A 270,995-nucleotide genomic window follows, 5' to 3' on the forward strand; every position below is an offset into this window, starting at 1 on the left:
CCACCGTCGACGTGACAGACCTTGTTATTGAGCTGGAGCCAAATCTTGAGGTCCTTGCCTGAAGGATCAGGAGGATCGGAACCCAGGACTGTTATTAGCCTTGACATCATCAGCTCCTGACATGGGATAGTTTCCCAGTGAACTTGCTTGAGATTGTTTGGAAATGTCAAGTGGCCGAGCCACAAGGACACAAGAACGAGGTGTCAGATTCGCCCAATTGCACAGGAGAATTTCAGTCCTCCCCTCTGCTCTCGCTGGTGATGGCAGTGTTGCTGACAACGTATGTCAGGGTTACACGGCGCTATCAGTCCTCCTTCAGCACAGCCACCGTTGTCAGCACAGTGCACGAGTGTGCTTCCTGCTAATCAGGAGCAATGGGGTTCCTACGTAACCTCAGAGACCCGTGATAACACTTTTTCAGCACTGTGTCGTGGTGGATGAATCAAACCTGTTGAAGTGGAGGACAGACAATGTGTCAGCTACTTGGCCTACAGAGGCAGCAATCCCTGCTCAGTTTCTCTTACTCCGCAGAGGCAAGACTTCAGCGTTTGAACACCAGCAGAGTGAGGACTGTGTTGAAACCTCTGGCCAAACTCTTCCTCTGCACTGGGGCCAGCTCTTGTGTTCTCCCTCATGCTTGCAGAGCATCTCAACTCGCCAGGGTTTAACTCAACCTTCTCATCCTTCTCCTTTCTCCTCTGTCTTTCCTGTTCTCATTGCTGCCAGCTTTCCCCTGGTACACCCACAGCCTGAATTACACAGCCATCTTACTCCTGTGCTCATGAGCTCAAACCTCTGTTCTGACATCAAAGTTTAACGAATAACAATTTATGCCTCCAAAAACCGTACACCATGGAGATGCTATTATTCATCAATACTCACATTGTTCCATGCAGATAAACTAACGAAACAAGGGGTTAGAACACTTTCCTTACTGATCCTATATCCACCCATCGATCTTGCCATCTCTCCCCAGTTTCTGTAATTCTCAAGAGCACCACTCGTTACTGCATACAGGAACTCGTCCAAAATGCTTTAAGATCCCGAAACCAACCATGGACGGTTCACCTCCCTTTCCATTAGGGAAGACAAAAGTTTGAAATTCAAGGGGAGGGCTGCGTTCTCCCCCGCTGATTGGCTGCACGATGCCTTCTCACCCACACGTCCCTCTTGGTAACATTTCCAAATATTTTTGAGCAAGCTGAAAACAATTGTGTTGGAGGGGAAGAGAGGGCCTGCTAATACCCTATCGGTTTCACATTCTTAGGAGAGTTCCCAGCCCACCGATCTGCCGCCCTATATCAGGCAATCAACCTTCAGCTGGAAACTTTACCCTGGCTCTACCTATTGTCCAACGTTTTCCTTCCTGCCAGATGATTGGAACCGTACCAGCTGTTAATTTTACACCTGCTGTTTGTTAATATCCCTGGGTGACCTTTCCAAGCTAGTGGAGGGGATTTCTTGGTGGAGAGATGCACATATATGCATGCAGCAGCAGACAGAAAGGGAACAGGAAGGGGCCTCCTGATGAATGATGAGGGATTAAAATAGCTCTCGCTGGGGCCAATGTGGGATATTGGACAGCAGGAATGATGAAGTGGATGTTTAAAACAGATCGAGGTGTTGAGCTAAGCATGGAGGGCAAAACAGCGTTATCGGATCCCTTCCTCTTTCTAGCTCTCTCCTTGTGCCCAGAGTGCTGAGCAATGCAGCCCCAGAACTCCTTACAAAAGAGGAATGTCTCCTCAAGATGCTGAAGTTAACGTCTGGAAAGTCAGAAAACTTTTCAATGCAAGAATTAGAAAGGCATGTCTGTCCCACGGCCCTGTTCATCTCCTCCTTACCTTGGTGTAACTGATCTTAATGCTATCTCTGGAAGTGATTAATCACCCCAAAGAGGGATGTGTCAGTGCATCATAAGCTGGAAAAACCATTGGCTTGGCAGGCCTGAATTCTAGCTGCTCTGAGGAAGTCGCAGGTGCTCAGATATCACCACAACCAGCTTCAATAGTCCGATTAGGTTCAACTGATCTAGCTTACATTAGAACTGCACTCTAGTTATTAAAATTGATTTATCGGGCCAGAGGTGGATCAGTGGAGAAAATGGCCATGGGCCATGGCCATGGCATCTCAAGATTTCATATGGCAACAGCCTCAGGTTTAGCTGGTACGGAGCTGCGGAGAGTGAAATTAAATAGGAGCAAGAGATGGCACATTGCTCTCTGAAGGAACACTGAGTATGGAAAAAGTGTCAGAACACAGAGCTGGATGTCTGCTGAGCAGTAGGAGATGTTCAGGGACAGGCGGAGTAGAAAGCCTCACAGAGGGGAAATCTTGGCAAAATCGTGATATGCTTCTCAGAAGAAAGGATGTTTTTGACTAATTGTTCTGCTATGGACTTCTTGTGATTCCTGGTCCCACGACTTTCAGGCCACCACTTTCTAAATGATGTTGGCCAGAAACTCACTGAAATGCAGAGGCAACTGCAACAGCATGATGCGCCACAGGCAGTGTTGGAAGTGGTCTCCGTGTCAAGTTCTCCAAACTAGATATGGAAACCAGCTATTTGAAAAGCAAACAAATAAACAGATAAGTAGATAGATAGATAGACAGATAACCTCCCAAAACTATACTTCAATTAATGAGACACAGCTTTGAAGATCAAGGATGGCAGATGAGCTTCTCTCTGCAACCTCACAAATATCCCTCTGCATTTGTGGATCCAGTTCTGTCCTTGACCAACTCCATTTAGAAAAGGCTTTGTTTTTCTCGGGCTCTTTTTGTTTACAGCTGCTTGGCCTAGGCAGAGTTCAGCAGCAGCTGAATGCAGCCCATGCTCTCCCAAGTGAAACATCTGGTTATGAGGCAAGGTCATGCGGGCCTGGAATGGAAAAGGGCCACAGAATCAGCCGAGACACAGCCAGCTGGGAAAAGAACAGGCTTTTCTGGGTAAACTTGAGCATTAGGCTGGGAAAAGTAGAAGAAAAAGAGAGAAAGGAACAGAAACTTCAAGAGAGCCAGGGATCAAGAGGTTGGCTCTTATGCTGGTTGGAAGTCAAGACCACCCTAGCTGCTACTTGAATTGCTGAGTCTGATTTAGCGAGAATTAAGTTGCTTCCAAATATGTAGAAGGTCTCTTCACGTCCCTCATTGCTAGTATATGCATATTAATTTCTGTACTTCCCACTGTCCTGGAATTGCTGTGGACGTGGACTTCAAGGAGAGACCTTCCTATTCTGTTCTCTCTATTATTTACCTCTCATGATTGTGCTAGAGCTGGAAGGATAAAGAAAGACCTGACCTGCAGTGCACTGTACATCTTGACCCTCTTTTCTTTTGATCATGAGTTCCTTAGGAGGACCACCCAGCTGCTCTGTGTTTGCACAGCACCTAAAACTACTTGTGCCCAAGTCAAGGTCTGGTTGCAATAACAACACAAATAAGCATTGTTCATGAGAGCATAAAAGCTACTGAGAAGAAAAGAACCCTTCAGGAAGCACAGAGAATGAATCCTTCCCCAGAGCCCCAGAGAGTACTAATCCAAAATTTAGGATTTTCTTGCTTTTAAAAAGAGCCTCTTTCCTCTGAACAAGAATTAGGAAAACTTCCACGCGGACCCAACGAACTGCCAAGCACACAGAAGACCTAACAAGAGAAAGAGCTTATTGAACTGTGACTGATCCGTGGACCTCTAAAAAATAGTGGGAAAAGACTAAACTCACACTATAGCTTTTCTACTGAAAAAAGTGACCATCTGTAATCCCTACTCATGATCAGAGAGAAACAGGTGGAGAATAATTGTCTGAGCATGGAACCAAGTACTATTTCTGAGCAGTGTATCCCTCAGGTACCTTCAATAAATCTCTCAGCGTTTTTGTGCTTGAGCATCCTCCTCTACAAGGATAAGGACAATAGCAGACATTCACCTACTCTTCTGGGTAATTAATGATTCAGATGGCTCTCATCGACCTCTTTAAGTTTCATACGCAATATCCGATGTGCCATGCAGCAGCTCACATCAGTCAGAAAGCTATCATCTCTTAATGGGGCTGAGTTCCAAGGGTGTGGACAGGGCAAAGCCTGTGAAAAGGCCTGGACTCAGAAACTGGGGCTTTCGTGCACCAGAAAGAAAGGACTTCAAATGTGAGCTTGGAACTCAACCAAAATACCAAAAAATTATTGCGTTTCTTGTGCACATAATCTGATGCCTAATTGGCATGCACCACTTGCTCATCCTAATCCCAGCTTTCCAGAGGATGTTATCCCATCCCTGATCCTATCCGCAGATGGACTGCATCTGCACAAATGAAAGGCACAGTTCCGCTCCACACAGATTTTTCCCACCAAACTGCAGCTGTTGGATGCAGTTGGATGCTGGCCCCTAACTTGTAAAGCCTTTGCTCTAAATGCACAGATTTTCTATCACAAGAACTAAACCACTCCAGTCACCCTTCGGGCTCCTTGGGCACAAGCAAGCTGTGAGCCGGAGTCACTGTGCTCCAGAAAATGCAGTCAGTACTTCTGAGCACATAGAACTGGTCTGGAACTCACATACTGTGCAAAAACTGATGCAGAACTGTCAGGGATTAAGGCAGTAGGGCACATCTGGATTGCGGCTTCACCCAGACGCGTTTGGGCCTCATGGTGCAGACCATTTCTCACTTCAACACACTTGGAAAACTTCTTTGTAACCCTACTAAAACCCAACTATGTGACTTTGCAGCTTTCTACACCCCTCATCCTATAGGTAGGATCCAATGAGATGTTGCTCTACCCCTCTGCTATTTGCAGTAATACTGGTGGTATAATGAAACCTGATCCTGTGCTTTTTCCAGACAGTCTGGGGGTAACCCAAGAAGTGTATTCCATTTCCTAAATAATAGTAATGAGAGCATACAGAAATCCCCTAAATAACGATAACGAGAGCATAAACAATCACTCTCTGCTGCCATTCCTGAGCCAAGAAGAGGGGTACATGTGGGTACCTCTCCATTGCCTTCCCCTACCAGTGGTTTCAGAGTGTTGACCAAAAGCACCCACTGCAGCTGGGCAGCTGCCCAGTAAGTTGAACGTAAGCTCAGGCACCCTTCTACAGCCCCTCAATTGCAAAATCTTCAGCCAGGAAAACAGTCCCCGTGAGCTTGTTCCCTCTCTGGGTATTCACAGCAGGGATAAGTGAGGCCTCATCTATAATCACCTAAAAACATCACATGATTCATGCTCTCTCAGTACAACAGCTGAGCACGCTGCAGGATACACAGCAACATATATTGGTGATGCACCATTACCCACTTTCCCATTGCAAGCCCTGTTGAAATGTTGCCATCAAATTATTTCAACTGATCAAAGTAGGAAAAAAAATAGAATATTAAAGCCCCAGATAACAAATTAATAAGAATAAAAGCATGTAGGTGAGAATTAAGAAGGCATTAACATTCTGATGGCATCTGCTGCCTAAATTAAACGACAGGAAAAAAAAAAAACTGGGGAAAAAAAAAAAAAAACGAGTTCAGCTGACGCTCAGGATCAGGACAAATAGTTCTCAAATGGAAATTACAGTTTTGAAAATGATGCACCAAAAAAGGATCCAATTTAGGACATTTCTGATTTGTGAAATTCTTTTTCCAGGTGGAGATCTCAGGCTTGGCTGGAGGGCTGGCAACATGGTTTGGGAAGATGCTGGAGTCACTCCATTCCTGCATCCAACAGTGGTCCCAAACTGGTCCACAGCCTGTCTGGCCCCTCTGGTTCCTCTGGGGATCTGTCCCCTCGTGGAATTGGACCACGAGGATGCGATGTGGATCCCAACATGGAAAAAGAAGAGGAATGAGGCCTGCATTTTCAAAGTGCTGAATTATGTGGCTAAGTGCATCTGTAATTTACATGAACAGTTACTGTGACAACTAATAGAGAACGTCATAAGCAGTCAGTTGAGCATGTAATGACCTGAGTTATGTGCACCGTCGTGTCTCCTTGGCACATCAAATTAGGTGTGCACATTTCTCATGCCCTGAAGGACTCCTGCCTCAGCACAGAGCCCTGATTTCCCAGCACAAACCCAATCCCAGCAGCCCAGCCCAGCCCAGCCCAGTTTATACCATGCAAAGTGCTGGCACAAGCTCTGTGGCCCAGGTTGGAATGGATCCTCAGACAGCTAATTAATTTTTACTGCTCCTTTGTGAACTTTAAATTACCCTTCCTTTCCTAGATTTCTGTTCCATTTTTCCCTGCCTTTCTCTAGCGAAGCACTAAAAAGGGAAAAATGCCAATAATGGGCTGTCGTTGTGATAAAAGCAGCCACGACTCACTCACGCTTTGAACAGTGCTCTGCTTATGACCAGAATACAAAAGCAATTGGGTTTCAAGAAACCGTCCAGAGATAATGACTATTCCTGGAGATGGGAGCATAGGAGGAATATTTAAAGCAAAAGGGGGGGGGGGGGGCTCAGGGTTTGTTTCTGCAGAACAAACACAGCCAAGTTCCCCTTCCGTACAGGGTTAAAACCAAGATAAATAAGCTTCACTTAGAGACCAAATTCATCAGTATTGCCTGCGCGAGAGCAAAGGGAAAGTGCTTACAAGGCTGAACACTAACAGCCTCCCCTTCTCACTCAGATGGGAAAGAAAAGGCTCTGTGAGAAAGAGTGACCTTCAGGCCACACACACACTGCAGTGCTCAGAGAGAAACCCCCTGAGCAAGCAGAGATGGAGCTTTACACTGCAGCTGTGGCCCCATTCTGTGCCTAGAGAGTCACAGAATGGTTGGGTTGGAAGGGACCTTAAAGTTGATGGAATGGTTGGGTTGGAAGGGACCTCACAGCCCCAGCCCCAGCCCTGCTGTGGGCTGGCTTCCCCCCACAGCTCCGGTGCCCCATGGCACCTCCAGGGATGGGGCACCCACCACTCTGGCCATCAATGCCAGCACCTCACGGCTCTCTGAGTGAACAATTCCCTCTTCATATCTAACTTGAATATCTTCTCTTTTAGTTTAAAGCCATTCCCATTGTCCTGTCGCTATCAGCCCATGCAGAGCTTTTGGCTTTCTCATTGGATCCAGATAGCAACACCAACTAGCACATACAACGTGTGGTTGCAGTGTATTTTCTTTGGTGATGCATCTGGTATTGAAATATGTTACTCTCGTCCACAACACCCACCAGGGGCACAGGGAACAAATCCTAACACACCTGAGATGAACTTTACACAGGCTCTGATGGAACTCAGCATGGTGAGAATCACTTCACCCTTGTGTTAGGACACCAGCATTTGCATTGAATCTGTGGATAACAGAAAGGTATTACAGGAATTTTCATGTGGTTTCATCTACCAAAAGCCTCTTGAAAGGCCATGACCGCAAGAACATATGGAAGATCTCTGGGTCCATGCTGCTGGGATGCTGTAGGAATGAGAACACAGCATTTCTGGGGTGCCTTTATGGGGCCTTCATCCCATTAGATCCCTATATTGCAAAACACCACATTCCTCGGCTCTGACAGAGCCTCTTTTATCTCAGCTACAGATTCCTGAGTCAAAATCGCTGCCAGATGACTGTGCACAGTGAGTTAATGGCCACAAACCTGAGCATCTCTTGCCTCGAGTCATTTATCCATGGCATCAATGACGTTATCCTGTTCAGCCCATATTTACTACAGCTACAAACTGATTCAGAGAAACCTGGAGTACAGGATTAATCATTACTCTTGGGATGTTGAAAATGGATACCAGAACGGACTTCCAAATTAGGTATCTAAAAGTCCTGCATCTCCCAGGAGAGCCCCATTACATCTCTCTCTTCGTTCTAATGGAATCTATAGCATGTGAGCAAGGCTTGCCTCCCACAGGCCCTCCCCTGCAATTAGCCCCCAGCTCAGATTACTGTTCTCCGTAATGGCTGGAGAACCACTTTCTTCAGGCCAAGGAGATGTGCAGAGGAAATGCTTATTGCAAAATGCAAGTCAACCACAGCCAGTGGGTCTGGGCCATGGTGGAGGGATACAGAAATGGCTTCTTCTTTTTCTTTTTTTTTTTTTCTTTTTTTTTTTTTTTTGCCTCAGAAATAGAACTCACTAAAAATAGCAGTTCCTCAGGAACAAGACTGCCTGAAAATAGCTGTTTCTCAGGAGCAGGGCTGGCTGCTTCTGAAAGAAGCAGCTATTAATGTATAATTGTCCCTGAGGCTGGTTTCTGAGAAAATGCTGTACATACAGAAGGGCTGTAATGAGATATGTTCACAGGCAGGAAACATAGGCACCCGCTCTTGTCACAGGTCCTGTACACTCCTCTAGCTCACACAAGTGCATGTGGCTCACTGAGCTCAGCACAGCACTGGGAGGTGTTTTCTCTGTACTGGTTAAAGCAGAGCTGTGGGAGGCTCTCATTATCTAGATCAATAAATGACAAAGCCTCCACCAGCACTAACCAAAATGACAGCAGTTCTTCATCAGGACTCAGAAAGCTTTGCAGACGAGAGCTTTGAAACTCCACCGTTCTCTTTCCACAGCAGAGCTTCGTTGAGCTGCAGACCATGCAATATACTTCTAATTCCCTGCTCTACTCAGTGCTTAGTTTTCCCATGCAGTTGCTACAGGGCCATAAATCTTCTGGAGAACGGTCCTACATTTCCACCCCTCTAGTGCTGCCTAATAATAAGGAAAGAAAACTTCCTTTGGGGGCTGGTTGGTGGGTTGGTTATTCCCTAAAATGTCCCATTCCTCCCTCCCAACTCACTATGCCCCATCCCTGGAGGCATCCAAGGCTCTGGGCAGCCTGGTCTGGTGGCTGGCGATCCTGCACGTAGCAGGGGGGTTGGAACTAGATTACCATTGTGGTCCTTTTCAACCCAGGCCAATCTATGATCCTATGGGTTCAACAGTGCACTTCTTGTGCCTCCTTTTTTCTTCCAGGCACTGGCAGCCAACCCCTGCACAGAGGCCATCTTTTTTTCTCCTTTCCTTATGGAAAACTCCAGATGAACAAAATAAACAGGGGTTACAAAAGGTCCAGAGCAGGCAAATTTTGCAAAGCAGCAGCTCTAATGAAACAGATGAATTACAGGGGGCTCTGGCTGATTGCTCTCATCATTTCACTCCTACAACACCAGTCCTAGAATCCATAGTCTCTTGTGTTGAAAGCATGCTTGAATCCCAAAGGCTGGGTGGGAGTGGGCTGCGTCATCACTGGATGGAAATCTATAGACTGCTTCTTCCAGGCTGTGTTTTTAATGTTTCTTCAAGTTGTATCTCTCCTCAGTTCACTAATGATCCGATGCTCTAACATCCTCCTAACAGCAGAAGCAGCCTTGTGGAGGAATTGCAAGGCCACTGAGGAGCCCAAGGCAGTTCTTTCAGCTCATGAAATTACTCTTTGTCCTGACCAAATTCCAGCAAAAGTAATGGCACTCTGTCTGCAATTACAGCAGGCTGTGATTTTCGTTATGGAAACTACCTTTAGTGCTGTGAACTGATCTTCCCCTTTTCCGTTGCTGAATGGCATTGTTGGTATTGTTATATAATATAACTGCAAACATAAAATGAAAAGTCTATAATCTACATGCATATATACACACATAGTTCTTGCCTTTTCACACTGTTAAAATTTCCAGAAATGCCTTGGGACCCCCAAAGCAAACAGCCCATGAAAGATGGAGTGCTTGGCATCATTTCTGCTTGATAGCAGCAGAGTGAGGATATTTTGCAGCTCAGATCGGTTTGATTAAGCGAGCATTTTGTTGTTGCTCATGCAGGGCTCATTAAAAAATACTCTACATTTGTATAACATTTATCATCCAAGAATCTCATCATGTTTTACACAATGTAATTAATTAAACTTTATGGCTCCCTTCGGAGAGGGATGAGGAAAAGGGAGAGTTGCCTTAATCCATCATTGAAATGCAGCAGACCCTGTGTTAGAGGAAAGCAGCTGTTCAACCAAGAGCACGCAGCAGCTCTAGGACAAGAAAAGATCTCTAGGCAAAGTCACCCAGGGAGCGTACTAAACACTTTATGTTTGCCTGCATTGTGTGATTTAACTTCAGGTTAAATCCCAGCTCTTGCAGAAAAGAGGGGGATTTCAACACCACCACACTGAGAACCTCAGGTTTATATCTGCCATGAGGCACACCTTGTCTCTGTAAGCTGTATGCATCTAGTGAATCCCCAGCACTGCTGAAAACCAGGGGCACCGCAGCCCTGCCCAGAGCCAAGGGAGGCAGGAGATACAAAACCATGCACCACAAATTGCATCTCGCAGCGCTGGAACGCTGTGCAAGCTGGTGCTTAAAGGGAGGGAGAGCAAAGTCCCCTTAATCCCTCGCTTACTTCCCTTTCCCCTCCCCACCAGTAAATCCACACCTGTTAAAGGTCACCCTGACATGAAATATTTTGCAGCTCCCTGTTCCAGCTCTGCTCCCCAACCCAGCCTTGCCATCCCATGGGGTGCGCTGTGAAGCAGCAGGGGGACAGGGGTGCCTGTGTGACCTGTGTGAATGTCAGAGCCATGGATGAAATCCCACCCGACTTCTAGCTGATCGTTGCAGAGGAATCTCCTCCTCACCCTGGCTCTAAGCTCCTTTCTCAATACGTATAAAGGATGACATGGCCGCTATTAGACAGAATTATGCCTCCTCCACCACCCTGCAAAAAACTGGAATCGGATCGGGTGCAAGCTGTGAAGGGGGTGTAAGGAGTTGTTTGGTTGGGAGTGAAGTATGACAACAAAATGCAGAGATACACATGGGGAGAGAATGATGCAAAGAAACACGTGTACGTCCACACTGCATCACAGAGCAGCACTGAGAAGAGAATGGTTTGACAAGCAGGTATTGCACTGACTCACCATTAATCCAACATAGCTGCAAATCCTGTAACGGTGACAACATCGTTTTCACTGGAGAATTACAGGAGAAAGATGCATGGTCTAGCTCTCCAGATGTGCGAGTATCAAACTGAAAAGCTTGGCCTACAGATGCAGTGACAGTTTGCTGGTGGGGGCTGAGCTGTGGCTCTCCCACTGCAACCCAACAAACCTCCCGACTTCTTTGGGTCTTCTAGGAAGATGCTTCGCTCACCCAGTGGTAAAAGAATGAGATGTAAATGAATCACCGTCCTTCTTGGCTCCTGAGTGCTTGTTTCGATCTGACATCTATCTCATTGCTGCTATCTCACTGTCATTAAGGGACCACAGCCATCAGGAAGGAGGAACCCCAGACAGGAGCACATCCAGGTGTGCTCAGTGGGAGACACACTGGGCTGAACTGGAGACTGGCTGCGTTCTGAGATCTGCAGAAAGCAACGTCAGTGGGTATCTCTGTGGGGCTGTGGGACTGATAATGTCCCAAATACAAGAGTGCTTTTGGTATGAATTAAAGCTCAATGTCAGCAGCTAGCAGAGATGTCAATTAAATGTCAGGAAAAAAAAGTCAATAGCCATTGAGTGCTTCAGCTGGGAAGGCCAGCCAGCCAATTTCCACACAAGGATGTGCAAGTGCTGTGGATTTTCGTCAGACATAGAGGTGGCAAATGGAGAAAGAAAGAAAAGGCACAGGGATTGTGCAGGAGCTACTGACAGTGGCTGCAATGATGGTAACAGGGTGATTATTCAGCCTCTGTCACATTATTTAATTGGTCTCCAAACTCTCTCCAGATAATAGGAGACCCATTTTTACAACTCTCCTGCTGGGCCACTCACACATATTCAAAAACAGGCACAGTGATAAGTTGGGATTCATCGCACTGACCTTCCCCATGCTCAGGAATGCAGGCACAGATGGAAGATGTATTCAGCCCTGCCCTTTGGGATTCATACCACCATCGTGTTCCCAGTGGGTACATGCCTTTCCTCTTTTCAGCATGAAGAAACTGATTTTGACTGGTCCCTGGGTTTATTTTCATGTTTGTCTATGGGAAGCAGGCAGTCTCAGATACAGCTGTCACTGCTGCAGATTTATCTTGGTGAAAATTCCTGCTTTGGTTTTGCAAGTGTTTTAATTAACGTAAATTATTTTACTACACTTTACCATTGATAGCATATAATTATCTCCCCACAGGTATATATTTAGTGAACCAGCAGGCTGATCAAGGACCTACAAAATAAAGTGGTTTTGCAACTGACAAGACGTACAAGCAAAGGCCGGCAAGATGGGCCCACAGGAGGTGGGCAGTCCTGAACACACGGCTTACATTTCCCCATTTGGAGGAGGTAATCATAACATTCAATTACACATTTCATCAAAGAAGTGTGAAGATGCCTCAATACTTATGTGCTGAGAAAGAGAAAAGAGCGACGTACATGCTAAACTATTAATTATTGGTAAGCAGTCTTCTTTGTAAAGTGTTTTGAGGTTGACTACGGAAAATGGCTCTGCAATAACACACAGCAATCCTATGTTCATTCTCTTAACTGCTTCTGCTGGGTCAGTCTTTAGATATCATTGTCAGTGCAAGGGAATTCATTTTCCTGAGGACTTGTGGCCATGGAAGAGTTCCCAAACTCCACACCCATCTCTCATCCTATTCCCCCCAGCAGCCAGCTTTCACTGCAGGCACTTCTTGAGATGAACCAGGTTGAGACCTATGAGACTATGCAGTGCAGCAGCACTGCTCTCACCACATCAAACTGCTCATGCACTTTGAAAACAAGATTGGATCAAGCTACTTTTTCCACGAGTTGCCAGTTGATAAAACATGCCGCTCTCCATTGAGCTGCCTGTGTTCCATGATTTCTTTTTCTCCTTGATGGCTGCAGCCACTCAGCCTGTGATAGTGGGAAGACATCGGCTCGAAATAACTGTTTGGGAGCCAAGAAGCATCCTATGCCAAACCGCGTGTGTCAGAACTTTATCTGTCCGCTTGTGTAGGTTTGATCCTTTATTAAAAGCACAGGGTGCTTTGTCATCAGTCTGAGTGGGCGCAGGATCAGGGAGGTAAATCCTCGTCTCTTGACCTTCCTGAAGGCCACTCTGTGCTACTTTGTATGGCTACAGACACTGCGTCTGCATCTGGCTACTGCATCGCTGACCGTCCCTACCCGGTGAGACCCTGCATTTCAAAGGGTGAAATGCACCCAGGCTGAAAACATGACACAGCCCCTAAGATCTTACAGTCTGAGGGAGGTCGTGTTCTGCTTTATGCTTCGCCTTTTAATCAAGAGTGTTACTTAACTTTTCAATCCACAACTGCGTCTTCGGAGTGAAAGCTGCAGTATTATGTGCTATGGTTGCTACAGGAGAAAGGAAACGTCTTTCGTATTTACTGACGTCCTTTGCAAAATACTCTGGGTTTTTTGAATGATGTACTCGCTATTATTTCCATGCCATTACTTATAAACTTCAGAGCACTTTCTGGAGGGAACTTGAGCAAGATGAAAACCTTGGGGCAACAATCCATTAGGCTTTTATTTTTATAGGCTGGGTTAAATCTTCTTGAAACTGGTAGATTTAACTGCATTCCTTTATTTAGGGTCGCTGAAGGAGACATTAAATCTGTGTTTCTAACCACAGGCTCGTGCACCTGAAGGCTCAGAGGGGACAGTCTTGGGCAGGACATTAAAAGGAAAGAGATTTTGTGTAGATGGACAATCTGATTCAGGTGAAGAAGACAACAGAAAGAGAGCGTGTTGAAACAGGCAGGGAACGGAAGCTCTGAGCAGCCTGAACAATCACTGATACAAAACCTGGACTGAACACAAGACACAGAGGGGCTTGGGGTCACAGTGCTGCCGGGAACAGGTGTGGAGCTGGAAGCAAGGAAGCTCTCAGCTGTGTGATTTCTTCTGCATTCAGGAAAGGAGGGCTGGGAGCATTCTTGTAAGCACGCAGAAACACAACAGAAATACCTTTCTTCATCACTCCTCCTCCTCCAATCTGAATCAACCAGTGAGACCTTGAACGTTAGCCAGCAACACAGGTCAAAGGGAGGAAATGTGCTGCAAAACCTCCCACACATCTGCACCATTTAACTCTTCCTGCTTGGTTTGGGATTAAGATGGCACAAAGACAGCAGCTCTTCTCCCTCAGTTCACCAGAGCAGGCAGTTCGGGCCGAGGTTTAGGGCACTTCTGTCCCTAATTGCTTTGCAGATGAATCATTTTATGGCCTTCCTTTGCTATCGTAACAAATCAAACTTCCCCAGGCTTTGCTGTAAGCGGTTTGAACAACGCTGTGTGCTCCGCAGGGAACTCTTTAAAATGAGGCACCTGCCATTGGCTTTTCTCCTGTAGGTGAATTAATTTGCCTTGCATGAGTAATCCTATTTGAAACTACAGGTTGCCTTGCAAGAATGAGGGAAGCAAGTCTAAAGCATGCTTTTATGCAAGTGCAGCAAAAAGGCCACATAGCAGTTCATGAGGGGACACTTCTGCAATAAAACTGCAGTTGCCAGTAACTGCAATAATAGAATAAAGGATAATTTAATAAAGGGATTTTTAACTCATTTAACAGTGACTACATTCAGAACACTTTCTCCAAGTGATCAGGCACACTATGCTTTCCTAACTCTACTTTCTGTTAATAAGTCAGCGAAAAAAAGCAGGCAGTAGTCTCCTTCTTCTGCTTTTATTGTTACATTGCAGGAGAGCACTGTTCAATGTAAAGAAATTGATTTGGGTAAGATGAAGGACTGAGATATAAGCTGGACACCCAGGCCAGCCCTGGAGTAACATGAATCACACAGTGCCATCTCAAAACGACAGCAGTCAGCTCCTTGAGTACCACGTAAGCCTAAGACTAAATGCAAAGATCCTGCAATGACTACAGGAAATCCTACGGGACTCCGCAACCTAAGCAAAGTAAAAGGTGCAAAAATGGGTCACACGGTGCTCAGATAGGAGCTGTGCATCTTGAATTTAGTCTCCACCATCTCTGCTCAGTTGAAGCAGTCCCTCTGCGGTGCAGGTTTAACACCTGGGAGATCTCGTGTACTGGCTGGCTCGCCGCTCCCTGCTGCATCAGTTCGCCGATGGAGCTCAGCACAGCGGAGAACCGAGCCTGACGCTGCCCTGGAGCTGAACGATTCGATGGGAAACCTCTAGAGGTCGGGCGAGCTTCGAGCCTCGCTGCACAGCTCGCTGCCTGCCAGTGACACCTGCCGGGCTCCTGCGCGTCCCGGAGCCCTTACAGAGCCGTGGTGGCACGGGGCGAGCTGGGTGCCTCCCAGATATGGGCACAGCTGGGAGGGATTGTCCCCCTCTGCTCTGCCCTCGTGAGGTCCCACCAGGAGCACTGCGTCCAGGGGTCCCCAGCACACGGATATGGAGCTGCTGGAGCGGGGTCTGCAGAGGGCACGGGGATGTCAGAGTGGAGCGCATCTGCAGTGGGCGCGGGCTGAGAGCTGCGGGTGTCCAGCCTGGGGAAGAGAATCTCCAGGGAGACCGCTGCAGCCTTCCACTACCTAAAGGGAGCCGATAAACAGCAGGAGAGTGACTTTTAACACGGTCTGATAGCGATAGGACAATGGAGATGGTTTTAAACTGGAAGAGAGGAGATTTAGGTCGGATGCAATAGGGAAATGGTTCACTTGGAGGGCGGTGAGGCGCTGGCACTGCTTCCAGAGAGGTAGCTGCCCCATCCCTGCCGCTGCCCGAGGTCATGACTCCGTAATAAGCAACATCAATGTACGCCCTCCAGCCCCGCTCCGCCCCACCCAACATGGCGGCGCCCCATGCCCACCCGCCGACCCTCCTCCCGTCAGCCCCTGCGTCGCGCCCCCTTCCCGTCTCGCCCCGCGGTGGCGCACGGCACGACAAGATGGCGCAGCCGCCGGGTGAGTGCTGCGGGCCTCCAAGGTGACCGCGGCTCCTCGGCTCTCGCTGACCGCGCTCTGTTTCTTTATCCCGCAGTTCCTCTGAAGGACATGAAGCTGCTGGACGTCAAGCTGGGCCAGCTGCCCAGCTGGCTGGCTATGAGGGACTTCACCCCCGGCGGCATCGCGGGCGCCTTCCGCAGAGGTGAGAGAAGCGGGGCTGTGGCAGCAGCTCTGACAGTGCCCTGTGCTGTGCGTGCGGCTTCAAAACAACAAACGCTAGCGTCTCCGTACAGTGTGTGTTAGCATTGAAGAGTCAGGTAATCCCGAAGTAGCATGAGCTTGTTAGGGCCGTGCTAAAGTTTGGGGAAAAAGATCGTTTTTACCTTTTTTTTGGCTTGCACTGACACGGTGCTTCACCAACACACGTTGCTTTCTCTCAGACTTGATTCTGAGACCCCTGGGTCTTTCCGGAAGCCTTTTGCAATCAGCATCTTTCTTTCTGACAGAAAACTGTTCATCTGGCTGCTGTGAAAACCTCCTTTCTTCTCCGCAGGTTATGAGAGGTATTACAATAAATACATCAACGTGAAGAAAGGGGGCCTTGGTGGTATCAGTATGGTGCTTGCAGGGTATGTTGTCATGAGCTACATCTGGAGCTACAGTCACTTGAGTAAGTAAAAACTATGGCTGAATGTGGGGCAGCTTGGTGATTGCCTGGGGCAGTGAAAACAGTAAACTTTGTAACTGCTCTTAGAAATGAAGTCAAAGAGCATCTTAAGTGTTGTCACTTCAATCTGATGCTGTCTAGAGAAGCAAATTGAATACTTCTAATTGTCAGATAACCCACACTTTCTTGGTGTTGAAAGAAGTGTAGCTCTTATCGCCTCTTTAACCTGATGGTGCTTAAAAGCTACACACTTAGATTTCCCCTGGAGTGCTTTCTTTGTGTGTGTGAAATCCATGGATTTTTTTTCTTGTTGCAACTTCTTGTTGTTTTACTTTGATACAGAGCATGACCGGCGCAGGAAGTATCACTGAAACATGGAATTCAGAAAGTGAAGGTGCAGCTTGTGGCCACTGGGACATTCATCCTGACAGAAGGCAACTGAACTGTCATTCATTAAAAAAAATCTCTACTGTTGTGACCAATAATAAAGTGCATACACTTTACACTTGCTGAACTGAACCTGTCATAAATGGCTTGTTAATTTGACTGTGTGGGTGAGGTTTGTCTTCTCAATTTTGCACCTCACAAGGGTAAGTTTGGGAAAAGTTCCTGCTACCTAGGCTGCATTATGAATTGAGGAAATTATTACAAATGGTTTGCATTCAGCTCTTTGATAAGAAGCAAACAAATGCTTTTTACTTCTGCTGGTCTAACTGTTAAAAGGTTGGACAGCTAGATGAGAGGATATAATATTTTAAAGAATATCTTAGAGGCTTTCAGAGGCTTGGTGTGGCTGTGTAATTCTCCATCTGTCTGTCACCTGGGGCCCAGAGGCATTTGGACAGTTTTCCACCATCTGAGACAGGTTCAGGTTTGTTACCTGTTAAACCATTTCTGTCAAAACTATAGCTGTGTTCATTTACTTACAGCAGCTGGGAGGGTTTTCTGAACAGGTATAAGCCTAAAGGAGCTGTGATATAATGAAAGTCCATTAAAAATGGAAAACTGCTGATTGACTTAAATGCACAATTGCAATTTAAAGGAGCAGCTGTGGATTTGGCCCCACCTGATTAGCTTCCTCATGCTTTCCACTGAGCAGGTGCATCTTAAGAAGCCTGTTGTACCTGGGTGCTGCAGGTACAGTCTGCAGTATTTTTCTCATAATAGGAGCAAGAATGAAAACCATGAGCTAAGGAATACAAATCTCTTGAGCTTTATCAGTAAGAGAAAGGCTTTTCAGTTGCAGAAAACATCTTTTCAGGGAGTGAAGACTTTAAGTCTCCCTGAACTAGATGGGAATGGTAACTAGACAAGGGTTTGCTCCCTTTCCACGCACCTAGTTACATGCAGGTGTCATTTAGTTTGGCTGCTGTTCAGCATGAAGGGACACAACATAGTAAGCAAATTCTTGACAGTTTGCTGTAATACAGTCTCTTAGTCTCAGAACTTCTATTTTGACTGACTCTGAATGCACACAGTGAAACAATGGCTGCCATTCAAACCAACATAGGCTCTGGTCACTTCTTCTAATTTAACCATGTTGCCCTACTTAAAAAGAAAATAATCACAGACAGCTTTTTCCATCCGTACATTTCAATAAAAACAAGGTACAAAGGCAGTCAGCAAATGAGGGGTTATCATCAATAAGGCTCACATAGGTGCAAGTTGTTGGTTTTTTTTTTAATTCACATTTTATCATTGGCCCTTTTGAAATAGTTGTCTCACAAAACAAATGGGTTTTGGCTTGCAGAGGTACGATCTCAGAAGAATGTTCTACCACTTTTAAAAAGCAGTGTTCCATAAAAATATACAGCTCCACTTCTTGGTCTTCTCTAGGCTACAGAAATACCTGTTTGGTGTGAGCTGAATGACAGGGGTGCTGAGAAAAGGCTCTTTTGTTCCTACACTTTAAACTGTGTTCATTTCCCTGTGTTTTTTTGCAAATGGAAAATGAACACAGATGTGAATTTCCCAAAATCATTTCTTATTATTTGGCCAACTGCAGAGATGCCAATTTATTCTTCCCAAATCAGTTCTCACCCAGAAGATTAATTTCTAACCTTCAGTATAGCAAGAAACACAAAAACAAAGTGGACAAGAGTTTTATAGCCTGGTGCATGTGAGGCATTAAGTCAATCACCAGGACAAGCTCACAAGACTGGATCTAGGAACACAACTTCACTTTGTAAGAGCAGGACAGCAGAATTCCTCACTGAAGGGAAGGCATTTCAAGGACTAATTTTCCCAGTCAGTCTTTCTGCTTCCACAGGGAGTGCTGAAATGCTGCAGGTTCTCCAAAGAGAAGTGGCAGGAGGAAAACATTAAAAAAAAAAACCACCAGGGTCAGCTGTATTTACATGGAATGCTGCACCGGTGAGGGCTTTGCGTGTCTGTTTGCTTTTAGATCTGCCTTTCAGCAGGGCTCAATGAAAGTAGACGGAGGCCAAAATCTATTTTAAAAAGGTTAAAACATAAAAAAAGTTGTGGACAATTACAAAAATGTTGCTTAGCAGCAGCCAGCCTCTGACCAGTTCTTTCAGTAATGGCATTAAAAAACCAACCTGATTAATAGTTCAAGAAATAGTGCAAGGCAGAAACCTTTTCTCAGTGTTAATAGCTCCCTTGCACTCTTCTTTCTGCTCTTTCACTGTCCACTGAGAAAGGCCAGATGTCCTTTGGTGCATCTGTTGGCATAATGACCTTTTTCACCACACTAAAAAAAAGAAGAGAGAGAGAGGTTTTTAGAGTTACAGATTCTTTCTCTTGCTGCCTTTAACAAGCAGCTTTTAACAGCTTTTCCGTGTATGGAAGATGCAGCATTCAGTCAGTGAGTCAGTGAACTGGTGTCAAAAGAGCCACAACTTATGGACTATTTCCACTCCCTGGAGCAAAAGCTGCTTCTGTGCTGGGATCAATCACTACCACGTTATTGTATGACAAACCCAGTGCACTGCTGCAAAGAGCTGTGACATACAATGTTAATTTCAGTATTTGAGGCTTCCAAGACTATTCCACTTAACATGTAAACTGCAATGGAGATTTATAATGGGGGCTCAGCTGATCCTGGATTGCACAGTTAAAAGTGCATCTAAACAAGAAATTTGTGACATTGCACCTTAGGGCTATTCAAAGCCAGAGGGAAACATCAGCCTCTGATATTACAGCATTCTCCACTGTAGTGGAAATTTAAGTCAGGGCTTGAAGCAGTGATTGAGCACCTGGTGGGAAGGCAGGGCCAACCCAGGGGAGCTCAGGTGTGTGCAATGCATCTGAGTGGCTGGAAGGGTAGAGCCAGGATCCACCCCTTCCCAGACCTCATTTAAGGGCTGGCAGTGGAAGCAAGAGGATCTCACTGGAGATCCCTACCTACTGGAGGCCTTTTAAAGGTAAGCAGTTTTTCTTCCTTTGTGTCTGCAGATTCTGTGTTTGAACTCGTTCTTTCTTACTACAGCCTAGGATTGTGTCTCTTTGTTATTACTGCTGTACTTCACATTATAGCACTACATCCACACATGTAGTTTACTTGCTTCCTTAAATCCTTGCTTATTTACTGGAGAGGAAGTAGCCTTAAACAGAGATATGGCTTTTGAAAGCTGTATTTGCAGAAGACTGGATTTGATTCAGCTTCTTAATATCCTCGTCCAGTCATAATAACTGCTGCTCAAGCAAGCAACCAGCAACAAAGCAACATGAGATAATCCAGGTGATACGTGTTCTTATTACTTAAATGTGGTACCCCTGCTTTCCCTCCCTTCTGAATTACCTTGTAACAGGTGACCTGCTCCAATGGCCGGGGTCCTCTGTTCCCAGTGTTGTTATTTTGAGATTGCATGACTCCAATAACTTGGGGTGTCCTCTGTTAGTTAAGAGAAGAGTTCTGATTCATTAAGCGCATCAAGGACAATGATTTTTTACACCTCTTATTTTCTTAACAAGAGAAAAGAACACCCCACATATTGAACGATCCGTTTTCCTCCCAGTCTGTGTGGGTGATCTGCCAGCTGGAGCACCAGAGAGAAGAAACCAAAAACTAAGGATTACAAAACCCAGCAATCCTGCTTTTCTCTGAAGAGCAGCTTTAGAGAATTGGTTTGGGCTGCTAAAATATCATTGCCATGACTGAGATGTCATGCAGATTACAAAAACTGGCAGATGGTTGCATAACCACACATGACATGCTTCTGTTCTACAGGAGCATTCTGTGATTAGATCTTCATGTTATATTAGAGCAACTGTAAGACTTTCATTGCTATAATGGCCTCTTCTAAAGCACTGTGGAAAATGCTTTGAGAGTAGGTGTGTAGGAAGCAGGGGAGTTGTGTACCTTTTGCTGTGTTTGTGCTGGCTGAGGCAGTGGTGGTTGCTCTGTGGTTCCCATAGGTAGTTCAAATCGAGGGCTGTTTTAGGCAGAAATAAAGATTCTCAAATTATACACCAACATTTTTTGCATCAGCTCAGTTAAAAAAAAAAAAAAGACTCCAAACAAAATGTTCAGCTAATTAAATTAGATTTATGGAAAACGGACCTTTCCCCAGTTATCATTCTGGTGCTCAGTATTTATGCTTGCTAAAACAATATGCCAGTAACCAAAAGTCTTCTGTAACACAAGCTCATGCAATCCCACCACGGCATCTGAGCACCACTTCAGTGTCTTACTGGTAGCTCTCTGGGGAGGACAAGCACCACGTCCTCCCAGCGAAAACAGACTGTGATACCAAGTGTTGGCTATCTCTACAGAACCACTGGGAAGCACTGGACACCCCCGTATGACAACATCAGGTTAAGTGGAAGCATCATTAAAGAGCAAGCCTGCAAACATACTCACTGCATGAATTTACAGGTAGGCCCTTCTGGACAGAATCCTACTAGGTAATTCACACAAATGACTCTTCGAGTGTGCCGGTGTCTGCAGAGTGGACCTGCAACACAAAGCTCCATGGTTCGTGTACCATACATGTGCACTGCAGTGTTAAATAGCAGCAGGCACACTAGGCAGATCATGCAATGAAATAATAGCAATGCCCTCCTCTTACAGCCACAGAAGCAGCAGCTATACGACATACATACCGTGTTTACAGAAGCCTCTGTCATACCAGGGACAGTCTTTGATCTTAGATTCCGGGTCAATGTGCAAGAATGGACATTCTTTGTTACTGCATTCCCCTGTACCAAAGGCAAATGCACTTCTTAGTTAATGATGCAGGCTCAAGATCAAATAACTCCTAAAATGTTACCTGGATCACACAGCTCCCACAAAGCTGTTACCAGCATTCATAAGTTCAGGTACAACAGTCTTATTGCCTGACTTAACCTAGAGGATGAACACCAACCACTCACCACTAGTGAGTGAAGTCCTACCAGACTGGATTACTTATGTGAGCTTTTAAAAACAATGTGGAAACTGATCTCGAGAGTCATGATAACAAAAAACCAACATTTAGTGCACCAAAAGTGTGGAGAAACTACAAATTGCACACTAACCTCAATCCAAGGAAACCTACAAGACTGTAGGTTTCTGACAGCAAGTTGCCTCATTATGTCCAGATCTCCAGAGCTGGAAAGCAAGTGCATAAAAGTTTTGCACCCCCATGCCCTCTGCTGCTCATCAACTCCCCAAAACAAGATTCATGCAAAGACCACCTGCTCATCCTACTCAACTCATGCTAAAAAGAGGAATATAAAGTACAAAACCCAGTGATCAATGTGAACTTCCTCCCTCTTCCCTACAGTGACAAGCTCTTGAGAGAGAAGACATCTACAACACGTGGTGGACTTAGGGGAATAAAAAGATAAAAGAGCTAAGCAGACCTGAAAAACTACAACCAAACAGTGTCAGCAGACATGGAAGAACTGAAATATTCTGAAGATGGAATAAGAGGGATGCACCAGGATCCTCTTCACCAGACTCCCACACTTGCAAGGAACACTAAGTAGGAGCTACAACACTTCTTACCAAATTTGGAGTAGAAGTAACACTCAGGCATCTTGGTCATGTCATACTCGTGCAGAAACTCGCACTGGTCTCCCTTTTTGCATAGTCCTCGTAGCCAGTGTTTGCAAACAACAGTCTTTTCCCCACTGATGTGTCTGAATGGGCACATACCTCCTACATGAGGATGGGATAAGGAAAATGAGAAAGAACAATTAAAATCTGCAGCACAAGCAGAAATACAACAGCAGTGTTCCACTTGCCTCTACAAGAATTCAGTTTTTCTTATGACTTGCTTTTAATGCAATGACAAACAAGGACATCCAGGCAAGTCCTGTTTTACCCTCAAACAAGCTGAGCACCGTAGTCTCCAGCTTTTAATCCCAGCAACCACAACCCACAGATATTACAGCAGTTACATCCACAGCAAACCCCACATGATTTGTGGAGTTAACCCAATATGCTTCATTTTTATCCTCTTCCTCAGCCCTCGGCTTAATAAAACCCATCATTATCATAGCACTAGCAAATCTAATTCTCCTCCCTGCTATGTGAGTGTAAGTGTACTGGAAATACAACTTGCCTTTCCCACATGCCGCCTTTAAAAAAAATTCACAGACAGCTGCACCTGATTCTGCGGAGAGAAGAAAGATAATAAATGTTAACAAACTTTTGTAGGAGCTTTCGAAGTATTTTCTTCCTGAAGAAATTATCAAGCCCTCAAATTCAAAAGAGAAATAGCATTTTGGTTTAAGAAATTTACATTCCTGCATGGATTCTTTGTTCAGGTCTGGCCTTCACAAATATCTGTATTCTCCTCAATGAATACACAGCAGGGAAATTTGCAAAGTTCATTAGTTCTGTTTATAGACTTTCTGACTTAGGTTCTGCTGGCTGGGCGCTTACTATTAAACCAATTGCTGTAGTGAAATGTGTTTAGAGCTCTGGCAACTCTGGTCTTGTACTTTCTCAGCAGAAAAGCCTGAACCAATCATTGCTGCGTTATCCCTCGCTGACCAACAGGAATCACAGCATTGAAGGGAGCAACATGAGGTCAGCAGCACTGACACAGAACATCAGCAAACTGTTGAGTCTCCCAGGACTATTTGTATTGGTTGACAGGTTGGAGAAGACCTCTACGATGACCAAGTCCAACCAGCCCATCCTCTCCATGCCCACCAACCGTGTCCTTCACTGCTACATCCCCACATTCTCCATACCTCCAGGGACTCCACCATCTCCCTGGGCAGCATGTTCCAATGCATTACATCTCTTTTGGAGATTAAATGTTTTCTAAATACCCAACCCGAACCTCCCCTGGCGCAACTTGAAGCCATCACCTCTCATCCTACTGCTGTTACCTGGGATCAGAGGCCGACCCTCACCTCACCACAACCTGTAGGGGTGATGTGGTCTCCCTTGAGCCCCCTCCATCTCCAGACTATCCAGGAAAGCGTTATGACACCAGACCATGAACCCACCTACAGCTTCCCTGCGGCCAAAACACCTCATCTACCAAAACGGAAATAAAACAACAGCTTGGGAGAGCAGTGTTTATTCACATGAATGCCTCAACTTTGCTTCCATCCCAGCTTGGCACAAACTACAAACTACAGACATGCAGCACCCGGCAGAACCTCGTGGGGCAGCAGGAGCTGAGGGGACACGAGGACGGGAGCCCGGCACAGGGCCCGGGAACCCCCCCACCACCCCGGGACAGGGACAGAGGCACCCCGGAGAGGAAAGGCCGCGCCCTGAGCCCACACGCACTGTCCATGCCGGGAAAGGGCAGCGGCTGCGCCCCCAGCTGCTGCTCCACCGCCAGCTCCAGGTCGAACTTGATGTGGTCCACGCTGGCGATGAGCTCCTGCATGGTGGCAGCCGGGGGGCGACGGCACCGGGAGGGAAGGGGGGGAATGGTGGGGGCCGGCTGCGGCCAGGCCCGGCCTGGCCTGGCCCGGCCCAGCCTGCTTCGTTTCGGCAGCGCCTCAAAGAGTAAAGGCGGCCGCGCGCGCCCCGCGCCGCGCCGCCCGCCTGTCCCGGAGGATGCCGGGAAACCACCTCCGCCTCCGGCCACCCGGCAGGCAGCGCGCCCGCGCGGCTCTCCGCCAATCAGATGGCGGCGTGGCGCTCTAGGCACGCCTCTTCCGGCCGCGCAGGCGCCGTGGCGCTACGGTGGCCGTGAGGGGGTGTTGCCACACGACCGGCGGGTTCCGCCGCGCTCCCGTTATGAGGCCCGCGCGGCTCCTCCTCCTTCCCCTCTCGCCCCTCGCTTGGTGGTGCTGCCGCGCCGCTGCTCGGCCGCCCCTCGGCCCGCTCTGTTCCCCCAGGCCGAGCCTCCCGCCGCTACGTGGCCTGAGGGCGCTGAGCTCGTCACAGTTGCCCCCTGAGGTGTGTGGTGCGAATGGGAAGGGAGGCGAAGCGGGAGGCCCCGCCAGAGCTGCGGGCGGTGAGGAGAAGAATGATGAGGATGAGGATGATGAGGGTGTGGAGTTCGGGACGCTGTCTACAAAGTTCTCTTCTAGAAAATATTACCGCAAAACCACGTCAGTGTTTCGGAACTTAAAGCTTGAAGAGGATGGGGAAGAAGAAGGGGAAAGGAGGCTGTGGCGCGGCCCCAGGAACACTCCGTACTGGTACTTCTTGAGGTGCAAGGCCCTCATCAAGGAGGACAAGGTTTGCTCTTTGCTTATTTGGGTTTTAATGACTTTTGATCCACGTGAATGAACACTTTTGTGTTAGGATTAGAGTGGTTCACTTAGGAGGGGCTTGCAGAGATCACCAAGTTCCTCTACCTGACCATCTTGGGGCTGGACTGAAGTCTAAGTTGTACCTGGAAGATGTGCTCTGATGGTGTGTGTAGCAGCTGGGTTCTGGTGCTGGGCAGATCCTCCCCCCTTCCTACTCCTGCCTTCCCTTTATGGCCGACCCTCTGTGCTCAGCACAGTTGAGGCCACACCTCAAGTACTGTGTTCAATTTTGGACCAAAAAAAAAAAAAAAAAAAATGTGGAGAAAGCCCTGGAGTGTGTCCAGAGAAGGGTAATGAAGCTGTGAGGGGTTTAGAGCACGAGTCCTATGGGGAGCAGTTCAGGGAGCTGGAATTGTTCAGTCTAGAGAAAAAGGGACTCTGAGGAGACCTCACTGCTTTCTGCTCCCTGAAAGGAGGTTGTAGTGAGATGGGGGTTGGCCTCTGATCCCAAGTAACTGATAGAATGAGAGGTGATGGCCTCAGGTTGTGCTAGGGGACGTTCAGCTTGGGTATTAGGAAACATCTTCTTGGAAAGAGTGGTAATGCATTGGAGCCAACTGCCAGGGAGGTGGTGGAGTCACCATCCTTGGAGGCGATTGAGAACTGTGGAAATGCGGCACTGAGGGACTGACAGATAGGACTCAATGATCTTAAAGGCCTTTTCCAACTTAATGATTCTATTGTGCTACATGTTTCGTTATCATCTTTACAAAAAGAAGGAAAACAAGAATTTATGAGGAATTCTGTGCTCTGTAGGATTTCTGACTGCAGCTAAGACTACTCATATCTATTGTAACTGATTCTCTTGTTGCCTTATAATGGATTTTCCTTTTCTCTGTAGCTAGCAGAGGCCCTGGAGCTGTTTGAGGTGCAGATGCTGAAGGAGGAGCGAGTGAAGCCAGAAGAGAGCAATTACACTGTTCTAATTGGCGGCTGTGGCAGGGTTGGCTACGTGAAAAAGGCATTCAGACTCTACAATGATGTAGGTTTACGTTCTCTCTTCTCTTGAACCTTCATTAGGTTTTCTCAGCTACTACATCTGTTTCTAGCATTTGGTCCTGTTTTTCTCTCCAAAATGCCTTTGAGCTAATGTTCACCTTTTCTTAGCCTCAAGCTCTTAAAACCAAACGATGAAATAACTCTTTTCCTAAAAGCTACTTCCACATCTTCTCTTCCCTTAGATGAAAAAGCGAGGCTTAACTCCTACTGAGCCCACATACACAGCACTGTTCAATGCCTGTGCAGAATCACCATGGAAAGACTCGGGCCTGCAGAGTGCGCTCAAACTACGGCAGCAGCTGAAGGACAAAAACCAGGAGTTGAACCTGATCACTTACCATGCATTACTGAAAGTCTGTGCGCTGTGCTCGGATCTCAGGATGTGTTTTGATGTATTGAAGGTAAATACAGGACTTTTCTTGTGTTCTGTTCTAATTAAAGCTCTTGGAAGTTGCAATATTGCATTATCACATTGCAGAAATTTTTGCAGTGATAATTACTGACCAGGTGTTTGTGTTTCATTGACTTTGGTCTCATTCAATTAAATTATCTTGATACTTACCAAGGTCAAGTACATAAAATGATGCCACACACATCAACAGCTGTGACAGTTTGAGTACCTGGGAAGTCTAATGCTCTCTCTCCTGTTCTTTAGGAAATGGTGCGCAAGGGCCACGTTCCCACAGCTGAGACCTTCAGCTTCCTTCTAATGAGCTGCATAAAGGACAGTGAAAGTGGCTTCCGATATGCCTTACAGGTTTGTCTTTATGTGCTAAATGGCAAGAAAAAGGCACAGTACAGCAATTTCACAGAGCTGATGAAATGAGGTACTCAGCTCCTCCTGGGGCAAGTTCTGCAAATCAGACACCCTTCAGGACATTGTGTAAGATGTTGGAGAACCCTGGAGGACCTCACAGGGCTGTACTGGCTTGAGGTGGCTGTTCACTGCCCACTGGCATCTCAACTTATCGTGCTATAAACTTCCTTTTCTGCAGGTAGATAATGTAAGAGTATGCACTGTAAGTATGCTTACAGTCTGCTAGAAATGCTCCTGTTATTTGCTGTTATGTATGTTTGTTCCTTTTTCCCTCTTCAGGTTTGGAAACAAATGACTAAGCTGGGCATAAAGGCCGATAGCCACAGTTACAATTTGATGCTGCGTGCTGCAAGAGACTGTGGAATAGGTGATCCAGCTGTGGCTTCTAAAGTATTGCTGAGACCCACCGATGAGAACTCACCTCAACTGAGGCTTGCACCTGGCAGGCAGAAGGTGAAAAATCAGAGAAAGAAGGGAGAAGAAGCTGCACCAGTTGTCCAGCTGGATGTGGAAGCCATGGAAAAGCAGTTATTTCAGGAAAATTCAATGCAGCCTGAAAAACTGATCGTGCAACAAAACAAAGATGTGAATCAGGCTGAAAATAAACCAGTACCAACTGGTCTTGACAGCCCTAATGTAAGTCACAGCAGGACTGGAGCACTGATGAGGAGAGGCCAAGATGAGGCACAGCAAAAACAAGCTTATCTAAGCCAGAAGCTGCATTTCTGCAACCTGCCCAACCTGCTGGATTCACAGATAGCTGATGCAGATGTGGTTTCCTTGGGGACAGTATCCACACCATCTGATAGACTGTCTTTGATGGGAGATGTGGAGGGTTTCTTGAATAAAATGAAAGAGGACAATGCAGAACCTGACATTAAAACATTTACTTTACTGGCGGAGCTGGTGGAACCCCAGAGCCCATCGGAATCCTCTTTGCTGGCACTCCTTGATGAACATAAAGTGAAAGTAGATGTGACATTCTTTAACACTTTAATAAGGAAGAAAAGTAAACGTGGAGACCTAGAAGGAGCCAAGGTGAGGAACTCGGAACCAGCCATGTTGCTGTTTTCTTGTCCCAGGCCTCCAGTGGTGCCTGTGTTTCACTGTGAGACCTGTTTCTCTGTCCACAAGATAAACTGAGAATCTTACACTGTTTTTCACTAGCTGGCACTACGGTGGAGCTTCTTGGGAATTGATGCCACATTTGTATCTTACAGAGCCTTCTGTCAGCTCTTGCAGAGAGGAGAATATCGCCTAACCTCCAGACATTTTGCAACTTAGCAATTGCTTGCCACCAAAAGAAAGATGGACTGCAGTTACTCTCAGATTTGAAGGTAATATAAATAACTAACAGATCCCCTGCTTAGGGAAGGGGCAAGGCCAGTGAAGCATTAATGCTTCCAAAAAGACCTGAGGTTTCTGTGGTGAATTCTCATTCCCTAAAAATGCAGCTGTAGAGCAGCTGCTGGCAGCTTAGGCTCTGTCCTGTAGCTATGCTGGGATAGGGAGAAGGTCATGGGAAGAGTTGGCTGGGACTGTAGGAAGCTGCTGTGCAGGATATTCTTGAAGTCCTGTGCTAATGGGCAGCTTAACCATCCTTGCTGTTTCAGAGATCTGGAATAACTCCCAACAAGTTCATCTACAGTGCCCTTATTTCTGCTGCTGTGAGGCAGCTGGATTACAGCTACCTGACTGAGATCCTGCGAGACATGAGGAACAGTGAGGTACCCCCCAATGAAGTTATCATACGCCAGCTGGAATTTGCAGCTCAGTACCCTCCAAAGTTTGACCGGGTGAGTAGCTGTGACCTGGCTGCAGGGTGAAGAATGCCAGCATGGGAGGGGAAGTGTAAATGGCTGCCCTAATCCTTTTATTGTGGTGTTGTCTGATGGTTTCTCAATAGCTATTTACTAAATAGCAGCTTGTAGCAACTGCACACTGGTATTACATGATCTCTGTTCTAACAGAAGCTTGTTTTGTTGGACTTTTATTTGCAGTATAAGTCAAAGAACCCATACTTGGAGAAAATTGATGGCTTCCGTGGCTACTACTACCGGTGGTTAAAAGTAATGGCAGGAGAGGAGACCCCCCACCCCTGGGAAAAATACAGAACAGCTAAACATTGCACAGATGAAACTAAAGAAGAGGCTGTGCAGGGGCAGGTAGGGCACAGTGCTCCAGCTGAGCGCTGAGTCCAGCATACTGCACTGGAAGAGCTTGGACTTTGCACCCTTGAACTGCTTCCTTGTAGTAAAGCTGTGTTGTAGTTTCAGGAACTCAAGTTCTTGTGATATTTACTAAATAAAATATTTGTCCTGTTGTAAGGAGAAGCAAATCTACTGTCAGTGAATTTGCTTAAATGCAGAGAATTTAACTACATAGGTTGTAGTTTAGCAAACTCTATGCTAAACAAGTCTTGTGACAAAGGAGAAACAATTCAAATTTAACAGTGGTTTAGTTCAGGGCTAGTTTTGTCTTTCCTGCATTGTTATGTGTATTTGAACATCTAAATGTGGCCTGCAAGTCCATAGACTGCTGGTGTTCCTAACTCGATCTCTGCATTAATTCAAGTTAAAAAGCCTTAGTAGAGAACTGCAGTGAAGCTTACTGCTCATCAGAAGAGATCTTGCTGCAGAACTGTCCTGTTTCCTTTCCCCATAAACCTTTAAATTCCCTTATTTGAGGGAAAAAATTGATAGGATTTTGTTAAACAACTTGCATATAAAATATCTCATGGGAGACAGAGTTGCCTTAAAAACCAAACACCTTCACAACAGGGGTACAGGTTTGCCAGAAGATTGGCCCACTGTGTCAGGAAGGCAGTCTTTATTTTAAAATAAGCAGCTACACAAAAAGCAACTCCAAAACTACAGCCTTTGTGTGTATGACCCAGGTGAATTTCCAATTTAATTGCAATACAAATATCCAATCGCACAGAAGGTAGCTGTAATTGCACTCGTAGTCCATTGTATTGGGTGATATGGCTCAGAGTTCAAAAGGTGGTCTGTCTCCTTCACCCAGAACAGCCTCTGCATCCACAGTGAGTGCATTCAATGATTCTCCCCTGGAAAAGAAACATGACAGGGATATTTCAGGCCAGCTGTTGGGAGCAGGCAGGCCAGCAGGCATAAACCTCAAAGCAGAGGCTGCCTTTTGGAAGAAGCCCCTTTAATGCAGAATCTACAGTCTAGTTTTTTGTTGTTTCCAGTACGTTAACAACTCTAAACAACTGCATGCCAAAGCTGATAGTTACTTTAAAAGCAACTAGATGTTAACTACTAGCAAAAGGCAGGAAGCGTTGGAGCTGAAGATGCTTCCAGAAAGAAAAACAATGCCTCCTCTGCTGTCCATCAGCTGAGTGAGGCTAGAGTGGCTACTGCAAAGGTCCAGACAGAAGGGCAGGAACAAGCTGAAAATTCTTACCACTTCCAGCTTGCTTTTGGGCACTCTACAGATGCAGTTGGTTCCGAAGTTGGTGTCCCGCGTCTGGATGCACCGCAGGCAGCAAAGGTTCTCATAACCCTGTTTCTTCCACTTTGCAATCAGGTTTTTGTCAGCGTACCCTTCCTTGATGCAGTATTCATAAAGCTCTGTAGAAGAGCAGACACACGTAGCTCCCATTAGATGTTAAGATGACTCACTATAAGGAATTTCTAGCTGTACCGACCAGCTGTTGGAGCTGCACAGATGTCAGCCTTCCCTCCACCCTCCCTACCCCGAATGCTAATCCTCCTCAGCACCCCAGTTCCCATGCCTCTGCAGGCAGATGTCTCACTGCATCCTATTTTCCCTTATTCAGTGCCAACCAACTTGTGTTTCTCACCTCTGCTGATAGCTTTTCTTTTATAGAAGAGATCGAAGATGTAACGTGTTTTCTGATGGTGGATTCTGAAGATAGGCCAAAGGGATTCCACTTTCCTTTTCCCTTCGTGAGGCTCAGTCTCCGCTGGGAAGGAATACAAACATGACATTCCAGCTAATTCTCCTAGGCTGCCAAATTACTCCCCCAGTCACTTCGGAATAAACTGTTCTAACAACATTCATAACTTTATTAGATTATAGAGTTAAGAGCAGAATGTCAGGGAGAAAAATGTGATGTGACTCCTTGAGGAAATGAAAGTAGAAAGAAGCCGAGGATGATGTGACATCCCCTGGGATGGAAGGTGATTCTGTGTATGCCCTGACTTGTCAGACCAGTGTGGACAGGAACTACCAGCCCATCCACACATGCCAATGAGCTTCAGTCAGCTTGGCTACAGAGTGCCCCACAACACCTGTACCCCATTGCTGCAGGCACAGATACAACAAATGCCACTTCATATTCATGGAGGTCCCAAAGCTCATTTGAGGTGTCCACCCCTGACAGCACCCAGCTCTGCTGTGTACCTTCTCTCATCTTCTGATCCAGCTCATCCAGCGTGGGCTCGATCAGCTCCCAGCCGTCTGGGGGCGGCTTCCTGCTGCGCTTCACTTTGGGCATTGCCTTGGAAATGAAGGAGCTTTACAGGGAGGAACCTGGAAGCCTCGAAGTTCAGGAAAACACTGGGACAAAGGAAGCGAAAGGAGTTGTCAGGGACATTCTCTCCTAAGATTCCCGTGCCCCTTCACCATTCCCTTCTCAGATGCTTTATCGATGCCCAGCCTCACCCAATGCAACCCTCAGGACGCGGGGAACCGTGCAGCGAGCGCTGAACCCCGCTGCCCACCGCGTCCCACCAGATCCCCCCCCCGCCTTCCGCCAGCCCCAACCACCCCTGGCAGACGGCCGCCAGCCTTCGCAGAGCCCTCCCGAAAGGCCCGGAGCGGCTCAGCCCGTGCCGGCAGCAGCACAGCAGGGCTCCGAAGGCGCCGGTCCCGCTCACCCACCGAGCGCCGCCGGTCTCCGTCGCGCCGCCTCTGACGTCACTCGGGGCCTCACCGCCCGCCCCGCTGAGGTGTCCGCGGCGCTGCCTGAGAAAAAAAAAACCCTCCCCGCCCTTCGGCCCTGACGTCCCGCTCCTCAGCGGGGACAGAGCAGGAATGCGGCAGTACGGGGAGACGTGCGGCCTCGCTCCGCGCTGTGGATGAGCGGAGGGGCGGCGGGGGCGGGGCAACCCTGCGAAGGGGCCTCGCGGGTGGCGGGGCCCGGGCGGGCGGAGAGCAGGGGGGTGGGGCGGCTTCCGCTTCCGGGTCGTGGCTGGGGCCGGGGGGGCCTCGCTGCAGCTGCCGCAACCGCCATCGTCGCGATGCCGAAAGGAGGTGGGGGCCGGGCGGGGGGCGGCGCGGCGCTCGGTAGCGGGCGGGGGGAGAACGCGACCTTCCTTGCTTCAGGACGGGGCTCTGGTCCTCCTTATCGCACGGGGGAGAATCCCGCCCCTCGTCACCTCGTGGGGCGCAGAACCGGCCCTCGTTGCCTCTCGAGGGGCCTCGTTCCACCTCGCGTCGGCTGCGGATGGCCGGGAGGAATAGAGGTGTCCTTCCCCCCCCCAGCTCGGGCCTTGGGGGCCGTCTCTCCTCTCCCACCCCACCTTACTGAGGGTCCCGCTCCCCCGCCCGGCTTTCAGGTCTTTATGGAGGAGGGATTTGTGCGGAGCTCCCCGCGTTGCAGCCACGCAGAGGCAGCTCCTGTGCTGCCTGGCCGAGCTTTGGGGCCCTGGCCGAGCCCTGGGGCTCCGCAGCCCGCCCGTCTCGGTGCTCTCACGGCAGCGGCCGGGCAGGAGCAGCTCTACGAGGCAGCGGGGCTGGGCCCGGCGTCGGGGGCTCAGAGCGCTCCTTTCTCTCCTTTCTTGTGGCTCCGAGGAGCGGGTACCGACTTGTTCTTGTGATTAAGGAGATGTAATGAGGGAATGACACCGTCAGGTCTGAGCTGGATCCACCCAGAACCTTCTCCAGATGCACCATCTGCATAATTGGCTCCTGTGTGAGCGTTTATGAAATCCCAGGCACGTTCATGAATGTAAGCCCGGCCTCATCATCTTCTCTGTAGTTTTCGCCAATTTATTTCATTAGCATTTCCCAAGCTTTAGTTTCATGAAATCTGCGTCCCAGTTTATATTTTCTTTAAGCTCTTTGTGTTGTATTCACTTGCGCGACTTTAGGAGGTGGATCTGAAGCTTTCCTGTATTTTTGTGAAGGCAAATAGCTGTGGTGGGTTTTACTCCTGGTTACTTTATGTAAATGCCGTGTAGCTGAGCTCCCTCTGCTCTCTGTTTCATTGTATGTTTCAAGGTGATTCTTTCCAACCTTTCTTTTCTTGGGAAAAGAGGGATCTTTGTGTTTTCTCACCCAAAAAATTAGGAGGAGTTATTGTAATTATATTGTTGGTGGCAGAGAAGTGGACTTCTGCAGTCCATTTAATATAAAATAAGGGGGGTTAGGTAGCTAGCAATACATTTTGTTACAGAATTACTTTTGATTATTTTGTTCATTTGTTGAACGCTTTGCTTCAAAATGAATGCAATTCCTTCACTGTTTTTTTTTTCCATTCTCTCCCATTAAAATTCCTTCACTGTGCTGTTTGAAGCTGAAGACATTTATTCCAACACACGTGCCTCAGACATCAGGCATTTGTTCTGCATTCGAAATCTGCAGATTGTATTCAAATGCACTTTGCAGGGGAGAATGAGAATCATCAGCCCTGTTTTCCAAATGGGAAAGTGGGCACGGACCTGCACTGGCACACATGGGGTCTGTGCTCAGCTTGCCTGGAGTGGGGGCTGATTCTTCAATTTATTTCTTTTCAAGCGTTTGTTTTTAAGGTAATTTCTCTGCAGCTGCTTTTCTCGACTGCGTGGACATTCACAGAAATAACACTGCTGCAATTCTTCAATTCTGAGCCTGGTGTAAAATCTTTCTGCTGAGCAAGGAGGGTGCCTGGCGTATGTTAACTTTGTAGCACAGCATTGCTTCGGTCTGTTTGGATTTGTGTGGTGCTGCCTGGTGTGTCAGGTACCTCACTGTTGTTGCTTTTAGAGTGATGTCATTTGCCAGGCAGTGATGTAATGTCTCCTGGCAGCTCTCATCCCCATCGTGTTGCTGGTGCCACGTGGGGTGGTTGGGAGCAGGGGAGCTGAAAGCACAGGTGTTGGGCTGCGGCAGAGCTTTGGTTGCATTTAAGGTTTGAGCACCCATGAGCTTCCAAAACAGTACAGAGAATTCTGTTTTCTACCTTTCCTCATTTCATGGAAGGAAAACGCCTGGGAATGTCTGCAAGGCTTTGTAGCAGGGTTTGGAGAGAATTTATTCCATGGCTCAGCTTTTACCAAGCTCAGTGTGTGAGAGTTTGCTGATTAGGAGAACTGGTCAGAAAATGTTGGATTTCTAAAGCCTGCCAAGGCAGTCTGCTCTGATCCGTCCTGTCCTTCCAAGTCCAGCAAACACATCCAGGCTGACTGTGAGCAGCAGGGTGGCCATGATGGATCTCTCCCGTGTGTCCTGCTCTCCTTTTTGCACCTCTTTGAGGTTTCCTTGTCCCTTACAGGTGATGTGGGGAGAGAGAGGAGGGAGCACATGGCTTTCCTGCTGCTTGGCAGATGAGGACCTGCAGGAACAGAGCTCCCTCATCTGAGCTGGTTGTTCTCTGCTGGTCCGTGCTCCAGTTGTGCTTTGAGCTCTCCAGCTGGCTTTTACCAGCAGCTTTTTGAGCTGTAACATAAATGGAGCAGCAACCTGCAGGAAGCAATGATAGGGTTGGAAGCAGAGCTTAGCATGGCAGTCTGACCAGCTGAGCTGGCTCTCCTCTCTTCCCAATTTCTGGAGCTTGTTTTCATTTTTCCTTATAAAGCAGTAAAACGTGGAGGCTCCTTTTAGTAGTTCCTCAGTTCTCATTATCATTCCCGAAGCTTTTGTCCAATTGGCTTCCTATTTTCTCTTGGCACAGCCTCAGTGCAGGGGAGGGGCTGAGGAGACGAGCTTGTTGGGGTAGCTGGCTGTAACAGCTGCTGCCACGGAGCGCGCTGCAATTCCTGCTGTGTTGGAAATGCAGAGAGCAGGGCTGGGGCTGAGAGCAGGGCTGGGGCTGAGAGCAGGGCTGGGGCTGAGAGCAGGGCTGGGGCTGAGAGCAGGGCTGGGGCTGAGAGCTGCTCGCCACTCTGCTGGGTGAACTTGCAGAGTTGAGGTGGTGTGTAGGTGGGCTCCAGTGCCTCTGAATCCAACCCGAGTGAGAAGAAGGAATCGATTCTCTGAGTGTCTTCCTGTGGAATAGTAATCCCTGTTCTCTATGTAATAGGTTCAAAATTCCTGGAGTATTTCGTTGAGACAGGCAAGTCCCACGTGTCTTTGTTTCGTTGTCAGAGCAGCTGTTTTGGCTTGTCTTCTGTGCATCAAAAAGCTGGAGCGTGTGCTGAAGGAGGAGTTAAGCATCAGGAAAACTTATCACTAAACTATTTATTTTCCTTATTTATTTCTGTTTGTGCAGGTAGAAAAGGAGGCCATAAAGGCCGAGCGAGGCAGTACACAAGTCCTGAAGAGATTGATGCACAGCTCCAAGCAGAAAAACAAAAGGCAAGGGTACGTATTTGCCTTCGTTCTGTACTCACTGTTATAAGCCCTGCCTTGTGCAGCATGCTTCATTTGCAGTTCATGAGAAATGCCAGCTTAATCATTCAGTGGTTGCAGCATGGATTCTGAATGCCTGTGGCTGGGGAGACCCCACAGAGTGGTTCAGCCCAGTTCTTCACAGAAGTGAGGCCAGGTTGGTCATCCAGTCAGAGCTGTGAAGGTTGCAGGGTAAGGAAGACAATCACACAGCAGCTCTAGGCATCCTTGCCCTCAGTAATTTGTCATTCTCCAGTGTAAGCTCACTTTTTTATTCCTGTTCTGCAGCTTGGCTATGGAGAAAAGAGGCTCACATGTTGACTTCTTTTCATATACAGAAATTGCCATGTTTGCTCTCCTCTTCTAATCTTACCCAAGTTCCTCTGATTTCTTTCTGTACACACGGTTTTACCTGTGGCTCTGACCTGTAGGAAGATGTAAAAGCACTTTCTGGCTTGAGTTCCTTTTTTGTGCACTTCTGTGCCCCAGCACAGGATCGTAGTCCTCCCTCCCCTGCAGCTACTGGACTGGTATTAGAAAAGGCACGACTACTTCTTGCAGAACTTGCTCTCTTTGTGCTGCCAAATTATCTCTGCTATGATGGCACTCACTGCTATTTTACTGTGACTTTCTGAAAGTGCTGCCTAAGCCCAAATGCACTCTTCCAGCTGAAACCTCACAGCACTGACAGCAGCAGGATAATTATACCCCACGTAGGAAACACTGATGAGCAAATCCCAGAAAAAGATCAGTCCTTCAAGCAGTTTTGAGCTATATTGCTGGCTCCTCTTGGATGTTTTAATTGTGTGGTTTGCTGCTTAGCCAGATACTCCAACTTTGATGCCTTCTTCCAAAGCACAGCTCCTCTTGGTTTGTTTTCTGATTGCATCCTCTTGGTTTCATGCCATCTTTCCAGCTACAGAAGTCACTTATCATTCTGGCCCTGTTTCTAGAATGATTCCAGCTCCTGCTCGTACTGTGTCATTCACAACTTTAAGTTCACTAACTTCTCTGTTTCCAAGCTATTAATAAAAAAGCCAACTGGGAACAGAACAGAACCAGCTGCCTGCAGGAACCCCCATGAGGTGTCTGTCTTGTTGCAAATAAAAAACCCTCAGAGCAGTGCTTTATAGAAGGGTTTCTTGCTGTTTTCTTTGTGATCATCCATACCATGCAACGATGGTTACATCTAGCCCAGTTTCATTGGGGGAAGCTTATAAAAACTTTACAGAATTACTCCTCTTTGTGCCTGGAGTTGATCTGCTTTGGCAGTCCCTCTGTTGAGGGATATTTGGTAATGGTAAAGCAAGCCATTCACACCCTTGTTGGTTCTTCTAATCTTATCTTCTAGTGATTTACAAATTAATTCCTAGATTCTGCTTAGTAAAAGCCGTGCTGAAGAGGCTGCCTTCTTTGGGTAACACTCTTTTGGCTGCTGGCTGGTGATTTGCTCTTCCCTGGAGTTTTTATCTAGTGCATCTCTGAGCTCCATCCCTGCAGATTCCAGTCCTTGAGGTGCTGTTCACTGGAAACCCAGGCCAAAATTATTCTTCATCTGGGGGAAGCAAAGAGCCTCTTCTGTCTTCCAACAACTTTCCAGTCTGGTGCACAGAGAACAGCAGAGCTGTTTAGAGATCTGCTGGGGCAGGTGATGCTGTGCTGAGAAGCAGATCTCGTGCTGCAAGAGCAAGCAAGGCAGCCCTGGTGTTGGGAGGGCCACGTCTGGAGCACCAGTGTTCCCAAAGCTGTGCCACTCCTCCAAAACTGAGGTTCAGTTAAAAGTCACAGTGGGATTTGGGCTTTCTATTGACACGTTGTATCTTGTTTCATGCCATTCTGTAGGAAGAAGAGGAGCAAGAAGAAGGTGAAGGAGCAACAGGGGACCCAAAAAAGGACAAGAAGTCTTTAGATTCAGATGAGAGCGATGAAGATGACGAAGATTATCAGGTGATTCTCAGGACACTTAATGCATTTTCACTGTCTGGTTTCTTGAGGTGTGAGGTAGATGCATGTTCTTGAATTGGAGTTCTGTTTGAGAGCCATCTGTGGTAAATCTTTTATGGAAGAGCCATTGTTAGAAGCCAGAAAAACTTTCTTGACTGCATTTTGTTCTGAAAGTGACCATTTGTGTATTCTGTAAGTAAAATGCAAAGGTGAGATGATTTCAAAAGAGACTAAAGATACCTGGCAGCATAAATCTTGGTTCCTGTTTGGCAGCGAAGGCCCTTTGAATGCTACTTCTGGGCTGTGTTGCAGTGTATCTGGTGAGTTCCAGTGCAAGATAATTCTGGGTTTCTTTGAGTTTCTTAACCACTTTCTTTTTCTTGAATCTTAGCAAAAGCGCAAAGGAGTGGAAGGGTTGATAGACATAGAGAATCCCAACCGTGTAATTCAGACAACCAAAAAAGTAACTCAGCTGGACCTGGATGGACCCAAGGAGCTCTCACGGCGAGAGCGGTGAGTTTTTCCTGCAGCAGCAGACAGGCTGGACTCACTGCCACTCCAGCTGCCTCTCCTTACAGAGAAGCTGCCTGTTCTGTGTCACCACTGTGTCCATCCCGAAGGCAGGCAGCTCAGCCGCTTGTGCTGAGTGAGATTGGTTGCTGTGAAGTGGATGCAGTCCATTTCTTGCCTGAAGTTTTATGCCACAAAATGTGATGTAACTAAAATTCATTAACCTGAGGTCACACTTGGGTCGTTTTTCACCCAGCTGCAGAAGGTGCCCCACTGACAGGTGCTGATCTCCCAGGTTCCTGAGGTCTCAGCGCGATTTTTGTTTGAGCTGGTGAATGAGATGAGAAGCCCAAGTGTGATCTTGTAGTTTAATTTAGCACTCGAGAATTTCAGGGTGAAAAATGTAATGTTGCTTGTCTTAAATAGGTTGTTTAAGATGGATTATTTGGGATAGGCCTCAGCAGAATTACCTCGAGGTGTGGAAAAATGTTATAATGCTGTGCAGTCTGGGGGTAATTCCTTTGACCTCATTGTGTCTCAGTGCTCTGATGTAGCTGAAGGCACAAAACCTTCTGCTTCTTTCCATCTCTCATGAAACACCACAGCAGGCACAACTTGTGCTTGAAAAGTGGTGGTGGGGTCCCACAGCCTTGGTAGGCAGTCTGTCTCTGCACTCGCCTTCCATCCCAGTCAGAAAGCTTCCCTTAGAGTACATCTGCACCTGCATGCTTCCCTGCATATTCTAACAACTGCTGTGTTTCACTCAAACAGAGAGGAAATAGAGAAACAAAAGGCAAAAGAAAGATACATGAAAATGCACCTAGCTGGTAAAACAGAGCAAGCCAAGGCAGATCTTGCCCGACTAGCCATCATTCGGAAGCAAAGGGAAGAAGCTGCCAGGAAGAAAGAAGAAGAAAGAAAAGGTTGGGGAGTAATTAATCACATCCTCTTACTTCTCTTTTGCAATAGCTGTGCTGCCTCAAGGCACGATTTCTGATATCTGTGCTGTAATCCCTCACCTCCTGCATGGTGTTGCTGAGTGTCGTTGCAGATCTGTTCATCAAAGCCAGGCTTGGCTGTTTCATTCCTATAAAGCCATAGGATGTCTGAAGTGGGAGAAGGCAGGGACAGAAGGGAGCTGCTCTGACATCTGTATCTGCAAGCTCAGCCTCCCAGGCAGTGCTTGCTGGTATTTGGGGATTTATTGAGTTCCTTGTGCTGGGTGTGATTTATCTGCATTGCCTGCTGGGGATACAAACTGCACAGGAAATTTGCAACAGTCTTCCCCTGCCTGGATTTCCTCTTTGGCTCTGATAAACGTGAGACAGAGCTCTAATGAATGTGTTCTTAGTGACTTCCACAGGGAAATTTATGCAGCAGAATCAGGGTAATTTGCAGCAGCCTGAAGAGAGGCACAGAACATAAGGAAGGTGTAGGGAGGGCTGCTCCTGGAAGCCTGGAGGGACCCTACCACAGATGAGTGGGGAGGGTCAGAGTTATTTCCTCTGTTATTTCGGTGTAGGTAGCAAGATTTCAATCTCTGCAGCTATAAGGCTACCAGCACTCCCTGTCGTGCACTGTGAAACGATGACACCTCTGTTCTTTTCCTCCTGCAGCAAAAGATGAAGCGGCCATGGCAGGTAAAAGACTGCAGTCACTGTCCCTTAACAAGTAAGCACAGGACATGCAAGAGGAGGAAACGCCAGGGAACCGTGCCTGGTGCCTGCCAGGACCTCTGTCGTGTTGCATACCATAGGTGCCACGTAGGGTGTGCTGCGGCATCGAAGTCACCTTCACCTCCAAGAGACACTGACAACGTGTTTTGTCTTCATCCTGGCACAATTTCCATTTGGGGTTAGGGGCAGCTGCTATCCTCGGTGCAAAACTGTGCTGAACAGCAATTCTCTGTAACAGTTTGAAAACCTGAATGTTTTTGCTGTTTTTAGGTTTAAGAACTCATAGACCGGGGGGATTGGGGGGGGGAAGGGGGGGGAGCAGGGTGGGAGGGAGCTGTGTGGGATGGGAGATGCTTCAAACATTAGATTGCAAGAAAATAGATGGTGGGGTCATTGTGGGGTGGGGCACGCGGGGTGGGGAGCTTTGACTTGCTCATGGAAACCCAAAGGATAACGTATGTGTGGGATTCTTTTGGGCAGACGGCCCTTCAACTTGTACTGCAGGCTGTTGCAGTGTAATCTGGGAGCCTGACTTCATGGACATCTGGAGCGTTCTGTTCCTTCCCATTTTCACCCCTCCTTTCTCACAGCCAGTCTCCCCCTTTTCCCTCCTCTTCATTGTTTTTTTTTTTTCCTTCACCTGATTAGGGATAGTGCCAGTTTTTAACCACGTTATCCTTTGTTTAAAGGAAGACAAAAATATATCATGAAATATATCAGACCCAGATGGAAAAAAAACAAACCCACCTTGATGAAGTTAATGAAAGAAAAAAAAAAGGAAAAACAACAGAACTTGTATATTTGGCTGATTAAAATGTAAATTAAGAATTGCCTCGTGTAAGTGAACTGCTGGAACACGCAGTGCAGCAGCAGTGTGGTGTCGCAGTGATTTTTGTGTCTGCTGCCTTGCTGCTTCTCTCTGCTGTTTACGATGTTGGGTTTGGCTCAGGGTTCAGGAGCCCTAACAGCAGCTGCAGCCCGAAGGCAAAAAGCTTTCTTGCTGTTCTCTGATGGACATCTTGCACAATCTGGTTAGCAGAGAGGAGAAAAAGGTTACCTTCAGGCTGCTGTTGAGCTCAGTGTGTCAGAAAGCCATCGCTGTGCTGCTGCCCGGTCAGCTGGGCTGTGCCACAGCGTGGGGCTGGCAGGAGGTGCTGCAATCTGGTGCCTTGTGGTGGGACCCCAGCAATTCTCAGCTTTATCAAGAACTGAGGTGGAGCCAGAGGGTCAGGTGGAAATTTGGGGTGAGCCTTGGAGCAAAAGGAGGTGGCTGGGGCCACGCATGGGAGGAAGGGAGAGAGGGGGGCTGGTTCAGGTGCGCTGGTGGGTCAAACGTCAGCATCTCTTCCTGGATTTCCTAGAATGCAGCTCCACTATGGGAGAATGGACTAGAGCTCAGAATCACGGGGTGACTCGAAAGTCATCATCCCAGTGCTGCCAGCAAGGATCCCTCCTGGGGCTGTGGTCAGTGCAAGGGCTGCTTCACATGGAGGAGCGCTGCCAGGAGCTGTGTTAACCTGAGCCCATGCAATTAAACCCTGCCAACATGCTGTAATCACACGTGTTCACATTAAAATGCTTTAAAAAAAAAAAAAAAGAAAAAGAAGAAAAATACTGAGTTTACATGGGAAAATCTCTACTTTATTATTGAGTTCATAAAGCGATGTATGACCAGCATCGGTTAGGATGGTAACAAAAACAGTAAAAAAGGAACCAAAAAACAGCCACCTTTATCTCTGTGTCAGAACAGCCCGGGGCTGGCTGGCAGCCGGGAGCGTGGGGCAAAGGGGTGCAGCAGTGGAGCAGCAGAGCAGGGGCAGCTGCAGCCGGGACCTCCTGGCTGTGTCCTTCATTTGATCCTGAGATCCTTCAGCGCCGACTCCAGGCTCTGAAACAGAAATTGTTCACCGACTGCTTTTTTACTTCCTAAGGTGAGCAGAGCAGTGCAGACCCCAGACTGGGGGACCCCAGGGCAGGATGAGCATCGTTCTGGGCATTGATTACACTGAGCTGGGGCTAAGGAGGGACTGATGTGGTCGGGGGGCTCGGGAGGGCCTCACCTTGACATCCCAGATGCTCATGCCGCCGTCCATCCCCGTGGTGCAGAACTGTGAGCAGTTGGCTTTGCCCCCTGCCAGCACGGAGATCTGGCTGTGGAGCACAGGGGTGGGAGGTCAGACTGCAGCCCCAGACCCCCCCATGTCCCCCGGACACCCTGTTAGCACCTGATGCTGTTCTTGTGCACTGTATCCAGCGCAGCGTTGGCCGTGTCGGAGCTCGCCTTCTTATCCAGGTTCTGGAAGCGCTCGCGGGCAGTGAGGCCGCGCTGGGAGCTCTGCTTGGGGACGTCCAGCTTCCCCCCAAAGCTCAGCGTGCCCGGGCCCTCTTCATAGGTGAACAGCATGGGGTAGCAGTCGTGGCCCTGGTGGGGAAGTGGTGGTCCTGCTCAGAATCACCCAGTGTGGTGCCCACCCTCAGCCCAGCCCAACTCACCGCGGCCACCAGGCTGCTCTCAGTGATGAAGGTGACGGCCAGGAGGGGAAGGGTCTCAGTGCACAGGGAGGCAACGCTGAAAGGGAGGGACAAAGCATGAGCAGTGAGCTGAGGCCCTGCTGAGCGCGGCGCAGCTCATGACGTGGGAGTGGGGCTGTGATGCTGCAAGGAGAGGCTGTGCCTCCTGCACCCAGCTCCACTCAGCCCTTCACCCCCGCCCCAGCTCCATCCCAGCTCCACCCTTGCATCATTTTGGGGACCGTCCAGGCCACAGAAAAGCAGCTGCCCTCCCAAACCTGGGCAGCCACAAATCACTGCGTAGCTCACCCCGTCCCAAAAGCTTTCCCAGGTTCCCCCCAAATCCTCCCTGCAGCCCCAGCCCTGCTTACGCCATCTTCTTGTTGGCATCGGCGAGGCAGAGGGTGCTGTCGTGGCTCACCCAGGCCACACGGTTGCCGCTGGCTGAGAAGCAGATGCTGTGCACCCACCCACAGCTGCTGCTCGACTCAAACATCAGCTCCCCAAAGGGCATCTTGGAGCCCCATGGCGTGGGGCTGGGCCGCTCCTCCACCTCCTTGATGTAGGCTGAGAAGATCCTGGGAAGGAGGAGACACCATGGAGCAAGCTCCATCGCTGCTCGCCCCATGCAGCCCTGTGTTACCCCTGGGGTTCCCCCTTTTCCCTCACCGGCACTTGAAGTCGCAGGAGCCGGCGGCCAGCAGCACGTTGTTGGGATGCCAGTCCAGGCTGAGCACTGTGGAGCGGATGGGCTTCTTGATGTGCTTGCACACCCACCTGCAGGGAGAGGAGTGTCGGTACCCCCAGAGCCCCCAGGCACGCTGCAAGGCTGTCAGACCGCTGTCTGGGAGTGGTTGGGGCCTCCACGAACTGCCCTTGGCTACCAGCCTGTGTCAGCAGCCAGGCCATGGGGACAGTGCTGCCCCAGCTGTTGGGTCCTGCACCACCTCTCTCCACCTCTCCATCAGGCTCCTCCTCTGCCTCTTCTTCCACCTCCTCTCTGACTCCCCTGTGTCACCTTTACCTCCAGTCCATCATCCATCCACCCCCCCTCCACTCTCTCCCCCATCTCCACCTCTCCATCCATCCCCATCCCCTGCAGAATGGTGGCCCCAAGGCCGCTCACCAGTCATTCTCCTGCTCGAAGTAGCAGATGGAGATGAGCCGGGAGCCGCTGCCCACAGCAAACTTGTTCTCCTTGGGGGACCATTTAACACAGCGGGCGGCTCTGTTGATCCTCAGGATGACCAGGGTGGGTTTCCAGACGTTGCCCTTCAGGGTCCACACGTAGGCATTGCGGTCGGTCCCGCACGTCACCAGCCGGTTGCTCTCAGGAGCCCAGTCAATGCCTGGAAGGCAGAGGGGGGTGGGCAGTGATGTGGGGGAAGCCGTGCGGATGGGGACAGGGCACAAGGGATGGAGGCCATCTGAAGGTGGAGATGTGGCTGCCCTCTGCCCCTGAGTCCTTCTCTGCTATACTCCCCCCATCCAATCAGTCCCAACCCTTCTACAACCTTCTCATCCCATCCCTGGGTGCCTCCCAACACACTGAATTAGGACCAGGAACACTGGACACAACTCGCTCTTTCCCCTACAACCCCTGCCCCGAGGCCACCGGTGTCACCGAGTGGGGTTGGGACCGACCTCAGGGCACAGCCATCTACATCCCCAGGCACCCACCTGTCACCTGCCCGTTGTGCTCCTTCAGCTCGTGCACCTTGCTCCACTTGGCCCCGTCCTTGCGGTAGATGTGCACCTCGTGGTTATTGGGGCACAGCGCGATCTCTGTGGGGTGAAAGCAGTTCTGATGACCCCACACTTGCAGGGTCAGCCAAGGCTCGATGCATCCCTGTCACACACACAGCCCTTCCCATGCCCAGGGTCCCGAGGGCACAGGAGGGAGCCATCCTCGTGCTGGGCTCTGCTGCAAACGGTGCTTGGCAGAAAGGGCAAACCCCCAAACCCCACAGCTCAAATCCCCTGTGCCCCAGTCCCAGGGCTCTGCTGGGAGGGATGGGTTGGGATGGCTGTGGGTGTTTGGCGCCCGCTGGCCCCATCCTGCCCTGCACAGCGGCCCCATCACAGAAAGCCCTTTTTGTTCTCTCCCACATCCCCCATACGTGGCCGGGAAATGCCATCAGCCATGAATCACCGGCTCTGCTCCGCTCCCTCCCCCTGCAGTGGGACTGAGGGGGTGTGAGCAAGGAAATGGGACATATCCTAAGCTGACCCCAAAACCCACCTGCACAGCAACACCCACTGCCCCAAACTGAGCTCTATGGCAGGACCACAGGGGTTTGGGGCTCAGTACTTACGGGTCCGGTCCTTATTCCAGGCATGGCAGCTGATGGGCTCCAGCAGGAAGCTGTGGTAGGCCATGGTGTGCGGGCTGGGAGGATGAGAACGTTGTTGGGACACGTGGCTGTGGGGACAAAAACCCCATGGAGGACCCCTTTTCCATCTCCACAAATCCCTTGTTGGTATCCCTGGGGGCTCCGAGCTCAGAGCCTGCCCCAGTGAAGCTGATGGCAGTTCTGAGGAGCTCAGATTTGGGGTGAGATGTTGGAGGGGACGGTGCTGCCTCAGGGCCAGGCACCCCACACTGAGCACCCCACAGCCGTGTGCCACATCCCAATGGGTGCCACGTCCCAAGAGCACCATCCGTGCCCACCCTGATCCCCCCCAGCCCTGGGGCAGGGAGAGGCAGGAGGAAGCCGTGAGCGCACCAATAACACCCCGATGCAGGAAGCTGCCGTGGGACGGCTTCCAGGGACTTCCTACCCACGTCGACACCCCGGCCCTGGGTGGGTGTCCCAGGACCCCGCAGCCACCACCACCCATCGCACCCCCAAAGGCACATCCCCTCCCTCCAGCTGTCCCTACAAACCATGCGGGGCCGGAGGCGCTCAGGGCTCGCTCCTTCCCAGCTCTCATTTAGGAAGAGCCAAAGCCTGGCGGCGGAGACGCCTCCATCCCATCCATGAGTAATCCCTTCCCCTGCTGCTGCCAGAGCGCTGCGGGACGGGGCGGCACCGCGGAGCTGGAAAGGGAGCGGGTGCCCAGCACAGTCCTGCGAGTGTGGGGCTGGGGGAGGAGTGCATTGAAGGCCCCGGGCAGCCTGAGCCGGTGAGGGGCAAGCAGCCCACGGCCGGGGGTGGGGTTGGGGGGGCTTTGAGGTCCCTTCCAAGCCCAGCATGCTGTGACCCCACGATTGGGCAGCGCGGGATAAAATCGATGCGCGGGGATGGACTGCAGAGATGTGGAGCGGAACAGTGCGCGCTGTGGGTACCGCTGCGGCCACCGCCAGCGGGGTGAGCGGCATCGATCTCCTGCTCAGACAATTCTGGGCCACGAAATGCGCCGCGGGGCAGCGGCGGTGCTTTTTGGGGTCGGGCTGGGAGCTGGGAGCTGTTTGCTTTCCCTCCCCACGCTCGGTGCTCACCGCCACCCCGGGGGGAAGGGCTCTGTCGCAGCCGTCAAAGCGGGAGCGGAAGCGTTCGGTACAAACAACACCAAAAAAAAAGAACTTTTTTGGCTGCTTTGGGAGCGGTCAGCACTGCGTGCTCCGTTCCGTCTGCCTGCAGCCCTCACGCTGCTGCTGCCCCGGGCACAGCGCTGCAGGGAGGGCACCGAGGCACCGCTCAGCCCCTGGCCCTGTGCCGAGGGTCTGAAAGAAGGGAGAGGGGTTTGGGAGAAGTAGGTGGGAGTGGGGCCGGGGCTGCTCGCTTATCTCCCCCCCCAGCCCTGAGCTCAGAGCCATGGGAGCTCAGAGGGAATAACCAAACCCAGATAACTGAACCCAGATAACCAAACCCAGGCGGGGGCCGAGCGGAGCAGCACTGGGTTCACTTGTGCTGTGCCTTCTGTGCAGCCATCAGAGCTGAGACCCCCCCGGGACATCTCTGTCACCCCAAAGCCTCCATCCACCGCTGTGGCTAAAGCTCAGAGCCCGGCGTGCCCTCCTGCTCCCCGTGGTGCTGCAGGCTGTCACCAGCCTGCCGCAGGGGACACCATCCCCACTGCACCCCTGTGTTGGTGCAGGTGCACCTAGAGCCAGCGTGGCCCTTGGGAAGGGTGGCCCATCACCACCCCTAAGAGCACGGGGCAGCCCTGACCTCTTCCTCATACAGAGCAGTGCCCCGAGGAGACGGCCCACAGCTCCAGCTCCGTGGCACCACAGCCCTGGGCATTGCCTGCAGCTCTTCAGCCTCAGGGCCACCAGAGTAACACCCAGGCGTGGAAATAAGGACCCCAAACACAGCAACAAAGCGGTGAGCCCACCTCCATCCCAAACCCCATCCCAACAGGCTTTTGCCCCTTCCCAGCTTTTGGCAGCGGGGAGCTGAATGCCCCACAGCCCGCTCTCCCACCCCTTACCTGGCAGAGCAGGGCAGGGCAGTTCGTGGACTCTGGGCAGTCGACACGAACAGCCAAGCCCGGGCAGAGCACAGTGAGCGCTGAGAGTTGCTGGCTGCCCCGCCGAGGCAGCTCCACTTCCCTTTTCCTCTCTGAGAAATGCAACCACTTCCTTACGTGGGCGTTGGGGGAGCGCAGAGCAGCTCGGCAGCCGCCCTGCCCTCGCGTGCTGCAGGCAGCAGGCCTCCCAGCACCGGGAAGCACCAGCAAAGAGGGGCCCATCCGTGGGGCAGCGCCGCCTCCGTGGCCGTGGGACCCCGCTGTGCCCGGAGCTGAGCAGGGACGCCTGCTGCTTTCGCATCCCGCCGAGCCCACGCTCACCCCATGCGTCCCTCCTTCTTCCTCCTGCTTCGCAGCCATCTGGTTTGCATCCCTCTCCCTGCAGAAGCGCAGCTCCTGATGGCAAGCGCCGGGACGGCTTCGGTTTCAAGGCAGCGAGCAGGGAGATGTCTGCACAGCAGGATGCATCACCCGTCGTGCTGATCACAGCCGTGCCCATGGAGAATAAGGTCCTGCGGGTTTCCCTGCTGCAGGAGGGCTGGAGCTGCCCCTGTGGGTATCCATATTCTGCCTGCTGGAAGCACTGAGCACACTGCGTGGGTTTCTGCAGGGCTCAGCTGCCCATGGAGAAGGAACCCAGTGCCGGGGTGATGGACCAACCCAGCTCATGGCCTGGATCAATTCCCTGGCTGCTTTCCCTTCATTTCCTTACAGGGAAAGATCCTCCTGCACCCACTGCTGCTCTCAGAGAGCTCGGGGGCTCTGAGAAAGTGTGGAGATGAGCCTCAGTGCACCGATACAGGAGGTATCAGCTGTCAGTGCTGGAGGAGCACGGCTCCCCCCGCCTGCACACGGTGCAGATTTGAGCTCCGTTTTTCTTTGAGTGGTGGTTGTTTATATTCCCCTCGCTCTGTCCTTCTTTGACATCAGTATCTCCAGCCTGGTTTTGATCTGATTGCTGGTGCACACGTTTCTCTCTCAGGAACCCAGGGCGGTTGCACCCCATGCCAGTGTCACTGCACGGAGCAAACGCTCCTTTTCTTTCTCAGGCTCTTTCATGCAGAACAAGGCGACATTTAGAGGTCCATTGTCTCTACTCTCTCAGTAGATGCTTTTTTCCTCCCTCCTTTTATGTTGTTTGTGCCACGTATTTCAGAATGTAGATATTTCTTATTAAACACCACACTTTCAAAAGCAACTTCAGAAGAAATGTGTCTGCAGAGACGAACAAAGCCAAAGCCAGGCTCCTCTGTTAATGCTCCACGGCTGGCAGCATCACTTTGATCCACAAGACATTTAACTCCATTCTAGCTGATAAACCCAGTGCCACCCAAGTCACTGCACACAGCAATCACCGGGCTGCAAGCTGAGTAAGCAGTTAGTCTACATTTATAAGGGAGAGGAAATTGCAAAGCTATGCTTGGCTGCCAGGGGAAAAGGTGGAAGACGAAAGAAAAGCAAAAGGAACTGACAAAAAGTGCTCTGCGTGCAACAAACATTGCACCTGAAAATGATGCACCCCCATAAGGCACAAAGTTTGCTTTAGGAACAGTTGCCAGCCCTGCATTCTGCCCTTCCTTCTCAGTCTCTCAGAGCTGAGCTGTGAGCAGGGGATGATGCAGCACTCTTGTTCCAGAGGAAGTGGTGACATTTACTCACTGGGTTGCTGGTTTTTTTTAACACACTTCTGCATTTTCGACAGAAATGACAAGGTCTCAGACCTTATAAAGCAATGCCTCGAGCCAGAAAATCCCCCTCCCGAGCACAGCCTGCACCAAGCTCCAGGCAGTGGTACAGGGAGCCTTAATTAGAGCATATGAATAAAGGGAGTTATGTGCAAAGGCCTCAGCACGCTGCCCAGGCTCAGAACTGCGCTTCAGATGGCTCACCTGGAGACAAAGGATCAGTGCAGCACAGTGTTTGCTGTTACTCCTGTTAATGTGCTTTGTTACTCCACTGGTCACCACACAGAATTCCATGGGCTGAGCACTCAGCTCCCACACGACATGCAGACCTGTGTAATGTCACAGGCTCACCAAGTGATCTGCTTTTCATTTGCTGTCCCCAAGACCTGGATTTTTGCCTTCCTGCCCACACGCCACCTTCCACACTGCACCCTGTGCTGTGAAAAGGCTTTGTACAAATCCCAAAAGGCAACCAACAGATAATTCTGGTCATCTAAAACTATGACCCACTACAATGGAAAAGGCATTCGGGTTAATTTGCCAGGCAGACAGAACCCAGAGTCAGCAGGACAGAACTATTCCTCCTCCAACATCACCACCTCAAAGGATCAGCCCTCGAACGAAGCCCAGCTCAGCCTTCACATCCAGACCATCACAGCTCCAGGTCTTCATCTGCCAACTTCAAGCAGCACAGTTAAGATGAACTCTTCCTGTTCTGAGGCCATAAAACACCAGGTCAGGATTTTATGCTCTCTGAGATCATTCTTACAAAATCCTCTTTTTAGTCACTCTTAATGGGCACCAAAACACAAAGGATCTGTTTTTCTTTTTTTTTATTATTATTATTATTTCTAGCAGACAATTTACATAAAATTCCCCTTTTAAGTTAGTGATTCATAACTTCCTGCAATAAACTACTTAAGGAGCAGCTTTGGTAAAGAATGGAATGAAACAACCAACCAAAAAATAAAAATAAAACAACAAAAAAAGAACAATCACAGCTGATTTTGAAACCAACACAATTCACCAAATTTAGATTCAAAAGAAAATCTGCCAAGCCGTTCTTTCTCAGTGTTTCCAAGCATTCCACCTTTGTCCTCCCTCCTCAGGTTTGTGCAGACGTGGGAGCTGCATTCTGTCAGCAGTTTGTCCTGCTAGATGCTGGCAATCCATCTTTACATGATTCGTAGACCCTGAATGGAGGACTCCAAGGTCTTGGAAGAGAGAAAACCGTAATGACAACGTGCTGAATAAGCAGTGTTAAGCATCTCCTTGTAAAGGCTGATGTTAAGGAGGAAGGAGCCATAGACAAGGCTTGAGATGACTCTGATTCAGGAGCCAGGCAGCACTAAAAGCATTCATTTCCAACTCTCACACGTGGATCAACAGCTCCACCCCCTCCCTGCTGAAGCAGCATTAAAACATTTCACACATGACCTCAGTTTCTCCTTTGGCCTCTACCCCCATCAAAGCATTCTGGCATGATACAATGTAAGTAATGACTGTCCTAACAGCCAGTGTTGGAGGTTTTCAATACAGTGCTTACTGTATTTTTTAATTGTTTGAGGTAACTATGTACTACCCTGATGAGTTAATTAAGAGATGGCAGGAGCATGTTCTGCAGAAAGACAGTGAGCAGAGTCCAAAGGGATGGGAACAAGGAGAGACACTGAGCCTTGTCACATTAAAAGCTGTTCTACAGCCCCACTGTGGCTAAGCAGAGGCTGGAGAAGCAAAGAACACGTGGGATGACTGCAGGTACAGCAAGCAATTCATTAAAAAAATAAGTCTGGATCAGTACCATCTACTAAGCAAAACATCTTTGCATTTAAGCTGGGTCCTGGCTCTGCCTTGCTCATGGAGTTCACTAATGCTCCTGGTATCCCAGCCTGGATTTCCTATTTCCTGCTAGCAAAACTCAAACTAGGGCTGCGCCCCAGAAACTGATGCTAGAGACTGGAAAAGGAATCACTGCAAGCAGTTCCCACAAAGGCAGCAGCAGGAGCATACCTTGAAGTCCCAGATGGTCATCGCTCCATCGATGCCCGTGGTGCAGAACTTCCGACAGTCCCGTTTGTCCACCTCATAAATGGACACCTGGCTGCAAGCAGAGAGCGAGAGCCGTAAGGCAGACACCCATCCCAGAGAGCCAGAAAGCTGGGGCTGAAATCAACTGCTACTCTTCCAAAGGGAGACGTCAGTATAGCAGAGCTTATGCTACATTTTTGGCACGGTGCTTCAGGAAAATAAGCAGAGAGAGGATGCTGAAAGCCCTTATCAATCAGTGGCTGAAGACTAAACATTTTCCTCGGATAAAGACAGTTTGCTTCAGGAATGCTGCGTCTTCTAGGCTCAAACACTTTTAAGATATAAGAGTATTTTACCCAATTAGCTTGAATCGATCCTTTTTGATGAATAAATTTATAGAGAAGTAACATCACAAGTAAGAAGCTGAGATGTGAATTCCCGTTCCAGGTGAATTCTACTAACTGTGCTTTGCAGTACTACCAACCTCTTGTGAATTCTTCACATATTTGATAAGATAAACTGCATCCAAGTTGCAGAACACATTAAACACGAGCTAACAGGAATAGCATGCATGCAGTGTTAATAATTAACTTTACCAGCTTCCACAATTCCCAGAAACACACAGGTGTTACTGAAAGGCTGGAATGGATGCGGGATACCAGCTACACCCATCCGGCGTGGCAAATCCGAGCCCTCAAGGTTTGTGGTTCATCCTGTGAAACCACAGTGATGAGGAGCCCTGCTGGCCCTCACCTCGACAGCCAAGACACTCACGTTATACTGTTCTGGTGCAGAGTCTCCAGGGTGGTGTTACGATCCTCTGTGGTGGCTCTTTTATCCATGTTTCGGAAGCGCTCCATGGCAGAGATGTTGCGCTGGATGCTCTGTTTTGGAATGTCCAGTTTCGAAACGAAGCTCAGCAAGCCACGCTCATCACAGTTGAAAAGCATGGGGCAGCAATCGTGGCCCTGCAACCACACACCGGGAGAGCATGTGAAGACCCAGAGCTTCTCTTGTTCTGCTGTTGTTAATTGCAGAAACGTAACGCTCGACACCATGGAGATCTTGCTTATCGCTAACTTGTCAACTCATGGTGCTTTTCTCACTCTCCAAAACACTACAACACTCTACAAGGAGAAAATAAAGACACTTACAGCTGCCACCACGCTGTTCTCAGAGACAAATGACACGCTCAGGAGTGGAAGGAATTCTGTTTTCAGCTGCGAAACCCTGAACACAAGAGTATTTGTTAAGGACTTCAGTGAAACCGCTCATCTTTGGTTCCAGCAAAAAATAAGAGACAATTCCCAGACAAGCATTACTGGAATAGAATTCAGTGGAGCTCAGCTGTCCCAAGGTGACACCAGAAGGCTGAAATCCGTAATAATTCCCCTCCCCCCCCAAAAAAGGTTCAAATTCAAGAGGCTATTAGTTGGATCTACAGTATAAAACCACTTGATGTTTCAGTCCTCAGCATCAGCTCTTTGGAAGGAAAAAGTCTGGGTGTTAAATTAGGTCAGTTTTTGTGATTTTTGTAATAAATGAGAAAGGAATTGTAGAGCCATCTATACTTAGTGATATCCTTAGCCAGTTACTTGCACAGCTAAGGCCATCAGAATCAGAAGTCAAAGCTGAGCACAGCAGTACTTGGATGATCCACCCGTGCCAGCAAAATGCACACACAGTCTCTTCCTCAGTTAGAAAACCATGGAGACTGAGAAGTTCTTAAGATCAAGGAGGAGCTGTTAATTAAATACTTTGATGGACTGGAAGCAAGTGATTGTACCCACACTGAAGATGTCTTAAAAGCAACTTGAATTATACATAATATAGAATTGTAGGAGTCTACCTTATTTATGCAGGCCTCAAAGAGGCTGCTATGACATGCAGTAAAGTGGAAACAGGAGTCCCAGCTCTCCTCTTGCTGCTGCAAGCACAACACTGCACACACTGCTTCCTTCTAATGTCCAACACAGAACAGTAAGAGCAGACTTACATCATATTTTTTGAAGCATCAGCAACTGACACAGTGCTGTCATGGCTGACCCAGGCGAGGCGGTTACCACTGGCAGAAAAGCTGACACTGTGCACCCATCCGCCACTGCCAGCACCCCCAAATTCTGACATCAGCTGCCCAAAAGGCATTTTGGAGCCCCACGGTGTACTGGCAGGCTTCTCATCCACTTCCTTGATGTAAGCAGAAAACACCCTGCAAATAGAAGATTTCTACATGAACAAAGACATTAAAAAAGAACCAGCTGGCAGCTGCACACACATTTCACATGGGAAACAACTGGATGCTTTCTAACTCTCCCAAAATAAAGTAGTACAGTGTCTTTTAACAGTAATCCACACAGGCTGGGAAGTTTCAGTATACAGAAGAAAGCAACAGCAGCAGGGTGTAATGCAGATTGCTTTCTCACAAATGCTTCTCTCTATTCTAATCCACTTGTTTCCAGAAGATGGCACAAAAACACACAACGTCCTGACAATTTTGCTGTGCTGATTTCCCTTTCATCCCTCTGCAGTGCTGTTAGCTCTCAGAGTCAGTTTCTCCAGTTAGAGAAAAACCCAGAGCTACCACACATAATAATTATGTTCTCACACAGACCAATAGAAAACCACCCACTTCTTAGGAACGTTCACTGTTTAGCAGGATTTCAAAGAAAGAAAATGGATGTTCAGCTCCCAGCACAGGGGCTCTGAACCACCTCAATCTGGCTCCTTATGGAAGGAATGCCTTGAAAGCACAAAATACCACAGTGTTCTTATGTTGGTTGGTTGGTTTTTTCTGTTGGTTTTGTTTTTTTTCCCAGCACTACAATTTTCAAGATATGTTTAAATAGGAAGCCCTCCTCCTTTCATCAGATTCCTTCTGCATGATTCAGACCTGCCACAGCATGGTGCTCCCAACTGTTGCCATGGAAGCTGCCAGCACGTCACACACACAGGATTGGAGTCCATTGAACAGGAGAAGCAAGTGAGTGGTGCCATACTACAACCAGAGATGTTCCAGGAAGAAGGAAAAGCAGCCATCAAACATTCATGGCTGCAGCCAAACTAAATGAAATTGTTCTACAGTGAATTGAAGGAAAAGTTGCTTCCCATGCCACCACCATCCAAAGTTCTACTTTTAATCTTGTCAGTGTGGAATGTGGACTTCAAAAAGTGTCTGTGTTCAGTTCATTCAAATAAAGCTGTTCGTTTGGAATGAGAAGGGTTTAACTGCAGCTATTTTAGGCACAGATTTTCAGAGAATTAAGTAAGAATTTATGCTCAGCTCTATCAGTTTAAATATAATTTAACGATAATCCTCCCAGAAACTTAATATTATAGAGCCACCAGATAGGATGGCTCTCCTAATGTATGGAAATAGGACAAGATGTTTAAAGCAGCAGCCTTTGACACGAGGCAGAAAAAAATCATTCCTAAGTAGTAAGAGACCTTGAACAGAACTGTTGGCAAAAAAAAATCTTTTCACTTATTGAAGTCTCCCTCTCAGAACCACCTCAGCTTGAAGGCCCCAGCCTTCAAAGAACACTGGGAAATGACTTTCATTCCCATAGCAACATTGTTCCAGCAAGATTATACAATTATCACCAATGCTATTAACCCTCTATATAATATACAAGTATGTATTCCTAAAGACAAATGCAAGAGGAGCTCATCCAGCCTCCAAAAAACTGCTGAATATCAACCTGGAGTCTCTTCTGCCCTCCATTTTTTTCCAAACTCAGCTGCTTCCTAGCTGGCAGTGTCTCCAGCAGATCCATTTCCTAGTCTTCTCCAGAACCACCTATCAGAACAGATGCATACTTCAGCCCACGTATGTTTCTTATCTTTAACTGCAGTGTAATTGCATGTTCCCTGGAAGTGGAATTATGGAGATCTTTAGACATCATCAAGCAAAGGCTACACTCTTCCTGAGCAAAGCCCAGAGACAAAAGAGCTGAAGTCCAAATTACAGGACATACACAGATCAGCTGACATAACATCACAGTCCCAAGATGCTTTATGAACACATATGAAAAAATTTCCACATGTGAACAGCAGCTGCTTCTAGAAGATGAACGAGTCCTTTACACCACACTATTTTGGGAACGGAAGCAAACGCTCACAGTTCATGTAATTAAAACTGGAGATAAGGCAGGAAGGGGAGACGACTCTCCTCCTCTTGCCCAGCTGCCATTTAACATCTCTGCTTACATAGAAAGGTAACAAAGGATTGACTTCAGATGCATGTCCTTCATTCCGAAACCAGGAACGCCATGGTCAGCCCCTCCCCCGTCTCCCACTCCTCAGTTATTCTCAGTATGCATTTTGAAGCTGCAAAATTGCACGATTACATAAAGAAATTAAGAAAATAAGCTTTCTTATTATTCAAGGACAAGTGATTAAGTAAAATATGAACTGACGTCAATCACTGCATGCAGCTCCCATGCAAGCTTCGGTGCAGTGACTCCAGTTAAGTCAGCACAAAGCAACCTGCAGAACCCATCCCTCACGGTGTGCCTTCACAACCCATCCATCTCAAACGTCAGCCTGCTCTGCAATAATGGTGCTTTGCTGCCCTGAGTTTCAGGTGCATCAATTCCTCATGAGGCCAGGTGAGCACAGCCTGGTGAACGGCGGCTCGGAGAAGAGAAAGGTGAGACAAGCTGCAGCACTAGGATACAGCTTCTGAAACTCTAATGAGCAGTGGTACATTCCTACCAGATAGCATCTGTAAATCTAATTTCAGACTAAAAGCCCAGTACTCATTACACCTATAACAGCAGCACTTCCATGCTCTGCTAGTAAAGAAACTCACCAGCTCATTAAACTCAGTTGAATCCCCCAGGAGATAAATGTTAGCAGCCCTAGGCATTCATGCAGCAGCACCAAAGTCAATGTCTCTTAAGCTGGGCATTTTATTTTGGTAACAACATCGTTATGTGATGAGCTGCCTTCTATTCCGACAGCAATCGCACAGTCATCATGCTTCTGCTTCTCACTTGAACCAGTGAGCCAAACTCACTCAGAGATGCTTTATTTTCTCCCACCTGCACTTGAAGTCACAGGATCCAGCAGCCAGCAGAACATTGTTGGGGTGCCAGTCCAGGCTGAGGACAGTAGAACGAATGGGCTTTTTAATGTGCTTGCTCACCCACCTACATTAAAAAAGATGAGATTTTTATGTAAATATTTTAGCCACTCCTCAAAACCCAAGAAATACACCTCAAAAGCACCACCTCTTATCAATGACTGAACATAAACTTTGCTAGAAAACTCATATTATGCCCAAGCCCTGCATATTTTATGCCTTTGGTTGTGCCCATTTCCTTGCATATTTTTACTGTCTATGAACCTCATGTTGTTATCTTAATCAAAGTTTTAAATACTACAAAGTCACATTAAATATGCAACTCTTCCTCTGAATCTAATTCATCTTCTAATTTATGTTTATGATACATCAGACTGAATTCCTTGACATGAATTTTGCACAGTAATTGCTTGGTTCTTTCCTCCTGGTGAACAAGAACTCAGTTTTGGCCACGGCGTAGAGCTGAGCAGCATTATTTTGTTACATCACTGAGTGCACTTCCTCTCCTGCTTCTTCCAACTTTTCTAGAGTACAACAGCTACAAAAGCCAACACATCAATGGGTGAACTGCCAACAATAAAGCCAAAGTCTGTATCTCAGTTATCTGAAGTACAGTAAAAAGTGGTCCTACTGTTGAATGCATGAGCACTAACTTAAATGTGTATCAGCAGATTGAATTTGTTTGAACTGTTTACAAAGTAGTGGGGAAATCTGTTATTCACTGCATGGCCTTTGGGATGATGGTGGTTTTTCTTTGTTTACTTCCATCAGCAGTTCTAAGGATCACATTACATTATTTGTCTTCGACACAGGAGAATTTTGATTCTTCTACAGACAAGTGAGGCAGAGAAAACATTAAGAACTGAATAAACTGGAAAGCAAAAAAGTCCCAAACAGTCTTTAAAGTGAACTTTGCAGATGGTCTCTGTGTTTAGCATCCTCACATGGATACTGTACACAGAATGGTGGGAACACACACCTGTGTTTTCACAAATGTTAATACAACCCAAACTAATGGATACCTAACATACCTATCAGCACCTACAGGGGATATGGGAAAATGCAGCTCCAATACAGATAGCTACAAATGTAGATCTCTTGAAGATCAGAAGCTCCAACTTTCCAAAGATAATATCAGTGATAGAAATATTTGTGATATTCCTGTCTGAGATCTATGAACTGTGTGAGAACAAATGACAGCATACAGAACAGCTAAATGACCACCTTGAACGTCTGCTCTTGGACCAGCCTGGAGATACCTGACAGATTTGAATTTTTTGTTGACAAGAAATGATCCAGTACAGAAGATGCAAGACCAAGCTCTTTATTCAGTCAGGAAGGAGCGTGGGGCAGGAGAAAACAAGTGGTAAAGAGGTGTCTGCTCTGCAGAAATTCTTGTGCTTTTAGAAGAGCAACTTCAGTTTAAGGCAGTCAACGATACCTATGCCAACACATGTAACCTGGAAACAGACTTAGTCAAAGGCCTTTAGGTGCTACACTACAGTGAAGAGGTAAAAGAAAGAACCTTTTCCCTGAAATGTAGACTTCCATGAAAGAACTGTTGAAGCCTATTCCTCTTTATTGCCAGAAGATTTTAGAATTAGTAAAATAGTGTAGCTATGCTAAGTGTAGAAATGCTGAGTCAGGGCCTGAAGCAGTGATTGAGCACCTGGTGGGAAGGCAGGGCCAACGCAGGGGAGCTCAGGTGTGTGCAGTGCATCTGAGTGACTGGAAGGGTAGAGCCAGGATCCACCCCTTCCCAGACCTCATTTAAGGGCTGGCAGCAAAGGCAAGGGGATCCTGCTGGAGATCTCTTCTTGCTGGAGGCCTTCCAAAGGTAAGCAAATTTTCTTCCTTTGTTTTTGTGGCTACTGCATTTGGGCTTGACTCCGTTTGCCATGGCCAAAGACTTTGCCATCCTGCTGTGACTGCTGTACTTTCCATCACATTGTTACAAATAGTAACTAGGCTACTGCCACCAATCTCCAGGCTTTAAGCTTCCCCAGGCAGCCCTTAGAGTACAAACAAAAATCAAACAGCTCACCAGTCGTTTTCAGACTCAAAGTAGCACACAGATATAAGCCGAGCTCCGCTTCCTACAGCAAATTTATTCTCCAAGGGAGACCATTTCACAAAGGTGGCCGCACGGTTGATTCTCAGGATCACAAGTGTTGGTTTCCACACGCCATCCTTCTGACTCCACACGTAGGCGTTGCGGTCTGCGCCGCACGTCACAATGCGGTCGCTTTTGGGAGCCCAGTCAATACCTGCAATCCAGACTTCGTGTTAACAATATTGCCCATTTGCTTTATAGTAATTCAACACAGTCTTGCAGCCTTCTTTCCCACAAAGACAGTTATCAGTCTCATGTTGGCACTCCCCTTGTTCTCCAGGTGCCATTTTAAACTGTTATGGATATCAGCTCTTCCATCCAGCCTTCATCAAAACTGCAGATCCCAAACTTTGAGGTTCTGAACAGAGAATCTGCTCACTGAGCAAGCTAGCAACAGCTCACCAACAGGTGGAGCTCTGTAGGCTGGCTGAAATGCAGCCACAAATCACTGACTTCTGCACAAGGCTCGTTATGGACAGCAGAAACCCAGCAATACTGAAGCACAAACATCTAACATCTGTTTGATCTAAATGTTCAGCTAACAAGATGTTGAGTTTTTGTCACTTAGCAGGGATTGATCCTTATGTACCATTACAAACCTTTGAGTTATTCCATGCTTATTTATTAAGCTGCGCCATGAGAAAGTCTATCAAGCAAAAGCAGAATTCAAAAAATCACAGAATGCAACAAATCAAAACTTTGATAAGCTTGCCATTGCTTCTTTCCCTTTCCTATGCAAAGGTTGTTCTCAACTGGAAACTCTCCTGGCAATGTTATTTTTCATCCCTTCTTTAGAATCCTTCTTTGAGATGCATAGTTCAATCCTTAACTCTCCTACAAAACTGTACTTCAATTATTTTCCCCACGTTCTGTATTAAAAACATCCCCTAAGTGCACAAACTGAAAAAAAAAGGATTAAGGGTATCTGCACTAATTTGTATCACTTTGTTCATACACTGCTTCAAAATAGGGTTATGCTTAAGAAGCTCAGTTCTGAAGTGGTTGGTAATCTGAAACCAGAGTTATGAGTCAATCTTGCACTGCTTTTGAAAGGCAGATCACTGTGCCCTTCTTTACTGTCTCTGTCATTCCCACATCTCCCTTGCATTAGCACCAGCATTCTGATTCTGAACTTGCCTCAGATCTTTATTCACTCCTCTTGCAAAGTTTTCTGCTAATCTTCAAGACACCAGAAGGCGAGACTAAGAACCTCAGCCCTTATGATGAGAATTTAGAGTGGCAGTGGCCTCCTGTCAGCAACAAGTGGTTTGATAAGTCTATCTCCTGTGTGTAACCACAATTCATGTCCACTCTGTAAGACAACTGCAGCATTTAGTATTCCAAAGGTATCAGCTATGCTGGAAAGCAGCACAAGCTCTTTTGCCAAGTTATGAATATTTGGCTTCTCTCTAATATCAGTAGGTAAAAAGTAAAATATAGAGGAAAAGCCTCTGGTGGAATGGAACATAGCTTGTAAATTCAACCCAAATGATTCCTCACAAAAGAACAAGTACAGTTGTTCTCTGAATGTAAAAACCAGATCAACTGAATGAAGTTCCTGCAAAATGCTGTTAGGCAGACAGTTCTGCCATTAGAGAGCTGAGGATAGAATTTTGCTGTTCTGGGGCAAGCTCTTTGATTAATTACTTCCATTTCCTTAGAGGGTGAAGTTCCTCATTGAAGTACCACGTGTACAAAAAGGACTAAACAGGACAATTTCATTTTTAAAACTAACACCTTTTGACTTGTGGAAGCTCTCACACTTTTGTTGTGGATCCACAGATGGGTCTGCAGTAAAAGTGCTCACTGTCTGCCCTCAGTTCAAGGCTGGTCACATCAAATGCAGTTGTACCTCAGAACTGTCCTTTCTCTGTGTATGGGAACTGTTGAGTCATGGCCCAAACCACTGACTGAGCACCTGGGGAAAGGACCTGGGTCAGCTCTGGGAGCACAGGTGAAGGCAATTCAGCTGTGTGACAGGAAAGGGTGGAGCCTGGCTGCACCTCTCTTAGATCTCATTTAAGGGCTGACTGCCACAGGGAAAGGATCTCTGGTTGGAGATCCCTCCCCTGTGGAGTTTTCCTTGTGAGCCCAGATCTTCGGAGACCGGTGAGCACCTTTTGTTTTCCTTTTCCACACTGTATTTGTGGTAGTGGTAGTGCATTTGTTGTTCCATTCCTGTATCACCCTTCCACTCCTTTGATCTTTTGGACTGTAGCATCTTGTAAGACCGAACTACGGCCACCAGTGAAGAAATGTTAAAATATCAGGAATTCAATCTCCTCCTGAAGGTGGCCAAAGTTAAGTTTCTGGTGTCTTGCTTTTTACTTTGCAGTCAAGTCAGTTCTTAAAGCTTTCCTCCTGCATCTGGCTTGAAAGAACTGCTCTTCCTGCTCACTGAGGATGCTACACAAGCACTTCTCAGCATTAGCACTGAGAAAGGGAAGGGCTGTTTCCATCAGCATCTGTGGCAACTTAAAACACTTACCAACCTAAAGCCAGAGTACTGTAGGAAAGGGAAAGGAAAAATGTATCAACACAAACTTGGTGAAATGAATCCCTAAAAAAAGATTTACTGCTGTCAGAAGCCATGAACCAACAGTTCACTGCATGCAGGCCAGGAAAATGCCACAAGGTTCTCCATAAAGAGGGAATACGTACATATAGAGAGATCTATTTACTGCAGGTTTCCTGTTCAGATGCTCGGCTGAGGAAAGAAGGGTGCAGGGAAAATTGCTGCACAATGTCTGGCACAGCTTGCTCTTCACTTACCTGTAATGTGGCCATTGTGTTCCTTCAGCTCGTGAGCTTTTACCCACTGGCTCCCATTCTTCTTGTAAATGTGGACTTCATGATTATTAGGGCTAATGGCAATTTCTTGAAGAAGAAAAGAAACAGTCCCTTAGTACAGAAAGCTTCTTTAATACCCTTTTACTTGGAACAACTTCCCAGTCTAAAGTTTGTACTCTTAACTTTCAGAGCATTACATAGGTTTTGTAAACCAAGGGCTACCATCCCTGCTGGGTAATATCAAAAAATGATGGCCATAACATGACTGTGAGTACACTGAACAGAAAGACAGCACAGCTGGAATGTAACAATCCAGCTGCAGTAGAAGACTATATAAAAAGAAAAGGCTGGGCTTGGGGCAGAGAAATAAAAGGTTAAAGAGTATGAGAAGGACATGTTCTGATGGGGTACAGACCAAGAGGCGAAACTTTCTGGGACCCCACTAAGACTGGATTTGCTTAAATGTCCAAGTTTCAAAAAAAGGGTCTCAAATCCAAACAGATTTAGGACTGCAGCATGCTTCTTGGGTTCTAAGTGTAGTGCTGTGTATTTGACCACATCCTCCTTAAACGTGGTCCAGAACACTTCAGGGTGAACCAATTGATAGCACAGAGAAAAGAGCAGCTGAGAAAGTAAATGAAAACATCACTTACGAGTACGGTCTCTGTTCCATGCATGGCAGGTGATTGGCTCCAATAAGAACTGATGTAGAGACATTCCGAGCTAATTCCTATGTTGGAAAAGTTGGGGGGGAGGGGGGGGGAAAACTGAAAGGTGTGAAAATGACAACAAAACACTTCAAAGTTCAGTGGTTGTTAAAACAAATCAGTCCTCAACATCTACAAAGGCTGTTCCAGCTCAGCATGACAATTTATTCAGACAATGACAGATGCTCAGCAGGTTATGACCTTTCCCCCTGTGCCCCAACATCTTTGGTAGGTCAATGAATTTTGACTGTCCTGCTTAGCTACAGCTAATTGCAATTGCTCTAAAAGGTTTATGCTCTTGCTTCTTACTGTATTCTCATATGAGGAAACACTGTTATGAAATCTAACACCTAACACTTTAACTGTGGAATTAGAATACTTAAACAAGAAACTTAGTGACAGCTTAATGAATTGATTTGAAATTCTGGTGTGTACTGAGGCTTGCTGCACTACAATGAAATCTTTTTTTTTTTTCCATCTATCAGGAGGCTAAACTGATGTGCACAGATATGTAACTGTAATCTGCTGCTGTATCATTTGATGAAGCCGTTTGTAAGTATCCTAGGGAAAAACCACTAACATCAGTAATGAACTAAGTACTAATTTCTTCAAGTTAATCCTAACGCTTACCTGCTTTATGGCTTTCATGCTTGTGAGATTCAAACAGTGGAAGAACAAACTGAGTTCTTTGGGTTTGTGAATACTTTTTTTTACCAGGCTAGATGCTGAGTTTTTCTTCTAACTTACTGCTGAACATTTGCAGGTGATTGAAAGCTCTTTAAAATATCAGATCATACCTCTGTGTCCTGTGTTAATCAAGGACAGTATAAATGGATGGCAGGTAGCACTGTAACAACTCAAGGTCACCTGTAAGAGCTGAAATGTGCACAGCTCAGCACACACCACTGGGATTTCTTCATTTCTTCCTCCTTTCACGTATTCCACATGTTTTGTAGCAATTTATCCTCGGCTGATAGCAGTGTCTGCCTGCCCCTCCACGTACATCTAACAAGCACCATCTCTGTGATGTCACTCCAAGACATCCACACCCATTGCAGCCTGAAATTACAACATAGCCAAGTATGGCCATGTTAGCAGAGGGTGGAGACTTCAGGACAAGGTAGGAATTTGGAAGCAAACAGGAAATGAATGGCGGTCCCACAGAAACTCAGGAGTGAATGAGAGCTGAGTAACCCCTTTCAGAGCTGAGCAACTGTAGCAGCCCACCAGTTTAAGAAGTATCTCTCCTCAGGACTCTGTGCATGATTCAGTACTTCACCAATGCAAATAATTGGACAGATTTTTTTCTTTAAAAAAAATTAAGCCCTGTTGTTATAAAGAGACACGATTTGCAGTTTCATCAAATGTACTTAAAATAGGAACTCTGGCTAAATGAGCTTCAAGTCCAGTTCATAATTTTAACTGCCATGATTTTCTTAGTTCTAGTAATCTTATCCTAAAGATAAAATAAAGCCACTACATGCATGCAGCCCTAAGAAAAAACAACTACTTATTTTTACTGATGTGAGAACATTGACACAATCCAAGTTACCTTTGACCTTGGACAGTTATGGTTTGAGATTCCATGCGTTAACATAAGCAAAACACGACTGCAAATTGCTTTTTCCACAGTCTTGCTTTAGTGCATGCCAACAGTTCAGTAGCAGTGCATTTCCATATACAGGAAAAGCTGAAGAGCTCTACTACCAACAGGGAATGCTCAGCCTTTTTGACTCTTTCCAAATAAAATGTGAAACTATCCAATCTCTGCTGCCCAAGGAACGCAGCTATTTCCAAACACTTTCTAACAGTCCTCATGCTCTCTCCACAGGTTGGCACTCTGCAAAGCATTGCTGTCCCATCCTAACAACTCCTAGTTCAGAGATTTTTGCTCACTAACCTACAGGCTGTTCCCAAAGCTTTCATCTGCACAAGGGATGTGATGTGTTCTCATCTGCTGGGCTTCTCAAGCGCCACAACTGGCAGCAAGCAGCTGGCTTGGGTTTGGTAACGCTCATTAAGAAATGAGTGATGACAATCTCAAAAAGCACAAATATTTCTCATCTGATCATTGCAATGTTATTTCCTTTGGGGAGATAAATACGTTTGTAAGATTTTTATTAAGATTTATTCCTTCTCAGAGACCAGCTGAATGACTTGATACAACCACTGCATCGTAACCCGTCAGTGTTCTCCTGTCTGCCAACCTCAGCACTTCACATAGGAAAGGCACTGTTGTGATAACTGTTACAGAATCACAGAATGGCCAGGGTTGGAAGGGACCTCAAAGCTCATGAATCTCCAACCCCCTGCCACATGCAGGGCCACCAACCTCCACAATTAGGACCCAGGGCCCCATCCAACCTGGCCTTGAACACCTCCAGGGATGGGGCATCCACAGCCTCTCTGGGCAGCTGCTCCAGCACCTCACCACTCTCTCTGTAAAGAATTTTCCCCTGACATCCAACCTAAATCTGCCTTACTCAACTTCAAACCATTTCCCCTCGTCCTGCAGTTATCAACCCTTTCAAAGAGTTGATTCCCCTTCTGTTTGTAGGCTCCCTTTAGGTACTGAAGGCTGCAATGAGGTCACCCCACAGCCTTCTTTTCTCCAGGCTGAACAAGCCCAGCTCCCTCAGCCTGTCCTCATAGGGGAGGTGCTCCAGCCTCCTGATCATCTTCGTGGCTCTTCCCTGAACCCTCTCTTGGCTCTTTCCTTTATTTTTCTTTCAAATGCAAACTAACTGTCCTCGAGCTTCGAAATACAACTTAAGGGCTGGGTGAAAAAAGGACTCCAGCGCGCTCAGCCCGAGCTTTCAGAGCACATCTACGGCAAACACCCCTGAGCTGCTGTCACCTCTCGAGAAGCACGAGGCTACCCAGGATGAACAGCGAGGAGATGCGTCCGAATCAGAGACAGCGAGTGAGGGCGAGAGCCGCCTTTAATCTCTGCCTATCTCCACAACCCGTGGAGCAGCCGGCTGAGCGCCGCCTCCCATCGCTGTCATCCCCTCCGGACCCCCAGCCTCCGTTCCGTCGGGGCGGCGGCAGCTCGGCACGAAGCGGGCGGTGCCGGCCGGCCCGCACAGGTGAGCGCTGCCTGAAGGACGGAGCCGCCCCGCCCGCTGAGCCGAGCGCAGGGCCGGGCGAGGGGCCCGCAGGCCGCGGTCGAGAGCCGGGGAGCCGCCATCCCTTCAGCACCTGGGCCTGCGGGCGGGCGGACGGCCGCTCCTCGGGGCCGGGACTCACCTGAGGCGGCGGGGGCGGAGCGGGGCTCGCGGACTCTGGGCAGTCGACGCGACTCCGCTCCGGGCGGCGGCGGCGGAGGGGAGGGGTGGGGGGGGCGGCCCGGCACTGACAAGGGAGCCAGGAAACGCGCACTGCGCCTGCGCGCCGCCCGCCGGCCAGCCTCCCGCCGCGGGTTGCGCATGCGCCGTGCTGTGGGGGCGGGAGCACGCTCTGCGCCTGCGCGGAAGGAGGGAGGGCGGGAGGGAGGAATGTGGGGTGCGCGCGCGCCGTGCCCGCGCCTCACACAAAGGAGGCGGTTGGGCGGGAGGCGCGTGCGCGGTGAGGGGTTGGCGTAGTCACGTGGTGCCGGGGTGTCGGGCGTGGGAGAGCGTTGTGTGTGCGGGGCTTCGAGGGTGTGCGAGGGGAAGCGGTGGTGCCTCAGGGGCAGCTGTGGAGGAGCTGCTGCTGAGCATGCTGAGCCATGCTGGTCTTAGGAGGTGTTCAGCTGGGGGCTGTAAGGCAGGAGCTGCAGTCTGTTGGCTGAGTGAAGGGCTTTCCTGAGCTGCACTGGGCGCTGGGGTCTTGTGCTTTGACTCCTGTAACACTCAGCTTATAAACCTTACTGGCCATGAGGCTTTGTGAGCTGAAGCATGCCAAGTCAGGCACGTGTCTTGTGAGGAGGTGAGCTCTGAGGTATGGCTCTGCTGCTCCTCATTGTGAGTTTAATTTCTGGTCTGAAAAAAAATCTGTCTGTAAGCGACTGCAGGGGAACAAGGTGAGCTGTGTCCAGGATGGCTTTGTAGTGAATGAATGGAGCCAGTCTCATCTCCGTCTCTGGCGGTGTAACAGTTTGCAGATAAGGATAAGGCAACGTGTGTCATGTACCTTGATTTTTTTAGTGGAACTTCTGATGTTGGCTTGCAGGATTTTCTAATAATAAACTGAAAAACCAGTCTATGTGGTACTGCTTTAGCAGGGTTGCAGATCTAGTTGTGGAAAAATGTACTTGGTATCAGCACTTGTCTGGGGAACTACCTTCAGTCCATTACTCATCCACAGTGAAACAGGCCTTGTAATTACTGTGTTTGAAGATGAGGTCAAGTTTGAGCTTGTATGAATGCACTGCCAGAGAACTGGAATGCAAAACGGGGAGCTCTGTGGATAAAAGTAACAGGTGTAGTACTGTATACTTCATAATTGTGGAGTTGATTGTATTGCAGGAAAGGATGGAGGGGCTGCTGTGGGCTGTAAGCTGAATGAGTATCAACGGCTTGCTGTTGGAGAGGTGAATGCCATGAAGGTCTCTGTGAGTAAAAAAAAACTGCTAATAAGGCACAGGTGTCCTGCTATGCTGAGCTGTGCTACAACAGTGTGTCCAGTACTGGGCTCCACGTGAGAGAAATTTGTATGATTTAGAGAAAGAGGTAGAAGTAATGATCAGTCTTTGAACACATGACTTTTACAGAGCCAGAGAGAACAGAAAGCCGCAGACGTGGTTAGTCTTCAAATAGATGAAAGGATGCTGCCGTGAAGAAAGGGACAGTTTGTTCTCTTGTGTCCACTGGGGGTAGGGTGAGGAGCCATAAGCTAAAATAACAGCAAGGCAGATGTAGGTTACAGTGAAAAAATGTCCCGTGATTCTTCTGAGCCAGTCGAGCAGTGTTGGACTGACTGGGCAAGGTATGGGCTGTTCTTACAGGTTTTAAGAATAGATCAGACAAATATTTCTCACGGTGGGTGAAGTGCAGTATAAGAGCTTGCGTTCAGGAAGGAGACTTTGCTTAATGGGCTCCTAACCCAGTGTTACTGTGGTTCTGTAGCCCTGAGATATGTAATCATTGCAGCCCTTGTTGGCTTAACGATAAAACTAGTTCAGCTGCACAGATTAAAGATGCTCAACTGGGCCAAGTGACATTACGTAACGGGAATGAAATTGCGTTTAAGCATGGCTTTATGTTTTCAAAATGATTTTCACCAGATGGGGTGAAAGTATCTAAATGAGGAGCTCTGCAGAGCTTTTAAGCATTAAAGGCTAAGGCCTCATCTTCAGCATAGCTTTCCAGAGAGTGTCCCACCTTTGTTCCTGTGGTATTGCTGATGCAATTAAACTCTGGTAATCCAGAAAGGATGCCAGTGTTTTTGAGATTTAAAGCCTTGCAAGCCAAATCAAAATGATTTTAATAAAAGTAGTTTAGGTCAATACAACCTTAAGATATATCTGGGAGGGGGGGAAAAAAAGAAGAGCTGGGATATTGTTTTCATTCTTTTTTTTAACAGCAAGGGCACACAGTTGGTAACAGCTACTCAGAAAGTGGGTTGCAATATATACAAACAGGTATTTGCAGATCATAGTGCTTAGTTTGAGAAGCCTTCTAGAAGTGTGTTATTCACCCCAGTATCTGAAAGCAGCAATTTCTGGCACTGAATGTTATATCGCATCTGATGCTTAACAGGGGGATGAGAAAGGACATTTTTTCCTAATTGAATTCTCTGCCTTTCTAGACCTGCCATTTAGATCACAGTTTATCAAGATCGATTTTCATCAGGAATACTCTTGAATTATGAGGAGTGCTTTCCTTAAGGTCAATTGGAGTCACCGATGGAAACAACTGCAAATTCGGGAATTTTAAGCTTGAAAAGTCAATGTATCTAATTGTCCTATTTTGTTTTTGTTGTGTTTTTTTTTTTGGGGGGGGGTTGTTTGTTTGTTTGTTTGTTTGCAACTTAATACAATGTTATGCGTGACAACTGTTAGAACTTCACATAATTTGTGCAACTGTTGTAATACAAAATAAGAAGGAAGGCAGACTGCTTGCATATTGATCAGATTCACTGAGTGGTCTTCTTGCATACTGGCTTTCCAGATGATGATAAGCTCCATGCTGACTGCTTTCTGCCCCTTGTGTTGGGAGCCTCCATGCTCAAGCTGGTAGGTCTGGGGGCTGGGGCTCCAAGTGTCCACCTTTAGAGCTAAGTGTCCAGTGTGCAATGCTCAGCTGTGCCTGCCCTGCTGTTAGCCTGCCTTCCTGAGATTCTATGCTTGAATGCGTTTGTTGCAGTTATCCAAGCAGGGCTTGGTGAATAACAGCAAGGTGATGGTGTTTGGATGGTGGTAGTGTTGCAGAAAATCAGCTCCACTAGAAAAGAAATAGTGGCAGTATTTATAGTGGCTTTTTCTTTTTAGGTTGACAGTGAAACTGTACACAGGTGTTTTAAACACTGTCTCATTCGAGACATTCACTAGGAGCCAGTCCTGCTATTTCCTGAGCATGTCTTCCACAACCAGCAAAATCTCACAGTCATGCAGCCTGTGCTCTGCTGCCACAGGAGCTGTGCCCACCTCCCAGGCTGTCAGTTTGCTTCTTCTGTGCTTCTCCATCATCCTGTTGCAGCACCTCCTGACGTCAGGTTTGAGCAGCATCCTGGTACACTGTTTTGCTGTCACACTGTGAACAATCTCAGTTTGTTTTTTTTTCTGTACAATAACCTTTATTAAGACTTTGCATTGCAACTATTATAAAGAGGCATTATTTTCAAGAGATCCCACCTTCTATCTTAAAGTCCCAGACCTGTCAGTGCAGGTATTTCTCAAGTACTGATGGTGTCTTCTGTCACTCAAGGTGTACTTGAGAACCATACTTTCAGTTGCTGAGATCTCATACAGATAGTTCTTCCATCTGCATGTTGTTGCATGCTTTCTGTCCTCTAGTTTCTGTCCTGTGTAGCCGTCTTCGTTATCTCAAGCCTGTTAGTGCAGTTTTGCTATGTACCATGCCCCCCAGATTAGATAGGCTTTTCCTTAAGAGAGATTCTTCCTGTACAGTTGTGGTGCCCTTGAGAAGATGCCCTTATTGATCATCCCTTTTGGAAGCATTAGGATGCTGCTTATTAGCCCTTTCTGTTTTACATTGGTGGAAACCCCCCTGTAGCAACCATTTGCCATTTCAGAACTTGTCTCCGTGCACAAACAGGTTTGTGGAGTACCTATGTTGAGAACACACCTGTTTTCCTCATCTCTTTTCCACACCCTTTTCTGCTCTAGTAAGTTCATGGCAGATGGCTTCAAACACGAGCTTCAACTTCAGTAGCTGTTCCTGAGCCACTGACATGGAGGAAGAGGAGTTTGGCACTTGGGTATCTCTCCAGAAGCGAGCCCTTTGCTGGCTGAGGATTCCTGGTGTGCAGTTAGAGCTGATTTGGCCGTTCCACCCCTTTCTTCTGTCATCTAGTTTGTGTATGGTCTTCCTGTACTTGGACAGGCTGTGGTCATCCTCCTATTCCTGGACCAGCAAATATTTAACAAGAGAAGTGTTTGCGCTGGAAAAAAGTGTCTTAGGATATGTCTGATGTGATCCTTCAGCAGATCAGCAAGATACAGTTATGTGATGAAGCAGGAGATATAAACAGCTGCTTCAATTCTCAATGTTTTCAGTTCTGCAGCTTCTCCAGCCGTTCTAGTTCTGCATGCTGGTTGGTTTTGTTGTCATCTTTTATGGAAGATCACCTCCTTTAGAGGCTTCTTGTGCAGACCGAAAATTCTGCAGAAGAACATCGTGTTTCTGTTTGGAGGACAGCTCTGTATCCATTACTTAATCTGAAAAGGAACAGCAGGATACACAATCACAGAAGGGATTTGAAATGTTGATGTGAGGATAAGAAAAAGAAATAGGAAGATGGTATCTACCCCAGGAGTTTGGAGATGCTCGTGCTCTTGAGTTTTGTTGCAACACAAAAATAAAGGGTAAGTCCTGCCACTGCTGATAGTTCACTTTGCAAGTTCTCCTTTGTGGGTGTAGATCAGCTGCTGATACCAGTAGCTTGTTATTGCTGTATTCAAGCACCATGAGAGTTGATTGATATGTTTTGCTCAGGGTGCAGAGAGCTGAAATTCCCTTGTGCTCCAGTGGACTGGGAGCATCCTACGTGCATCTTTTCTGCCCAGTCTGGCTTTCCTCAAGTTAGTTACATTTCTTTTGATACATGTTAACTGTTATCTGAAATGGGATGTTTTCATTTATTTTTGTTGAATGTGGAAGATGAGGTGCAGGAAGGAGTTTTGTAGTTGCACAAGTCTACTAGAAAGCTCATTCCAACCAAGCACATTTTTTCTTACCCTGGAGTTTCATGATAGTGGTTTTTTTTTGTTTTGTTTTGTTTTTTGTCTTTCCAGGGCTGACTACTCAGCCTATTCAATTTTGATTTACAGATCTTTACACTTTATTATTTCCTTAATATTTGCCAGGCGCGCGTTGTGGTCCTGCTCCTGACGCAGCTCTTTTGCCACGCAGGAGGCTTCTGAGGAAGGTATGAAATATTGACAGTGCAGCTATTTGTACAGGGTATTGAAAAGTAGGATGTGTAGACCTGGATGCTGCCCTCTGAGAAAATTTGCCTTATCTTTAATTTTTCTTTATCATTGGTTGCCTTTCTAAAGATTGGATCCAAACTGATGGAGGTAATCCCAGCTGACTTGGGCAGCGCTAGGTCAGACCATAAACCAGGTGGTGGTGTGCTTGCTTAATACTTTCGGAATACTCAAAGGTATTATCCCTATCTGTTAAGTCAATAACTTTGTTCTAATAACATTTCAGGCTTTGATGTCCACCCTTCAGTGGAAAAATGTGACTTGGGGGCTTGCAGTGGATGGAAGATGAAGATATTGTCTGAAGGTGAGGTAGCTTAAACAGAAAGGCAGGACACTCATCCTTACTTGGGGAGGAAATGCTACGCATTAAACCCACATCTAGCTTTGATACTTGAAGTGTCAGCTGTCAGCACAGTGCCAATGGAGCAATCTGCTCAGTACTGGCAACTTTTCTCTCCTCTGTGCCAATGACGAATGTCGTTGACTATCTAGAGAGGGAAACTAGCCTCCTCTTGTGTTGGAGACCTGGTAAGTGTGATGGGTGGAGCTGTGGGATAAGTGGAAGAAAGGATAAAGAGAGAGGAAATGGAGGAATTCCTCAGGGTGCCATCTGTCGTGTAAATTACCAAAGAGACAGAGGGAAAGTAGATTTCTTCTTCTGTGGATTAATTTTGCCAGACTGCAATCGGTGAGCTAACAAGCATGCTGCTTTTCAGGACTGTAAAAAGCAAAGCAAGTGTTAACACGTTATTAACAGTGTTCTTCCAATAGATGCAGGAGGGAAATGCTGGAAGCCTTAGGGTGTATTTTCCATTTACCAATATAAGGGGCAGAAGGGTGGAGAGGTAACTTGGATCAGCCACAACTTTCTTTGCTTTCTCATCAGCTTTTCAGTGCTCAGGGATGATTTCCTCATGCTTGTTAGTAGTGTGGTAAAAATCAAGGCAGATTCTTTCTAGAAAATAATGGAGTCCTGGATTCCCAGAATGTTGAATGCTCACCTCTGGGGCTTCCATTTGTCTCATTAAGTGATTTGTGGATTAATTTTCAGTGGCTTATTTTTCTCTATAAAATTGTGCACTACTAAGTCGACAGGGATTCACCCCCACTGTATCTGTGTTGTGGAACATTAGGACCTCTGTATTTACCTTAATGCTAAATGAAAGCTAAAATGATGATGCACCTCTGAGGCAGAAATAGACCCTGTTGTTTACAAAGTCCTCGAGTCTGAGTCTGTTTTACTGGATATCTGTGTACATGGATTTGAGCATATAAACCAATATTATTTATTTCAAAGTTAAGCTGCAGTAGCAGCAGCTGGCTTTAGACCTGACTGAAAATGTGTTTGATTGCAATCTCAACAAACAAATACAGTCTCTGCTCCAGAATTTACAATGTGTGTCTTTTTATCTCATGGAAAGTGTGAGCTCCATGGCTTGTTTAGTGCTTACTGATATGAATCACTGGAGGACTCTTGTTGCTGTAAAATAATAACAATAATAATAATAATAATAATAAATAAGCCCCACTCTAAGGAAGAAGAACTGCAAGGGCTTTAATAGGAAGACTGCATTCTAACAACACGCTGCTCTTCAGCAGAAGGACATCAAGTAAATGTACTGTTGTGTTCTACAATGCTGCATAACTTCTGTGCTGTATAGGTTTTGTATTAACAAAGCTTAAAACTCCAAATTTGGTACAGAGGTTGCAGTTTACCTGCTAAAAATGCATCTTTAATCACCAGTCAGTTGCAGGTAAATGTATTGTTTGAGTTTCTAACCTATTTGAATAACAGCTGCATTTCTGACTCAGTTCTTGTAACTGATGTCCCAGAATTGCAGCTGAGAAATGCTTCTCGTGGTGTCAGTCCATTCCAGAACTCGTATTCTTTTCCTTGCAGATGTTTGTATGTGTGGTTTATCCTTCATGGAAATGAACTGCAGATTGTGGTGAATGTTAAAACAGCTCCTTAGGTCTGTGCACGGAATGAAATGGCAGCTATGATATTTCATACAACGCAAAGATGCTTAAAATCTCACTGAAGTAGATGTGGCTGTGGGCTGCATTCCATGGAAGTCCCAGCACCATGGAAACAACTGACAAAACTATAGTTTCAGTGCAGGCAGAATTTAATACTGCCCTTTTTAAGGCAGGTTTTTCAGGAGTGCTCAGCACTGTCTTACATCTTCCACCAAATCTGCTAGGCCTTGCTAGGAGCAAAGCTGAGCCAAGATAGTCCAGACTTTGTTTAAAATAGATAAAAGTCTTGCCATCCATCAGTATAATTATTCTAACGACTGAGCCCTTCAGGTTCCACAGAATTTCCTTATAGAGCAGTGTTACATTTGTCCATTATTGGCCTAATCCTGCCCTTCCTACTCAAAGTTAAGGTTGAGTGTTAAACCACCTGCATGTAAACTGTCACAATAGCTCTTGCATAAATAACCTCTGTGCATAGCCATTGTTTTCACTATGTCTCTCCACTCTGCAGGAGTTTGGGAAGGCACCCACTGCTCTCTGGGCATTCTGTGCTCCTTCCAGTTCTGTCAGTAGTGTTCTGAGGAGTTGTTCCTGCAGGTTTTCTCATGCTGGTAAGCATCTTCATCCATTTGAATCTAAACATCTCGAAAGCAGGTGAAAGAGGAAATAATGAGCTGAGAAGAAGCTGAAAGATGTAGGAGGTCTGTTTGCAAGGCTTTTCTTTCAGGTGTTGCCAGATTAAAACAAAACAAAAAACGAAACAGAAAAGCAGTGCTTTATCCTGCTATCATTTGTGCCTGTTTGCAGTTGCTGTAGCCACGTGCTCTGTGAGAGGCTCTCCTGACTGAGACAGATGTAACAGAGGACAGTTAGGCTGGTGTATGTGTATGCACACACGAGGGGGGAGAGAGAGTCTTGTTATTCTTTCAGTTACTGAAATTATATATTTGGCAGCAATGTATTACTGCTCCAGCAGAGTTTAGCTTTATCACTCTTTTTCTGAGTTTTCCCTTCTGGAAGAAGTGCCAAAGGTTGCTCTGTGCTTTTACTGTGCTTTTACCTTTTATGAGGTCCTGGTCAGTTTTGTGGCTGTGCTGATGCAAACAGCCCTTGTATGTGATCAGAACAAAAATGTGATTCGCTTGGATTCTAATTTGAGAAAAGCTGATAGTAATGCTTATCTTGTATAAGGTTTGTTGGAACTGCTGCAGATTGAAATTGGTGTGAGTGGGAGAGCTGGGACTAATGAATATAAATTCTCAATTTATTCAAGTTGTCTAAACAAGAGTGCATAATTTATTACTTTGTTGCTGAAGGTGTAGGATAGAACTGGCACGCTTTTTTATTCAGGGTCCTGCTTGCACCTTCTGCAGTTTAGCTTGACATTCTGTTGCAGTTGATTCAGCATCTTGACAAGCTCATTATTGTCACTGTTGGCACAATCCCCTCAGATTTCCATTTTGTCTGAGTCTGTTTCACCTCGAGCTTGGGAGTTTCAGCATGTCCTGTTGATTCAGTTTCCAGACTCACCTGTGGAGACTCAATTGCATGCTGGTGATTTTCCTGCAGAGTGCAGTGAAGCATATGGCACAACATTCTGTTATGTTGAATCTAATCCAGCCTTTGTATCAAATTATTGCTCACTGAGTAATAAAAACAGTCATCAATTTCTAAGCCTGTTTCAAACTGAGGTACTAAGATTTTGCACCAAGCTATGACTACTTTATTGTAAAACATAGGGCTAGGAGAGCTTTCAAGAAGTCATCTTAAAAACCTATTTAAAATGGGGGTTATCTCTGTTAAACCAGGGCATGTTACCAGACTGTACTTAACTTCCAGTAATGGAGGCTTCATGATCTCCAGACCATCTTGTCCCAGGAGTGATTCCCCCTACAATAGGAAACTTACCAAGTGTTTACCTTAAATCTTGCTGCGGTTTTGGTGTATAACTTAATGTCATATTGCTACACCTGATTATTTCAGATTCTTCCTTCTGATTTCTATCTAGTTTCAGCTCTAACCTGAAGCAGTTCAAGCTGAGTGCAAACCTGTAAGGAGAGGTGCAGCAGAAGAACAAACAAAGGTGCTCTGTGGGATTTGAAGCACAGAATCTACCCGGTGCAATGTGGGCAAGCAGGCATCAGGCCTGCATGCAGCACTCACATCTGTGGCACTGGTGCTTCTAGGGAAGGCCGTTTCCTCCAGTGCCACCTGCAGTTCATCCTGATCAGTCTTCAATCTTCTGCAGCTCGTGAACGTGGTGCCCTCTGATCCTCAGCTGATTGATTAGATCCTTAATTTCCTCCGGGGAAGAAAACGGATATTTCATGTGGTAGGTTTATTTCAGGACTGTGAACTGCCAAACAGGACTGCCAAACAGATTCTTTGAATAGGAATGGTGTGAAATGGCTCCATTCACTTCACATTAGCTGCCCTTTTTCTCACTGCTAAATATTATCCTGGATTTCTGAATGAGCCCTGCTGGCTCTATGTGATCATGGAGGCAGAAGAGTGAAGCCCATTAAATCACGAGACATTTTTTCCAGTTTTTAGCCTAGTCTTTTCCTCTCCTATTTTCAGATGGTTGCTCATACAAAATGAAAATAGGATTCCACATTGTCTCTATGCAACAGAATGAGGCACTTTGCCAGGTGATGTAGGTAAAGGGCTGGGGGAGATGGCCCAGGAAGTGCTGGGTCTCTGCCAGGGACTCCATCACCATTTTCTCTTGGCTGCAGGGACAGCAGATTCTAAATCTGCATCTTCTAAATATTGACAGTGTCATCTTTCAGCCTCTTGGAGGAGATCAATTTTTACAATTTACAGAATATTTTTATTTATTAAAAAAAAAAAAGAAGCCAAGGCAGCTTGTCTCCCTGTATAGCAGGTAAGGGAGACTCAGGCAGTTCAAGTGACATCCTTGCAACTGATTCCTGGAGATGCCTCATTCAGTCATGTACACTGCTTCTGGGAAATATTCACTTCCACCTGTAGCTCTTCATATTTTCGTGTTGCCATTCTGCCAGCATCTTCTCAAAGGCTCTCTCCTTCTTCCAGAAGCAGCATTGGCCTGGAAAGATAAAGCCAAGCATTCAGTGGACACAAGTTTTCTTTACACTTCACTTCTCTGTGTCCTGCCAGCTAGTCGCAGTTAAATTGGCACCCACTGTAGTGACTGGCAGAGTTTCTCTTGGTTGCTCTGAATGGGTGATTAAAATGTTTACAAGGCTTTCTTTCCTCACCATTAGGAATTTAACAAGCTCCCCCAGTTCCCATCAGTGTGATAGTCCTCCTTGCCCCTGCTGTTATAATGATGCTGCTGTGGAGCACATGTTTTCCACTTCAGATATTCGTGGTGCAGATGTGCTGTTAGTAATTGCCTGGGTTGATTAGTGTGACTTTCTGCTTCAAAGAAGATTCAGTTAGAAACAAGATGTTATTCAAGGCTATTCCAGACTGTTTAATGGCTTGTCATGAAGGGAACGAAGGAACATTTTTTCTTTCCTGGGAGCTTTTAATCACAAATATTCAACGTATTTTTATGATCAGTACATGCAGTCAGGTACCATGGTGATAAGCACGCCACAAACTGAAGAGTAAAGAACTGCTTCATTAAAGGCAGTGATGGTGAAACAACCCACTGGTACTGCAACGCTGGAGAGTTCAAAGCAGGATCTCATTATCCTTAAAAAGACAATGAATACCTTGCCTTGCTGCTGAGGAGGGCTTTCACTTCAGCTGCACTATTGTTTCTGGAAGACAGCTAATGAGTTTGAGGAGCATGCTGCGTGCTCCTAAGAATTAGCTGTGGCTCAGCTTTGCCTTTCTTCTCTTGGTCATACAGGTTACAGTGACATTTGATAGAGAGTCTTAAAGTATTGAGAAATAAGGGATCGGCCCATAGCTGGCTCCTGGGGCTTCCACCACCAAGTCTTGCTGCTCAGGCTTGTGCTGGATGTGTTCTTGAATGGCTGAATTTCTTGCCTTTTCCAGGTCAAGAGCGAGGTGCTTCGCTTTGGTCTGAAGCCTCTGCTTAGAGCTGCCTGTGCAGACTTGGACTGATTCAGCTGTCTGCTTCGCTTCTTGGAACCTCCCAGCCAACTTTGTCCCAAAGGAATGGGGGCAGAAATAACCCAGTAGTCGTGGAGTGAGGAGTTCTGGGAGTCAGCAGCAGTCATCTCCTTGAGCACTACTGCTATTTTCACCAGTAATCCTGAAAGCAATCTCAGAAAAGTGACTGTAAAATCATGACTAGGATGTGGCTGGCTCTTCCCCTCCCCAGATACAAACACCGTTCTGGACTGCAGCTCAGTTCCTCATTGCTGGGTTGTTACCTGGTGTTAGACCCTTCCACTTTCTGTTCAGGAATCTCCAGGACAGCAATAATGTCAGTGTAGCTCCACTCCCTGTGACTGACTATGGGACTAAGGCAGAGATAGAACAGCTTATTTTGTCTCTACTTGTTTCAGGCACGTGGTTAAAGCCCTCCAGGTGCCTTAACTTCTCTTTCTGTTATGTGAAAGCACCTCTGTTAGCTCTGCTAGAAAGATACTGTTAAAAGACTGCCTTAACTTCTTGCCCACGTTACCAGATCTCAAGGAGCAGATTCAGGTGCATTTTTTTTTCAGGAAATGCTAGTGGCTTTTGTAAGGCTGCTGGAAGAGTAAAGTTCCTGCTGGAGTAAGGAAAGGCTGTCCAACTTCAAGCCTTTACTGGAAAGGTGCAGCATTGGTTTTCTGTTGCCAGCATACAAGAGTTAGGTCTCAGTAGTCTCTATTTATTATTGCAAATGTTCTTCTTGGTGGGAGTAATTCTCTTTTCTTTGTCTTACAAAAATGAGTCCTAACAGATCACATCTACAAACTGTGATCCAGCAGCCAAAATGAATAACAGAGTACCCTAAGTCTTCTCCCTGAAAGCTGTGATTTCAGTACTGAGTTTGGAGACCAGACACCAAACTTCAATTTTGTTCTCTTCCTCCTCTTCCAACTGCTCTTTCCTGGTATTAGCCAGTCTTACCCCAGCAGCAGTACAGATGAATTTGACTGATGTGGATGAATGGTAATGGCTGCACTGTTCTCCTGTTGGAAGTATGAAGGCACTGACCTCAATCCCCCAAGCTGCAGTACTCCTCTTGAGCAGCTTAGTTCTGGACTAGCTAGAAACATTTCAGAATGTCTTCCTGGTCAGGAGCCAAGTGCCTGCTCTCCTTACCTGTTTTGGTGCTGGGTTGTTTTTTGTTTGGTTGGTTTTTTTTTTGCTTTACTGCAGTGAATTGAATTGAGCTCATATAACTGAAAGCAGAACTTGGCTTGTCATCATCACTGTTTTCTCTGAAAGTGTTTCAAAAGAATTACAACAGTAAATCCATTTTGTGATTGCTCTGAACGTGGGGAATTCTTGCCAGGCTTTTGATATGCAGGTGCAGCTCTAGAATTATTCTTTGGAGATAAGAAAAATTTCCAGGACAGGCATGTCAGACAGAGACATGAAATGCTGATACAGTTTGAGTCAGACATATGTGACCTATGCAAATAAACAGCAGTGCAATCCACTGAGCAGTGGACTGAGAATGAGGAGGTGTACACACCTCTGCTCTTTGCTTCTGGCTCGTGAGAGGTTATCTTCTGTTCGTATCCTCCATAAGAATCTCATGATGCTCATGCCCTGTGTGCCCTTACAAAGATTAGCTGGTAACAACCCAGAGATTTAGATGAGGAAAACTTTCCCTTGTGAGAGCTGAAAGAATAAAAGATTTGTTGAAGTGGACAGTGAGCAAAGAGCAGGCAGAGCATATCCTACCCAGCAGCAAGCTGTGAAGGTGCTTGGTGGTCCCCAGTACCCTTAACTTTTCATCTACTTGCCTCTTGGGGTCATACGCCTCATGTGGACAAGCTAATTAATCTCCATCAGACCTTGTGCTCTGTGCTCAGCTGGCTGCTTTCAGCTGCAGGAGAAAAAGTGCACAGAGAGGCACTAATTCCAGCTGATTGAGGAAAGAAAAGAGAAGACTAGAAGGATTGGGCAGTATTGGTAAAGGAGGCAGAGCTGCCAGAGTTCTGTGGAACACAGGGGAAGAGGAGGATCAGAGGGCTGGTGATGTTGCAGCTATCAAGGAATTTACCTTGGAGCCTGATGGCATTCATTTCAGCTTGGCTTTTCTCCACCTCGACCAGCTGGGCATTGGCTTCAGACAGGTTGTCTTCCAGCTCGTGAGCATAAGCAACGGAGTTCAACTGTTAGAATGGTTAGTCATAGGATGCTGAGTAAGGCTTGAAGTGCTACAGTGTCCTCCCTCCCCTGCACACTCAGTTTATTCCCGTTGGTTGTAGGTATAATGAGATGACTGTAGCAGGCAGGGACAGTGCAAATTGTTCTGATCTATAGAGAGGAGGGATGTCTATTTCATTAGCTACTGTGGGCAGTGTTTGGCATCAGCCTGCAAGGGGCTGCCCTGCGGTATCAGCTGGCTCACTGCTGCTTGGTGCTGTGGATCTTGGAGGTGCTTTATAAGAAAGGCTTCTGCAAGGCTTTTATTTAGCCTTCTAGGCTCTTTATCTGACTCATATCCATCTTTGGTGCTACTGTGCTACAGGGTTAGCATCTTTCAGAACAGTTAACCGTCTCCACACCTCATTGCTAAAACTCACAGTTGTTCTTTGGACTGAAGATCGTGTATTTCCCTTGCAAAACAGCAGAAAATAGACTGAACAGTTCTGCTTTATTTTTTGTTTTTTAACTGTCTGTGTCTGAATTGGCAGCTTTCTAACAAACCTCTGACCAGCTTCTGCTCAACCTTAGAGGAATGGCAAAGCTCACAGCCTGTTTGTGGAGCCTTGTGGGTTTCGTGTTTTTGTTGTTTTGGTCATTTATTTATTTTTAACTCCTTCCAAGGTCCACAGCATAAGGGGAAGATTGGGTCAGGTCTGCCCTGCTTAGGAGCCTAGAGAAGCTGCTGAAGAAACTTCTTTGGAGAGTCCCAGTGATGCCTCATTCTCTGAAGAAAGAAACAAGATGTTCAGGTGTAGCTGAAGGTATCTGGCCTGGGTGCAGCTGTTGTAACACCGGTGTCTTTCCAAGGAGTCGAGATCCATAAGATCACGAGGCAGATCCCTTCCCTGGTTCTCCACCTAGTGGGAAAGAGGGAAAGAAATTCTTATTCCCTATGGGAGCCCGTGAGTGCTTTAAGGAGCAATGCTACTTCTTGTCACTCCAGCTGTTTTCCTGTCTGCATGAGGTGTCCAACACTGACCTAGCTCCTGATGTGGTTGAGAATTGGCTAGCCAGCATTTGTAGACTGAAATGGAAATGTTAGTTATTATTAAATTATATTAGTCATTAGATTGCGTTCAGAGCGTTCTATTAAAATATTAACTTTTTGGATCTCAATTATCTTCAGGACTTCCCGTTGTTAAAAGATCAGATTATATATTTAACATCCGCATCCCGGCAATTTGCAGAGGATTTATTAGAGTGGGTCTACCACCGTAGAACTGGACCAGTGGGTGGAGTGGGCTGATGGGTGAAACACAGAGGGCTGCCAGCTCTCACCAGCCTGCTGCACCCTGGCTCTGCATAGGGCTGCCCCTATGGCTGCTTCTGAGGTTTCTGTGAAAGGAGCAGCGCTCCCAGTTTGTAGCACTAAGTCTGCATGGGCTGGAACTAGAGCTCGAGTGTCTGTCTTACAACTCTTCCATGGGGAGTTTTGTTTTTCATTAGCAGTTGAACGCCTTTAGGTCTTTTCAGAAGTAAAATCACTCCCCAGAGAAGCTCTTTGTTTCTTAGAAAGACACTGTTATCTGTGCTCTTACAGCATTCCTAGCTTCTATCTTTCCTTCCAGCCCTTCAGTATAAGGGCCTGGAGGGTGCAGCAGAAACCCAGCAGTGTCTCTGACCGAGAGATGCAGGATAAACTTGCGTGGATACAAACAAGCCTCTGTTTCTTCACTCCCTCCTATGTGCTTGCCAGGTCTACAGGATTATTTTTTCCTGGGAAAGGCCTACAGCTGGGAATATTTAGCCAAGGAAACAGGAAAGGTGTGGCCATGTGTCTCAGTAGACAACTGGTATTATGTGCAGCATCAGTAGGTTGCTCTGTTGTGTTGGAATCTGGCAGTTGGGGAAATAATGAAGCTGATTTGGTTACTTGAGGGAAATAGGTGCTTGTTCATAGAAACAGCTGCAGGCCCAGGTTTGTGGGTCATGATGTTGTTGTTGTAGAAATACTGAGACTTTGATTAAGTATTCGGGCACCAAAATATGCCAGCTGAGAAACATTTGCTTTCAGAATGGCAGCACTTTGAGCTGTGCTCCCATTTTTGGTTTTATTTACCACCTTCCCTTCTGTGGTGAGTGGAGCAGTACCTTGCAGGAGCTGCTATAGGGGGAGACAAAAAGGCCAAGTTCTACACAGGGAAAGACAAATCCTGTATCTCAACTGGTTCTGTTGCTTAAAAGTGTAAAGAGAGATTGGCTCCAGAATCCATTTTATCAGGGTAGGTTTAAAAGGTCTGTGTTGTTCTTCTATGCACCTCAATCTTATCAAAAAGGTAAAGCTGCATGAGCAGGCTGTTGTGTGTTAAGGAAAGGAAAGTCACCCAACGTGTTGCCTCTCTGTAGCAAACTGGTTAATCTTAATAGAGCGAAGCAGAACCTGGTGTCCTGTCTCAGGCCCTAAAATCCATTTGCCCTTTGTTGGAGCTCTTTGTTGCCCCATCATCAGCTTGTCTGTAAGTGGAGGTGCTGGCACCCCGAGGAGCTGGATGGTCTGAAGCACAAACATCAGCACTTCATGCTTTTGTTTCCATCTGTGTTTGACTTCCAATGGCTCTGCTCTAAAGCACAGGTAACCTGTACTCACTAAAAGCTTCCTGTTAGGATTTGTGTTAGCAAATCATGCCAGTGTTTATTCATGGTTTTACATGTTGTGTTAGGCAACCAGGTAGATCAGCAGTTTGGATAATATAGAGCTGTAAATATGTATTCTGCAAGGCTTATTTCTATGGGGAGGTTTGTCAGAAGTGCTGGCAGACCCATCACAAAAGTAATTGATGATGACACTAAAATAAATTTAATTTGTGATAATATTCTGCGTTTCTAAAGCAGTTTTTATCTGGGGATCATAAGGCCTTACATAAACACAGAATCAGTTAATCCTCATCACTTCCCAGTGATCATACACACTTTATACGTGGGTGACTGTGGAAGATGAGTGACAAATATCAGACAGTGAGTCAGAGAAAAACTTGGGAACAGAACCATGTATTTCTGCTTTGGTTTACCTGAGCAGCTGAACTGCACTTGTGCTTGTCAGTGTGTTACTCCTGACGAGGCCAAAGCATGACTGTGGATTTTCCTTTGTGATTTCTAGTTCAGCAACTTTACAGGTGTAGCTGATGCTGTCAGAGCTGTGATGTAGCACAACTGCCCTCAGTAGGATTCTGTACCCTGGAGAATTCCCATAATCTTGCCACTTCTTTGCAGTGCCTGCCAAGATCAGTTTGGTTCCATCTCGTGGAGGTCATCAATTGTAATTTTGGGGTCATCTCTGCTTTATGACAACGCTTCTCTGCCTTACCATGGATGTTTTCTCATTCCCAGTTGCCCTCCAGCTAACTGAAAAGCGTGGAAACAATGTTATCAATGTTATCAATAACTCTGAAGCACACAAATCAGCAGTGGGTGTCAGGGGGGCCTGAAGTTTCAAAAGCAGACTGCATGGGACCATTGAAGAAACAGTCAGTTGTAAATACACCCCATGGTGGTAAGTTTGCTGCTGTTCTTGGCAGTGTGGCTTACCACCTCTTCCTTCCCTTGCAATTTTCTAGGAGGGGAGATACCAAGGCTGGTGCATAGAAGTGGATAAGAAACCAACGCTGTCCTTAATAAACTGAAAATGAACAGAAAAATACATTCATCTGAGGTGCCTCCTGAAAGCAACGCGAGCTTTGAATGTGCATTTTCAACAGATCTCGGGGGACTCGGTCCAACACGGAGTGTTTCAGAAGAATGTAGCTCACTCTCAGCAGTTCACGTCGCTCTTTGGGCAGGGGTACAAATTGGCAGCACTTCACTGTGCTGCCATAAGTTAATACCTAGAAAAACACAGCCGCCTTCCTGTTTGTGGAGCAAACTGTAGTCTCGCAGTATCTAAGCAAGCAGACAGTGATTTTTTTTCTTTCTCCCAGACTGGGAGAATGGGAGAGAGCAAAGAAAAATGGAGTAGTTATTTCTGCCTGATGAACTTCCTCCAAAGCTCTTCTTTCCTTTTGGAGTTGAGGGACTGAGTCATTCTGAGCACAGAGATCTGAAGTCAGAGTTTGAACTCTGTGGTCTAATGCCTGCAGACAGGAAAGCAAACATCACACAAGTTCTATGGATCACACAACCAGTTTGCAGCATCAGGACAAAATGTCAGTGGCAACGTCTATTACTATAACTGAATCTCAGATTCTTGCTAATAAATTCTAAAATCTGTGAGTTTGACATCCTGTGGATGTTAATGCTGACTTTAGGAAGAGCAGCAGGCAGCCACGTGGCTGCTGCAGTGCAGATTGAAAACTTCTCTAGTTACGTTAAATAAAAACCTGCTTTAGTGCAGGAGGGAGAAGCTTTCCTCAGAGCTGGATGGAGAGGAGCTGTGTAGCTGTAGAGGAGGCATTTTGTAAGTAGACCTATCAGTATTGCCATGTAGCAGTGGGTGTAATTAATAAAGAATTAACAAAGAGGTGTTGCTGTCTTTACGTAGAGGGATCCCTAGAAATTACTGTGAAATTGATATTACTGCCAGGGTAAAAATAAAAAAGTGAAGCATAGAATTAAACCCGCCTCAGGTTATATCAAATATTGGAAAACAATATCAGAAAGTGGAGAAATGAACTGAGTGAATCTGAGCATCCCAAAGGGTGCTCTGACAGGAGCTGTAATGGTTGTCAGGGCTCGTTTCCTTGGAGAATGAGTAAGAAAGAACTTCTGTCGTGCCTCATATCTGCTTTTCTTTCTCAGTTTTAGGCAAAGGTGGTCTCCAGCCCTTTCAAGCAGAATTTCAAGTTGCTGAGCTCGTCCTCCAACACCCCTTGGCACTGCTCAGGGCAGTGCTTCCATCTCCAGGCTCTGGCTCAGTAAGCTGTCCATCTTTGCTCTCATCATTTGGCCCGGGCACAGCTCAGCACCCAGCAAGTTCTCTCATTCCTACTGAAGAGATGGGAATCCAGTGTTCATCCTGCATACCTGCTACACCTTCTGCCTCTGGGAGCAGCAGGCCTCCATTTGCAAGAAGTGGATTTGCTGCTTTTGTGCAATTTATTAAAGATTTGGGGTTGGATTAAAGATTTATTAAAGATTTATTAAAGATTTGGGGGCTTGGAGATTCATGATCCTTGAGCTCCCTTCCAACCTCGGCCATTCGGTGATTCTGTGATTTCTTTAATAAAACTGTTGTTGTAATTGATCTGAATCTCCAGGTCACCCAATGTTAAGCCTCCAGCCTCCCAGTGTTAAGCACAAAGCAGTGAGTTTAGATACACATACACACATCTCCTTACCATAAGAACTCGCTCTTCAACAAGTTGACACCTGGTTTGCATTACTCCTAGCTGGGCATCAGTGGTTGACCAGAAAGAGAGCTCAGGACTCATGAGAGCAGCTCTGCTTCTTTAGCCATGGAACCTCTCATTCTCCTGTGTTCTAAGAACTTAACTGCATTTAAGGGAGTCAGGCTGCCTGTGAATCTTATGCATCATCCCCATATGCTCTTTTTGCTTTCCAAATGAGGCTCTTATGAAACCTGATGCTCTGCCTAACTCAGTGCTAAGCCTTTAACCATCCGCTGTTTGTAGCTGTCAGCGTGCAGCTGGATGGTGAGGTCATTCTCCTGGGTGAGGATGCCTGTCAGCTCCTCTGCTCTTTGATGTGTTCTTTGCACCCCTGACTCTGTGGCATGATGTTACTTAGCTCTTCAATTGCAGTTCTTTCTGCTGGGCCACATTCAGCAAAGATTTCACCTGGGATAAAGGAGTTCAAGCAGTGAAGTTCCTAAAGCAAGCTTTTCCTGCTGTGATGCTCCACAAAAGCTGAAGGTGTGCCTTTTCTTTCCAGATTCTAATATTTTTTTGCACACCAGTGAGTGGTGTTGTGGCATTTCCTGAAATGCCTCTTTAGAACAGGGGATTTCATATCTGTAGTGTGAGTCAAGAACTGGGAAAGGTTATTTTGGTGCATCGTAGCAGATCTGAGTGCCAGCATAGAAACTGGGACTGTATTCCAGATTCTGAGCTGATATAGATGTAGCATCATTCTCAGAACATTCTAGATGCAGAAGTTCTAATCCCATTTGAGCCAGCATGAAAGTTCTTCTAAGGTGTGGGAGTTCATTTGGTTTGCTCTGGAGCTGGAAAGATGTGTCCCCAGGTAAAAAGGCAGAACTCACGTGTGGAAAATTGCCTTCAACATGAATTTATTTCACTTAAACTTGAGCCTCTTGGTCAACACTTCCTTTCCTCTCAGCAGAAACCCATCTGAATTACTCATCCTGGGATTAAGTGAAGAGAGGCAGAGCTGGAACTGCTCCTTCATACTGGCAGTGTGGATCTGCTCCATACAAGTGAACCAATGGCTCTGTTTCAGCTTTTAAAAGTCAATGAATAGCATAGGATTTTGTATTCCCATGCTCACAACCTCACCGTCTCTTTCTGTGTTGTTTTGGAAGTGGGAAGTCCAGCTCCTGAATTCCTAAGTTGTTCCTTTTCCGCTCCCCAAGGCTCAGATTTCAGGGCTTTCTCCATTTACTCATTTATTTATTTCTGCATTGATTTGGAGAGAAATCATTCAGCCCTCCTGCCCTGTTAATAATTCACAAGGAATCCACTGTCTGCCAATATCTTTACTCAAGTGAACGTGGCCTTTGGTTTTCTCCCACTGCTTATCTTCCCTACCCAGCAATCCCAAGTTTCTCACTCTCTGTAATTGCCACTGTTTAATTCTGCAGAACCAGACAACCTGAGATATTTTCCTCACCTTACTGCACAGTTTCCACCTGCCTCGGAAATGCAGCTGCAGAAACTTCTGGACATTCCCCTGGCTTGCCAGAATATGCATGCCTTGCAGACAGCTCTGTTTCCAGGCAGTGTGTGGAGAGGAGCTCTGTGTCCATCCCTAATCATGCACTACAGCACGCTGCAGTCAGTGTAGTCTAAATAAAAGGGAGTTGGCCCTGATGCCCCTCTGTTCTTTGGCCATGCAGGAGTCACTGCAGTTTGTGGACATAGGGAAAGCGATGGCAGAACTGAAGCTGTGCTGCTTTGAATGTAGAAATGGAGATTTTCATGCACTGGAAGAAGCAGCTACTGCTGACAAAGAGGAAACTGATGGAAAAGGTGCTTTTTTGCACCCCACTGTCAGGCTGTGGCGTTGTTCTGCTGCAGGGACCCACGGTGTGAAAGCAGGGAAGATTCGTGCCTTGCTGTTTACTGGAATGGAGAACTGGGAAGTCCTGGTTTCATTTCATGGTTCTTGCTAGTCAGTGAATGCCACGAGTGCTTGGTCTGTAATACTGCTGTAGTTTCACAGAATAGGCTCTGATTTATTCCACAGGAATGCCTTCTTTCCAGCATCCTGTTTCTCCTCAGTGCTCATCGGGAAACCATAGGAATGACTTGCAGTGTGGCCATGACCTTTTCCTGGGGATCATCTCTTGTGTCTTCCAGCATGGCCAGCTTACCAGCACGGAACATTGCCTTGGCTGACAGCACTCTGCATACATCTACAAACAGGACACATTCTGGGGAGGATAAGGGAGCGTATAGACAGGAGGGGGAATGGCTGTTTGTGGGGGTGGATAGTGATAGGACAAGGGGGAATGGTTTTAAGTTGAGACAGGGGAGCTTTAGGTTGGATATGAGGAGGAAGTTTTTCACACAGGGTGCTGAGGCACTGGCACAGGTTGCCCAAGGAGGCTGTGGATGCCCCATCCCTGCAGGCATTCAGGGCCAGGCTGGATGTGGCTCTGGGCAGCCTGGGCTGCTGGTTGGTGACCTGCACACAGCAGGGGTTGGAACTGGATGAGCACTGTGCTCCTTTGCAACCCAGGCCGTTCTGTGATTCTATGATTTAGGAGTTGGATTGGGCCTTTTCTGTTCCCAAACTTTCTAGCTATGAATACCAGTGGTTAGATGATAAGAGCAAGCCAGCATCCAGCAAAGCAGGACTAGTGACCTTTTTGGTGATGAAACCCAAATACACCTTGTGCTCTCTTGTGGCAGAAACATGCTGGTTTCAGTAGTGATGGGAAAAAAGCAACCTGGTGGCTGCTTAAGAATAAGATGAGGGGTTGTCTGTCCCACTTTAATCTCAATTTGTAAGTTAAAAGTTAGGGATGAAACAGTCTGAAGGCGTGATAGATATTGCATAATAATTGTAGAACACAGGAAACGCAGATTTCAGGTCCTTTCAAAGAGCAGGATGCTTCCTTTGCTGGCTGTTGCAATAGATATTCTCATTATGTTGTGACAAAAGCATATGTGCAAATTGTTGATATATGCTGCTAGCATCAGACAGCTCCAGCAATCTCTCCCCATTTTCCTTTCCAGTCTTAAATTGGATCAGTGATCAGTTAGTGGAATTTTTGCCTGACTAAGGAATAGGAAAGAGCAAGTGAGATTCATCACATAGCTCAAGGTGCACTTCATTTGCACTATATTAGCTGTACTGTCTGATTAAAAGCCAGGGTTGGGAACACGTGTAAGAGAGAGCATCGTATGCATGAGGAAGCGGGTTGCTGTAGAAACTCTTGACTCGGCAGCTCTGCACCAAAGACGTGCTGAATCATAACTGCCAGCAATTTGCTTGGCCCTGTCTGATAGGAGCGAATGGTGTCGTGTCCAGTTCTGTGCTCCTTCTGCCCCGGGTCAGCAGAGCCAAGCAGCAGCCCTGATGGCTTTTACTGCTCACCGACCCCACAGGGGTTATGCTGGGATTCAATCTCTGACATCTAAAATGAGAACAAGGGGTACGAAGATGAAGGAGCTGCAGTTAGCAGCGGCCCAGAGGGGCGTTTTGGGTCTCACAGGCACCCAAGGGTGTTTGCAGTGATGCCAGTGATCAGGTGGTGAAGTTTCGATCAGAGCACAGCACCCTTCAATCAGTTCTGTAGTGCTGAGCTCGGGCAGCAGCACCAGCCAGCCCTGGGGGCTGCGGGAAGCCGGGCAGGCAGAGCTGCTGCTGGATGTGGGACACTGGGGGCAGGGTGCATGCAAAGGATGGATGGTTGCTAACCCTGCACGAGTTGGAGGCGGTCACAGAGAGGATCCCATCTCTTGCTGCCAGCAGCCAAAATCAATTCCATCCCACAGAAGATGGGAGGGAGGCTCCTGAAGAGGAGTCACACTGCAGCGGTGTGCTGCGGCCTCCAACATCCGTCTGTCTCATTGGACTTATGTTAGCAGCTCAGTCCTGCCCAGGCAAACAACAACCATGCATCATTTCACTTGCATCCTGCTTGGAATCTCATGTTGGTTGTTTGTTTTTAGGAAATTCTCAAAGCAGAATTGAACTCACTCCTTGGAAAATAGAACAGGAGAGAAGAGCAGCTGCATTCACAGCCGTGTGTTGGCACACACAGGTTTTGTGCTGAGCCCACCTCCTTGCTGGGAAGCTGGTGCTGCTTTCTGCATTTCGAACGGACTGAGATGGAGTTGTGCAAAGTAGGAATGGGATCTGACCGTATCTCTTTGATGGCTTTCTCCTACACTGTTTCCTATTCATCTTCCAACCATAGAGCCATGAGTTGAGCTGATGGCAATCCTCATAAGCAGTAGGTTTTTTTCAGGCTGGTGGAAAGCTGACATTTTTCTGGGCAGCAAAAGGACACTGACTGCTGGGGGTGATGCAGCTTGTTGCTAAGCCAGGACGGCACTCTGCTCCCATCTGTGCACACAGGTCTCTGCAGCAGCACTTGGTGGTGCCTTCCTTTGTGCTGGAGGGGCACGTTTGCAAGGACAGGGCTGGAAGCACACACAGGCTGTGAGCTGGGCATGAGCAGCGTCACACTGACAGCCTTACGCCTTGGGACCTTTGCCCCAAGAGAGGGATTGTCAGAGGAAGGAAGGAATATCACAAGGTTCTGTTTTCACCTTTTAGGCTCAGGCTTTGGTACTCTGACAGGGGACAACATGGCTTATAAGCTGGTGCAACCAAGTGCAATCAGGGTGTGCCAACATAACAACACTTTCCAAAACCTGCTTGGAAGCAGGAGAAAATAGCTGCTAAGTGTAAAAAAGATAGAGCAAAGGGCCACGATCCGTGCTCCGATCGCACTCTCTCTGTGTGTCTGTGCAGTGGAGTGGTATGAATAGCTGGTGGAGATTGATAATATGCTTAAATACTGCTCCTGCTGCTGGGCATTAGCATGGCTGCTTGACAGCACGGCAGAGGCAAGTCATGCACACTGGGTAAGGCTCGACAGGCCATGGGGAGCTGCAGGGCTCTGGCTCCTCCAGCAATGTGTCAGCAGCAGAAGCAAAAACGCATTTAATCCTTTGGCTGCTGTGCCTTTGGGGGAGTTTTCCTGCGGCTTTGTGTTACAGGAAACAAGCTGTGGCTTGAGTCTGGGGGGTTTTGTTCCTTTTCAGGCTATCTGGAAGGATTATATTTTTAACAAAGGCGGTGGTAACGTGCTGAGGAGTCACGAAGCTGCCTCGCTGTTCTTTGTACATTCAAATGCCCAACAGTTGCGTCACCATCAGGCGATTTGACAATCAGTGTTTTCTGTTGATTGTTACTGAAAAGGATCTCTGAGATGCACATTTCTGGGCGGCAGAGCCAACCTCTGTCTGTGCTGCTTCCTTAAGGCACAGAGATACATCCATCTGCAGCAGGGAAGCACTGCTCCCAGCACCACTGCAGGTGTGAGGGGCTTTGGGTCTCAGCTCTGTCCGGCCCAACCAGCTGTGATGGCAGCTCTACTTCTCCCAAGCACATCTGTTAGTCTTGTGTTGTTTAAGGTCATTTTATATTCCCTGGAAACAGGGTTTAGCAGCCTCTGCAGTCCTAGCGACGTGGCTTTGTGCTGGGTTGCCATCAGCAGTGTGAGAGCACAGCTCCCTTCCTGATGTCCACCTCCAACTGCTCCTCTCTTGGCTTCAGCTGAAACTTCATAGCACCAAGGAGCCCCATATCCCCAGCAGCTCATAAGCACAGAGCTTCTCACTGGGCTCCAGCCCAATACACCAGGGGGTGCCTGGCAGAAGGACATGGTTCCGCACAGGGGAATTCCTCACCTGCTCCAAAAGCTGGAGCCAGTTCATCGTGCTACACATCTAAAGCCATTTTCCAGCCCACTGCGATTGGATGGGCTGACATGGGACGGAGCACCTTAGATGCAGTGCAAACCAGCACTCTGATTTCTGCCAGCCAAGGGCTGTGCGCTCTGACAGCAGTTGTCCCAAGCGTCCCCATGGCAGCACAGGGAAAACGTGCCCTGAGAAGGGAGCATCCAGAGGGGAGCAGTGCCTGCAGACAGCGTGATGCTCACCAGCCACGAGTTGGGACTGCCTGTGGCGGTGGCTGTGCAAGTCAGAGCTGCTGGTGTGCAAGGAGCAGATCGCAGGAGCTGCACGATACCGACAGCTGCTGAAAGGGCACTGTGAGTTCAGCAGCTGGAGAGTGTTTGATCTTTCTGCAGCTCGAGTCCTGCTTACAATAACCGTCTCAGGAGCCAGCAGATATTCCCCATAAGCCCTTTTTGGTAACAGATACTCTTCAAAATGATATTAAAAAGGAAAATGTGCATCATACTCAGACAAAGGGTCGGGTCTTCCTCTTTCAAAAGCTCCTCCTGGAGATACAGCTGTCTGTGGGACGAGCAGGCTCCAACCTACATCACTGCTGCAGCTTTTGCTAAAGCACTGCAGCCGCTCTGTCTGAAACCACACACAGCCTCGGCCAGTGGCTGTTAATCAGTAACGCCAATCCACACTCATGAGCTGTGCAGAGCATATTCACATCTAGCCTTCAGCTTTCAGAGGGCAGAATGCATCTCTGGGTTATCTGGGCTTTGGCTGAGGCTGGGAGCTCTTAGGGGCTTCTGTTCCTGAGCAGGTTTGGACAGTGTTCCTTTGGGTTGAGTTGCTCAGGATGCCTGTAAGATTTTGACACAGCAGCTGCACTGAAGCAAGTGGGATTGAGCACTCAAACCTTCTCAACGTGTATTGCAGAAGTTGTCCTGGCTGTCTTCCCTGCCTGGGGGAGATGTAGGCAATGGGCGTGAGGCAGCTCACCATTGCTGTCTGAAAATGATCTGTGTTATTTTAGTGGCAGTGCTGCCAGATCAAGTGGGACCTCAGTGAGCACGGAGCGGGATATGGGAAGACAGCTTTCTTCTCCCCGAGCTGCCTACAGAAAAGCTGCTGGTCATGCTCCCCAGATAAAAAGCAGTGACCCTCTGTTGCACATAACCTATCCCAACCCCTGGCCCAGGACAGCTCCAGTGAGCAGGCTTCTTATTCTAGAAGGAGAGAATGGAGCAGGGCAGCAGCATCATCAGAGGGAGTGAGTCACTACGAGTGCCGTATCAGTAAGGTCAGGTTTCTTCTTGGAGAGGATCTGGTAGAAAATTATAGAATCAGCAGAATCACAGAATCACTAGAAAAGCCATCTCAGATCCCCAAGTCCAACCCCTGCCCTTCCCCACCATGGCACCAAACCACATCCCTCAGTTCCACATCCCCATGGTTCTGGAACACCTTCAGGGCCGGTGACCCCACCAGGAACCTCTCCGGGCATAAAGACATGAGAACCTCTTTCATCTGCTTGCTGAGAAATGACCTGACTTCTCTAGCTCTATGGGAGAAATGCACCCAGGTGTAAGCACAGTGCAGCCTCGTGTTGGTGGGAAGCAGGTTGGAAGCAGCCCAGCTGCTGCCCACAGCCTGCAGCTTGCCTTGGCCCTCCATCCACAGAGGCAAAGCCACCATATGGCCGCTCGGTGGGATGCAAATCTGGGATGAGTTGAAAGTAGGAGGGATGCAGACAACCCCACATTAAAGAATAACCGATCCATATGTTTCCTCTCTGCTCTTTCTGCAGGCTGAGGGGTCAGGAAACACAAGCAGTCTTTTTGCCTCTGGAGCTGGGATTCGAGGTTCTCCATTGGGCTTTGGGTGCATGTGTGCAAACAAAGAGCAGCGCCCACTCCCTGATCAGCTGTTCTTAGGATCCTGATTGCAAGACAATCACAGTGTTGTGCTGATGGATGTGAGTAATGGTTGCATGATAATCGTCGAAGGAAAAGCCTGCAGATTTTGGAGGAGGCGGTTATGTGCTCCCAAAGAGCCTCAGAGGCAGCTACAGAAAGAAGAAACACATTTGTCCTCCTCTAAAGCAGTGACTGCATGTGGAAGTGGGGCCAGACTTTGGTTCCATCCACAGCAATGCAGATCCCTTTGATGAACAGAATCAGCTTCAGCTTTTCACATGCCCAACATCACCAGAACAGGGCTCATCTGACACCAGATGTGAGGAGTTCTGTGGCTCCCTCCTTTCTGGGTGCCAGCCCTGGGTGGGAAGAGCAAAGGGAGCCTGGCAATAGGATTGCAGTACCTAGGATTGCAGTATCTGTAGGAAAACAAACCATTGGTGGGAGGCTCTTTGGGAACAGACAGCAGTGCCTGTAGGGGTGAATTTGCAAGTCAGGGAGAGGAAATTTCATCTTTTCAAAGATCAGATCTGTAAAAAAACCCTCTTTCTTCCTGGATTCTGTGTTAGAGCTTAGAGAAGTCTGCCTTTCTCTGTAGCTTAAGGCAGCGGGATGGAGCACACAGAGGAATGAGGCTGTGGTGTTTCCCATTTTCACTGTCCATTTCAGCTTATAGAAATAATGATCTGAAGACAATATAAAATAAAAATCAAGGCATTGTGAGTCTTTGCAGAGGTAAGATACTGAAAGGGCACCAATTTGGGGTTAGTAGAACTGTTTTATTTTCTTCTGTTGTAGAATGGATCTTTAAAGACCGTCTGGTCCCATTCTATGCACTGAACAGGGACATTGCAGGTGCTCAGAGCCCCCCAGCCAGACTGCAGGGAGACCCTGGGGAAAAGGAAAAGGGAAGGGAAGGGAAGGGAAGGGAAGGGAAGGGAAGGGAAGGGAAGGGAAGGGAAGGGAAGGGAAGGGATCCATGAAGCTTTCCATCAGTTTGGTTGACAGTGCCATGGACAAGGAAACATGTCAAGGATGATGGGTGACAACACACTGTGGCCCTTGGTCCAACTGCTGTGTCCCTGCAGGGCGATGGGCTGGCACCTGGAGGAAGGCAACCTGCCTTAGAGGTGGCTCGATTTGCTCACAAATACATGGAAATTTGGCCTGTTTGATAAAGACCAACTGTGCCATGGGCACCAGCTGCGCCGTGGGACATCTCGGCCTGATGTTTTCCTTGGGTGAGCAAATACAGTGTTCACATCTGACACCACCATGACCAAAACATTGGTCATTGCAGGGGGTGCTTCCCAAGGCAAAGGGCACTCAGCAAATACAGCTGTGGATGTCCAGAAGAAGCAGATGCCTCAGCAAACCAGCACGGCCCCGGAGGCTGGAACTGCATGCTGGGCTGAAGGCGAGGGAACTAATTTTAACTGCTGAGCAGCATCCTTCCTGCCAACCACGGAGGGATTAGAGTAACAGTTCTTGAAATTATTTAAAAATAACATCAGACTTAATCATAGCTATTTATTATTAAATCCATTATCCTCTGTCAGCTAGGGGACACTGATTCATTCAGCTGTGGAAGTTCTTAAACCTCTTATGGCCAAAAATCTTAAGGCACTTTTTTTCCTAATGGGGTCCCAGTAGCCATTATTCCTTCAGCTCCTGAATCTGTAACTGCAGGAATTGAGACAGAAAATCTGACAGTGAATATGGGGGTGGGGAACAATGGAGCAATGGAGAAACATATGTACCCAAGTTCTGCATGCTGCTCCAGGTGGGCAGGATATCAGCACGCCGCTTCTTTGCCCCATTTCCTGAGGCTGAAATTCACGGCTCTATGGGAAGAAAGGAAAGGAGGAGAGGTGGAATCTCAGAGCTTCCTATTGCCCCACTATGGGTGTTCCAGCAGATTGTCCTCCGGACACACAGAGGGAATACCTGCAGACAGTGCTGACTGCCCATGCCCAGACCTTCCTCCTCTGGGGCCTCTCTGCAAGTTGGGGCTGATCCAGCCTAGAGTTATAGGATCACAGAATCATAGCATTGTGAAGGCTGGAGAAGACCACTAAGATCACCAGGCCCAACCTAAGCACTGCTGCACGTTGCACACCAGAGGACAGGGCAGTGCCCACGAGTGAATCAATGCATCCCATGACCTTCTCTAAGAGAACTGCTGGCAATCCTCACTCCCAGATGCAAAGCTTGCAGTAATTGCTTACAAAAGCCCCAAACCACAACGTGCTGTGGATGCTCTGCCTCCAAATGAATTCCCTGCATTTCTGTTTTGTTTTTTTTTCTTTTCCCCCATTCATTAAACAGAAGGGGATATCGATCTGTGGCTGCCACAAATCTGCCCTCACACAGAGCTCAGGGGGCCTGCAGGTGCTCTGGAAACTGCAATAAATAGTGGTGGGAGGATTACTGGCGGCGGTTGCAGAGAGCACAGTGATTCTCAGAGAACAGTGCAGCCACCCGGGGACCTTCAGCCAGGTGGGGTTTCCCAGCACAGTGTTTCCTGCCAGCTGCAAAACCAACACAGAGCAGGACGTGCTTGATCTGAGCAAAGCGAGTTGTCCAAGTAACAAAAGAGCTACATGCATCCATAGGCAGGGAGGGAAAGCCTGTCTTTTTTTCACTATAGCAATATTTGCTGTAGAAAGGAGCCTTCTGTGCTGCTTCAGCACACACAGACATTGCAGCTTCCAGGGCTGAAAGCAACAGTCCCCTTTCCCTCCCATTCCCTCCCCTCCCCTGCCTTCCCTTCCCCTTCCTTTCGTTTCCCTTCCCTCCTCTCCCCACTGTTCCCTCCCCTCCCCAAACCCAGCTGCAGTGCTCAGCTCTGTCATAGCTCAGCAGCAAGGCAGGGATAACAATAAATCCCTTCTCCCACCTTCTTGCTGCATGTCCCCATCAGGCAGACCGTAACGGACAGGGGCTGTCACTTATTATGTGCTCACTTTGTGCTGAACACAGCGCAGCTCTGATCACAGCTCCGATGGGGGCTGCACCAACCATGGGGCTGCAATGAATCCCCGGGGCTGCAGTGGGGATGATGGTACCGGCATGCAGGGATGGGTGTGAGCTGTGCCAGAAGGGCTCATCCCAACCCACCCAGAGAATTTGCAGCCTCTATCCTACACGAGGCCCTGGGCATGGCATGCACGGATTCATTGGATTCACACGGATGCAGGGATGCCAGTGCTGGCTTCTTTCCAACCTCAGGGCTAGGCTTATTAAAGAGACATGACAATAACACACAAAAAGTCAGTCCTTTTTTTTGGGGGGGGCTTCAAAGAGCTGCCACCGGTCGCCATCCCATTGCTGTGCAGTGTTACACTGCGAACAGCTGGGCAAAGGCTTGTGGGCTGCGAGGGAGCAGCAAAGCTCTGTGCCAGAACCACAGCTTCCCTACCTGTCACCACGTGGATTTTCAGCCTGAGCACACACGGCTGAGTGCAGGGGACACTGTCATGCCGATTTAGGGTTTTATCTCCTTTCCTCTCCATTAGCTCTGATACCCTCTTATTATGCTGCAGAGAGAACCCTTTTCTCCTCCAGCGGTTGTCCCCTTTCCCACTCGGCAAATATTGATCTGCCCGTGTCCTCAGCACGGGGTGAGCTCAGCACGGCCGTGTCGCCTCGCATGCCATCACCCATGGGGCCAAGGATGGAGAGGAAAGGACAGCAAGTGATTGCCACGTATTTTTCTCCCCCGTCCTCTCTCTCCATACAGCAGCAGTGCACGGGGCTGGGAGCTGCAAATGCAAACCAGCTCTGGGTTGAGGCTGCTGAGGACTGGTAATGGAATGATTTCAGCCCCAGCTCAAATCTGAGGAACTTGGGAAAACTGTAGGATCCTGCTGGGTTCTCCATGCTGCCCCAGCCCAGACAGTGTAAGAATATCCCCAGAAAGTCCACTGTAATAATGCCAAAGTGGGCAAAGTGCAGTGCAGTGCATGGAGAAGATGGAAGATATAGAGGTGATGATGGAGGGGAGAGGAGGAGTTGGAGGAGGTGTCAGGGTGGCCCAGGTAGGAAAGCAACTCAGAGAACAAAGAATGACTGCTGCTCCAGGTGCACCCAAATTGCAGTGGCAGGAGCAGCTGGGGCTAATGAGGAGGTCTGGGGAGAGCCAATGGTTGGGACCAGCTGGGATGTGTGGCTCCACTGGGGCAATAAATAGGCAGCTGAGGGTTCTGGGAGCAAGAGAGGGAGGTTTGGGGGTGAGTGTTTTTTCCTCCCCTTGTTATTGGTGGTGGTGGGGTTCTGTTGCATGTGTTTCAGTGTGTGCTCTTAGGGGTATGTGGCTACTGTGGAAGTATGCTGGGTGAAGTCATGCTTTGCTGCCTGCTTGGAGGGCTGCATTGGTCTCATTTGGGTGCATGTTTTATGTATGCCTATGGGGTTTTTTTTTGTTGTTATGATAAGCTTAGGAGCAATGTTGCCTGTCTTGCTTATGCCTCTCACCTGGGGTTATATTAGATGTGTTTGAAGGAGGTCTGTTTGAGCTTGGTCACACTGCCAGTGCATGACCTGATGCCTCTGCTATGGGGATCTCTGGGCTGTGAGATGGGATTTGGGCTGGGATGTGACTGCCTCCCTTCAGATGGGGCCCTGACCTGATGCTTCTAGGAGCCCTTGGAGGCCCTGCCAGGCTTAGGCTGTCTAAATCAGTTGGACCTGGAGCTGGGGGAAGGTGTTCTTATCTCCGCAAGGAGAGGCATGCCCTGCTTTCTCATGGGGTTGCAGCTGTGACTTTCCCAGCCTGGTATTAAGTGGTGGTTTGTGCCCTTACTTAGTTTAGAGGCTGAGGTATGTGTGGATCTGTCTGAGCTCTGCTGAGGGCAGAGGAGTTGACATCCCTTCTCTGGGAGCAGCAGATGTGTGGGGCTGTTGTGGGGTCCCAGATGCTCAGGGGTGGAGGTAGTGTGGCTGTGACCTCACTCTGCCCTGTGCTGCCCCCAGAGCACGTGGAAGCTTTCAGCTGGCAGAAATCCTTGACCTGCCAAGATGCCAGTTGTGCACAAGCATGGTGAGAGGATGAAGAGTTTCAAGAACAAGGGCAAGGACACTGCAGTAAGTACAAACCCCACTATCTGTGGCACCTCCTTCCAGAAACAATGGAGTCAGCTGGAGCTTCTGTGAGGGCTTCTGAATGCTATTTACACTCAGATCTTAGTACAGCCTGTCAGGGGTGCTTCCATAGCTTCAGAGATATGGTGTGGAGCTGCTGGGATGTGGTAGGAGAGGGATACAGGCTTTGGGTGAGTGGCTCTGGGCTGTCACTTCTGGCAGCATCCTTGGGGAGGATGGACAGAGATACTTTGTTGTGACCCTCCTGGCCGTGGCAAGGAGCTGGCTCTACTCCCTGTAGCAATCCTGGGGTTGCAGAGTCGGATCTGGCTTAGGGATGAGCTGTTTGGGGCGAGCTGGGCAGTGCTGACATGGTGTCCTGTGCCCCCAGGCCCTGCGCAGGCAGCGGGTGGAGGTGAACATTGAGCTGCGGAAGGCCAAGAAGGATGAGCAGATCCTGAAGCGCAGGAGCATTTCCATCGTCTCTCTGGAGAAGAGCCCCTCACCAGCAGAAGAGAAAAATGTGGTGAGTGCTGGGTGTTTGCTTCTGGGTGGGTCAGTGCTGCAGCACTTGGCTGATGCAGAGCATCCCGTCTGCTTTGGGACTTGGGCCACCACCACATCCAGCTCCAGTGACCTGGGTTAACAGCCAGGGCTGAATGCAGGGACTGGGGAGGGATTTGGGTGCTGCCCAGCCCTCCTCTGTGCTTTTTTGCATGGAAATGTGTATTGCAGCTTCCCTTGATGGCAGGTAGAACTGGGTGCAGCTCCAGGCACTGGAACAGGGTAATTACTGTGCTCATGGCCCCATTATGATGCCAGGGACTCCCCTGTATTTGATTACAAGGCTCAGTTGCCTGGAAGGCATTTGTGGGATTCTCTTCCTCTGTCTCATCCTGAAACTACATTGCATAAAGAGCAGACAGCACCTTAGATATGGAGCATTGATTGCCTTGGGTCTAGACAGCTGATTGAGTGTGAGATTACACCTGAGGGAGTCCTGGCTTGGAGTTCTGACTTGCTATCTGACTCTGAATCATCCCTACACAGATTGTTCCACTGTCTCTGGAGGAAATAGTGGAAGCTGTGAATGGGAGCAATACTTCGCTCCAGCTGCAGGCGACACAGGCAGCCAGGTATGCTGCTTGATGGGAGGGATGGGACTGCTGTGGGGTTTGGGGGCCAGATGGCATCGTTCCTGCTTGGGGGGCACTGAAGGCACAATAAGCTGCAATGGGGAAGGAGCCTCCTAGCCCAGGGGATTGGGGTCCTACAGAGTGCTATGCTGGGCTTGGGCAAAGCCAACTGAACAGTTGGTGGTGCCTTCTGGGCTGTGCTGGTTGCAGACACCTGAGGTGGATGGAAAGGAGCCAGGCGTTGGAGGCTGGGTCAGAAGAAGGGCTGCTCTACAGCAGGACGTGGCTGAGCAGGGCTGTCCCCATGTGAATCACCATCAGCAGGGATCTATCCCCAGGGTCCAGGAGAGGCTGCTTTGCAGCTGGGGCTTTCCTGGGACAGATCCCTGCTTTGCAGTACAGCTGGCTTTCTGCTTGCTCCAGCTGAGCCTGCCCATGTCTGGGATGGCCTGGCAGCACCCTGAGCTTGCACCATGGTGAGATCTGGTGGCAGCACAACTCTAAACCATGGATTCCCTCCTCTGCCAGCACAGGTGTTGTGGCTGGAATTCAGATCTGGCTGGAAGTGCTCCCTCTTCTAGCTGTTCTTGGCTAGATGAGGGCCTTGATAGTATCTAATGCAGATGGAGCCCAATGGCTATAAAGGTGCTGTGCCCTCTTGCAGGAGGATCCTGTCCAGGCAGAAGGACCCCCCTCTCAATCAAATCATCGAGCTGGGGATCATCCCTAGGCTGGTTGAGTTCCTGTCCCGTAGTGACAATGCTGCTCTGCAGTTTGAAGCAGCCTGGGCACTGACCAACATCGCGTCCGGCACCTCGGAGCACACCAGGGCGGTGGTGGAGGGGGGGGCCATCCCTGCCTTCATCTCCCTCCTGTCCTCCCCCCACATGCACATCAGTGAGCAGTCCGTGTGGGCGCTGGGCAACATCGCAGGTGAGCGGGGTCCCCGGGCAGAGCTGGGTTAGGATGTGGTCACTGCCCCAGCTGTGCTACACAGTGGTGGTCCTTGATGGGCCCATCTCCCTGCAGCTCTGCCTCCATTCTGTGATTCTCATGGCCTGGCAGGCTTTCTGTCCCTGTTGGTCCTGCAGGGGGGTTTTGGCCAAAGCCAAATGCAGGAGTGCATCTTGCTAAAGACCAGTGTCATTTAAAGGGGGGGGGAGGGGCTGTCTCTGGCTGCTGTTGGTTATTGCCTGTCTTGTGACTTAAATACGTATCATAAATAACCCTTTTTATCTGTGCAGGTGATGGTCCTCTGTACAGAGATGCTCTTATCAATTGCAATGTGATTCCTCCCTTGCTGGCTCTGGTATCTCCTGTAACTCCAGTAAATAACTTTCTTGCTCTTGACTTGGCACTACCAATCACTTGGGTAATGGGTGAATGTTGATGTGACTCTCAAAACAGCTGGATGGGACCCTTGTCTGAACTGCTTTTAATGAACCTAACCCTCAACAAGGGTTATGCAGGCAGATGCATTTCAAGTCAATGCAAAGATCTGGTCGAAGCTTTCCCATCCAGCTTTGACCATCTCAAGCTAGGAGTAAGTTGCAATTGGCGTGCAGCAGACTTGCATATGCGTGCAGAGGGCAGAACTTGTCCTTCCTGCTTTCTCCTGCTGTGCCCTGCCCTCCTGCAGCAATGCCTGCCCCACAGCTTTCAGGGGAAGAGGGACCTTTTCAGAGTGGTGTGAGGTAGGCTGCAGCTCTGAGAGATCCAGCAGTGGGATGGATGCACCCAGGTGTCCCACCCTGTGTGTGTGCTCTCTGTAGGCAGAAATTCAGCCTTTCAGGGTAGGACTGAGGAAAATGCCCTCTGGGCCTTATTTGAATTTATATTGCAAAATCTGCAGAAGAATTCTCCGGCCTCTCCTGACTCAGCTTTGTCTCTTCTTGGGGAGCACTGTGAAACGTCACAAAGTATGATGGTCCCATCCCCTGCACACCTTGGTGGCCGTGATGCTGTGCATGAAGCTCCACTGCTCTCCTCACTGGGATGAGAAAACTCAAACCCTCCTCTATGACAATGGGCTGCTATTATTGAAGTAACACGCCCTTGATCTTGTCCAAAGAATGCTCTGTAATTTGTCCTGGGGACCTGGCAGCGAGCTGTTTGGTGCCTTTGTTAGTCATAGTGGCTTGTCATCCCACCGGATCTGAGGTTATTGGAACTTAATATTGGAGAAGGAGGAGGGGAGGTCTGCTCTTTCATCTCCCTGCTTCAAACAAGCCTCAGCCCTTATTAAAGAGGTTCCTCCTGGCTGATAACATCTGCTGCTGTGGAGCAGTGCTGGTTGCACCAGAGGGCACCGCAAGGAGGATCTCACAGCTCCCTTGTCTTCCAGGTCGGGTTCCTGAGGAACATCACATGGACTCTGTCAAACCTGTGCAGGAATAAGAACCCATACCCACCTCTGGAGGCTGTGAGGCAACTGCTGCCCGTCATCACCTGCCTGCTGGAGCATGAGGACAAGGATATTGTCTCTGACTCCTGCTGGGCTGTGTCCTACCTGACTGATGGCTCCAATGACCGCATCCAGACTGTGGTGGATACGGGGATTCTGCCACGGCTGGTGGAGCTCATGGGCAGCCCTGAGATGATCGTCATGGTAGGGAACAACTGATTGATCCTGGCCTCTGGCCCTTTAATATAGGGGCATGTGGGGAGAGGGAAGGAGCAGCTCCTTGCTGTCTGTGGTCTGCTGTCACCTCACTCTGCAGTTCTACTTGTTGCTGGTCAAGCCAGTGCTCTGTTCCTTCTTGCTGTGGCTGGGAAGAGCCTGTAAAGCTGCTTAGATCAGAACAGGAGGCTGGTAGGTAGGTCTGTAACCACAGCAGTAATTGTCCATGGGACTTTGTTTGAAGGATCAGGCACTTAGTGAGGGCTCTTGCTGGTCTTTCTGGTGTGTATCCCTTCAGATAAGATTTCTCATCTCCATCTGCTCTAATCTCTGCCTAGACTCCAGCTCTGCGTGCCATTGGGAACGTGGTTACAGGGACTGATGAGCAGACCCAGGCAGCTATTGATGCTGGTGTCCTGGCTGTCCTGCCCCTTCTGCTGCGACACACGAAGCCAGCTATACAGAAGGAGGCAGCATGGGCACTCAGCAACATTGCAGCCGGGCCGTGCCAGCAGATCCAGCAGCTGATCACCTGTGGACTGTTGCCACCTCTGGTGGAGCTGCTTGATAAGGTAAGGGGATGGGAACAGCTCTGTGCACATGGGGCAGTGCTCAGCAGTCCGTGCTGCTTTGTTATGAGGTGCTGTGCCCAAGAGCCACCTGATCAGTGTTCTGTGAAGCTGCTGGTTCAGAGGAACAGTGTGAGCACTGTACTTAGTACATCTGCATGGAAAAAATCAGCTTGGAGCTGGTCTTGACTGCCCTGCCTTGTGTCCATCCAGTGCAAGGAAAGCAGGCCAGTCCAAATTGTGTGCAGAGACTGGCTGTTTCCACCTGGCATCTCAGCCTGTTCTGAGGGATGCTGAAGTCTGGGAATGTGTTTTCTGCCCTGCTTTTCCAGGGGGATTTCAAGGCCCAGAAGGAGGCGGTGTGGGCAGTGGCCAACCTGACAACTGGCGGCACTGTGGAGCAGGTGGTGGAGCTCGTCCAGTCTGGGGTCCTCAAGCCTCTGCTCAACCTGCTTTTGTCCAAAGACAGCAAAACTATCCTGGTCATCCTGGATTCCATTTCGAATCTCTTCCTGGTAAGATCTTTAGTTGTATCCCCTCACCAAAGGAGCAGTGAGGTGTGAGAGGGATGCTTGCGTGGTGCAGCTGGAACAGATCCTCCCCAGCAGTTACTCTTGCAGGAGTGAGACTTCATGCCTGCCTTGTTCTTGGGTCCTTCTGGGTTGCCCAAAGGGCTTAGCATGATGAAGTTCCTGAGTGTTTGTCCTTCTGGAAAGGAGAGGATGCAGTACGCTACTCACTAAGCCATACAGAAATGAAGGTCTTGGGAGAAGTTAGATGGTCCTGGAATCTTCCAAGGGTCCAGGAACTGTTTCAGTTGGCAGCAAAACCACAGCACAGTGATCCCAGAGGAGCAGTTCAATACATACTGCAGCCATATTCCAACACCTCTCCTGAACACAATGCAGACCCTTGCATTTCTACCTGCAGTCACTTGATCCTTAGGTTCAGGGCCCTGCAGCACAGACCACCTTGGCCCTATTTCTGACGTGGATTATACTTGCCTCCTTTGTTTGCAGGCAGCTGAGAAGCTGGGAGAAACAGAGAGGCTGTGCCTGTTGGTAGAAGAACTTGATGGTCTGGAGAAAATTGAAGTCTTGCAAACCCACGAGAACAACATGGTCTACCGAGCTGCTCTGAATATCATAGAGAAGTACTTTTCTGGTGAGGTGTGTGAGCTCTTGTTGCTGCTTATTTGAAAATGAGCTGCTGAAATGAAGCACATCCTCTAAAGATGCTGAGATAAGGCCTTAGGTCTCTGCTTGAACGGGGTAATTCTTACAGCTTACTCCCTTTACCTTCCAAAGTTCTGTAGCTTTGGAGAAGAACCCCAATCTGTCAGCTGACTGTTGTGCAATAGAGATGTTTTGATAGCATCTTGCTGCTCAAATTTCCAATGGCATCAGCTAGCATCACTGCAGTTGCTGATATGCATTCCAAATGTGGGGAGGCTTCCTCTTTCCTGCCTGGCTTGTTGCTAGGAAGGGCAGCCTCCTACTCACTGATAACTGTGCTCAGGTTCCTTCTGGATTATTTGACTCTTCTCATGTTAAGCTTGTGGAAAAAGTACAGGACCTCAGCTAGGAGTCACAAGGGAATTCCATAACTGTCACAGGTCCATGTTTGGATCCAGCCTTGTTATCACAGGTTGGGGAACACCAGAGTAGAAGCTTACAGTGGTATGGCAGACCTCAGAGCTGAGGTCTGAACTTCGCCTGCAGTGTTTTAAACGAGTAAAGATGCAGGCTCATTAACTGATGGCTGCTAACTTCCTCTTAGGAGTCTTCTGATCTGCAGCCTGGGACCGATGAGGAGGGGCTGTATAACTTCTCAGTGGAGAAGCAAGACTTCAACTTCTGAAGATGAAGCATTGCACAGCTCTGACTTGGTGGGTGGAGGCCGGGTGTCCTGACCAAGAGGAGCAGAGGTGTACAGTCCTTTTACATTTGAAACTTAACAATAAATTGCACTTGTGAATTTGTACTTTTTGCCTCTATTCTCCTTTTCCCTCATACTCTGAGATCATAGCTCTCTGGGCCTTAAACATATGGCAGAATACATATTGGAGTTCTTGGATGTGTCTTGTTTTTTATGTGAGACATTGCCTGCCTGCAGGAGCACAAGGTGTGTAACTTATTAACTGCTTGAGCCAAAAAAATGCTAATAAGCAGAGCGTACCACCAAACCCTGCTTGGCCTTTGTGTTTGTGCTGTGGCTCCTGGGCCTCCCTGCAGGATACAGGGCATTTCTCCTCCAGGCTGCCTGGAAAGAAGGAAGCAGAGCCTGTGCTCTGTACAAGGTAACAGCCCTAAGCTTGCAGGGCGTAGCTGATTGAAGTGCTGGAGTTGCTGAACTGTGGAGTTATTTCCTGGATCTGACATTATGAAGTGAAAATCAGAATAGCACAAAACCTGGATGTGCTCTGGAGGTGAGTGCTTGTGTGGATCCTTCCTTTCCCCTGTGGGTTTGCACAAAGGGCTCCTCTGCCAGCACCACCTTGCAGTGTGCTGCTGATGCAGCATCTGGAACTGATTGGATTTCGGTGGGTAAAAGGAGCCTGAGGTACATGCTTCCTCAGTGTAAATGGAGCTGTGGACCGGAGCTGGCCTCCTGCTGCTGCCCTGCTCTTCCTGTGCTTGGACGCAGGGCTGCTGTGTGCTGATGCTCTGCTACTTACAGCAAGCTAACAAGGGAAAGGTCAGAGCTTTGGGGCTCCTCTCCTGCTCACCTGTGTGGCTGCTGTAGATAAGTTGCATGCTTCCACCTTTGCAGCGCCAGGTTGAAAGAGATGTGTCTGTGGATGTGATGCTGGGTTCATGATGCTCCATTTTCCAAATCCAGAGCATTGAGATGAACTAAAAAAAAAAAAAAAAAAGTATTGCTGTTTGCAGTGTCCCCTTTCCTGACCAAAGGGAGCTCAGTGATAACTGCTGTACTGGAGATGTGGGAAAGATGCTGCTGGAGCCCACGTAGGCTTGTGTGTACTGCATTAGGATCTGATTAGGGAAAAGGAGTTTGTAGAGGGAAAGCAGGTTCTCTTCTAAAGCTTTACTCTTCATTTCACACTGCCAGAGGAGCACCCAGGAACTTCTGCAGCACTGTGCAACTGTGTTCTGCAGGTCTGGCTTTACAGGAGAAGTCAAAGGGGGGTTTTGGTGGAGGGGAGCAGTGTGGCCCTCTGCTTTCAGGGCTAAAGGGTGGGCGCTGGCTACCTGGCAGCATTTGCTGCCCTGTCTGGCTCTATGCACCCTGCAGAACCCTGCCATGGGACAGGGTTGGCTCATGGCTTTGCCTCACGCTGAGTTCAGAGGCTGCTCTGTGTTTGGTGGGGTGCAGATTTAATGGGGTTTGGCCTTTGGTGGTTTCATTTCTGGTAGCAAACCAGGAAGGATGGCTTATGGGATGCTTTTGGGCTTACATTTTTGTGGCTTATAAATGAAGCGTGGGCTGGTTCACATCTTATTGTACCCCATTTCCCTCTATTGACTTTCATGCTGCTGTGCGCATCTGTGTCCACTGCACCACATCCACGTCCTCCTAAATCCCGCCTGTACCCAACAAAGGCTATTCTTTACTTTGCTTCCTTAGCAAACAAACTTTTCACAGGCAAGAATACAGGAAATGAGATAATTCTGGAGACATCCATGTCAGTGAATGTCACTTAAAGCAGCTGTGCATTAATTTGGCATATTTTCGGATCGGTAGGTGGGAAAAGGGTACAGAGAAGCCACATTCGTACATTTTGTCCAAAGTAATCCATGTGAGGTTAAGGTTAAAACAGCGATGTTTTCTGTGCGAGGTTAACGCGCCGCGTGGTCTGTGGGGTCGCGGTCCTCCCGCACGCCAGGGGGCGCCGCACTCCTCCCTCGGAGCCGACCTCCTCAAGATGGCGGCGCCGCACCGCCTCTCCGCCCGCGCGCTGACGTCACGCCCCGAGACGCGGGGCGGGGCCGAGGCGGAGCGGAGGCGCTGTCCGGGCCGGGTCGGGCTGGCGGCGGCGGCTGAAGCGGGCGGGCGGCGGCGGCGGGTCCGACCGCGGGCGGAACGCGGAGAAAGCGGCCGGAGGTTGAGCGGGCCCGCATGGGGTTGCGCGGGGCCGCGGGTTGATCTCGCCGCGGGGCGCGATGTCGAATCCCGGGACGCGTCGGAACGGCTCCAGCATCAAGATCCGCCTCACAGGTAATAGCGGGGCCCGCCGCTCACGGGCGCTCCTCGGGGCGGAGGGGCCGGAGGGGGGTGGGGCCGCGGGCCGCTGCGTGCCGCCGTGCCGGGCCGTGTGCCGCCGTGTGCCGGGCCGTGGCGGCCGCGCGGGGAGGCCGGGCCGTGGCGGCGGGCCCAGCCGTTACCGCTGCTGCTCTCCGTGCCCCCGCTCCCAGCCCGGCGTGCTGCTGCGTTTCCGAGTTATTTCCGTTTATTTTCCTCTTTTGTTGTTATTGTTTATTTCCCCTCGCTGCCCGCCCCGCCGTTCCCTCGGGTTCCCCCTTCGCTGCCGGCAGATTCTGAACGAGCCCCGAGCTCGTCTCGTTTGCCTGATGGACTCCATCAGCTTTGTTGAGAGCCCCGTTGTGCTCTGTGCGTCTCGTTGCTCCGAGTGCTTTTGCTCTGGGTTGGTTGTTTTGTTTCGTGTTTTGGCTTTGTTTCCCTTTTTGCTCTCCTCCTCGCTTGCTTCCTCCTCCAAACCCAACTTCTGCAGTCTTTGCCCTGAGCCAGATGAGCTCCGTGTCTCCTCACGAGGTCTGCGTGCACGCATGGACAAACCAATTTATGTTGCAACCTCCGAGGTCTGCATTAGATCTTCTGAAAGCTGCTCCGGCTGATGCTGAGCTGCACTTCCAATGGGAAGAAGTGCAAGTTCTGCTTCTCGAAGCTGTGGGGTGAATTGTTAATAAATAAGGCCCCGTCCGACCTTTCAAAGGCAACAGGTGGATGCTTGGAAATCTCAGTGCTGTGGTTCATTCAGACCCAGGCGCTGGCATTGATCTCTACGGAGCTGCGGCTGTGGGAGGGTGAGATATTGCCAAACAATGAGACAAATGGCACGGGGTAATCTTCCGTTCCAGGTTAGCTTGCTCCTGGTGTGTGCTGCGATCAGTCAGAAGCCACTCTTCAAAAAAACCCGGTTTGCTTTTAATCCTTTCTTGATCCTGTGCTGCTCGTGCTTTACAAGGCTGCAGTTGGCGAGGAAAATGTCAGTCTGGAAATCCTTTCGGACACGAGAAGGCTGGAAATATTTTTAGGGCGTATAGATGATGTTTGATCTGAAATTAGTTTTGTGGTGCCGCGTGCTAAATGTCAGATCAGTCACTGATGGGCCTTATTTTTATGCCAGCCAGTCAATAAAACGCTGGGAGTTGAGTAACTCGTGCTGTGGTTGTAGCCCTGCTGTGGTTGTAGCCCTGCTGTGGTTGTAGCCCTGCTGTGGTTGTAGCCCTGCTGTGGTTGTAGCCCTGCTGTGGTTGTAGCCCTGCTGTGGTTGTAGCCCTCCGGAGCAGGCGGGGGTCATTTCAATAACAGATAGAAGCTGTTGGTTTTAGTTTTAAGGAGTGAATGCAGCATCAAAGTGCTTTTTGCCTTTCAGCACGCACTATTCCCTCCTAGCTGAGAGCATTTTGTGCAAGAGGCTGAAGTTTCAGTTTATTGAGCAACTTGGTGGATTTTCTCACTCTTTTTTTTTAATTAATTAATTGTATTGGAGAACTCTGCTTGCTCAAACACATTTTTGGTTTTTACAAGCATGCAACCTGGGTGGTATGACAAAAATTGCTGCATTTAATCAAAAATAAATTGCTTTGGGAGAGGTTTCCCTTTGGAGTTGTTAGGAAATGCTGTATCCTCAGCGTGGCTGGGGATTGCTGGCCTGCCTTACCTGCTCCAAAGCACTGCAGCTAGCGTGGCTGATGTTTCCTCCTCTGTTCTGCTGCCCGGAGGTTTGAGTGGTGTTAATTCAAGGCAGAGAACGTCTTCTGTTACGATTTACTACCTGCATTGTGTTTCCTGTGATTAGAGACCGTTTCTGTTTTGCACCCCCAAGGAGGCTGTGGATGCCCCATCCCTGCAGGCATTCAGGGCCAGGCTGGATGTGGCTCTGGGCAGCCTGGGCTGCTGGTTGGCGACCTGCACACAGCAGGGGGTTGGGACTGGATGAGCGCTGTGCTCCTTTGCAACCCAGGCCGTTCTGTGATTCTGTAAAATGCCACTTAGTCTGAAGATGACTGCTAGGAAGCAAATGGTGGTTGAATCTTTCTGCTTTTTTGTAAAGGCATCTTTTCTCCTTTTTCCTTGTTTATTGGCACGGTGTTTATATGAGCAATGCGTTGAAAGTATTTTACTTATGTGAGCGTATTAGAAACTGTCATCCAGCTCCTGCAGAGTGGTGTCAGTCCTGTCCAATGCAAATTGCAATGAAGTAACACGTTCTGCTCAGGAATGAAAAAACAAACCAACACCTGCAACTGCACGTAACTTGGGTGATGGGTTAAAATGACTGCGGCCTCAAACATGCTCATCTCTCCTTGTGTCTCAGTTCCTCCATAAGTATGAGCTGAGCTCCTTTTGGAGCTTTCCCCGCTGCTGGTGATGCAGCAGCCAAGGCTGTTCGTGGCCTTGTCTCTCTGCAGTCCTGGTAAGGTAGTCAGTCCTGCAGTAAGGTAGAACTTGTCACTCTATGGTCTCTTTGCGTCGGCGCTGTCAGCGGGGCAGCGCAGCCTGACAGATGTCTCAAAACAGAGATGGGAATAATGAAATGGCATTGTGAGTGCTTGGGAGTCTGCTCGGGCTCTTCTGGGTCAGGGAGGAATGGTCCAAAGTCAAAGGGGCCTTTGTGGAGCACGGCCCTTTTTTAGCTGATGTCCTCCTCTGAAACCTTTGTTTGCTGCTGCAGTGGCTGCTCCCTGGGGGAAGTTCCAAAGGGTTTATCAACTCCAAAGCTTACAGGCTTCTTCCTCATACTGTTATATCACCCAGAAGTACACGTGAAAACTGCAGTCTCATTGTGCTGGATCTCAGAGATACTTTTGTTCCAGGTAACTTGCGTGTGGAATTGGGAAGGTTGTGGAGAAGTGGCCTAAGAGCGCAGTTTTCCTACCAGAACACCTCACCGTTGTGTTCTGACTTCACCAGTATGGCTTTTTCATCAGCATTGCAGCAGAGGTGCTCACAGCAGTCTGGCTCCTGGTGCCAGAGAGGAGCTGAGAAAAGATGGGGGAAAAGGAAAAAGCATTCGTTCAAATGTTACAGATCGCTTCGGGGTGGGAGCAGGAAGGGACCTCGTGTAGAAGTTCAGCCCAGGGAAATGTGTAGGTGACAAAAGCAGTTCCTTTAGCAGAGGAGCCGCAGTTGGCATCGCAGGAGAGCGCAGTCATCCCTCAGTTTAAAAGGACATTCCTCCTTGGCAGTTTGTTATTGCATGTGTGGAGGTCTTCAACCGAGGGTGAGAGTTAGGAGAGCTCGGTGTCAGAAATGCCGAGGAGGAATGAGGAAGGTGATGAGGAGGTGCCCGGTTTGTGTGAGGTGAGCGCATTCACAGGCAGTGTTTGATGGCTGTAGGAAGCGTTGTGCTTAGCAGACGCAAAGGGCACGGAGGTGGTTTCATTTCCCTGTCCTCGGAGCAGTTTAGGGAAGTCCCATCTGCAAAGTGCTTGTAAATGGCTGGCTTGGGCTCGTTTTGCAGCCATTCACCGGTAATTTAAGGAAAGCATGAAAGGATACAATGGCTTCAAGTACCAAGTAAAATGCTACGTTTCTTTAAAAGCAATACGCTTCAGCTTGTTATGGAGGCATACGTTAAGAAGTGTCACAAACGCTTCCCTTTCATGACTAATGTAGTATTGATCGAGTCAGCAGAGTTAACCGACTGATCAATAGCAGCGCTAATATCGGCCACCCAGACAGTTTTACGTCCTGTGCTCGGAAACAATGACTGTCTGTGCAGGGATCTCTATACCAAAAAGTAGCGAATACCTGGTGGGCTGTTTGTCGTTTGGTTTTACGTTAGAAACTGAGTCCTGGCTGCAGTCTGATGGTGCGAGAGGAGGCTATGCTGGCCGGCCGGCCATTTTAGTCTGCCCTCACATTTGTGGCTGCTCAGGGGCTCGTTGATGGGAATGGCATGGAGCAAGGGAAACTTCATATAAAAATGTAAAAAAAAATCTCGCTTTCGTGGGGAGAGCAGCCTCTGCAACGGGCAGCCGGCGTCCTGGAGCCGCTGGGGTGGGAACACAGCAGACGGGTGGGCTGCGAGCCGCTGCCTTTGTCCCTCCCAGTGCGCCCAGGCCGTGCCAGCACCATTGTCCCTGTGGAGGCAAATTGTCTCCAAAACGTTCCCTCAGGCAGCGAAAGTAGAAACAATAACTACTTTATTCCCAACTCGAAACTTTCTCAAACCGGGTGCCTTGCTACGAAGGAACGTAATTTGGAATGTTGTCTTGGAGCTGCTTAATGATTTCTTATTTAATTCCTTACGGCGTTCTCACCCTCTTCCCTAAAAGGCTTTGTCGCGTTGTAACGTTCTGTAGCATGACGCCGTGCTGTCAAACGGAGCCTGCCATCTCGCAGCGAGGAGCTGAGCATCGCGCCGGGCTGCTGGCTGCTGCTCCCGAGCCCAAGGCAGCCGCCGGTGCCCTGCAGGTAGAGGAGGGATGCGCTGCGCCCGGTTCCTGCTGCCGGCCCTGGCGCTGTGTGTGCTGGAGGTTTGTCTGGATCGCCGCCCGACTTTAAGCAAGTCCAGTTGACATGTTTAAAGTTGGATTAGTCTGGTTAGATTACTTGCTGCTATTTATGGTGCCAGACTTAAATACTCGCCCGGCTGCCTCGTTCGTTTGGTTGAAATAGCGTGATAGGGGAGATTGGTGTGAAAAGATAAGGTCAGATCAGAATGTTTGTGAAGCTGAGGTGTGTACGCTTCAGAGGAACCCATTTAAGGTTTGAGTGCAGGGAATATTAAAAAAGGTTTCAAAAAAAGAGGCTGCTCTCTGTGCCAGTGTTTTCTGTGGGTGAGCAGGGAGACCTTTTGATGGTTTTTTCCATCTCCCAAACTGATACAAATGGGACTGTGAAAAGGACCGGATTCCGCAGTATCACGGAAAGCTTTTATCTGTATTACTGCCTTGATAATTTGCATTTGGGAGCCAAGCACTGATGCTGATTTATGCTCTCAAAGTGAAACAAAGCTGTATGGCCACGATATGAAAACGCTTTGTTCTTTCCTGTACCGTGAGTTGGTTTGGGTGGGCAACCAGGAGTTGGTTTGGGAACGAGTCAGTGAGACGTGAAGTCTCAGGATGTTTGCAGAGCCACTGTGTCATTTCTCCTGCTGTGACCTGTTTAGCCATCATGGTACGTGCTGAGGACTCGAGCGCAGCCCTCACTGCTCCGGCCAACAGCAGGGCATCAGTGATGAGCGCAGCGCTACAGCTGATTGACTGCCAGCAGTTTTACCTCAATTCTGTCTCCCCTTCCTTAGCATGCACATTAGAAAGCCTGCAGTTGGCCATGCAGCTGGTTAATGCAAGCACTCGTGTTACTGCTGGTCGCAGGGAAGTTGTGCTGCTTTCAGATAATGATGTTTCAGGTGCTTACAGATGAGTTCCTGCAGGCACTGCTGCAGTAACTTAAGATGTTATCTCCTTGCTTGTCTGCTGACCCCCCTTTGCCAGGAATTTGTCACTCACTGCAGGGAACTGGTGGAGGAAAACCCGGAGATGAATTATGAGCACATCTGTGCAACTTCAGCTGCTGAAATTGAGTCTTTATCACGAGTTTAAACGGAGAGGCTGGGCTTTGAGAAGCTGGGGGTATGAGCGTGTTTGTCTTCTGTTGGGAGGGGGTGAGTTTGGAAAAGAAAAACAGAAGAGAGCGAGCAGTGAGCCCTGCAGCAGGCTTTGCTGGAGGTGTTTATTGGTATATATCCATTTGTAAATGATTTATCTAAGTATTTGTGACAGCAGGAGGAACCTACCTGTTGGTTGGCAAAAGGTGAGCCAGTGGGTGACAGGTTAAGATGTTAGGCTGCTTATAAACTTTGTTGCACGTCCCTTGGAAAGGCAGTGGTGCAGTTTTTGAAGGGGATCCCGGGCATGTTCCTCTCCCATTTCCATCCGTCATCCTTGTGGAAGCTGTAAAATGCAAGGAGAGGATGGTGGGAAAGTGTTGGAAGTTTTTCTTTCCATCAGTCTCATGAACTGGCAACTACACTGGGAATATCAGGGGATCCTGGAGCTGGGTGATAAATGGGACGATGCTCTAGTTGAATTGGCAGAATAAGCTCGCATGCTGTTTGAGAAAGAATCTCTCCACGGGGCTGTAATAGCTTGATGCCTTCCTCTTCACTAAGTCATTTTTGTCAAGTGAAAGGCCAAAATTCAAACTGGCTTGTTGTCAAGGACACTAAGCACAGCAGGCAGAAATCCCCAAGGCTACCCAGTTCACGGCGCAGAGAGGCAGAGCCGGCAGAGCACCATTTGCTCACTCTCCCCTCCCCCATGAAAAATCCTTCTTTATGTTTTTTTCTTTTTTCCCCTATTTTTTGCAGGATATGGACACTGTTATGCATGCTAATAGAACGCAATGGCGAGTATTTAAATGGGCAGCTTGTTCATCTCTCTGGGGGTGAAACAATGTTGGATTGTTGGGGAGCTGCGATGCGGTGACCGCGCCGCTCGCCCCGCCGGCTGTGTGCACGTCCTGCAGCTGCACCTTGCCTCTGTGCACCTCGCTCCGGGAGGCTCCTAATCTCAAACTGTGCCATTAAAGCTGTAAGAAATGCTGGGAAGCCCTGGGGAATCAGGTGTGCCTTACAGCTTTCCGTTTCGTGCTTTGTTTCCTTATTGTCACTTCGGAATACGCGGCTACGCGTTGGGCGGCGTTAAACCACGTGATTCCCTTCTGGTGTTGGTGACCACAGGGATGCTTCAGGAAGGAGTGTTCAGGTTCAGGTTTAGCCACGATTGTTATTTCCTTTCAAATAGTAGATGCTTCTTTCCCAGGAGGTCAAGAAGAAGCCCCACATGAAGCTGATTAGGTGGCTCTATTGCAGAGATGCCCTGACGTTTCTGATCTTGCAGTCATCTTCACTTCTGCATTAACTCCTAGTGGATAGTGATATTTTTGAAGAAGTTGCAATTTTTTTCCTTCAAGTTGATGAAGTCTGCCTCAGTACATCTTATATTTGGAAGAAAATACCATTTTTTAATGAGTGAATTAGAAGGAATAGCATTTTCTTTGTCCTTCCTATATGTTTGCGTTTCAGCCTTCCATAAAAATCTGCTTATTTCCTCTAATCATTGGACTACAATAAAATACATGTTTTCTTATCAATTCAAAGTTTCCTTTTCTTGTTTATTTTGCAAAATTAAATTTGGGTGTGTTAAAGAAAACCAGATCTTCTAATTAACCTCCCTCATTTCCAAGATACTCCATCAAAAGCTCTCCATTGTGATTTTTCTCTTCAAAAGCCAGAAGTCCTTTAAGACAGTTGCCTTTCCCTTTATTTCGGCTTGAAGACATCTGCTAGCATTGCTCTGCTCTCATTTCCTCCAGCCCTGACTGCAGTCAGTGTCACAGCTCCAGCATGGGATGGACCTCAGTGCCTCGATCTGTGTGCTCAGTGGATGCATCCTTTAAATGCGTGTGCTCCATTTAGTGCAGAGCACGAACAGTCAGAAAAGTCACTGACTGTATGGGTTGTGCTGTTGCTTGTTTATTTTTTTGCTTATACTAAGTGCAGTATTAAGAAAAGTGGAGTTTCAATCTGGTCTGCAGTGGTTGATATACTTCCAGTGGACGCTTTGTTCTTTATTCTTGCAGCTGATGTGTTTGGGGTTTTCCCATGTATTTTTGTAAAAATGTGGGAACTTGGATTTAAGCTGAGGAGCAAAAGGCATAGATATTGTACTGAACAAGTGTGAGCCTGGTGAATGGATACGGCGTCGTGGAACGAGGCTTCTTGGAACTTCTAGCATGAGTGGCAGAGAACCCATCAGAATTGGGAATCTCAGAGTTGAGCAGCTCAGTGTAAGCTGGAGGTGTGCTGTCAGCCTTTGAAAGAAGAACTTGGCCAGTATCTTGAGATGATATTTACCTCCATATTATTATAACAGTAGAAATCACAGGCAGTTTCTTTTACAACTTTCTTAGAAGTAACTGCAGAGAGGAACGTGTCAAGGTGTGATGAGCACCTTACATCTCATATGTGTGTAAACACCCTGTTAGCAGCAGGTCAGAGGGAACAGAAACGGCTTGGTGGCCAAACCAAACCAAAAAGCCTGCAGTGCTGGGGATTTTGAAAATCTGACTTTCAGCAAACCGATTTTTCATCTCTTTTCTTTTTTATATGACCAGTTCTAATGCTGTAGGGGCTGTGATGCGTTTAACCAATTCCTGAAATATTTTGAGCAGAGAGGAAAATGGTCCATTTGGGTTCCCGCCGTCGTACAGATGAGCACTGAAGCACGCCGTGGTTCAGCTGCAGGAGGACCCGTGGAGCTGGCAGGGAGCAGAGGGGTCTGAGGCACAAAAGGGTGCGACTGCAAAGCTCCATGGCTCTGCTCAGCTTGGTGCTTGTGTGATGCAACCAAGGTAACTTTGGTTTTAACAGGGTGCTCGCAATTCGTCACAGACCGTAACTTTCATCTTTCCAGTGTTTTTAGGGGACAGAACGTTAACAGACTTTTTTCCCAATGCATAGAAATGAGAAGCAGCTGCTACAGGTCAGTAGCACAGCGCAGGTAGGCAGCCGGCCCCGACTGCTGCACAGCGAGCACAGAGCATCACGGCAGTGCTGCTGCCACCAGCTGCCTTAGCAGTGCTTTTCCCTGGGCCAGGACAAGGCTCAGACAGACAAAAGGAACGTGTACATGGGTGTTCTGCATGTGTCACGTTCTTCAGTCTAAAATTAACTACCTTCTCGGAATTAGACAAGTCTGTTTGCTAACAGAATAAATAATTCTTCTGTGCAATCCAACAGCTTGGCTTCAGCTCGGGCACAAGTGATCTTTTTGCTGCCGTTCAATCACAGAGGTAATTTGACTTGTCTGCAAATACTGTTTTGATAAACTTCCATAGGAATTAGCGCAGCGCCCATCAAATGGGGTTTATAAAAAGTTGCTTGGGAAAATGTGCCGTAAGTAGTCTGCAATTCGAGGCATTTCCTTCGCGGGATGCTTATCAAGTCTGCGTGTGCTACTTCCAAACTGAACTAGGGCATAGATGAGAGCTATTTTTGATAGAAGGGGGGAGAAAAGGAAATAAAGCTGAGCTGAGAAATAGTAGCGGCTTTCCCTTTTTTTTCTTGATCATCGCCTCGGGATGTAAATCGTACACATGTGCAGAGGGAAAACAGACTTTGAAACAGCAGAAGGAATCAGAGTAATCTGCGATGCTCGAGATGATGCTGGCAGCGTAAACGTGACTGAAATAGTCATCGTAGGGCTGGTGGGTAAATATGTGAGAAGCCTTGGGATAAAGTGGCTTCTCTCACATAGCCACTATAGCAAGGAAAACCAAAACGCCCTGTTTGTTCCTGGGCTGGTTGTGTGCTGCAGAGCAGCTGCCAGTTGTTCAGACAGCCGTGCTTCCAGATGCCTCTGTGGAGCTGTAAAGCTCTTCTTTTTTTCTTTTATTTAATGATGGCAGCAAAGAATTGTAGCATAGATGAAAATAGATGAAAAGGACGCAGGAAAAATTTCTGTGGGGATTTCTTCTGATACTGCTCTGTTTCCTAAGCGGTTGGTGGTTCCTTAATTCAGCAGTGACACCTGGCACGCCGAGCTGCCCGTGCATCTCAGAGCCGGGGCACTGCTGCCTCCTCCATCAGGCTGATGAATGAAATTAAGGGACAAGCTTAAGCTTCTTTTCAGCCTGGAAGAGGTATAACGAGGCTGCAGAGGGCATCGCACCTGCCAGTCTCCTCTAAATGAGTTTTGGTACTTTATTTGAAGATCTGGAGGGAGTCAGCAGGAGTGAGAGAGCAGCTTTGGGGTGGGACAGGAGGGACGTGTGTGTATCCAATCCACCACCTTTCTCCAGTAAGTGTATCTTCATTCATTTGTCTCGTAATTGAACAAGCAGAGTTGTTCTCCCAGCACTGTCTCTTTTGGTTCTGTTTGTTTCTTAGAGCATAATATTCCCTGGCAGAAACATGCGGATGACTGTATCAATCACTTGTTCTAACCCCTTGCCTACTTTTGTTTTGACTTGGGGGTTTTGTTTTGCTTTTAGTCCAGATGAAATTGTGTGTTAATTCCTTGCACAGAGATCCATCTGCGTCCTGCGAGCGTGTTGCTTGCAGCATCAGACAATGCATCAACCTCCTACTGGCATTTTTTAATTAAAAGTACAGCGCTATCACTTCAAATTAATGCCACATAGTTTATTTTAGCGAGGAAGAGAAATGTTGTTTATAGGTTTTTCTTATGAAAATTGTTTATTAAATCTTGCTCTCCTTTGTTTCTCCCTAGCAGTTTGTCATTCAGCGCCTGGACAGCATCAGATTCCTGGTGTGTGCGAGTTGTGTTAGTGATATGAGTGGAAATAAAGGTTTGCATTTAATATCTTGACTCCTTGATAAATAGGAATCACCTTCTTAATAAAAGAAATAAAATGATGTTCTGCAGCTCCTGTAAACAAAGTGTCAGCCTATCTCCTGCTGCATTCCCTGCGCTGAGTCCATAGCGGAGAAATAGGTATTTCTAGGAGCTTCTGTGTTATGAGCTGTGAAGAGATGGCTTTTGTAATGCTGTTCAGTGAAATTGCTAGGCCCTGTTATACTAAATTACTGTGAGAGCAAGTAATGCATCTAGTGAGAGCCAGCCCTAGTGAGAGTGTTCCTCACAGAGCATTTCATTTTATCTAGAGTGTTAGCACTGCTAACCATCCATGCGAAATGTAATGTATTGAATCTACTTAATCAATTTAAAATGGAGAGCAAACTTGGTAGGGTTTGTCAGAACCGATTGTCTCTACGTGTTGCTTTTCTAAGTATTACATTTTAGACTTCGGTTGTGTTTTTGTAGTGGTTTGAGAACCTTTCGTTCAGGAGAACTTCATGTTTTTATTGGTATGTGATCCAGCAACCGAGTGTTGTCACTGGAGGAGGATTGTGTCAGGGTACAAAAGGCGTACACGAAGGCTGGAGAGGAGGAAGCATGGCATCTTTTCATCCGTGCTCCATCTTACTTGTGTAAGACCTTTGATCAAGTATCTTAGCAGCAATGGTTTGTCATTTATTGATGTAATGGATGCTGATGTTCTGTACGAGGCAAATGGCGAGCCGTGTCGCAGGCGAAGTGATGAAGGTATGGAACTGAGAAGATGGTAAACATCCTGGCCAGAGTCGTGCAGTGTTTTCATCCCAATCACAGCCTGCAGATTCAGGTTGGGATTAGCAAGGGAGTTTCCTTTATTGAATAGTTTAAAGGGTATTCTTTAAAAATTGCTGGAGGGTTTCCACATACGTTGCTGTTAAGCCGCTGTTGAGAAACTGAATTGCAAAGCTTTTCTTTTTCATTTAAAGATGTCTTTGCTAGAGCGCTGTGTGCATGCTGTATGCTATCTGTTTTCTTTCTAACTATTTTTATTTTGCTCTCTGAAGCTAGTCTGTAACTAAAACATTCTTAGCCTCTTTTGGCAGAGGATTTAGTCAAGGACATTTGTCATCCTGCTCTCAAGGCGCTGGTTCCGGCCTTTCTCAAAGCAAATTTCCTTCAGCGGTGTGCATGGTGACAGTGAGGGGAGTTCCTGCGTGCACTCCAAAGCCTTACTGCTTTCCTCTTGTTGTCATGTGCTACCATTGCTTAATCCGAAAACAAATGTGAAATATTTAACATAGCTAGATGGTACAAGATAAGGCTTGGATTTGTTCTGTGTCCGTGATGTTAGTTATGCTTGAGCTCACAGCTCACCACTCGGTCCTTAGCAGAATGATATGGATAAATGTCATATGGCCACAAAGGGATTGGGCTGTGTCGATGTGTTCAGAGGGAAGGTCCTTCCCTCCCCACCTCACAGCTAAATCAAAGGATATTTGCTATTGTGGATTGCTTTTTCTTACCCCACCTCGGCCATGGATTTGCCCCAGCCAGGCTGTTTGTTTTGCTGTTCATCCCCGCTGACTGTCAGTGGTGCTGGGCTGAATAAACAGAGACTATTGATCAAATTTGAAGTCATTAACTTGGCAGTTTAAATAGATTCTGTCCTATATAATTAGAACAAGGGAGTAACACATAGGCTGATACGGCTTTATTCTGAATAAAAGCCTCCTTTTCATGAAATCCTGTTTGGTGCTATTCAGCTCGCGCAGTTTTGTGCCTCCCATGGGTCACACAAGAATTACACATTCTGTTTAAAATACCAAAAGTGAAGAAGCTTGCTTTGCTTGTGCAAGAGAGGGCTGATACTGATACAGTGTGGATCTGCTGAACCTTGATACTGATTGGAAATGCCGTTTGGCAGAAGGGCTCACCAACCCACGTGCCACGTGAAGTTATTGGTTAACCAATCCAGCTCAACCATTCGTGGGGCAAACAGAGGTGAGGGGGCCGGGTAGCAGCAGACCAGCTGTGGCTGTGAGATGGGATTGTCCATCTTGCTGCTGCTCAGCTGAGCGAAACGCCCTCCTGCCAGCTCTGGGTGTTTATACTCAAACACAACGGGTGATTAATTATTTTGGAAGGAAGACGTTTCCTTCTAATGGCTGCTGTTTTGTGATGTGTCCGTCAGCCTTCTTTAACGTTTTTGGTGCTGTAGCATGGAGGTAAGACAGAGAGCTTTCTGTGCCAGACTCCATGGAGATCTGCAAGGGAGGGCTCTTGGTGTGAGCATGGAGTTCAAACATGTGCACCGTGTGCCTGCAGACAGCCCGGTGCTCCACGTCATGCTGCTGCCAGCCCCTGGGGAACGTGCAACCCCAGCAGCCGGGTGCGTGCTCACTGACCCACATTGCCACAGGCAGTGCAGTCATTTGCCTGCCGGCACCGGGAAGAGCATCTCCTCACCTGCAGATCGGATGAGAACTGATGGAGTTTGGTTCATCCAACCAAAAGGCTTGCAGGGAATTACCACTGGGTGACTAATGGGTGGTGAGGCAGGTTTGGAGTGTGCATGTGTGCTTCCTGCAGACAGGGCTGACTGTGGAACAGCAGCACAAAAAAGTCTCTTATACATTGTTCTCGTCTCCTATTGTGATTCCTGGATATGACTGATTGTTAAATCAGATCCTTGGTTGGTTTTTTTTTTCTGCATAGAAAAGCTTTTATTGTAATTCCCAGGCAAGAGCATTGCAATCCAGGGGATGTTTTTCCTGCAACATGCAGACGTGTCATACAGAACAAAACAGTGATTCTATGTGAGAGTTAATAGAGCAAAAGTAGGTGAATGAATGAAAATTTGGCTTCAGCCAGCTATTTATATCTCTATAATTACAGTCTTTTTATGGAACAAGCCTGACTTCTGTCCCATCCTCTTCCTTTCCCCCCACTTCCACAGCTTCCTTATTGCTGTCCTCCCTCCTTCTCTCCCTCCCTACAGCTGAGGGTGCAGCCGCTGTCACCTCCTGCTGTCTGTCCCCACCTCCTGCTGTCTGTCCCCACACAGCCCTGCAGCCCAAACCACTGCTGAGCTCTGGGTGCTGCTGCTGCCCTCTGCCAGCTGGGACAGACACAGCCGTGGCTCTGGGACTTGCTATGTTTTTGCAGTTGTAAACAAGAAGGGTTGAAGCCGAGCTCTCAAAACGTGACAAAATGCAGAAGGACAGTAAAGAGCACTTTGGAGCATCTTGGGCGGATGTTGAAAGGATTATAACAGACTGAATAATATAGGAAACAAACCTAAGATTTTAGAGTTCACTTTTTCCAGGGGCTGATACCAATATCCTGAAACAGCCAATGTACTTTCTTCAAAATCGGAAGCATTGCCAGGAATTTAACTTGAGCAAACAAAATGTTTCTTTCCTTTTCCTGAATTTAAACTTTGCACCTTTATTTTCACTTGTGTTTAAGTTACTGGGGTTATTTCTCCTTTCTTGTAACTAAGTGCTTAAACAATCAGCTTCAATTACTTGGAAATTTTACCTGCACATTTGATAACATTTTCCTAGGTTTTTGCATGTGCCTCTTTAGTCCTGAGGCTTGATGGATGTGATGTGAATGTGAGCTGTTAATGAAGGCAAAGAGAGGGGCTGGGAGGTGATCTCCTGCTTGTGGCTCAGCTGTGTGCAGTGGAACAGGCCAGGAGGGCATGGCATGGGGCTCATGGGATGCCTGCTTCGTTCATGGCACGCAGTGTCTTTTGTGTGTAACAAATAAAAGTGCTCACTTCGCTTTTCTGGTATAGATTTCCTACAGCAAAGTATCCAAGTAGTATTTTGAACTAATCTGGTGCATTTTTTTGCAGTAATGGCTTTTCTTGGCGAAGTGCTTTAAAGCAAATGCAGTCTTCCCACTTCAGTCCTTCAAACTGCTTGGTTTGTATTGACAGCATCTGAAACCAGCAAAAGAGTTGAGGTTAGAATTGCTTGCTATACATGCAAGAACTGGTAATGAGATTATCATGAAAGAGAGAAGTCAGTAGAATGCTTGAACTCTATCTATCTTGGGCAAACCCTACAGGTTTTTTCCCCACGGGACACGAGGATGGTTTATAACCCAGTACCAAGGTCCAGGTTAGGATCAAAGCATCATTTATCACAGGCCATTAGGCCGTGCCACTTCTTTCAAGCACCAGCTCCATCATGATGATCTGCATGCTTGCTATCCTCAGGTTGATAACTGCAGCCCGGGGAGCCAGGGGAAGAAAGAAGTTGTTCTGAATGAGTTCCAGCTGGTTCAGTTTTTGGCTGTCCCTTTGCTAAGTAGCCCAGAACAAAACGAACTCATTGCTCGTGGCCTTTGCACGCTCTTGACTCTTCACCGAATATTGACTTTCAGCATCCCAGTTTTAAATCCAAGTTCACTCTTGGGTCTGTTCAGAAAGTGCTCCTCCATCTCATCTGGTTGTTATCATGCTTAGTGCAAAGCGAGCAGCAGATTTGCCAATAAGGAAGGCAAAGCTGCAAGGACATGAAGCTGTTTCTTTGGCGGTGTGGGGCCTTTAGCTTTGAAAAGCTTTACGTAAGCCTGGAGACTTTTTATCTTCCTTTCCAAACATGCCAAAAAGCACTCAGCATACCTCAGTTAAAACATGAACACGGAGAACGACTATGTGTTAGAAGCTGGGGACAATTATAAGTCATCTGTTACCTGAGGTATGTGGTTTTAAAGCGGTGATGCAGTGCCAATGCCTCTCCTGGTACAAATATAAAGAATGCTTTTCATTTCCTTACCAAAAAAATAATAGCAGGATGGTTTGATGGTTTCTATTGAAAAGTCATCCAGTATCCCTCAGAATTTGTTCTGGTGATAGCGAGTGAAGGTGCAGCAGTGCTGGGAGCAGTGCTGGGTAGGTGCTGCTCTTCACTGAGGATTTCCAGCAACTGCTTGTTGCAAGAGTTACTGAAGAAATACAAAATGAGCTTGAGCAAATCAGCTTTAACCCACTGCATAGTTTTTCCCAAGGTTTGTTCTGTTGGTATTCCTAGTATTAGGTCGGCTAAACGTATCTTTCTGCCAAAATTCTATACTGGAATTTCTTTGCTATGATGTTTTAGAAAGAGTGAAGAGATGTGGATTCTTGAATGGTTTGACCACGGTGGTCACGTTTGAGACTTTAAAGTGCTAAAAAATAGCTAGCAGCATTTGTTGTTTCTTACTTTCAGTGCCTTTAAAGACTTTTTTCTTGCTGTTCATTTTGCTGGCCATTAACATCAGCATTGGAGGTGTCCTGGGTCACCACAGCCACTCTCTCACCAGCAGCCTTTCCTCAGCTCCCCGTGCAGCTTTATTTCAGTATGGATGCGAGCAGTCCTGCTTTGCTAGGAGCCCAGCTCACAGGTAAAGCTTTAACACAGCTTCCCATCTGAATTAACTGAAATTGTTCTCCTGATGCATTTGAGCCTACATGACTAATAGTTTACGTAGTCTACAACTTACTCATGACTTAACACCATTCATTTTTGAAACAACAGTGCTGTTGCTTGCAAGCAATCTACTTAGTGTTTGATGAGAACCAGTGAGTTTTGTACTGTTTATTAAAATAAGCTAATTAGAAAATTTGGTTCCTACTGAGTTGATTTTGTACCTTATTTAATTGCTGTAAGATATCAAAAATGCTCAATATTGGCTCTGTATACAGAAACAAATCTCAGTTTTCAAATTGAGATTAAGTACGCGTGAAATTGCATTCATTTCTCCTCCCACAGAATAGTGTTTTATGTTCAAACTGTTACGTTCAAGTCTTGATGCTACCTGTGTATGAGGGACTATAAATACCAACTGCTTTCTGGAGACAGAAAATGTGTTTTAGGTTAGAAGTTCAGTGTTCCCATTGAAGCGACACGTGGCTGTAGACCTCCAGCACGGTGCTTCCTGCTGACACAGGTTCTGCAGTAGAAGGGCAAACTTTCTTCTTCCTCCTGCACTGCAGGAAGATGGTTTGAAGCAGGCCAGCGAGTGAGCAGAGAGCTGGAGGTGATGCTGGGCTGCAAAATACAGCCATCACTGTTCCCCATAGCCTCAGGTGTAGCAGCTGACCCAGGGTTTGGTGCCTATCATTATTCCAGCAGGGTTTTGCACCACAGACAGGACCCCAAGGCCGGGGCTGTTTGAATTGGTGCCGTTGCTTGCTCCCTTGGCTCGTTTTAGACACGTGGTAGACATCCTCAAACATATTACTTCTGGTTTTGGTCCTTTGTTTTCTGCTTTTCCCTCCTTAATAAAGCAGCAGAGAGCAGTTGTGCTGCTTTTCCTATCGGACTTAGGAAATGCATGTCTTGTAAAAACTCCAAGTCCATTAATTGGATGGTGTTTTGTGGGAGGAAAAAAGCTGCTAATCGTATATAAACGTGCTCATAAGTGGAGTCTCACAAACTGCTTATAAACAACATAGCTGGGCTAATGGTGTGGGTAGCCCCACAGAGAATGTCTGGGAAGAGGGGGGATCTAAATTTCTGTGTTTTATAGCGCACAGAATGTTTATTGGAAAAGACTTTCATGTACTGAATTAATAAGCAAGTGATCAACTGCAAGGGCGAATCTTTGTGAGCTTCTGTTTGATAATGAAAATGCAGTGCTTAACACTTCATACATTTAACTTAGGAAAGTGGAGATCAGAGAAATTAAATTAAACACACCTAAATTAAATGATGACTTAGCCGTAGGATGCGCTGCAAAGGGCTCTCGTTCTCATGAAGGAGTTGGAAGGTCGTTTCTGCCCAGGCAGTAGTGAAAACCAGCATAGTTTCGGACTCATTTCTAGAGTGCTTGTTGGCTTTTCTCTTGAATTTGATTCATAATTCATTGCTGTTCACCCGGTGCTTTCCAGAGGAACAATTCTGTATTTGTGAAGACTTGGCCAGCCTTTCCAGGACAGACCTGTTGTTTACTGAGGTCCCGGGATCAGGGCTGCTTTGAGCTCGGTCCTCAGCTCCACCTGTTGTGAGCAGCATGGCTTGAGCGTTCCGTTCTCGTGGGTACTTGTGTGCTTTGAAAAAGGTGCTTTGAAAGCTCCAAGTGTTAAAAGTGCAAAATATTTTTGGCCATCTTAGTAAAATTCAGTTTGGAATCTGAGTTATGAGCGCATGTGGGTGGAGGAACATGTTTTTCATGCTTTAGGAATTTTTTTCCAGATGCTTTTTCAGCACTTGGGTAACTATAAAAGTGAAGTATTAAGACTTCAGCACAGTTTTTATTTAAATGTAATTTAAGAAAATGGAGCCACATAGCTTTGTGGCAAGCCTTCAACTTCAGAGCAGTGCTCTTGCACAATGCATGTTGGTGTCTGTTTCAAAATGCGAGCACAAGTATGTGCAAGCTGTGCAGATAAGCCTGTCTTGATAAATGCTCTTTGCTTGAAAACAGAAATTATTCAAGTACGTGTGGTTGGAGACACGAGATGTGGAAGGGAAGAAATGCAGAACTGTGTTGTTCCCAATAACTGCAGCTTGCACAATCAAGTGTGGAGTAAATGTAAAATGCTGGGTTTGGTTCCAGTATGAATCTTGTCATTCTGATTGTTTTAGTTAGCTGTCAGCTATGAGGCAGAACAGTATTCTGATCTCGGGGCAAATTAGTGATATTTTAACAGGAATTTTTTGTTCTTTCCAGGTACTTCTGTTTCTCTCAAGTGTATGCAGAAGCTGACACTGTAGCTGAAGCCTGAGCATATGGACTGTTTTCAGGGAGCTGGGAGACCGTTTGTGGACGCTCCAGCAAAGCAGAACTTGACTGAGTTTGATGAGTGTTGGCGGCAGAGGACTGAGTTTTAAAAACCATAGGGTGGTTATATATAACTTCATGTTCTGTGAATGTTTTCTCTGGTTAAAGGGTGGTCAATTGAGTGTTTTTTGAGAATGGCTCTCTTTGAGAACGAGCCTTCCAGCTGCTGTGAAATGGGGATAGCAGTAGCTAACTTAGCTCTTACTTGAGTTTGCAAAGAACGTGGTTGTGTTCTGAATGTGGTGCCAGATGGTCTGCAAGGAAAAGGTCCAAGGGTGTGAAGGAGGCTCGTGCTGCAAGGGTGCTTCTTGATGGCAGAATTGCTGTGTTCTTGCCCCAGTGTTCCTGGTTGTGTTCCCTACAACTAAGAAATCGTTGTAGAGGCAAGGGAAATGGTAAGCTGAAGGTGGTGAAGTCACTTTGACAGGTTTGCCCTCTACAGCAGCAACAAAAAGGCCCTGGAACTAGTTTGAGTGAGAGGTGGGAGTTCACTGTAGCTGGAGTTTGCCCCATTGTATAAGGGCTGAAGAAATTCTTTGGGTGACCTCTGTTTCAGATCTGGGGCTGGCTGAGGACAGCAGTAACAAACACTGCGGTGGTTGGGGTTACTTGGGTTTTACATCTGAGTAGAAACTGAGTATCAATAGGAGATTGCAGAGAGAGTATGAGAAAGTTCTTGGCCTGCACTGGAGGGAGGCATAGCAGTCTTACAAGAAAACTGATGCAATAATAGGATTTAATGAAAAATGTAATCTGGGAGTTAGCCTTTGTATCAGGCATTTGTTATGGGTGAACAAAGAGGAAAGAAGAGAAAGAAGAGTTAGTATGAGAGATAATTGGATATGCTTATTTCTACTTGTCTAATTTGTGTGCCTTTCTCTGATTCAGCATCGGCATTAATTCAGCTTCCTATTGATCTCTTCATTTAATCCCTGCAAAGTTCTCCAGCTAATTCCATAACTCTTAGTGTTTCTCCAAGGTTTGTATCTCGGTTCACTCTAAAACTTGCTTTACTGGTCGTGTTGCACGCAGTCTCAGCCAACTGGAAATGAGTGGTGTTTGTTCTTCCAATAGTCCTGCACTGATTTTTGAGTGATTCACTTTATGGAGGGTTAATCAGACCTGCTGCTGTATACATGCAGGATGTGAAGACCTGCAGCCAGTCAGTGCCCAGGAGGATTTTTTCAGTTTGAGTAAGTTTTAGGAATCTTGGAGATGAAACTGTTGGCTTTTGTCAACTTGCTGTTGTTTGTGCTGCGAGGGCTCTCTCTCATGCATGACATTTTTATGCTTAGGTAGGATGGAAATCTGATTCTTGGCAAAGTGGATACTTTAATGACATGTTAATGGACTAATAAAAATGGCTTTTTCTGGGTGTGTGGTTTTTTGAAGAGCTCTTCAAAGTTGTCTAGTGTTTGCAACTGGCTGCATGAAGCCAAGTTCCAGCCCACGAGGAAAGCATGCCTTGAAAAGAGGCTTTGATTCTCACTGCAGCCTACACAAAAGGGCCACAAAAAGGCTTCGTGCATCAAATCCAGCAACTCTTTGAGAACTGGGGTTTTCTAATGAAGCATTGCTTTAATCTGGCAGTTAGGTTTGGTTCCAGCTTCAGTACGGGCAGTCTTCAAATGCCAGGGTGTGATGTGTGGCAGCCCCAAAGTCTGAGGGTTGGGGCTGGTTTGTAGAGGACTGCAGGTCTGGTTGGCACCGTGGTGCTGAGAGCATTCATGAAGGTCACTCAGTGTGCACATCAGTGGCTGCACGTGTGAAATTAGTTCTGTACGGAGAATTGGTTTCTTTGGCAGAAGTAAGACTCAGTTTGGTTTCTTTTCTGCATTAAGCACTGCAGTGATTCACTTACTGTAAAGCTAAAGCAGTCTGTAGATTTATGCATTGCAGTCTGAAGCAGACAGGGGAAGACTACAAGTATTCTTAAAGCAAACAAGAAAAGGACTAGAATAGAAACCATGGCCTTTGTGGTGACAGCTTAAGCTTCGATTTGTGAATAAAACGGTACCTTTCAGTTCAGTGATGTGATTTGCTGCAGAGAAGCCACATTTTGACACTCGCTGCCTTTACCCACCTTTCCTTTTCCATTCAACTTGCTCTTGTGCCCTATCAAACATAAATGATTGTCAGCCTTAAAAAAACAAAGCACTTAAAAACCTTCACGGGTTGCCTGGTGGTAGAAATGAAAACAAACGTTTGATCTACAGCAAAGTCTCATTTAAGGTTATGTGCACATAGAAGAGGGGCGATAAGCAGAGTCCTGCTTCAGGGCTCTGGGGGGGTGGCTGGGGGCATTTCTCAGCACTTTGCACACAAGTTGTGTAGAAGCATTGGGACGGGAAGTGATTTCCCATCACAGGGCCAGCAAAGGTTTTAACTGTGGGCTGTGGTGCTTTGGGCTGTTAGAGCAGCATGTGGTAAATAGCTGATGCTTGTGCTTTTTCTTTTTTGTGTGAGTCTTTGTTTGTGGAAGATTTTCTACACTTGAAGCCCATTATTTTTCTGTGCTGTCTTCTGCAGACATTTTCAGGATGGAAGAGTCCGACAACTTGCAGTGCTCGTAATGCTTATGCTGTGTATCTCCATGATTAAAGATGGTCTGCTCAGAAGTAAATACTAAGTGAAGTCCTTTTTACGTCATTAGCCTGCTGGCCTTGTGTTTACCTTCTGTCAGAAAGTAAAATGAGTATATCCTGGAATCCAGCAGCGTGTTTGCACAAGCACAAATGATTAACCTGGAATATCAAAGGGAAGGCCAGAGATGGCTGAGAGGTTTGTTTGCCAGCATCCCTCAGCACGACCTTCCCCCTTTCCCAAGGAAGACGTGGCCGTGCTGCTGGGTGGCCTTGTCTCCCAGTCTAACTGGAGTGCTCAGCTGAATGCTGCTGGCTCAGATCGTAGCCACATGTAAAAGTCCTTCATTTCAGCAAGGAGGTGCTTACCTTTCACTCAGAGCACGGAGCAAAGTGTGAGTTATTGCAGTCCCTAACGCAGATGCTGCTTTGCATTCAGGCATCTGCTGAATCTTTGCGTGCTGCAAAACTCACCTACCTGAAAACAACGATAGCAGCATAGCGCTGTGCTGAGGGAATGTTATGTTAGGTGTGAGCGAATGCACTGGCGATGCAGAGAAACAGCAGAGTGAAAGGCCTCCCTGCAGCCCAGCAGCTATCCCAGGAGCCCAGTGTGAAGGAGGAACTTGGCACCTGAGCACATTTGTAGGCAGCTCTGTTTACCTGGGGAGGTTTAATTGTTCCTCACCCGGGCTCTCCTCCTCCCCAGGAAGGCCAGTCACGCTCCAGAGGCCGCTCGCTGGTGAAGCAGCAGCTTTCTGATGCAATGCTCAGCCTGGCTCTGTGCAGGCAGCAGAGCCGTGCCGTGCTTCCCTTCCTACACCTGCTGCAGCTCCTACAGATGATTCACTTCTGCTCTGGGAGCGGGCGAACAGCCGGGGGCTGGCACGGAACTGCTCGCCTCCCCCGGGCTGCGCTGAATCCGCAGGGTGAATCCTGACTTTGTCTAAGCCTCATCCTTTCTTCACCCTCTGCCAAATATGCTTTCACATTAATGCTTCACCCAGCTGGCTAATTTGGCCTTTGAAATTATCTCAGTAATGTCAGGTGCTTAAAAAAACATTCCCATCCCTTTATAAATATTATAATAGGGATGTGAAGACATTGCTTCAGTGTTCCTTGGGATCTACAGTATAAAAAGAAGTTCTTGAGTGCTGCATAGCAATCCGGAGTGCAGCATAAACAAATAGTGTGTCAAGCTGGAACAAGTCGGTTGGCTTTCAGAAGGCAGAATGTAAATGTCCGAGACAGGAGAATTAGTGCCTTCTGTAACTCTGCAACAAATGTGAGCAGATTTCTCCTGCTGATGGGCCATAAGCCTCGTTTGAAAGAAAGGAAAAGCATTTTGCAAAGGCTGGATGCTGGGTTTTGTGCAAAGCCTGAGCAGAGTGGCCGGTTTGCAGATCAGCATCCATCCCTTTCCCTGCGCCTCATCCGGGCAGCAACCTCCATGCAGGGGTAACTTCAGTAACTTCTTAAGCTTTTGTAGGTAGATCCAGCTGAGTTCAGGGCTTTCAGTCTGAGGTGGCAGCAGCCAGATCCCAGAGCAGATTCACTGAGGTCCTGTTGGAGGCTGGACATTTGAGAAGCAAATTGGGCATGGCTTTACGGATCTGGGGGTGCTGTGTGCCCACTGCTGATGTGGTTTCATGTCCAAGCATCCCAGTGCTGACTTTTGTCACTTTTTGCTTTACTGGAATTTAGAAATGTATCCCCTCGAAGTGATAGGGCACTTGAAAATATTTTTCTTAGTGAGTTTCATATGCAAATAGTGGAGCAAAGCCAGAGGTCCCTCTCGGGCAGCCTGTTCCTACAGGTTGCTCCACAGAAGTTTGTCTGCCTCTAGCTGTTATGCCAGTGTTCTTACTAGAAAGAATCATGCTTTTCTGCAACCTAAAATTGAGGGTTTCACAGGCTGCAACTGGCAAATTGGCAACCATGCTCCTCTGCTATAGACTGAAAGCCTGTGGCAGAAAGAAAAGAATGAACTGAAAAATAGAATTCTTTGGTAACAGCTTTAGAAGCTGCGGCTGCTGGTGAGCTCTAGAAAGCACACCTGAAATGTAAAAGAAATGTGATAATTGTAGAGCCAGAGAATATGCAGATTGTTACAGAAGGAGTACTTGTCCAACTTAATAACGTGTTCTTCGAATGGGGAAGGAAAGTGGGATGAGTTTATTTGATTTAAAAAAGAAAAAGCTCCACCACTCAGAGGAACTTCAAAATTCGTTTTGGCGAGTGCTGGAACGTTCTGGTTCTGGTTCTGCCTGTACTCATTGCCTGCTCTGCTGGTTCTGTTTCCTGGCTGGGAGGAGGAAATTAAGCTTTGCCCTGTTGTGCTTCCATAGAGCAGCAGCAGCTGATTCTGTCACCCTGTTCTATTTCAAACCGAATTGCCACGGTCCTGCAGACTTCTCCTTTTTGGTCAGCTCTTAAAATGCCCAAGAGGAGCTTTCTCTGAACATGCAGTTTACCAATCTCAGAAGCACATCATTTTTAATCCATTCTAAAAATAGTTGCATGCAGTGGCTGCTTTAATTATTAATAAAACGGAAGGATTTGTGTATTTTTTTTTTCTGTGTACATCTGTGTTAAGCTGGGATGGCTCTGGGCTGTTGGCTTGTCGTGTGAGATGAGGCAGTCCTTTTTCTGCGGGATGTTTCAGCTGATGGGCCGTTGCTGTGGAATTCCAGTGGAAGTGCAAAAGAAATATATATTTATGCACATCTTCACTGCACCCAGCATAGAGCTACTGTGTGCAAATGCTGCTGGGGCTGCTGGAAGTGCAGGGCCTGGCAGATGAGAGGCATCTGTGCCGGGGGAAAAGACCATCTTGAGTTATCTGTGAGCGTTCATCCTCGTGCTGAAGGATAGAACTTGGTGGGGAAGAGGCTCCCTCAAAGGCTCAGTCTTATAAATACTTTTCTTGGTTCTTTTTTTCTCCCGGTGCTGGGCGAGTCAGAGCTCTCATGTTTGGCTCTGTAGTTACTTTTTCTGACCTAAGAGTTTAATGGATACTGAGCTACTTGAATTATTGAGGCTGTGCTGAGCAGCCCTTGCTAAACAGCAGAATTTAGGCTTGTAGCTGGTAATAGATCAAGTAGAAATGGAGATTGGTGCAAGTTTCTTGATCTCATTTTTGCCTTAACCTCTCTGTTATTGAGTGGAATTGGAGAGAGGGAAATGATGTCTCAGTTGTGGCCCTTGCAAAGGAAAAATTCTTGATGCTGTCTTTTCCCTCAGTATTTCTATTTTCTCCTCGGTGAAGTCGTGTTCATCTCCAAACCTTTCTGTTTTGGCGAGGTGTTGAGGCTGTTGGAGCAGCGCCTCCAAGGAGGCTGCACAGTGTCTGCTAGGACCTGGTGCCGAGGTCACCTCCAGGAGCCCTGAACCATTCTTGGTTCAAAACCTGCATTGTAAGATGAGTGAAACAAGTGCAGCAAAATCTTGTTGAAGCACATAAGCATGTAGCATAGAAAACAAGGAGGCTTTGGCACAAAGAGACGTGCAATAAATCCATACTTTGCAACAACGGAACAAAGCAGCAAAGTGCATTTCCAATCACAGATAAAGAAAACGATGCTCGTGTTTAACATTTGGGTTTCTTACAGGAATTAAGACCAGGTAGTATTGTAAGGGGTGTGATTGCTGCAAGGCTTTATTTGTTCTGAAGATTTCTTACTGTGATATTTTGTTTTGCAGTATTATGTGCCAAGAATCTTGCAAAGAAAGATTTCTTCAGTAAGTATGCCTTAATTGTATAACCTTCTGCTCTTGCTTAATGAGGTTTATCTCTAGACTGTGCTTTACTGTCCTGGCTCATTTTTGGATGTGATTTGTTCTGTGGTTCATGCTTGCAGTAGCATTGCATTACTACACAAACACACGTTGCCCTGAACTGTATTTGGGTGATGCAGGCTCCAGTGTTGGAAAGACCAAGGATCTCAGATTCTTGTTGAAAGTCTGGCCAATGACACTGCAAGCAGGTTGCTACTTGCACTTCTTCCTGTGGTTTACCAGTAGCATCCATCTCTTGTGGAAGTATTTGCAAAACATGCCATGGGTGCAAGAAAAGTATCCCAGAGCTGCAGTCTCAATGTTATGTTAAGGATTGAATAAAAATGCCTACTTTCCAGTATGCTTATAGCATTTAAGCACTGTTAAATTAAGCACGTTTTGCCTGTTTCCTAAATAGTTTTACTATTTATGGCAGATACAAACATGTAGGGCAGAAGTACCTCGTTCTTTAAATAGGAACTGCTTTCTCTATTTTCAGTTTGGGGATGATGGCACCTTTCCTTTCTTGAGGGGAGAAAACGTGCAGGACTTCATGATATCATTATCTGGGCAGAAACAAAACGAAAAGCACGAAGTGTAACAGCCCCTTTTCCCTTCCACAGGACTTCCTGACCCGTTTGCAAAAATAGTTGTTGATGGGTCAGGTCAGTGCCACTCAACTGACACTGTGAAGAACACATTGGACCCCAAATGGAACCAGCATTATGATCTGTGAGTTGTTCATTAGGTCATAAGTAAACTCGTGTGTGTGTATAGATATATATATGTATTGCAGGCATTTATCTGATAGATGAAAGGGAAGAATTGCCACTGGTGCTTCATCATGTGTTACCAAGAAGAATCATGTTTGCTGAGGAGGACTGATTTTGCAATGACAGAAAACTGCCTGCTAGTAAAGGTTTGCTTCTGTTGCCTGTAGGTGTTTGAATTTGGAGGTGTGTGTATGTTAGGTACAGAGCACCACGGCGTGGAGTGAGCAGTTCAGCTTTTAGAACAGATTGTCCTGGCAGTGATTCATTGTCTTCAAAATATTACAAATATAAATTTTAAGAAAGTTTTCTACATCAATTAGTTTGATGCTGAGGTTTTAATGGGGCTGCCTGTGGTTAATTTGTGCTGCAGCAATATCAATTAAATGTGCTATGTAACGTGCAGTAACTCATTAATAACACCATTCCAGGCTTAAGCACTTCTGTGTTTATAATAAAGGAGCGTGACCAACGTACTCCAGTGTATCAGAATTTGTAGCACAGAAATGCTGTGGAGTGAGGTGGTATTTTCTTCTGAAATGACTCTTCTGATATGTATTTTTTGTAGATATGTTGGGAAGACAGATTCCATAACCATCAGTGTATGGAACCATAAAAAAATCCACAAGAAACAGGGAGCTGGCTTCCTGGGGTGTGTGCGACTCCTCTCCAATGCCATCAGCAGGCTAAAAGACACCGGATGTAAGAGCAGCTCCTGCCTGGCACAGTCAGGAACCTTCAGTGCCTCGTGTCTGAGTAGTGAGTAGTGTTCTCTCCCAGCCCCTCCGTGTTTTGTTGATGTTTGCAATTCTTGTTTGCAGACCAGCGTTTGGATCTATGCAAACTAAATCCCACGGATACTGATGCTGTGCGAGGCCAAATAGTGGGTAAGAATACTCTTAGTTAAACATTTATCTTCTTAAATACACCATCAGGGCAAATGATGAATTGAAAAAGACACCCGTGGTTACTGCTTCAGAGCCTTTTCTGTGTTGTTTCTTCAGGTTTTAATGGGATTAGGTTACATAACAGCAATTGTTCTGTTGCACTCCTGCAAACGAGTTGATTTGCTCTTATTTAATAATGGCAAACAATATTAAGAGGAGGGAGTGCATTTGGCAAGGTTCCTATTGCAGCTCTGGAAGGGTGAAATGTTACTGTAAAACTAATAGCTTTTGGACCAAGATGACAGGCAAAAGGGACATCACCTGGATAGGAGGGACCTAAAGAAGGTAAAAGAAATTCTGCAAATTGCTGTTTCAATGCCATCCTCCCCCTGCCCTGCCCTGAGCCCAAGCTTTTCAATAGCCGTACATCAATATGTTCAGCAAAATCAGAATTCTCACCGTAATGATGACATCTAGTGGTGAGCAATTTCCTCCCAGCTCACCTTCCCCATGAAATGCAGATGTGGGGCCTGATATTTGATATTCACAGGAACAGAATCAGCTTCAGTTTTGATGATGTGATGCCTCTCATGTCTTTCCACCCTATTTAAAAAGTCAGTAATGTGTCAGGGTTGTGGGGGGAGCTGGGGCGAGGGATGTGCTCTCATGTGTGCAGTATAGTTTTAGTGTTCTGCAGTGTTTTACCCTGTGTAAATGTGGGTTGTCTGGTTTGTTGTTGTTGTTTAGGGAACAATTATGAACTTGCCTTTGGTTTTTATTTCAGTCAGTTTACAGACACGGGACAGAATAGGCACCGGAGGTTCTGTGGTAGACTGCAGAGGGCTTTTGGAGAATGAAGGGTAAGGATTCCTTTCTTTACATTTCCTCAGAAAACAGGTTTATATGTGGGAAGAATATAATGACTGTTAACTTCTCTGGGAATACCTAACAGGTAGTAAAGCTGTAGCTGAATGTAGCTCAAAGAAAATCAGCTGAACTGACAAGGACTTGATAGTTCTTGTTACCTGTGCTTCTGGCACTTCTGTTCGGCTAAGAAATTTGGTGTAAGGAAATGGCATATCTTGGGTTGGAAATGACTTGAAGTAACGGAGAGAGAAAGGGAGAGAGAGAAAGACATTTGTTTCTGCATTCACTTCTGTGATGGAAAATCTTGAAGTTTCCCCATTTTCAGAACGGTTTATGAAGATTCTGGACCAGGGAGGCCACTGAGCTGTTTTATGGAAGAACCAGCACCCTACACAGACACTACAGGGGCTGCAGGTGGAGGCAATTGTCGCTTTGTAGAGTCTCCCAGTCAAGATCAGAGGCTTCAGGCACAGCGCCTTCGGACTCCTGAAGTCAGAGGTCATGTACAGACACCTCAGAACAGACCTCATGGTCACCAGTCTCCTGACCTACCTGAAGGCTATGGTAAGAATTTTCCAGAACCATTCCATTTAAGTTTTCAAAAGGCTTCAGAGGACATTCTCCCATTTTACCATCCTGATGTGGTTTACCTGTTAGGACGTGCAGTATCCGTGAGCATCTGATGGTCTGCATTTTGGAAAAGGAACTGAGCAGTGCAGCTGCAAGTTTGAGATTGTCTAATTAGCAGTTGTCTACTCCAGGATACACTGAGGGGTTGATGGTAAATTAAACATGAGGTTGTGGTGTGATGCTGTTACAGAAAATTCACTGCTAATCTTGGCATTGTATCTAGGGAGAAACGAATGTAAAGAGCTCTTTAAACTAGAGCAGTAATGCTATTTTTTCCTTCCCCCTTGGCGTATCGTGTAGGTTTGAGCCCACATTTGAGAAAAGATCAGGAAAATATAAAAGCAAAGAAGCCAGTAGTACAGAAGATTAGGAAGGATAAGATTAAGGAGAATTTAAAGCTTGGAAAAGAGCACGCCAAATCTAGGAGGAAAGAAATCCAGTTTGGGGGTTTGAGATGTCTCAAGATCTAAAAATAAAAATACAAACTGAGACATGCTGGATTTTTGAGTTTGAAAAGGATTGCTGAACTGCAGTCAAGTAAACTTGTGAGGACTGTGTTTAAGAGCAAAGCAGTCCGTGCTGCAAGAGATCAGGTGGGGTGGCTCAAATACTGTCTCCTAGCTCTGACAGAAAGGCAATGTGCTCTAATGGCTTCAAACAAACTGTTTATTCAGGTTGGTTTTTTTTAGAGCTGTGCCTTACCATAATCTTCCATCCATCTTCACAGAACAAAGAACAACGGTACAGGGACAGGTTTATTTTTTGCACACGCAGACTGGAGTTAGCACCTGGCATGACCCTAGGATACCAAGGTATGTATTTCTAGTGACAAACTCGGGACCATGGGGGGGATTCTGTGCATGTACAGATGTAAGCTGGGTCTTTTAGAGCAAAAATCTGTGAAATCTTTAAGAATGATAATTATGAAGTGGACTTTCTAAACTTAAAGGAGAGACATGAGCAGAGGGTGATTTTGGATCTCTCCAGTTAGCTTTTTGCCATACATTCAATATGACTTTTTGAAAGGGTGAATTACCTACCAGTGGATCATGTGAAACAAGCAAAGAAAAGTGTGTAGTCCTTCAGGAAACCACTTGACAAACCCTTCCAAAAATGTCAAGGTGACTTCATTATTGGTTTTGTGAAGTTGGATTTCTGAATCAAATATTTTTTGTTTAAAACCAGTTTGGACTACAAATGACATAAAAAAGTGACTGCTTTTTGTGTATTGGATTAGTAATTTCTGCTGTAGTAGCGCCCATTCTTGTACAACCCAAGCAGAGAGATTACTTGTTATCTTTAAACTTGAAGTAGTGTTGGGGTTTTTATGCTTCAGACCAATGATTTGCAGCTAGGAAATACGGATCCTCCACATGATTAATTTAGAAAAGCCTCTTTAAAACTTAACCTGCACTTAATCCAGGTCTTTGTGACTAAGGTCTGTCTGTCTTCCTTGAGGAGCTCTGAATCTGGGCTGTTTCACTGCACACCCAATTCTGTGGTAAAGCACGGCGTTTGTAACTCTTCAGCTGCTGTGTTCATTGTGTGATAGACCAGTGTGATACAGGATATTAGAAATATTATATGCAGTAGTGTAAGCAAAAGTGTTGATATAGCCACAGGATATGGGAGGATATGAAAAAATGAGGTTTAGAGAGAGATAAAATAGCTGATGTTAGATTAGCTGGTGTTGTTGGAAGAGGAAATGACAATACTCATTCTTCATGTCACTCAAGTCTGGCTTGGATGCCCAAAGCCTTATTTCTTCTTCAAGTGATCCTGATTTACTTAATGAAAGCTACTGCTTCTTTTTGCTGCAGATCTGAGCCAGATTTTTTTTACCAGCAATGTAAGTGGACACGTTCCTCTTAAGAAGTGGAGATGGCTTTGCTTTACCACCAAGTTACAGTGCAAAAATGTAACCTTGGCGTTTAGCACAGATGTAGGTTAAAACTTGATGTAATCAAATCTTAAAGCACTTTCAGATGCACAGCTGACTGAAACAAATGGCTACAGCTATAATCTTCTTTCAAGGAGCCTAACAAAGGCTGGTCTGTCTCCCTGTGTACCCCATGCTGGCTTATGCCATCCCTTGACAGTAATGAAGCCTTTGATGTACAAATTGTTCCACCTTTTGTAAAGCCTCTCATACCCTTATGCTGAGGTTGGGTTGTTAGATTTAGGTAAGGAAATCTACAGTGATGTCTTCAACCCTGCATAATAGATGAACTCACCTCAGCTGTCCAGAGAATCCCTCCCTGCACAGCATTTCTGCCAAAACAAGTCTCCAGATTCCCCTCCTGCTTTTTCTTGCCACTGTGGTATTTTACTGCACGGGTTGGTAGCTCTAAAGCATTTTAAATTCTCGAGTTGTAAATACATGCTGAGTGTTGGATTTCACTGCTATTGTGTACCTGGAGGTGAGTGACTGCCTTTAGCAGCGCTGACAAAGAACGGCACCTTGAAGCTGTCAGGAATGACAGGGACCAACGGTCAGTGAAGCCTTCCTGGGAGCGATTTCTCATGCTGAAGTTTCTAACCTTGCTAATTAAAGAGGTGAATTTGTCTTTTTAGGTGATCTTAGTGTTGGCTGCCTCGGCTTCTTAACCCCCTGCTTATTTGGAGGCAGTGGTTGCTTTGGAGGCCTTTCATTTGTAGGTTTCCTGCGCACGGCAGGCATTAATGTTAATAGGATTTCTCTTTTTTTTCTGTGAATTTTTTTGCTACAAGGAAGATCTTCCTCTCCTTTTGCAGCTCTGCCTAAATGATGATGTTGCATGTTGAGGTTACTTTTAAGCCGCGTGGCTTTGTTACTTCCAAGGACAGCTTACAAAGCTGCACTGCTTAGATGGAGGATTCTAAAAAGGCAACATTAAAGTAGCTATCGTGTGCTTCTTCGTAGCCTGGAATCTCTGAGAGCCAACTTCACTCCCCCTCTCCATGCCCTGTATGTAATTGTTTCCACCTTCCGTTCGGCAGCGCTTTAACTTTGTTTGCTTTCCTCCTCAGAGACCTTAACAGTGTGAATTGCGATGAGCTGGGACCTCTGCCTCCAGGTTGGGAAGTCAGGAGTACGGTTTCAGGAAGAATATATTTTGTAGATCATAACAACAGAACCACACAATTCACAGATCCACGACTACATCACATCATGAAGTAAGAAGCTTGCAGGATAAATAATTCATCTAAAGTTTGGATTCTTAGACCATTTATTTTTGTACAGTTTTAACTACAGTCTGGGAGTCATGAGGGACTGAAAAAAAAATCAGTGTGTAATGATATTAGGCAACAGATAGGCAAGGAGGTGGATTTCTGTGTGGGTCTAATCAGGGTCTGAATGTTAGTTGTCAGCCCCAGCTTTGTCTAAACTTCATGCAAAGTCTCTACAAAACTGCTTTTATTATGCTTTGCAGTCCCCAGGGAGGGCTTGCATATTTCTGCACAATGCTGATCTTTTAAGTTGGTTTGATAAAAGTGCACCAAGTTGTGTTGGAGAAAATAGGCAGTGCTAGAAATGCTGAGGTGTGGGGTGGAGGATCTGCCAGGCAGTTCCACAGCACTCCACTCATGTCTCTCTGGCTTAGCAGTTCAGTTCTGTGGTGGACATGAGCTGGCTTTGTGCTCCCTTGAGCTCCAGACAACAGGAATATAAAGCCAACTGGAGTCAGGTCGCCTGGTGCTGTGCACAGCCAGCTCAGGTTTAGCAGGATGTAATCAATTCAAGCTCTGCATCATGCAAAAGCAGCTGCACTGTTACAGAACTGACCCTGGAAGAAGCCTCATTGTGTGCATCGTGCCTGAGTTCAGAATTTGCCTTGGATCCAATTTGGCTGTGCTTGAAACCTACTGCAGAATCTCTTACCTAAAAAATAAAATGGATCCTCAGCCCAAATAAAGGCATGACCAGTGAGGATGTTTGAAGCTTCATCTATGTGGGACACGTACAAATATCTCGTCCAATAACTGTAGAGGCAGTTCTGTTCTACTGTTATCCCTGCTTTGGGTGGAGCTGGAAAAAAAAATCACTGCAGTTGTTAGATGGTTCCATTTATAAAGCTGTTGCTTCATTAGAGATCTTTTCATGCTCTTCAAGATGTATGGGAGAAGCACCAGAAAGTTTTATTGTTTTTACATCTTCCTTGTTGTAATGCTTCTAGAATGAATATTTTGCTTTCCTTTCAAAGTCATCAATGCCAGCTAAAAGAGCCCAGCCAGCAGCCTCTGCCAGCTCCAAACGAGGGGTCAGTGGAAGAGGGTGAAGAGTTGCCTGCACAGAGATATGAAAGAGACTTGGTGCAAAAGCTGAAAGTTCTCAGACATGAGCTCTCCCTTCAGCAGCCACAGGCAGGTCACTGCCGCATTGAGGTATCCAGAGAGGAAATATTTGAGGTATGTGATGGGCTCTGTACTACTAATATCAGCTTCTCTTACTCAAGTTTAATGAAACTGGTCTTACATCAAGTCTGTTTAATGAGAGAACTGGTGAATCCAGCGGTATCACATGGATTATCAGAACTCTAAATTAAAGAAAAAGCATTCTTTTAGTTTCGTGTTTTAACGTGGACATTGGTAAGAAGAGATTCTGAGTAGTTTGGGGTTCTTTTGCCAATGCAAATGTTTAGTTGCTGAAAGTCTTTCACCTTACATGAGCAAAGCTAGATTATGTAAACTTCACATGGATTTTGCTGACAAATTTGAGCATTCTTTTTCGTTTAGAAAATACAGCAGTTGAAAACTGCTGAAAGCAGTTGGAAAGGAATGGCATCTGCTTGCTATTACCACTGTGTATGTAGTGTGCAAGAGGTAACTCTAATTGGCCATTCTTCTATTCTTAGATTGGATTATTTTTTAAGTACCTTTGTAGCAAAAGGGAATTAAGCTTTTTGTGGACTTTACACCAACAAATATTAGTGCTGTCATTGAAATGTGCTTTAGATTAGCTCTTTAGCAGAATGCTTTCTGTAGCTGAGTAAAAAATCTGTGTTACACTAATTCTTAGAGCTTCTTAGAGCTAATTATAGAAAAGAAATGAAATGTCTAATCTGTTAAAAAAAAACCCCAACCTATAAATATATGTGTACACGTGTACAGGAATCCTACCGTCAGATAATGAAGATGAGGCCAAAGGATTTGAAAAAGAGGCTTATGGTAAAATTTCGAGGCGAGGAAGGCCTGGATTATGGAGGAGTAGCAAGGTGGGATTTCAGTTTTTCTGACACTTTGTAGCTGTGAAATTGGTGTTTCTTTGTGTGTGTGTGTTTTTCAGTGAGTCTTGCTCAGACTTGATTTGTTTAAATATGTCTGTGACAGTGTTTAGGGAATGGGTGAGGAATGAGATGGCATTGTCTCATGGCTTACTAGCTATGTTAATTCATGGTAATTTCTTCACTACTTATAAACCAAAACCAAGCTAGGAAGCTGATAACTGTGTTAATGGTTCACAATAACTGTGTTGTCTGAAGTTTAAATGCAAGTTGCTTTCTTCTAAAATAACACTTTTTCTTGGCAGAGAATGGTTGTATTTACTGTGCCATGAAATGTTGAATCCATACTATGGACTCTTCCAGTACTCTACAGATAATATTTACATGCTGCAAATCAATCCAGATTCCTCTATTAACCCTGTAAGTATTGACTTCTGAGCAATATGTGTACTTCAAGAGCTTGTCTCCTGCAGCTGATCACTGCAGCTGTTTTTTTCATGATGAGAACATACAGTGACGTGGGGTAAAAACATGTTAGCAAGTCTTGTGTTGTTATGGTACAGAGGAGCAGGGTTTGCACAGAAGTAACGTGAGAGAAGAGTTCTCTTTTGATAAGTACCTGAAATCTTTTGGCTGTCATTTGAGACTCCTTGGTGCTGGCAGGGGTGCATGTTGATTCTGGGATAGGTAAAAGTACTCTTCATTTTAACTACAGGTGATGGTGCAGACACTGCATGGTCTCTGTGACTGCAGGGGCTTGTAAGCCTTGCTTTCCCTTTCTCAATCAGCTCCTGTGTCGTTTGGGTGTTTTCTTCCTCACTATTGGAGGCCTTGTATTGATGTAAGCCCTAAAAGGAGCAGCAGTTCTGTTTGCAAGGTCTAAAGCACTTGTACATAATTTATTAGGTAAAGTGCAGAGACTTGTTTGATATGTTTAATCATTAAATGCTTCTCGGTTATGTTATGAGGAAAAAATTGTGGTTCCTTTTGCCCAGAGGGCTGCAGATGACTTATACTGAAATGGCCACCAGATGTCAGTGTTAGAATGCCTTTGTGCTGCCTGATGTTCTCCTCTCTCTGCAGGACCACTTGTCTTATTTCCATTTTGTTGGTCGGATAATGGGTTTGGCTGTGTTCCATGGACACTATATCAATGGGGGGTTCACGGTGCCCTTTTATAAACAGCTCCTGGGGAAACCCATTCAGCTCTCTGATCTGGAATCTGTTGACCCAGAACTGCACAAAAGTTTAGTCTGGATTCTGTAAGTACTGTATTTGTAAGTTGTCTTGCTGTGGAGAAGATCGTGCTTTACAGAAAATAGAAGCGTCAGTAGTGGGGGAGATGAGTACAGGATTCCTGAGTAACAATTTCTGTGCCAAAAAGCTCAAGGTATTGGAGGAAAAAATGCTCATGCGAGCTGTGTTAGGCCTCCTTGTAGTAAATTAGGTTCTAATTTAAGTGTTGCATGAGTGTGGTAGAATACTACAGTATCAAAATCCTCAGAACTCTCCTGAGTTTGGAAGTACAACCTTTGGCCATAAGAAAACGTGGATTTAAAATTAAAAAAAAAAGAAGGGAAACTAATTTTGATTAAAAAGAAAATAAATTGAATTAATTTGAACTTTGTACTTGTACAATTTAGAACAAAATCCATCATCACTAAGTGTAGCTTTGGGATTCTTTAGCATTGCTCTGCACTGTCACTTTTTCATAAAGACTGTTTTGAATTTATGTTTAAAGCTATTGGTGTGTTATTGAAAATAAAATAATTGATTTCTTCTGTGCTTCACTGAGTACAAGATAGCAAATGGGATCATTGTCTGTGTGTGTTTAGGGTTTAATTACTTATTCATTATCCCAAATACTGCTACAGTCGTAGTGGGGAGAACGACACCTCTGATGGGCTCTGATGAGCAGGCAATAAGCCATACAGAAATCAGTGGTTGTGGCAGCTTCCTCTGGTGGTGTGGAATGCAGGTTGATGGTTACTGGGTTTATCCTGAAGAGTGTGTTCAAATAACGAGCTGCCAGCATCGCCCCTGCAAGTGATCAGAAATACAAAGTGTCCCTTCTGTCTTTCATTTGTTAGAGAGAACGATATCACCCCGGTTCTGGACCACACTTTCTGTGTGGAACACAATGCTTTCGGAAGGATTTTACAGCACGAACTCAAACCAAACGGCAGGAACATTCCAGTGACAGAAGAGAACAAGAAAGAATATGTCAGGTATTGCAGAACAAACACGTATCCTGCAGTGACAGGAAGGCAGCGAACGCAGTGCTTTTTTTATATGGTGGAACTGACGATATTGGGTATTTCAGAGGGAAATAGCTGAGTCATAAACGACCTGCTCTCATGCCACCTACCATAGTAGAGCCTGGGAAGAAGCTGTAAATTGTACTTTGTGTTGTCTGTTAATGGTGTAATAATTAAATGCTGATAGCAAAAGGAATTAATAATAACTTCTTTCGTACAACAAACTGTCTTTTAAAACTTGCTCTGTAAACTTTTCCAGCCTTGCTCTAAAAAGCCCAGTCTTACCCAGCTTATCACCCTGACTTTTTTCCTCCCCCAGGCTGTACGTGAACTGGCGATTTATGAGGGGCATAGAAGCACAGTTCTTGGCTCTGCAGAAAGGTTTTAACGAACTCATTCCCCAGCATCTCCTCAAGCCTTTTGACCAGAAGGAACTTGAGGTACGCATTTTATCCGCTTGGAATATCAGTTCCTAACTCGTACGTTCCATGCCCAAGCACTGATTGGAAAATAAGTAACAACACCATTTATCACCATTTATTTACCAGAAGGCTGTGCATTTGTTTAACCAAACGCTTTCTGTTTTATTCTAGACTTGCTTTGGGTTAATGTTAGTGAGAGGACTGCTTGAACAGGGAAGACAAATACACCGTGTTGTGTAAGCAGGCATAATGCTCAAAGCAGGTGGTCTGGGCAGAGACAGGGAGCATTGCAAGCCTGAAGAGCTGCTGGCAAGACCTAACCTGTTGTTTGCCCCACTGCTTGTTTTCTTCAATGACTGTTTTAATACGTCTGTTTCTATAGACACAGAAGTCATGGTTTACAGCAGCTAAAGTAGAAGTGAGACAGCACACAGAAAATTAATTTGTCTTTGCGATTAATCCTGAGCTGTAGAGTTCTACACCGTTTTTCTTCCTACTTTTTGTGTATTATTTTAAAGAAGGCAGTAGACTGTTTGAGGTACTGGAAGAAATAGTTCAATGGTAGTAGTTTGTGCACACAATTGTTCAGGTGAAGTTACTGTGTTCCATGAGTTAGTTGTTTGAAAAGGCAGATTGTAAATCCAATTAATATTTCAATACTGTCCAAATTAGGATGGTCACAACTGCCCTGATACTGTAAATTAGTCTAAGTGGGTACCATCTTGGTGGCACAAAAAGCTGCTAAATGGCAGCTCTTAGAATGAAATACTCACTGTGGAATATTATGGGAAATTTAGAATATGACACACATTTTGTTTTGAGTGATGATGACTCCCGTATGCCATTTGTTTGTCGTTGCCAGGGTAGCTGGTTAGATTCACGGCCAATAATGACTTCCTCTTTCAATATTTTGCAACCTGGTTTCATCTGGAAAAGAGATTGAAGCAATCTGTCTGGTCTGTGTCAGACACTCTCATAAACAACAGCAAAAAACAGCTGCAAAGTTTTTGTAGTGAGTGGTCAGCTGTGGACAACGGACCAATTAGGATGTAACCATAAGCTGAGCAGCACTTCCCTGTAGTGGGTTATTAGCAGCTCTAGGACAAAGCAGATCAGGAAAACGGTGTCTGTGTCAACTCAGTGTCAACTCAGACTTCATCCAAGTCTGTGCTGTGTCCTCATGAAGATATACTGTACTTTTCAGGTAGCTAGATTTAAAAAGCAGGTCTTGAATGGGCATTTGACTCTGACTTCTGAAAATTCCAGTTCTGGTGTAATCCTGGGCTTCAGTTTCATTGCAGATTAACTGGGGAGATTTACTTCCTGTTCTAAACTGTTTTGGAGCGTTACTGTGTACCAGGAAGGTGGCTCAAGTGCATAAAGAATGCTGGGATTTGTGAAATGACTCCATGTATGTTTTCATAGCTGCAAACCTGAAATGACTTTGAACGTTAAAGCATTTTCTAATGCATTAACAGCTAATCATAGGAGGCCTGGATAAGATAGACCTGAATGACTGGAAGTCAAACACACGTCTGAAGCACTGCATGGCAGATAGCAATATTGTGAAGTGGTTCTGGCAAGCGGTGGAAACATTTGATGAAGAAAGAAGGGCAAGGCTTTTGCAGTTTGTGACGGGTTCGACGCGTGTCCCACTTCAAGGTTTCAAGGCTTTACAAGGTGACTGATGTGGAGGCTGAGTTAACATGCAGTGGGAGGAAGATGGTGTGGAATTTGCTGGGCCCTTCTGGAATATCAGCATGTTGCTGGATAGTTCGATCACTTGCAAACTTTTCATCCCAAGAGCAGTTCTGCATTTATCAGTGGCTGCTGGTGATCGCTTTAGTTGTTGCTGACAAGTCACGCAAGCTGAGCAGCCTGTCCTCATGTAGCACTTAGGCTGGTGTCAATACTGGCTTATCAGTCTCTTACAGTTCTGTGGACTGGCATTAGAATCACTGCATGAAAGCATGTACATGATTATAGAGCAGCCTGAACAATTCTTTTTCATGAGAAGTGTATTCCCATTGATGGTTGGCAACAGACCATCAGGCTTTAAAGCAACTTCCTGAAAGTTGCACTTCTTGTTGTCAGAAAAGGTAGCAGTGTCCCAGACTGTTGTAAGCTGACAGCAGACTGATCTTCAGAATTCAAATACAGAGTTCTGTTTTGCAAGGAAAGTCTTCTTACTTCTGAGCCTTTTCATTTTTGAAAGCATGACTATGTGAAGTTTAACTGCTTTCCCAAATACTGGGCTGCAAGTTTGTTGTCATTAAAAGACCCATCATTTCTGTTATCTCTTCACCAGCTGCAAGTCTGACCCACAGGCTTTGCCCATAGCATACTCATATCTGCATCTGGAACTGTAGTTTTCTCTTGCCTTTTTATAAATAGCAACATATGTGTGCACTAATGCTGTTTTGTTGAAGTGCATTAACTAGAATGTCTGTTTGTAAGGTTCTACAGGCGCTGCAGGACCCAGATTGTTTACCATCCATTTAATAGATGCAAACACAGACAACCTTCCAAAAGCCCACACTTGGTAAGATGAAACGTTTCTGCTTTGTCTTAAAAGAAGCCATCTCAGTCCTGGCTATGGATAAATCCGTGTGATGTGCTTAGATGAATCCAAGTCTGTTCTGCTAGCTTGGAAATACCTGTACTCTGCAGCCTGCAAAATAATTGACTTAAGTTCTTATTGCTTGATTTATGTCTTCTATACCATCTGTGGTTTTTCTCTGCCCCAGAATTGATTATTCTGATAGTGAGATGTTAATTTCCACATATTTCAGCAAAAGTATTCACTGATAAATTGCTCATAGCAATGAATCTTCATTCGGGATTAGAAAGAGTAGTTTTTAGATGTAAAATGTAAGAAAAGAATGCTATTTGATACAGAACTGAGCTCTCGTATGGAAGCCTCACTCTATTAGGGAAAGGAAATCATTTGACTAGAAGCACAGATTGTCTTCAGGCAGAGCAAGGAGCAGGCCTGCCTGGTGTCTTGCTTTCTATGCAGCCTCCTGCATCTCCTCCTCCCAGACCCAGCCCAAGTAAGAGATTCCTGCTGCAGCAGTACAGTTATTTCTTTGATGTTCCTCCTTTGGCCATTGAAGGGGCTGAGGCTTTGATGTTGATTTTACAAATGCTATCTTTCTGTAGCTAATCTGGGGTTTGCATGTGAGGGTTTTTGGTTTTTTGTTTGTTTTTTATTGCAGTAGATGTGTTAGATTCATGACCTGCAATGTGTTGCTACTTTATCCCCAGCTTTAACCGGATTGACATTCCGCCTTATGAGTCATATGAGAAGCTTTACGAGAAGCTGTTGACAGCTGTGGAAGAGACATGTGGGTTTGCTGTGGAGTGAAAAAGCAACCAAAGGAAACAGATGCTAGCTCATGGACCACCAAATCAAAAGCTAGAAGAAGCTTGCTGTGACCTTCCTGCTAAGCTGTCTGAAGCACCGGAACTCTGGACAACTTGGAGATGGGTTGTTTCCCTTCCACTCTTGGTGGATGATGGTGGGGGCAGGGGCTTTTGTTGGTGGTTTCCAACTCTTTTTCTCCTTTGTTACAATAAGCCCTTCCCTCTTCTTCCATCCCCCATAAAATGAAATGCAGCCAAGTCCAGCATTTGGCTTTGGATACACAGGATATTCTGCTAGATTTGTAACACATATTGTGATAGGGTCGATGCCCTGTGGGTTTTGTTTTTTTTAATAGGAGAGTCGCAGTGTAATTCAGAATGAGCTTGATTTGCTGAGGACATGCAGATGGGTTGGTGTGCCTGGTTAGTTTGTCTAAAATCAAGCTTGAACCCCATAGAGTCCAGTGGGTGCGGAGTGTCTGACTGGCACAAGAATTTGCATTGCACATTCTGAACACTTGATTAAAAAGCGAACTCCTAGCAGAAATTACCTCCATATGAGCATTTAACTGAAAGGCAAAGAAATCCAAGTTCTGCCTTAGCAGGAAGCTCCCAGTGGAAGCTGCGGCTTACCTTGAGAAAAGCAAAAGAATTGGGGACAGCTCAAATGGTATTGTATGATTTCTTTTTGGTTGTCCTGGCTGAAACCTAATTGTTTTGCACATGAAAGCAGTTATTTCCTCCTGCAGAATTACTTTCCGTAGTTTGCTCAGATATAATTACCTTGCAGAGAAGCTTTGTGAGGAGGAGACAGAGGACAAAATTTATTCAATTTCAAAGCTGTGATTTCTGTGCCACTGTTTTACCTGAAATGTTTTTGTGACTTCATATTGGAAGACTCAAAGTGGAAACGGCCGAACGCTCAATCAACAGAGCTGACTTCTGTTCTGAAGTTCTTGGCCTTGTGAAAGGTTTGTTTGGAGGCTGTGGTAAAAGGGTAACTATACAGTGAATCCATTTTAAATGTTATGGAAAGCTATTGAAAGGATTTACGACTTCAGTTCTGTAAGGATAAGAATTTCCCCAGAGAGCCATAGGAGGCTATTTTTTCAAATACCTGAAACTAATATTCAAAGGTTGGTTCTCTAACACATGGCTAAGATAACTTCCCGAGGGAAACAAAAGCAAATCAAATACCTGAATCACTAACATTTTTTCCAGTTTGCACTCTGAGATGAGACAGTATTTTAACAAATAACACGGCTTCAGAAAGACCCAGTTATCTGTCAAACATGTCTAAACTTCAGTAAAGCAGGCTTGCTTGTATAGGATTTTTTTTTTCTTTGGCAAGCCTGATTTTTAGAGAAATTCATTACTGAAACATTTAACAGATGTTTTTGTTTATGGAATAGTGCATTGAAATTCAGCTGTGGGTAAGAGATTGTTCTTAGAAGATGTCTACTGGAATACTTCTATTTTGTCTTTTTAAAATTGAATTTGATAATAGCTTTAAACTGTGCTAGGACAGAAAGTAGACACCCGTCAAAAATTCTGGCATCGTTCTCGGTTCTGTTTGTTTGTTTCCATTGACCACCATTCTTGTGATTTGTGGGTGGGAGTCAGGATTGCATTGGAGGTGTAAAGTTGTACCATAGTGTGAGATTTGCACAGGGTCGCTCCGGGCGCTCATCCAGCGAGACTGTACAGGACAGAGGATGTTTACACCCGTGCTCTTGTTGCAAATGGGGACCAGTTTCTGCAGTACTGATTGTTGGGACACGAGTGAAATTCTGTGTGTGTTTTGCAGAAGAGAAGGGAAGTAGAAGTGTCTGTAGATGAACGTCTGTGCAGTCTTGGGCTGAGCAGCAGAATCCCCGTGGCCCTGGCTTTTCAAAATGGCTGTGAAGTCGTACCTGTCCATAGAGTGTATTTAATCCTTTCAGTACATTTGGATGTGCAATAAACCAGTCAGATAGGAAAAACACAACGTGGATTATTGCCCAAAAGCTTTGCATGGAGTCTCATGTGGATTTATCACTAAAAGAGTTGAAAAAACAGATGCTGAAGCCCACCACTAACAGAAATCCTATCACGCAAGCTCTAAAACATGCTTGGTAAAAACCAAGTGAGGTGCAGGTGAAGGCCCTTGATTTGGAAATCTGTAGGTCAAGTAGCTTTATGTCAGCGACACAGTTGACATATGATAGTTCCTAATGTCTTTCCTAGGTCAGTGTTTTATTGAATGCACAAAATAAGAATAGGCAAGGATTGTTGTTTGCTGTGTTTAAAAGCCCTCGTCAAGGTACCTCCTCCTTGCTGACAGTAATGAGAGTAGGGCACCGTCTTTGTAATTGTTTTAGTTCTTTATGCAGCTTCACCACCTCTCCCATCGTGTTGTCTTCGCAACTTCGTGCCACTTCAGTGATGATAAAGACCTTTTGTTTGTGTTGTTCTGTACATGCGTTTGAGGCAGGCCTTAAAGCTGGATGGATGGATGGTGGATGGGTGGAGGAAATAAAGAAGCAAGGCAGTATGGGTTTTAAGCCATGATTTCTTCTTCCAGTGGCTGGTTTCAAGGCCAGGGAAGGATGAAACGCAAACAAGAGTTTGCATGGCTCAAGCTGTTGACTCTATGAGGTCTTGGACGCTGTTCTTATAACCTCAGCTGTCTGAATCTGTGAGTGTGCTCATTCCCACTTGGTCTGCCAGCACTTGAACTGATTGCTACTCCTCAAAACTTGCCCAAAGAATAACATGAAGTCCGGTGTTCGTTCAGTCATTCCACGTTCCACCTTGTGCACACACGCGTCTTGGATCAGACCTGAAGGAAATACAAGGGACGATGTGTCCTTCGTTCCTGTCCTAAAGGCAAACCTAAAAGCTGGTCCGTTGGCACAGACCTTCAGTGCTTGCCCTGATACTGCTCATCAGCCTATACTATATGCTCAGGGATGTAGGAAACCACCACTTTGCTCGTGCTTTAAATCGGGAAGAAATGAGGCTGTTGTATGAATGTTGGCATTAACTTGGGCATTATGTGAGACAGGACCCTGCTTCAGAAAGGCTGCTTGAAGCTCCAGGGGGTGAAATCAACGTTTGCTCAGCAGTATGTACTTTGTTCAAGTTGAGGTGGTTGTGAAATCCAATAGGTTTTGTAAATTAGTGATCTGGCCACCAGGGCCCTCTGTAGCTCAGGTTCAGGGCCGCGTGGCACAGCAAGTTCCCAGAAACACAGTATGGATCTGTTTTTAATTTGTTGATTTTTGTTCCTCGACCACTTTATAATGTATTTTTTTAATTTATTATTTTGTAATGTCATGTTTAAGTATTGCTGCTATCCTTGTTATTCTTCCCACTGTTTTTATTGCAGATTTATTTTGTGAAAGTTGTACACTAATGTTTCATTTTATGTCTAAATCAAAGTATTTAAAGAAATACCAGTTCTATTTAATGTGGTTATGGAACCAGCTGGAATAAACAGTGATTGTATAGTAGGCTGGACCCAGGAGGTCATGTTCATTTTTGTTACATATGCAATAAACTCACAACTTTAAACACTTGGTATCCACTGCTTCGTTAACGTATTTATGGAAGCCACAGGGAACTGATACCCTCATCATGAAATGTGAGGGAGCTCAGCAGGAGATGAGGATGGGGGACGGAGTCACGGTGTTGAAGGAGGCAACAACGAGAAACTCTGTAGGGTTAATAAATAATCCTGTTTGTTTTACAGACCCGGAGCGCAGCGCGATGAGGCTTTGCTGCTGTTGGCAGCGACCAGACTTGTGACCGTGAGCATCAGCGCTGTCTGACAGAACTGCCTCATCCTGTGCTCAGTTCAGGTACCTGCAGTGGGAAGCTGGGGTGGCTCAGTGGACAAGCTGTGAGAATGCAGCTGATTTCACAGCTTACATAGATGGCTCAGCTAAAACTCGTCCTTTCAAGAGAGTGTGTTCATCTTATTCCTTCTCTGACTGTTTACCAGCCTTCAGCCATTTCTCCTCTTTTATGTTCTGTTACTTTCCCAAAATTTCAGTTTTCAGGGGGGAAAAAAAATATATCTCCTCTTTATGAGAGCTGGGGAAAGATTAATTAATGCTGATGAATCTTTGCTTTCCTGTACTTCTGTGAGCGGAGAAACAGGGGTATGAGCCTGCATGCAGACAGCGCTGGCAGTCAGCACGCATGATTCAGTGCTGCAGCACAGCCTTCCCTCCCAAAGCTGAAAGCTGGGGTTTCCTTCATCTGTGTAGATTCTGTTTTTCTTCATGTTTAAAATATATATTCTGTGAGCAACTTCACAGCATGGCCAAACGCACCATCGCAGTGATTCTCCAGTCTGACCTAGCGGTTGGAGAGGGGCTGCTGTGGGACTCTTGCACTGCATCAGCTTTTGGGAAACTGATTAACAAATCACCATTTCTCTTAAGAAATGTTACTGAACTTAAGTAATTCACTCTTTTGCAGAAGCTTGGCAGGTCGATTAAATTCCTCAGGTTAAATTTTCCAGTCTCTGCCTCCTTCTTCAGGATGTACAAAAACAGTCTGTGAGGAGTTCTGGTCTAGGAGTGGCGATCTGTGTTCTGATTTATGATGATGCTCCCTTGTCCTCGGCTCCCCGCCTGCCTGGGGGAAGGCAGCCCCTGCTGTACACTAAGAGATGCTTGACCAAGGTACAGCAGAATGTATTTTAATTGATGAATGCTTTCTGCTGACAAACCTCTTTTTCTGTTGGTGGTTTGCAGTTTGATTCCTAGCTATAAACCCTCCCCATCATTTACTTTTTCAGGCATTTTTTTCACACGTGACTTAGGGTAATGCTAAAATCCTACAGCTTTGCCAACGAACACTTACAGACAAAATCCCTTTAGGTGCGGTGGGGCAGGAAGGGATAATGCCTCTCTTCCTGATTTGGCTGACTTGAAATAACATCAAGCCTAAATGTATAACCCCTGTCTGCAATCTTGCAGTTAGTGGCTGAGTGAATAATGCAAACAGTGCCCACGTGTCCTGCAGATCCCCTTCCAGCCTTAACTGGAGCATTATTTCGTGGCTTCCATCCCCCCCCCCGGAGAGCAGGAGACCCTTAACCTGGGACCTGTGCTCTGCTTGACATGAAATGAAAGAAAATCTGCCTGGAGCCCTCGGGGCTGGCTGTGAGATGACAGAAGGGGGGCTGAGACATCAACAGGTTAAGAATGACTTCTTTTTTCCTTCCACCACAACCTGGCTTTTATGGACCGCAGAAGAGGAGTGTTTAAAGGGAGGGTAAGTGTGGCTTTGCAGACAGCTGCTGCAGTGCCCTGCCAAGTCTGTGGAGCTCTGTCCCAGATTCAGAAGCAGCTGGCAAACTGACCGGGGGTTGGGCTGTGCCTGGAAACCGTATGGCTGAGCTGTGGTGGTTCTGGTACAGAGAGGGGATGGAGGGAGACGTTCCTGGAGGACCCAGGGGACCCTGGCATCACTCTTGGTATTTGGTTGGGTTCTAGAACAAGATCTGCAAGAGAAACCTGGATTTGGTGGTGAGGAGAGAATGAGAAAGCAACGTGAACTTAACCTGGTCTCTTCTACAGAGCTAACCTTGGTCCAAGAAAGCTACAGACATTGGATTGTTCCGGGCAAGTATTTGGTCTGGGAGACTTTGGAGTGGAATGTTAATCGGATGCTGACTAAATGAGTCCAGACAGATGGGACTGACTGAGGACACTGCTCAGAGTCCCCCATAAGGAGCCTAGTGCTCCTTATGCCTTTGCTCTATTGGATTTCAAAGGGGAGATTTAACCCTTCCCCGGGAACCCGTGGATAACAGAGATACTGTCCCCTGGCGCAGGTCTGAAAGTCTGCCTGAACCAACTGGGAACAGTGCTTCCAGAGCACCTGACGTGGGAGGGGGGCTGGGGCTCTGGTTTCCTCCAGCAAAATGGTTCCTCTAACAAATCTGGTGATAGATTATTTTCAGCAGAACTACTGTTGGAAACGCAACGACAAGAAGCACGTTTATCAAAAGGCTCAGAGTGAGTTCAGTGATCAGAGCCACCCCGCTTTTATCCTTTATTGCTATAACCAGTATCTTACCAACCTCACCCGGGTAGCAACGACGTGTCACAGCCCTCAGCAAAAGGGCTGAGCCACCGAACCACAACAGAGGAAAAAGCATCCGCATCTCTGCCCCGTGGGCACCCACCTCTCACAGACCACAGTCATCCTCTCCAGAGCCCCCCGGGGGTGGGACGGGGGCTGCTGGCTGTGCAGAGGAGCCCCGCTGGGCAGCCCGGTGGTGTCTCTGCAGGTACTCACTGTAGTTCTTGGAGAGCAGTGTGTAGAGGAAGGGGTTGACGCAGCTGTTGCTGTAGGCCAAGCAGGTCACCAGGAAGTTGATGGGGACGACGGTGGAGCTGCCCCGCTCCCCACGCTCGTGCCAGTAGAGGCTGAAGAGCTGCCACAGCCAGAAGGGAACAAAGCAAGCCCAGTAGGCGAGCACGATGCTGAAGATCATGTACAGCACCTTCTGCTTGGGACAGTGGCTGGCGTGCTTGGCGTGAGCAACAAGAGCCCTTTGGGACCTCCAGTAGGTCCTGGCCAGCTTGGCGTACACGCAGCAGATGGTGACCCCCGGGGCGAGGATGCAGGTGTTGAAGAGGACAGTGAGGTACACCTTGTAAGGCCCCATCCGCCACGTGGGGTGGCACATACGCTTGGTCACCCCGTGGCGGTGGCTGGTGCGCAGGTCGATGAGGATCATGCTGGGCAGGGCAAGGAGGAAGGCCACCAGCCATGCCAGGAAGGCGAGCGCCCGCCGACGGTCCCTTGATCCACGCAGCGTGGCCAGAGGGCGGGCGACGGCCAGGTAGCGCTCAGTGCTCATGATGGTCAGGATGAAGATGCTGGCGTGCATGGTGAGGAGGTCGAGGCTGAAGAGGATCCTGCAGCCCAGGTCTCCGAAGTACCAATCCCGCACGAAGTAGGTGCACACCACGAAAGGGATGGTGGACAGGTAGAGGAGGTCGGCCAGGGCCAAGTTGATGATGTAAACGTACATGGAGCCGCTGCGCCTCATGGAGACGGTGGTGACCACCAGCGTGTAGATGTTCCCCGCCGTGCCCACCACGCACATGGTGCCCAGGATGCAGCCCAGGAAGGAGGTGGCCAGGAGGTCGCCAGCACTATCGGACGTGATGTTGAGTGAGGTGCTGCCATTCTTTGGGTAGCACGGCTCCGGGGTGCATGCGCCCGGCTCCATCCTCACTGCCCCTCTTGCAGCTGGGACGGGACCTCACCAGCAGCCACCCCTGAGGTCACCGCCCTGGAGGGAATCCCAGACTGCAGAACCGCAGCTCCTGGTCGTGTTGTCCCAGTTGCAGCACCGCAGCAGTGGTAGCGCTCAGCTTCAATGTGTGGTTCTCTGTTGCACAGCCTGGAAAAGCCATCCTCCATGCACCCGCCTTCCTGCGGCCGAGGGAGGGCCGAGGCAGGAGTGGAGGTGGGATTTGTCCCTCTGCCCTCAGCGGGGTGGAACACGGCGGCTGCTCCCACTGCCACCCACTGGGATGCTGGCACAGCTCCTCACTGGGAGGGAATTGGGAAAAAAACACTGATTTCTCCATGTCAGAAACTTTTCTCCCTCTTAGAGGATGGGAAGGAGAGAAGAGTGAACAGAGCATCACCTCAACCCCTCCCAGAGCTGATGGCAATGGGAACCATGCGCTGGCACCCACCCCTGTGGGACCTCCCTTCCCTGTAGCTCCAGCATTAAGGCAGAAGCAAAAAAGCTGCTTTGAGCAGAGACAAAATGAGTGACGCTGCCAGGAAAATGCAGCAGGCTCCTCTGGAGTCACATTAGAAGCTTCTGCATCCTTCCAGGTCTGTGCTGCCAGCTGTGCACCCAGGCTAGTTGACTGTGCTATGGACTGCACAGAGCAAAAGGCCACGCTCCTTGCAAGAAGGCATTGGGTATCAAAGGGAAATCAGCACTGCCAAAATGCTCACAGTGTCCTCCTGCCCCCAGAGCTGCTCCGTCCCCTGGGTACAAAAAGCACAGTGATGGGATAAGCGAGAGAGGTGCAGGATTGGAGGGTTTAGGAGTGTGTTGGTTTGGGGAGGGGGGACTAGGTGGGATTCTAAAGTGGGGTAATGTGGGAGTGCTGAGGGCTGGAGAGTGCTTGGGAACACTGTGGTAGTGCTGGAAACAGGAAGGGGGGAGGAGGGAGGCTAAAATGGGTCTAGATTAGGAGGAAAAAAGTCTTGAAAAGGCTCTAAATCAAGGGGGAGGAAATCCTAGAAAGGGTCTAAATTTGGGAGAGCGAAGGAAATCCTGGAAGGGTTCTAAGTGGAATGGTGTGACGAGAGAGATGTCCTGCAAAGTCTCAGAAATGGGGGAAGAAGGGGAATCCCAGAGAGACCTGAATGGGGCAGGGGGGCTTGGGACTGCAGCCTCACTTGGCAGGTCACTCCCACAAGGGACACGGGACCTCCATGAGGGACTTGGTGCCCCCCTACATCAGGGCATCTCCGAGCATTTCACGGGACGTTCCTCCCTCCAGAGTTTATGGGTCCCCATACAGATCACAGCCCTCCCGACGGCGCGGCCGTTCTATAGGGTTTTCCGCAAGCCGGCGCCCCGCCGGGCACCACGTGCGCTCCCGTTAGCCCCGCCCCTCCGCGTTGGCCCCGCCCCTACGTGTTGGCCCCCACCCACCTCCACGCAGCGCCCGGATGGGGGCGGAGCGCTGCTGCCCGGAGGACCGCCCCCCGCGCACTCTATGGTACGTTCTCCGCGACGGGACCGCCGGGTCCGCCCTTCTGTCCCTCTCCTCTCACCCCCTTCCCCAGTTCCCGCCGCTCTACTCTATGGTGCGGGGCGGGGCGGTCACGTGCCGCGCGCAGGCCGGAAGGAGCGGGGCAGCGGCGGCTAAATGGAGCGGGGCCGGCGGGAGGGTGGCGGCCCGGTGAGTAGCGCCCGAGGGAGCGCTCGTGCGGGGCGCTCCGGGAGGCGGCAGAGCGGCGGCGGGCCGGGCGGAGAGGGCTCGTGGCTGCTTCGGCCTCGGCTCCTCGCAGCCTCCGCCGCGCCGGGGCCGTGCTCGGCGCTGCGTGCCCGCTGGGCTGCGGCCCTGTCCCGGGCCCTGTTCCCCGGGCCGGGTTCGGCGCCTCTCCCGTCCCTCCGTGCGGTCGTGAGGACGGCTGTGAGAGGGGAACCCGACCTCCTCAGGGCGGTGTCGCTGAGACCTTTTTGCCCCCGTGCTCTGCGGTCGCGGTGCCGGCCCAGCTCGCAGACGCGCGGTGCCGCTGTGATGGGGGGCTCTGGAGCCGCGCTTCTATGGGGCGGCTGGGGGGAGGCTGGAGGTCCTGGAGGAAGCACGAGTGGGCCCGGCAGGTTGACCCGTGGCTGTGTGGCTGAGCCTCGGCTGCTTCTGCGTGGCTGCTGGCAGCAGCTGCTCCCACTCAGAAACTCAGCCGTGTGCTTCGCAGTTTGCATTCCGTTGTGACCAGAAGCATCATCGTCTTTGTGTCCTCCGACAACTTATCTGGGATCTCACCGAAGTGCTTTCATACCGGGAGCAGAACGCACGTGGAGCGTGGAGTCCAGCTGTCCCCATCCCCTTCAGCTCCCCAGTGCTCGCCAGGCAGCGCTCAGCCCCTCTGTGAAGCGTTGTCGTGCAGCCCCTGCTTTGGGGCTGATGGTGTTTCGCATTAAAAAAGCTGATATGGTGCTGCCGTGCACCTGTATTTCTGTTACAACTGCAGTCTCTTCTTGCGTTTGTTTTGAAGCATGCTGAGTGCTGTGCCACGATCCTGAAGGCAATAGCTGCTTGGCTCCGTCTGTTGGAGCAACTGCAGGAGGTTCCTAACAGCAGCAGCGTGAGATGGGCACCCAGACCAGGGCTGGGTTACAGTGTGCTCCTCCTGCTGCTGGGGAGCACAGAGGGAGGTGTGCACTGCCTGCAGCCTGCTGGGGAGAGAGGGGCTGTGTGAGACCATTGCTCTGTGCATGCGAGTCTGCAGTGGTTCCTGGTGTGTTCCTGCACAGCACTGTGCTGTAACAATGCACAGTGCAAACTGTATGGTGAGCCCCATGTGTGCATTTACCGTTCTCACCTGGCCTCCTCATTTCTAGGGCCGATGCTGCACAAACCTCTGTTGCCCCTCCTCAAGCCTGTTGTTACAGTGAACATCTTAATAGGCATCGTGCGCTGGGTGTCTGCGTAGTGGCTAATAAATGGTCATCACGATGGGAGCTTGTGCCTGGTCTCCTGGGGCTGGAAGGAGGCTCCCCCACTTCCTGCAGCGTTGCAGCAGCATTCAATGCTGTTTCAGTAACAGGCTCCCCTCTGCCTTTTACTTTCCCTTCCTCAAGCGCTTTCCTGTCAGCCTGCCTGCAGGCATCCTTCTTGGGCAGCTGTCCCCAGCACAGCGGCTGGGCCGGGCTCTGCTGATGACTAGGTATGTTTTGGTTTACAACAAGGTGCTGGCAGTCTGTTGCAGCTGCCCCAGAACTCCATATTCCACGGCAGGCCGATGCTTTGTCTGCTGGGAATGCAGTGGGTGTTGCTGCCAGCAGTGTGGAACCAGCACTACTCTGACAGCTGGGCTCTTAGCGGCTGTGCCTTGTGCTTTGAAGTTGGTCACAAATTGCTAACAAGTCCCGTGGAGAGGCAGGAAGTGTGACTGGGGGCTAATTAGCAACACCTGAGCAGCACAGGCCCCAGTGAGAGGGAAGCAGAGCCCTCTGGGTGCTGCCAGTTGCTGCTGGAGGAGGCTCCCATTCATCCATTCATTTGCAGTGGGTGCCTTTGGGTTTGTTTTTTGGGAGCCGTAGTGAGTGGTTTGCTGGAGCAGTGTGGGCAGGTTGGCTCAGCTGCGGTGTCAGTGCTTGCTAGAGCCACATTCTTTTTGGGATGGTCAGAGCTACACCACTAGTTCTTTGTGTCAGGAGCTTGATTTTTTGCACGTGGGTTCGGTGTGGGGATAAAAGTTAAGTCTGTGTTTTAGCGTATTTGAATTCAGATGTTGGCCCCTGTTCCTAAATGAAGGCTCTGATAGCCTCAGTAGTCTGTATGCACGCTGGAGCTTTGTGCACAACATGCCTTGGTCGATGGATAGATGTGTTTTGAGCTGCTCTGTGTGATATCAACTGCTCTCAGCAGGATCTCTCCCCGCTGTGGCCAGCAGCAAGAAGCGTGCAGCTGATTTAGGACACCAGCAGCAGCCCAGAAGAGAAGTTCATTGCTGTTCTGCTGTGGCAGTTCCTGCACTGGGATGCAGGGAGAGGAGGGGCACTTAGCATCCTGGAAGCTGGAGTGGGTTCTGCTCTCCGAAGCGTGGGGATGGCAGCTGTGTCTCACTGGTGGACATCATTGTGCCCCCGCTGCTTTCCTGTCACTTGTACAGAACCTCAAGTTTAGTTTGGAAACAACTCGAGAGCGATGTCGTTTCCTCAGAGTTGGTGCTGAAGAGCTTATGGTGAATTCAAATTTGCACTGATTCTCAGGAAAGCTGAATTGCTGAGGGGCAGGAAATGCTGCTGCTGAGTGACACCGTTTTCCTGATTAGCAGCACTGCTGTGGTTCCCTGCTGTGTTACAGAGGCACTGAAAGGACCCCATAGAGCTGGGCTGGAAGCAAAGTGGCCGAGCTGAAATAAACCCAGGGGTGTTTGTTGGTGTCAGCATGCCGGGCTCCTGGCTGACCTCCATGCGAGTGCTCAGAAAAGGCCACTGCTGTAGTAAATAAGGTGTGAGCTGTGAGGCTGCTCCCTTCAGAAGCCCCCAGTCCTGGGATGTTTGACGCCTGCAGAAGGATGGCTGGAGGTGAGCATCCAAGTCGATGCACCACCATGGAGCCTGTGGTGGTTTTGAAGCCCTCTGGCTGCTCCCACAGCTCAGGGTGCCTCAGTGCCTTGCAGCCCCCTGCTCTGTGCTGCTCAGTCCCTCGTTACTCATCGAGCAGCGCTGAACCCTTTGAATTCTCTGCTTGCAACAGAAAACCAGGCTGGGCTGGGAACCTGAAGGCGTGCGACCCGGCTGCTGAGAGTTGCACTGCACTTTCTTTCTTATCTTATAGCTTTTAAAGGTGACATTTGGATTTCCTTAAAAAAGAAAAGAGAAAAGAAAAGCACTACTGAGGATCTGGAGAGGTAATGCTGCATCCTTTCTCCCGGAGCGCTCTGTGAGGTGTAAGTAGCAGAGAACACAGAGCAGAGAAGCGCTCTCACATGCATCCCAGGGCACAGAGGTTGCTAATTTTGTTCTTTTCTGCGTGGCCCCATAGGCTGATAGGGAGGAGGAGGAGGCAGTGCCATCACCACCAGCTGGGCACACATGGGTGCATGTCGTGCCTGCACAGTGTGTCTCTTTCAGATACCAGCACCTCAGTAACGGTGCTGCTCAGAGGGAAGGGCCTTTGGTTGGCATATGTGGGAGGTCAAGGCTTAAAGAAAGAATTGAAACTTGTTGTGGAAGTGACAGAGCTGCAATTCACGTGGTGCTGTGTGCTCTGTCCCCACTCTCAGACCATAAAGACGTAACGATGTGGTTCTTTAAAGCGATGGCTTGGGAGATGGATGGGCTGTGAGCCTGAGATGTTGGTTCTGTGCAAGTGCTGCCATTGCAAAGTTCTTGGAGCTGCCAGGTGTGCGCCGTCACAGCTTGGGAAATAAATGCACCTGTTTTAAAACCAGCTCACCTTCCTTAGGAAAGCCCACAGGGAAATCTGCTGCCATTGTAGGTGGATAAAATAAAGCTAGACAGGTTCCTTTCTGTTTGTACTTGGTGATAACAGATGAACTGATGGCAGTGGAGCACTTCCCAGGGTTGTGCCTGAGTGATCCTCTCACCAAATGGCTCAGCCACAGGACTGGGGCTGACTGGGAGCCTGGTAAGCAGGGGAAGCAGTAGTGATGTGAGCAGCTCTGGCTGCATTCTTTTGCCAGGTGTACCCAGTGTCTGTGGTTTCCTCACACACAGCAAACAAAGGCTTTTAGCATTTCTTACCAGCCTTGTTTCAGTTGGGATGAGGCTGCTTGGCATGATAAGCACTGCTAAGCTCTCCCTGCTTCTGCTGGGCAGCTGTTACAAGGAGCAGCTCCCAGCAGATTGAGCCTTTTGAAATGTTTCACTGAAAGCTTAGCAGTAGGTCAGGCGGAGTTTATTTTGCAGTGCTGGTTTTTTTTTCTTAAGGGCTGAGTTTTAGCTTTTCAGTTTGCTGCTTGTCACAAGCCATGCATTATTTAAGCAGCTTCTCTTTGTTTTAGCAGCTTGAGAGGAGCCAGAACCTCACCTTGCTCGCAGGCGACCAGAAGCCACGGTGCTGCCTGCAGGCAGAAAGCAGGAATTGATGCTCTTCTGTCAACATAGGTGAGCAGCAGTGGTGTTGCTGTATGGGGGGAGAGGCTGAAACACACTTAATGCTGCTGACATCTCTTCCAAGTTGCTCTTTTTTATTCCCCCCCTCCATTTGGTCGGCGTTTCAATTCCAACCTCCCCTGCAGTGCTTCCTGCACATCCTGCTGCCTTGAGCTAGAGCCAGAAAAGAGCACTTTGTGTCTGCTCCCATCTTGGATATGTGGGAGTTCAAGATTTCAAACGCTCTAAGTGGGAAAAAGTAGGTTATGCTGTGTCAGGGAGGAGAGATCCCCCTCGACTGTTGCTTTAAATCCCAGCACCATCTGAAGATGCTTTTTACAGCACAAACAGAAGGTGGAGGGAGCCTGCTCGGGTTCTGCTCCAATTCCTGCAAGCCAGAAACTTCTGCCTGTGCTGGGAGTTGGAGTAGATGCACTGTGCTGCTGCCTGCTATTTTTAGGTTAGGCTAAAAATACGAAACGTGGTGGTTGTGGGGATTTTGAGTGGGATTGGGGACTCATGTGTAAGCAATCAGCCTGCACCTGTGACCTGCTTTTACATCCCAGCAGCAGAACTGCCTGCTTGGGGTGGCTGGGAGCAGCGCCTTTGGAGAGGGCACATCTGTGTGTGTGTGCCTGGGAGGTGTGCGTGCCTTCAGCTGTCAGGCCTTCCTTTTAAAGTAGTTCTTGTATCCTGCCCTTGTGTTGTGAGGCTGATGGTTGTGCTGGGACTCTGTGATAGGTAGCTTTATAAACAGGCATAAAAGTCACAGAGGTGGTGTGAGATAGCTTCTTTCCACGTGCCTTGCTTGCCTTCGTTGTGCTGTTTACGTAGGGCAGCCCCCTGGCTTGGCTTTGATCTTGTTAGCTCACTTTCTTTGCAGCCTGATGCCACGCAAGTGAAAAAGTAGTGATTGTGTCACTGGACAGAAGTGGCCGTGCCAGTGGGTGCTGTTCTGTGGATCTTTAGGTGATGTGCAGGGGGCACTCAGCTGTGATCCTGAGCTTCTTTACAGAGCACTTCCTGCACCTCTTCTTTGATGCTGAAGGAACCAGTTGCTCTCTGGATGAACCTGAGCTGCCGATGGAGAACGGTGTCTGAGTGCCAAGTGGGAAGGGCAGTGGGTTAGCTCAGCACCTCCCAGACCTTCGCTCCCTCCCCCTTCACTGGGGTGGGGGAGAGAATTGAAGGGAAAAAAGGGTAAACGCATGGGTTGAGAGAAAGACAGTTTAATGGAACAAAAAAAGGAAAGAAAAATAATGATGGGATGTGCAGAACAAATAGCACACAGCGTGGCTGCCCCCACCTGCAGAGCGGTGCCCAGCTGGTGCCCGGGTTCCTCAGCTCAGTGTAAGCACTGTGCAGCAAGAGCCAAAATATGGGTGTTGTCAGCTCTGTGCTCAGCCTCAGCCCACAGCACAGAGCTGCTGGGAAGGAAGATAACAGCCCCAGCTGGAGCCAGGACAGCGCGGGGCAGTCGGTGTTGGCTGACCAATGTGCTGAGCTCTGATGCTGCGTGCTGTATGGGGAGAGGATCTGTGCCACTGAGCTCTGCGGAGCAGATCTGAGCAGACACCTGTCTAGCCTCTGTCTGCACATTGGATGCTGCAGGGCTGATCTGTGGCTTTTCCCTCCCCAGCCAGCCTCAGAGCAATCCATTGCTGTGTGATGACTCGAGCAGTGGCTTTGCCCTGTGCAGTGCATTGCTCCCAGCGTGGTGGGGCTGAGGTGAGCTCTGCAAGGAGTGCTGTGCAGGACCTGCCTGCAGGACTGGTGGGCATGGCTGTGCCTGGCTGGCTGCAGGGGCCTGGGAGCTATTCCTGACGCTGCCTCTCGCCTGCTGGCTGACCTTGGCCGTGCTGCTCCTTTCAGTGCTTCCATTTCTCTATCTTGTAAGTGGTGAGAACAACATTGATCTTGTTTTTCTAAAGCACTTGGAGGGCTGAGGATGGGAAAGTGGCAAGGCAAAGTGATAGATATTCACAAGTGCCAGGCAAATGGAACTGGAATAATGTGGATGTGACCTTTTAAAAAGGACAGTGCTTTCAGCAGGCGTGCTTACTGATAGCATGTGGGAGTGGGGCAGCACTTCTGCGCCTCTCTGACCATCAAAGTGCCACTCAGAGCAAGGCTTGCTTCTCCTTGCACATAAGGCAGAGGCTGAGGAACCTTGTGGAAATAACCCCAAGGTCTTGGTTCTGCAGGAGATGTGTGTTCCTGTTTTTTCAGAATGGGGATGAACAGTTCCTGAGGGGGAATACGTATGTTTAAGTTCATAGCGTGCATCTGAACAGGTTTTGTCATGCTGTGCCAGCTGCAAATCCTGCTCCCTGAAGGGGAAGCTAAGCAGAATGATGAGGGATTTACCCTGCTTTTGTGTACCAGCAAAAGGATTTTAGAGCAGACCCACCATTTTCTTCAACGTATGCAGCAGTAAATATTTAATAATACAGATTCCTCAATGCTTTAACAATGAGATGAATACTTCTCAATACAAAGGCCTCCTTTTGTGTTCCAGTGACCAAATATTGCTCCAACTTCAGTCTGTAACAACTGGAGCTGAGAGCTGTGGGCTGTCAGAGCACAGAATGGAAACGTGCTGTTCAGGTTGCAGTGATGCATCCCATCCTGGAGCCCTGCGTGGCGCCGGGCTGCGAGCGGGTGGCTGGCAGAGCTCAGTCCCAAAAGCTCTGTCCTGGGAAGGAGTCACATCCCTTGTGTGTCTCTCTGGTTTGGGAGCAGGTGGTGTGTCCTGGAACCTCCAGCAGATTGTAATAGAGGAGGGGCTGTGTCATAAAGCAGGCAGGGCTGTTCTTCAGAACAGCAGATGATGGTGGTGCAGTGTTTCCTGTAAGTGCTGCCTTCCCTGGGCCTGGTCACAAGCTGCCCTTGGGGTGCAGCTTCTTTCCAAGGGTCAGTGCCTGAATGGCATAAGATGAGCATCCCTGATTGCTCTGCAGCCCCAGTTCAGCCTTCACACAGGGCACTGAGGCTTTGGGGTGGTTGTCTCCATTCCAGCAGCACCTCGCTTTGCATTGGGCTTCTTTGCAGCCCAGCTTTCAGATCTGCTGGGGCTCTGATGCCCACTGGGGCTCTGATGGCCACGTTTCCTGGGTGCGTGCTGTGGCACAGTGTGTTCCCTGCTCTGGTGCTGGCTGTGGAGGCTGCAGAGCCCGGCACACACAGCTCTGCTCCGAAGCTTTCACTCCTCTTACCAGCAGGTGGTGGCAGAAACACTGCTCTGAGTTTTTGACTTCTTGGAAACAGAAAACAGCCTTTGAGGGTTTGAGTGTTGGCTGGGCAGAACTGCATCACCCTCCTGCAGCTACACAGCTCTGAGCATCTCTATGCTCTCCTCCCCTGTGGGCCTGGTTGTGCTCTGCAGCCGTGCTGTGCTGAAAGTCAGAACTGAAACCGAAACACGCTTTACTCTCCTCTGTTTTTCTCTTCTAGTTCCTCACACTTGCCTGAGTGCCATGCCTGGGCCTTGATGCTTCTAAGAACAGCTGTTGAAAATGGCAGAGAGAGCTGGGAATGAAGAAGCAGTTCACCTAAGCAGCTTCCATAGCCACAGAGGGAAAGGTGAGCATTGGTACTTCCTGGAGTCACAGTTGTACAGCCCTGCTTACCAGCAGCAGGAATAATAGGTATTAAATATGCAGGGGTGTTGTTAATAGAGAACTGCTGGTGATCTGTCTCCTCTTGACACACCCTGCTGTTTTATTTAATTTTCTATAGATAGCTGCAAAGCCTCTCAATTTATGCTGGCATGCAACGTTTGGCTCTTGCCTCTCTGGTGTTGCCCTGCCTTAAGGCAGAGTGCTGACTGCTTGGCTCTGCAGAGGAGCTCCAGCAGATCTGAGGGGCTCGTGGTGTTCCACCCTTTCACAATCTGATAGGAGGGAGGTGAGCTTTCAGATCAGCACTTTGAGTGCAGTTCAGAACGGCTCTTTCTCGGTATGGCTGAAAGGTGAGGTGGTTCTGTATTGATTTCCTGCAGAGTTACAGAAGTGTAAACCAAAGCGTTGTGTCAAGTCATAGGGAAAGCCTGGGTGCCTGCTGCTCCGGCACTGCAGAAACCCATTGCTTCTGGCTGGTGCTTCCCTCCCTGGTTCCAGCAGCTTTGCTCAGTAGCACCTTTACACTTGTGACAAACCTTGAGGGCTGTCATCTAATAGCAGGATACCATCTGCACTCTCAGGCAGGAGCCCTGTCTCAGGCTCTCATACGGTGCTCCCACAAAGTCACTCTTTGAGAAGATGTCACATTGCACACGGGACGTTATCTGTCCTCTAGAATGTACTGCACATTAATAAAGGGAAACTTGTAGTGCCTGAGATACTGAGAGTTCAGGGTATCTCTCTAAAAATTACTCTGTACATGAATTTCTGGGGACGGTTTTTGCAGCAGCTTGACTCATGCTGATGCTTAGGATGGAAGAATCTCTGCATAGAAGCGTTTCAGGCATATGGCAGTGTGATCTCTTGACCTATTGTTTTTTTGCAAGGCTTTGCTCTGAGGATCATAGGAGTGGCTGTGACCTCAAAGTGCTTTTTTCTTGTTGCTGCAAAGGAAATGTGAGGATTGCTTTTGCAGATGTCTTGGTAATTTGCAAGCAGCTAACATGACTTACCTTGCTACAGACCGAGTAAACCGCAGGGATGAAGGTCTTATCACAATATCAGATTCCTCGGATGAAGAATTGCCTTTGCAGGAAACACCAGCAGAGCAGCAGCGTGAGGATGATGATGATGAAGATGTGGTCATCTTGGCAGAGGTAATTTGTCATTTTTCTATGTGTTGCTGCTTGATTCATAGCCTTTATAACCAACTCACGTACAGATACCTAATGTAGTCCTGTGGGAGTCCTGCCTAGCTGAAGTGGCTTCACTGGGATCTCTGAAATGAGTGTTGATATGAGAACATTTTGCTGGGTTTGAGTTTTTAATCATTTTTTGGGCACAAGAGAGGAGAACTAGATTGTTAACAGCATAGTACTTGAAGTTCTACTTAACTTTTGGAAACTAGAGCCTCCTTAATCCAGGAAGGTAAGTGGAGAAGTGAATTTGTGCCTTAGAATGCAGGTGTTCAAAACCTGCACCTGGCTTAACCTTGTGTCCTTCAGCTGTGCAGTTCAGAGCACATCCCACTTTTCTGTTAGGGTAACCAGAGGCATTGAGGAAGTGGGTTGCAAAGACACTTTTCTGTTTCTTACTTGAAAACAGTGGCAAAGAATCTTCAAACAAATCTTCAAACTCTACTTGTATTCAGCAGTCTTAGCTTGCCAGAGGCAGGAGTGAGGCCAGAGATGAACGTTTTGAGCTTCGGTTCCTGCTGCCTGTACAAACGATTTGCTGAGGTGCAAACGCCATCAGTTTGCTTTTACTTCTCAGACCATCTGGGAATGAAGTGGGGGTTGGAGTGAGCTCTGGGAATTATTCCAGTGCTGAGAGCCCCGTGTATCTCCAGTTCTGCTGAGTGTTCTCTTATAACTAGTGCACTCCTAGCACCTGGGGGCAGACCATAGAGTGCAGTGAAACAAAGATATCTGGGTGGTAGTTTCATGCTTTATTACACTCGCTGCTGAAGTGGTTTTTCATCAGTTTCCTGTCAGAAATCTGGAGAGATGCAAAAGATCATTTGGAACGAGGATTCCGATGAGTAGAGAAGAACTTCTACTTATTCTCCTCTGTCTTCTTTTTAGACCTCCAAGCATCAGCAGCTCGTGCGTCCCAACGTCATCAGACCTGCTGCTCGGTGGCAGGGTGCAAACGCTGTGGGCGAAGGAGGATCTAAAAGCGCTGTAGGGCCTTTGGGGAGCGTGTGTGTGCAGGATGACATCTCAGCTCTGCTGTGCCAGAAAGACCACGCGGCGCTGAGCAGTGCTGGACCAAGCAAGGAGGAGAGTGTGAACTTTGCCTTGCAGCAGCCAGGGCCACCTGAGCTGAATGGCCCCAGGTCTGAACTTACGAGCGACCCTGAGCCTGGCCTGAGTTTGTTTCCAGCAGTAATAACGAGTCCGCAGCTTGTTAACAGGGAATTTGTTAGTCTGGGGAAAGCAGACTTTCCACCACCACAAGGGGAAAAGGTGGAAGCCCAGGGCTGGCAAGGGGAGGACTTAAAGGCAGAGCTCTCGCAGAGCATCGATGGAACAGCTGCTGCAGCCACCACAGAGCAGGAGATCCAGGACAGCAGCCCGCCGGATCCCCCCTGCCTGCAGCCTCTGGACACGGAGCCACGCGCTGTGCTCAATGGCTGTGCTCCACAGCAGGGGCAGCCCGAGGCAGGCTCAGCATCTCTGAGGGCCTATGGAGAGGAGGCTCCAGGGCCGGCCTTTCCCAGACCGGAGCCACAGCAGGATGGCATTCCGGGTCCTGCTTCACCACAGCCGGCGCATCCACCAGAGGAGACCAGGGGACAGCAGGCGACAGACAACGAGCGGCCCGGCCCTGCCTTCCCAGCGCAGGGCTCGCATGAACTCGGGTCCAGCAGCGTGCCAGAACAAGGGGCTGCGGGGCAGGAGGACCAGGACTTCACTGCCCTGCTCATCAGAGAGACAGTAAGTAGTCTCCATTTTGCATTCGTGTTGCTTTCAGACGGTTTTGTCAAGGCGTGCGGCGTCGCGTGTGCTCAAAGCACGACTCCTGCTTACTTCAGCTGCAGGTCCTCCTCGCTCTGGCTGAGGCCCAGCGACACGCAACGTGAGTGTGCAGTGAGCAGTCTTGGAAAACTTTGGTTTAAAGAGATTAACCCCATTGCTGTGGCAGCGGTGGTGGATGGATGTGAATCCCAATGGTGTTTGCTTTGGGGTGGGCTGTTGGTTGGCCAGGAAAATGGAGCAGAACTGCATGGAGTGCATTGGGGTGCAGTGAGGCAAAGTGACACAGGGCCATTCTCCATCCCTGTGGTATGTTTAGCTTGGGCAGCATGGTGAGCATTACAAAAACAGCAGGAAACGGTGCTTGGTGATGCTTTGCATCTGGTGGTTCCCCTCTCCTCTGGCACACAGTCATCGCACTGCCTGCTAGGCAGAAAGGCTCTCTTTTGATACTTTATGGATTATTTTTTTTTAATGTTTTTTATTTCTTATCTTTTACGACTGTGTTGCATCTTACTGTATGTTAATTTCATCTGGGGAAACCAAGACTGAGAAAATACTGTTACTCTCCAAGTAGCACACTATCAACACTCACTTTTCAGAGTAAGACCTTGGTGACTGCTGACCTGCTCTAAGAGAAGGATGAGTACATATTTGTTACAGTTACATTGATCAGGTTGCTTCACAACCCTGACCAGTTCAGTTTTGCAAAGCCAAGTACCCTCTGGTGCAACCAATTGCAATACCATGTGGAAACCCAATGAGAGAGCACTAAAGGGTTCTTGGCTACATGATGCCAGTGAAGGTTTGTTGTCTGCTCTGCTCTCGTCGAGAGTCTGTGTATGGTTTCATTTCCCTCTTGCTTTGGAATGTGTTCCAGCATACAAGGTCAGAACCCTTTATCTTCCATCTGGGGGGTATGTATTAACTTTGCTCACGTTGTAGTTTGTACCCGTGTGCCTCTCCTCTTTCCATCCACCCTGCACACTCGTAAGGCCAGGCACTCACAGCCACTCACACCACTACCTGTGCTCACATGAAAAAGAGCTATTAGTTCTCCTGTGGAGCCAGGAGAGCCAGCAGCTTGCAGTATCCAGGCTGTATGAATATAATCAGTCTCTTGGATCCCATTTTAGCCCTTGTTTTGGGAGCATGCTAGATAACTACCCATGCATTTATCTCTGTCTCTGGTGCTGTTGCAAGGTTGTGCTGTGCAGCTCCTCCAATACCTGTATAACCCTTAGCTTTTCCTACTGTAGGAAGCGAGATTTCCAGATGTGAGGAAGGAATATATTGAAGAGCTAATCAGCATCAAGGACTGCTATGACTTAAACGTGTAAGTATGGATCAGAGGGCTGGGGTGTACCATAAAGCAGCTTGGCTGCAGTCACACTTCCATTTCCTTCCTGCTAATAATGCTGTTGAGTGCATCCAGGCTGGGAGTCAGCACTATGCTGGTAGTGCCAAAAAGCATGGATTTCTTTTTTAAATGTGTAATAGAGCTATTCTTAAAGCCTGTATGATTCTGGCATCATGCTGCAGCTTTGCTTTTTAAGATAATTTGCATGTTCTGTTAACTAGTTATTCGAAGAATTAAAGCTATTACATATCATCTCTTCCTGTTACCAGACTTGTTAGAGATGAGTGTCAGAAATAGGGGTTGGCTTCTGTAGAACATAGCTCAGAGGTGAGTTGGTGAATTTTGAATTGTATGAATCAATTTTCTACTTAATTTCCTGCCTCTTCCTGCCTTCTTCCAGATAAAAACTGACACTGGTCTGAACTTCTTCATTTGATGCCATGATGTTGGTTTTTATCCCCTTGAGTAGCAGTTGGTATCATTTGAGTTCCTCTCAAACCACCTTTTGCAGATAAACACATTTGAGGACTAGTAGGATTTATTCCAGGTGTCTGCTGATGGACAGATTTTGGTCAAATTGAGCAGAAATATGAGCCAAGGAGGGAAGTAAAAGCAATGAGAAATCACCCCGAGGTCTGCTGCCTGTACCAGCAACTCCAGGCTCCTTGTTAAGAAATGTTTTTGGTATCTCTGAGAGTCACGCTAGAATCAAAAGACTAAAACAAGTCCTTTACCTTGTTGATAAGTTACAACATCTCCCCACCCTGGTGAGTAAAGCTTTGCAGCTGAAGAGTGAGAGACTGTGTGTGTTGGCACCAGAAGCTCAGGGGAAGGGCAGTGTGGGGTAAATGATGGCTGACGTTGGGTGGCCCCACTCTTCTCTCTGTAACTGTCACTGAAACACTTTCAGTGTAGTTATTACATGACCAAAATGAAGAATAGGATTTGGTTGCCATAGGATTCACTCTATCTTGATTGGATCTGATGCCTTTAGCATCGGAACCATAGTTAGCAGTATTCAAGTATGTGAGGCTTACTGGATGTAAATGAGTGGCAAGGAGCTAAGCCCAATTATTGGAATCATGCTTAGATTTCTTATCCCTTTACCTGTGTTGTGAAATCATGCCTTGGGAGAAACGCTGCTTGGTTAGGAAATGATCAGGTTGCAGCTCTTCTTTTCTGGAAGTGCTTTCCCTGCAGCAGAGACGTGCTGAGCACGAGAAGCTCCCAGGTGCCTGCGCTGGGCACTTGGCAGTGGTGGCTGTGCTGGAAGGCAGGAGGCACACAGCACTCATCCCTGGGGCAGTTGGGCCATTGAATTTAGGTGTGTGGCTTCAGGAGCCTCTCAGGGATTGTGTGCAAAACCCGTTCTTGTATCCTGCAGGGATTTAGTGAAGCCTGGTGGAATTAAATCCCGCCTTCTGTAAGTCTTAATGCGTTCCTTCCCTTTTTGCTCCCGGAATGTCTTCTCTGCTATTGTGTGCTGCAGAGCCAGGGAGATGAAAAGGTGCTTACAGGCTGCCCTGCAGGCTGCCCACAGTGTCTGCTCAGCGGCGCGTGGCGGAGTTACTGGATGATAAAGATTTCTTCCCCATATTTTTATTCCTTTAACCAAACTGTCTTTTGAATTGTCACCGTGTCTTTTGTATCGGAACAAATGGGTCGTGGCACTGGGCAGCCTTGCTGGCAGGGGCTCTTTGATCTCCACGGTGTGTCAAGCTGAATCAGGCTCGAGGTATATAATAACTGGGGGTGGCTGCGTTTGGCCAGAGATGAGGCTTTTAGCTGGCTCTGTGTCCTGGGGTGCAGATATTACAGAGCAGTGCCACAAATGTGTGTGTGTGTGTGCTGGGACCCACTTAACTCATTGTCGGATGCTGAGGGTTAACATCTTTGAAAATCTCAAGCACCAAAAGGCAGGAGAGCTCAAATGCACCGTGCTGCAGCTGGGGCCCTCGCGTTTGAGCTCCTTGTGGTTTGTTTCACTGGATTAGAACAGTTATCTTTTACAAAAGCAGGGAGATGGAAGCTATTAAACTTCTTCAGCGTCAGGATGTTTTGTTGTTTTCTAATAGGATGGTCTTCAAACTTCCAGCTGATGTGGAAGATGTGAGAGCTGCTCCCAGCTGGGTGTCGTCCATTCAGCTTTTGTGTGCAAGAAGCCTTCAGCTTGGCCAGGGGCTCCTGGCTCAAGATGTCAATACCTGGTTGAACAGAAAGCAATGCCTCTGCTCTGAATGTGAACACAGGGCTGAAGAAATGGTGCCTGGATGGCGGGTTAATTCTGGATGCTGGTTCAGATTTCTTAATTAGGGACTATTTCTGACATTGGGAATGTAAATTAGCAGCAGTTTTGTCTTTGCTGCAAACCAGCACCTTCTTATTCAAACAGTTTTATGAATGTTAATTGCTCCTCATAGCTCTTTCCAGAACGATGTTGTTCTGCAGCGAGGGAAACTGAGGACCAGGGCGAGTTCCTTGGCCCAGCCAAGAGGGGCTGAGGACAAGCAGGAGAGGCTGAGAGCCCCTTGGCAGGGCTGTCTGCAGTGGGTGTGGATCTCAGCAGTGGGGTATTCCGAAACCACTTGCTGGAGGGTTTCCAGAGCTGAAATGCTCAGTTCAGCTAAATTTGCCTGACAGAGTTACAATTGTTTGCAGCAGGACCTCAGGCACGCAGCAGTTTGTCTGGGATGTCACTTGCCAGCTATTTTTAGTGATCATTTTCTGAATGCTGCTCCCACTTATAGCAGTTTGCAGTGTCACTTGGACAGTGCCACTGTGACTTCAGGCTCCATGACAATGAGAGCTGTGTTTCCAGTACGTATCTGATGCAAACAATTTTAAGCATGTTTCTGCCTCTGCCCTTATGGGAAAGCAGTTAAAGACCAGAGGCTTTCATTAAAATTTGATTCAGTAATCTTCTGACCAGGAAGACCTCAGCCTATTGCAGTTGTTACAGGGATTTGTGTGCTTGTTTTTCCATAGCTGTGTGTGGCGTGGTAGATGTCAGCTGTCTCAGTTAATGCTGCTGTGCTGCAGTTGTTCCTTTCTGAGCAGTCTTCACAGTGTTTCCTCCCAGCAGAACGTGAGCACTCCTCCACTTGCAGTGGTGCAGGATGGAGTCACGTAGCCCAAGGAGGTGTTGCTCACATGTGTGCCTGTGGGTGGGAGGCAAGCCTGATTTTCCCCCTGCGTGGAGCTTTATGTTGATGAGTAGCTGACCTGTATGAGCTCCGTGTAGGCACATGGAATTGCTGAAAGACATTCTATTTGCTTTCCCTTCTGCTCTCATGCAACTGATAATTCTTTGCTTAATTCTCAGTCATTTATTTTCAATCTGTTCCAGCCTGAGGCCTCTCTTGGTTTCACAGGGCAGGCTGTGGCTTGCCTGCCCGTCCTCTGTTAGAGGATGCTAACAATTGTACCAGTGAGGAATGAGCCTGAGCTCCCCAAACCTGAACTAACTATAGTTTTCTTTCCAGACTTTGTAACTTCCTTCTGGAAAACCCAGATTACCCAAAGAAGGAAGGCAGAATGGTTTTAAATCCCACCAGCAGCCTGCTTGCCAGCCAAGATGAGACAAAGGCAAGTGAGAATACCCTCATCTACAGCACACCTCCAGCCTGTCCAACATGAAGTGAGCGTGGGGCGTGTGGTTCTGTGTTTACTTGCAGAGCTCCTTGTTGAGCCATGCTTTGTTAGGAGGCCTCTAGGTGCAGTTCAGGTGGTGGTTAATAGCAATAGTTGCTTGCAAGACGACTTCAAGACTCTTGTTTTGCTGTTGCACAGCTGCCTCTTGTCTGCTTTGTGCCCTCAGCAGGCCCCTCGGGCTTGCCTGCCTGTCAGCCACCCGCTGTGACATCTATTGTAGGAATTCTTGGTCATTCTGTCACATGAAGTGCTTTGGCCTGAGGGCTGTTTTGTGTGACCCTGATGCGTTGCTTTTCAGCCTCTTAAGTGCAAGTCTCCCTACTTGATGCACACAGTAGCTTTAAGCTGCTTGTCGTGTGTCCTGCCAGGAGCACAGTGCACCTTCACGTCCATGTTGTCCTCCCAGCTGCTGCTTAGATGTGTGCTCAGAACAGGGTGCCACAGATTGGGGAGGTCCTGCAGAAGGCTCCTATCCTGCGAGAGTACTTGAGATGTGTGTGTATGTGTAGCCAGTCTTTTTATATCCTCTCATCTTTTGCGTTTCCTCCTCAGGTGCCTAAAGTGGACTACTTTGACTTCTCCAAGCTTGCCCCGCTCGATCAGCGGTGCTTTATTCAGGCAGCTGACCTTCTCATGGCAGACTTCAAGATGCTGAGCAGCCAGGACATTAAGTGGGCACTACATGAACTCAAGGGACACTATGCAATCACACGAAAGGTTCTCCTGTTCGAGTCTGTTGTCTTTCCCAGGGTTACCTGTGCTGCCTGTGGGGAGCAGTGTGATGTCTTTTAGCCTTATTTTGCCACTTGCTCCTCTGGATGTGTGGTTACGTGGGGTTTCTCTGTGGGTTTTTTGTTTTAATCATCCTCCTTTCCTTTCAAGAAGTCTTTGCTTGGTAGACTCTTGCAAAACTCATCAGCCAGATAGAATGCTGCAGGAAGCTTTTACTTTTCTGTGACAGAATAATTGATGAAACGGTGGCTAGTTTATGATAAGTGATGCATTAAACTCAAAGGTACTCCTGTACTTAGCGGAAGTGGGGTATAATTGCCAATAAAACCAAGACATTTAGCCAAGTCTTAAAACATTTAACTCAACTGCTGTTACTAGTTTGTAAGTGACAGCATGTAACTGAGGAGAAGGCCAAGCCTCACTGCCCTATTTCTTACAATTATGACTTATGAAATGAATCATTACATTCTTTGAAGAAGTTTTCACAGTAATGGAACTGCAAAGAAATTTGTTCCTGAGTATCACCAGGCTAAATGTGAATACAGTTGCAAGCTTGTGACTGGATGTGTTTTTGATACCTTCTCTTGCTTGAGCTTCTCTCTCTACCCTTTCAGTACTTGACTGCAGCTAAAAGCACTGTTCCTCTTCATTTGATTGAGCGCTGAGTGCTTGAATTGAACAAAACCAGGTTCTGACTGTAGACCTTCAGAAGAGGAATTCAATTTAAAGGAAAAAAGATCAGCTCTGCATCAATGTGGACAGCAGCTGTATTAGTGTTAATAGCTGAGGCAGTGCAAGCTTCCATTCAGCTCTGCCTGGTGGCTGCGTTGTTGTAATGGAACGATTGCTTTATGAGTACATAAAGCAGCAAAGTGGACAAAGGGAAGAGATCTGCGTGCCTCTGTGTTGCCTGGCTTTCCTGTTTTAGTTCAGTCCTGTGCACTGTTTGTACAGTGCTTTGATTTGAGCTGTGTGCTGCTGCTTTCTCCTGGAGAACAGAAGGGACTTAAATCTGCATGTTGTTTTTTGTTTTGTTTTCAGGCCTTTTCAGATGCCATCAAAAAATGGCAGGAGCTGTCTCCGGAAACCAGTGGGAAACGAAAAAGGAGAAAAGAAATGAATCAGTATTCATATATAGATTTCAAATTTGAGCAAGGTAAATAACAAGCAGTGTGTATTGTGCCCCTCTGCATGACTGTGGTAAGCAGAACTGGCTTACACTAGAAAGGACCGTCCTTGAAAGGGGATATGTTCCCAAAACAGCAGTGTTCCTGTCACTGTCTGCTACCTGTTTTGGAATGTTCTTCGTTAGCACATCTGCTCGGTACAGGGAGGTTTTGAAGTTGTGTAGCTGGAGGTGTGTAGAGGAGGAAGGATTTGAGCTTTGTTCTTGCTGTTCTGTCCTGCTTCATGGTGTCTGTAACTCTGGTTTAGGTGATGTGAAGATTGAGAAGCGGATGTTCTTTCTGGAGAATAAGAGGCGGCACTGGAGGTCCTATGACAGGCTCTCACTTCTCCCACCAGTGCTACTGGAACAGGAATTCTATGAGCAAAAAGTTAAAGAGATGGCAGAGGTGAGTGGTAGGAGCTGCTTTGGCTTGGTGGTGCAGATGGCTGCAGAGCTCTTTGCCCTGGACGTGGAAATCTGCCTCCTACTGAAACTCAAACGCTGAACAGAACTTTGAGTAACTCACTACACTGACCTCTCTGCTGCCAGGCCCAGGGCAGTTTGCTCATTCATTGCCTTGCAGAGCTTGGCACTCCAGGCTCCAGAACATCTCCTCCCTTACTGAGGTCTGTGTCTTTCAAAGCAGAACCCTGCAACACCTGCTGCTGTGTTGTCTTCCGGAGAGAATTCACCTTTCTGCACATACGGTCCTTTCTGAAGTAGCTTCTTAAAGATCAGCTTCTCCTAAGCAGATGGTTTGTGCCTCCTTTTAAAAGCAATGATAATGTTCCTTGGGGCCTCTGCTGGAGAGGCCCATCGAGTTGATCTCTGCCCGTAGGGAGATGAAAGGGCAGCCCCTCATAATGCAGAATTTGGTTCTTTGTTCTTGCTGCCTTTGCCTTCCCCCTGTCTGTTTTAGCTGAATCATAAATATCTTAATGGACTGGAGGGATGGGCTGAGTGATGTTGTGAGCAGACAGTGTGCCTTTTGTGGTGGGCTGTAAATCTTGAGGTAATGTAAATGGGTGTAGAGGCTGGAAAACTGCTTTATGTATTCTGTAAATAAAGATGCACGTCTCTTTTACAGCATGCAGACTTTCTCCTTGCTCTGCAGATGAATGAGGAACAGTATCAGAAGGTCAGTATATCTAACGTGAGGTCAGCTCACACATAGGTGCTGTTCTGCACATAGCACTTCAGAATTTCCTGGCTTCTGGAGGGGAGAACTACTGCGTTTGCACTGTGCTGCTTTTGCTGAGCTGGCAAAACCTGCACAGTGTGTGTTGGCTGGCTTTTGGATGAGGTAGATGAGCTGAGTCCAGCAAGACAGTATTGATGCACATAATGATCTGCAGTAATTCACTCAGCTACTGCTTGTATCTTTACTGGCCAGAACAAACACTGCAATGGAATCACACCAGGCTCGCTCTTGCTACTGATGTTAGGCTGTTTGAGACTTCGAAGCAGATTTGCTGTTGTTCTTGGAGCTCTGCCAGCAGGAAGGCCTTTCTCCTTTGCAGCATGGGCTCTTTAAAAACCTGAAAATGGGGCTTCCCCTTTTGGGTGGAGGAAAGTTTGAGATAGGTTCATTTGCTTTGGATTGCTTTTTCTTTCGCAATTGCCGCTTCCCTTCAGACTTCACAGGAGGTACTGGGTGTTTCAGTAAGTGGGCACACGCTCACAGCTGTGGTGAGGAGGCCGAGGCAGGGTAACTGCAGGCAGCTGGTGGCTGTTCCTTTAGAGGGCAGCAGATTTGAAGCTCGCTTTTCCCCACGCGAATGGTGTGTGTGCTCTGTTGCTTCTCTGCAGTCACAGCTTCCCCAGCTCAAGATGCTTGTACGCCTGTGGGCTCAGAGTTACTAAAACACCATGTGTTCTTTGGCTTTTTGGAATCTGCCAAACCGGACGTGTGGGTATTAAGTTACTTAGAACTGAGTTTCTGGTTTTGCTTAGTGGGTTCTGACCGCTGAGCAGGATATCTGATGGAATGGTGTGTAACTGTGGCTCCTCCTCATAATTAATGTTGTCCCTGTTTGTAGCTTGCAGTTGTATGTACTCATGTCACGGGGTGTTTACTTGCAGCACTGTGTTGGTATGTTGCTATAGCTATTGATTCCTATTTATTTCTTGCTGTTGCTAATATTTCTGTTGTGTTGCAGGATGGTCAGATGATAGAGTGCCGCTGTTGTTATGGGGAGTTTGCTTTTGAAGAGCTAACTCAGTGTGCAGATGGTCACTTGTTCTGCAAGGAGTGCCTAATTAAATATGCTCAGGAGGCAGTCTTTGGCTCTGGGAAGGTAAGAATTTCCCAACTGGACAAAGGGAAAATGGATAAATTGCTGTTTGGTGATCACGTTGCTGTTTGCATAGTTTTGTAGCTTAAACCAGATGTAGCCACGCTCCCTGAGAAGTATTTGATCAGAACTGTCTTGAAATGCCAATCCAATGAGTCAACCTCACCATTAGCAACTTTCCAATGGGGTTTGGGTTGTAAGGTTTTAGTTTGTTGACCTCCATCTTGTGTGCTTCATGCTGAACAAATTGAAATGGATCGTTAGGAGAACTTTCTACAGCATTCATAGTAACAATAACTTGAACTCATCTGGTTCTGATTCCCTACTTAATGAACCAGTGGTATCTGCATGAAGTGGTGTCATCTCTGACTTGGCCAGTCCCTTCCTAGCTAAAAATACTTGTCCTTCATCACTTCCTTGTGACCCCAGCTTAATTTGGGGGCTGTTTCCTCAATGGTGCTACCAACAACAGCGTCACGAATGCTGCTGTTCCTGGGACAGTTGCCAGAGTTGATCCAGAGTTGGTAAGGGAGCAGTTAGCAGTATCCTGATGCCTAGCTGAGCTGTATGTGAATTATTACCTGCTCTGAAGTGTACACTGTGCTGGGTGTAATAATTGGACTGCAGGGTACTTTGGTACTCTGGGATCTCTGTTACACGTGAACATAGCTGTATTTTCTGTGACCGTATTGCCAGGAATGTAACATGGTCACAAACACGTGCAGAAATAACGGGCTGCCTTGAGGTTGTGGTGGATTTGGTGCTTGTGGACTGTGATCCAACCTATCAGCAAGCATCTTCGTGTCCAATACATGTTTTGAGTTCTGATCCGTTTGATGAACCAGCCACGTTCTTGCCATTGTAAGCTTGCTTTCTGGCAGTCACTTGCTGATTATCTGTTTATCTCTAAGCACGGCTCTGCTCTGGTTTACGTGGGATGTTCCAAGCACTGACTGGTTTGACACTAGCATCATACTGAGACTGAGCTCTTTTCCACCTGCAGTCAGAGCTCAGCTGCATGGAAGGCAGTTGCACGTGTTCGTTCCCCACCAGCGAGCTGGAGAAGGTGCTTCCAGAAACCATCCTGTGTAAATACTACGAGCGGAAAGCCGAGGAGGAGGTGGCTGCTGCCTGTGCAGATGAGCTTGTCAGGTCAGTGCCCAGTGCGAGGTGCAAACTGATCAAACTGGTGTTAAAAAGAAGGAGTTCCCCAAGCCCCTAAATGTGTGTCAGCTATGGGACGGAGCTGCATTGCTATTTCAGGCTCCTGCCTGCCAGGCTGTTTTTACTCAGGTTGGCCTGCCTTTGGCTGGGAGCAGATTAAAGCTCAATACAGCTGTCTCCCTTAAGACTCGCTTGCAAACTCTTTGCTGATCCTCTATATCATACAGTCTAAAGTAGTGCTGAGTATATGACATTTTGATTGCAAACAGGGAAGTGATCGAAGAAATATGAGGAAAGGGACAGCAGTCAGCATATCCTTGCAGCAGGCATTTGCTTGGCAGCACTGTTAAGCACCACAGAGCTTTTTGACTAAATCCACTGTTGGCACCGTGCATTAATAGCCTCTTATTTTGGGCTGCAGGTGTCCCTTCTGTAACTTCCCAGCTCTACTGGACAACGATGTGAAGAGGTTCAGCTGCCCTAATCCCCGCTGCAGAAAGGTAACTGAGTAACATTGGCCACTGGGTCTCTTCTGGAGTGCTTGGTGCAGGGCTGAGCACAGCTCGTGCTTTGCAGCCTCAGCTGAGCTGATGGTCTCGTGTGGCTGCATGGAGCAGCAGTCAAGGTATTTGTTGGATCCTGCTGATGTTCTGTGTGTCTGGAGAGATGTATTCAGGTACTGTTGATACAGACAACAGAATCCCTTTCATGTGGCAGGCTTGAAAGATGTTGGCTACAAAAGCTTCTACAAAACCTTAGGATGCTGTCTCGCGTATACAGAAATGTTTTAAGTGAGCAGGGAGCCAGGTGTTTGAAAGGCAAATTGTAATCCTTTGTCTAATGAAACTTCTGGAGAATGAGCTGAAACAAGCCTATACAAACTATCCTTAACATCTTACCTCTTTCTTTTATGCTGTCACTTGAATACAGGTTTGATTGGAATGGTCAGAAACTTGTCTGAGTAAGTCAATTCAAAGGGCAGAAAATCATTGTGCTCTTCCTAAAGCTTGCTAATAGCCATAAAAGAAGAATCATAGGGTCCAATGGGGGAAAACTGGCTGCTGTGCTTCTGCACTGTCTGTTCTAGGGAAAAATAGAAGTGTAAAAACTGCTTCTCAGTCTCCTCAACATAAGCAGAGCCCTGCACACATCTGGTGGCCAATGCACTACTGGTGTTTGTCACAAAGCTACAAGGCAGCATGTGTGCTGTTAACCACTACGCTTAAATCACGTGCTGTGCTCACAGAGCTGCATACTCCTGCAGCAGAGTTTGTGGGTGCTTTGGACTTAGGCTTGTAGCTGCTGTAGTGTTGGGCTCTTGTAAGCAGTATGGCTGTTGGCCTGTGCTGGGAAAGCAAGAGAAAGCCAAATTCTGTCGTCTGCAGAGACTGAAGTTGCCAGCAGTGAAGTTTGCTTTCTTGAGGAGGGGAAGAACGCGCTTCAGTGTTGCACAAATCCATCTCAGGTGTCTGATATCCGGGTTGGTTTTGCTAGTGCCCACCTCCACCTTCAGTTTGGGAAGAAAAGCAGGGAGGAGCTGTGCAGGGCACTAGGTGGCACTGTCGATTCGTGTTCAACTCCGCTTTCCTTGTTTTGTTTTGTTTTAAATCTGTTTTTGCAAAACCCAAGCTGTCTTCAAAATGTGTGTGTGTCAGCAGCACAGAGCGGAATTCAGCCTCGAGAAACACAAATGTTCCAAATGTGCAAAAAAAAATTTTTTTTGAACGTTTTTTTTCCCCCCCCCCTAAAATGTGTAGAGTGGCACAGAAACTGTGATAAGAGGTCGGTGCTGAAATGTTCCTTTCCTTCTGGTTTGCTGTTTCATTTCCTTCCTATGCTGGGAATGATGGTGCTTGTCCATTCCCCTCCCCCTGCCCTGGGGTTGCAGCATTCCAGTGGGCTGGATTCCTGGTTTCCTGGACAGCTTGTGTTGATTCATTAGCTGAAAATCTGCTGAGTAGCTTAGAGCTCTTCTTAGAAGTCTGAACAACTTTAGGATTTGAAGGCAAGGATGAAGAATAGGGACAGCAGGATGTGGTGTTGTCTCATAGCAGCAACTTTGGTGATTCTTCTCATTCCCTGCTATCTTGTCTCTTTCCAGTATGAGGAATTTAAGTTAATGCTCTTGCTCGCAGGAAACCATTGCCTTCAGGGAGGAAAGGGCTAGATTATCCCTTTCCTCTATGGGAACTCTGCAGAGGTTGGAGAGGATGCATTGGCTTTACTAGCAGTGCCTCTGGCAGACTCTGGGGTGGTGATGACTGATCCTGGAAGGAGTCCCTCTCTGCTTGGAAGGGCTGCATTTGCACAGCTGAACCCACAGCGGGGGGAGGTACAGAAAGCAAAAGGTCAGAAGGTGCCTCTGGAAACATCCAGGCTTTTACAGGATGGGGAGAGGGGGACCAGGTGGTGGTCCTGTTGTGTTTCTGTGCTCCATCACCTGGATCCTTCATCTTGCTTGGAGAGTTTGTGTTCGTGCTCTGGCTTTCCTTTACATCTTGCGTGGGGTGTTTGGGCCAGATATGGATGCACTGTAAAATAAGTGATGGAAACCAGCTGGAAGCACTCCTGGCTGAACGCGGGTTGGGCTTAACAGAGGAAGATCTGTAGGCATGCAGAGGATGTGCATCCCTGTGCATCACACCTACATCTCCTGTAGTCTGACCCGCTGGCACCTTGCAGGACCCAGAACTCAGCTGTTAGAACCTCAGCCATGGGCAGAGCTGCTGGTCGCTGTCTGTAGCTCAGTGGGTGCCCATGGATGCATGCAGATGAGCCCATGCCATCTGCTGGGGCCACTGAGGCTCCAGATGTGCCGGGGGAAGTTGGGCTCTTTCTGAGGTGGCCAGGGCTTGAATCTTAATATTGCTAACTGCAGGCTGCAGGAGAAGCTTAATGAGTCGAGGAGAGCTGTTTGCCCCAGCTGCCCAAGAATAAAACCTACTGTGTGTTTGTCTGAGCTGGGGTGGGAGGGAGGGAGGCAGCTGTCACTCAGCGAGCTGACACGAGGGCCTGTTGGAGCTTTGAGGTTTTGCTCAGTGCCCCTCTGTTCCCAGAAGGGCTTTGTGCACTGAGCAGGTTCCCGGCAGCAGCAGGCTTGCTGGCCAGTTTGGTCAGCCTCCATCTTACCCTGAATTTCTCATTGCTAACCATGCGTGTTTCTCCTCCCTGCATTCCGACACAGCAAAGCTGGCAGTTGGGTAAAACCACGGAGGACACGAGTTGCTTGCTGACTTCCGAAGCGCTGGGAAGTGAGCGTGCACTTCTGCACAATGGGAAAAGTTCTGTTTCCCACCAAAGCTTTTGTTCCCAGCTGCTCGCTGCCATCCCAGTGCAGTGCTGTGGCCTGGGAAGGGCTCTCCCCTCTTTGCAGTCTCAGCACAAAGCACTGCAGGGCTTTCAGCCAGCCAGAGATGGAGAGGTGAGAGCTGCTGTTGCCATGGAAATTGTGTGTGCATGAAGCAGTGCTGGCCCTCTGGGTGCTGGAGAGCTCAAAACCCGAAGCTGAAACCTACAGCCGCATCACAAGGACTTGCATTTCCAGCACTTTCCCTTAAAACTCCTTTGTGTGCCTTAGGATTTTTGCTAATTTGAACCGAGTTGTCTGCTGACTGGATGCAAAGAGGCGATTGCACATGGCTGCAGAGTGTTAAATTGCATTGCTCTGGGATGGGGCAGCTGCCTCTCCTGTTCGCAGGGCTCTGCATTGCATCCTGCTAATGAGGCAGTGCTTAGGGAACGAGTTTGCCTGCTGGGTGTCCCCACTGCTGTGCTGGAGATGTGGGTGTCAGTGGAGATGTGGGATGGATCCCTGCCATCAGCTCTGTGTCTCTGGCTTGGGCTCTCTGAGCACAGCAGTCTTTGTGTGCGCTTTTAATTTGTGGAACAGAGGAGTGATGTTTTAAGGACTTATTTTCAAGCTGCTGGTATTTCTCAGGATTGAGTGCAAGGTGCTGGCTAGGAGCAGATGCATCCAGCTGCTCTTCACCTTCATTTTCTGCTGGGAGTGAGACAGGTTTAAGCTTGTATGGAGCTCTGCCTAGCAAGCTGTGTCTGAACATGGCTTTTCTTAGCAGGGTGCTAACGCTGCATCCACAGCCCATGCTAATAAGTCACATTGTATGGTTCTCAGTGACTTCAGTGAGAGCAGCATTTCTTGCTGAAATAAATCATGGCAAAACAGATCTAAGGTTACAAAAGCAGCTAATGGGGTGTGCTGTAGGCTCTGTGATCTCTCTACCTGTTGCAATAACGAGGCACGCAGCTGTGCCTCATCCAGAGGCACAAAACAAGGCAACCCCCCTGAGCTTGTCCCAAATGCCTCAGAGTAGGATTTGCATGTGGAGATTTGGTTCTCCTTGCTTTGCAACATGTTTTCCCCACTGTTAGGAGTCTGCTGTCTCATTCTGCTTCCTGACGGCGCTGCAAACATTTCAGAGGCCCCCTGGTCCTGTCTCACTCTCCGTTCAGCCATTTTGATCACTACTGTCTGCAGTGCCTGGTTGAAGCCTGGTTGGTTGGATTTGCTTGTTGCTGACAGCTTAGCCCTGCAGCTTTAGTGCAGAGCAGAGCTGACGATGGCATTTGTTTATGGCAAACCCCTGTCACTTCTTCCTGGTGGCAGTGACCGTAGGGCCCATCTCCTGTGTTTAACTTCCCCTCCTCCCCTGTCTGTGTGAATGTGGTTCAGCAGAATTTGTGGGGATGGGGGAGAAATGGAAGCATGGTGTTGCTGCTGCTTTTACTGGCGGCATTTGGGAATGGAGCGCTCACGCCTGCGTGTGCCTTTGCCTGGAAGCCCATCCCCAGCTTGTGTGATCCGGCAGAAAGCTCAGGGCTCTTTTCAGGACTCTTCCATCCTCCCCCTCAGCTCCGCATGCCTGGAAACCCACAGCTCTGCAGCTCCCAGCTTTCTCCTCCAGCTCAGTGCCTCTGCTGCGCCCTTTTTAAATGAGCGCCGCGCATGGGAACGCGCTCTGCTCGCTCACTGCCAAAACCACAACAAATGGCAACTTTCCGTCTGTCATCTCGGCTCGGAGGCACTCGTGGCTGGGCAGGCGATTCATTTTTCTTCCATAAAAGGACATTGAAAGCCATCAGCAGGAGCCCTGCAGGGCGAGCGGCGATGATATCGGCGGCAGTGCTGCGGTGGGAGCGCCCGTCATCTCCGTATCTCTTCCCAAAGGGATGGGCAAGAGGGAGAGACCGAGGCCGAAGGTGATTGAGGGCGCTGAGGTGATTGCAGGCGGCAGGTAACGCCCTGTCAGGCTTCATTGCCAAGTCCTAAAGGAAGGTAGATAACAGGAGGCTGCTCCTGATGCAGCAAAGCCTTAAAAGTACAGTCCCGCTCAGGAAGCGTGCGCGTGCCCGACCACGTGTTTCGTCCCATCGGGGTGTGCAGGGTCAAAGTTGCATGGGGAGTGCTGAGAATCAGGAGATCTCCTCATCCCAAGCCTTGTGCTGGGCCGTGCCCTTCCCTTGTAGGGGGCCGCAGGGGAAGCTGTGTGCTGAGGGCTCTTGCTGCTTTCCAGCATCATGGTGCATGCCTGCTTGCTGCATTAGCAGCTGTCCCCTGCCCTAAAGGGAGCCTCTAGGGAAAGAAACAGCACCCAAGTTGTCTCCTGAACCCAAGACAGTCCTTGCCTTGTCTGTATCCCTGCTACCATCCTTTGGGATGTGTGCCAGTGGGCTGCAGGTGCTGTGCCAGCAGTTCACCTGGAAGGTTCCACCATGGGAGCTCAGGTGCTGCTGTTTTACAAGGTCAGGTCTGTTTATGCAGCGATATCTGGAAATGCTTCATGTGATAAATGGGTCTGACAGAGGAGAGGGCAAAGCCCCACTTGAAAGTGGACTCGAGAAAGAGGTCAGTGTAAATGGGTATCTATTTCTTAAAGGAGACAAAGAAAAGAGCTGCTGAAAGCAAGAACTCAAAGTAGTCTCTTAAAAATAGACTGCGTAAGTCAGTGCAATTTCAAGCAACAAAGCTTACTCCTGTGCTTCGTTTCTGCCTTATATAGCAATATCCATTCAGGGAAAAGACAATTCTGCTGCTGTTTCCTGGCCAGTGAGTACCTCATCCAGGTCCGTAAGAGGCACTGCTGTTCTCCTTCACAGCCTTATTCCTTCTCCAAGGAAAGGGCCAGAGGTAACAGGCTGCACTTGGCTTTGTGTAGGTTGGGAACTTCAGCTTGGCTGTATAATGGCACCTGGCAGCATCTCAGCCCTCTCCCACAGCCCTGTTTGCCCCTCGTTTAGGTGAGAATATGGCAGATGTCAAGCTGCCCCATGGCCAACCAGCTGGGGCTGCCCCCACCTGCAGACTGTGCTTGGGGCAGAGCAGGGCCCAGGGACCCGCTGCCAGAGCTGTGAACTTGGCCTTTGTCTCCTGGTTCCTTTGAAAGAGGTCAGCACAAAGCGGAGCAACAAGAAGAGAGGGAGTAGTGTAAGCTGATCGCTAACAGGGAGAAACCCTAAACCTCTGTACGGAGCAGAGCGCTCGGGTTGCTCGGTTGGTTTGATTTTTAAGCATGAAGTAACCTGGCCTCTTGTGTCACAGCAGGTAGCAGTGGTGCTGAGCTGCCCTGGGTCTGCGGGGTCAGCTTAGGACAGGGCATAGAATATCCGGAGTTGGAAGGGACCCACAAGGCTCATCGAGTCCATCTCAGGGGAGGTGCCCTCCCCAGTGCCGCTTACAAAAGCAGGGGTGAGTTTGGGGTGAGAACCTGCCTGGTGCTACCTGTGTTTGCAGAGCATCGCAGTGGGGTCAGCATTTTGCTGCTGTGGTGAAATGGAGGTTGGAGGGGATGGAAAAAGGCTGTTCTCAAAGCCAATTTAAAAACATTGTTCTGACCTTACTCGAAATGCTGCATCTTTCGTCTCTCTTTCCTCCCCCTCACATTCCTCTCATAGTAATCACTGATCTCTAACCTCAGCTTCATCTGCTTCAGCTAACCACTAAAAACAACAACAAAAAAAAAGAAAATACCAATCCAACAGAAACAAGACTTTCTGCACACACCTTGTCCTGTACTGTAGTGCTTCCAGGGCAGAGTAATCTTTGGAGGGCCATGAGTCAGCAGCAGAGGTTTTGCATAGCTCCGTGGCAGGGTGGCTGAATGATTGCCTCTTCCTTGGGGCCAGAGCACCCAGATGCCATAGCCTGAGCTATGCAGCATGAGGAAATGTTTTGCTTCTCCTTTCTGTTTGCACATAAACAGGTTTCAGCAGATGACACAGTCATCAGACTTCCTGGGCTAGCGCAGTGCTGCTGCAGCTGATGTCCATTTTGGAGGCTGTCAATTGAGTTTGTTTCCTAATTTGGTCACAGCATGCTCAGGGCTGGCCTGCTTTCCTCTTTTTTCAAACACTGGTCCCTTTTATATCATTGTCATGGAGAGGAAGCTGGCTGTGTCAGAGGACCTCCAGCCCTTCTCACTTCCTCCCTGCAGAGGAAGTGATACTTGAATGGGCTCTTTGACAAAGCCATGCAGCTCTGAAGCTGATCTTTTCAGCCTTTTCCTTCTTTGCCCCTCTTTCATGAGCTCATCCCAATAAGCCTGCTGGCATTCCATCCTCCTGGGCAGTCCTTTGAGCTGGAGGGCTGGCAGAAAATTCTCTGAGCTGAAAGAGAGAGCTGTACTGATGAGAAGTAGTAACTGATATACGTGGATGCATGGGAAGAACGATGTGATTCCAGCCTCAGCTAATGGGAGCAGCACCTGTGTTGTTTTGTTTCAGACATACTAACAAGAGGCCTGGCACTAAGGGAAGTGGAAATGCCAAACACTGGGGGAGAAATGGCATGGCTGGTCAGTCCTGCTGAATGACCTTTAAGTTAGTGTGCAAATCCTCAAGAAAACTGCAGCTTGCACTGCCCTTCAGAAGAGGCTGCTGTTCTGAGCTGGAGCAGAACGAGCCCCAGATGAGCTGCAGGATGCCTGGCATGCAGTAGGCAATGCAGCCTCTGTGGCCCGCTTCCACTCAGCATGAACAGCTGAGGAATCAATACCAGATACAGAGATTTCTTGTATTTCTGTGCTGCGTGTAGGTGGGGAGCAGCTTCCAGCTGAGCCAGTGGAAGACAGCTTCATTTGGTGCCTTATGGGGACGGAGCCATTGCTGTTGGGGGAGTTGCCCCCTGTGTTGCAAGAGAGTCCCTGGCTTTAGAAGCAGGAGGGGATGCTGGCTTTTCTACCACTATCCAGCACCTATTTCAGGTCCGGAGCACATGAGATAAAAAGCTTCAGCAGAGCCACAGGGTGAAGGTGCACCGCAAGCAGTGCGACTGTGGGCACTGAAGGTCTGTCAGTGAGTGGGCAGATATGGGCTGATGTCTGCAGAACGCCCTCAGAGAGGTGCAACGTCACTGCGTGTCATCAGTGGCTGCCCAGAGCCTCTGGCTTTGGAATGGTGAGTAACGGAGAAATGCAGACAGCAAGTGGTGAGGCAGCATTGCTGCCAGGGGAAAGGGAAGGTGAAACACAAGGTTTCTTCTCCTTTAGTAGAAATCTCCTCAGTGTGTCATTTGGCGTTCACATGTTATCTCCTAGTTAGGCATGACTGACTCACCCAGTGTTTCCACCTGAAAGGAATGGTAGGTTTGGAGGTATGCAGCTGATAATCTCAGGAGGCTGTCACTCCTCTTCCTCCTCCCTCCCTTCTGCTGCCCCCCAGAATGCATTCTCTTATTGCTTTTAACCTTCAAGCCTCTTTTCTTCTTCTCTCTCCCTTACTACTCCTGCATTATTAATGGAGCTGTAGCAATCCAGCCAGAACGCTGGCATTACTAATTACTACATGGAGCAGAGGAATGTGGAACAAGATAGAAACTGGATTGGGAAATACTGTCATTGTAAAATGATAGTATCAGGAGTGCAGAGCAGAACTCCATGTGTGTGCAGGTTTGCATTGGAAGCAGCCTCCCTTGGCTGCAGCACACCCGTGTGTGCTCACCATGTGTCCTCCTCACTCCTCTGCTACGTGCACTTGAGGGGACCATCTTGCACACAGCAAAGGGTTTGCAGAGCTGAGATTTCCAGGGCTGTGTTGTGCTGGGAATGCTTCAAGCACCACAGCATCCGTGTGCTCTTTGTTGGCAGGGCCGCAGCATGAAGCCCCTTCTGTTGGTGTCAAAGGCTGAGGAAGCATAAGTGATGTTTTATTTTCACATTCAGCAAGAGCCTGTCACGCTCGATGCATTGAAATTGTCCTTGGTAGTACCAAGGGCATCCTACAGCAGCAAGCAGCTCTCCATGCTCCATATAAAAGAATATGGCTGCTATGAAATCAGAACGAGAACATTATTTTGGATGTGCAGCGATTAACCTGCAAATAACGGGCTGCTGTAAGCATAAGGAATTGCCTGTCCGTCCTGCTGCTGGTTAATGGGGCTGTGCTTTTTCACTCCATTGGGCAGAGCGTCGGCTCAGGGCTGTGGCATCCCTTGGAGGCATTGCTGCACATGTTTGTGTGTCATGGGGTGCACGTGGAAAGGGAAGTGTCACAGGCTGCACGATGTGTGGCTGTTATGGAATGTGATGGTTTCGAAGAAAGCAATCTCTTCAAATGCTTGCTTTCATTGCTGTCCTCTCTGAAACAGTTAAAAGAGCTGAAATACGTAGGTCAGCACTAAAATGCAGATACAAGCAGTGTGTGCTGGCAAAAGAAGGCAGTTCCTCTTCCCCAAAAGATGCTTTAAAAAAAAAGAGAAGGGGGAAAAAGACAAACAGTTGAAGTCTGATCTATTGCTGTTGCCTCTGCCCACATGTGGGGGGAGTGTATAAGCTCACCCAGTGATGGGCATGAGGTGCATGGCTTGGCAAGGCAGCCAGCATAAGGTGGCAAGCTCCTTTCAGAGCCACTTGGAGACCAGGGAGGGGATTTCATATTGCTTCCTTCTCCATGGCTCTGGTCTTGCTGGACATGGCTGTAGACTGGAAGAGGGAAAATTTAGGTTGGATGTTAGGAAGAAATCCTTTGCTCAGAGGGCGGTGAGGCGCTGGCTCTGCTCCCAGCGCAGTGGATGCCCATCCCTGGAGGTGCCCGAGGCCATGGCTGGGCTGTAGGCAGCCTGGTGGGGGGCAGCCAGCCCACGGTTGGAGCTGGATGATCTTTAAGGTCCCTCCCAACCTGAAGCATCTCCCTTGATGGGGCTGGCCAACTTTATTTTTCTCCCAGATGAACCGGCACGTAGGGTTGGATCCTGGTTCGTGGTTCAGGTGGTGGGGCTGCGCTCCGTGCCAGTAATTCCTATCACATTTTTAATATAACTGTTGTGGAGCTTGAGAGGTCCAAAGTTTGCGACCCCAGTGTTCTTCTGTAGGAGGTGAGTACTGACTTGCCTTTAAAATTGAGCAGTGTCAGGAAGGCAAATGCTTCCTCTACCTAAAATTTCATGCTCACGTATTTAATTAAAAGGTGATGGGGTTAATGAAGCTTTGAGTGCATAAAGCCTCATTCCTTGAATTTAATTTCCTTTAATTGCTCCAGAGACTGAAATTCCCAGCTATGGCAGCCCCCTAACAGGTGAATTGAGGAACTGGAAAGGAGCGATCTGAATCATCTCGCTCTGTGCCAGCTTCTTCCTCTTCTGCTCATTTTTCTCATCTTTGGTTGAAAGGGGATTAGATGAGAAAACGCTTTAAGTCAGTGTTTGAACTTGGTGATGGAATTGGCTGATCTGAGAGCTGCTGCCACCTTGGAGGGTTTCTGCAAATTGTGTCACTCATCCCCAGCGTGTTACAGGAGGCTGAGTGCATACAAGTGTTTTCTCTTCCCACCCTAATAGCTGCTGCTGTAGTCACCACCAGTGGGGTTGAGTTGGGGTTAATTTAACGCACATCTAATGCTGGAACAAAGGGAGTAACGTGTAATGGGAGTTCTGCCACAGCTTAGCTCCTTTTGGAGGTGTAAGCTGCCAAAGGTTGGCTGCTAGGAAAGATGTCTTCTCAGAAAGGGTGTTCAGGCACTGGCACTGCTGCCTGGGAGTGGGGGTTCCCTGGAGGTGTTCCAGATGTGGCACTGAGGGACGTGGTTTGGTGTCATGGTGGGGATGGGTTGACAGTTGGATTTGGTGATTTCAGTGGTGCTTTCCAACCTTAATGATGCTGTGATTCTTTAAAAACATTTGGGATTTTTATAGCAGCACCTCCTTGAGGTGGTGGGAATTCACTGTGAGCAGCTGGTACGTGGCAGTGCCAAGAGAGCAGCCCCTACATGAAGAGGTATTTAAGAGCTTTTGGGCTTCCCCAGTAAGAATCCTGGGATGCTAGAATGGTTGGAAGGGACCTCAAAGATCATTCGCCCCCAACCCCTGCTGTGGGCTGAATGCCCCCAGCCAGATCAGGCTTACCCAGAGCCCATCCAGCCTGGCCTTGGAAACCTCCAACCACAGCCAGTAACTGCAGGCTGGGTTTTGGAGCAGAGGTGATGCTTAATGGTGTCTGTGCCCCTGCCGGTGCGAGCAGAGCAGCTGCTGGTCCTGAGCTGGGGGAGCATTAATGGAATGTGCTGGGCTGATGTAAAACATCACTGCGTGTTTTGGGGCTGAGGTCAGCAGGACTGAAAGCTGATGGGAGTTTAATGCCGAGTCCGCCTCTCGAAGCAGAGGGGTCAAACAAGAGAGCTGCAGTTAATGGAAACGTGAGTCCACTTGTCATAAATCAGTGCTGAAATACGAGGTGGGGGGAGCTGCATCCTGCAGCCAGCCCTGCGCCTGCAACCACCCATTAGCTGCTCAGCTGCCTCACAGCAGCTTTAAAAGGGGCAAATAGGGGGTGGGAGGCTTAGGGAGGGTTTTCATCTGAGTGCTGGGAGGGCACTGCCTCTGCCATCCCCACAGGTCTGTGGGTCTGACCATTGGGATGTGGCAGGAGGGCAGCTGAGATATAAATGGGGAGATGGCATCAGTCAGGTTTCGGCTGCTGGGACCTCCCAGGGCACACAGGGAAGCAGTGAGAGGTCAGAAGCAAAGCACACTTGGCACTGTTTTAAGATCCTACAGCTTTTAAAAACAAATCTTGTATTAAAAAAAAAAACTAAAAAAGTAAAGAGCAGCATTTTTCTAGACAGTGAGAAGTCTGCCTTCCAGCCCCACCAACTGACTTCCCGTAAAGCCGAATGCTGTAACCTGTTTTTTGCCAACAAGATAATGCTTTATTGCTCTATTTATTCTTATTCAAAAGGGGCTGCTTTGACTTCCTTTTTCTGTTGGAAGTGTGCATGTCTTGAAGCTACATCTCAAAGCCCTGTTGAAACTGGGGTCTGTCTTTGGGGCTGCTGCTGAAAACAGCGCCATGAGCCGCTAGTGGCAGAGGTGCCATTCAGACATGGAGGTGAGCATCTCTCCCCAAGGCCTCTTCTGTACTGAAAGCCTCCCCACGATGCCCAGCCCCACACAAACCAGCAGATCCTGCTGCAGCTGGAAGCTGTTCCCTTTCTGGGCCCTCCTCGAAGGGCGGAGGTTAAAGCAAAGCAGATGCTCTTGGACATGTCTCTGCTCTTCTTCTGAGAGTACTGGAGGCTGTCCTTGGCTCCCAGCATGTGAAGTGAGGATGCTTCCACCTATATGCGAGCAGATGTCAAAGTGGGGGGGAAAAATACAAACAGCCTGAAAGAGCTGATCCCCTGGTGAGCCTTTGGTGTTACTGTGATAGCTCCATGCTAAAGTTTGTGTGTGCAGTTATCCCTCCGAGTGCAGTCCCAGAGCTCTCCCCAAACAAGGGAACGGGTCGGAGCAGGACGGAGTTCAGGTAGCTGCATCCCGTGCCCCTTTGTTTGCCAGCAGTTGGCTCCTGCTGCTATATTTAGTTTCCCTTGGCCTCCCGGAATGAGCACATAGAACCTTTCTAGATATGGAGATAGGCACCACACCAACTCGCTCGGAGCAGCAGCTTGCCAACTTCTGCAGCTCTGCTGTTGTTTTGAGCCCTGGCTTTCACCCTTCCCGTGTTTGGGGCTGTGCAGAGGGCGGTGAGATGAGGTTATGTGAATGGGACTTGTTTTTGTGCTGTGCCTGCACTCGAGACCTGGACTGTTTTTCAAGGAAGGCTCCTGGAGAGTGTTTTGCTGGGCCCTCTGCGGTGTGGTTTATGTGTGAGGAGCAAAGAGTACCACAGCCAACCCGTTCAGATGCTCCCAGAGGTACCTTTGTCTTTCTGTGAGATCCCCATCTCGATCAACTCTGACCTGTGTAATTAAATGAAGCTTTATGTTTTTTTCCTTCCTGGAACTTGGTTCTGGTTGCAGCTGTTGTACGAGCTATAGATTCGGAGATCTGTGTCAGAAAACCATGACTTCAGACCACTGGGATTTTTGTGGGTGGGTGAAAGTGATAACAGATTAATGAGTTTTGCTGAGCATCTCCATCTGCCAGACTAAACCCTGCTCTGCGCTGGAGACCGAGTGCAGCTGTCTGAGCCGCTCCTCTGAAAGCAAAGCTCTGCTCATAGAGGCAGAACTGACCCAGAGCTCACAAACTGGCACTCAGAAACTGCTCTCAAGGTGGCCTTTCCTGGTCCAATCACTGATTACATGGGGAAATGCAGGTGATGCTCTTGGGGCTGGGTGGGAGCCCCAGGTGCTCCCCAGATGTGTGAATTGGGTTCATCATCTTCATCTGCATTTGGAGCTCTTATCACAGTGACACTTGAGTTGCCTTCGTTATGCATTACCTCTGTAAGGAGATCAATTAAAAGGTGCTGTGTGAAATCAGATATCTCACTCCCAGTGTGTGCAACTCAAAAAGGAGGAACACGACTGGGCTTCAGTAGCTGTGCGCTGCCATGTGTGAGTGCACACACGTGCTCTCCAATTGCAGCTGGCTCAGATCCATCACGAGGGCAGCTGGAGCATCCTGCTGGGATAGGGCTGGGGTGAGCAGTGGGATGGCCAGAGCTGCAGAAGCTGCTGTGCATTAATTGGGGCTCTGAGCTCTGCCATTCCTTCCTGTGAGCCCTGAAAGCTGAATGATGTGGCTGTTGGATAGGGGATGTTGTCCTTCACCTGGATCCTGTCATACGTGGGGAGTTGCCGTGGCCAGACACGGTTCAGATGTTGTTACTGTGATAGTGAGTGTTATTCTTCATTTTGTTTTGTTGTAGCAGTGGTATCTGTTGGTGCCCAGAAACTATCAGTGGAAGGACTGTGACTATCAGTGTGCCCATACCACGTGCTGCCCTGCTGCTCTGCACCATTCCTCATGTTCTGGTTGTTTTTCAGGCTGGATATGCAGCCCCTGTGCCACAGAGTCCAAAGGCACTGGGGAGCTGCAGGGTGGGGGGGGAAGGCTGGCTTCACTGGTCTGGGTATGCAGAACTGAAAGGTATTTATTCAGTGCTCTGGTTGGAGGTGCTTGTATGCAGCAAGTTGTGCAATGCACCAGAACAGACCCGCATTCTCTCACTTGTCTCCCACATGGGCTCATTACAAATATTTGTTGGGAAGATGCAGAATTCCCACGATCTGTGTGTCTGCTTTCCTCCAGGCTGCTTTTTGTTCAGAGCGCCTGCCTGGTGATGCCTGGAGTACCTCAGGCCCTGTGCTCTGCCTTCTAAGGTCTCTTTAAGGTGCAGTCCTTAAAATCTGGCTGGGCAGCCACACTGAAGCACAGCACATCACCATGGAGAAGTGGAAGAAAGCAGCTTAACTAGCAGGAAAGCTGCTGGAGCCCTTGGTCTTGCATGCTGGGGTTATGGAGCCAGAGGAAGCAGATCTTTCTTTCTTTGTGTAGTGGCATTAATTACACCTCTTTGTTCAGATTCTTAGTTAAGAATGACAGGAAGCTAGAAGACTCTTAAACTATAGAAAGTATTCTGTGAGATGTAGAAATGCTGCCTGCCAGTAAGTTGCTGAAGCCAAGTGTTTCAAGAGAAATGCTGTGAGGTCACTGGTGAGGCTGTGCATGAGCACCATCAGAGATGTACACAGCAGGTAGCAGTGAGGCAGCACTGAGTTGGGGTGAACCTGTGCTTGGAGCCAGCCAGTTGCCTTTGGATCGAGCTGGATACCTTGGTTAGGGAGGAAAAAGGGAAATGTTAAACTTTAGCTGTAAATGGAACTTTTGGTAAGGGAGAAAATGGTGTTATATGATGCCCTGGTTTGATGCTCACTCTTGGTTTTGTTCTGGATTGAAACCAATGGCTTTAGCACCATTAAAATCTGTAGCCTCACTCCTTCTAGCTGCTTCTCAGGTTGTCCAGGCTGAGCCAGCCTAGGTGTGAACAGATGAGGCTGGGTGACAGCCAAGGACTGCAGAAGGTAGGAGCCTGGATTCCATAGGCAGTGCTCTCCTGGGGACCTTACAACATGTTAAATAGTGCTGCCACAGGAGAGGTCTTGGAACCTGTGTGATGGAAGGGCCTTGGGACAAACTCAGGGAGAAGGTGTGTGGGGAGCTCTGAGACCAAGTGCCACCAGTGGTGCAGAATGCCTGCCCTGTCCATGGGGGGGCTTGCTTGTGTCCTTTGCTGTGCTGGAAACAATACAGTCTCAGCAGCTTCCTAGCAGAAGACACTGTGCTCTCAGTCACAGTCATTTTGCTGCTGAAAAGCCAGCAGCGTGTTGATGCTCAGGAATCAGAGGTCTCTATGAAAAGGGCTGTAGATAATGGCTGTGCTTCCACTTTGGGCTTGAACTCTGCAGAACAGCCTTCGTTTGAGCGTGTTGCTTTAAGCAGCTGTTGTTACATGCCATGGGTAGTCATTTCTGCATGTATATACGTGGGGAAAGGTCATGGCTTTAGCTGGGGTCTGTTGTTTTCCTGCTATGAGCTGGTGCAGGGAGGTCCCGTGCTGCGTTCTGCTCTGTACTTTTGTTTGCAGCTTTCCACTTAGCATCACCTACAGATGCCTGTGCACGTAGCAGCACTCCACCTTCTGCTTCGTAGTTTAAGAATCTCTTTTTTCCCTCCCAGTAACTTTTCCAAGCAGATTAGTGGGGCTCACCAAGGCATCCACATCAGTGAAATGTCGCCACCACCCCCTGCTCCACGCCAGCACCACACTCCACTGCTTATCAACCAGCGCTTCAGTGATCCTAATAGCTGTGTCACAGCGTGATTAACAGGAAATCGAGGCAGATATTTGTGGTTCCTTTCAAGGTACTTTGTTCATCCAGGAGCGTGAAGCCTGCAGACCTGGTTCGTGTGGGCCCAGAGGGATCTTGCCAGGCTGGTTGTTTCGGTGCTGTGCCAGCATCCAACTGCAGCTTGGTTCTGAGTAAAGGGATCATAGAATCATGGAGGTTGGAAAAGCCCTCTCAGATCCAATCCCACCCCATCCCACCGTGCCCACTGGTCACATCCTCACTTCTCTCAAACACCTCCAGGGACGGTGACCCCGCCGCTCCCTGGGCAGCAGTGCCAGTGCATCTCTGCTCTCTCTGAGAAGAAATGTTTCCTGATAGCCAACCTCAACCTCCCCTGATGCAACTTAAGGCCATTCTATCATCCAGTCATTGTTACCTGGGGAATAAATACAAAGGCGAAGCAAAGAAGTGGAGGCTGAAAGGCTGGAAAGGAATGTATGAGGTGTCTTTTTAGCATTAAATGCCTGGGGAAGCAGCGTGAGCTGGGAGGCGATGTTTTTAGTTGTAGTGAAGACTGGTTCCTTTATTTCTCTGGGGCTCTGTGGGTTTCTGGACCTCAGGGAGCAATGCAAGTGGACCAGCGAGGTGGGGCTTTCTTCTCCCGGGACAGCACAGCTGGTAACAAGGCTGGGGTGCCCAAAGGGAGGCTTCCTTGTAGTTCTGTGTTTGGTTTTGTTCTGAATGGGCTGCTGAGCTGTGACAGCAGAGGGAGCAAGTGAGCCTCCAGGCGTTGCTGTCAAGAAAAAGCAGCAGCGAATAATCACAGCCTTTGCAAGAGGTAAATTAAAACCATCTCCTGCCTGGAAACATGCACAGCTCAGCATCTTCCCTCCATAAATATTTCCTTGCTGTTGAATTGCTGTAACCCTTTCAGTGCTGTGCTCAGCTTCCAGCCACTGCTGGCAGCTCTGTGGCTCTGCTGAGATGGAGTTAGTGCAAAACCAGTCCATTAAGCAGCCCGAGGTGGTCAGCACTGCAGCAGGAGGTGTTGGATTTGCCTCAGTGCTGCTCATGTCTCTCTTAGACACGAGGATTGCCTTCATGCACCCATCAGGAGCAGTGAGGCAGCTGGGATCGTGCTCTGGCTCTCCTTTAAACACTTGTGTTATCAAAATTCAGCCACAGCTTGATTATATCCTTTCCCAGCCTATCCTAACAGCACTACACCCTTGTCTACAAAGGGCTGCTATGGGTGTGTGCATGGGGTTCTGTCAGGGAAGCTGACAGCAAGCTGCCATTAGAGGGCTCCAGAGCCCTGCTCTTCCATCTGCTCTTCCTCAAGAAATCTTCCTTTTTCTTAAGCTGTCTTTCCAAAAAACAAAATAAAAACAAAAAAAAACCCCTAACCACCAACAATAACCCTACACCTGCTGTAATCTTTCTTGCATTGCTCAGACCTGTTGCAAACCAATCTCTTTATTTCAACAGGTATCACTGAAAATAGTACAAAAATGCCTTGTAAGCTCTCTTCTTTGCCTGAATGGAGAAACTTGACATAATTGCAGTGGTAGAAAAGAGGGGATCTGGCTGTATGCATGTCCCAGGAGCCGTCTGCATGGCCACAGGCAGGTGATGCCCAGGAGAGGTTGGAGGCAGCATCATCCCAGCACCCAGATGTGCGTATTGCCACAACATCCATCACAAGGGGTGGCTCCCTGAGTGCAGCATCGGGGTTTTCAAAGGAGAAGGGTGGTGTGAAATGGCAGCATTGGAAATAGGGTGAGTTCCATCTGCAGGCTTAGGAGAAGGATGTGGGGCTGCAGGGATCAGTTCTGGAAATGTTCTTCCCTTTGGGGCGTTGGGAGCATTAGGGATATTGTGCAGGAGCCACCCATCATATGAGTAAGCATCCAGCAAGTTTTCCATGCAAATTTCTGGACATGTAGTAATGAGTTGCAGTAATAATTCTCTGCTGACTTACAGCATCAGTGATACTGTGAGAATGTGCACATTCTGATAGCGTGTTTACCAGCAAGGCTCCAGCTGCCAGGCTGGTACACCAGCACAGTGCAGATGGTTTGCTATTTATACTGCTGTTGTGCCTGGAGCAGATCCCTCCATGTTGCCACTGTCTGGAGGGAAAGTCAGCGTCTGCGGGAAGCTGCTGGGCTGTTATGTACAGGAAGGACAGGCAACACCAACGGACCCAGTTCTGCTCTGGGGGCTCTTTAGGAATCTCCTCGTTGATCCTGTGTAGGTGGAGTGCATTCTTATTAAGAATCATAGAATATCCTGAGTTGGAAGGGACCCGTGAGGATCACTGAGTCCAGCTCCAGCTGTATTTTTTATCATGGCTGCTACAAGGCATGTTTCCACTTAACTCTGGCACCTGGCTGTAAGCTTGTCCCTCTGTAACAAGGACCCCAAGGAACACGTTAGCGCTGGCTGCTTGTAGCTGTTGTTCTCCCCAGATTGTTCACGAGGAGAGACTAAAGTTATCCAGCTGCCTGTAATCAAGAAGCGGGCTGATTGCACTGGTGAGGCAGCCTGTTGTGTCTTGTTAAGCACAAATAGAAATTCCGAGGAAGGATGGGGTAATTAGAAGCAATCCAGTGATTCTTGTGACTGTGTAAAAATAACAGGGCTTTTTAATGGCTTATTTTTAGCAAGCCCAGGTGACAAAAGTTTTGTGGAGTTTTGGGGCAGAAGACGATGAGAGGAGATGCAGCACCTGCTGTGGGAGGCTGTGCTGCCCCTCAGTCATGGGAAGCACGGTAGGGAAGAAGCTCTGAGACACTGAGAATGAAGCAGTGCTGCTTTCCCTTTCTGTCCAAATGCCTTTCTCATACAAAGCTTCAGCTGTGTTGTTCTTGCAATGGTGGCAGCCTCCCCCACAAAGTGTGGATGCCTTGGAGTCTTCTCACTGCTTTTTCTCCCCGAATGCCATCACGTTTATATTAGCTCAGCTAATGGGACTTGACAAACTGAAGCTTGGGCTCCTTTTTTCCTCTGGATTCAGAATCAGTTTTTTGGCTTTCACCCAACTCCTGCTGCATTGTTTGAGACGATTCTGAAAGTGAAACCAGTGCTGAACAAAACGTGGAATTGTGCCGTCAGCTTCTGGGTATGTCTGAAATGCAGTGCACAGCCCAGCCATGTAGCCTTCATTTTGTGTAGGCAGGTTAACACGTGCTTGTCTTGCATGGTGTAAAGGTAAGAAGACGCTGTTTTGCCTTCTTATTTAAAAACAAAACAAAACAATTTCTAAATCAAATCCCCTTTAAGCTCAGGAATTCAGACTGATATCAGGTGGAAGAAACGTGGGCTTGCGAAGCAAACACAAACATGCCCTAACCAAAAGGGCAAACACGTTCCTGATTTGGATGAAATTCTCAGCTTGCTCAACGTTGTTTTCCAGAGATGCACAATCAGGGCTGTATGAAAGGAGGTGTTCAGTCCTCTCCTGATGTGCATCCTAAGTGTCCTTGTTGTGCATCCCAGGTGTCCTCACTGCCTCTTTGCTGCTGTTCCTTTTGTTTTCCTTCTCTTTTGTCTCCCTTCCAGCAGCCAGCTGTGCTTCTCTGGTGTCCTTGTCTGTGTGCATCCCTGTGGGAAGTGGGGAAAACCCTTCAATCCTTGCAGTGACGGCGGTGGCCTGTGGTGTTTCCGTTGTTTTAAGGAAGTGGCTGAAGTTCCTCCTCGCTGACTCTCCTCTGTAGATATGTGACAAAATGGGTCTTTTCCTTTTATGGCCAGCAGTGTTGGTTTCCCCTCCCAGTACAATCCTGGGTCAGAGGGGGATACGGGCAGGGAAGGGGATGGCTTTGCCCGCTCCTGCTGGGTGGAGATGGGATTTGCAACACAGCACATTCTGGGCTAAAATAAACCCAGTTACGACATCTACCCAGAGGTGCTGGGTTTGTTTGCTTGAGGAGTGCACTTAAGCTTTGGCCTGGTTGCTCAAGACAGCAATTAGGAATCCTGACTACCCTCAATTTCATGGGGTAAAGTTTATCTGCCCAGCCACAGTGGTCTGACTGAGCCTAGGTAACTCTGATTGAATCTAGATATGAAGACAATACCCTCTTTGTGACAGTTACAAGCAGTGTTTTGCACCAAATGAGGTGTCTTGGCCTTCTGTGGACATCTCAATAGTTTTATTCCTGGCCTCTGAGGAGCTGTTTCATACCGAATTTAATGTGGTCTTTGTGCAGGCCGTGGGCATTGGCTTCACTCCTTAGCTGAGAGGTGACGTCCCTCTGGCTGGTAATTGCAGATGGTGCTGGTGAGCCAAAAGCCAACTTTCTCAGCCAATAACGTCTTTTACAAATCATCTGTGGCCACGAACAGTTTGATAAATTTGAGCCTTGAAAGTATTTCTCTAATGAAGTGAATCTCCTGTTTCTCGCTACAAAGTGCCTCGTATCCCATTTCACGACTCAAATGCAAATGGTTTATTTGGCAGTTGTTTCAACTGCTCCATTTTAAAGTGGTGCAGCTCTTGTTTCTTCTCAGTGAAACACCTTGGCTGCTGCTGTAGTTTCAGTTCTTATTCAACCCCTGAACTCTGAAGCCGGGAGACAAAAGGCTACCTGGCTGGGAGAGCCAGTTCCCAGGGCTGTTGATGAGCTCCTTCTCTTCCAGTGGCTGCAGACCTAAGCAAGATGGAACCTGGTAAGTGAACTCATTCCCCCAGCAGGCAGCAGGAGGGCTGTTCTCACCTGGCCCAACAGGTTGTGTCATCCCTGTGTGCATCTCTGAACAAGTGAGGTGGGTATCCAAGGCAGCAGCAGCGGATGTGGGCTCACGTATCTCAGCACATTGCAGATCCCATGTTGAATGGCAGATAACAGCTCCCAGAAAGGTGTCTCGGGGCTGGATGCCTTCCCAGCTGGCTACAGGAAGGGTTGTTCACATGGAAAACCTCATCCTTGTGGTTGCCAGCTGGTCTGTAGGAGCTAAATGCTTCCCCCTGTGATGGTGAAGCAACTTGGAAATGGTTTTCAGTAGCAAATGTACATTCTTTGGCTCTGCTTTAACAATAGTGTGTTTGTGAGTGCATTTTTTTTTTCCCCTTAACTATACAATAGGGATCCGAGGAAAAAGAGAACAGAATCTGTAAACTGCTCTGGGGCTGTAGGGAGATGGTCACAACCAGTCCTGTTTCTAAATACTTCATTTGTGCTGCCAAATGCATTGATTTCATCTCTCAGTGTCCCACACTGTGGTTGTGTCGGTGCTGGGTTACCCTCTGAGGGCACAGCACAGCAGAGCCCATCCCAGCAGCAGCAGCAGTGGTGCTCAGTCCATCTGCAGGGCAGTGGAGCTGCTTTCCTGCTGAACAAGCCAGGACCCTTCCATGGAAACCTGACCTAGAGTGATGGAGCAATGTGAAATATGCTGGTTGATTTTGCTGGTGTGGTTGGGTTGTGGCAGAAATTGCCACTGCTGCTGCTCGGGATTTACTGCTGTTTCTCAAGCAGATCCCTGGAGATGAGGCAGCTTGCACATTTTTTTGTCTTCAACAGAAAGCAGGCTTGCAACATCTCTGCTTCATGGAGCAGTCGGGCCGTGCAAATAATCAATCAGTGCATTTAATTAAACTGCTGCAGTGGTGCAGTGAAGCAGGGGAAAAGAGGGAAGCCGGTGTTTCTAATCAGTGTTTGTAAGCATACAGAAAGAGAAGTGCTTTACTTGGGATTTCACAACAAGGAGCACTGCAGCTCTCTCTTCCCTTCTCACTTCTGTTCAGCTGCGCCTTCCTCGGAGTGACACTGAACTCTGCACGTGTCGGGGTTGCAGAGCTCAGTCTTGGGCTCGTTTTCCCAACTCTTCCCTGGTCTCACGTGGCTGCAGGGAAGCATTACCAGCTTTTCTTTTAGCCAACTCAGCTTAGCGTTACTTTATGCAGGCCCGAGGCAGTCCTCCTCTTATTCCAAACCCAGGGATTTTTCTCCGACTATTAAAAAATGTGAGTCCAAAGAGATGATCAGATTTAAATATCCCTGGCAGCAGCTCCTGTCCAGTGCCCTGCTCCCACAGGTGAGGCATGCTGCATCTCCCAAAGCCCTGGAGCAGCACATGGCTGTCACAGAGACTGGAAAGCCATGCTGAGGCTTTAGTTCTGGGGCTTCCTTACCACCTCTGCACCAATGGGGAACAAGCCCAGCTGTTTGGGGTGGGTGCTTTAGGCACAAGGGCAAGTGAAAATGACATCTGAAGGCTCTGAAAGAGGAACTGGTCAGCTGCTTGCACGTCCATTTCCCTGATTAGACCTTAATGCTTTGCTGGGCTTTGTTGTGGTGCATGCTCATTTGCTTGACGTCTGTTTTTCTCATTTAGCAGGCATTTGCATAGTGCTGTGGAGGCAGCCTGGTATGGCCTGTCCCTGTGCTGCTCTGCTCTGTGCTTTGGGTTTTACAAAGCCTTGCAGGCTGTGCTGGGTTCAGCCTTTGCTTTTACCACCAACTTATTGTAGCGTGGCAGATGGGCTGCTGGTGATTCGCTGCCATGGTGAAGAAGTTGGAAGATGGAATTGTGCAGGTCAGAAGGCTGCTCTGCTTCACTGCTGTGAGTGCTATGGCTGCCAGTGCTGCAGGGCCGTCTGTTATGCCCTGTGTGTCGTACAGCCTAAATTCAGGGCCTGTGTGTCCTCCTCTGTTAGTGCCAGCATGCAGCTTGTATGGAAAGGAATGGATCAGAGAGAGCTCTGTGCCATGCAGACATGAAAGCAAACAAAAAAAAAAAAGTCACCCAACCTTCTGAGACATCAGGGAGCATTTTGCTCTTGTTTTCCTGTAGTTCTTTATCCTCGCTGGTTCTCTGTATCGTCTTATTATTTTTCTTATTATTATTATGACTAGCTTAAAGCTAGGAGCGCCGTACTGGTGGGGCTTTCTCTCCTTCAAGGTTAATTTCCCTGGTAAAGCGAGCTGGCCTTGCAGTTCCTGAGGCTCCATTTTGAAACATGGTGGGGGAGAGCAGCGAGGAAGACGGGCAGCAGGGCTGGGAGAGGTGGTCTGTGCAGTGCTGGGTGGGGATGTGCATGGGGCAGTGTGGGGGATTGCTTTGTCATGGGGTGCTGGAAGAGGGAAGTTTCAAAATGAACTTCAGTGATTGTTCCTCCTCGCAGCGTTACAATGCTTCGTTAGCAGATATCACTGCAAGTAAGATAAGGTGCTACCATCCTAATGCCTTAACCATGGTATTATCTTTGGGTGCAACCCCTGGAGTTGTCCTTCTCAGCCTGCTGTTTGTCTGCACAGCTGAATGCATCCCTGTCCCATTGTTCCACCAACCCCACAGCTACTCTCCCCGCTATTACTTAGCCCTGCTAGATTTTGTGATTTAGAGCACAAGCTGTTGGAAGCAGCATCCCATTATGTGCAAGGCCGTGTATTGGATTAAACAGATAACCTCTGAGATCTCCTCTGCCAAATGGAGAGAGGCAATCTGCAGCAGGGGGTGATGCAGGAGGGTCAGCACTGAGAGCTTTGAACCCATCCGCTGGTATTTAATTATTGACTGTGGCCGGGAAGGGGGTATGGCTGTTATCTGCAGTCAGTCCTGCAGGTCTACAGCCTGTGGTGAACAGCTACACACAGGGCTCCAGTAACATGTGCTGAGTTTCTCTACCTTCCTGCCCTAGGACAGAGCGATGTGCATCCAGGTATGCTGATTTCAACACCATCTTCAGCATGAGGTTTGTGTTTAACCCATCTTCATAAAGCGACCGAGGGCTTGGCTCCCCTACCTGCACTGCCAGAATTCTTCCAGATTTTTTGAAGATGAAATGAAAGCACCAACAGAAGGGCTGTTCCTCTTATCCTGAGTGTGTTCTGGTAGGCAAGCAGGTTCTAATGTAGCAGTTTCCCCTGTGACCAGCACTGTGATGCTGGTGCAGAACAGCACGTCCTGTGTGAAGCTGCAGATATTTCTGTTCTGAGTGCCTGACCACCACAGCTAAACCGCTGCTAATCTGGCCTTTGAAGCTGAACTCTGGGGGAGACAAAGCTTGCAGCTTGCTTGGGTTTCCGATAGATGTTTTGGGAAATGGAGCATGAGGGAATGGCCTTGAGTTGCACCGACAAAGGTTCAGGTTGGATGTTAGGGACACGTTTCTTTTCTGGATGAGTGTTCAGGCACTGGCATTGCTGCCCAGGGAGTGGTGGGGCACCCGAGGTGTTCCAAAGGGAACTGATTTGGTGTCATGGTGGGATGGGTTGGGGTTGGCCATCTTGGGCAGATCTTTTCCAACCGTCGTGATTCTAAATTGTAGATAAGGCAGATGTGAGTGTGCCGCCGCCTCAGGCAGGTGCAGGGCAGGAGTTGCCAAGCACTGACTTGGATGGCACCGACCTCAGAAGCTGCCTGCGTCTTACAGGCATCCTCACCCTCCGTGTGCATTGCTGGAAGCAGGAAGGCACCACGTGTCTGCAGTGTCTCGAAGGTGGGGGTTTGACATGCTCAGTTTAACAAGAATATTGGCTGGATCTGTCACTTCTGGTAGCGCCGTTTGATATGTGGCTGTAAGAGCTTTATGCAACACAGCTGACGTGTGTAGGGTATAAATGTGGATTTTCCTTATCCAGCTTTGGACTCCCCATCACCCACAGCGCTCCATTTATGTCTGCCCTCTGGCACATTCGTAGAGACTAGTAGACTAGTGCAAGGCTCTGCTGTATTTCTCATGCTGCAATAAACCAGGGCTGTGCAAGGCAGGCAGACCTGCGTCCCCGGGCTTCTCCCAGTGCTGCCGTGTGAGCAGCAGCCACTGAGCGGCAGCGCTGCCCGAGGAACGGTGCTCTGGGGGGAGGAGGAGGAGAAGGAAACCACCCCGCATTGATTTCCTCTAACAACTGCTTCATCACTGCTCGCCCATCCTGCCACACCGCACGGCTTTTGTACATTTGGGAGCAGTGCCAGCACTGCCTGCAGAGCTGCGGTCCCTTCTCTTTGTACACCCATAAAGCTGGCTCTCTCCTCAATGGATCATCTCAGGCTGGGTTGTATCCTCTCTATCCCGGCTTAACATATAGGAAATCCCTGGAAGAGCCCTGCAGGAGCTTGCTCACAACAGCTTATTAGTGCCTGTTGTGCTCTCATTTAGCCACTTCTGCACCCGTTTTCAGATGAGGGCAGTGCAGTGGGCACTCAGTGGGGAGGAAGGCTGTGTGCTTCTCCATGCTTTCCCATTAGCTTGTCTGGCTGGGAGCTGCTGCCCTTTAATTAAACCAGCACAGTATGGAGTTGCTATTCTGAGCCTATTGCATTCACATCTGGTTTGGAGTAAAACTTGGCTGGTTTGAGGTTAGCCCTGCTCCATTGTGTCTCTAAGAGAAGGAAGGAGCGGGGAATCGATCTGGGTCTCAGCGAGCGTCGAGGGGCTGCGATGCACTTTGCCTCCCCTTGGCTCGCAGCAGGGAGCCCAGCCAGCAGCATCCCCCGTGTCCATCCATGGGGGCTGGGAGGGACCCTGCAGGGCAGCAGCAGGAGGATTTAATTAGCAGCATATGGAGAGTTAAGGAAGTACTGGGCTCTGCTCAGAGACACCGCTGCGAGCTGCAGGGCGGCGATGACAGCCCCGTGTGCTGCCTGTTGGTTACACTGAGATGTTCTCGTGTTTTTATTTCTTAGCCGCCCCGCTTTGCATTTTGCTCAGTCAGTAAATGGTTTCGTGTGAACTCCTCCAGGAGCAGCAGGCACTCAGGAATGCTGTGGGCCGTGCAAACAGCCCCTGATCTGTTTGCATCCTCTGTTTCCATCCATGCAGCACGGCCAGGTTGGCAGCAGCCTGGGGTTTGGGGGGATGCTGAGGGCTCAGGGCTTTCTTCCCCCATACGTGGGCTGGAGCTCACAGGGTTATTTTTAGCGGAGGGTGGAGTCATAAAGAAAATAAGTTTGGGCTGTGTTTTAAAACTGCAGCGTCTGCGGTGCGAGGAGCAGTGGAAGTGCTGAGGAAGGTCCATTCCTACAAGGCGCTTCCTTCCGCCTTCATGAGGTGCAGGGGGAATTAAAAGGGCCTTCAAAGGTTGCAGTGCCCGAAGCTCGTGCTGCCCCAAGCACAGAAAGCTGCTGACCCAGAGAACAAAGGATGCTCCTGAACCCAAACGTGTTTGTGTTAATCCCGGCTGCTTCCTGGCGGCCGGCGAGAGGAAATGGAGCTCTGCCTCTAACAGCTGCACGGTGAGGAGATTACAGAGCCATTACAGAGCCACGGAACACCCTCTCCATCACATCCCCCCCTTTGCTGTCCCGGCCCAGTGCCCTGTGGGCTGTCCCAGGCTGCCTGCCAGGCTGGGGCAGATGCAGCAGGCAGGAGATGCTTAATCTCCTGCATCCGTGCATGATTCCCAGTGCCAAGGCTCCTCCAAACCTGAAGCATGGGCTGTGTATCTGTACCTGGGAACTGCAGGAGAAATGCAGTGGATTCACGAGGAATTGAACTGAAACACTGCTAAAACCCAAGTAAAATGGGCTTTCCAGCATTGCATGCTGCTCTCCAGGCACTGAAGGAGAAGCGGGGCGGCCTCTTGGGTTTGGGGTGGGTGTGGAAGCTGCAGGGGCTGGGAAGGATGCATTCCCCCTCTGTGCGGGTTTAGAGCTGTCTTGTTGTGTGGTAGCCTGTCTCGGTGCCAAGGTTATACAATAGAGATAACGTAGGGCGGCTGCAGAAAATCAGCCATCCTACTGTGTGTTTAGGTTCATTAATATGGAAATGGCGGAGTACGTTTCCTTATCGAGCAAAAAGCTGCTTCTGAAATAAAAGAACCCTCTGTGCAAGTTCTGTCGAGATCGGAGTTGTTATTGCGTGAGAGGTGCAAAACCTTCCATCGGCCAAGCAGGTTTGATTCAAGGAAGCATAAAAATGCAGGAGGTTGTTCTGCTGCTCTCAGGCAACGGCTGTGACTGTGGTTATGGCGTTGGAGCAGCTCCCTCTGCCTGAACCACGGGCTTTTGTGCACAGAGATCCAATGGGATCTGCTGTACCCACAAACAATGGGCCATTGTGCTGGGCGAGCAGGGAGGGGAGTTGTGTGCAGCTCCGGTAGCAACTCGTGCATCCTCACGTCTGTCCCATCTCAACCTGGGAGGAGGCAGCGGGGTCAGGAGCCGTACCTGGCATGGGGGTGCCCGGCTGGGGTCGGGACTCAAAGTGCTGTGCCTGTTCCCTTCCTCCTTGTCTGTCAAGGAATCCTTTTTCCCAGGTGTAGGAGACGACTGTTGGGCAAACAGCAGCAGCTCGAGGGAAGGCGTTGTTTTTAAATAACCACGGCATTGGAAGGGAGAGCGGTGGTAATGGCAAAAGGCAAAGGGGAGGGCTTGGTACCAAACCCCGAGCAGCACCATCTGCTGTGGGCAGACATCTAATTCGGCAGCGAAAGAGGCTCCTGGAGTTAAGTAGTTGAGAATTGCAGGCTCCTGGCTGGAGAGCCTGCCAACCCTTCTGGCAAAAAGCTGTTAAATCTTTGTTGCTGGCATGTGAAAGTGGCTCTGTAGCAGGGCTGCAGCAGCTGCTTTTAACCCTTGGTGTGCACAGCCATCCAGCATTTTTGATCTTGGAACAACCTGAGTGGTGAATGAAAAGGGAGGGAGGGTCTGTGACACTTTGGGATGCTTGGCTCTCCCCTTCCTACAGCCCCGTGCCCTGCAACGTGCAGAAGTATCCTGTCTGGTAAGCTGCACGAGAGGCCCTTAATTCCTGAGATGAAAGCACAAGCTGTGGGGCATCTCCCGGTGAGCACAAACACAAACAAGTCAACATTTGGCACCCTCCTAGGGGCAGCTTCCTTGGAAGCTTTGGTCTCCATCCTGTTTGTCTGATAGGTGATCAAAAGCACTCTGCTGCCTACGTGTGTCTCTGAGCAGAGAAAAGGCCGAGAGCTGAGGAGAACTCAATCAGACAGCGGCTAATTGTGGTGTATATTCATTGATTGTCCATTTCTTTGTTAAAAGAAGGTAATGCACCCTAAAGGATGTCTCAGTGCTCTGGTTGTGCAACTGGAGCAGGGCAAGGCTGGTGGGGCCGTGTGGCGGAGGGAGGGAGGATGCTGTGCAGCCAGATGGTTTTTCTGCCAGGGGAGAAGGTTGGATTTAAAGGCTGGGTCCCAGCCATCCTGAAGATGAAACGGTTGGATCGCAAAACATGTGCTTCTTCCAAGTGTGATTTGGATGTTTTTTAATCTTCCTCAAATTAAAGGAAAATCTCTTGTTTGACCCAAAACACAATTATGTTTTCTTTGGATGGCCAATGAAAAAAATCAACTGTCTCCCAGTGTTAGTCCAAGCTCTGTTGCCAACAGTGCCTCCACAGCTCCTGCGCCGTGCAGCTCTGCCAACCAGTCTGAGCCTTCTAGCTGAAGGTTTATAAGAAGAAGAGAGTTTGGTCACTTGCTTTAAATTTAGTTCAGCTGTTCTGCTTAAATTCATAAATATTTGTTCATATGCCACTCTGCTCTGTGGATGTGTGTCCACATCCTGCTTTTAAGCTGTTTACTCACGTAAGCCATTCTAACTTTATTTAGTGAGGTTTTACAAAGCTGAATATAGAGCCTCATGCCTGTGAGGTGAAGGAGTTTTCGATGCAGCCACGAAACACCGGCAAGCTTTGCAGTGTGCTGAACTGAAAGCCGCCTCCGTGAAGGTGAAAGGTTTGGGTCAGGAAACCCACAGGAAACCCACTGCTGACCTTTAGCATCGTGTTTTTGTTTCTGCAGCCTGTTGCTGGAAGTTTGCAGCTGACCTGTTGACCGTTCCGTGAGTCTTAGGTGGACTGCTATGGATGGACTCTTTAAAATGTTGTAGATAGCTCCAGCTGTGTTTTATTCCTGGATTCTCGTGCCTTGGAGACCCCATTGCTCCTCTTATTGATGGCTCACTGTGGTCTCTAGTGGAGGACAGACCCTCTGAGGCCTTATATTTCTACACAGAATTGCCAACCCCATCCTCAAGCAAGAATCTGCAATGTACTGGGGATAAGAGATGGGAATTCTTCCAATCCCTAATGCTCTCAGTAGTGTGCTGGGTCTTCTCATCCTTTAATGCTTGTTCTCTTCTTTTTTCTTCAGGAAACATGTCGGAAGTGCCAGGGGCTGTGGAAGGAGCACATGAACCTCACCTGCGAGCAGCTGGCTGAGAAGGATGACATCAAGTATAGGACATCCATGTAAGTAAGCCCCACGAGCTGGCACAAACGAGGAGTGGATAAAATTGTAACAGCACTATGCCAGGCACAGAACTGGTACGTAGGAAAGGATAACTGGTACGTAGGAAGGTAGGATAAATCCTACCCTTATCAGCTGTTCTTGTAAATGTTGGAAGCCCTGAAGCTTTACTGGATGTCTGTGCCTTCCATTGTGTCCTGAAGACTTCAAGCTGGAGGATGCAGACAGCCCCTGGGAGGGGATTTCATTCTGTGGAAGGTAATTGGCAGCGGATCCAGGCGGTAACCTGGGAATGTGGGAGACTTGTTGGCAGCCTGGCCTGTTGCTCTGGCTGGCCCAGTGTCTCACAGGCCAGCACCTGGAGAAGCCTCACAGAGGTGAGAAAGCCTGCTGAGTCTTGCTTCCATTCACCTGGGGCAGAAGGGAGGTGTTGTGAGAGGCAGAGATGTGTATTGAGTCAGAGTAGCTCAGGACCGTTTGAAAATCTCAGCTGGTGACAACATGCTGAAATGTGGCTTACTCAGCCACTGCTTTCTGGCCTTATGGGAACGGACGTGCTCGTGTGTTTCTAACTGGTTGGTAGGAATCTCTACCAAATAGACTCGCTTTCTGAAATACTCAAATGTTTCCCTAACGTCTTTGGAAGCCTTGTTTCTCTCCTTGCTGCAGTACATGACAAAATCCACTGGCTTTAGGAAACAAGTGAGGGCTGAGCCTTGGGGCTGCATGCTTGGCGCAGTCTGAGGGGAATTGCCTGTGTTGCCCAATCCTTTCCTCTCTGATTCAGTCTGTCTGGTATGAGTAGAGGTTGGAAAGCTCCACCGCTGGGAAGCTGAATGACTGTTACTTGCTCATCCCGCAGCCTGTACTCGAGAGCAAGATGTTACAGATTTTATATGGCTTCTTTCTCTTGCCACTCCTTTCCCTATAGGAAAGAGGGGTGAGAAGGAGGAGAAACAAGTTGTCGTGTCCCTAATATGGAAAAAAATCAGTTTCAAAACCTTTGGCAGGTCACTGCAGCAGATAGGTGAGTCGCAGTGCATGATACAATGAAAGCTTCCTTTTGAAGCCCTGCGTAAGGAAAGGGAAGCACAGCTGGAGCTCGGGCCAAGCTTCCTGCCTCGCTCAGAGTTTCCAAAAAAAGTCTGAATCAGCAGCATCCTGTTGAGCAGAGGAGGGAAGAGCAGCTGCCGTTCGGAGCAGTCAGCCTCAAGTTGATTTTTTTCCTTCCTGTCTATTCTTAGCCCATTTCCAACAGCCTGGGCACGCACCGTGCTGGATATAGCTGCAGGGGAGCTTGGTGTAGCTGCAAGGCAGCTGAAATTCCCACTTCTGGCTGCCTTTTTTTCCACTTGGCCCTTCACCGCTCCTCTGGCTTTGCGGATGGAGCAGTTTGAGGGGCTGTGTTGTGGCCTGCTCTGTTGCTGGGATCCTCCTTAAAAATCCTTCCCTGTCATCTCCCAAACACATGTTGGCTTTGCAGATCCCCTGGAGCAGCTGGGTGGAGATGCTGGCTGCTGGTTCTGTGCTGCAGGGTCAGTGCAGCCAAGGGGCCGTGCCTCCCTCAGTCCAAATGCAGTCCCTTCCTTCTGCTGTCATCAAATTTCACTTCTCAACTGTGAATTAAATTGTAACGTGATCCTCAGCAGTCATAAAATTGGCCCTCAGGCTGACAACTTGTATTCTTAAGTCTTTTAATTAAGTGACCGGTGCTTTCCTCCATTTCTGTGCCAAAACAGCATTGCCATGAGCCAAACCTTTGCTCAGAGCACGTCCCTGCCAGGCTGCCTGCTGGGGACGGGGACTGTGCCCTGCCTTGCCTTCCCACTTCTCCCTGTCTTCCATACCTAAAGCAATAACCTCTGGAAGACTTACGCAGAGAATCTTCCTGAAAAGGCTGAGTTTCTTTGGGGAAAATTGTGATTATTTTTCAGCGACTGATTGAAATTTAATAAAAGCCAAATAAATCTGTAGCACAGCAGCCAGGATTGAAGGCAGTCTACGTGGTCACGGCATCTTTGTAGCCGCAGCAACAGCCGGACACAAAACTAGCTGGCAGATGACCACAGCTGTTTGCTTTTCCCCAGCTTTATCTCCTCGGCTGTGTTTCTTTGCAGCCGAGTCAGGAATCTGTGCGCCCTTTGGTCTCCTGACTTATGGTGTGAATTCCTCCCGATCCGGAGCCCGGCACTGCTGTGTTTTGGCTCGCATGGAAACCAGAATCAGGGCTGTAGCACGCAGGCTGCCATTGACTTCCTTTCACTTAATTTGTTCTCGAGTTGTCGTGGGCTGGCTCCAAGTGGAACTGAGCCCAGACCTCCTTGGAACAGCAGCTGACCGTGGAGATGGTGTAGGAGGGAAGAAGCGGGAGCGGGGCTGCCGGGACGGTGTGGCAGGGACGGTACTGCAGACACCCCTTCTCTGATCCTCCTCCCTCTCCCCTCGTGTCGCAGAGAAGAGAAAATGACAGCGGCCCGAATCAGAAAATGCCACAAGTGTGGGACCGGCCTGATCAAATCGGAGGGCTGCAACCGCATGTCGTGCCGCTGCGGAGCGCAGATGTGCTACCTGTGCCGGGCCGCCATCAACGGCTACGACCACTTCTGCCAGCACCCCCGCTCACCTGGAGCTCCCTGCCAGGACTGCGCCAAGTGCTCCCTCTGGACGGATCCCACAGTAAGTGAGGGAGGATGCTGGGGAGCAGTTTGCACTCTCGTTTCAGTTATCATTCAGTGCTGTTGAAATGCATGCTTTGCAATAGAGGGAAATGAGCGTTTTTAGGCAGTGCAACATTTTTCCTCTCCCAGAGCGGCTAGAAAACACGCTAGCAAGTGTCAAGCAAGCCCACATCAGCACGGAGTCCCATCTGACCACAACTTGTTCCTAGCTTTGCATCCAGGTTGCTGTTTGCTGTGGCTCTGCACCTGCTGTCTTCCTGGTGCCCCACAGCTCTGCTTATCTGCTCGGCTCACTCTGCCAATCCCTGTGAGCCAAAGCTGCAGTTGTGTCCGTTCTCACGGCTGTTGTCAACAGCTGCAAAGGAAGAACTGAAATACCACTGTGCTGTGAGGGAAGCTGTAGTAAGTAACTTGAAACTTTGCTCTGTTATACTCTTGTAGCTGTGGGATGGTGTGATTTCATGCAGCAGCTCTATGAGTAGAGGTTGCCCTTACCACAGATCCAAAGGCAGGAGCTGAGTTTCCTGATTTCAGCAGAGTAGCAGAGCGGTGTGAATGTGGATCTGCCTTCTCAGAGCGTCTTTGAGCTTCGGTTGTTCCAATGCTTCTTTGTCTCAGGATGCTGCAGCTTGTCAGCCTGCTCCCAGCATCTCTTGCTGAGAACGTGCACAGTGCTGCACAGGCATGGTGCAAAAAGCAGAGCCACTGCATCTCTCCCTTCTACCAGAGTAAGCTTCCTAGTGCTTTGCTTGCCTGCCTGTATTCTGTTATCTGCAGCAAAAGGTGTTACACTAAACACAGGCACTTGCTTCCAGGCTCTCCCATTTCAGACACATGGCTGTGCCACCCCACAGCCCTGCACCTCCTCCCTGTTTCCCACTGGGACACAACTGGTGGTGCTGAGTCCTTTGTTCCCATCAGGATGCTGATTGTGCTCAGTAATGGCATTTGTTCCGAGCCAGAGAAAACATGGGGCCTCTCAAAAAAGCTCATACTGTACTTTAAAATAAATAAATAAGCAGGCAGCACAAAGAAAGCACTGTCACCGGGCCCTTTCCAGCTCTCTAATTAACCAATACTGTGGCAGAGAAAGATTTCCCACCGTCAGCAGAGAGCTGGCACTGCCTGCTTTGTTTTTGGTGTTGTGGGGAGTTGAAGCAGGGTGACTGTCCTTGCTGCAGTGCAGAAAATAACGTGAAACTCCGCTGCTGGCTTCTCAGGGTGAATGATGAGTACCAGTTTGCATTGCCCCCCTGTGCGAGTGATGCTGTTAGAGACGGCAGTGCGGTCCCTCCTGCTGATCTGCTTTCTGTGAGCAGGAGGTGATGTGGGAAATTTGAGCAGTGGGGAGTGACTGTGGATCTGCACGTTAGATGTGAACCTGCAAAATGCCATTGCAGTGTCCTGTCCTTTGTCAGGGGTGATGCTGTTCCACCCCAGCCCTGTTGGCATGGCATCTTCTTGGGCCTTTCTTGCTTCCATTTCCTCTTTTTCTTCCACTTCTTTCATTCTGTAGTGGTCAGTGGGTGCCTAGTGCTGTCCGTATGGGAAGAGAGCATCTGCTGTAGCTGCAGCCCTGTTCTGTGTGCACTCAAGAGCAGAGAAGACAGGTCTGTCTCTGGTGGGCTTTGCAGCCCATTGCCCAGGAGTCCTTGGGACAGACTGCTGCAAAATGGGGAGGGCACACGTGTGCACAAATGTGGCTTTTAGGGGGTGATGGGACGTGTTTGTTCTGCAGGGCTGTGCTCACAGCAGACCGGTGGTGCAGCCATAGGGCCACTGTCCGTTTTTATTTCACGGCCACAGACTGCAGCTTTGTTAGACCTGGGGAGCTTCACACTTTGGTGAAAAATCTGCCTTGGCTTAATCCCTCGTTATTTAAGGCAGATTTGGGGTTTCTTTCAAGTAGGGAAGCTTTGTTCTTCAGCGGGCGTTTAACGTTCTCTGAGTCTGAAGCGATTCTTGAGAAGGGGTAAATCGACCTATTCACGGCTCGGGTTCAGGATGAAAGACTCGGTAGAGGCAGCATCTGTGCGTCTTTGTCTGCGGTGATCTTGGGAGAATAAAGCAGACCCTTCTGACTGCTCCTGAGGAGAGGCTGCTGCCCGTGCTGTAGTTCACAAGCATGGGGCGATGCCTGCCGGCTCAGAGATGAGCTGCAGCCGGGCTGCGGCCAGCACTCCTCCATCGCACCAGAGCGGGGTTCTGCTGCAGCCGTGCAGCTCTGCAGGGTACCGGCACGTGCTGCCCTGGCTCGGCTGCTCCTTGAGGCTGCGTGAAGTCTGTTGTGCTGCAGGACGAAGCAGGGAGAGCTGATCCTGCAGGCAAACGGCAGATCTGGGGCTCAGGGCTGAGCGTTGGCTGCTGAGCGTCTGCAGCAAAGCCGAGGCTGATGCCCCGCTGGAGGTGGTGTGCTCTGATCCCGTGCTGCAGTTTGACTGCTTTGGGGAAGCTGGGTTCTGCTCTCCTGTGCATCACCTTGAATTCAATGCCCGTTTTTAAATCACGGACTCACAGAATGGCAAAGGTTGGAAGGGATCTCAAGGATCGTGAATCTCCAACCCCCCTGCCACGTGCAGGGCCAGCAACCTCCCCATTTAAGACCAGACCAGGCTGCCTTTAAACTCTTGATAAAACCGCACTGCAGCTTTTCTTGGCTTTAAAGTTGATCATATACTTCTCAGCAACCCTTAAAACACTCCTGAACAGCCATCGTTGAAGTTGGGAGTAGAAGGCTGATTGCTGTGAGCTGTTTGCAGTTGTCCCTCTTTCTAGCACTGCTACCAGGAGCTGCTGAGCAAAGACTGCAAAAATTCAGCTGCGTCGAGAAAATGCATGAAATGCATTGAGTTCAGTGTCTGAAGGGAAGTCTGCAGTGGTGGGGGAACATCCCCCCAAACTCAGTTTCTTTCCAACATGCTCTGTAATGCCTTAATCAGAAGCATATGGTGAACTCATGGCATCCCCAGAAAGCCATCAAGGCACACCAATAGCAATGGCTGTTGCTAAAAGGTTTCTCTGCTCCCCCTCCCCTGCAGCACTGCTCCCATCCCTGCTCTGCACTGCAGGAGCAGCCCCCAGCAGCCCCCCACCTTCCTGCAGCTGATCTGGGAATGATTTGAAACAAAACCCTGCAATCCTTTGGCCTGAAAATCACTGCGAGTTGATTGGGAACGGCTGTGGCCACACGTATGTGGAAAAAGAAAGCGGTGGAAGGGCAAAAAGGAGAGGGGGGAGGTAATGGTGGCAAACGCACCCCCAGCCCCTTGCTGAAGGCTGGGCAGGGAGTGCAGCTCACAGCAGCCCCAGTCCTGGTCTCTCCCCTCATGAGGCAGCAGCCCTTTTCTCCCAGCAGTTAATAACTAAAGAAGGCAGCTAAAACCAGAGCTCTCCAAAGCTCTGTAGGTATGCTGTTGTTCTGGGCAGGGGGTTCTGTTTGGGGCTCGGTTCTGTTTGAGGCTTGGCCCTGCGTGGCTGGCAGTGCTCTCAGTATCTCTCACCGCTGCGTTTCCTTCCTCCCGTGTTTCCCAGCAGCTCTGTGGCCGTGCCCAGCTCTGCTCTGGCTGCAGCCCCAGCACGGGGCCGTACCCGGCTCGCTGCCGTGTGATGCTGCACACAGTGTGGGCACATCTTGCCCTGTTGTGTCAGCCAGCCCTGTGGCAGGTGCTGCAAATAACCTCACTTGCTTTCTGCAGCACTCGCAGATAGGGAGGGGGTTGCAGCTCCCAGCTCTCGCCTTTCCCCTCCTCCCATGCTGCAGCATTGCTCTGCACGTTGTCCCTCACAGCCAAGGGGTCCCTCCTTGCTCCACCACCGTACCCCAGCCCCCTCAGTGCTTGGGGCTCTGCTTTTTTTCCCCTTTCCCATTTCTTTTTGCTGTAGGCGAGGCAGCTGACGGGAAGATGACTGCTAACTCGATGGGATCAATGCCTCCTTGCACGCAGCCTGCGAGCGGGCGATGAAAATCATAATCCAGCCCTTATGAAGGGTTGGGAACCCGCTCAGCAAACAGACACAAGAGGCTTTTGAAACAGTGCCTCCAAGCCATGTGACATCAGCACCAAACCAGCCCGAGCGTGGCAAAGAAAACCTTATTTTTGGTGTGGATGCTTTGCCCCTAAATGAATCCCTGCAATTGCAGTGGGGTCAGGCTGATTTCTTGCTCCTGACAGTGCAGCATGCAACAGCCAGGTCTCGTGGCATCAGCAGTCCTTCCAAATAGCCCCCAGTTACCTCACTGCATGCACCCCCCTCTCTGTTTTGTTCCAGCTGGAATGTGGGTCTTCCCAAAATACCGCAGCTACCGAACCCAATGCGTTGTGCCAAACCCGATGTCAGCTGCTGTTTTTAAGCAGGAAGGTGCATGTTGTGCGGTGCATTTCTCTTCCCCTGATATTAATGGGTACCAGCCTGTGAGGTCTGCTCCTTTCTGCAGATGGGCTCTGCACTTAGGGTGATGTGGTTTATGTCATCCCTGCCGACTGGCCTCGCTTTGCAGCTCTGGCAGATGGGGGTTTGCTGCTTTGTGCCTTTGCTCCTCTCTGGGAGCTGCAGTGATTGGAGCAGCATCCCAGGGGTGCGTGAAGCCGGAGGGCAGATGGCTCTGTGGGGCTGGAGGTAGTGCAGGGGTCAGCTGCAGGGTAACCCGGGGTCAAGTGGCCCCTGCTGCAGGAGGATCCTAGGGAGCTGTGCTGTTGCTGGGAGAGCCCAGATTTCTGCAGCATCAATGGGGCCAGCAGCGATGGGATGGGATGGGATGGGATGGGATGGGATGGGATGGGATGGGATGGGATGGGATGGGATGGGATGGGATGGGATGGGATGGGGTGGGATGGATCCGTGGCTGGTAGCAGTCCGATGGCAGTAGGATGGCAGCATCTGGAAAGCAGTACTTTAGGAAGCTAATTCTGGACTCTAACAAACTTTAAGTAGAAGGGAACCTGAACATTTCTAGGCTTTAAGGTGAGATTTTACCTTTGTGTGAGGGAAGGGAGTTGGAGAATAGTGTTCCGTTGAGTTTGTTACCTTCTTACCATATAGCTAAAGAAACAAACAAACCCACAGGTGCACGTTTGCAGTGAGGGCAGTAGGATGGGAGAGGCAGCTATCTGGTTTCCAATGGCATTGAAAAACAATATTCTTGAGACAAAAATGAACGGATCCTGAAGCTTTGGGGCCACCCCTGCACTGCCCAGACAGCGAGGAGCTGTGCTGTCCAGCTCAGCTGCTTCCCAGCTGCAATCTGATGCTCTCAGGGCTATCAGAAGCTCCGTGCAGGCTCACAGGAGCCATTCTTCAGCGCTTTTTATGGAGATAGATAGGCTGCAATTAACGGGCCGTGGAAGCAACCCGCTCAGATGAAATACCACGTGCTGGAAAGGCTTCATTTTAACCATTGACTCAAGGAGCAATCCAAGGCTGGGAGGTGCCGAGCTCGGTGGCTTTGTGCAGATGAAGATAACTTCTGTCTCCTGGGGAAACCTTGTCTGTGGTGGGAGCAGAGCACGGGCAGCAAGGTTCTGGTGCTGCTGGACGTGTGTGGGGCTGTGGGGTGGGCTGGGAGGCTGGCTGTGCCAAAGGCACCCGCAGCGTGTTTTGAATGCGACACTGGGTCTGACTGCTGCCACGTTGGGTTGAGAAAAAGGAGGAAGGTGAGGGGCAGAGGGATGCTTCCAGTTTCTCACTGAGCAGCGGGTCTGAATATTCCAGCTGTGACGTCGGGATAGATATTACAGCAACGCACTGTGATTTATGTCCTCCTCACGGTTACAGATAAGATCTAAATGGCCTCGTTACGGCACCGTTTAGCTACTAGAGCCAGGATTTAAGTTGTGTTAATTCCAGCTGTTGGGCCAAAAACTCAAGAAGTGCTCGCACAGTGTAAATATTTAATAGGCAATTGCCATTGAGAAGATTAACAGCTCTCCAGCAACTCTTTGGATGGGCGGAGCTGGGTTGCAGCTCTCTGGTTTCCATCAAGGCAATGAATTTTAGCACTCATCTCCCTGGAAAGCTGATCTGAGGTGTGCTCCATAGAACCAGCTTGGCTCTGTGCACATTGCTCATACGGCGACCCCCTGTCACAGCCTTGCTTTTGGTTGACTGTGGGGCATCCTGGATGAAGACAAGACAGCTGAATTTGTCTCTTTTCCTGTACACACTTATGCCAAAAGCTGTGCTGAGAGAATAGAAAGCAGCTGCAGCAGGAATTATTCTGATTCTTTATGCTCTGATTCCTAGGAAGATGACGAGAAGATAATTCAGGAGATTCAGAAGGAGGCCGAAGAGGAGCAGAGGAAGAAAAACGGAGGTAAGTTTCTGTGCTTTGAGGTCAGATCAAGAATGACTGCAGAGCGTAGAGCTCCCAGCTCTGGGTTTGCTGCCTTCTTTCCATGCTGCCCTCGTGCTGTTCCTGCTGGGAACCTGCCTAGCTTTGAAGCGGCGTTGGCTGCAGCTGTTGGTGGGACAGTGGGGAGGAAAGGGAACAGAGGCACCAAGGGGCAGCCCCACACATCTGCAAGCAGACCGTGCTTGTGCTGCGCTGCTGATGGAAGGAGCCAACCTTCCAACCTCGTGCCTGTGCTCCAAGCAGGGAGTGGGAGCAAGGAGGTTCTGGGAGGAGAAGGGGCAGGGGTGCTTAAGGAGCGTGCTGGGGATGGTGGGGGATCCAAGCTTGGTGAGCGGCATGACTGGTTCCTCCCCTTCCTCCCTCTGCAGAGAACAGCTTCAAGCGGATCGGCCCTCCGGTGGAAAAGCCCATGGAGAAAATGCAGAGAATTGAAGTCATCCCCAGACCCGTTCCTCAGAACCTCCATCAGCCACGGATGCCTCCTTACCCCTTCGTTCACCCTCCCTTCCCGCTGCCCCCCGTCCGTCCCATCTACAATAACATCCCCCTCAACATCGGCCCCATCCCCGCCCCCTACGTGCCCCCGCTGCCTAACATGAGGGTGAACTATGATTTTCCCCAGATCAACGTTCAGCTGGAGCACAACTTGCCTATGCACTTCGGCCCTCAGCCTCGGCACCGCTTCTGACGCCGTTCGGATGGCGTCGGTCCCTGCAGGACGAAGCCCCTGGTAGCATCACCCCGTCCTGCTGCAGCCCCCACTCAGCCAGCTGCAGGGGAGCTGCTGTGCCTGGCACACGCCTGCACTACACCCTTATCTATAGCTTCTCCGGACCTTTACAATCAAACATTTCAACCTGTGCTGCAACAGGGCTTGGTGCTGCATTTCCAAGGTCTCTTCCTATGTTGGGAGTCCTTTTTTTTTTTTTTAAATTTTTATTTGGCAAAGACTATTCAGACAGCTGCTGAGAGGGAAAATGAGACTTGTGGAGCACAGGGGATGCAAAAGATCCTTGGGAGTCTTCCAAAACTCCAACCTTCCTGCTGGCCAGAGCAGCTGCAACAGCCTGAGTCCTGTGGGAAGGGAGGAGGGACTTGGCACCTGAGTAAAACCTTCAGGAACAAGGTAATGGGACTCGGCTGCCCTAAGCCCAAGGTTTGGGGTTCCCATGTTCTCCAGCATCCCTGTAACCTGCTAACACCTCCCAGCAGAAATAAATTGTTCCAAACCCAGTTAATGTAGTGTATTTAGCATTTCTCGCTCTGCACGGAGTGAGGGGATGCAGCAGCCACCTCATGGCTCAGTTCTTGTTCAGCAGCCCAGAGCCACATCCCATCTCAGGGCTCCAGGAAGCAGAAAGCTCGGCCATCTCGATCCTTGAGAGCAGTTTGCCCCTTCTACAGGCTCAGGTGCTCATTCCCAGCAGGAAGCTGCCCTCCAGCTTCCAGCACATGGCCTTTCTTTTGCTGTTCTCATGCGGGCCTCCCAAATCCCCACCAGCAGTCAGGGGTAGGTAAAGGACAGCTGTGTGTGCCGGGTGCTGTGGTGTCAGTGTTGGTAACCACCAGCATGTTCTGCACTCAGGGGCTGTGCTTTGTGTCTGGGGCAGCCTCCCCAAAAGCAGCAAAGCGTTTGGAGGGGCAAAGCCAGCAGGAGCTCGGGGCTGGCTCTTACCCACCCCCTGTGCAGTGGATCCCAGGTTGTTTGGGCTGTGCTGCATCCTGCTTTCCCCCATATTCCAGCATCCAGGTGTCCTTGGGCTGTGTTTGTTTTTCAGGTAGCACTTCCTTGCCTTTCAGAGTCCATTCTCTGCTCTCAGACATTTCCTGTGGGTTGGATGCATCCTACCAAGCGTTCCCACCCCTCAGTGCCGTGGTCTCTAGCATTAATAACCCAGTGGCATTCACTTGCTGCTATTACTTATTATTTTTTCTTTTTAATGCTGTTTTTTTTTTAAATTATTATTTTTCCTCTTTAGTCTGTATCTGAAGACAGCCCCGGGGCCAATGTGCTTGAGTTGCTGAGATCTGCCCACCTCTCTGACAGGTGGGTGACGGTTGCTCAGGGCCTGTCCTGGGGATGGAGGTGGCACTCAGTGCTGTGCTGCAGCTCTCATCTGGCTGCATTTGCTCTGCCTTGGTGCAGCACTGCAGGATCTCTCGCAGGCACAGCTGCACCCTTTGCTGCTCTCCTGCAGCAGCCGTGTGCTCGGCACAGGCAGTGCTGTGATAGCAGAAGTCGGGCTCCCGTTCCCTCTTTTGATGCTTTGCAAAGATGCACGGCCGTATTGGGATCTCAGCATGGGCAGGGAGAAGTTTGGGGATGGAGAAAAAGGGACAGAAGTGGTGAGGTGGGATTGGAGATGGCATGGGGTGGGTGGCGCTGGGGGTCTGTCCCCATGTCTGTGGGTCAGCGCCAGCACCTCCCTGGGGACGGGGCTCATCCTGCTGCCCCACAGCCACGTCACACTGCAGAAGAGGCCTGGAGGATTCAAGAGAGGGGCAGGGATAGGGCTGTTCTCCCTCACAACCATGGTGCTGTGTGCCTGGGCTGCTCCTTCCCTCTGGCCTGGGAGATGCCCAGCAGTGGTTTCTGGTCATGTTTGAGTCCGTTGCTGGTTTGGGTCGTTCTGTTACAAAAGCAAAGCTCTGCACAGCCAGCAGAGCCACTGGCTGTGTCCCCTCGTGTCCTGGAGGAGCCGTGGCTGCATCCTCTACCAGGTACTCATTACGGTTAATTGCGGTGTCCCGTTTAACTTGCCTTAAAGGTGGGGAGAGAAACTTAGTATTTGCACTTAGCAAAGACGTCCTATTAAAAGAAAGAAACCCTGTAAAGATGTGCATGTTCTGCAACTTTGTATAACGATAGCCGAAAGCAAATAGGTTGGTTTATTGAAATAAAAGAAATAAATATTTTTCTTTACCTTCCGGTAGTAAAACCGTTCTCCTATTCCGTGTGTACAGAGTTTCCCTGTATCATATTGTAATTTTTGAATTCTTTTTTCTTTTTCGGTGTCGTTTTTGTAAATAAATCTGTGCACTCTGGCTTCCAGCTCCAGGCTGTGCTTATGGGACGGGGGCAGCAGACGCGTCCTCCCCCAGGAGGGAGAAATGGAATAGAAAATGGTTTCCAGTCGCTCCTGTAAATGGAAACCAGGAGGTGTGAGCGCGGCTCGGTGGGGCGCGGGGCCGAAGGCGACCAGTGCTGACGTTTCCTGCACAGCTTTAATTTTTGCTTTGTTTATGGCAGCGGAATCGCATCCTTCCTCCGCTCGGCCCTTGTTTGCAGGATGGGGTCCCACCCCCGCTCTGTGATGTGCTGCGCACACAGATCTGCTTTTTTTTCCCCCCCTTTTTTTATCTCCCCATCAGCCAGGAGGAGCAGCTCTGACCCACGCTGCCTCTGGACTGCTGGGCATCACAGAACGAGCCCCAGCCTCCATCCAGCGATGGCTTTGAGGTGGGAGGAAGGAGCCAATGGGTTCCGTTCTCCCCCCAGAGCCCTGGGCTGCGCTGCCTGACCCCAAACCCACAGCTGCAGCTGCCAGGCTGTGCCCCATGGATGCCAACGGGGCGAGGAGCCCCTGAGCCCCAACAGACCACGCGTCGCCACTCGTATCCGAATGCAGGTCTTGGTTTTTTTTTTTATTATTCATCTTTCTCCAGTTTGAAGCTATTTCTGTCGTTGTTTAAGTTATACAAATGGCACTTACAAAAAAAAAATAATAATAATAATTAGGAAAAAAAAAAAAAAAAAAAGGTACTAAAACCAACACCCCGAAACGAACAAAACCCCCCCAGACTTAAATTTCAGAGTGAGATGCTTACGGAGGGTCACAACACCCGAGGAGAGGAGACAGGAGGTGAGGAGCTAAAGTCACACAGAGCCGGAGCGGGGCGGGGGGACACGAAGGAGACACGGCGGGTGCGAAGGCAGCAGTGTGCGCCAGGGCACGGGGCCACTGGGGCTCCATCAGGACACTTCTTCCTTGGGAGGCAGCGGGTGCTGGGGACGGGGCGGTGGGAGCGTAGCACCGAGCCCTGCTGGAGGGATGGCAGAGCTTTAAGGCTGCAGAGCCCCGGCTTATGGCACGGCGGTGGCAGCGCCTGCAGCCTCAGGTTGGGGCTGGGGGGTGAAAGGCGCTGCGGTGTCCGCAGGGAGGCCGAAGGATGAAGCACCCCAACGCCACGAGGATCGGCCGGGCATCACCAGCATCGTTGCACCGAGTGCAGAACACAGTGCTGCCCACAGCATACATAAATAGAGGCTCACAAAAATACTGTTTTGGTCATTATTTGTTTTCTGTTTCCAGTCAGGAGGTGGCACGCGGCCGCAGCTCAGGAGGAGCCCACAGGAGCCCCCCCAGCCCAGCACTGGGCGCTCAGTGATTGGCATCACCGTTCCAGTATTCAATGAGGAAAGAAAAAATAAACCAAACTAACAAAATCCCAAAAAAAAAACCAACAACAAAAAAAGTACTGAGCAAATCTCACTGTGCAAAGTTTGCGAAGGAATTTGTCCGCTCTGCAAACCCACGGCTGCAGGTTTGCTGCCAGCTGGTGCCCACGCCCAGCAATGGGGGAGGAAGGGGGGCTGCGTGCCCCCACCCTGTCCTCCTGTCACCAATGTGGGGCACAGACCTGCTGCTGGGGACAGGAACAGGGGCACAGCCCCACGGGGACCTCGGGGCACAGAGTGAGGGTATGGCAGAGGGGAGCTCAGAGGCGACCCTATTCCTTCTTTTTTTGTTTCTTTTGGGGGGGAAAGGGAAAATAGAAGGGGCTGAGGTGATGCTCGGGGCCAGGGTGGGCACGGCAGCCCCCGAGCAGAGATGGAGGGGAAAAAAACCCCTTTGGAATGATAGGTTGCACCGCACCGCTGGGCGACTGATCCAGTTTCTAATGAGATGAAGGGAGACCACCTCCAACACCACGCACTGGGCTCTAAGGGGAGGGCAAGCCAGGCTGGAAATCCTTGTACAGAGAGGAGAAATTAAACCAAAAAAAAACAAAAAACAAAAGAAAAAAAAAAACCAAACACGGACAGGGGAAAGAGAGGTTGGCAATGGGAGGCTCGCTAAAGTGCATCAATATTCCCAGAGGGTGGAGGCGTCGATGGTGTCGGCGGATGCCTTGAGGACCCCGGCGTGGTCACCCTTCAGGTATTTGCCATTGATTTTGATGGCCACTTTGTTATAGTCGCAGAACTCAAAAAAGAAGTCCACGGGCGTATCGCTGCTGCTGGTGACGGACGACTCGCTGCCCACCATCCAGTACTTCCCAGTGGTATCTGTGGGCACAGGGCACCCGTGAGCCGCCACGAGGGCCCAGGTGGGACATCCGACCCCTCAAACCCCCCCAAAGCAGGTCACGCGTCACCCCAAGGCGCAGGCTCACCCTTGATGTTGTAGGCTCCGTCGTTGAACTCCAACTGGAAGACGTCATAGGAGGAGCGGTTGGAGTCCAGGGTGCCGGTCACCTTCCGGCAGCCGATGAAGCCGTGCTCGCCGCGCAGCACGATGATGGGTCTGTTGATCAGCTTCATCACAAAGTGCTCCGTCTCACCTGCACCAAGGGACGGCGGCCGTGAGCATGGGGACCCCGTTTGGCACCCACCTGTCCCCAGGGCGCCTCACAGCCCCGGATCCCTTACCTGCCGTCTCCATGGAGGCTGCCAGCTGCCCGTTCTTCTTCGCTGTCACGTATTTGCCGTTGGCAGCCCGCAGGGTGATGCGCTTGTCGCACCACTCGATGTCGAAGTAGCAGCTGGCGTTCCTATGGGCAGAGCGCGGCTCTGTGACCCCCAGGGGCTGGGGACAGCCCAGGTTGGCTGGGATTTTGGTGGATGAAGGAAGCCATAAGGGTAAAGACCCCCACCCCAAGGACCACAGGTAATAACAGCAATAAGAGACTCGAAGGCCTTCAGTTGCACCAGGGGAGGCTCAGGTGGGGTATTAGGCAAGGTTTGTTCTCCCAGAGAGCAGTCGGGAGCTGGCGCTGCATGCCTGACACCTCCAGGGACATGGAGACGAATGGTGTCATGGTGGGGGTGGGTTGGGGTTGGACTTGATGATCTTGGAGCCCTTTTCCAACCCGACTGATTTTATGTTTTTGGCAGCGCCTGTCTTCCCCAGGGAGCTGGGAATTCTCATTTTGGGCTGAGCGCCTGGGTTCCTCCCTGCTGCCCGAATCTCTGCACCCATGGAGAAGGCAAAGGGGTCCCAAAGCAGCAAGGGGGATGAGGTGAGGACTCACTTCGTGGAGGCGGTGGACTGGATGCCCCCGTTGGAGGTGAGGGTCCAGTACTTGCCCGTGTAGGTGCGGAAGGCGCATTTCTTGGTGTCCTTGTTGATCTCCAGCTGGTAGGTCTCCTGGTCGCCCTCCTCGTCCTGGTTGGCCGACAGGTCCATCCCTGCAGCCACACGCACACAGGTTGGTCTCCTTCTGGCATTTGGGTCCAACCCCAACTTTCCATTCAGATGCTCAAGCACTGGGCCAGCCCCCAGCTCAGGGCTCCATCACCCATCCAATGGAGACAAACCTGGCTATCTCACAATGCAAATGGGCCGTGGTTTTTTTTTTGTGGGAGGCGACAGCAGGGTGACTCAATCCATTAACGCAGTGCCACCCATGAATCCCCATCTCAGGGCTGTGTTTAAGGACAATTTTTTCCACCAAATCCTTCAGACTGGGGCAGGAGATGGAACAGCTGCTCTGCGTATCTGCCGCAGGACGGGCCTTGTGCTTTGCAGACACTGCGTGCAGGAGCTGCCTGTTGGAAGGGAACATTTGCTTTCTGTGCTGGGAAAGCAGCGCCAAACCCACTGCCTTTGTTCTGCACCGAGAGCAAAACCTCGCTGCCCCCCCCAGCCCACAGCAGGACGCTGGGACAGCGCCACCCCCCTGCACAACCCTCTGCTTTGCACACCTCCGTGCTCCATCCGTGCCGTGCGTTTTGCTGGCTCCTGGGCCTGCAGACGCAGTGCACAGCCTGGAGCTGCTTTGCACTGCAAGGGAGGAGCAGGAGGTGCCCCCGAGCTCCCACCTGGGCTGGGTTTGGGGAAGGTTTTTGCTTTATCCGCTGCCAGGCGGGGGAGCAGCCGCAGGGCCAGCAGAGAAGCTTTGGGGGGGGGGTGTCTCCCACCACCCCCAGCCCAACCGTGGGGTTGGGTTACTGCGCGTCAGAGGAAAGGAATGCAATTAGGGCTGCAGGGAGGGAGGCTTCAAAGGGCTGAGAGGGAGCAGGAGGGCTGGGGTCGGGGCTGCAGGGGTTGGAGGCCACCCGGCCGTGTCCCTCTGTTTCCCCCCCCCCACCCCAGCCACGTGTCCCCATTTGCTGCCCCCAGCAGAACTGCTCTGCTCCCTGCTGCGGGCGTCCTTTAATTACTGCTGTTGGTAAATGCAGAGTCTGGAGCCAGCACGACGCTCCCTGACCTTGACGAAGCTGCTAATTACAGCTGGAGGCAAAGAGGGGGGCGGGCCCCGAAAAATTCCCTGCGTGGGCACCCGATGGCTGGGGAGGAACCCGAGGGGTGGCTGCAGGGCCCCTGCATGTATGACCATGGATGGAGCCTGGCTGGAGGCAAAGGCAGAGCGTGTTCTGTTAAGTCCCCAGCAAAGGCAGCTGGGAAGGGCCTGGATGGTTCCAGCACCTCAGGACTGATGCCCAAGCCCTCACCCAACCACCTTCCTGGCATCTCCCAAAGCAACCCAAATCCCAGTGCTGCCCCATGGGAAGAACAGCACAGCATGGCACCCCACGCTGCAAGGAAGGGCAGCACACACAGGGTTCTCCCTTCTGGATGAAGCTACATTTGCTTAGAGGATGCCCTGGGATGCTGGTGGGGTGACTCAGATCCCCCTGCAGAGCCCTGCGCGTCCCCTCCCCATCCTTCCAGCAGAAATAAACTGCACCAGCAAACAAATCCCAAAACCCAACCAATGTTCATCCAGGAGAAAGCAGCACTGGGGGGGGATACAGCCCTGTGAGGGGTGATGGGAAAGCAGCCAGGGAAACGTTCCATCCCCTCCCCAACCCTATGCACACCTCTGGGGTGGGGGAGGGGAGCAGGGCAGGAGGATGGCAGAGCTCTGCCCTCGGGGACCCTCCATCCCACAAAGGGCTCTTTGTTGCCGCAGCCACCAGCAGCCATTCAGCAGGGAAGGAAGCCGCGCGCTGCTCCGCTGCTTTTATGAATGCAGTGTGGAGCTCAGCACCACTCTGGGCTCGGCCAGGGGTTCTGCATCAATCCGGGCACAGGGAGAGACCCCCAGCAGCCCCCGGCCCCAGCGCCGAGCAGGACCCCATAAGGGATGGCTGCAGCTCCGTGGCCGGGCACGCTGAGCCCCACTCTGTCACAGATCCCTCCCTGCAGTATTTTTCTCAGCACTTTCCCCTCGCGCTGCAGGGACACCCCCCCCCCCTCCTCCCGTTGCTGGGGAGATCTGCACCCCCCTTCTCCTCCCCGCCCCCATCGCCCAGCACAAAGCCATGGGGCCGGGTTGCTCCCCCCCCTCCCTGCATCCCAGCGCGGGGCCCCCAGCCCACACCTCGCCCCACATCTGGTTTTCCCATCTCCGTGACAAAGGGCTGCAGCGGCCCTTCCCCCTGCGCTGCGGCAGCGCCCGCCTGCCTCCATCATCTCCCCCGTCCTCCATCCATCCATCCATCCAGCTCAGCCCCTCACCGCCGCCATCCTCAACCTCCTCCATCCATCCTCCTCCTCCTGCTCAGCCTTCCACCATCCTCCTCTCCTTCCACCCTCCTCTTCCTCCGGCCACCGCCATCCTCCTCCTGCTTCCATCCCCCCTCCTTCCTCCAACCTCCTCCAGCTCAGCCTCCCATCACCGCCATCCTCCCTCCATCCTCCCCATCCTCCCCCTTCCCATCCTGCCTCCATCCTCCCCCCGTCCTTCACCTCCTTCCTCTATACCCCCTCCCCCCTCAACCTCCCGCCATTTCCACCCCCCATCCCCCATCCTCTATCCCCCAATCCCGGGATCGGTCTCCCCGCAGCCAAACCCCTTTATCTCAGGGGCTGCTCTGCACTCAGCATTCGCTCTCCCGCAGCAAAGCGCCGAGCTCCCCGCGTGCAGACAAGGGTTAAGCTGCAAGCTCGAAATATTACATAATTAAGGATATATATAAGAAAATTCCCGCTCTGTTCAGGCGCAGGCTGTGCAGCAGCAGCGTGCCCGCACCCATCCCAGCCCGCTGCGCCCCGCGGCTCCCGGCGCTGTCCCCCCCACCCCCCAACTCCTTGCTTGTGGCTCAGTGCCCGGGGAGCGGTGCTGCCACGCGGCCGTGGGGCGCTGAGCACATGGCGGTGGCCTCGAGGGGACGGAGGTGACAGCGGTGGCACCGCGCCTTTGTGCGGGGGTTCCTACGCGGCGCTCACAGCGCAGCGCGGACGCTCGGGCAGAGCCTTTCCTTTCCCCGTGTAACGACGCCAGCGCTAGGGATGGGGATGGCACTGCGGCCCGCATTTATGGGGGAGCTCAGCCCCCCGCAGCTCTACGGGACGAACGATGCTCGGGGGGGGGGGGGGGGGAGGGCGAGCGGCGGCTTGGGAGAGGCTTTGTTAGTGAATGAACAATGAGCGGCTCTGCCTCCGCCACGGCGATGGGAGACTCCACAGAGACCCCCCCCATATCCTCAGGAGCGCCCTCCCCGCGCCTCTCGCCTCGTCTGGGGTGCTCTGCTGTAAGGATGGGGGCCGCGAAATGCGGGGGGTGGGGGCGGGGGTGAAAACCAGAGAGCCATACTGGAAGTGAACAGGGAAAAGGGGGAGTCATGGAGAGACGGGGGCTTCGGAGGGAGCAGAGATCCAAAGGAGGTGTCTGTGGAGAGAAGCGGGGATCCTGCGGGAGAGGAGCGGGGGAGGCCGCCGTGCCGCGGGGATGCGGGGGGGCACCGGGAGCAGCGATGTCCGCGGGGCGGCGATGCCCGACGGATGCGAGCGCAGCCGAGAGCACCGCGAGGCAGCGACGCTCCTCGTCCCCGGGTCACCCGCGCGTGTCCCGCTCCCCCCACGGCCCTCACCTTGCCGGGTGGACACGTTCCGGTCGTTCCCAGCGCGCAGCACGACCTGCGGGCAGCTCTGCTCCAGCGCGAACAGCTCATCCTTCCCCACCTTACTGCTCTTCCCCGCCTTCAGCGTCCCGCTGGGCCCCGACGGCGCCAGGTAGCGGCCCTCCCCGTCGCGGAACGCCACTTTCCCGCAGCGGAACTCCAGCGTGAAGGCGGTGCCGGGCTCGGCGGAGGGCACCAGGCGGCCGTCGGCCCGCAGCAGGCGGTGGTCGCAGCTCTGCAGGCTGTAGCGCTGCTCCACGAAGAGCAGCGTGATGAGCGCGTCCACTCCCCACGGCACGTCGCGGTCCACGGCCAGCTCGTCGCGGCGCGGCCCCAGGTGCGCGTAGCGCTTGCGGGCCAGGCTGTAGAGGTTGGCCTGCGGGTGCATGGCCAGGTGCACGCTCCACTTCTCGGCGGGGGACACGGACGGGGCGAAGCACGACAGGCGGTCCTCGGTGCCGCCGAAGAAGCGGCGGTGCGGTTCGGACTGCAGCGACCACCGCCCGTCGCCGTGGGCCACCACCAGGAAGCGGCAGTCGGGGCCCGGCTCCTCGCTGTCGCAGCTCACGCGGCCGTCTTTGTCGGCTGCCAGGTAGCGGCCCAGGTGGCTCTTGAGCAGCACCGCGCTGGAATCCTCCCCGTCCTGCTCCAGCGTCCAGATCTGCTTCTTCTTCATGCTGGCGGCCGACGCGTTCACCTTGAAGCCGAACGCCTCCGCCGTCAGGTACTTGTTGCCGCAGTTGATCAGTCCGAACTGGATCTGCACCGGCTCCGCCGTTCCGTTCGCCGTCATCGTGGCACTTCGGCTCCGCTCCGCGCTGCCGCCGCCGCCGCGCCCGCCCCCTCCGCCGCCTTTATAGCACCGCGCGGCGCCGCCCCCCGCGACCCCTCCCCGCCCCGCGCGGTCCCCGGCGCCGCCGGAGCCCCCCCGCGGTACCCCGTCGCGATACCCGTCGCCGCGATAGCCCCGCACCGCGATACAGCGCCCGCAGTGCCCCCGTCGCGACGCCCCCCGACTGCGACGGCCTTTTGCTGCGTTACCCCCTTCCTCGCAGCGGCCCCCCCACTGTTAGAGCAGGAGCCCGCTCAGATCGCAGTACACCCCCACGCTGGCGGACTCCCCCCTGCACGGCAATGCCCACCCTGCGTGGCAAGGATTCCTCGGCACTGCATCCCCTCCCCGTGCATTTTAAGGTTGCCCTCTCTTGCAGTGCGTGACCCTCTGCTCATCTCCAGACTCATTTCTATGCTGCAAGGACCCCTCAGCATCACAAGGATCCCTCGGCATCGTATGGCCACAGTACTTTCAAGGCCCCCCGTCCTGCAGTGTGTGACCCCCTTTTTGCAAAGCAAGGCCCTCTGCATTGCAAGGACCCCCTGGCATTGTGAGACCCTCCTTGCAAAGCAAGGCTCTCCTTGAATTGTGGGACCAGCCCACAACATATTGCAAGCTCCACTCTATTAACACAGAACCCTGCAGTGCAAGACTCCCTGTTGAATTGCAAGCCCCCCTCCCCTTGCAGGACTCCTGCTACATTGCAAGCCCCCCTTCCACATCTCTGCACCCCCCAGCCATGCCACAGGGCTGAAGCAGAGAAGTGTGAACCCTGAACACCCAGAGCCACCCCAAGGCCCCATGCCAGGCACCACTGGAGTGGGGGGACCCAAATCAACCCCCTCCACAGTCAACCACATGCTAGCTGGTCCCCAGATCCTCAGCATCCATGCTGAAGCAAAGCATGGGGGTATTGCAGGGCGAGTGGGGCAGCACCGGTGATGGAAAACCAAAGGGTGGATCAGGGAGCTGAGCTGCCTGAAGGGGAACAGAGGATGGGCTGCAGGGGGGCACACCCCAGCCACCTCCCAACCTCCTCAGCCCACACTGGTTCTGCACTGGGAGCACTGGTTCTGCCCCAGGAGCATTGCTTCCAGCTGCCCCCCCCGGCTGCACCCATGGGTTGTGTGGGCAGGCCCAGATGGGTTTGCTTGGCTTTGCCCTGCTCTGCTCCTGCAAGTCCATCTCGCTCCCAGCCCTGAGGGTGGTTGGAAGCAAACCCCACTGCTGGGATCTGTGAGCATTTCTGCTCCTCTCCCTGGGAGCAGCAGGGCAATAGGACCCGGCCACGGGGTTGTGCAGCTGTGGGATCTCCTCCTGCTACTGCAGAGGGCAGATGGTGAGGATGGGAAAGAAATGGCTTTTCTGCTCACCAAAAGAAAAAAAAAGAAAAAAAAAAGCAATTATGCACGGGGGAAAAAAAAAAGAGTTTTCTCCCCAGCAGCAGGGAGGGTGGCAGTGCCTGGCCGAGCGCGCAGCGAGATGTCCCCACATGTCACCGCTGTGCCCCCAGCACTGGGGGTGAAGCAATGCGTGGGGCAATGGCTGCTTCACTGCTGGGAGCTGCAGAGCCCTTTGCATTCCCCCCAGCCCCAAAACCTGACCCAGAGCTGAGCAGCGGGGTTAGAGGGTGAGGAGCATCGCTGGGTGATAGTACATGGGGGTACCTCACTCCTGTGTCCCACTGAGATAAAGGGGTGCTCCCACAGTCTCCCCAGGCTCAGAAACTGTGTCCTCTGGCAGTGCCTACACTACTGGGAGGGTACAGTGATGGGGACACCCATCCTGCTGCCATATGCCCCCAGCAGAGGCTCTCCCGACAGTTGGCAGGCGCCTGGCCTCATTAAACTTGTATTAGGCAGAATCAAAACAAAACAAAATAGAAAAAAAGCAGTGGCAATAGGAAAACAAAGGGCTGCCCCAGAGCGGGGGGTCCTGGAGCAGGGGGTGGCACTGTGCTGTGGGGGGTCCCCTGGGGATGCAGCCCCATCGGGATCGCTCAGCCCCACGAGGTATTAAAGGGGCAGTGGGGGTTCAGGCAGTGCCCCCTCCCAGCTGTGATGCAACTGGGGCTCTGCTCACACTTTATTAATTGGGTTTATTCCATTATCCTAATGGAATTGCATCCAGCAAGGGAAATGCTGGGAGCATTGGGGCCAATGCAGTTTGGTGGGGAGAGGCACGCCTGGAATGAGGGAAGAAAGATGGGGCAGTGCTGCATGGCTGCACCCCTTGCTCCTGAAGATCCCAGGTGGGTTGGAGCTGTGCATCCCCTGGGGTAGGGTTGGGTCCCCCCAGTCCCATGGGAGGACACATTCTGTGGGGGACACAAGGGCAGGAAAGAGCTCCATTTCTGCTGCCAGGTGGCCAGGGAAGGGTTTCACACAGCTCCCATCACTCTGTGCACGTCTCCCAATGCACTGCAGCAGCGAGGAGTCAGCACAGAAGAATTTGCAGTGTGTGCTCAGCGCTTGCCCACGCAGCGCCCCAAAGCAGGCAGCTCTGCAGGCAGGTGGCTCAGCTCCTCCTGGCCACAGCTCACAGCACCCAGCCCCCCTGGATGGGGATTGGTGGCAGAGCTGCCGTGCCCCAAACCCATTCCTCTGGGACTCATGGGGTGGTTGAAATCACGGCCAGGATTGGGGACCCCATCCCAGGCATCATTGTCCATCCCAGGACGCCGGTCCCCATCACAGCCTTGTCACTGCTCATGGAAAGATGCTCCCATCCTCACGGTGTGTTGTATCCCAAAAGGGAGCTGAGAGGAACGGAGGAGACTGAAAGCAGTTGAAGATGAGTCAGGGCTGCAGGAGGATGTCGGCGCTTCCTGCACGGCTGGAGGAAGCTGCTGAGTTTGAAGAGGAGGAGGAGGAAAAGGATGGGGCTGATACCTGCATCTCACCGGCAGATCCAGCTCTGGGGCTGGGGCACATTCTGTAGGTTGCTGCTGCAGGGGTGGGAACAGAGACCCTCCTTTATTTTAAGGAGCCTGCACCTAGGGCATGTGTGGGTTTGTGTGCAAACCTCTCCTGCAGCAGGGCTGCAGCACGGGGAGAAACCAAGCAAGGCCAAGCCCCAGCACGACCAAGGCAACCCCATCCCCGAGACCCCTCCCCAAGATCCCCTCCTTGGAACCCCATCTCCAGCATCCCACCCCCAGGACCCCATCCCTGGGATCCCATTTCTTTTAGGTCTCAGCCCTGTGTTGTGCCAGGACCCAACTGGGAGCTTCCTATCAAGGGCTGGGAGGAGCTGGTATCACTTCACAGCCTGGAACTGGGTAGGGGCAGAGGCAGAGGCAGATTTGTCTTCTTGATGGGGTGGGTGCGGAGGGGCTGGGGTCTGTCTCACTACTGTCCATCCCCAAGCACAGAGGGGTGGGATTTGAGCTCAGCTTTGAGGCTGGAGGCCACCAGCTGTGACTTCCTGGACCAGGAGATCCCCTTCCAGATGGATAACCCCATTGTGGCGGTGACAAGGATCCATTAGGCAGGATTAGGAGCGGGGCCACGGGGATTAGCGCTGTGCCTTCCCCCAGCACCTCCCTCTGTTGTGGGATGAGCCGGGGGATGCGGCCCTGGGGAGCTGTGGGGCTGAGAAGTGGGGGAGCTGGTGGCGATGGCTGGATGGGACGGGCACCTCCATCTGCTCCCTGCTTTGTCCCTGGGCCAGCAGCCGTGGGGACACGTCAGCAATGGGGCACGAGCACAGGGAGGGGGGTTCCCTGCCTCTGGCTGCAAAGAGGCCTTTAGGAAAGCAGGAATGCAGAGCAGGGGGGCCGCAATGAAACCCAAAACCGCCTCGCCGGGGCCCTGGGTCTCCACATCCGGCCCCGTGCTGGCTGCAGCTGGAGGCCCCCGGGACGGCCCCATCTCTGCTGCTGCAGCCCCACTGCTGTTGCACTGCCCGACATCCCCAGGTTGTATCCTGTCCCCGTGGGTGCTGGGGGTGCGTTGTGCATCCTGGCTTGCAACTTGTCAGTGCAACGTGCATGTTGGTGAGTGCAACCCTTGGTGCAGCCTGCACCTGAGTGTGCAGGGCCGTGGGTGTCGTGCACCCTGGAGGGTGCAAGTCCCTGGTGCAGCACGCTGCTACTTCTTCACATCAATGCACTTCGGAGCATGCAATTCCTTATGCAACGTGCATCTGGGTGCGTGCAATCCCTGCTGCAGCGCGCACCTCGCAGCACGCAATTCTTTGCACGGCGCATACCTTCGAGTGTGCAAGGCCTTGGGAAGGGTGCATGTTGGGGTGCAGCGCCCTGTACAGCTGCACCTGGACACGTGAGATCTGCGTGCGCTGCGCCCTTCGCTGCGCGCTTGCTCCTGATGCACAGTGTGCATCCCAACAGTGCCACCCAGCAGCACGGCCGCGCTCTGCAGCGCATCGGGCTGAGGTTCAGTTTCTGGAAACGCTGACAACATGGAGCCGAACAAAGCAGCCTGGGGAGGCAGCAGGGGGGGTTTCGCTGCTCGCTCGGCTGCCTGCAGGGCTGGGTGGGCTCCTCTCGAGGAGCAGATCCCTCGTGGTTGTACCCAGCACAGGGAACTGTGTCACTCCATAGGGGCACCAGCCGTGCTGGCAGCGTTGTCCCGAGGACCCCTACAGGACCCGGCACCGCATGGATGCGGTGAGCACATGGGATGCTGCTCGGGATGCTGTGCCCCCCCACGGCCCCACACGTGCCTTCAAAGCTGCTTCCCTTGAAAAAATCCCAAAGCCTTTTACCGCTCTGGTGAATCACGGATGGGGGCCGGGCAGGCTGTGTACAAAAGCCCCATCACACCCGGTGCCAGCTGAGTGCGTCGGGCACCCATTTATCTGAGCTGCTGTGAGCACAGCTGGCTGTTCCCCTGACCCTGCGTGAAGTGGGTTGAAAAACGGGGATTTAGGGCAGGGCCAGGTGCTGGTCCCCGTGGTGGCAATCCCTTATTTCCAATGGGATCTGAGACCACCCCGTGGACGATGCCCTTCACCCCCAGCCCCAGGTGCGCTGAGGTGCTCCCAGGTGCACTCACGCTTCCAAACCTCTCCAGCAGATTTTAGGCAAAAAGTGACATTTTAGAACCCAAAAACGACATTTTATGACACGGCATCACCGCGCCGTGCATCTACCCTCCTTTCCTCTGAGCATATGTTTTATTTGATGCCAGCACTGACATCTGAGCACCCAAACCACCGCAGCACCGCTGTGCCCCGTGCCGAGCTCGGTGCTTTTCCGAGCGGATGCGCTCCCTGCCGATCCTCGGCTCATCGACACCGGTGACACGGGCCGTGCTGGGTGCTCGGCGTGGCTCCGGGGCAGCACCGCTCCTCCCCGTCCCGTCCCCCCCGCGTGTGCAGGAAATGGCAGTGACGGAGCCGGCGGGCTGGGGATGACTAAGTTTGGCAGTGCTACCTGCCGCCTGTTTTTCCTTTTATGGAGGACTCGCGCGGACGGACGGAGCCATTCTGCACAACCCAGCAGGGATCCACCCTGACCTTGGGGACGGCCACCGCCGGTTTGGGGACGGAGGGCACGGAGGTGGCAGGACGTGGCGGGGCAATGGGGTGGCGGTGGGATGGAGGTTTGCCCCCCTTTCCCCATCCGGATGGCACATCCGTGTGTTTTCACTTTCTGTTTTAAGGAGCTGGATGCAGTCCCGAGCGGAGGCTTGGCGCCTCGGTGCCACCCCTGCATCCCCGTGTGGCTGCCCTGAAAGGAGAGAACCCCATCTGTGCCTCATCCCTTTGCTCAGCCCCTAGGGATGCGGGGAGGCTGCGCTCTCCGTGCCTCAGTTTCCCCATTGCTGTGCTTTGCAGATGGTTGGGCACCCAGGTCTGCTGGGCATGGGGAAGCCAGCTGTGCTCGTCCTGCCTGTGGCCACATCTGAGCTGGGGGGCTCTCTGGGGGTCTCCAATGGAAGCATCCCACTGGGCACCCATTCCTGGGTGGGGGCACATCATTGCAAGAGGGCAGTGCTGCAGGGTGGGGATGGGGTTGGCGAAGCAATGCGCCGTGTGTGCAGACAACAAGGCAGGGGACCCATAAAGTCCCTGGTTGGTGAGAAAGGCAAAGAGAAAGGAAAAAAACAACCATTCTGCTCCTAGCCGCCCCGACGGTTTGCAGGAATGGAGACAGCACTGGGGACAGGCGGTGCTCTGCAGCACCCAGCCCATGCCGGGGGGCGGCAGAACTCCCCGCGCTGTCCTGCATTCTTGGCATTATTCTCCTTTTTTTCTCCTCCTCCTCCTCCTCCACCCCGGGACGCGCTCTCAAACCTCTCCATTTATGGCCAGGAGGTTAGGTCAAGTGGGAGGCTGAGGGGATGCCCGGGTCCCTGGGGAGAGGGGTGGGGGGACAGGGCAACCCCAAGGGAAATGGCAGCAGTGACACTTTGGGCATCGCCCCCTGGGACCCTCATTGTGATGCCGTGTGCCTGTGGGGTGGCGGCGGGTACCCAGAGCCGCTGGGAGGGGGTGGGCAGAAATCAGCCCTCAGAGAAGGAGGGGCTCTCTTTGTGCTGCTGGGTTTTTTTTGTTTGTTTGGTGGTTGTTTGTTTTTTTTTCCCATTCATTTCAATGAATTTTGACTTTTGGGGAGGGCTGTCTGTGTCCCCGTCCAGTGAGGTGTCAGCGGGACGGGCTGGGATGACTCCGGATGATGACATGCCCTGATTCATTGGAATCATTAATATTAAATAAATAAAAAAAGCAACGGGTGACTCAGCGTCGGTCTCTGCCATTCAAGCAGAGCTGGAGCTGCTCGGGGTGAGGCTCTTGTGATGGTTTTCTCCTCGTCTGTAACAACACCTCGAGGTGTTGCTGTTGGGAAGGCGCTGGGTTGGAAGCGATGCCCCAGGAATGCTGGCAGCATGCGGGGGGGGGGGGGGGGGGGGGCACATCAACCCCCACCCCAGGACGTGGGGTGAGGAAGGGCTTCAGCACGTTGTCCGAAGGCACAGTGCAGATGAGCAGGGGGCATCTTCGGTGACCTTACCCTAAAGTGAGATGCCCTGCATCCATCCCTGAGGGGAGGCCCCTCTGTCCATCCCCATGCCCTACAGAAAGCTGCTGGTCCCCCCCCAGCTGACTCAGCCCGATGGGATTCCCACAGTTTCCGTCGGGTTCTGCCTGGAGTGAACTGGGGAAAAGATTTCACAAGCACCAGTAATTAATGCTAATTACAGAGCAGCGACATGAGAATCATTTCTTCCCCCAGTGTCCTTCCAAAAATGGCTCTCCGCAGGTGTGGCACAGCTTGTCATTAGGCACTGCTCAGCCTCAGGGGAGGTGAAGCCTTGGGCAGCCAGGGCTGTGGGAACGGAGTGATGGGGGACGGGGCCCCTGTGTCCCCAATGTCCCTGACATCCCTGAGGTCCCCAATGAGCTTCAGAGTGATGGGCTGTCCTTTATGGTGTGGGGCACATGGGAACGCCTCCCTGGAGGTGGGTGAGCACCTGCAGATAAGTCAGCAGGAAGTGGTGTTTCCTTTTTTTTTTTTTGTTTTAATTTCTGTGCAGAGCTGAGGTCTGGGTTTGGCTCTGTAGCAGTGCCCCCAGGCAGAGCACTGCGTGCCTCAGGACCCGCGGTCACTCCCCCCTTCCCCTGTCTCAGGTCCTTTGCAGACACATCAAGGGGAGCACAGGTGGGCCGATGTCCTCCCTGGGGACAGCAGTGCACAAACCCAGCGCTCCTTCTGCGTCTGCATGGGATGGAGTGCACTTGGAGCAGTCCCCGTGCCAAAGGGAGTGACAATCAGTGCGTGGCACTGACGGCTTTTGTTTGACTTTCTCCTGAGATCTTATCTACTGCCAGCAGGAATGCACAGCGCGGGCCAAAGCACACAGCAAAATATGGTCCAGAGGGTGAAGTGGAAATCTGGGGGGCAATGGGCTGAGAGGGGAATGAAATGCAATATGATCGATGGTCTCCTTGAGTCCTGAATTCTGTGGGTCCCAGGGAGTGGGCCGGGTGCTGGCCCCAATGGGTGTTCACTGATGGGCTTTGGTTTCCAGCACAGCCTGGTGCTGCTGGACCCTCAGAGCATCCCTTAGGGGATGGTGTCCCAGGGCTGCACCATGCTGGGCCCCCTGAAGTCTGAGCAGGGCTGAGACCTGTGGAGAAACCCGGAGAGAGTCAGCTCTTTCTCTTCCCCTTCTGCTTTTAGCAGGAGGAAATTCCCCCCAGGGCTGTGCAGGGGCTGTGCCAGCCCAGGGCTCAGCTTGACCCCATAATATTGCCATGAGAGAGCAAACCCCAGAGATGTGCAGAGCAGCTGAGTACGGTCTGGCTGTGCCAGTGTGATTGCTCTGAGCTGGGGAATGGCCTTGGGGGGAAAACAACACCGCACCACAACTGCCAAGGCTGAGCACAGCAGCAGGGGGGGAAGATTCATGCCATGCCTTCTCCAGCAGCCCCAGCAAAATCCATCCCTAGTTGGCTATCAGAGGAAAGCGATGGGTTTGTGCCGCTTTGCAGCATGATGCAAAATAATAGTTTGTCTCTGCTGCAGGTGAGGAGATGCTCAATGTAACATCAGCCCATGTGGATGAGTGCATGCAGGGCCTGGTGTATGGAGCTCTGTGAAGGAAAGCCTCTGCCCTTCTGCAGGAGGCACTGATGGATACATGGGAGAGAGCTCAGAGAGTTTGTGGAGGGGAGCAGAGAGTGATGCTGAAAGGAGGAGAGGGAGAGGGGACAGCAGTGCAAGGCAGTGAGTGAGGAAGATGCAGAGTATTTGCTTCCAAGAGGAGGTGTGCACCACAGCCATCCCTGGGAAGGTGAGGTGGGAGCTGTGGTGTTGGCGTGGAGCCGGGCACAGCCTCTGGGCTCTGCACTGGGCTCTGGGCTCTGCAATGGGCTCTGGGCTCTGCACTGGGCTCTCACCTCCAGCGCATCCCCAATAGAGCCAACATGGCCAGGGCTGAATCGAAAAAGAGGAAGGGGCCGGGATGGTCCCACCCACACCATGGAGATGTGACCTTTCCCTCTTCCCTTTGGGGAATGGGAAGGGGTGGGAGAGGCACTCCCAGAAACCCCCCAACATTTGGGATGAAGGAAAAAAATGGCCCCAAAGTGCAGAAATCAGAACAAAACACAGGCGGGGGGTTGGGGCTGGAGGCAGCCTGGCGGTGTCCGAGCCTCCTCCACATGCTTTCGTTCAGCCCAAGGACAGCAGGGAGAGGAGAACAAAACAGGGGCATGGGGCGGGGGGGCTGTGGTGCACATGGCATCTTTGCATCAGCCCACGGCTCTCAGGATGGAGATGCTCCCCTGCAGTGCCCGGTTCCCCTTGGAATGGGGTCCTGGCTCGGTGGCATCATGGTGGCACTATGGGGAGTCCCCTACCAGCAGCACACAGTGGGGTTGGCACTGCCACACTCCGGATGCTGCGCTCTGATCCAACCCCATAATCAAGGGAATCCGAATGGCCCCATCATTGCCCCCACCACCCCTGTCCTGCTGGGCTCTCACACCCCGCGCTGCCTTCTGGTGACATTTCCCAGCCCAAACCCACAGCCACACGGCTACCACGGGGCATTTCCCATTGCTACCCCATTATCAGCACTGCACACCTCCCGCTGTACCCATGCCTTGTGGCTGCCCTTCTTTGACGTATAATCTTCTAATTAATACCCGGCCTTGTCAAAGTGGAGCACAAACGTTAATTAATTCCCCAGCAGGCAGGTAATTAACAGTGTGACTCCCATTTTGCCGTGAGTGGGGCTGATGTACAGAGATGTGGCACCACGGAGCCCACGGGATCCTTGCACTTGGTGCCCAAAGAGGTCCCCACGTGCCGTCACCACCTCAGGGGGGATAAAGTTGTCCCTGTGGTGTCCCTGCAGCTCAGCTCTGTCCCCGAGGCCACCTCCAGTTCGGAGGGGACACAGTGCAGCCCCAACGCAACCCGTCCTTGCAGCATCCCAGTGACAAAGACCTCAGTGCTGGACCCCACACAGGGCCGGATCCCGCTCCCCTAATATCCACAGCGTTGCACGACCCCTTAATCAATGCAATTAATCAGCGTGCACTCATGCAAAGCTCCGGAGCTGCAAAGCCCCGTGCAGCGCTGCTCACCGACACCACGCACCGCCCCGGCCAACCCTGCAGCACGCGCTGCAAACAGGAAAGAAACAAAATATTGCCCAAATGTAGGCAAGGGCCTTCAGCTGCCCTGACCTCCGCCGGGCCGGGCCCTGCCTGACTCAGCGCCTTACTCAGCGCTGGTTTCCTCCCTCCGGCTGCCGTCGCTGCAGCGCACACCCTAACGAAGCGTGGCCCTTAACGGGCTCCGAGGTGCACCCAGCAATGCACCGGCAGTCCAAGGGCCGGCCCGGAGGTTTGCACCGCTACTTGCTGACATTAGCACTGAACTTGGCCCTGGGTAGTGCTGCAGGCCGGGAGGGGTGGCTGCAGACAATGCAGTGCGTGCTGCACCCGGTGCCCCTTCCCCTCCCTTGCAGCAAGCAGGCTGCACCCCAGCACCAGGCCTGTGCATGCATGCTCCTGGTGTTATTGCTGCTCGGTGCATGCACGCTCCTCGATGTTGTTGCAGCACTGTGCATGCACGTTCCTTGGTGCTGCAGCAGCCCAGTGCACGCACACCCCTTGTTGTTACTGCTGCTTTGTGCGTGCACACTCATTCTATCACTCATCCCAGCGCACGCACTCACACTGGAGCTGTTGCTGCTCGCTGCTCGCACACTCATTGTATCGCCGCAGCTCGGTGCACGCACACCGGTGCTATTGCTGCTCGGTGTGTGCATGCACATCAGTGTCGCTGCAGCTCAGTGCATGCACGCTCATTGCCCGTCGCTATCGCTGGCGCTCCCCGGGAGGTGACTTCAAGGGGACCGCAGGACCACCTCGGGGATGGGGGGAGGGCTGCACACGCGGACCCCGCTCCCCCTCCCCAACAAAGCGCTGTGGAATCAAAAAGGGGGGGGATGGAGGGGCACGTCACACCCCCGCCCCAAACCCTCGCCTCGAGCCGAGCCCCCACGTTTTGCTTCACTCTCCCCATCTCCCCCCTCCCCCCCCGCCCCCAATTTTGTATTTATTTATTTTTTTTAATTATTTTGTGCAGCGATGGGGGCGAGAAGGGGGGGGGCGGGGGGGCGCCAGGCGGGGCGGGGCGGGGCGAGGGGCGGGGCGGGGCGAGGCGGAGAGGTGCGGCTGCAGCCAATCAAAGCGGCGCGCTCCGAAAGTTTCCTTTTATGGCGAGGCGGCGGCGGCGGCGGCCCTATAAAAGGCGGAGCGCGCGGCGGGCGGGAGTCGCTGCGCGCTGCCTTCGCCCCGTGCCCCGCTCCGCCGCCGCCTCGCGCCGCCCGCCCCGGCTCTGACCGACCGCGTTACTCCCACAGGTGAGCGGGCGGCACGGCCCCGATCCTCCGGGCTGCGATCATCGCTTGGTTTAATGATCGCTCGTTTCTTTTCTCTGGCTGCGTGGAAGCCTTGAGGGGCTCCGGGACGGACCTTTGTACGGGTTGTGCGTGTGCGTGCATGCGGGGAGCGCCGCGTGCGGCTCCGCGCCGCCCGGTGCCTGCGGGCGCGGCTCGGGGCTTGGTGCGCCCCGCTGTGTGCGGGCGGCGCGGCCGGGGGCGGCGCCCTTCGGTGCGGGGGGCCGCGAGGGGAACAAAGGCTGCGTGCAGGGGGGCGGTGGGCGAGGGGTGCGGTGCTCGGGCTGTGGTGCTCGGGCTGTGCGCCCCCCCCCCATTCCTCGCCATCCGCCCGGTCGCCGAGCGCAGCCCGGCTCTCCGTCCGCGGCCGGGTGCGGGGCGTGGCGCGGAGCTCGCCGTGCCGGGCGGGGGGCGGCGGCAGGTGGGGGTGCGGGGCGGGGCGGCTGTGGCCGGGGAGGGCTCGGGGGCGGGGCGCGGCGGCCCCCGGAGCGCCGGCGGCTGTCGAGGCGCGGCTCGCCGCAGCCATTGCCTTTTATGGTAATCGTGCGAGAGGGCGCAGGGACTTCCTTTGTCCCAAATCTGTGCGGCGCCGAAATCTGGGAGGTGCCGCCGCACCCCCTCTAGCGGGCGCGGGGCGAAGCGGTGCGGCGGCGGCAGGAAGGAAATGGGTGGGGAACGGAACGGCCTCCCCGCTCCCCGCTGTGCCTTCGGCCTCGGGGCTGCCCGTAGGGGCACGGCCGCCTTCGGGGGATCGGGGCGGGGTTGGGCTTCTGATGTGCGACCGGCGGCGCTCATGTCTTTCTCTGCTTTCTTCCTCCGCAGCCAGCCATGGATGATGATATTGCAGCGCTCGTTGTTGACAATGGCTCCGGTATGTGCAAGGCCGGTTTCGCCGGGGACGATGCTCCCCGTGCTGTGTTCCCATCCATCGTGGGTCGCCCCAGACATCAGGTACGGCAACGACGGCTGGGGTCCAGACAATGGAGAGCAGCGTTTGGTGGGAGTGGTTCTGCTGAGGGCATTAAGCCTCAGGGAGCCCTTTTATTTTTATGCGTGGCATGAGAGGCTGCTGCCCTGCAACAGTAACTGGTTGAATGCACAGCCTGCTGCAGAGCATCCTGTGTTGAAGCGGTTGGCACAGTCCCTTCCCTGGTGTCATAGGGGCAGTAGGGGGTTAGTAGTAATTAAAGGTGTGGCTTTTGGAAGGAAACTTTATTCATCCATTGCAGCTTGCCTGTCAGTTAAACTTAATGCTTTTTCTTTGTTGTGCAGGGTGTGATGGTTGGTATGGGCCAGAAAGACAGCTATGTTGGTGATGAAGCCCAGAGCAAAAGAGGTATCCTGACCCTGAAGTATCCCATTGAACACGGTATTGTCACCAACTGGGATGATATGGAGAAGATCTGGCACCACACCTTCTACAATGAGCTGAGAGTAGCCCCTGAGGAGCACCCTGTGCTGCTCACAGAGGCTCCCCTGAACCCCAAAGCCAACAGAGAGAAGATGACACAGGTGTGTAAAATGCTTGAGCCTGGAGCTACAGCAGGCACTGCTGCAGGCCGGCTTTCCTCTTCCATGTTGTCCTCTGTCTGCCTTCACCACTTCTCCCTTTTTGCCATCTTTACAGGGTTTTCCTTTCCCGACCTGAGTCTCCCCTTTGCTGGACCTTGACAGGTTTTGTTTGCTCTAAGCTGACTTTCTCTGAAACTGAACTAGCAACTTGTCTAACTGCTGTTTCTGACTAGGCACTAATCCATTTACCATCTTCGAGTGACTATACTGTAGTTTCTTGGCCTTTGTTTTGTTCCTTGCTGTGTCATGTGGATGGGCCTGTGGTAGCAGTGTCCTTGCTCAGGCTCTGACCTGGCAGGTGTGGGTGGAGACCAAGTGAGATAAGTGCTGATATCTCCTAGAGGAGCAAAGAAGCCTCTTATCTAGGGACAAATGTAAAACCACATGCATGGACTGATGGAGGCATGCAGTGAGAACCTTGGTTTATTCTGCTTGACTCAGTGCTTTCTTATCTTTCTAGATCATGTTTGAGACCTTCAACACCCCAGCCATGTATGTAGCCATCCAGGCTGTGCTGTCCCTGTATGCCTCTGGTCGTACCACTGGTATTGTGATGGACTCTGGTGATGGTGTTACCCACACTGTGCCCATCTATGAAGGCTATGCCCTCCCCCATGCCATCCTCCGTCTGGATCTGGCTGGCCGTGACCTGACGGACTACCTCATGAAGATCCTGACAGAGAGAGGCTACAGCTTCACCACCACAGCCGAGAGAGAAATTGTGCGTGACATCAAGGAGAAGCTGTGCTACGTCGCGCTGGATTTCGAGCAGGAGATGGCCACAGCTGCCTCTAGCTCCTCCCTGGAGAAGAGCTACGAACTCCCTGATGGTCAAGTCATCACCATTGGCAATGAGAGGTTCAGGTGCCCTGAGGCCCTCTTCCAGCCATCTTTCTTGGGTAAGTCTGACTCCTTTCAGGAGGCTCCGTGCCCCTTCTGCCTGGAGTGACTTAGAGACTGGTCAGCTGCTGTAATACTGCTGGCCCTTAGCAGGTCTGTCCCATTCCACCCCAGTCTCTTTCTTCCTCAGCCTGAGGACAATTGAGGTACCTAGGTCAGTAGAACATGGCCTGTCAGCCATGGCTTTGTTGGGCTGAGTTGTTTCCTACTATGAGGTCTTTGATTCTCTCGTTTTCCCATAGTAGTAAGTCCTCTGGCTTCCTTGTCTCTGAACTGTTCACTGACCTGACGCTGCTTTCTGCTCACAGGTATGGAGTCCTGTGGTATCCATGAAACTACCTTCAACTCGATCATGAAGTGTGACGTGGATATCCGTAAGGACCTGTATGCCAACACAGTGCTGTCTGGTGGTACCACAATGTACCCTGGCATTGCTGACAGGATGCAGAAGGAGATCACAGCCCTGGCACCTAGCACAATGAAAATCAAGGTAGGCTGGAGCCCTGGGCTCTTTCTCACACACCTCTTAATGCTGTGTGGGTGGAAGAGGCTGAACTAAACTGCTACAGAAGATGGGAACTGCTTTGTCTTGGTGCAGCCTTATGGCCTTGCTCTGGGCAGGGTGGCAGCCACTCAGCTGTGTGAGTAATTAGATTAAGTGCTGGCTGTGAGTGGGGGAGGAGGGTGTTCTGTGTGAGGCTGTGCCTTAAGCCTGCTCAGACTGGAGAGCGCCTTGGCCAAGGCCAGATAAAGCAATTGGGTAGCAGGGTGCCACAGGGCTGCGCGTGGGAGTGTGTGCCATCGCACTGCATCTGACCAGCTGTTCTCTCCTGCAGATCATTGCCCCACCTGAGCGCAAGTACTCTGTCTGGATTGGAGGCTCTATCCTGGCCTCTCTGTCCACCTTCCAGCAGATGTGGATCAGCAAGCAGGAGTACGATGAATCCGGACCCTCCATTGTCCACCGCAAATGCTTCTAAACCGGACTGTTACCAACACCCACACCCTTGTGATGAAACAAAACCCATAAATGCGCATAAAACAAGACGAGATTGGCATGGCTTTATTTGTTTTTTCTTTTGGCGCTTGACTCAGGATTAAAAAACTGGAATGGTGAAGGTGTCAGCAGCAGTCTTAAAATGAAACATGTTGGAGCGAACGCCCCCAAAGTTCTACAATGCATCTGAGGACTTTGATTGTACATTTGTTTCTTTTTTAATAGTCATTCCAAATATTGTTATAATGCATTGTTACAGGAAGTTACTCGCCTCTGTGAAGGCAACAGCCCAGCTGGGAGGAGCCGGTACCCATTACTGGTGTTAGATGATAATTGCTTGTCTGTAAATTATGTAACCCAACAAGTGTCTTTTTGTATCTTCCGCCTTAAAAACAAAACACACTTGATCCTTTTTGATTTGTCAAGCAAGCGGGCTGTGTTCCCCAGTGATAGATGTGAATGAAGGCTTTACAGTCCCCCACAGTCTAGGAGTAAAGTGCCAGTATGTGGGGGAGGGAGGGGCTACCTGTACACTGACTTAAGACCAGTTCAAATAAAAGTGCACACAATAGAGGCTTGACTGGTGTTGGTGGTTTTTATTTCTGTGATGTTTCTTGACAGTTGGTTCCTGCTCTCATCCAGCCTTGCCAGCCTGTGTGGATCAGCTGTCTCTGGGGGGTGCATGCTGGTGCTGTCTGGCTGTGCACAGGCTGAATGAACCATGATGATACTTCAGCAAGGAGTTTGGCTCCAGTTCTGTCCTGAGCTGCCACCGGTGCACTCTGTAGGGGACTGTTGGATGAGGGTGGGCTGAGCTCTGGGAGAGAGCGGGGCTGCAGCTGTGCTGCTTCCTGTGACCCTTATTCTGTGTGTGACCTGACAGCAGTGGGGTGGTGGTGTTACCAGGGTGCAGCTGGCTCCTGACGTGGGGCGATTTATTCTTCCTCCAAGAGGTGTTTTACTTGTGGCCTCTGTCCTCCAGTTTCAGGTATCTCCAGGCAAGCAGCTTGCTCTGCCTTTGCTTCAGCTGGGGAAAGTGGGAGGCCTGGGCTCAGGCAAGCTGCCTGCTGGGTGGAGCAGCTCTCAGGTGGAGGCAGGAGAAAGCCTTCAGCGAAGTGGATGAAATGGATTTTGAGAGTAGGGCTTTTAGACATCACTGCAGGGGTGGGGCTGGGAAAGGGTGCGGAGAGGAAGCTCTCACTGGTGCAGTGACACGGCTGCAGGGTCAGGGCCTAGGGAGAGCAAAGCCAGGTGACGCTTTGCATTGCTAGCCTAAGCAGACAAGTCCTCGCAGCCTTGCTTGTGGGCACGCTGGCTTCCCGAGGCTCCTCCAACCTGCCTGGCTTTGAAGAGCTAATGGCTGTGACTGTGTCATGCTCACAGCAGATGAAAGGCAGGGAATGAGCTCCATGGGTTCTTTTAATCCTCTGCCTGGCCTCATCATTCCCCAGCGTCACGCTGTGCTCAGGGTGGACCTGCTGGTTTCTTCCTTTTGTCTCCTCAACCTCCCTTCTGGCTGCGCTAATGTGGCAGGAGACTGGCAGGGCTGCGGGTGCAGACGCTGGGCCAGGCAGATGAGTTACTGGAAGCACTGGTTTGCAAGGAGCAAGGTGTAACTGGTTGGGGAGGGGCCCAAACTGGGCTAATAACCCGGGGTCTTGGGGAAGCAGGGTGAGGAGGAGGTGGCAGCAGCCGCTGGGGAGGGAGCTGGTGGGAGTGGAGCAGGAAAAAGGCCAGGAGGAGAGAGGAGATGGCGGCAGGGAAATGGGGCATGTCTGCTCTTCTGCCTTCAGTCCTCCCTGAAACAACCACTGATTGCTGTGAAAAATGTGCTGAGGCACAAAGAACTGCGGAGAGGATGGTGGCAGCAAGGCAAGGAGCTGCAAAGTGCCTGGGGTCGAGAGCAGAGGGTGCAGGGAGAGTAATGGGCCGGGGAGCTGAGCTGATTTTGTATGCTTCAAAGAGCAGAAAGCAAAGCTTTCAGTTAACACTTCACAGGGTTTTCTTTTTTCCTTTCTTCCTATCTTTCTTGCTGCTCCAGGCGTTCAGCCCCCCAATAAAATGAGGCTGAGTGTTTTGCAGCCCTTCCCACCCCTTCTCCAGCGTGAGGCCATGGCGTGCACAGCTACTCCGCAGGCTGCTCCAGCAAGGCTCACTTTATGCCTCCTTTGGGCCATTACATGCTGGAGAAAAGAATGTGGTGCTGGGCAGGGAAGCCTGCAAGCATTACTCACTGCTCCCAACTCCGACAAGCGGAGGGGAGCCAGGTGGTTTCCTCTCAGAAATGATGGGCATTGGAGATGGGGGATTTTTTTTTTAACCATAGCTTCTCCATCTCTGTGTTTAGGCTGTGATGTGCTGGGAGTTCTGCGGCTGCGGGGACAGCAGCGATCAGCCAGACTGTTGCAGGCCACCCAGCCCTTTCTCACCTCCCTTTAACTGCCCAGGGGGAACTGGCTCAACTGAACGGAGCTGAGCAAACGTTTTATTCCTTTTCTTCCCTCAGAGCTCCCAACTTTCGCTCCTGCTGGAGACAGTGGCTGGCACTTCACCTGCAATTAGCTGGTGACCTGGAAAGTCACCTCGCTGAGCTGCTTACGGAATCAAGCCACTGCCAGGAATTAGTGATGTCCTTGGCAAAGGAGACGGCTGCAGCTCTCAGGATTTAGCCCTGAAGGGCCTCCTTGTGTGGCTGCCTCAAGCTTTGTCAGGGAGCGCTGACCAAAAATGGCCCCTGGCTGGGGGGGATTCTGTCCTCTTGTTGAGCACGCTGGCAGCCTGCAAATGTCCCATTTCCCAGGACGTTCAAACACAACTGGCTTCCTCGTGGAAGTCCCCTCTGAGGGCACAAAGTGACGGTTTCAGAAAACGGGCTTTTCTTGGTGTCAGCTCATGGATGAGACAGCGGCTGGAGGAGGAGCCCTGCTCTTTGAAGTTGGTCTCTGCAGAGAGAATGCTGACCTCAAGCCTGTCCTGGCTTGTATTATACCCATCCGTAATCTACTTTAGCAGGCCTTACTGTATTAAATCGTATCAAGCACCGAAAACCATTTCCAGCAGCGGAGACAGCAGTTTGCCCAAGCATACAAAGCGCTCTGACCACCAAGCTTTCATTATGCTGACAGAAAGTTGAGATGTTCAAACTTTATCGGTGTTAAGAAGAACCACAGGAGAGAAATGACTCAAGAGTTTCCCAGGGGAAAAAAAATAAATAAATAAATCACCAGGTCTGTCCAGCCATGAACTGTGAAGAGATGCTGTACAGAACACAATATCTTGATACCAGCACCAGATTTGTTTGTTTGCCCTCCTGGACCGGGACAGCACGGTATGCGCCTGCCTTCTTTGGGCTAGGAAAACTGTATGAGTCACGCCATGATCAAAGTCTGCCTGGAGACAGACCAGCACTGAACTGATGCCATTTTCACAGGAGGTTCCCATGTGCCAGCGGTGGGAAGAGCGTTCCTGAACTAAAGAGCAGCAGGGAAGGTTTCTGCACTCACCCACTGACAGCTTCCCAGCAACCATCAAGGGAAATGCCAGCGCTCAGAGTAGCTGTTTGCTTCCTTCCTCCTTTACAGCCCATCTGATGTCCTGCTGCTGCCTTGAATTCAGCCTCATGTCTTATCTACTCTGCTCGTTTGCTCAGAGGGCCGTCAGACCGAGCTCAGCTCCTCTTACAAATGCTGTGAGCGTGGTTTCTCCTGGGGAGGTTCTTTAACCTGTCTCAGCTCCCAGCTTTTATCTGGGGTTGGCAACTGCTGCCTGGTGCACAGACAGCCCAGGGCTGCAGGGAACCACGGCTAGTCCTCACACCAGCTGCTCCAGCTGGCCTGGCACTGGGCACGGCTTTGACTCTGCTTGTGGGCTCTGCTTATGATCTTATTTACATTTGCACTGGAAATGCAAGTTTTCTCCACCTTGGTCTCAGCTTTCCCTGCTGACTGCAAGTACCGTAGGTTGGTGTTCTGTTTAAATGTCAAACAAGCCAGCCCTGACTGAAGGGCCTCTGTGCTGAATTTGTCGTTATCTTCTGTTTAACTGAAACGTGACAGAAAAGTGAGTTTTGGTACTCGTACTGAAGTTGTCCCGCACCTCAGGGCTGAGGAGGCTGTGCTTCTGCACGCCAGGATCCTGCTCACAGGCCTGGAAGCAAAACAGGCCCAGGCACTTGATATTTCCTAAACCCTAATCCCGCCGATCCCCAGTCTTGTTCATGGCCTTAAATGGCAGCAAGCAAAGAGGAAGAAAGCAGCCACCTTGTCATCTTCCTGCATGGCTCATGTTTACAACACGTTTTCTATGAACAATATTCCCAAAGCACACACTGGGAATCCCAGCTCTGCCGTCCTGTTCTCGAGGCCGGGAGCTGACAGTGGGCTGAGCCCACTGCTACACGAATGGCTGCATCCACAGCAGCTGTGGATGTCTCCCGCATGGCCCTCAGCACACGTCAAGCTCACTTCCCACAGGGAAATGCAGCCACAGGGGGAAGATTCAGCTCATTAAAGTCCGGGTTAATTATATAAATGTCCAGCGACTTTCCTTTCGGAGAGCTACCACCCCCAACATGGCGGCGCCGCTCTCAAGATGGCGTTGCGCAGAGGCCGCCCCCTCGCTTCCGCTTCACGTGGCCACGCTCAAGATGGCGGTGGCGGAAGTGTGGCGGGCTGCGGAAGCCGGGTCATGGCAGCGCCGGAAGAGCCGTGCGGCGGTGCGGAGCGGGGCCGGGAGGCGGCTGGCTTGAGCCGGGCGCGGCGGGACCCCGCGGCTGCCGCCATGTCGCGCCGTGCAGAGGTGAGCCGTGGGGCCGTCAGCGCTCGGGGGAGACGGAGCCCCTCGGGGAGGAGCCGGCGCGGCGAGCGGCTGGGTTGGCGGTGGGCTCAGCCCCGCGGGTCCGGGGGCGGGCTGCCCGGCCGGCGGGTGGCCGGCGCTCCTCTGGGGAGCCCCGGGCCGTCGTGTAGGGCTGTGCCGTCGGACAGGAGCAGCCCAGCCCTTCGGGGGTGGCGCGGCGTTAACGGACGGCGATTCATCTTCGTTAAAGATGGAGCTGAAGGCCCGGCTGCCCCCAGAGCCACCGGCGGGCTGCGGGCCTCCGAGCCCCAGGGTTAAGGTAGGAGCAGAGGGGCGTCGGGTGCTTCGCTGCTGGAGGACTGCAGCCGTCCCGAGCGGCCCTGGGGCCCGCGGCCGCGTTGTGAGCTCGCTGGGATGGCTATGGGCAGCGTGATGCTGGCTGCAGAGGGATTTTTTTAGCCTGTAAACGGTTACATAACCGGCGAGGTTATCGGGATGGGCTCCTCTTAGTGGAAAAACGTGGAAGGAGCTGCCTGCTGCACTGAGGGCTGCCACTGCCAATTGCAAAGCGAGTGGCAGGAGGGGAATGAGTATAAACACTTTTATTCGTGTTCTGAAGCAGCTCAAAGCAGAGCGAGTGAAGCTGCCATGGCTTTATGTGAGGCTTTGCAGTACCTCGCTGCTGTGTCCTGAGGGAAGGGCAGTGGTTTCTCAAGGCAGGTGGTTTGTGCTCTGCTTTTGCTTTGTCTCACTCTGCAAATCTCTCTGAAGTTCAGAGTATCTCTTTTCTCATAGGATTTGCTGAAGACTCTGAGCTGGTTGCTTTTCTTTTTTGTCTTTTTTCCTCTTTTTTTTTCCCCTCTCTTATTTCTTTTAGGATCTTGTGAGTGGGGAGAGTGAGGAGGAAAGTAATGGTATCAACTTGATGGAGTTCTCGGATGAGATCCTTCTGCACATCCTAAGCTACGTTCCTTGCACAGACCTGGTCCTGAACGTCAGGAAGACCTGCAGGAAGCTCTCAACGCTTTGCCTTGATAAGAGTCTAACCCATACAGTTTTACTTCAGAAAGACTATAAGGTGGGGAGAGTAGCTTGCTTCTTCTATTAGCTATGAAGAGAAACCTGACTTGAAAAAATGTCAAGAAGTAGAGCTTCTCAGTGTGTCTGCATGCATGTCCTGCTTTTGAACTCTGAAACTGAACAAACAATAAACAGTTTTATGAAAGCATTTGTTTTCCAGAATGCTTTGTTAGGGCAGCTCTGTGCTCCCTTAGTTTTCAGTGATGGTATTTTATGCAACTTCTCTGGGTTTATGGAAACTAAAATGAAAGTAAGTATTTTCTGTGTTGTGCAAATAAATTTGTCAGACGCGCAGTCAGCTAATTCAGAAAATGTATACTTTTTGTAACACAAACTTAGGGATGAAGCATAATATGTTTTATGAAGACTGCATCACCAAGCTGTAGGCAAAGAGAAGCCTCTCTTATTTGTTTCCAAAAGAAAGTGGATGAAGGAGAATGACTGTATTCTTTTAATTTGTGCTGCTATCGACCAGTTCAGCTGGTTTCAGCTATTTCTGCTGGAATCGTTTAGCTGTTGGGAAATGGATGTTGTTCAGCAGCCGACAGTGGGGTGGAGGACAGGTTTAGCCTCTCAGTGGGTAATGCAGAACTGCACAGACTAAGAAGCTGAAGGAATTCTAATGTTAAGAGTCCAAAGAGCAGCTGACAAAGCCATGCTTTAATGAGGCATGTGCTTGTGGTCCAAAACCCTCGGCTGAGTTGCATACGGTGAGAGCTAACCAGTGCTGTCCCCATCTTCAGATGGGAAACTGACCCACTGCGTGCGACTGTCTCGTGTCTCATTGAATCTGGTTTTGTTTGAGCACAGGTGAACAAGGACAAAGTGAAGCAACTGCTGAGGGATATCGGAAAAGAGATTCACCAGCTGAACATGGCCGGGTGCTATTGGCTGCCCAGCTCCACCACTGATCACGTAACACGGTGCAAGAACCTGGTCAAGCTGAACCTGTCTGGGTGCCGCGTCACCTCTCTCCGTCTCTCCAAGATGCTGTCCACGCTTCAGCACCTGCGCTCCCTGGCCATCGATGTGAACCCGGGCTTTGATGCCAGTCAGCTCAGCAGCGAGTGCAAAGCCACCCTCAGCCGCGTGTCGGAGCTGAAGCAGACCCTCTACACTCCGTCGTACGGCGTCGTTCCTTGCTGCACCAGCCTTGAGAAACTGCTGCTTTATTTCGAGATCCTCGATCGCTCGCGGGAAGGTTTTATGCTGTCTGGGCAGCTGATGGTGGGTGAGAGCAATGTGCCCCACTACCAGAACCTTCGCGTCTTCTACGCCAGGCTGGCCCCTGGCTATGTTAACCAGGAGGTGGTGAGGCTGTACTTGGCTGTGCTGAGCGACCGGACTCCTGAGAACCTTCACGCCTTCCTTATTTCTGCCCCTGGTAGTTTTGCTGAGACGGGAGCCACTAAAAACCTTCTGGACTCGATGGCTCGAAATGTATGCCTGGATGCTTTACAGCTGCCCAAAGCCTGGCTTAATGGTTCCGGGCTCCTGCAACACTTGAAGTTCAACAACCCGTTCTACTTCAGCTTTAGCCGATGCACCTTATCTGGTGGCCACCTGATCCAGAGAGTTATTAATGGTGGGAAGGACCTTAAAAGCTTGACCAGTTTGAATCTCAGTGGCTGTGTTCACTGCCTGGCTCCAGAGTCTTTGTTTCGAAGAGCAGAAGATGACATTGACAGTAGCATTCTGGAAAGCCTGGTAGTCTCTTGCTGCAACCTCAGGCACCTCAACCTCTCCGCAGCTCACCACCACAGCTCAGAAAGCATAGGGAACCATTTGTGCCAGCTCCTGTCCAGGCTAAAGCACCTACTCTCACTAGCACTGCCAGTTTGTTCCATCACAGATGTTGCTGTGAACGTGGAAAAGCCCCCCACGCAGCCTAACGCGGCGCCCCAGACGTTTGGAAAGAAAACCCGTGTGGGGGTGCAGACGTATCCAAGGAACTTAGCAGAGCAGGCGTGTCAGAAACTGGAGTCTTCAGTGTTCTGGACGCTGATGAGAAGCCTCAGGTTTTTGGAAACCTTAGAAATAATTGGGTCCAGTTTTTCCTCTGCCATGCCCCGCAATGAGCCAGCAATTCGGAACTCTCTGCCTCCTTGTGTCCGAGCACAAAGTGTGGGGGATTCGGAGGTGGCTGCCATTAGCCAGCTGACTTATTTGCAGAGCCTCACCTTAGCACAGCTGCCAAATATTGTTACTGGTTCTGGGCTTGTTAGCATTGGATTGCAGTGCCAGCATTTGCGGACTCTTTCGTTATCCAACCTGGGCATGATGGGGAAAATGGTGTATATGTCTGCTCTCATGGACATGCTGAAGCACTGCAAGTGTTTGAGAGATCTCAGGTGAGGGGCTGCCACTGAATATCTGCACTGTTTGTGAAGCTGTGGTGATGGAGTGCTTGTTTTGTGCAGGTTGGTGTAAAAACTGCTAGCTCCTCTGCTCCTCTGCTGGTCATCCTCTGCTCAGGCAGCAGGTCAGAAGTGGCCGCAATGGCTTGAGAGTTATTTTTCCTCTGGAGTTGTGGAAAACAGGAAGGCATCTTGTGCTGTTTTCGAGGGCTCAGGATATGCCTTTTAACCACTGTTTAAGAGCTTAAAGTCTCTGTGCTGCAACTGTCTTCCTTTTAGATAAGGAAAAGCAGACCCAGCGTATCTGGGAGGTGTTGGGCTCTGAGGGCTAGGTGAAATGCTGTGTTCTGTGTGTGTGTGTGTGCACTTACTGAACTCCAGGAAGGAAGGGACTCCTACAGTGTCTAGTTAACATAATGTTTGGTTTCCCACTGGGATATTTTTCTACCTTTGGCTTGTATTTAAGATTTTGCCTCCTTATTTTTTGCATATATTTTTCCTTTCTTGATAATAAGTTGAAAGCATTCTGTAGAATTTGTCGTGTCGGTGGTCACTTCTCAGACCGTTGATCTGACCTTGAAGGATGCATACAGGAGCTTCACTGCTGCCAAAGAACTTATGAACCCATCTCGCAGTGGAGCTTTCCTTGCCCTGGTAAACACGATGTCTGTAAATCACAGAATCATTTAGGTTGGTAAAGACCTCTAAGGTCGCCAAGTCCGACCCCACAGTTACTGCTTTGAAAAAGTGCTGTTTTGTTTCCTCTTCCCCCCTCCCCAGAGCAGTTTCTGTGGGTAGGAATGCTAGTCCTGTTGGGTCAGTGGCCATTCTCTATTCACAGGAACATGTCTACAATGCACGAGAGCAGTAAAAGCGAGGTCATCCTCACATGGTGGATAGCTACAATTGCAAACATCGTTGCAGCATGACCAAAACTGTTCTTCATCAGCTCAGGCTGATGTTTGCATGTTCCTAAGCCATTGCAGCAGTGAAAGGAGCTGGGGCAGCTAAAACATCTCGAGGCTTTTTGTTTCCCGCTGCCTCCCATTTGCAAGGGGCGAGGAGCGTGCTGCTCACATCCAGCGGGGAGCAGCTGGTGGAGATCCGACTGCTTAATGGCTGGGTCGTGTGAATGGATCTCTAACCTTGAAGGACTGAATCCCCTTGGAACCACCGAGGTCTGGGTGGAGCCTTTGGTGCGCAGTGCTGCTTTGCTTTGCCTTGGCTCTGTGTTTCCCAGAGCCTTAGAAATGGAGGCTGTGCGTGCCTCCCGTCGTTACTGCTTGCAGCCTTGGGTGGAGGATGAGCAGGGCCGTGTCCTTGCGGCAGCCAGGCGTGTTGGTGTAAGCTGTCATCGCGCCTCGAGTGAAGCCTGAGGTTTGATATAGGTTTGAAAGGTTTTTAATGCTTAGCGCTTACTCCTGATAGCTTCCTTTTCGTTTCCCTGATTCTCGGGCTCTTCTCCCCTTTTTCCTCTGCCCGTTTTCCAGGCTGAGAAACGGATTTGAGGCGCTATTCCAAAGCAACGCTGCCATCTAGCGGGCAGAAGCGGTACTGCAAGTATGGCTGTGCTCCCGAGGGTCACTTAGAAACCTTCGGAGAGGTTGCGGGGCTTCCCTGCTTTGTCCTTAGCTGGCAGTTGGCCAATCGCACTGCTGAGAGATGGGAGAAGCTTCCTATTTCCTTAACCTTCATTTTGAGCTGTTGCCTGAAGAGATGGTAGGATCTTTTGGGGCAGTCTCGAACTGAGACTTGAAAACAGAATCTATCAACTAATGAGATTAAGTTGCTGAGATACCCCTCCCAGACTACAAAGACCTACACAGAGATTATCCGGAGGTCAGCTTGGGGCTGACAGCTTGTTCTCACCTCCTGGATTAACCTTCTGGAGCTCTTGGCCTTGCTGACCCAATGACTGAGAGTCCCACGTGCTCTGAGGTCCTGTAGTAAATCTGTGCAAAGCAGGCGTGCTTCTCCTGCTGGCATCAGCCCCAGGCAGCTCTTGTGTCCTGCAAACTGTTTTCTGCAAGGAAGTCATCCGGTTGGGCTGCTAGGTAAAACACAGAGCCCTTGTTGGTCAAGCATGGCTTCGCTGTGCCTTTTTTGTCACTTTGCTCAGGGATGGGAGGTGAGGCTGTGGAGTGCTGGGGTAGAAAATCCCTGTTCTCCTGGCCAAGTGTTTAAGATGGAAGTTGGCACAATGTATTTGTTGCTGAGGGAGAGAAGAGCTTTGATTCTTTTCCATCCTATGGGCAGGGCTGGTGGTGGCTGCTGTTGGCTCAGAGGCACGAGGTCACCACGTGTGTGCTGTGAATTCTTCACGCCTGCCTTCTCTCTATAGCTGACCAGTTTGACCCATGCTTGGTGCACTGGAGCAACGAGTCCCTAAATCCACAGTGGCTGCTCAGTTCTGTCAGGTAGCAAAAGCAGGGCGGAGTTCATCTGGCTCCAAAGCCCCTCTTACCCAACACGTTTTGTGGAAATCTTGCTAAGCCAGAGCCTCTCCACGGGGTTCTGCAGCGCAGGGCCTTTCCTTGTGCTTGTGCCCCTTCCTTCAGATTGCATCATTTGGCTGCGAGAGGCCTGAGTTTGCAAAGTCAAGCTTGTAATGCCCGAGCAGACAGTTCTCGTGTGTGTGGGTGAGATGGTGGGAGGCTGGTTGGCCAAACCCCCATGGATGTGCTTTCTTCTCCCTTGTCTGAAAGCGACCCAAGGCTGAGCTGCCCGCTGACTGGCTTTCCTTGGTCTCTGCAGGCTGGAGCAGCCGTACTTCAGCGCAGGCTCCCAGTTCTTCCAGGCCCTCAGCCACTGCTCCTCTCTCCAGCGGCTCTGCATCGTCTCCAGGAGCGGGACGCTGCAGTCTGATGCAGTGATGTCGTTCATGGCCAGCTGCCTTGAGGTCATCATGTGCCACATGTTTATGGGAGAATCTCTCACTGTCTGCAGAAATCTCCAGCAGTCCATTGTCCGGAGGTGAGTGCGGGAGGGGATCCGTGTGGGATTTCTGGAGCTGTTGAGGATTTATCTCCTTTTCCTTTCTTGCCAAGGCTTCTATGGCTTGCAGCACTCGTTCCAAGAAGCTAAAAGGTAGTGTGTGACTGCTTGGCATGTGAAACGGCCTCTTAGTTTAATAAGAGCTGATCCGTGGAATATTTGAAGGTATGATATGCGTTTTTGATTCCGTTCCCACTCGTGTTCTCTGTAGTTCTAAGCTGAAGCCCTGGAAGCTCCATCATAAATCAGACGTCACTTTTTGTGTAAACAAAACATCTGCCGACATTTTAAGTACTGAGAGGTCTGACCTTGAAGCTTTCCTCCTTTCCCACAAGTGACTAAGATAATTCTTGGTCCTCTAATCACTTGTAAATGTCACTTACTGATAATCCCCTGGCAGCGCAATTCAAAGCCTTTCAAGGGTTTGTTGTGAAGGGTTTTTCTTTGGGGGGGGAGTGCTGGGGGAGGCTGGCTACAAACTGCCTTTGCAGTCTGACAGTTCTTAAATGCATTTTGCTGGGCCCCTCGCAGCGATCTGAGGCTCACGTGGTGGGAAACGTTGGTGCCTGAGCCGTGAACTGCATCTGAAAAGAGAGCTTTTAATTACGCCTGGCATTTTGAAGTCGTCTGGTGGCGGCAGTCCTTACAAAAGATCTCCCATGCAGCAGACTTTGCACGATGTTTGCTCTCTAGAAGGCGTTTTCTCCGCCTTGGGTCTGTTTTCTTTGTCACCTACAGTTGCTTTGCCCTGTTAAGCTCTGGCAAATTTGGAATCGCACGGTGTTGTTACTGCATCCTAACGGGTGCTCCTCCCCCCAGCCTTTCTCTAGCTTCAGAATGACTTATTACACTTGGCTCGTTCCTGAGGATCAAATCCAAAGAGCCTATGACTATATTAGCCACCTATCAAACCGCACACAGGATTGCTTGTTACAGCCTCTGGAAGGCTCTGCCTTCCTTTGGGATGGCTTTGTGTCTGTCCAGTCAGTCCTTGGTTGATTCTGGGAGCGCTCTGAGGATCTTCTTAGGAGGAAGTTTTTCACACAGGGTGCTGAGGCACTGGCACAGGTTGCCCATGGAGGCTGTGGATGCCCCATCCCTGCAGGTATTCAAGGCCAGGCTGGATGTGGCTCTGGGCAGCCTGGGCTGCTGGTTGGCGACCTGCACGCAGCAGGGGGTTGGAACTGGATGAGCACTGTGGGCCTTTGCAACCCAGGGCATTCTATGATCCTTAAAAAGATCCAAGGATCCAGATCTTGTTTTTCTGCCTTCCTCCTGGAGATACCAGTGCAGCATTGGCCCAAATTCCATTGTCTGCTTACTGAGCTGCATCGTGCTATTCTGCAGTGCTTCCCTTCTCCCTTTCTTTATCATGTATGAATTCTTACTACATTCTGTACCTCCTGGGAGCTCTCCAGAGAGCAGCAGATGCCCCACGAAAATGTCAATAACCATTTATATTTTTAGCAACAATTGTTGCTGCCATGCTACTTTTCTTCTTTTGTGTTTTATTAATAGAGACGTTTGTATGGAAACAATTTTTGAAGTATTTTTTTTTTTTCCTGAGCAGAGCATCTGCTCCCACTGCAAGTTCTGCACCTGAAGTCATAATCCTCGATGGCGTTGTAACTGGTGGCTCTGGAAATGATTTTGATGTCACATAAGATTATGAGTTGAGGAGCAGGGTAAGCAGTGGGAGCAGATATGCTCCTAAGCAACAGAGATCCCATTCTCGTGGAACTGTCTGAAGTAATAACATGGAAAGGACAAAATACAGAGAAGGATGTGTAAGCACAGCCTGGGCTCTTCAGTGAGCCATCAGCGAACCTTGAGCCACGTTCCTTTCCCAGCAATATTGGCCTTGTGCAAATCTGCCTTCAGATGGGGATCAGGAATTGGCTTTCTGAATTGGCTTTCTCTTGTCTGTGCTTTGTCTGCTGCTCCAAGGGCAGTTCAGTGCTCGTGTGATTGAGTTTGGAGCTCCGATCTGTGGGAAAGGCTGTGCTTCACACAGCAGGGCTTCCTGTCAGTGTGCTGCTCGTGTGCCTTTAATCCAAACTTGAATTTGGAAGGGGAAGTGTGACGTTAGGTACCCTGTGCCAGAATGAGAGAAGGTGATTTGTCCTTTTTTGTTCTTTGGAGCGCGTGCAGGAAAGGCATGAGGAACGGGCAGAAGGAGAAGGTGAGAGCTGGAAGGCTGTGAGCCTGTCTTTGTTTGCTCCCCTTCCTTGGAGCTGTATTTCTTGGATCCTGCAATGATTAGAGCTGTTGTAGAGCTGCAGAGAGGATCTTGGTTAGGCTGCGGCCCCGTGATCCTGGTTTGTCAATGGGGTTGGTGGGGCTGAAGTGCCTCCTGTTCTCCTAAGGCATCTATAAAGAGAAGGAGTGTAAACAGGGAGCTTGCCTAGGGCTGAGCACACCAGCAGCCTGCAGGGGTGGATCTGGGAGGGCAGTGCCTGTACAGGCTGAAGTGATGGGAGCTCAGGTGTTAACGTCCTGCTTTGCACCCCTGGTAGTTGTGTGCATGGTACAAAGCCCAAGGATCCTCAGACCCTTCCCTTGGCCTCTCAAAAGGACAGCACTCTGTATTGCTGCTGTAATGGCCTGCAAAGAAAGTTGTTGTCACATCTTTCAGTCTTGTGACAGCTCCAACCCGGACCCTGTGATCTTCAGCTTCCTTGGGGCAGCTTTCTGGTGGAAGTTTGCTGCTATTTCAGAGAGATTAGTGTATGTATTTCTCTGTAAAAAAACCCCTCTGATTCAGTTCTGCCTCTTTTTCAGTGGAACATGGTAAGCAGAAGAGAATTCATCTGGAGACCTCATCAGCAAACCAGGCTTGCGAGGGCAAGGTCTCCTCTGAGCTTTGGAGAAGCCTGTTTCCCTCTGGGCAGATAAATCATGGCAGTGTTCTTCTTTATTCTTCTTTGCTCTGCGTAGGGGAGGGCTGATCTCCTTTATGGTTCAGGGACATGAGAAGGGCCCGGTGCTTACAGGGGGCTGCGGCTCGAGTGATCCTCATCCAGTTCCCTGATCAGCCTTCACATGTGACACCGCTCTGGGCTCGCCGTTTCTCTGTAAAATGACATTTTCTTCTCCTATCACATGGTGCTCAGCTGCTGCCACATTTCACATAGCAGCAGAGCTAAGAAACAGTGCTTTCCATTTAGGGCTTGCACCCTAACTGCGCCACGGTGCTGTGAGCCGAGCTGTGAGCGTTTGCTGTCTCCTGCTAAAACCACGGCAGTGGCAATTGTGAAAACCCTGGAAAGCTCAATCTCAAGACCTGCAGTTCTGCGTTCAGATGCAGTCCCACATCTGTTGCTGTGCAGAGAGGCCTTCGTGGAGCAAAGGGATTCGTGTCCTTTTGGGCAGGGATTCTTTCTCACTCACCTCCGAGAGCCAAAATGCCCTGAGCCATCCGAGAGGATGGGGCTCTCTTCAAGCGACTCTTCCTCAGGGTTTTCACTCTGTTCTTTTAGGAAATAGTCAGTAGATGGAGCTGTGACCCATGGAAGGCATCCTGCTGCTTGTCGGTGTGCTGCATGCTAACTAATCCTATTTACATGTGTCTTTACCCCAGAAATCTTGCAGGAAGAGGGATGTGGGTAAGTTAGGTACTGCTGTGCTCCGTGGTGTGGGTGGTGGGCATGCAGATGGAGAGAGAAGGTGCTCTCCTGGTCAAGCACACTAGCAGCAATACTTGGAAGGGGAGGGGAGATAGGAAATGCTTTGGAAAACGTCCTCTTGGCCTCAAGGACAGATTTCGTTTTCCAGTGTGTTCCTTTTAGATTTTTTTTTTTTCTCCTGGTTTTAGCTTAAGGGTTTAGATAGCTTCTATCATCACAGTGATTTCAAGGACTCTGCAGTAGCAGACAATGGCGCCTGTGAGAAGTCCTTGAGAAAACACCTTGAAAAAGATCAAGAAAGCAACAGGAAAGGAAAAATATCACAAAAACAACCTGAAAGCAAAACAAAAAGGCTCTGAGTGGGGTCCTTAGGGATTCTTCATGGGTAGGGGGGAAGTGTCAAGGTGGCGAGGTGAGCTGTGATTGATAGAAACGCAGTCCTGAGCATGGTCAGGATTGGTGCAGCTGGGGGGTAGGGGTGGCTCTGCTCAGCTGCTTGTGTCTCCCAAAAGCAGGGAGGAAGCACCTGGGAGCTGCAGCTGTTTTGAGTGGAGGGGTGAAGGGTCTTGGTGCAGCATCTCTGAAGGCTGCAGGAGGTGCATGGCAGTCCTTGCTCTGCCTCGGTGCCTCGCTTTCTCTGTCTGCCTGCCTGTAGCATGCAGCTCTGCCACCTGACTGTAAGGTTGTGCTGCAGGGCTCTGATGGCCAAATGCTGCTGGAAGGACAGGAAGTTCTAATGGCTCAGGACAGTCTGCCTGTTCTGAGAGTCCAAGATGTGGAGAAAAAGGAGCGCTTAGCCTTCGTGTTTGTGCTGGGTGCTTGCTGCAGCTGGTTTGCCATGACTCCCACAACAAGGCTCCTGCCACTTCCCAGGGACAACTGTTTCAATCTGAATTGTGTCTTGCTGTTCAAGCATTTGTTGCATTTGCTAAATCTCCCCCTGCTTATTACTGTTCAAATACGGGCTCTTGTTCAGATCTTCTTTTTCTCAGCCTTCTGGCTCTGGTGTCCCTCTATGGCTGTGAGAGCTACAGTGCTCACTGTAGGGGTGCAGCCCTTGTGGCATTCAGCTGCAGGAGTGGGGCTTCCAAGAGGGAGCTTAGAGGTGAACCTGAGGATGATTCGGACGGAGCCAAGTGTTCCCATCCCTTTTCTGGCACAGGACTGAACTATTGCTGATGGATTTTTGCTCACCTCACATCTAAGCATCCCTGCTCCCTTGCTGCCTTTCCCCTAAAAGTCCCCGTGTTTCTTTCTGGCCAACTGATTCATTCCTGCTGTTTGGCTTCTCACTGTGGGCTCAGCCTTGGAAGAGTGTTGTAGGATGGGGTGGGAGGAGGCTGTTAGGGCAGAAAGCGAGCGCACCATCATCTGTGGATTCTGCAGAGTCCTCCACCGCCGTGCTGCAGTTATCAGCTCTGCACAAAGCTGGTGTTACCACCTGGGGCTTACTGGATATTTCCAAGCTGTTTTTGCTTCCCTCCATCACCTACTCATCCATCTGACCTTGAAAAAGTCCCTTTCAGTGCAGAGCTGTTTTCCTGGCTCTCTCAGCCGGCGCAGTAGCTGCCAATCCCACTCCGCTAGCCTAAGCATGTTGTGGGCTCTGTCCCTGCATCTGATTGCAGAAGACTTAATGCATCGCTCGGCTGGTGTAGTGAATCATTAGCATCCTGCTCCAGCTTTCATTGTCTGTTTCATTTCCTGCTCTTAGAAACCCCTGAATCATTCTGTCACGGACTGAATAACAAACTGCATCCTTGTCAGCTCGCGTTACCCAAGAATTCGTCGGCGGGCTTGGCGAAGGCTGGCTGCTCGGGGTGCGGCCCTGACACCTCTGCTGCTGCCAGGGATGTTGTTTCAGGGTGGGTTCAAATAGTTTGCAAGCCAGCGGAGCCTGTGGGACCATCCCCAGTTTGGTATATTTATGTACCTTCTTCTGGGGGCACGGACATACCCCCTTCTTAAGTGCATTCCTGTGGCTAACCCAAATGACTGGTTCCTGCTCCTAGCTGGTGTGCCTCAAAAGGAATTCAGCCCTGAAACCTTCCTTAGAGGGAAGATGGGTTGGTGCACAAGTAGGTTTCAAGCGACGTCCTCCTCCCTCTCTTGGCTGAGAAATAATATTGGAATAGTACAGCCACGCTTTCTCTTCACGAGGGTGTAAAAGGCTGAACGGAAGCATTAACTGCAGCTTTAAAGCATTTCCATGGTAAAATAAATCTAATTGAGCCGTTATTGCAGTTGCTTTTTAATTTGTGGAAGAGATTAGGAAATAACTTTCAGCTTGCTCTGGCACAGCACTCCCTGAGGACGTGTCCTGGGCACTCTGGCAGCACGCCTTGGGTTCTCGTTCCCTCCCTCTTTAATTGTCCGGTCACATCTGAGGGACGTGGAGTTCAGCTGGCAAAATAATGGAGGAACCTCAGTCTGGAAGCTGCAGGTCTTGGTAGAGGTAATGGAGCATCGTTCATGTCTTACAGAGAGAACCCACAGTACAGATGGATGGAATTCCACCCTTAGGGTGCACCTGATGTGTCCTGATGTTTGGGCTTGACATGATGTGGTGGCAAAGGATGCTGCAGTGAAGGCAGTGGGTGATGGAAGTGCTGTATGTGACCTCCTTCCAGAGTGCCATCCGTGTCCTTTGCCAGAGTGGAGGCTGAAGTGATGGGACTCAAAGTGAGGGGAGATGCTTTATGAAGGGATTTCCTTGTGTGGAGGTGAAAGCGATCTGTAGAATCCTACTATCATGGAGGTTGGGAAGAGCTCTGAGATCGCCAAGTCCAACCCCAACCCACCCCCACCATGACATCAAACCACGTCCCAGTCTCTGTGGTTCTGGGACACCCCAGGGATGGTACCCACCATTCCCTTGGTAGCACTGCCAGTGTCTGAGCACTCTTGCAGAGTTCTTCCTAATATCCAACCTGAACCTCTCCTGGTGCAGCTTGAGGCCATTACACAACTGCTCTCCTAGGGAACTTCGGAAGTCTGTTTCCGAGGTAGGATGATGAAGCCTGCTCAACACCAGCCGTGCCAGAGTATTGGAAGCAGTACTGGCATTAGGGTGTGGGTCTGCTGCAGACACTCAGTGTGTTGGCTTTGGATCCCTTGAGAGCCTTCTGGGGGCTGTGTGGGGGCAGGGGTCCTCCTGGAAGGTGCCTGTGTGGCTGGAAGCAGCTCTGGAGCAGCTCCACGTCACGCTCTTGGCAGTCCCTGTCAACAAACAGAGCTCTGGCAGTTCCCTGAGGTCTGTGCACAGTGGAACAAACCTGAGGTGTACGCCTGGCCTTCCTGAAAAGATGAGGACAGTGTGTGTATGCAGTTGGATGGTGCCACTCGTCAGCTGCCCCAGCGTGTCCTGGCGCTTCCTCTGTTCCACCGAGCTGTGCTCCGGGCACGGGAGTTTCCAGGCTGGCTCAGGTACGTTGGCTGAAGCTTACAAGTCAGATGCCACATCTGAACTCTCAGACGTGAGCAAGTCTTCCAGTAAAAACAAGCTGACGCTGTGCCTGGCAGAGGATTAACGGGGTTTTTGTGCGTGTGGGTGAGAGCTGTGTGCGGTGTGAGATGCAAGGCGGGCCGCTGCTGCTGCTCTCTGCAAGCAGCTCACCAGGCTGAGCGCAAGGTCTGGATGAAGCAGGGCAGGGTATGTGGCTGCAGCAGGGGCTGAGCTGCTGCTGAGATCACACCTACAGGAGTCCGCATCTGCTCTGTCTCTGCCACGTCTCGTTCCCCCACCTCGAGCGTCTCCTGGCTTTCTTTCATTCCTTTCCTAGAGCCTCCTTTCCCATAAGCTTATCTGTGTTTGTGGAGTTTAAAAGCTGGCCTTGATCCGCTCCTGATACGCTGTATTTCCTTGTTTTATCTGGCGTGTGCTTCTTGCCTTGCCAGTGCTCAGTGATACCACCTCTGTGCCCTCTGCTGCCTGCCAGCATCTGGGGGGTGGGATGTGCTGCAACATCCCCACTTGGCACAGCACCTCGCTCAGGCGTCTCTGCAAATCTCTGGAGGAAACACATTGCTCAGTACCAGATGCTGCCTCGTCCTGTCTGCCTAAGGTGAGTCTGAGCCACCCCAGCACAGCTGCTGTGTGGCTGTGCAGAGCAGGCACCGCAGGGCTCACCCGCAGCTTTGGGCTGCCCTGTGGCTGGATGGGCAGCTGGGGTTCTGCAGACCGGTCGGCCCCCTGGCATGTCAGAAAGCACAGGCTGGGAGTGTTTGCTGGGAGATAACTGCATTCCAGGCAGTGACTCTTTTATCTTGCTAAAATCAAGGAGATCTGATTAAAGTGCAGACCTTGCTTTAAGAATTTTTCCCTTTCTTTTTGACTTTGTCCCTGACCTACATATTGGATCCCGCCACGCTGGTTGGAAGCAATTGAGACCGTGGCGTTAAGCTATTTACCAAGCTGTTGGCTTGAAAATAACCTTACTGTCCACACCTGCTCTGGGATAATTTTGGAGTCAAACGACAAAGCACCATTAACCCTTGCAGCCACGTGCAGCCCGTTCAAGGTCTGAGCACACAGCAAGGTTATACCCCTGCTGACGCAGGGAGGAATTGGTGATAACACTTTGCTACCCATTTTTCAGCTCCACGGTTGTTCCCAGCCAGCTGCTGCAGCCAGCCCTGCTGAACATTGCCATCCGAACGGGGACGCTTCAGGGAGCTGCTTGTGAGAGCTCCTGCTGGGTGGTTGCTGGGTTGGCGTGGAGTCTGCTGGACCAGAGGCTATTCTGGAAAATGCATGCATGTGTATTTTCTTTGTTAGCCCAGTGGTTGTTTCTGATTAAAGGATCTGTTTTGAAGGGGCTGCTAGTCAGTTGCCTAGAAAACTTGCTTTCATTTAATTAATCGTGATGAGTTTAGTCTGGAGGTTTTGTAGGAAGCGAGCGTGTCCTTGGCTCCTTTCCCTTGGAAAAAAGCAGGGTTTCATGTCTGGAACTGCAGCTCCTTTGTCTCCCCAGGTCGACATCCCTCTCTGTCCTTGGAGTTTTCATTTTACAAGCCGTGTGCTTGCGGAGGTAGATCCAGTTTGAAGTCCATCCAGGTGCAGAATGAGGAAAGAACCATCAAGAAGATTACAGGAGCTATTCTGCAACTGATTAACTCAATCTCTTCCCCTTCTTGTTATCTCCTCCCCGTGCCTAGGGCCTTTCGAACTGCTGCTTTCAGAGCTTCTCACTTAATCTAGCCCACCTGGACAGGTGTATGAAGAAAGGAATTGCCTTCCGGGGATGAACTAAAGGAGCATAGGTTGCAAAGGGAGTCTGCTTTTGGGAACTGCTAATCCCAGTGTAACATTATGACAGCTGCTCGTTAAAATCAGGGTGTTTTTTAACAGGCAGTTAAGGGAGAGGCTTTGCACGCACGTTTAGCTGAGGATAATGGTGAGCCATGTGCATTTGATTTTTTTTTCTTAACTCACACAAATTGTACATGGAAAGAATTCTTCAGTGTCAACTTGCTGCAGTATGGAATTTACAAGGTTTGCAGTAACTTACAGTTTCCTGTTGGGGGGCGGGGAGGAGAGAAAATTACAAAGCTTTCTTTTTTCTTTTTCTTGTTGTGAGATCGAGTTCAAACTTACTCTATAAACCCAGCCTCTCTGGAAGGTGTTCTGGCTGTGTTGGGCTTTCTCAGTTGTCTTGGTGGCAGATTGTCACGTGAACCTGTCTGGGCTCTTGTTTTTATAGCTGCATGGCAAGGCTGCTTATAAGCTACAGTTTTGTATCTGGTGAGATGGCAGCCTGTATGCAAAGAGAAAAGAGAGGTTTGGGGAGTTCGCAGTCAGGAGAGCTGTATTCCAATGAAGACAGCTGCTTCTTCCTGCAGCAAACTTGGTCTGTGAACGCAATTTCCTCTGCAGGGCTGGGGGTAAGAAGCACGGGGAGCTGAGGAGGGGCTGTCAGAGACTGCCTTGCTCCCGAGCCTCCAGCTGCACTCAGCTCTGTCCTTCCCTGCAGCCCTCAGGCGTGAGGCATGAAGGGCGCTCTGTGATGCAGAAAGGCAGGATGTTGCCCCGGGTCGTTTTGTTGCTGGAAATCCTCTCTCCTGCAGCTGCTCAGATTCAGACCAATTAATTTAACCCGCCAGGACCAAGCAACTGAATTTGGTGTGGGAGTTTGTGCTACAAACTGTACTGCAAATCATTTGTGGATGGGAGCATCCTTTCTCTCCCCCTGGAAATACCATCTCTCGTTGCCTTTTCTCGGCCGTAATGCTAGCACTGGTTACCTGGGATTTCACATTTTCCAGCAGCAAATCTCCTTCCGTTCCTCTCTGCTGGAGAGGAATCTAGCTGTATCAGTGCTAAGGACGAGCTGGGAATTTTCCAGGCACATCTGCATGTGAGAAGCCTGTTTAGCAGTGATCTCTTCTCCAGCCCCAGCACAACTTGGTTCGGCCTCAGGGGACTGATGCTGCCAGTTCCACTCTGCCTGCTTAGAGTGACGAGGAGCTGGCCCCTGTCACACAGCTCAGAGGGAGCATCTCAGTGGCACGGTGCTAATAGGCAAAGTGTTTTAATCTCAAGGGTGCCACCTTAAGCTACGGCGTAACTTCCTTTACCCCCTGGCTTTAAAAAGCTGAACTCATCTCATTTGGCTACACTGAGCAAATTCTCTTCCCCCGTGCTCTCCTGTTAGGCTGCTGTCATGCAGAATACTTGCTGATGGGGACTTGGGCTCTTTCATGTAGTATAAATGGCTTTAATGCTTGCTGCTCTCAAGGTCTGCGACTTTAAGTGTGCACAGGAAAGCAGAGCCAGCTGAGCAGTGCTGGCAAGTGGAGCTGGGAGGGCAGGAGGAGACTGCAGATTTCTCTAAGAGGGCATGAAAACAGCGAGGCTGTGAATTCAGAGGCTGGAGCCCAGAATTACAGAGAGGGATGCTTGCATGTGTGAGGACAAACTCACGTGGTGCTGAGGCAGGTTTTCTGTGACTTGTGTGAAAAAGGAGGCTGCAGTGCGTGTGTGAGCGCACTGAAACGCTTATCTGCAGATCTGAGCTTTCTAGACCTGCCTTGCTCTAATTGCACAGCATAGGTTCTGCATGCACAACAACTGAGCCTGAAGTGATCAGGGGCTCAGCCCTCAGGGATTGCCCAGCACTGCTCTGCCCTGATTTTTCTAATGGTGCTGCATCTTGCTGCTGGTTTGCAGGTGGTTTAAGCTGTTATCTCTGAGCTCGGCTTGGGCAGCGCTGCTGCCATCTCTGCTCCTCTCAGGATATCTTTATGCTGTGATTTCTTTTCAATGTTTTTTTTTTCCTTTTTTTTTTTTTCCCCCCCCCCTCCTTTCCTACAGCAGGCTGGAATTGGGCTTGTGTGTCAGCTCAGCAGATGTGCTGAAGGGGGGTGTGCTGAAAAGCCTGGCTGTGCTCCATGCAGGGGCACGAGGAGGAGGGGGAGTGAGAGCCCTGACTCACAGCTGCCCCTTCTGAACAGCCCCTCCTGCCCTCACTGCCACAAGATATACAGCCATCCAATCCCCGTGCTGTTTGTGTGGAGTAATTAGTGCTTCTCCTCTGCTAATAACCTGTGTCTGATTTAGTTTCCAGGCGGAGCGCCCGGCGTTAAACGTCGTCATTTTCCCTCTGCTTCACGAGGACTTGACAGAGGTCATCAGAGACGTCCCCATGAGGCACTTGGATGAGATCACCTTGTTTAAAAGCAGAGTGGCCGAAGAGCCCCCCAACCTGTGGTGGTGACAGCACGGAGGGGACAGGCGGTGTGAATGTGTAGGGTTGCTTCTCTTTGGCCTGGATTCCCCTCCTGCAGCTCCTGGCCGCCTCCCCGGGTGCTGCTCAATCACTTTCAATAGGTGCAGTTGCAAAATAAAAAGCTGCCCATCTGAAGTGGGGAAACGTCTCCTCGGATGATGCTTGCATCTGAGCAGCCTGTCTCAAAGGCTTCTGGAACACGATGAGTATTTCCTTGCGGTTAATAATGAATTGCTTTGTTCCTTTTCTGAAGTTGAAGGTAAGAGAACCTGACTTAACGACTCTCTTTCCCTCGTGTCGCCTGGTGTATTTCCCAAGGGCCCCCGTGTACTTTGGCAGCGTGCTTTGTGATATTGGTGGAAATCATTCTTTGCTTTGGTCTGTTTTTGGCAAAGTAGAAACCTCAGACAGCTAAGAGGCACAGCAGTGTGTCGCTCCGTTGAGATGCATCCCATCTTTCCTGTGTTACAGGCACACGTTGGTAGCCACACACGTGCAGTCACAGATACGTCATGATCTTTAGATTGAGGAGTACCCCAAGGACTAGCTTTTATTTTTTAAATAACAAATCGTGGTTATTAGCACCTTGGCTGTCTGTGTCCTTGCTGATGTTGGGTTGGCGTGGTGGAAGATGTTCTCAGCTGTTTTGGAAGTCCTTGTCCTGGGGGAGGTGGAGCCTACACTGACTGAGTTAAGGCTCAGCTCTGATTTAAGTGCAGTCTGTCTTGCCTTTTCGATGGGGATGTAGTGTTCTGGCTCTGTCTTTAGGTCCCATGCTCTGAGTTGATGCTAATCTTAGAGGCGTAGTGAAGCATCTTCACAGCATGACTTCGGTCAGCTTCTCTGCTCCAGAGAACCTCCTCAGGCATCGGTAGTGGTCTGGATCACTTTCATATTGCCTTATTTACTGAGCACTTTGAAAGCATCAGGCAGCTGTACCAAAAGCTGTGTCGTGAATTCCTGGAGCGCCGTTGCTGAGCGGCAGTCGGGTTTCCCTTATGCTGGAGCATCCTGTGGCAGAACAGTGGCTCTGTCTTCTGCAGAGCAGCCGTCAGCTGGAGCTGTAAGCTCTGCACCTGCTATCTCCTATACGTGCTCTCGTGTTGAGCAGTGCTTTAATGGGATGTGGCTCAGCAGCCTGGGCTGGTGGTTGGCAGCCCTGCCCACGGCAGGGGTTTGGAACTAAATGATCTTCGAGGTCTTTTTCAATCTGGGCCGTTCTACAGTTCTGTCCTATGAGCCTACACTCAGGTAGGTGATGGTGAGCGGCTCTGTCTGTGCATTGCTCAAACCAACCCTTGCACGTGTTTGCTGTCTGCCTGAGCTTCTCTCCCTTCCCTGCTCAGGTCTGGGTCCAGCAGCAGCCGTGCTGAGGCCTCTGGAAGCCACCACATCCTCCCCATCCTCTGAGTGGAGCCGGGAGCCCTCCTGGAGCGCTGCAGACCGCCGCAGGTCAGGCACGGCGCTGGCACCCCGCTGTTGGCATCCTGCTGCTGTTTGCTCTCCCCGTGAGGTTGTTCTTTCTACCTCGTGCCATATTGCTTGCCTGTTTGAATCCCTCTCTCCCTCTCCGACAACTTTTTTCTCTCCTCCTCCCACGCTCTAGCAAAGCCCAAGAGCTTGTTGGCAGGAAAGCGAGCCTCTGCTCCGTCCAGTTCAATCCACTCCAGCTCTGCCTGGTGTGTGTCCAGGTTTCTTTCCTGGAGTAATGGATGGGGGTCAGGCAGCGAGTTGCTGGAAGCAGTGCCAGTGCTGTGCTGCTCTCCTTCTGCCTCTCAGGCAGGGTGAAGGGAAGGCTGAGGGTACGGAGCCCGCTCCAGCGCTTAAGGAAACCTGTCCTGTCCCATGGAGGAATCCCAACAGCAGGAGGAAGGCCATTCTCATCCCAACCAGGCATTTCTCCTCCACCAGTGCACAGCAGCACCAGCAGGATTTGGCAGAGCTGGCAGAGTTAATCCTTTGGTCCTGGGGGTCAGAGCAGCCCCACAAAGCAGGCCATGCCTTCCTCTTGGCAAAGTGGAACCCACCTGCCTTGTGTTGCTGGGTCGGGGCAGGCAGTCAGGCATGGTTTGTAACACCATTATTCTGTTGGCCAGAGTGTGTTGCTCAGACATCTGTATTCATGCAAGCTGGTCAGAAGTCCTGATGCAAACACTAGCAGTTATGATCGGGGCTGGGAAAGGTCGCCCACAGGTAGTAAAGACAGCACTACAAAATGGTGATAACAAGGGGAAGATGCCTTCTGCCCACCCCGGCCATGCTCTGGAGCTCCTATCTCTGCCACAAATCCTCTTATGGTGAGTGAGAATTTCCGCTGCTTCTGCACTGCAGGCAGGATTCACCAGATGTTAATAATGTGCTTATTTTCTCTAAGTGCTATTTTGGCATCGGTGTTAATTACAATTTATATTCTGCAACATTTACACTGGGAAAAGAACCCACCCTAATAGTCCCCAATTGGCAGAGCTGGGCTATTAAGCATCGCACCATATGTTCTGAGCAGAGCAATGCATGGGACTCAGAGCCCACTCAGTGCTGAGACTCCAGCCTGCAGCGTTGGAGCAGGAGAGGATGGAGGCACTGGCGTTCTGTTGCTAGCTTTTATTTAATACAGAATCCCTCCCCCTTCCTCTGGTCTCTGTCCCCATCTCTCCAGAAATATCCCCCCCGCTCCCTATAGGCGCCCAGCGAGGTGATCTCAGCCTGCTGATGCTGCTGTCCGTGGGCTGGAATGAATGGATTCCATTACAGAAGGAGCACTCCTTGCAGGCACTGCCTCTCTGGGCTGCCCAGTCCCTGCTGGTGTGTTTTGTGCTGCTCCCTAAATCTGACCCACCGTCTCCGGGGCTGTGGGAGAAACCTGTGTGCCAACCACTGATGTGTCTGTGCACCTTTGGGAGGAGGAGATCCTGGGGGCAAGCAGCAAAAGTGGGGGAAGCAACAGTTGTCTGTGTTCTGTTTGTGCTTCCTTTGGGCAGCGTGCAGGGCTGGGAGGTCCCCTTCCTGGGAGGAGAGCGCAGGTCTGGGCTGCTGCTGCAGGCTGCTGGGTAGCAGAGCAGAAGCTCTGCTTGCGTTAATCCCCAGGGCTGTCTCTGCAGCAGGGTCTGTCCTCTCACCTCTTTGGTGGCTCTTTGGGACTCGGGGCAGGGAGCCCCCGACCCCTGGCTGGGCGCTGCAGGATGAAGCACCATCCACGTGGCTCTGTGGCTCCGCAGGGATGCGCAGGCAGCCGGGCGTGCTGGCAGGAGAACCATTTCCATAGAAACCAGTTGGGATGCTGTACAGGGAATAGTGATGAGCAGTGAAGGGACGTTGCCTTGGACGCAGCCCCCAGGCTCACGGATACTTCTAGGGGGCTTCCCCCCCTCCCTCCCACCTCCGCTCCTCCCTCAGCTTCCATCACGTTTTCAAAATGGCCAACCTGGTTAGGAATAACCATCATCATAAAAAAGGATGGATGGGGTCTGACTACGAACACTGTTGCTGTTAGCAGCAGGATGTCGGCCATAAAACACGAAGCAAGGGAGGCATTGACCTTTCTGCTGTTTGAAATGAATGGAGACATCAATATCCATTGTTTCGTGGCATTGACCTCTGATGCGCTCCGTTCTCCCTCCCCTTTACTTATTTATTATTTTTAGCTTTCCCCCCTGCTCTGCAGGGTCGCCTGGTTCCACCTACAGCTTCGGCTCTCGCTCAGCAACAGGGGACCAGCGTTGTGCACAGGGTCCCTGCGCTGTGCTGCTGCTGTGGGTGCGTGCTGAGCCCCGCTCCTGCAGTGCATTCCCCCCTTCCCCGTGCCAAGTCAGAGCTCCGAGCTCTGGAGGAAGGCAGATCAATGCACGTTTAATTACGGCGGGGTTCTCATTTCGGTTTTTAAGCAGTGAAGTGTAACGTTTTATGTGAGCACCATCGGAGCCTGGTTGCCCGGTTCCTTGTTTTATTTATCGCTTTAAAGGAGCCCCTTCTTTTGTGAACTTCATCTCGGCGCGGCGAACGTGAAATCAGGCATTGCTAATGAGCTGCGTGACAATTAAGTAATGTAGCACAAAACCATTAGGACGCTGGATTTGGTTTTGAAGTTGGTCCTTTGAAGCGGAGCTGCAGCTCCCTGCCCAAGGCTGCTGGGGAAAATGTTGCTCTTTCAAAACTTTCTTTGAAAATGAAATGTCAGCATAAGAGTCCCTGCTTGTGTCGCCCCTCGCTACGAGCAGCGGGGGGGAAATGGGCGCTCGCTGTGCTGGCAGGCGTGGGAAGGGAGTTGGGAGAGCAGGAAACGGGTGCTTGGTGTGCAGAGCTGCCACCAAAGCTGCTGGTTGGGGAACAGAGGCGCCCTGGGAGGGAAGGAGCTGACCCACAGCTATGGGGGGCAGGGGGAGGTTGGGCTCCTGGGCTCGGACCTCTCCATCCGCGCGCTCATCTGATGCTTGTGTTTGCACCCGGCCCCGTGTTCTCATAGTGAGTCCAGTTCTGAATGTGCAGCTTTCCTGTACGCAGCGGCATGTAGAACTTCTAATAAAGAGTGAATCTGCTCTGAGCCAGGTCTCTCGCTGTCTCCTGCCTCGTATTTCCCTTGGAAAGCGCAGCCCAAAGCCATCCGTTCCCCCCTTGGGATGCACTGCGGGGCTCTGTTCTGTCTGCAGAACGTGAGCTCACGTGCTGGAGGAGATGCGTTGCCTTTGTGGACATCCAGACAGCAGCTGAGCCTCACTGCTGCAGGACGAAGCTCTGTGATGTGCAGCTGGGTGAGCGGTGCAGGTGGGGCAGTGAGGGCTGCACTCGCCAGCCCTGGAGGTGTTGCAGATCCATGGAGGATCCGCTGGGGGACGTGGTTTGGTGTGGTTTGGTGTGGCTTGGGGTTGGTGAACCAGGCTGCCCTGCAGCTGCTGTGGGCACCCAGCTCTGCCTGGAGGCTCCATCTGATGGTGCCCGTGGGCCCCACTGCTCTGCGTGCTCTGGCAGGGGCCATCCCTGGTGCTCGTGTTTGAGTTATGGATTTTATTGCTCCAATAACCGTTATCTAACCGTGGTTTTGAGGAGGGAGGAGAGAGATAAGGAGGGAGGAGGCTGAGGAAGGAATGTGCTTTCGGGCTCTGCTGGGCCTCTGGCTTATCACAGGGGCTCCCTGCACTGTTTGGGCATTAATCATCCCCGAGGAGGGCTGGGGAGCAGCAGTTGGTGCCACGACTGAGGATGGAGCAGCTCGTCATGGAGCCGTGCTGTGCCCCTGCAGCACATCTGCTGGCACAGGGCTGTGAATGTTCCCAGGAGGGGTCTGTGGGGGAGCTGGGAGACAGCAGGGTGAGAGCTCTGCAGCCATTTAGTTTTCTTGCTGTTCCACGCTGCCCTGTTTTCTTGAATAATGGCAATGCAAAAGGGATGGCAGCCATTTCCTTGCTTCCCAAAACGATGCTGTGCAGCCTAAGACCTGGCTGCTCTCGTGTGACACGAGAAGAGCTGTTCTCTCAGGTTTTATCCCCAGGTTTTGACCTCACAGAGATGGCATTGATCTCTGCCATCAGGTGGGTTGGTGGGAGGGCTGGTGGTGTTCCTGGAATGGCTTTAAAGTGGGAGAGGGGAGGTTGGATGTGAGGGGGGTTGGATGTGGGTTGGATGTGAGGGGGAACGGTTCACTCAGAGGGCGGTGAGATGCTGGAGCAGTGGGTGCCCCATCCCTGGAGGTGCCTGAGGTCATGGATGGGCTCTGGGCAGCCTGAGCTGGGGGAGGCAACGAGCCCAAAGCAGGGTTGAGGCTGAGGGGTTGTGAGGTCCCTTCCAACCCAACCATTCCACGGTCTTTAAGGTCCCTTCCAACCCAACCTTTCTGTGGTTCCACAAATAGATGGGAAGCTTTAGGAGGGACCAGAAGGAGAGAAGTGCTGCTGTTAGGGCAGGGATGAGCTGTGGCTGTGGTTTGGTCTCTGTGGGACACGCGGTGGCTCCGGTGATGCTGCAGTGCCACCGGTTGGGGCTGGGCCCTGTGCTCTGGGTGGCACCAGCGTTGCCCCCAGCATCTCCTCCCCATTTCGCTGTGCTCCCATTTGCTGCTGTGGGGCACCGAAGGGCTGCGTGGAGTTGGAGATCCACAGTGTGCTGAGAAGAGGGAAAAGAGGATGAGCTGCATCCCTCCCACAGAGCGCAGGTGGGTGGAGGAAGGACTTCTGAGCTGCTCTCCCATAAGCAGCATCGTTGGAGCACCGCTGCTGTCCTCTCCATCCCCTCCGTAATCAGGAATTAAAAGTACAGCTCATCAAATCCTTTTGCTTTCTCCAGAAGGAGGGAAGAAAAGAGAGGGGGAAAGGAAAAAAAGAGAAAAAAGCCTTGAAAATGCTAAAGGACATAAAGGGCGTTCATGAAAGGGCTGGATGGTGGTTATTGCAGCAGGGGGAAAAACAACATTATTTCAGTGTGCAGATAAAAGGAAGGGGAAAAGCAGCGTATTTATAGCTAGGGAGCCTGGATTCCTTGTTAAGCCGCTATTATCAAATTAATGTCAAAATGCATCAAACAGGCATGAGTGTTCTGGGCCCCTTATGCAAAGTGCTTGCAAATTGGTTACAAATCCATTTGTTTACAGGGTACGAGGCAGGAGCGAGCTAATTACTCATTGTAGCGGGTTGTTTTGTCTTTTATTTTAATGATTTTTTTTTTGGCAATTACAGACAGGCTTGTTTTGAAGTACAAACAGAACCCCTTTAAAAACACATCGAGTGCATCCCCAACCCGGGAAGGGATTCCAGCCCTCCCCACCCTTGGCTGTGCAGGCCGTGCCCTGCTGCCTGCTTGCTGCCTGAGCTCTGCCCTTCTCCCCATTTGCTCCCCATGCGGTATTTGCCTTCCCCCCGTGCCCAACGCAGGTTGTATTCCTCTGCCTTTACCAGAACTCCTCCAGTTTACGATCAACTCTCTCATCCCATCCATCAGTGGCCCTCAGGTAGCCCCAGAGCCTCCGATGCTGTGTTCCTGTGGTGCTGCTCCGTGTGCAGGCAGCCGTGTGCCAGGCTCTGCTCCTCGCCCTGCGCTGCTGATGGACTCCTTGTGCCACGAATGAGCCCAGGACGGCCCTTCTCTGCTCAAGGAATTCAAAGCACACGAGGACGCCCGGCGTGAGCTGATCTTCAGGTGTGGCTCAGTGCCCCTGTCTTCGTTTGCCTTCCGTATTCTATTTCTGAGCGGGTGGCCACGGCAGCCCCAGTTTGGGGGACGGAGCTGCGCTGCTTTATGCCGCGCTGTGGCACTGCAGCCCCGCGTGCCGCCCTCGGGGCTGAGGGCTGCGACCCCGACCGCAGGGGATGCGGTGCCACGATGTCACCTGGAGGACGGAGGGCTCCTCCCGGTCGGTCCCTTCCCGGGGCACTTGTGGGAGCCCTGCTGGGGTCGGTCCCTGATGTGGGGCTCCACCAAAGGCTCTGCTATCAGCTCCCCGTGGTTGGGGTGAGGTGGCTGCAGCCCGGGGCCGTTGTCATTCCCCTCATGTAGCAGGAAGGATTTCTGCGAGTGCCATAAAGCATCACGTGGGCAGAGCCTGGGTGAGCTCTAATTGCTTCTATTTGCATAATGAGGCGCAGCACGGCATCCTGCTGGTATCGGAAAGGGGAAAATCAAACCCGGCTCCAGATAAACAGCCTGCCCCCAGCCCTACCCGCTCCTCATCGCATCCTTTCCCCCGTACGGATGGGTGCGGAGTTTCTCCAGCTCCAGAGTCTCTCCTGCCCCCCGGGAGCACCGTGCCACCCCCTGCCCTCTCCGTGGGGGCTGTGACCGCAGCCGCCCCCCCTCCATCGCCCATCTGTCCCTGCAGCACCGCTCCCGGCGGAGCCCCGTGCGGGCAATGGATCCCAGTTTGGTTTTGTCACCACGGTCGGACAGCGACGTTCTCGCAGCAACGGTGGCGCCCAGCGCAGCCATCAGGTCCCGGAGGCCGTCGTTTATCACAGGACGAAGGGAGGCGCTGCCACGCGAGTTCGTGGGGCGCCGGAGGGTCAGCGCCGTGCGGGTTCCATGGCACTTCCCCGGTGAGAGCCCAGCAGGTGTCACTACAGCCTGTGTGATGGGGACAGGAGAGGGGACGGTCCCATCCGGGGGTCGCACGCTGTGCGCTACGCACTGCGCTGCTCCGGACCCGTTCTCCTCGGCTGAGTGCCCAAAGGCAGCAGGAAGGGCACCCGGAGGAGGGCATGGTGTCCCCTGACGGCACTGTCAGCAGCCCGTGTCCCCAGCCCCCAGGGGACGAGGACCATCTTTACCCCATCCATCCCAGCGGACGGATCCGGGCGCTGGCACAGATTCGGGAGCGCTGCTGGGACCTTCTGGTGTCCCTGCCCCGGCAGCACGCCGAAAAGCGCCTCACCATCCAGCCCTCCTCCTCCTCCTCCCCTGATTCCTCCGAGCACTCCGCTGCCCTTTGGGGGAGAAGTGCTGACTCCAGATGTTTCCCTAATGAGAACCTTCTGCAAACAGCTCTGCTTTATTTTCCTACGGAAAGCAAACCGAAGGGCCGTGCTGGTGCTGCTAAATCCCCCGCAGCCGGCGCTGGGATGCGGGCAGAGCCCCCAGCTGCCTTCTGCAGAGCGGTGCCGGTGCAGCAGCATGTGCCCAACGGGGTGGGTTTGGACTCTCTACTTTCCTAGCCCAGGCTCACTGCCATCGTGTTCGGGATCCCATCTGAGCCGTTGTTGCCCATCCCTGGGTCTGTCCGTTGCTCCTACAGATCCACGGAGCGCTGCGGGTCGGCGCTGAAAGATGGCACAGCGTCCATTTGAACGCACACCGTGCTGCCTCGGGGTCAGTTCGGGGGATGAACTGCAGTGGATGGCATTTAGCAAACAGCCTCATCCCTCCCCCACCCTGCTGTCATCTCAGAAGGGTTAAAAAGAAACCGCATGTGGGCGCGGGGGGGGGGGGGGAAATAAAACGGAGATGGGGCGGTGAGCGCTGTGGGGTTTTCTGCCCCATCCCAAAGGACGCAACGCGCGTGATCCCCAGCCACGGGCCGTCAATGGGGTCAGGGGGTCCTGGGGAGCCCCTGCGGTGCCCCTGCAGAGGAAGGGATGATATCCCACACCACAGCTCCGGGTTTGCTCCCATTGCCAGGCGTGGGGCGCTGCGAGCCGCCGCTCGGCGGGGCTGAGCCTCCGTCACCGCGTCACTCCTCAGCCTTTCCTCATTTCTTCGGGATTTCAGGCAGCTTCCAAATTCCTGCGCCGCCAAATCCTCCGTGGGGCTGCCAGGAGCCCCGGCCAGCAGTGGGGACGTGCAGTTTCTGTACCCACAGAACAGCCAGGATCGCTGGCGTTCCGAGGGCGATGAGGACGGGATGGAGCCCCGCTGCTCCCCGTCCTGACGCGGCCACGGCACAGCAGGGCGCCCTGCAGGATCCCTTTGCCGGCACCTGGGCTCCATCCCCAAACTCGAGGTGACGGGGAGAGCTCTCCCAGCTCTGCACCCCTCTGCTTCGAGGTCCCACCCCAAACTCCCCACACTTCTCCCTCCCGCTGTCTCCACATCCCCGCCGTGTTCCCGAATGTGGAATCGTGTTGGTTCCTCTGCCCTCGTGCAGGATTTATTGACCGCAGGACTTCCTGTGCTTGCTTTCAACATGCACTATTTCTTCTCGTGAGCCATAAATCAAAACTGTTTGTTTGTTTCCAGTGGCTTTTTTTTTTTTTTTAACAGTTATGATTATTATTATTGTTGTTTTTTCCTCCTCAGGGCCTCCCAGAGCTCTGGGAAGCACCTTGGGGGCAGATGGAGGCAGGGAGGAGATGTGGAGAAGCTCTGAGTCCGCAGTGATGGCACACATTGGGCGTCCATGAGAAATGCTCACAGGAATCGAGCTGGGAAAGGTGGGAAATCCTGCCCTGATGCTGTGGACCTGCAGCACTGCTCCATAGCACTGCTCCACCTCCAGCACTGCTCCATCTCCAGCCACAGCAGGATGCAGCCCCATGGCCTGGACACCCTTCGTGTGTTGGGTTTCTCCATTGAAGCCTCGCAGACATGAACCCAATTTGGTTTTCCTGCCTCATCCCGTGCAGAGCAGAGCCTTGCAGTGAGCTGCACGCACCGAGCCCCTCCTCTACCCTTGGGCTCCTGTCAGAGACCCCAGGGCTGGGGACCCACCTTGAGCCAATCCCACCTGCAGGATGCAGCTCTCTGCTCCGCTCTGCTCTTTCCACCAGCGACTCCTGGAAATCCATTTGTGCTGCAGCCGCAGCTCGGCTCGCCGGCTGTTCCTCCTCACTCTCCTCTTTCTTTTGTTTTTGTTTTGGAGCTCTTCGGCCCAAAGAAAACACCTGGGATGCCGACCTTCCCACAGCGCTTTCCTCACCTCGAAGGCTTTTTCTTTTCACCACCCCACTCCGGCTGCGCAAACCGCACCGGGACGCGGCCCGATGGCGCTCCCAGGGCTGAATCTCATTTGGGAGGGGATTATGATTTTCCAGCAGCTCTCACACGGCGGCGGAGGCACCCGCGGGGTTCCCACCACCCCTCTGCTGCTCCCCGGGCCAGCGCCAGCACGCCCGCATCGCGTCCCCTGGGGATGCAACAGCCAACCGGATCCGCCGGGAGATGTTGGCGAAAACAGCCCCGAAATGATGAATGGTGCCGAGCTGTGCTTTATGCTCTATATTTAACAGCATTGTCTTCTTTTCATTTATTTTATTTTTCTTGGAAACGGGTGTGGGGGAGCAGCACTCGCTTTTCCCGCGACTTTTCGCGCTCCCGCAGTGCTCTGACCCCTCCGTGGCGCTCTGGAAAGCAAATTTCTTTTTTGGTTTTCGTTTGGAAGCCGGGATGGAAAATGATTTCCAAACTCCCCAAATTAGAAACAGTGCTTTGTTTTGGTGGTGGGGGTGGGGAGAGGGGGGGGGGGGGAGGAGCGGAGTGTGTCATCCCACAGCAATGAGGAGCGCGCCCAGGGAGCGCGGCACTGTGATTGATTTCTGCAGCGCTGCCCCATAGCACTGCCCCATAGCACTGCCCTGTAGGACTGCCCTGTAGTGCTGCCCCATAGCGCTGCCCCATA

At 49.9% G+C, this 270,995-nt stretch overlaps 14 protein-coding genes and 2 long non-coding RNA genes across 39 annotated transcripts; 10 read left to right on the forward strand and 6 right to left on the reverse strand.

Moving 5' to 3' along the window:
* Window positions 1-15,639: 15,639 nt before the first annotated feature.
* ATP5MF (ATP synthase membrane subunit f) lies at window positions 15,640-16,923 on the forward strand. Its single transcript, XM_052679442.1, has 4 exons — window positions 15,640-15,755; window positions 15,832-15,939; window positions 16,291-16,407; window positions 16,747-16,923. The coding sequence occupies exons 1-4, from the start codon at window positions 15,641-15,643 to the stop codon at window positions 16,773-16,775; spliced, it is 369 nt and encodes a 122-aa protein (XP_052535402.1). The 5' UTR covers window position 15,640; the 3' UTR covers window positions 16,776-16,923.
* Window positions 16,924-17,601: 678 nt separating this feature from the next.
* CPSF4 (cleavage and polyadenylation specific factor 4) lies at window positions 17,602-24,396 on the reverse strand. Of its 2 annotated transcripts, XM_052679439.1 has the most exons (8): window positions 24,104-24,396; window positions 22,917-22,967; window positions 22,358-22,510; window positions 21,472-21,567; window positions 21,230-21,323; window positions 20,729-20,801; window positions 20,168-20,260; window positions 17,602-19,117 (listed from the first exon to the last, which is right to left on the reverse strand). In XM_052679439.1, exons 1-8 carry the CDS (start codon window positions 24,204-24,206, stop codon window positions 19,049-19,051), a joined length of 732 nt encoding a protein of 243 aa, XP_052535399.1. In that variant the 5' UTR covers window positions 24,207-24,396; the 3' UTR covers window positions 17,602-19,048. The 2 variants fall into 2 exon arrangements, with proteins under 2 accessions (XP_052535399.1, XP_052535398.1); XM_052679438.1 differs by lacking the exon at window positions 24,104-24,396 and having other exon boundaries at window positions 22,917-23,675.
* LOC128078848 (uncharacterized) lies at window positions 19,719-22,454 on the forward strand. Its single transcript, XR_008205879.1, has 2 exons — window positions 19,719-19,790; window positions 22,134-22,454. It is a non-coding gene; the product is annotated as an uncharacterized LOC128078848 (long non-coding RNA).
* A 114-nt stretch (window positions 24,397-24,510) lies between the features above and the next one.
* On the forward strand, window positions 24,511-29,237 carry PTCD1 (pentatricopeptide repeat domain 1). Its single transcript, XM_052679432.1, has 8 exons — window positions 24,511-25,009; window positions 25,925-26,065; window positions 26,265-26,483; window positions 26,738-26,839; window positions 27,179-27,937; window positions 28,120-28,236; window positions 28,513-28,695; window positions 28,900-29,237. The coding sequence occupies exons 1-8, from the start codon at window positions 24,563-24,565 to the stop codon at window positions 29,092-29,094; spliced, it is 2,163 nt and encodes a 720-aa protein (XP_052535392.1). The 5' UTR covers window positions 24,511-24,562; the 3' UTR covers window positions 29,095-29,237.
* A 445-nt stretch (window positions 29,238-29,682) lies between these two features.
* Window positions 29,683-31,812, reverse strand: BUD31 (BUD31 homolog). Its single transcript, XM_052679441.1, has 5 exons — window positions 31,768-31,812; window positions 31,289-31,433; window positions 30,726-30,848; window positions 30,326-30,492; window positions 29,683-29,966 (listed from the first exon to the last, which is right to left on the reverse strand). Exons 2-5 carry the CDS (start codon window positions 31,380-31,382, stop codon window positions 29,916-29,918), a joined length of 435 nt encoding a protein of 144 aa, XP_052535401.1. The 5' UTR covers window positions 31,383-31,433; window positions 31,768-31,812; the 3' UTR covers window positions 29,683-29,915.
* Window positions 31,813-32,015: 203 nt separating this feature from the next.
* Window positions 32,016-39,798, forward strand: PDAP1 (PDGFA associated protein 1). The gene is made up of 6 exons (XM_052679440.1): window positions 32,016-32,140; window positions 35,298-35,389; window positions 37,259-37,363; window positions 37,752-37,873; window positions 38,642-38,793; window positions 39,487-39,798. The coding sequence occupies exons 1-6, from the start codon at window positions 32,128-32,130 to the stop codon at window positions 39,543-39,545; spliced, it is 543 nt and encodes a 180-aa protein (XP_052535400.1). The 5' UTR covers window positions 32,016-32,127; the 3' UTR covers window positions 39,546-39,798.
* Window positions 39,799-41,165: 1,367 nt separating this feature from the next.
* ARPC1B (actin related protein 2/3 complex subunit 1B) lies at window positions 41,166-46,576 on the reverse strand. Of its 3 annotated transcripts, none has more exons than XM_052679435.1 (10): window positions 46,435-46,576; window positions 44,373-44,446; window positions 43,738-43,842; window positions 43,184-43,406; window positions 42,727-42,834; window positions 42,429-42,635; window positions 42,040-42,115; window positions 41,772-41,968; window positions 41,607-41,697; window positions 41,166-41,434 (listed from the first exon to the last, which is right to left on the reverse strand). In XM_052679435.1, exons 2-10 carry the CDS (start codon window positions 44,434-44,436, stop codon window positions 41,396-41,398), a joined length of 1,110 nt encoding a protein of 369 aa, XP_052535395.1. In that variant the 5' UTR covers window positions 44,437-44,446; window positions 46,435-46,576; the 3' UTR covers window positions 41,166-41,395. The 3 variants fall into 3 exon arrangements, with proteins under 3 accessions (XP_052535395.1, XP_052535394.1, XP_052535393.1); XM_052679434.1 differs by having other exon boundaries at window positions 44,373-44,479; XM_052679433.1 differs by lacking the exon at window positions 46,435-46,576 and adding an exon at window positions 44,945-45,090 and having other exon boundaries at window positions 44,373-44,479.
* A 2,404-nt stretch (window positions 46,577-48,980) lies between these two features.
* Window positions 48,981-64,240, reverse strand: ARPC1A (actin related protein 2/3 complex subunit 1A). The gene is made up of 10 exons (XM_052679436.1): window positions 64,129-64,240; window positions 60,826-60,902; window positions 60,155-60,259; window positions 57,314-57,536; window positions 55,229-55,336; window positions 52,183-52,395; window positions 51,341-51,416; window positions 50,961-51,154; window positions 50,169-50,259; window positions 48,981-49,372 (listed from the first exon to the last, which is right to left on the reverse strand). The coding sequence occupies exons 2-10, from the start codon at window positions 60,887-60,889 to the stop codon at window positions 49,334-49,336; spliced, it is 1,113 nt and encodes a 370-aa protein (XP_052535396.1). The 5' UTR covers window positions 60,890-60,902; window positions 64,129-64,240; the 3' UTR covers window positions 48,981-49,333.
* A 448-nt stretch (window positions 64,241-64,688) lies between these two features.
* LOC128079215 (uncharacterized) lies at window positions 64,689-93,123 on the forward strand. Of its 7 annotated transcripts, XR_008206035.1 has the most exons (8): window positions 64,689-67,515; window positions 68,150-68,848; window positions 69,350-69,411; window positions 69,699-69,776; window positions 71,964-72,063; window positions 90,533-90,700; window positions 91,240-91,376; window positions 91,730-93,123. It is a non-coding gene; the product is annotated as an uncharacterized LOC128079215 (long non-coding RNA). The 7 variants fall into 7 exon arrangements; XR_008206031.1 differs by having other exon boundaries at window positions 64,689-69,064; XR_008206029.1 differs by having other exon boundaries at window positions 64,689-68,848.
* A 2,458-nt stretch (window positions 93,124-95,581) lies between these two features.
* KPNA7 (karyopherin subunit alpha 7) lies at window positions 95,582-102,031 on the forward strand. 2 transcript variants are annotated; one of them, XM_052680211.1, is made up of 10 exons: window positions 95,582-95,726; window positions 96,115-96,246; window positions 96,774-96,859; window positions 97,524-97,792; window positions 98,104-98,186; window positions 99,204-99,467; window positions 99,818-100,051; window positions 100,381-100,563; window positions 101,068-101,217; window positions 101,828-102,031. In XM_052680211.1, exons 1-10 carry the CDS (start codon window positions 95,661-95,663, stop codon window positions 101,906-101,908), a joined length of 1,548 nt encoding a protein of 515 aa, XP_052536171.1. In that variant the 5' UTR covers window positions 95,582-95,660; the 3' UTR covers window positions 101,909-102,031. The 2 variants fall into 2 exon arrangements, with proteins under 2 accessions (XP_052536171.1, XP_052536170.1); XM_052680210.1 differs by having other exon boundaries at window positions 95,583-95,726; window positions 96,115-96,249.
* A 1,987-nt stretch (window positions 102,032-104,018) lies between these two features.
* On the forward strand, window positions 104,019-146,669 carry SMURF1 (SMAD specific E3 ubiquitin protein ligase 1). 4 transcript variants are annotated; one of them, XM_052679670.1, is made up of 18 exons: window positions 104,019-104,227; window positions 128,634-128,672; window positions 129,332-129,440; window positions 130,047-130,180; window positions 130,300-130,365; window positions 131,150-131,225; window positions 131,543-131,796; window positions 132,590-132,674; window positions 134,872-135,018; window positions 136,047-136,251; window positions 136,954-137,057; window positions 137,372-137,486; window positions 138,150-138,328; window positions 139,157-139,294; window positions 139,644-139,764; window positions 141,225-141,426; window positions 142,204-142,288; window positions 143,014-146,669. In XM_052679670.1, the coding sequence occupies exons 1-18, from the start codon at window positions 104,173-104,175 to the stop codon at window positions 143,111-143,113; spliced, it is 2,214 nt and encodes a 737-aa protein (XP_052535630.1). In that variant the 5' UTR covers window positions 104,019-104,172; the 3' UTR covers window positions 143,114-146,669. The 4 variants fall into 4 exon arrangements, with proteins under 4 accessions (XP_052535630.1, XP_052535631.1, XP_052535632.1 ...); XM_052679671.1 differs by having other exon boundaries at window positions 142,213-142,288; XM_052679672.1 differs by having other exon boundaries at window positions 104,020-104,227; window positions 131,558-131,796.
* A 2,630-nt stretch (window positions 146,670-149,299) lies between these two features.
* On the reverse strand, window positions 149,300-150,352 carry LOC128078938 (urotensin-2 receptor-like). Its single transcript, XM_052679674.1, has one exon. It carries the CDS (start codon window positions 150,350-150,352, stop codon window positions 149,300-149,302), a length of 1,053 nt encoding a protein of 350 aa, XP_052535634.1.
* Window positions 150,353-151,830: 1,478 nt separating this feature from the next.
* RNF216 (ring finger protein 216) lies at window positions 151,831-214,680 on the forward strand. Of its 7 annotated transcripts, none has more exons than XM_052680220.1 (20): window positions 151,831-151,874; window positions 155,169-155,280; window positions 156,358-156,460; window positions 159,902-160,030; window positions 161,092-161,225; window positions 162,153-163,007; window positions 164,306-164,382; window positions 166,085-166,141; window positions 167,889-167,991; window positions 168,610-168,774; window positions 169,831-169,945; window positions 170,224-170,363; window positions 171,045-171,095; window positions 172,117-172,254; window positions 173,255-173,403; window positions 173,837-173,915; window positions 202,506-202,603; window positions 205,055-205,277; window positions 211,520-211,589; window positions 211,997-214,680. In XM_052680220.1, the coding sequence occupies exons 4-20, from the start codon at window positions 159,964-159,966 to the stop codon at window positions 212,314-212,316; spliced, it is 2,841 nt and encodes a 946-aa protein (XP_052536180.1). In that variant the 5' UTR covers window positions 151,831-151,874; window positions 155,169-155,280; window positions 156,358-156,460; window positions 159,902-159,963; the 3' UTR covers window positions 212,317-214,680. The 7 variants fall into 7 exon arrangements, with proteins under 7 accessions (XP_052536180.1, XP_052536178.1, XP_052536179.1 ...); XM_052680218.1 differs by lacking the exon at window positions 151,831-151,874 and adding an exon at window positions 151,919-152,057; XM_052680219.1 differs by lacking the exon at window positions 151,831-151,874 and adding an exon at window positions 151,919-152,057 and having other exon boundaries at window positions 156,361-156,460.
* A 566-nt stretch (window positions 214,681-215,246) lies between these two features.
* Window positions 215,247-222,533, reverse strand: FSCN1 (fascin actin-bundling protein 1). The gene is made up of 5 exons (XM_052680239.1): window positions 221,671-222,533; window positions 217,884-218,040; window positions 217,282-217,403; window positions 217,026-217,193; window positions 215,247-216,918 (listed from the first exon to the last, which is right to left on the reverse strand). Exons 1-5 carry the CDS (start codon window positions 222,491-222,493, stop codon window positions 216,716-216,718), a joined length of 1,473 nt encoding a protein of 490 aa, XP_052536199.1. The 5' UTR covers window positions 222,494-222,533; the 3' UTR covers window positions 215,247-216,715.
* Window positions 222,534-233,777: 11,244 nt separating this feature from the next.
* Window positions 233,778-237,961, forward strand: ACTB (actin beta). The gene is made up of 6 exons (XM_052680242.1): window positions 233,778-233,883; window positions 234,742-234,870; window positions 235,192-235,431; window positions 235,952-236,390; window positions 236,700-236,881; window positions 237,228-237,961. Exons 2-6 carry the CDS (start codon window positions 234,748-234,750, stop codon window positions 237,369-237,371), a joined length of 1,128 nt encoding a protein of 375 aa, XP_052536202.1. The 5' UTR covers window positions 233,778-233,883; window positions 234,742-234,747; the 3' UTR covers window positions 237,372-237,961.
* A 3,993-nt stretch (window positions 237,962-241,954) lies between these two features.
* Window positions 241,955-264,503, forward strand: FBXL18 (F-box and leucine rich repeat protein 18). Of its 5 annotated transcripts, XM_052680228.1 has the most exons (6): window positions 242,094-242,185; window positions 242,353-242,501; window positions 243,060-243,260; window positions 244,073-245,613; window positions 248,374-248,592; window positions 259,798-264,503. In XM_052680228.1, the coding sequence occupies exons 2-6, from the start codon at window positions 242,433-242,435 to the stop codon at window positions 259,952-259,954; spliced, it is 2,187 nt and encodes a 728-aa protein (XP_052536188.1). In that variant the 5' UTR covers window positions 242,094-242,185; window positions 242,353-242,432; the 3' UTR covers window positions 259,955-264,503. The 5 variants fall into 5 exon arrangements, with proteins under 5 accessions (XP_052536185.1, XP_052536189.1, XP_052536186.1 ...); XM_052680225.1 differs by lacking the exon at window positions 242,353-242,501 and having other exon boundaries at window positions 241,955-242,185; XM_052680229.1 differs by lacking the exons at window positions 242,353-242,501; window positions 259,798-264,503 and adding an exon at window positions 251,395-252,475 and having other exon boundaries at window positions 241,974-242,185.
* The last annotated feature ends 6,492 nt before the right edge of the window (window positions 264,504-270,995 follow it).

The sequence above is a fragment of the Tympanuchus pallidicinctus genome, unplaced genomic scaffold (assembly GCF_026119805.1).
Source record: "Tympanuchus pallidicinctus isolate F22 unplaced genomic scaffold, pur_lepc_1.0 scaffold18, whole genome shotgun sequence".
In the NCBI taxonomy this organism is placed as follows: domain Eukaryota; kingdom Metazoa; phylum Chordata; class Aves; order Galliformes; family Phasianidae; genus Tympanuchus; species Tympanuchus pallidicinctus.

What these genes read in the sequence shown, in the direction of transcription:
- BUD31 (XM_052679441.1), bottom strand. Translation starts at nt 31,382, where the DNA reads ATGCCCAAAGTGAAGCGCAGCAGGAAGCCGCCCCCAGACGGCTGGGAG. An exon ending in GGATCAGAAGATGAGAGAAG is followed by an intron (nt 30,849 to 31,288) that starts GTACACAGCAGA and finishes ATTCCTTCCCAG; the next exon opens with CGGAGACTGAGCCTCACGAA. An exon ending in CCAAAAGCAAGCTGGAAGTG is followed by an intron (nt 29,967 to 30,325) that starts GTAAGAATTTTC and finishes TTTCTTTTCCAG; the next exon opens with GGGAGAATCATTGAATGCAC.
- ARPC1A (XM_052679436.1), bottom strand. Translation starts at nt 60,889, where the DNA reads ATGTCTCTACATCAGTTCTTATTGGAGCCAATCACCTGCCATGCATGG. An exon ending in TCCTGTGACTTCAAGTGCAG is followed by an intron (nt 52,396 to 55,228) that starts GTGGGAGAAAAT and finishes TTCTATTTGCAG; the next exon opens with GGTGTTTTCTGCTTACATCA. An exon ending in GATGCTTCAAAAAATATGAT is followed by an intron (nt 51,417 to 52,182) that starts GTAAGTCTGCTC and finishes TCTTGTGTTCAG; the next exon opens with GGTTTCGCAGCTGAAAACAG.
- FSCN1 (XM_052680239.1), bottom strand. Translation starts at nt 222,493, where the DNA reads ATGACGGCGAACGGAACGGCGGAGCCGGTGCAGATCCAGTTCGGACTG. An exon ending in GAACGTGTCCACCCGGCAAG is followed by an intron (nt 218,041 to 221,670) that starts GTGAGGGCCGTG and finishes GTGTGGCTGCAG; the next exon opens with GGATGGACCTGTCGGCCAAC. An exon ending in AGCCTCCATGGAGACGGCAG is followed by an intron (nt 217,194 to 217,281) that starts GTAAGGGATCCG and finishes CCCTTGGTGCAG; the next exon opens with GTGAGACGGAGCACTTTGTG.
- KPNA7 (XM_052680210.1), top strand. Translation starts at nt 95,661, where the DNA reads ATGCCAGTTGTGCACAAGCATGGTGAGAGGATGAAGAGTTTCAAGAAC. An exon ending in TGGTATCTCCTGTAACTCCA is followed by an intron (nt 98,187 to 99,203) that starts GTAAATAACTTT and finishes CTTGTCTTCCAG; the next exon opens with GTCGGGTTCCTGAGGAACAT. An exon ending in AGAAGTACTTTTCTGGTGAG is followed by an intron (nt 101,218 to 101,827) that starts GTGTGTGAGCTC and finishes ACTTCCTCTTAG; the next exon opens with GAGTCTTCTGATCTGCAGCC.
- SMURF1 (XM_052679670.1), top strand. Translation starts at nt 104,173, where the DNA reads ATGTCGAATCCCGGGACGCGTCGGAACGGCTCCAGCATCAAGATCCGC. An exon ending in GATTATGGAGGAGTAGCAAG is followed by an intron (nt 137,058 to 137,371) that starts GTGGGATTTCAG and finishes TTTTCTTGGCAG; the next exon opens with AGAATGGTTGTATTTACTGT. An exon ending in CTTCCAAAAGCCCACACTTG is followed by an intron (nt 142,289 to 143,013) that starts GTAAGATGAAAC and finishes CTTTATCCCCAG; the next exon opens with CTTTAACCGGATTGACATTC.
- PDAP1 (XM_052679440.1), top strand. An exon ending in CAGAAAAACAAAAGGCAAGG is followed by an intron (nt 35,390 to 37,258) that starts GTACGTATTTGC and finishes GCCATTCTGTAG; the next exon opens with GAAGAAGAGGAGCAAGAAGA. An exon ending in GAGCTCTCACGGCGAGAGCG is followed by an intron (nt 37,874 to 38,641) that starts GTGAGTTTTTCC and finishes TCACTCAAACAG; the next exon opens with AGAGGAAATAGAGAAACAAA.
- ARPC1B (XM_052679433.1), bottom strand. Translation starts at nt 44,991, where the DNA reads ATGAGAGCTGGGAAGGAGCGAGCCCTGAGCGCCTCCGGCCCCGCATG. An exon ending in GCACAACGGGCAGGTGACAG is followed by an intron (nt 43,407 to 43,737) that starts GTGGGTGCCTGG and finishes TCTGCCTTCCAG; the next exon opens with GCATTGACTGGGCTCCTGAG. An exon ending in GATGCCAACAAGAAGATGGC is followed by an intron (nt 42,116 to 42,428) that starts GTAAGCAGGGCT and finishes CCTCCCTTTCAG; the next exon opens with CGTTGCCTCCCTGTGCACTG.
- RNF216 (XM_052680220.1), top strand. Translation starts at nt 159,964, where the DNA reads ATGGCAGAGAGAGCTGGGAATGAAGAAGCAGTTCACCTAAGCAGCTTC. An exon ending in AGATTTCAAATTTGAGCAAG is followed by an intron (nt 169,946 to 170,223) that starts GTAAATAACAAG and finishes ACTCTGGTTTAG; the next exon opens with GTGATGTGAAGATTGAGAAG. An exon ending in TGTGCAGATGAGCTTGTCAG is followed by an intron (nt 173,404 to 173,836) that starts GTCAGTGCCCAG and finishes TTTGGGCTGCAG; the next exon opens with GTGTCCCTTCTGTAACTTCC.
- PTCD1 (XM_052679432.1), top strand. Translation starts at nt 24,563, where the DNA reads ATGAGGCCCGCGCGGCTCCTCCTCCTTCCCCTCTCGCCCCTCGCTTGG. An exon ending in GCTTCCGATATGCCTTACAG is followed by an intron (nt 26,840 to 27,178) that starts GTTTGTCTTTAT and finishes TTCCCTCTTCAG; the next exon opens with GTTTGGAAACAAATGACTAA. An exon ending in ACCCTCCAAAGTTTGACCGG is followed by an intron (nt 28,696 to 28,899) that starts GTGAGTAGCTGT and finishes TTTTATTTGCAG; the next exon opens with TATAAGTCAAAGAACCCATA.
- LOC128078938 (XM_052679674.1), bottom strand. Translation starts at nt 150,352, where the DNA reads ATGGAGCCGGGCGCATGCACCCCGGAGCCGTGCTACCCAAAGAATGGC.
- ACTB (XM_052680242.1), top strand. Translation starts at nt 234,748, where the DNA reads ATGGATGATGATATTGCAGCGCTCGTTGTTGACAATGGCTCCGGTATG. An exon ending in ACAGAGAGAAGATGACACAG is followed by an intron (nt 235,432 to 235,951) that starts GTGTGTAAAATG and finishes TTATCTTTCTAG; the next exon opens with ATCATGTTTGAGACCTTCAA. An exon ending in CTTCCAGCCATCTTTCTTGG is followed by an intron (nt 236,391 to 236,699) that starts GTAAGTCTGACT and finishes TTCTGCTCACAG; the next exon opens with GTATGGAGTCCTGTGGTATC.
- CPSF4 (XM_052679438.1), bottom strand. Translation starts at nt 23,106, where the DNA reads ATGCAGGAATGTAAATTTCTTAAACCAAAATGCTATTTCTCTTTTGAA. An exon ending in AAAGGCGGCATGTGGGAAAG is followed by an intron (nt 22,511 to 22,916) that starts GCAAGTTGTATT and finishes ATCCTCATGTAG; the next exon opens with GAGGTATGTGCCCATTCAGA. An exon ending in CAGAGGCTTCTGTAAACACG is followed by an intron (nt 21,324 to 21,471) that starts GTATGTATGTCG and finishes TTTGTGTTGCAG; the next exon opens with GTCCACTCTGCAGACACCGG.
- ATP5MF (XM_052679442.1), top strand. Translation starts at nt 15,641, where the DNA reads ATGGCGGCGCCCCATGCCCACCCGCCGACCCTCCTCCCGTCAGCCCCT. An exon ending in CGCGGGCGCCTTCCGCAGAG is followed by an intron (nt 15,940 to 16,290) that starts GTGAGAGAAGCG and finishes TCTTCTCCGCAG; the next exon opens with GTTATGAGAGGTATTACAAT. An exon ending in CTGGAGCTACAGTCACTTGA is followed by an intron (nt 16,408 to 16,746) that starts GTAAGTAAAAAC and finishes ACTTTGATACAG; the next exon opens with AGCATGACCGGCGCAGGAAG.
- FBXL18 (XM_052680225.1), top strand. Translation starts at nt 241,979, where the DNA reads ATGGCGTTGCGCAGAGGCCGCCCCCTCGCTTCCGCTTCACGTGGCCAC. An exon ending in CCATGTCGCGCCGTGCAGAG is followed by an intron (nt 242,186 to 243,059) that starts GTGAGCCGTGGG and finishes TATTTCTTTTAG; the next exon opens with GATCTTGTGAGTGGGGAGAG. An exon ending in CAGCAGTCCATTGTCCGGAG is followed by an intron (nt 248,593 to 259,797) that starts GTGAGTGCGGGA and finishes TGTCTGATTTAG; the next exon opens with TTTCCAGGCGGAGCGCCCGG.